The following is a 287,539-nucleotide window of genomic DNA, read 5'->3' as shown; positions in this document are numbered from 1 at the left end:
ACGCTCACATTCTGCCGCAATATCAGCCCAGCGCCATTCAAACAGGTGGACGATGGCGGACCTTCCGTTTTTGGTGTTAGGGTCAAACTGAGCAAGGCTCAGCCCAACCAGCGCTGCCAAGATTAAAAGCTTCATCCTTCCCTGGTTCAGAGAAAAACTTAACAAAAGCCTGACTTAAGGGCAGTTTATATACAAATTTACATTTTTACTCCGACCAATCAGAGAACTTGGGAAACACACTGGGAAGCAGGTGGAAAACATTCTCAGTTTCTCATGGTACAAGGTAAAAATTCTGACTTCTCTAAATAACCTTATCAATGTATTGTTATAAAACACAGTTACACAACAAATAAAATTGCTCTTGGAGCATTTTTTACAACATATTTGATGACACTGAATTAAAAAGACTTTTTCACTACACTGAAAAAATTATTCACTGGATTTACTAATTTGTTTAAAGATAACTGGTTGCAAACAGTTTATTTGGTCTGAATTCAAGCAAACAAATTAGGCTTAACATTTAATTCATCTGTTTAAATTTAACCCATATGAAATTGTTTGCCTTTCATATGGGTTACCTTAAAAAATGTAGTAAATCCAATGAATCATTTTTTCAGTGTACTTGAATGGTCAGACTAAAGTGCTAAACTCACTTATAACAACCAAATGACCCAAACAGATTTTCTGGTCATCTGTATGTGTTAAAATATACTTACACATTATTTTAGGATGTAGAAAATATAGTAATATAGAAATCTAGAAATCTAATATAGAAGTAACAGCACAGTACTGGTTACATAAGGTAAATATATGGGTCATGGTTATAGGTTCAGGGGTAGGAGAGATTCTACTTATTAAACCACATGTACAGTACATGACAAACAGTTTATATAAGTATAAAACAAAGCACTACTTATCTGGTTTGGATTAACTATGTTATTGCATGGTTTACAGTTATTACATGTACAGTAAGAAAGAAGAAACTGATCTGTTTACAGAAAGATTATTTGTTAAACCCAGAATGTTTTTTTTCAATGACATCACTGCAAAAAAGAAAGAAAAAAAAAAGCAGTAGGTTTATTTTGAAGAGTGTGTGCATGATATTGAAGTGAGCCATATGCATTTGACAGATGACTGATGGAAATGTCAAAACACTCTGATACACAGGACAGCTTCTCTCTCTCTTTCTCTCCTCTCAAGCCTCTTTATAAAAACAGGGCCATGAAAGATAATGTTCACAATCAAGAATGCAGAGATGTGTGTTGCTTATACTGGATAACAGATTTTTTTTTCTTCTTATCTTCACTGTTATGTTTTCTGCAGAGCCCTTCACCTGCATTGACGTCCAAAAACTTGATGTGAATGTTTTGGTGTGTTTGGCAGCTGTAGATCAGAAATCTACGTTATGAATAGTAAAAATATTAATATTAAAAATGACAATAATAATATCAACACTTATACGAGAACAACTTCCCCTGCTGCTAATAATAATAACTAATGCTAATAACTACTGTTTAAAATAATATTGTTGTATTAAATAATATGCTTAGAGATGGAATATTTTGTATACTACTACTACTACTACTACTACTACTACTACTACTACTACTACTAATAATAATAATATAATAATAACAACATTATTAACAATATTAATGATTCTTATTACAGTATCAATTATATTGTACAACTAAACAGTGTTAACAATATTATAAAAAATTCAGATGCACAAGTGTGAAATTATTATAATAAATTGAAATTTATTGACAATACAGTTTATTAAAACATTATTATATATGTTTTATATTTACCTTACTAAATATTATTATTTAATTTAGTCAATAAATTTTTACAAATTAATTAAATAATATTTTTCTTGATATATGTTTACCCTAGTACTGAATAATGTGTATAAAAATTATAAAATTTCCTAAATAAATACCATGGATATAGCTATATATTAATACTAAAATACTAATAATAATAATGGTTAACGGCATTATTATTGTAAATGTGCCAATTTTTTAAAATAACACTTTAGTGTTTATATTATAATATTGCTAATTATATAATTTGCTTTGTCATTTATACTTTTGTAATAGGAAATCAGTTTAGGCAACTACATTCTCTTATAAGACGAAGCCATAATCAAGAGTTCTAGAGAATATTTACATTTATTTATTTATCACTGTGATAAACAATATATTCGGATAGTACGACAACATTATCATAAAAATGACATTATATTCTTTTACATTTTTAGGGGGGATGCTATGAATTTGCAATGTGTTTATGTGGTGTAATTCGCAATATTCAAAAAATATTATATATATATTTAAATCAGAAAGTGCACCAGTGCCACCATGAGACAGGAGACAGGACAGCAGTCTTAAAGACTCCCTAAACTACGTTTCCTTTGACTGTTCAACTTTCGGCTTTAAATTAAATTCAGCCTGATGAATGAAATTCTGCAATGCGCAAGTTAATGACTGGATGGCGTCTGGATAAAGGACAACGTCTACAACCTCTGTAAACAGTCATTAGTTTGACATCACACGCAAACAAACAACCGCGCTCATCAGTCAAGCGCTTGTTGTGATGGTATGAACACTGAAATGTCATTAATCTTTACAAAATGATTCCAGAACTGTAACAAGCTCTTTTATGTCCACCCAAAATGCTTGATAATGTATAACGCTAACGCATAATATTTTAAAGGGAATGTTCACCTCAAATGGAAAACGTACACACTATTTACCCTCGAGAGCTTCCAAACTATTATTAGTTCTTTCTTTCTTTCTTTCTTTCTTTCTTTCTTTCTTTCTTTCTTTCTTCTGTTGAACACTAAATAAATAATTACATAAATAAATAAATAAATAAATAAATAAATAAACACAATTTTTACAGGTTTCCAAAATTCAAACTCCAACAGAGAAAGAAAGTGAACAGACATCGAACAATTGAGGCTAATTTGGCCAAACTCTCCCTTTTATGGTCCATTAGATATAGTTATGTACAATTTCGTCATTAGTTCTTTAAATATATTCTTATTGTATATAATTTTTCCAGCAACAAACTGATGGTACGCTACATGTTTGTAAATGAGTGGGAATATCCAGGAAAGGGGTTGAAGCGTGTGCTGGTGGATGGAAAGTTATCCGCAAACGGACAGATGGAATCAATTTAATGATCTCGTTTCACAGTAGTCAGCGGGAAACAGGCGCTTCAGCAGAAAGACGTAAGTGAGGGGAACATTCCTCTCTTTTGTGGCTAAAAAATGGCACATTGATGAATAATATTGTTGTCTTGTGCTTAACTTTCCTATTTTGTGTGTTGCAGCCTATGAAGCCTAATGCCAGACAAAATGTAAATGTATGTCTCTTTCGTTTGTATAGTGTTTTGTTTTGTTCAACTCTTATGAAATTGGCCTCTCAAACAGTGTGGACTTTTATTGTACTATTAAATCTAAAACAAAAATGAGATTACATAAATTTCGGTAAACTACTAGCTGAGAAATACTGATAATAATCATAAAATCCACTTTCGGAATATTTTAATAAACTTTTTTTTATGGTGGCTGAGAGAGCTCAAACACACTGAAAACACATGAGACAAATTGAGAAACAAATTGAAAAAACATTTTTGACAAGTTGACAACACGCATTCTTACAACACATACAAATACTGAAACACACCACATGTCATGCATTTATTCACGTGCATTTAGAAATATGATCAACTGGACAAGCTGTTGCTAGCTGAACTGCATGCAATGCTTTTGCACACACCTAACCCAGCCCCTAACCCTTCCCCTCACCGCGACGTCACTAGCTCTATTGAGTACATTGCAAGTCTGAGATATGCTTAAGGTCATATTGCTTTTCCAAGGTTATTATGAGTAGTATTTTGCACCTTAAGGACGTTTTTTTTTATTTTGAAAACCAAAATAAGTCATTAGAAGCCACTGTGAACTTTCTTAGACTTGCTGGGAAATTTTACCTTCACAAACAGAGGTTCCTTAAAAATCCAATCTTTATAGACTTCCTATGTGAAATAGAACATTTAATTAAATCACTTAGATTAATTGAAAATAAGAAATGTGCTTCTTTCTGGAGCAAATATGATGAGATATTTCGTGCTACTTGAATATCTCTTTTTTTATTGCATTATTTCTTTTAACTTTTTTTATGTATTTTATTTTGGTTTTGCTCTTAATCTTGTGTATCTAATGTGATTGTGTAATGTGATTTACTGTATTCTAAGTTGTATTATACAGTTTCTTGAAATTAATAAAAAAATAAAATTAAAAAACGTCTGAGATATGCAGCCTCAGCTTGCAAATCTAAGTCTAGATGCAGAAACTATTGGAGAGCAAATTTTCATGACACATGCAAGTACAGAAATTCACTGCAAGTTATGAAAACCCAACAAATTGAAAAAATCATCAGTTTGACAACACAAAAACACATAAAGCTAATCTCCAGCACTACAATAACTTGATGTTTTCTTTATGTGTTAGCTAAATGCATGCTTTCTTGCAGCATATTTCTGTATTTGCATATGTTGTGAAAATTAGCATTCATGTGTGCTGTCAAACTGATGATGATGTCTTGTGAGATATCATGACATGTTTTTTCCTTAATTTGAGTTTTAGTTCTTTTGTTCACCGTACTTTGAATCGTCTTCTGTATCTTCTGAAGTCACTTTATAGATGCATCACGTTTGTATATATAGGTTGATCATAGATATTTACATTCGGTGTCACCTATGCTGTTGTTGTCTGTTGGAAGGAATGCATCAATAGAGCAGCTGTTTTAGTAGCACTCCTTTGAAATTAATATGGGACCAAGGTGCAGTGGAGGACTGGCCACCCAGAGCTATAGACATATACACATATATACATACAGTTGAAATCAGAATTATTAGCCCCCTGAATTATTAGCCCCCCCTGTTTATTTTTCCTCCAATTTCTGTTTAACGGAGAGATTTTTTCAACACATTTCTAAACATAATTTTAACTACTCATTTGTAATAACTGATTCATTTTATCTTTGCCATGATGACAGTAAATAATATTTGACTAGATATTTTTCAAGACACTTCTATACAGCTTAAAGTGACATTTAAAGGCTTAACTAGGTTAATTAGGTTAACTAGACAGGTTAGGGTAATTAGGCAAGTTATTGTATAATGATGGTTTGTTCTGTAGACTATCGAGAAAAAAAATAGCTTAAAGGGGCTAATAAAATGGCTTTTAAAAAATTAAAAACTGCTTTTATTCTAGCCAAAATAAAATAAATAAGACTTTCTCCAGAAGAAAAAATATTATCAGACATACTGTAAAAGTTTTCTTGCTTTGTTAAACATTATTTAGAAAATTAAAAAAAAAGAAAAAAAATCAACAGTGGGCTAATAATTCTGACTTCAACTGTATATCTATCATCGGAAGTTTTCCCGGAGGTCAGTATGCAAATATTTTTTTTTTCAAATTCAGAAAATTATAATTTCACATCACTTTTCTACATCGATGGATAAGTGATCGCACGGACATTGCTGACAAAGAGTGAGTGTTTGTGTGCATAGAAAATGTTTTATCCTCCCTCCCTGTTAAATTTAATCTAATCCGTGTCCTGAAACACACGATTTGTTTATTAATGAATCTCTGTTATGAACGAATCGTTCACTCAGCCGACAATAATACACGTTTTTAACACCGCAGCATCTTGTTGTCGTATTTCATTTACATTGTTTGCTTATTTTATTCAACAAAACTAGCATAAACCTAGTATTTAGTGCGAGTTGGTGCTACTTTGCCTTATGGTCAGTGCAGTAAGTGACAGTATTATCATCAATAACGTTACTTGTTAAGCACAAAAGTTCGTAACATACAAAAACCTTAAGAAATCTTAACTCAATGTTCTGCCTTTGTGCTTTGTTTTCTTTGTTTATTCGTTACTACACCCGTACACAGCGCTAAAGTCCAGCATCTTCACATTGGCTTTAGTCTTGACTAGTGTGGTTGAATGACTTTTGTCCTGGGAGCACTGTACAAATGTGGCGTCGCTATTGACATGCTCAGGGTCCATATGCGAAATCTAGTGTATTTATTCATGAAGGTTGATAAGCTAAAATGTAAGCATAAACATACTTGCTTGACGTGTGAGAACCAATGAGGTTCATGTGGCACAAAGAACCAATGAGGTTTACTTTCATGTGTTGATCAGGTATAGTTGAGCTTGCTTTAATGTTTACTTTTCATAGCTTATATGATGGGGGAAAGGTCAATTTTGAATCTGTTCATCACAAAAAGTAATTTTGCCAATTAGAGATGTGTAATTTCCATGTGTAATATCCAACATAGTTCAGTATCTGTGTTAGCGGACTTGAGGTGCAGAGTGGAGTTGACCGTGACAACAGGGTTCGAGTCTGGCAAAGAACGGTTCCAGAAAGCAGGTAAGAAAAAACAAAAGCTAAAAAATAAAATAAACAAGTAAATAACAGGGTGAGAAACTGAAAACGGGGTAAAAATCAGGCTGCTGTAAGGGTCAATCAGTGCCTTTGAAAACACCATTGGTTGGGTTTAGGGAAGGGGGAGGGTGGGGACTCGGCTGGTCAGTCAGTCAGTCAGTTCGTCAGTCGACAGTGGCCTCTGGTGGATTTACACAAGAAAAGCTGGAATGAATGGCGATCGCAAGAGAAATTTGAGATAACCAAAACAAAAACTGCAAAAAAAAGTAGCTCCTGGGATGTATTTGGTGCTATCCAGAAATGTATATAGGGGTACGCAATCAGAATGAGCCTGGGTTGGTACAGTAATATCATTGCTCCTACTTGTAACCATAAAACAGTAGCAAAGTTCTTTGATAATAACACCAGAATGAGTATAGTTCCTAGACATACTGACCTTGAAAATAGCAACTTTTCATTTTCTGTACACAATGTAATTACAGAAGAGCCAAGCTTTAAATATGGAAATTATCAAATATTTTTTGTATTTTTTGAGCAAGATTCTAATTGGTCAAATCCAACTGTAGGTGACTTGTAAAATTAGCCTTTTTAAAATAAAAAAACAATGGAATGTTTCTTTAAAGACTCCAGTTGGACAGTTGAAGTGTCCGGCTGTATTTTTTTTTATTAGAGGAAAGGGCATCTGGAGTGAACAGAAGCTGACCAGATGATTCAGTGGCTGTGGAATTTATTTGTTTTTGATCATGGATACAGTTCACAGAATGTTCACGATTTTGGCCATCTTTGCTCCAACTTTCTGTCCTTGTCTGGCCCTGTTCCCCTCAAACACACTGCCATAACAGTAGCCAAGAGAAGTTTCTGTCAGAATCACTGGCACTGGTGCTCCGTCTGCTCCAGTACTGAGACAAAAAAAGAACCTCGCTTAGTGCAGACAACTCAGCTTTACGCCGTCTTCAATCTCTCTGCTCTCTACTTTTAAACTGCATGGTTAGCAGTTCCTATAAATGCCTTTTCCAGTGGTTGTGTTTGAGCTCATGATCCCATTTCATTCCACTTTCACATCTTGTATTGCTCCATCTTTCTGAGTTCTTCTTCCTTTTGAACTAAAGTAAAAAATAATTGTAAAAAGTATCCCTTTAATTTAACAATGTGGCGTAAGAAACGATCACATAATTGTGTACACAAGAATAAACGAGGAACCTTTACATTGAGTTTAAACATATAAAACAATTGTTTTGAGAATGTTGTAATGAGGGTTTTCTAGGGAACCAATGTTCTTAACAAAAGATTCACATAAAAAATATGAAAGTATTGCATTATAAATAATATTGTGTTTTTGGCCATTGTAAAGTGTATTATACTGTATATATTATAGTAGTTACAGCAGTAAATGGTGTAGATGCTTTACATTTTATTACAGTAAACTGGTGTGCCACAACATTTCTCTCTAAATGGAAATTCTAATGACTCTGTGTTTCTTTTTACAGGCATTCACTGACAGCATGATGAGTGAATGACCATCAAAGGAGAAATACTGGTGTGGCGTGATCTGGCGCTGTGTTGAAGGTCACAGGGTGTAGGAGGCATGATACAGCTGGCACCAAATAGTAACCTGAACATGTGTGCTATTTCACAGCCACATCTATATTTTCTGAGCCTTTTTCAAACTTGGATTGAGGTTATAAAAACAACACTTTTCAATATTTTGACAGAAAAACAACAGTTTCTAAAGAAAACATATGTGAGTATAAATAATACATATGTGTGTATAAATATAAATATTTTTAGTGATGTTTTTTAAACTAATTTCGTGAGGAGCGTGCTCAGATGTTTCAACAATTTTAAGATGTCATTTACAATCTTTCTATCAGCATTGGACCAAACCCCCATTTATACCAAGCTCATTTTCCATCCTTTATCTCATGACTTTAGCATCTATTCACCACCCCGACACCTCACCTCTTAAACACTATCTACAAAGGCGAGGGGGCATTCTGGGGCCGGGCTAGACACTTCACTCACAGTCTCCAACATCTCTCTCTTTCCCGACAAAGGGAATAACATGAGTTAGGGGGTCTTTTCCCATTCAGAGCTTCTCCCTGGACACATCTATAACAACATCTGTAAGTGTGAACTAATGAATTGGAAAACAAACTAAAATTCTGCTAAAGAAAATGTTAAATTGTTTTAATATACTAATTTAACCATAATCAGGTAATTACGTATAAAAACTAAAATCCAATTTTTTAATTCAAACTTGGCCCAGAATGATCTTTACTTTGACATAAGGGAAATATGCGGGGAAACGGGAAATTTAAGTACATCTGCTTCATTTATTTATTTATTTATTTGCTTGTTTATTTTAATTATTTGTTTGTTTATTTGTTTGTTTGTTTATTTATTTTATTTATTTGTTTATTTATTTGCTTGTTTGCTTGTTAGTTTTATTTATTTGTTTATGAATTTGTTTGTTTGCTTGTTTCTTTTATTTATTTATTTATTTATATGTTTGTTTGTTTGCTTGTTTTATTTTATTTTATTTTATTTATTTTTGTATTACAGAATTTATTTAATATAATAATATATAATAATAATAATAATAATAATAATAATAATAATAATGATAATAATAGTAATAATAATCTTATATTACACTGTGTTTCACCTTTAATGTTTTCTTTTTTTCTTGCTAAAAGTTAAAGTTTGTTTATGTCATGTCTGTGTTGGCATCTTAGGGGATAGCATATGCTAATTTACGTAGTATAAAGCATTATGTTTCAAATCCCCATTAAAAAAATCTATATGTGTGTTTGTTTTATCTATTTTTTATTTTGGGGGGAAATCTGTAATCCACAAATCAGCTAAATCGGTCAAAACCACTTTTTCAGAATGTGCTCACTGGTGGTTTTCTGTGAGGCCTATACGGTGCTAAGGCTAGATGTCCAATCTGTACAGAACTAAAATCATTACATCTATGGGAATAAAAACCCAACATGAGTGTGTGTGTGTGTGTGTGTGTGTGTGTGTGTGTGTGTGTGTGTGTGTGGTGTGTGTGTGTGTGTGTGTGTGTGTGTGTGCGTGCGTGCGTGCGTACGTGTGTGTGTGTGTGTGTGTAAGCTATAGTCTGTAGCTGAATGATCCAGGAAGTTAATTTTGGCATGAAGCCACATTGAGATTTGAATGAGGAGACAGATATGAGAAGGAGGTACAGTTGGAAACAGAACCGTTTGGCTCTGAAGTCAGACAGAGACTCCAAACCACACAAAAACATATAAAACTCAGAATTCTCTCTTTCTCTCTGTATGATTTTGCAGATGAAATTTGAGTCTGTTTATAATAACATGGTTTATTAGCATTATTTATTAGTCACCACTGTCCCGACTCCTTCCACTAGAGGACACTCCACACAATCAAATACAGTCAGATAATAAAAGTGAGAAGTATTGCCTGGACTTAGGGCTGGGTGAAATGAACAATATATTATTACTATACTAAACTATCCGTCAGCATTGATAATTGCCATTCTAAATGTCAAATCTCTATTTCTTTCATGCAAAGATTTTTGCTCCTCAGATAAAGATCACTTTGTAATTTAAACTACTCTTTTATTACCAGAACATCACAAACAGATGTCAACTAGATGAAGGTTTCACAAATCCGAGGGAAGATATTTATAATGAAGAATAGCTTGTTTTAAAATCTTTTGACAGCAAAAATATCATAATATTATATCATCTCTTTGTTCCAGTGTGTGTGCAAATGTATGCACGGTAAAAAAACATTTGAGTATTAATTTGTTCATTTTCCTTCGGTTTAGTCTTTTTATTCATCAGCAGAATAAACCATCAACTTATCCAGCATATGTTTTACACAGCGGCTGCCCTGTCAGCTGCAACCCAGTACTGGGAAACAGCCATACACTCTTATATTCACTCACATACACTACAGACAATTTAGTTTATTTAATTCAACTATAGCTCATGTCTTTGGACTGTGAAGGAAACCGAAGCACCTGGAGGAAACCCATACGAACACGGGGAGAACATGCAAACTCCACACAGAAATGCACACTCAGCCGGGACTCGAACCAATGATCTTTTTGCTGTGAGGCAACAGTGCTAACCACTGAGCCACCATGTCGCCCCATTTTATATTTTTTAAACATTAATTTTGTCATTGTTTTGGAGAACACTAGCTAATGGATATGCTTAAAACACATTAAAAATACTAAACAAATGGAGTCGCCCTTAGTATTTGATTGTTAAAAATATATTTCAGTGAAACATTCACTCAAAGCAAATAATTTTGCTGCTTGTTCTAACTACTTTTTTAAAGTTGAGTTGAAATAACACAATTCATGAGATTTGTTGGGGACAGTTTAATTGTTTATGTTAATCTAAATCTTAACTTAATTAATTTGTCTTGGGACAACAGTAATGAATTGTGTGGAACTTTTTTGGTGTTGTCTTCCATAAAATCATACAGTTGATGTCAGAAATATTAGCCCCCATTTAATATTTTTTTCTTTATATATACATACATATATATATATATATATATATATAGATATATATATATATATATATATATATATATATATATATATAATAATATATATATATATATATATATAAATATATACAGTATATATATATATATATATATATGTTTTTTTTTTCAAACAATGTTTAACAGAGCAAAGAAATTGTCACAGTGATAATATTTTTATTCTGGAGAAAGCTTTATTTGTTTTATTTCGGTTAGAATAAAAGCAGTTTTTAATTTTTAAAAGCCATTTTAAGGTCAAAATTATGAGCCCTTTTAAGCTATATATTTTTTCGAGAGTCTACAGAACAAAGCATCATTATACAATAACTTGCCTAATTACCCTAACCTGCCTAGTTAACCTAATTAACCTAGTTAAGCCTTTAAATGTCACTTTAAGCTGTATAGAAGTGTCCTGAAAAATATCTAGTCAAATAATATTTACTGTCAACATGGCAAAGATCAAATAAATCAGTTATTAGAAATGAGTTATTAAAACTATTATGTTTAGAAATGTGTTGAAAAAAATCTTCTCTCCGCTAAACAGAAATTGGGGGGGAAGGGGGGGCTAATAATTCAGAGGGGCTAATAATTCTTACTTTAACTGTACCTTTAGATCAACATAATCATAGGTACAATTATAAACATAGCACCACATAACATCATACTCTAAATGGTAACACTTTATTTTAAGTAAAAATTCTCACTTTTAACTGGTTAATTACCTGCCTATTATTAAGATGTAAAGTTTTTATTAATAGTAGGATAATCTTATACATTCCTAAGCCCTCCTCTACTAACTTGCTAATTATTAATAAGCAGCTACACTGTAAAAACAAAAAAACAAAAGTACAACAAAAAAAACATCCTTTTTTCCTTTCCTTTTTTCTTGTTAACTTTTGAAAACATCAGCTGCCCTGACCTAAAATTATTTGTCAGTAATACAAAAAACATTTAGTTGGGTTAACATGAGATTATTACGTTTTTGGAGAGGTGAACTACTCTATAACAAACCTTTTTAAGTTGTGCCAACTGAATATTTTCTGTGTGCAAAACTGGAATGCCTGAAGTTGAGTGAACAAAAAGAATTCATAATCCTTATTTCCTTTTGTTTTTTCTTGTTTACTCAGCTTTTGAAAGCATCAGCTGCCCTGACCTAACATTTCTGAAGTTAAATTAACAAAAAAACTCTTGAAAATTGGTACTAATAAATAATTCATTATCAGAACAAACTAACATAGTTTAACTGAAAAATAAAAACTGAAACAGAGACAAATGTTAACAAAACATTTATTAGACAGAATTAGAAACAGCACAGGCGGCAAAACAACAATAAGACAAGACAAAGATTAAAACATGGAAGCACAAACAACTTTGTGATGCTTCACAGGAAAAAAAACAAGACTCAGCAAAGAGTATGTGTGAATGAGGTGTCTTTATAGTCCTAGTAATCAGTCCATCATGAGCTTCCAACTGTGTGTGTGAAATCAGAAACTGGTTCCTCCATTTGAATTAAGCTACGGTCACACCGGGCTTTGTGTGTGCGAAATTCTGTCGTGCGGCGCTGCAAAAAGGGGTGGGATTAAACAAGCTTATTAGACATTAAAAAAGCAAGCGATTGCTTCATGTTTGAAATTTCTCCCCATAGAGGTCCTGTTTTGATCCCCGATTGGTCTCACGCAGTCAAATGATGCGATTTCGCAGGTCAGAGTTCACCAAGCTTGAACTTTGCACCGCAGCGAACTGCGAAACTTAATGCATGACCCTGCGTTTCCGGTCTGACGCATTCGCATGCGTATGAATGGAAGTCTATGGGAGGAAAAGCCCAGTGTGACCGCAGCTTTATGCTGCAGTCACACTAGAGTTTGTGCACGTGAAATTCTGTTGTATGGCATTAGCAAAAAGGGGGCGGGATGAAACAAGATGATTAGACATTTAAAAAAGTGAGCGATTGGTCAATGTTTTAAATTTCTGTCCAGAGAGGTCATGTTTTGATCTTCGATTGGTCTCACGTAATCATTTGATGTTATTTCGCAGGTGAGAGTTCACCAAGCTTGATCATTCCAACGCAACAAACTGCGAAAAATTGTCGCACAAGCTTGCGTTTCCGGTCTGCCGCATTCGCATGTGTGTGAATGGAAATCTATGGGGAGAAAAGTGCAGTGTGACCACAGCTTTATTGTTTGATTTAATTATAACAGGATTTTAGTAAGTTGTTCATGAAAATTAAATATCAAATAAACATTTTGATATATTATTTGATCGTTTGAGCAATTGAATTGTTGTTTTGAAAGTTCGATTTATTATTTGATCTTTTTAGACATTTTAAATTTCATTTTAATTTTGTTAGGAAAAAACATCCATATAAATAACAGATAAATAACAGTGTTAAAAATTAAGCATTTCTTTTTGTAGATCGAATGGGCTCTATGCACAGCTAGAGTTATATTATAAACTTCTGGTGATAGCCAATTATAAACTTCTGGTGAAAGCTTAATGTCAGAATTTTCAATTTCACAAGGTTGTTTTTACAGCATCGATGTTGTAATGTAATTACAATGCATTCAGTGAAATAGACTTAAGCATTCATTTAGTTGTACAAGCGTAAAACGAGATGAAAGACCATTGTAACCACTAGTGACGTCATGAGCAACAGGCTAGCACAGAAATTCCATTGAAAATTTCTGCATTTACCAATCGTGCATTTAGCCGATTTCTTTTGCAAGTCTTTCTTTGTATAGGAAAAATTACAAATGAATAATAATTTCAAATTAATATTTTCAAATTAGGATAGCATTATTGCAGTAGTCTTTTGTTGCTGTTGTTGTTAATAATAATGACATTAATGTTATTTTTGGTGTTACTATTATTTTTGTCGTTGTTGTTGTTGGGGTTAGAAATACTGAAACCTTTATTTTTTCAAGTGAGGAGGTCTCAGATCAACTTAAATCAAAGTAACAAGTTGGCAGAAGCTTTTTTGGGGGTGAGCTTGCAAAGTCTTGCTCACAAAACTAATCTTTTTAACTCCATGAAGAAAAAATTTGATTTAGATTAAGTAAACATGTTAAATGTACATAGTTGTACAGACATTTTTACTGATTTTTACCAAACCAACAACAACAAAAAAGTAATTTCAACTTTTTTCAACTTGGATTTTTTTACAGTCTACCAGAGCTAAAAATTGGTTTGTTAATCGTTTAAACTGTACCTTAAAATAAAGTGTTAATAAATTAATATTAATATTTAACATGTATTACACAGGGAAAGTTGTTTCCCTATAATAACTGTTTATTACTCATCCCTTTACTGGCTGTTTTTCAAGGATTGGTCTTCCAATGAAAGAAATGGCTGTCTTTTTTATTTATTTATTTATTTTAATGAGTAATTAGATAATAGTCAAAAACCCACTTTCCCACTGACTCATTCAGAAACGGCCACTGCATGAGTTGACACTCGACAGCTTTGCCAAACTCTCAGCAGGAGGTGTTTCCCAGTGTGTGCCAGGCAGTCTTTAGTTTGGCACCAGAGGGCACGTCTCTAACCCTCACTTACATTGGCCAGACCATTTTGCGTGTCTTTTGGTGACATACTGAACCGCTGCTCCCCCTGATTATGCATTTTTCATGACTACAGGCTTCCCAGGCATATTTAAGACTTTAGGACTAAACCGACCACATGTGTGCAATCTTTGTCGAGGCTCTCATTGACCCACTGGCATCGTGATTGCCCATCGCAGGCTTTTTGAAACTGTATAAGCACTGTCTTACATCCAAGACCGTCATTAAGCAAGTGTTGCGCATATTTGAAGCAAGCCTGACAAAGCCGCAGTCGACTGGAATATGGCCGTGTGGTTTCATACTACTAACTGAAGCTTCTGCTCTCTGACATCATGCCTCCAATTACAGTTGTTTGATTGCAGGCTGTCGAAAAAAAGCATGCTGTGCAGGAAAAGCAGGACATTTATCACTTAAGAAGCTTTTTTTTTTTCAGAAAATCTGTGATAGAAAAGTTTATTTGCAGTGTTTTGGATTGGATAATTTAATATGTAGATTTAAATAATGCCAACTCTTTTTACAATGTAATATATATATATATATATATATATAATATATATATATATATATATATATATATATATATATATATAATATATATATATATATATATTATATTATATTATAGTTGGGCATAGATAATTTTTTTTAATCTAGATTAATCTCACTCTAATCTTGGAATGAATCTAGATTAATCTAAATTAAAATGGATCAATTGAATGCCGAAGACATTCAGAATATGTGTGCTACCCAAATAATGACAAAATATAAGTCTTTGAGAATGGGTTTCTCAAGCCAGGTGGCGCATTAGACCAGGGGCCCATCTCCGGTTTCCAAAATGCATCACAAACTGCTTGAGAAACTGTTCTACTATGATAATTGGTGATGAAAATAAATGATGTTCAATAAGATGTAATTGTGTTTACTAACTGTTTATTCAGTTAAGCATGAATTTTGAACTGTAGGCCTACATAAGCTCAAAACAGCAATTTTTGATTACCTTAATCCGACTAAAGTTATAACTGCACTAAACAGAAATGGAATTAAGACGTGGAGTATGCATATATTAGTGGCATTATTGAAGTTAACACCGCGATCAAACTATTACCGTCATGTAGGACTTTTTGCCATATTTTCAGACAAGATCCACACACGTGGCTGTCAGTAAAAGACCGCACACACACACACACACACACACACACACACACACACACATCGCGAAATGCAGAAGTTTTATCTTTCCATTTGGTGTGCGTTATTAAATTCCATAACGCTCTCACCAATCCTTACTCCTTATTTGCGTCTAATATCCCAGTTTGTCACGGGGGCATGAATGAAATGTTCATGAGTGAAGGTGAAACTGCCGAACTGCAGTTAAAGTGAAAAATTACAAAAAATTACAAAAAAGCTTCCCCAAAAATACAGGAAACTTTTGCATGAAAGCACTTCACGTAAACACCTTAATTATAATATTGTCTATTAAGGCAAATAACTAGATTACAGATGTCCATGTAACCATAGTCAGTAGTGTCTTCGAAGTAAGTTAAAGATCCAGAAGAGCATCCTGCTGATTTGATTCAGAAGAGCACTTTTTTTGTCAGACGGCTCACCGGTCAGGTATATATCCGCACAAAAATATCAAGGTGAAAGTCATCATAGCTTGTGTAGAATAGACCCAGCTCATAACCCAACTTTGAGAATAGATTAACAGCGATATTTTTTTATCGCGTGAGTTAGATAACGGCCCACCAATAATATAATAATAATAATAATAATAATATAATATATATATATATATATATAATATATATATATATATTAATATATTATATATATATTTTTTTTTTTTTTTTTTTTTTTTTTTTTATGGTTGTCGAGTTAAAGAGCATCTTTTTTTACCCTTTTGTCAAGATTTAAGATTTTTTGTGTGTCTCTAGCTGCCGGAAAACAAAACATAAAATAACAAATTTTTTTACAGTGCAGTTGCTTTTTGCATACCCTGTCTTGTTGTATATGTGATATGTATATGATTATACTGGTTACTACAGAGACATGTTAATACATGGCTGTCAATCAATTCGGTGGGCGGGGAAAACCGCACTCCTATGTCACGTTGCGATGGGCCTCAAAATGGGAGGGATTTAGATCCTATTTTAACGTCAGGAAATTTAAAGAGAGACTTATTGTGTTTCTATCACTCCAATATGACTGTAGACACACAATACCCACTACCCACAAAATACTAACATATTAAGAAAACAACATTTTGACAACGCATCCGCACACAAATTTTTACAACACATTCCATGCAAATGCAGAAACATGCTGCAAATGGTACAGCTCTAAAGTATGTAAAATCCCCAAAAAGTGACAAACACATCTGCTTCCTGTCTACAGTCAGCGATTCTATTGGGGAGCGTTTTTTTGTTGATGTTTAATTCAATGTCTTGATCAAATGGTTTGTTGTTGTTTGCACATTTTAGCCCTAATAATCTGAAAAATTGTAGAAATAAAGTAATATGAACCACCTAAACAGGGAGCAGCCAGGTTCATACATTTTTGGGGTCCCCCAATGCATGTTTATTGTGGTCTGCACTATTTGCAGTGTGTTTCTGTCCTTGGATTTGTGAATTATGTGTGTGTTGTCAAATTGATGAAGATGTTCTCTCGCACTGGCAATGTTTTCAACACGTGAAAATGCAAAAACTCATACATATCTGGAGAGCACAAATTACGTAGCCAGAGCTACGTATGGCTGCAATTCATCTTTAAAATGAAAAATCGCACTACCAGCTGACCTCTTACCTCAGTTTTAGCAAGCTTTTCCACTGCTGTCATTTTGCCCAGTGGCTCGCCGTGTACGTCAGTGGACTTGAGATGCAGAGAGAAGTTGACCACGATGAGAGGTTTAGAGACTGGCGAAGAATGTTACAAAAAACAGGTAAAACAAAAACAAAAGACAAAAATGAAATAAACAAGTAAATAACGGTGAGAGCGTGGTTAGATCTTAATATGTGGTAAAAATCAGGCGACCGCGAGAGCTTTTCTTTTTCTGGATTGCTTTTGAAAACACTGTTGGTTGGGTTTAGGGAAGTATCGGTCAGTCGATCCGTCAGACAGTCAGTCAGTCGACAGCGGCCTCCGGTGGATTTACATGAGAACAGCAGGTGCAAATGACACTCGCAAGAGAAGTTTGAGGTCTCAAAAAGTGTACACAGCAGCATTTGGTGGATTTGTGAAAATAAAAACTGCAAAAAACATATCTCCTGGGACTCTTTTTGCGATCTCCAGAAATGTATGTAGGGGTACACAACAATAATGAGCCTTGGTTGAATGTTTTCTATATGCATATGTTTTATTAACTTGCAGTGCATTTCAGATACCTCGTCCATTTAAAATGACATTTGTTTTTATTAGTTGTTTAGGATTTGTTGAATATAAAACAGCATTTATTTAAAATCAAAATCTTCTTAATTATGTTTTCATTTTAAAGTGAAGTTTGATATCAAAAATGATAGGATGAAACCTAAATTAGCATGTACATGCAGTCAAAAGCAGACACAGCTTTTAAAGTTGAAGTATAAAAGTCTTAGTGCCTAAAGAAACAATGACACTCCTTATGGGAAAAAACTGATTCCACATGAGCGAACGCGTCCCTTGATTTTTAACTGCTTCCAGATATGCTACATAAGTGTTCATAGTTTCTAAATCCATAACATTTGTAGTACATTTGTTCGATCAGAGCCGAGTCCCATCTGACACATCTGAGCAAACTGTTGGCATGGCAGCAGGCCAGTTTTGCAAAGGCTGTGTGCAAATGGCTTGTTTTCTCCATTTATTGATTACAGATACTGCATGTTGTCTAAATGAAAGGTTTGTTTTCCTGTAAAAGGTACCACCACAGTGACCTTAAAAAGTACAGTTTTTTATTTTTATTTCATAATAAATGTACTGTGCTTTGTGGATGCAACTTATTCTGTCTTTACACACAGTGTCTCCAACAGATCAATAGAGACTGTGCATGCTTCAGAGACTAACACAGACTTCATTCATCTCAACAGAGATAGTATATACACAGTCTGAATTGTTTAACCCCTAAAGTGCATTATATATTATCCACATCATGGCATGTAGCAATTCTCTAAATTAATGACAGAGTTTAGTTGTAGCTTTATTAGTGTGTAGGGGGTGGGACATTTTCCAGAGAGGTAATAGGACCCTTAATAGAAGCTTAAGAGAAAAGTCATATCATCAAAATCATGGATTTTTAAAGGCAAAAGTAAGAGACTTTAATATATGAATATGTATTTTCTAAATGCAATTTTAGTTATATTTCAGATTGCACTAGATTATAGATGCAAAAACAAACACAAACAACAAACATAAATTTTGACTTAATGAAGACTTGTATAAAGTTTTAATAATTCCTTTTAATAGACAGATCTTTTGGTCTAAATAATGCAAATGCAATGTAAGCACAGACCAGAAATGACATTTTAAGTTCAAACCTTTTTATCATATTGAATGTAATGTTCAGATCATTAAATATAATGTCTTGCATGATTTGTTATTCGTTTGTAGTGTTTGTTTAATCTTTTTAGTCAAGACTTGGGTAAAAATGCCAGTTAGAAACAATAACTTATTGCCCCTTTGTTAAATTATACATATTAATTCAATTCAAGATCATTAAAACTAAACCTACGATATAATACACTACCTGTGATGGATAGTGATTTGTAATTTTGACTATTAGTGACTATCAGCCTTTTTTAAATATCAGCAAAAATACAATTATCAGAAACAAAGAATTTGCAAATGTTTCAAAAGTTCATGTCAGATAACAAGTCGTTACTAGGGCCAGACGGAATCTGCGGACATTTTTTGCTATTTCTGCTTAAAAATCTGCGAATTTATGTGGAATTATTTTGGGAGTATCATAACTAAAACTTTAATATATGAAATAAAAAGTAATACCTTTTTAACTTTTATTTAATGTTTACAATGCAAATCCATTTAGATCCACTTTATTTGGTAAACAAAGCAAGTCTCTCATATGATATATCTAAAAGACAGAAAATATTACTTTACAAACTGTATTGTAAATAAATCATATGAATATTTTATATTTAGTAATATTACTGAAATTAATTTAAAAACTGAATAAATATAAATTTACACACATATAGACAAGTAAATAAACAGAATCAATGATGGGTTAAAAATCTGTGGAAATCTGTGGAATTCATCACGTGCAGATTCCGTGTGGGCCTAGTCATTTCTATGTAGTCATGTAATTTGCATATATAAAACCTCTAATGAGGATAACTATCTGTTTTTTTTTAAATATTTAAATGATATTTACAATGTGCATTATTTTTTTACACAAATTATGTCATTTTAAACCTTTGAAAGGTCTGTTACTTTTAAAAATAGTATAAGCTGTTTAGTCAATGTGATCGCATAATACAGGTACATAAAGAAAACTGCATATCAAATGCTTCAGGAATGATGATGAGAGCAAGATAGGAAAATGTACCAAAAATGATAAAATGACTCAAGCTACTGGAGCTCTGTGGATCACCAAGATGGAAACAAATGGAAACAAAGCTTAAACCGCATTGGTAAAGACCATGGAAAACCTGTGTGATTTCTTTCCAGTCTGCCTGTTCCATCACAGTATTGGAAGCAGATGCTTCAGGACAAGAAAAGTGTCACTTGATGAAATGGGGAGGACGGCGGTGAATCTCCTGTCCCAAGTGTAACATGAGATATAGGAGAACCTCCAACATCGTCAACTCAGCGGTTTTGTTGTATCGCATAGACTAATATGGGTGTCATGGTGGCACAATGGGTAGCCTGATCGCCTCACAGCAAGAAGGTCACTGGTTTGAGCCCTGGCTTGGTCAGTTAACATTTCTGTGTGGAGTTTGCATGTATTCCCGTGTTCATGTGGGTTTCCTCTGAGTGCTCCGGCTTTCCACACAGTCCAAAGACATGCGCTCTAGGTGAATTAAATAAGCTAAATTGGCTGTAGTGTATGTATGTAAATGCAATAGTGTAGTTTCCCATAAGTGGGTGTTTCCAAGTGTTGAGTTGTGACTGGAAGGGCATCCGCTAGGTAAAACATATGCTGGATAAGATGGCGGTTCATTCAGCTGTGGCGACCCCTGATTAATAAAGGGACTGAGCCAAAAAGAAAATGAATGAATGAATGAATAGACTAATATGTAAAAGCAATTTATTCCATGGTCTGTTGAAAGTTTTGATTCTGATTGGCTGGAAGATTTGCAATAAAGTTGCTTAATGCACAAGTAGTTCCAGTCAAATTTATGAATTTATCGAATTTAATGTTCTAGTCTTAATGAGGACGCACCAACTTTCAAATATGCAACAAAATATTTGCAAAAAGTTAGTTATACTTTTTTTGAGCTATTAGATATACCCATGCCATTTACAAACACAGTAAGGCTATGGGATCTAACCAACAATGGCTCATTGTGACAAATGTACTCCTGTATACATTTCTAGAGAGCGCAAATTATGTAGCCAAAGCTACATATGGCTGCATTTCATCTTTAAAACAAATGCTATGGGGCGGTATGATGCCCCTGACGACTTTTGTTTCTTTACGCACTACCAGTTGACTGCTTAACTCCGTGTGAACGGCTTAAGCGATGTTACCAGTTTACCCAGAAGCTCGCCATGTGTACTGATGGTCTGTCGCTTAGTCAGTCAGTCGACAGCGGCCTCTGGTTGATTTACGCAAGTACAACAGTGAGGGAAATGTGAGATCTGAAAAAGCGTTTACAGCGGCCTCTGGTGGATTCGTAAAAAAAGAAACTGCAAAAAAGCCTTAAGCCGCAGAGAAGAGTTGACCACGATGACGGGGTTTGAGTCCAATGAAGAATGGTTCCAGAGAGCTGGTAAGACAAAAACAGAAGCCAAAAAATGAAGGGTTTTTCTTTTTCTAGATTGCTTTTTAAAACACTGTCAGTTGGGTTTAGGGAAGGAGGTGGGTGTGTCAATTGGTGCTTTTGAAAACACTGTTGTCTGGGTTTAAGAAAGGAGGAGGGTGGGTCAGGAGCTACAATGTTAACCCTTGCTGTAGATTATGCAGTAAATAACTGTAAAATAGCCAGTGTTTTTCTGTAATAAAAGGAAACACTGTAAAAGGACCAGGATTTGTATGAAATTGTGTAGTGCAAAGAATAGATTACATTAATTAACTTTATGTAGCCATTACAGGTAGTAACTGTGACAATAAATGGTAAATGACTGTCCAACCATTACTGTCCCATCTACTCTGATGGATTTATTGTGCTATAAATAGAATAGTGCATTTATCTTAATGCAGAAAACAGTGATTTAGACATTGACACACACATACACAGGATGTCCGTCTTATTCTAAACACAAAATTGTGAAAAAAGTTTTCAGAATATGTTGGCCCTTTAAGGGAGCCAGGTGTTTGATTTGTTTACTTTTGACCGCTCCATTCTTTGTTTAGCAGTTCAGATGCAGAGTCTGATGTTTTAAGCCATAAATAAGAATCTACAATGAGTAAGTAAAATGTGTTCAAATGTTGAGTTTCTAAAGTAAGTCTATGTATTAAGTTATATTGTTGTTATCTTGAACTGTGTATTTGAAGGCTACATTTTGAGCTAGTTAGTAAACAAATAAGCTGATTTTATACACAAAAAACATTAAATTCCAATCACCTCAGTTAGGTAGCTAACGTATACAGGAATCATCACAGGGATTCGTAAACCTGTACTGTCAGGTCCCAGGTTGTAAATTTGTTGCAAAGTATTTTTCAGAGCTGTAAATTAAATTCATCAGGACAATAGAAACGTATGTTTTCTTGAACTTTTTAAGTAATTAATAATAAAGATTGGATCCTTTGGATTCTCTGTGTTGCCGACTTTATGTTTGTTTTTATAATTACTTTAAGGTTTTTTTCATTGAGAATTGATGTGTGTGCCTGTTTTTTGACAAACATATTTCTAACCATATCTAGAGTAAGTATGTGTGTTCTTTTGATATGCTACTTTTTTTATTATTTGAAACTTAAAAAAAACTTAATAGTTTTTTTTTTCTTTTGGTTCTTTTTATGTTTTTAACGTTGTATTATCTTAACCTTTTAAATTAGGAGTCAAGTAATGCCACATTAGAGTTTTTTCAAAGGTAAGTTTTACTGTATATAAACGACATACATTTAAGGGCGAAATTAAAAAAAATCTCTCTTAAACAGCACTATTATACATTTTTTGCAGAGGCTTAATCTTTCTTAAATAAATGCATAAATAAGGTTATTTGTTTTGTTTTTATTACTACAGGTTTGGAACAACATGAGGTTCAGTGGTGAATGATTTTTTTTAATTTTTTGCTTTGGATAGAGTTTGTTAATTAATTGATATTGTTTTTTTATTAGATGTGTAATTGTGACAAATGTTGGCAGTTGCTTAAATGTTGTCTAACTCAGTTCCTGGAGGGCTGTAGCCAGCAGAGTTTAATTCCCACCCTGCTTTAACATTATCTCTAGATTTCTAACAAGCCTCAATTAATTTGATTAGGTGTGTTTAATTAAAACTCTAAACTGTGCAGACCTGTGGCCCTCTGTGAAGCTGCGGTCACACCAGAGTTTGTGTGTGCGACGTCTGACGTACGGCGCTGCGAAAAGAGGCGGGATTTAGCAAGATGATTAGACATTAAAAAAAGCGAGCGATTGCTTAATGTTTTAAATTTCTATCCAGAGAGGTCATGTTTTGATCCTCGATTGGTCACACGCAGTCAAGTGATGCGATTTCGGAGGTCAGAGTTCACTAAGCTTGAACTTTGCACCACAGCGAACTGCGAAACTTAATAATAACAGCATAATGCTGTGAGTTGTAACACTACAGTACAGTAATTAACTGTAAGAAGTTTGCAGTTAGTTACCGCTACTGCTCTATTACAGTAATTAACTGACAACACTGTTGCCAGCTACTCACTGTAATGGTTCGGTTACAGTAATTAACTGGCAACACTGTTGCCAGTTACTCACTGTAACCAAACCATTACAGTGACTAACTGGCAACAGTGTTGCCAGTATTCTACTGTAAAAATTCCTGGTAAGGTCTAACAGTGTACGTAGCTCCTGGGACGTATTTAGCGCTCTCCAGAAATGTATATAGCGGTACATTTACAGAATAAACCTGGACTGTGATTATCCCTTACATTTAGACATAGATATAAGAAAAAAAAAACAATGCTTATACATATTTTTGCATTGTTCTTTATCTTTTATTTTAGTCACTGGATTATCTATAATCTGTTTGTTACTTCAAATCTTGTTCATTATATCCTATGATACTTTCATTAGATATTTTTTTTTTCAAGTTCTGTGTCAAAATCCAGCATTCCAGAGTTGTTTGATTTTTGCTGATGGACGTTTTGTCCTCTCTCTCGGGGATGACCAGTCGCCATTCCTTTCATTTTCCTTCCACTGAAAGTGATATGATTACGGTGCAGCTAATCCAGTGCATGTGTTTTTCCAAACTCTTGGCCAGGGCTGCTTCTATGCTCTAACAGCAATAATTGGAAAGAAAATCAAACCAATATGTTCCTAATTTACAATTTTTGGTGCAGCGAGAAAGAAAGATATTTAGAGAAACTTAAGAAAATTCACTAACACAGATACTGTACACTTCCCCTACCCTCATTTGCATTCCTTCTAAATAGTGTGGTGTGTGTGTGTGTGTGGTGTGTGTGTGTGTGTGTGTGTGTGTGTGTATGTGTGTGCGTGTGCGTGTGTGTGTGCACGTGTGCACGTGTGTGTGTGTGTGTCTGTGTGTGGCACAACATATCAGGGCACAAATGTGTATAATTCCATGGGTATGATGCAGGTATTGCAAGGAGATGGTAAATTATGAGGACATTGCTGATATTTTTTTCCAGAAGTAAAACTGTACAGCTTCTTGTAAGAGGTGGAGTTAAGTGTAGGGCAATCGGTGTTGCAGATGTTGAAAGGCTAATAATTTGAATAATTTTTAAACAAGTAAAGTATGACATAAAGTGTAACAATTATGACATCACTGATAAAAGAAATAAAAACATATTTCTTGTTCTATATTTGAACACATTGTTATTTATTTTTTTATGATACAAATCACAAAATCATATTGCGTAAAATCATTTAAAGGTGCTGTATAGATGTTTTTGACTCTTCTAAAGCATAAAAATAACATGATATGTTTGCAGATATTTAAGAAACATGCTGAGTCAACATACTTGTGCAATAAACTTGCAATACACTGTGCGATAAACGTGCAATACTGTGCAATACTATGCAATAATCGTGCAATACACTGTGCAATAGACCTGCAATACTTTGTCATACACACTTGTACACAGCACTTTATATCAATATGCAATGCAATACTTCCTCCATTCGCATTTGTACACAGCACCGTACAACCTGTATATTTATAACAAATCTGAATATACAATCCGACATCCAGATTTTTTTGACTATCTGCATCTCTGTTTAATGTTTATCGTATTTCTTTTTTTTTCATATTTATTTTGTGTTGTCACTTTATGTACACTGGAAGCTTCTGTAGCCATAACAAATTCCTTGTGTGTGTGTGAAGCACACTTGGTAATAAAGTGGAAGGCTCTCAAAGTATGACCTAAAATGTGACCTCTGGTGGACAGTAACAGCCTCCAAAATGAGACGCAGATTCAGAGTTCCACATGAGGTTATTAATTAGCAAATAATATAAATATTAAAACGTAAACATTAGGTGAGCAGGTTACATTGTAAAACCATGTCCCAACAACACCCTAAGTGACATGATTTGCAGTGAAAAGCAATTTGGCTGTTTGCACCAGACGAAACAGGATAGAAATTTAAATACAGCCATTCATAAGCACATAATAGTTCATTTACTGCACTCCTACCAAATGGTAAGGTTTACAATCTAATTAATGCATATTTAACCTCTTTGACATTTTTAATGTGCATGCTGAATCACTGATATGTGTTGGCATGCACTTAGTCACAGTTCTAAAGTTCAAACGGTTTATTTTATTTTCAGGATTTGAGGTGAACTATCTGCTGCTTTCAGTAGTATGGCAATAGATGTCATGTAAAATGGCATTTAAACTCACACTATTAGCATTTAACTCTGAGTAAAGCACATGAGGTCTACCTGAGGTGATCATTGTCATAGTTCTCTGTTGATCAGCTGCAAAAATTAGAAGCTGTTTCTAAAATATAAGTTTGAGGCGTTGGTTAGAACAAAAACTCCTTTTATAATAGAAAATATTCCTTCTATTGCGTGCCATTGCTTTTATTTAGAACACGAATTAAATTAGCCTTAATCAGCCTTTAGGCTCACTACACACTCTTGTTGATGTAAACCCATCAGAGGCCGCTGTCGACTGACTTTTTGACTGACTTTTTGACTGACTTTTTGACAGACTGAGCAAACGATCGACTGACCCACCCTCTCCTTCCCTAAACCCAACCAATTTTATCGATTGACCCGCCCACCCACTTCACTAAGCCCAACCAACACGTTTCAAAACAATCCAAAAAAGGAAAAGCCCTTGTCTGATTTTTTTTTTTTTACCACTTTTTCAGATTTTAACATATTATCACCATGCTATTTACTTGTTTGTTTTATTTTTTTGGACTCTGTTTTTGTTTTACCTGCTTTCTAGAACCCCTCTTCACTGGACTCGAACCCTGTCATCGTGGTCAACTCCTGTCTGCATCTAAAGCCCGCCGACGTCCATGGCAAGTTAACGGGACAAACTGGTTGCAGTGGGAATGCCGTCCATATGGAAGTAAGCGGCTAGCTGGTAAGCGTGAAAAGGAACGGTGTCACACCGCCCTGTAGCGTTCGTTTAAAAAAATGAAATGCAGCCATATGTACATCGGGCTACATAATTTGCGGCCTCCAGAAACGTCTGTAGGGCTACGTTTTCAGAATGAGTCTGTGTTGAATATATCAGAACTATTTAATTGTATTTCTTTTTGATAGCTACAGACTATTGAATCCTGTTAAGTTTTCTATTTTAACATAAAAAACAAATGAGTCAGACATTAGTTTATGTCTAACCCATATTTATGAAAGTATATAAGAAAATAAGTTACAATAATTTCATTACATTTTAAATTAGTAAACATGTCTTGCTGACAAATAAGTAAAATTTGATTTTTTGAAGATTAAAATGACTACTTTGTGAGTACATACAGAGTATTTTAATGTCATCAGCACAAAGATGCCCCCTTTTTGGTTTATTAAGCTTTTTTATACTGAATGATGTATTGTCAAAAAATAATTTTTCACATTTTTCAAATTCATTAAGAAAACACTGTGATGATAGACACAGAAAACACACATATGTTTACATGGACATCAGTAATCGAATTATTTGCCTTAAAGAGCCCATATTATGGGTTTTTGGAAGTGAAATATCCAACTAAGGCTTAAATCTGTAAGTGTACAGTGTTTAAAACTATTGATTCATCTATAAAAGAGTCGACTCATAGTGCTTCAAACAAGTCGTCTTGATTACGAGTCATTAGGGTGTTTCGTGATAATGCGGCTACAAAACACAGTAGTTGCGTGCGCAAACCCGGGAGATTTGAAACTTGCAGCCCCGGCCCACTAACAGAAAAAAAGTCACACACACAGACACCATGTCGAATGAAGTCACGCTGTGCAGATGGATATTATTGACAGTTCACCCAAGATGAAACCTCATCAATATACCCTAGCCTTGAGCAGTTTGAGTGCTTCTGTGAAACTACATGCTTACAAAGAGAACTTCATCGGTTTGTTAAGGAAGGATCAGTAAAGACTGTCAGAACATGGATCAGTGGATCATGAATCAGTTTTTTCCTCCCATTTCACAAGTGTACGTACGTGCGATTAAAATTGTTGCCTAGTTTACTCTAGCTTGCAAATGATGTTTTAGTTGTGTTTTGTTACTTGTAACTGCGTGCGCTGTATCAGGTTAACTCTTTATATTCTCATATCGCGTGTAAAGCCACGTTGAAAATGCGATGCGTGCCGCTTTGTTTACGGACTGTCAGCTTTCCTATACACATGCAACGGTCAAGTTTCAAAATATTTCAGCTCAGGTTCGGGTGAAGTGTCTGTTCAGCTCAGGTTCGAGGTGAGGTGTATAAATTGCACCCAGCAAGCTGAACTGGGCGCTCTAGGCGTGTGTGTCGTGTCCTCGGGGAGGAAGTGTAATGTGTGTGTGTCTCCTCTGAGGAGGGTCGTGTGTGTGTGTCTTCTCTTAGGAGGGTAATGTGTGGTGGTGTGTGTGTGTGTGTGTGTCTCCTCTGAGGAGGGTAACGCTCTAGGCAAAGGATGGGTGGCGGTGGTGGTATTCGCGGATATAACTGATGGACGCCACGCCACCACGCCCTCTCTATTCTAGACTCGCCGGCCCTGTGTGTGTGGTGTGTGTGTGTGTGTGTGTGTGTCTGTTGTGTGTGTGTGTGTGTGTGTGTGTGTGTGTGTGTGTGTGTGTGTGTGTGTGTGTGTGTGTGGAAAAGAGCAGGTAGACTGTGACGGGCTAGGAGATATCCTCGCCAGTTCTTGGACTTTTTGCTCAATAAAATAGTTAGTCGTCGGTATTTTCTAGTCCATCATCTGTATTTACATTCACCCACTGGTAGCCAAAATACACTATGAAGCGTGTATGCACTGTGACTACTTTTATATTGTTGATTAGCAGCTGGGCATTTCACTCTGTCTCGCGCTGAAGCCTTGTCCGTGTCGACCAATCGCAGCAGGCTGTCATCGGTCCAATCAGCGCAGATTAGTTTCGCGCTCAGGAGGGGGTTGGGAACAAATGAATTGCTGAACGATTCATATGGGAGTCGCTGGGATAATTAGGTAAAACTAAATGCAGATTATAAGACCATGAAAGTGTTTTTTGACCTTGCATGCATATTAGACTGTTGTTGGAGACCCTTACAACCAAAATATGACCCTATTTCATGTATAATATGGGCTTCTTAATCTAATTAAGATTAGGGCATTTACATGAGTTGCCTTTTTAATGTTTCTTTCATGATACTGTTTCACATGTTATAGCACATAATTAGCACCGCTCTATCTACATTTACTACGGAGTTTTATGTAATTTCAGGTGTTTCATTATTAATTTGTTGACTTTAACTGCGGTTTTGGCACTTTCACTTTCATTCGGGCATGCCCCCCGTGACAAACAAGATATTGGATGCAACTATGAACTGCTGGAAGACTGTTGTTTTAAAGGAAGGTCATACCGCATACTGAATGGAAGAAAAAAAAAAACCTCCGCACTTCACGATGCAGGTGTCTATCCTCGGCACTGACTCGGTAGGCGCAAAGAGTGTTAAACAGCCGTGTGTGGGTGTGGGTGTGTGTGTGTGTGTGTGTTTGGACTATCCTTTCGCAAAACGCAGTGCTACAGAAGCCCTACATGACAGTAATACTTCGATTAAGATGTCTACATGTCTGTACTGCAGTTCAGTAATGCGACTAAAATCGGCATCCACCACATGTCTTAATTCGATTTCTCTTTAGTTCGATTATGACCTTAATCTGACTAAATTAATAAAAAATGGCTGTTTACATAGTAGACTCTTAATCAGAGTATTGTCTTAATCACATTAAAATCGAATTATTTGTGTCCATGTAAACGCAGTCAGTGAAAAGTGCAAAACCCAAACAGTGGAAATGAAGGGCAGAGCAGGTAAGTGTTTTGAAGACTGCAGGTTCTTATCTGAGTGTGAGTCTTTTGTATAATGGTGAGCAGGGAATGCGGAAATGACTGGAAACCAGAGCAGTCAGAAGACATATGCTCATGCTGGAGTTCAGGTGGTGAAAGGTAGATCAGACGGTGAGTGCAGAGGAAAGTGTCTCTTACGTATTTTGTGTGCTCACAGGTGATGAGAAGGCATGTGAGGTGATTTTGGTTATAGGGGGGCTGAATTCAAGGGTGGCGTGGATGATATGGATGGGTCCCTGACAGATATAATGGCTAGGATTTTTTTTTTAAAGGCAATTTTGATAATCAATTAAATGTGTTTCGGTCACACTTTATTTTGATAGTCCGTTTGTTACATTGCATCTACATGTCAACTAATTCTCATTAGATTATAAGTAGACTGTTAGGTTGGGGTTAGGGTTAGTGTGAGTTGACATGTACTTGCAAAGTTTCTTATACTCAGTAAAATTTCTGTTGAAGGAGCAGTATCAACCGATATTAAGCAGACAGTCTACTAATACTCAAGTGGACAATCAAAATAAAGTGTTACCGTGTTTTCTACTTTTATTTTATCTTTTTTTTTTGATGCTTAAAATCCAGTTTTATGTACAGTAGTCAACATTTAAAGTGGATCAACATAGTTTTACAAAAAAAAAACTGTCCTAAGACAAGAATGGGGACAATTTTGAAAAAGGTGATGATCCACTTTAAATGTAGACTACATTATATATTTCAAAAGGGAATCAAGCAATCTTGCAAACTATATATACTTGCTGTATGAATTTTTTTTTTTTACATATGACGTTTCGGCCCAGACATTTGTTATTACAGTTTTATTCATTTGTTAACATTACAAAATAAAGTTGTTCATAGTTCATGGTAATTCACAGTGCAATAACCATCTTGCAAACTCTCTGCACTTGATACGAACAGTCCCACTTATACACTCTGCTCCACACTAGCATCATGTCTAGACAGACTGTCCTCTTACATCCAGGCCAGCCCGTCCCAGTCCTCCTGCACCCTGGCTCTCTGATGTTTTCGTAAGCATCGCTCAAAACTTCGGCTGCAGAGAGATTTGGCAAAAAACTAAAAATCCTGAACAGCTACCAACTCCTCTTTCTCGGCTGAGGTTACTTCTGCAAAGCAGACCATACTTCCGTCAGAAAATCAACAGTGCCACCAATCCTTGCTTACTTTAAAAAACATTTTCCTCCCTCCTCTATCCTCCTCCTCCACCCCGCATCCTCCACACTTACTACTGATGACTTTGCTACATCTTTTGCACCAAACTGCAAAAATTCAGTGCTCAATTTGGCTGCACCTACAACAAACACGCAAGATACACCACCAACACCACACACACTCACCTCTTTTTCTCAGCTCTCTGAGTTTGAGGTGTCCAATCTCGTTCCATTCCCTCTCATCTCCTGCAAGCCATTTCTCCTGCAGTCATACCAACATTGACTCACATAATTAACACATCTCTATTCCCTACTTCATTTAAGCAGGCTAGGGTAACCCCACTGCTAAAGAAACCCAACCTGGATCAAACGCTACTTAAAAACTACAGACCGGTATCCCTGCTTCCATTCATGGCCAAGATTCTGGAGAAAGTAGTGTTCAGTCAAGTCCTGGACTTTCTACTCAAAACAACCTCATAGACAACAAGCAATCTGGCTTTAAGAAAGGCCACTCAACTGAGACTGCCCTGCTCTCGGTCGTGGAGGATCTCAGACTGGCTAAAGCAGACTCTAAATCATCAGTCCTCATCTTGCTGGATTTAACAGCAGCTTTTGACACTGTAAACCACCAGATCCTGCTATCTACGCTTGAGTCACTGGGCGTTGCAGGCACTGTTATTCAATGGTTCAGATCTTACCTGTCTGACAGGTCATTCAGGGTGTCTTGGAGGGGAGAGGTGTCCAACCTACAGCATCTAAACACTGGGGTAACCTCAGGGCTCTGTTCTTGGGCCACTTCTCTTCTCCATCTACACGACATCTTTAGGACAAGTCATCTAGAAACATGGATTTTCCTACCACTGCTATGCTGATGATACCCAGCTATACCTCTCTTTTCACCCTGATGATCCCTCGGTTCCAGCTCGCATCTCAGCCTGCCTACATTTCACACTGGATGAAAGATCATCATCTTCAGCTTAACCTCGTGGAAAACGGAAATGCTTGAAGTTTCTGCCAACCCGACTCTACACCATAATTTTTCAATCCAGATGGATGGGGCAAACATTACTGCATCCAAAATGGTAAAAAACCTTGGAGTAACGATTGATGACCAACTAAACTTCTCTGACCATATTTCTAGAACTGCAGTTATATTGCTCGATCTTGCAGATTCGCACTCTATAACATCAGAAAGGTCCGACCCTTCCTATCTGAACATGCAGCTCAACTCATTGTTCAAGCTCTTGTTCTCTCCAAACTGGATTATTGCAACTCTCTACTAGCCGGGCTTCCAGCTAACTCTATCATACCTCTTCAGCTGCTTCAGAACGCAGCAACACGAGTGGTCTTTGATGAACCCAAAAGAGCACATGTCACTCCGCTACTCACCCGTCTGCACTGACTGCCAATTGCTGCTCGCATCAAATTCAAAGCTCTGATGTTTGCTTACAAAGCGACCTCTGGCTTTGCTCCTTCTTATCTGCTCTCACTTCTGCAGATTTATGTGGCCTCCAGAAACTTGCATTCTGTGAATGAACGTCGCCTCGTGGTTCCATCCCTAAGAGGGAAGAAATCACTTTCCCGAACTCTCGCATTCAATCTGCCCAGTTGGTGGAATGAACTCCCTAACTGCATCAGAACGGCAGAGTCACTTGCTGTCTTCAAGAAACGCTAAAACTCAACTATTTATTCTCCACTTTCCTTCCTAATCTGCAACTGCCTCTCTGGCTATACCACTAACTGTACTCTCTCTCAAAAAAAAAAAAATTACATTACTAATGCTTTGCTTCTTAGACTTTACACACCTGAAACTTGCCTACAGCTCTTATTCACTGTTGCTCTTATAGTTGTGTAAATTGCTTCCTTGTCCTCATTTGTAAGTTTCTTTGGATAAAAGCGTCTGCTAAATGACTAAATGTAAATGTAAATATAAACAATCATCAATGTGGATTTTAATAATGCATTATTAAATGTTGATTAATGAACTCTGCACAATTATTGTTAGTTCATGTTCGTAAATGTAACATTAACTAATGAAACTTTGTAAAATGTGACTGTAACGAGGAGGCTGACACAGAGGGATCCATCTGCAGTTTGTTTATTAAACACAGTTGAATAAGAAATACACACTAAGTGTTGTTAGAAACACTCACATGAAGTTCAGGCATAAGGAGTCGATAGGTAGGTGGAAAACACTCGTTGGTCGTTGGAACAGGCATAGATCAGGGCTGGCGGCCTTAACTCAGAAACGGAGAGGAAAGCAGAGGGTCTGGGCAGGCAGCAAGGAAAACAAGGTCGAGAGCAGTCCGGGTCAGTAACAGGAGATCAAACAGTGGATGTGTAGAAACGCTCGGTAATGTTGACTGGCAAACAAGACTTCGCAATGAAGTGAGTGTGTGTGCTGCTTATATGTGTGTGTGGTGTGATGCGAATCAGGTGCAGCGCAAATCAGTGGACAGGTACGGGGCTTCCTGGGGGATGTAGTGCTAAAAGTCCGGTGAGAGAGACCTTCTGCTGGCCAGTGAGGGAATGACTGGGACCGAGCTGGTGACAGTGACAATATTAGTTGCATGTGAACTGCCTTATTCTGCACAGTGCTATTTAATCTACTGTCTCTGAGTCTGCTTTTCAATTTAGAGATTTCAATAACATCTCAAAATGCTTTCATATTTGACAAGAGGCTAAAATCAAAAGTCAAGCATAACATAAACATTACTCATTAAATCCACATACTTTTTAGTCACTTTTAGTGTCTATTTGTATTTCTGATTTTAAAAATACTGTCATAAATAAATGCAATTTTGCTATGAACAGTTTTCATAATTAACAAAACATCATTATGTTTTTGTAGATGATTTATGTCCATTATATAATTGTATTATTAGAAATAATATTTTGCTAGTTATTTTTCCCCATGTGTTTAGATGGAAAATGTAAAGTTCAAATTAAGCTTTACTCTTCCGTTTATTTATTTATTTATACAAATGACAAGTTATTAAATTGCATTGCCACCTAATATTTAAAACCACATGATCATGAAAGTTTTGCTTACTTTACATGATATCCCATTCGTCTAACTTTTTTTGTAACAATCCAAGGGCATCTGAATGGTCTTTGAGACTTTACTGAAAGAATATAGTATTAGCTTTCTCCAGAAGCCTTTGAATCTGCAGCACTTACTGGTCATTCTTGAGCTTCCTGTTTAGTCTGTCGAATTCCCTTGGAGAAAGAAGGTTTGTGAGGGAATGGGATAATGTGTTTTCCAGAGCTGAGCCTGCAGTGTAAACTCAATAATGTTCTTTGTTTACTTTTTTCCAGAGATCTTGCAGTTTTCCAATTCCAAATTGTTCTTATGCAGCTTGGATATTGCTGCATATATAAATGGTGTGACAATTTACAGTACTTGAAAGGGGTTTTTATTCAACTCTCTGGAAACTTTTCTAATCATGAAATGTCACGTCATGAATACGAATGAGGTTTTATGTATGCTCGTGACAACTGTCATTGTCATCAGCTCAGTTATGCATTTTAAATGCAAGGGTGACATTGTTTGTAATGTCTATGTTATGACAACTTGACATAACAAAATACATCATAACCTGTCTTTATCTTTGTCATGACAACATGACATTACTCAGACAACATAACTTGTCATCAATCTGTCATAAACATAATTTTCATGAGGCCATTATAATTGTCTCATGATTTTTATGCAACCCAGGCTCATTCTGATTATGCACCACTATATACATTTCTGGAGAGAGCAAAATATGTCACAGGAGCTACGTTTTTTTGCAGTTTTTGTTTTTACGAATCCACCAGAGGCCGCTGTGTACGCTATTTGAGATCTCAAGTATCTCTTGCGCAACTGCTCTTCTCATGTAAATCCACCAGAGGCCGCTGTTGACTTACTAACTCACTGACTGACTTACTAACCGACCAATACCCCCACCCTAAACCCAACCAATAGTATTTTGAAAAGCTTTGATTGACCCACCCACCCCCTTCCCTAAACCCAACCGCAGTGTTTTTAAAAGGAATCCAGAAAAAGAAAAAAAAAAAACTAATTTTTACCACGGTTTCAGATTTTACCACATTCTCACCCTGTTATTTACTTGTTTATTTTATTTTTTTGCCGACTGTTTTTGTCTTACCTGCTTTCTGGAACCGTTCTTCACCAGACTTGAACCCCGTCATTGTGGTTAACTCCTCTCTGCATCTCAATTCCTCCGACATACGTGTCAACTTTCCAAACAAACTGGTAACAGCAGAAAAAACGTTTACATGCAGGTAAGCAGTCAGCTGGTAAGCGAGAAAAGGAATGGCATCATACCGCTCTGTAGTGTTCGATTTAAAGATGAAATTCAGGCATACATAGCTCTGACTACATAATTCATGATCTCCAGAAACATATTTGGGGCTACTTTTTCAGAATGAGCCTATGTTGTTTTTATTTTGCAGTTTTAGTTTTCTCAAATCCACCAGACGCCGTTGTGTACGCTTTTTCAGATCTCAAATTTCTCTCGTGAGTGCCATTTGCACCAGCTGTTCTTTACCATGTTTTTACCACGATATTGCAGTCAACTTCCCTCTGTGTCTCAAGTCCACCAACGTTAATGTCGAGCTACCGGACAAACTGGTAACAGCGCAAAAGCCGTCCACATGCAGGTAAATGGTCAGCTGGTAGCCGAGAAAAGGAACGCCATCACACCACCCCATAGCGTAGCTTTTGAAGATGAAATGCAGCCATACGTACTTCTGGCTACATATTTCACGATCTCCAGAAATTTTTATAGGGCTACGCTTTCAGAATAAGCCTATGTTGCATTGTCATCAGCTCAATTATGCCTTTTAATGCAAGGGTGACATTATTTGTAATGTCTTTGTTATGACAACTTGACATAAAAAAGACTGATTACATGGACTATTTAAAGAGCACACACACCTATCAGGGCTGAGTCTTGTTTATCTGTGAGCATTATGACGCATTTTTCATTGCCTTTCCTTACCGTGTTAGACCCTTGCTTTGTTTTATTGTTTATTCCTGTCCGCTCCCTGCCTTTGACCATCCGCCTGTTTATTGACCACGACTCTGGATTTCCTGTATACATTTGTTTGCCTGGGTTGACTGTTGCTTGCCTGATCATTCTCATAATAAACCTGCATTTGGATCCTCAACCCCATTGTCAGCTTCCCTTACATTACATGATCATGTTTATTACAGATTTATGACAGTTTAGTTTTCTCGGTAATGACAAGTTGTCATAACAAAGACAAAAACAGGTTTTGTTGTCTTCATAATGTTGAGTTGTCATAACAAAGATATATCAAACAATGTCACCTTAGCATTTTTAAATGACATACAGTAAATGAGCAAAGGACACTTAATGACAGTTAAGCATATCTCATTCATATTTATGATAATTAAGGTGTCATGACAGTCTTGTGAACACCCCTGTCAAGTAAAATGCTAACATAAAGAAAAAAATGTGGGGTTTACTCCTCAAGACAGATTACTGGTGTTCTTAGTCATTTGCAAAGAACGTCCCAAGAGTGAACCTTGATTCACCTCCTCCAGTGGCTTTCCTTGTGTATCCACACCTAAGAAAACAGATAAGACAAGCCAATGCTAATAGATTTGGGGAGTTCCATCTATCGTTTACTGATGTCAGTGGATTGACTCGATTGTAGTCAGAGCTGTTTAAACGAGTCGTGTGATCATGTTAAAATGAATACCAGTGGGAATAGACTCTGCTGTAATTAATGTACAGACGTGCTGCGAACACATGCAGAGAATCTGGCGCTAATTATACTGCTCACACTGATTTATCGTAAGCCATTTTCTTATTGAATATTTTGTCATGCTTTTCATGTCTCATCAGCCTAGAAAGTACGATTTATGGGCCGATTGTTTGTACACTATGCTGTATTTCTGAGCTACAAATCATAACAAGGACAGCAGTGCTATTGTGTGTGTGTTTCAAAGGGAAATTATTAAAAACAAAAGGTTTCAGATGGCTGATGACATTGATAGATTGAACCTCAGCGAAAACTGTGCTAATAAAGAACATGTAGAGATGCTAAATGCACAACTGTATGAGAACTTTGAGGAAAAAAAGGTTTAGTTTGATGCTTAGTATGATACAGTAAATTCTGGTCAATTCAATTCATGTTTATTTATACATCTCTTTTACAATGTTGATTGTATCAAAGAAGCTTAACATAGAAGTTCTATTGAATTGGAACTGTGTCAGTCCAGCTTTCAGAGTTGTAGTTCAGTTCAGTGTGGTTTCATTTTCACTGCTGAAAGTCCAAACGCTGAAGAGCAAATCCATCGATGCGAAGCTCCACAAGTCCCAACCAAACAAGTCAGTGGCAAGAGTAGCGAGGAACAAACTTCACCAATTGACAAAAGTGAAGAAAAAAAAAAAAACCTGAGGGAAACCAGCCTGATCTCACGAGAAAACGTAAGTATTTTACGTTTTGTCAGTTTAGTGGCTAATTCATACGAATTCAGACGAGTTCAGTCGTACAAAATTGTACAATTTTAAAAAGGAGGCGTGGCACCTAACCCCACCCCTAAACCCACAGATGCAGTGTTGGGGTAACGCATTACAAGAAGCGTGATTTACGTAATAATATTATTTGTAATAATATTATTTGTAATAATATTATTATAAGTAATGAGTTACGTAACACATTACTTTTAAAAAAGTAATATTTAAAAAAGTAATAATATTTGAGTTACTTAAAATAAATGTAATGTAAAGTTACTTATTAGTTTAGGTAGTTAATTTGCATTAGTTAATTTGCATTTAAAAGCAAATGAGAGAATGCAAGAACAGACAAAAATAAAGACAGCAGAGCCTTACATTTCTGCGATGAAAAATTCGTATTATTTTGACCACGTGGAAGAAAAGCAAAAGAGGATTATCTAAATGGACAGAAAAATTTTACTTTTTAATAAGACAAATAGTACAAAAGTAGCAAACGCATTGCTTTAAACTTTCATTAATCTGTGTATACGACATAGAGCTCTAAGGTCAGGAAGTTCACAGAAGATAACATTATCCTACATTCATTTTTTGATGTGTGTTTAAATGAAGGTTATACAGTGTTGTTATTTGCAGAACTCTTTATTAAAATAAAAAAAAGTAAGTTCTGAAGGAGATAAAGCCTCAATCAGGTCAGAAAAAGTAACACAAAAGTAACCTTACCATGAAAAGTAACTAAGTAACTTACCATAATACTTACCATAAAAGCAACTAGTTACTTTTTTTGGCAGTAACTCAATATTGTAATACATTACTTTCAAAAGTAACTTTCCCCAACACTGCACAGGTGTTTACTGATTATTTGCACTTTAAACCATCACTGTATTAATTTAGAACGTCAAATCAATGGTTTTTAAAATCACCTTTGATTTGAATAAAGGGGACCTATTATGCAAAAATCATTTTATAAGGGGTTTAAACACAGTTGTGGGGAAACAGTTTGTGAATATAGCCAGTCTCCAATGGTAATAATTAATAATTTTTTATAATCATGCTTTACAAAAACAGTCTGCAGAAATTGACATTGACATTCTTGCATTGTACATGTCATCGTAGGAGGAAGTACCACATCACATTTTTTTTCTTTTTCTTCCTGTTTTGAATCTGCCGCTATACTGACATATAGGCATTTGTAGCTCTGCCATTTTATTTTTTTTTTGAAAAGAGCATATGCGTTCCTCTTGAAGTAGAGCACACCTACATTCCAAACATATTTAAACCTAACAAATAAGATTTTTGTAAAGATTACAACTCATTCTGATTACCTATCCCTACGTACAATACGCACCAACACGTCACGCACCAAACGACTGCAGCTTTGCTCACGTCGTGAACGGGGTGGAGTTATCGGGCGCACATGTTGGATAACTTTTTCATTTTGGATGGTGAAAGCAAAATTCTACTACGAGAGTGATTATACCGCCTCCCGATGGTTAATGCGGTTATACTTCTGGCAGGTATTATTTGGTACTTTAGTCATTTATTTTACTATTTTGGCAACCGCCAAACGTAGTAAAAAACATTAGTGTTCCATTTGGGACGACACTACATACATATACTATGCTGTTGAGCGTGTAAGTGCATAGTGTATAGTGTGCCATTTGGGACACAGTTACTGACTGACTGACTGACCAACCGATCCCCCCTGACCAACCCTCTCTCTTCCCTAAACCAAACCAATAGTACTTTGAAAAGCACCGATTTTTTTACATATTTAAACTAATAAACTTTATGTGATTATTAATTGGTTAAACATAAATGAAACAAATAAGAACAAGAATAATGCAAATGCTTCTCATTAATTCATCTATTGTGTGGAGTGTGGAGTTGCATCAGTTTTGACCCTAAATATTAAGTAAACCAATCTCATACACTCCATGGTTCAAGTGACTCAATTTCGATTTTTTTCTCCCATGTAGCACAGATCGGATATGGCCCATGTTCGTGTAAGCATGAAAAAAATCCTATGTATTCCGATTTACCCAAATCAGATTCAGGCCTTGTTTATATGTGGAAATTTATCTGATATGAATCGGACCTGTGCCCTCATGTTTGCAGTGTAAGCAGGTAGATGGGAAACCATAGCGAATGACGTGAACTCTGACGCTTTCATATCAAAACAGACTTCAGCAGAGTCCAAAACCTTAAATCTCATACACAAGGGCTGAAAAGCTTTTATATTGTCATGTGGCACAAGTATTTAAGCATGTTAATGAGAGAGAGAGAGAGAGAGAGAGAGAGAGAGAGAGAGAGAGCGTAACATCTGCCACGTAACCAATATAACTATTATAAAACTGTAGCTAAAGTCACGTACATACATTTCCTGGTCAATGCGTCTTTGCCGTGTGCTGTGTAATGCAGACAATCGGATTCGAGTCACTTTTAAAAGATGATGTAAGCAGGTCATCAAAAAAAATCGAATGCAGTCACAAAATGGGAATTGACCATCAAGATCTGCAGTGTAAATGCAATCCATTGGCTTTTTCTACAGCTAGATATATTAATACCATGTTTAATTCTTTTAACTGATTAGATCTAATAATATTCGATTTAAATTATTTAGATTGATTCCAATGAATCTGACAACATACATTTAAAAAGCTGACTAATAAAGTCAAATCAAAATGTTACATAAACTTCATCTTGATGCATTTTCCGAGTGTACTCACTGTCTGGTTCACTGCCAGTTATTTCCCATTTTACTGTAGAATGGTACTCCTAACAGTGGTACACCCCCCACCACCGGTGCATCCTGTTAAGAAAATCTTGGGCTTAAAGTTGACCCAAAAATCCAAATTATGTTGCTCTCTTGTCCTCCATACACAGCAAGTTTCACGACAAGTTCAAAGTCCAGAAAGGTACGTGTTTAAGTACAGTATGTCACTGTACAGTACACATGAAAACTTCCAATATACTGACAATGAGGAGATGTGTTTGTTCCCACAAAAGCATTCTTCTTGCTTGATAATATTCTGGTTGAACCTTTCAAGGCATACAGCCTATTTTAAGGATTCTTTTGTACCTTTCTGGACTTTGAAAGGGCCGGGTACATTGCTTTCTATACATAATTTTTGCATGAGCTAACCATTTAATAGAAGCATATGCCACAAGTAACAATAAGTTATCTTTGGACATTGATACAGGACCACAACAAAGTTTAACCACTTCTTAAGTAAATAACTAAATGTATTGCATTAAGCAGCTGGTTATTCGTCATCAATGAAAACCTCGCTCAGACTGGAACACATTCCAGAGTCTTGTGGTCGGGTCAGTGTTCTATAACCTACCGCACACTTACTGTAAGTTCTTCCTACCTCACAGCAGTATAGTTTCAGCTAATGTCAGATAACAGTTACTCTTAATGCATTAACCCTGTTGATCTCTTTCAATCAATCAGTGCACTACCATCTGGCTTACAATGAAACGACAGTCCCGTCTCAGGCCAAAAAAGAAGTCAAGACAAAACCTCAAAAGCCAAGATGTATGCAGTGACCTAGAACAAGCAGCTCTGAGGTCAAGATCTGACCAAAATCAAACGTTGAAGCAGCCGAGATCAGCATGGTTGCCTCATGCCTCAAAACTTCTGATCCATCAACATACAGTATAAATTCATTTCAACTGCTTTTGAAGAATGAACATCTGAAATGTCTGGCATGAGAGCATACTTCTTTTAAGTTAAATTTGAACTGGAAGTTAAGCTACAGTGAAACAAATTGAAAGGTTTGAGATGTCTAAAAACAACAAAAGCGAAGGTCATTCATTTACAATGGCTTAATTATGGACTAATTATACAATCCATGGTATAACTTGGATGCATGTGCAATAATTTCTTAATCACATGGTTTATAGATAAAAGAGTAATACAAATGTGGATCCTGCTGAAAATTGTACGTTCTAAATTGGAAATAAAGAGAAAAAAGAGAATACATTATAAAAAACCTTTAGGACTGTTTGTCTTTTTTGATCTTGGACTGTTCTATTTGCTTCAGTTAAAGGGACGGTTCACCCCAAAAAAATGAAAATGTCTCGTTAGATTATTCAGTATCAGGCAACCCAAGATGTTTTTTAGCTGCAAGAAACAGAAGATTCATTCATTTTCCTTTTTCTTAGTGCCTTATTTATCAGTGATCACCACAGCGTAATGAAACACCAACTATTCCAGCATATGTTTTATGTGGCGGATGCCTACCAGCTCCAACCCAGTACTGGGAAACACCAATACATGCTCACATTCTCATACTCATACACCCATACACTTCGGCCAATTTAGCTTACCCAATTCACTTATAGCGCATGTCATTGGACTGTGGGGGAAACCGGAGCACCTCGAGGAAAGCCACATGAACACTGAAAGAACATGAGAATCAGCGACTTTTTTGCTGTGAGGCGACAGTGCTAACCACTGAGCCATCATGCTGTTTGAAACAAATAATTATTTACAACAATTTGGTTAGTATCTTTTAAAGAACATTTGTGACCCTTATGAAAACCAGTCATAAGGTATTTTTTTTTAAAATGGTTAAAAAAATAAATATCTTTAAAAAATATTCTGTAAATATATCAAAACATGATTTTCATTTAGGGGTCACAGTGGCGCAGTGGGTAGCATGTTCGCCTCACAGCAAGAAGGTCGCTGGTTAGAGCCTCGGCTGGGTTAGTTTGCATTTCTGTGTGGAGTTTGCATGTTCTCCATGTGTTTGCGTGGGTTTCCTCCAGGTTCTTCGGTTTCCAAACACATGCTATAGGTGAATTGGGTAGGCTAAATTGACTGTAGTGTATGTGTGTGAATGGGAGTGTATGGGTGTTTATACTGGATAAGTTGGCGGTTCAAACTGCTTTGGTGACCCCTGATTAATAAAGGGATTAAGCCGAAAAGAAAATGAATTAATGATTTTCTTTTATTAGCAATGTACAGGGATTGGAAAATGAAACTGAATAGCCTGGTTTTTAGACAACAAAAATTCATTAGTACTTTATGGTGTAGGAGATCCTTTTGCAGACAATATAGCATTAATGTGTCTTAGGAATGACGGACACAAGTCCTAGACAGTGGTCAAAGGGATTTTGATCCATTCTTGTACAATAGTGGCCATGTCACTATGTGATGCTGGTTGAAAAAAAAAGTTTCCTGACTCACTCCTCCAAAGCAACCCAAAGTGGCTCAATAATATTTAGATCTGGTGACTGTGCAGGGTATGGGAGATGTTCAACTTCACTTTCATGTTCATCAAACAACTGTCACCAGTCTTGCTGTGTGTATTGGTGAATTATCATCCTGATAAACTGCACCGCCTCAATCTTTGAACCTTTGGGTGCACATAGTCCTCCAGAATGGTTCGGTAGTACTTGGCAGTGACGCACCCATCTAGCACAAGTATAGGCCTAGGGAAGGCCATGATATTGCAGTCCAAACCATCACTGTCCACCCCCATGCTTAACTCTGGGCATGCAAGAGTCTAGGAGGTATGCTTCATTGGGGCTTCTCCACACCGTAACTCTGCCAAATGTGGGAAAGACAGTGAAGGTGGACTCATCAGAGAACAATAAATGTGTCACATTGTCCACAGCCCAGGATTTCTGCCAATGCCAAACATTGAAATCAATGCTTGGCATTTGCATGAGTGACCAAAGGTTTGGCTATAGCAATCTGGCCATGTATATTGACCCTGTGGAGCTCCGAACAAATTGTTTTGGTTGAAACAGGAGAGTTGAGGTGCACATTCAATTCTGCAGTGAGTTGGGCAGCCATGATTTTATGTTTTATTTTTTCAATCCAGGTTAGCACCCAGACATTCCTTTCAGACAGTTTCCTCTTGCATTCATAGTTACTCCTGTTGGATGTGGTTCATCCTTTTTGGTGGTATGCTGATATTAGCCTGGATACTGTGGCTCTTGGTACATCACAAAGACTTGCTGTCTTGGTCAGATGCGCCAGCGAGACGTGCACCAACATGTTGTCCTCTTTTGAACTTTGATACAGTTTCAAATTAGTTTGTTTCAGTTTTATTGCAAATTACTAATCAAAAATTATGTTTTGATAGATTTACAGAATGCAATGATAAAAAGTGTCCTTGGAGCATAATCTTTACTTAATGTTGTAATGATTTTGGTATAAAACAAAGATAAAATATTGACATTGATACAATGTATTTGTGGCTATTGCCACAAATATACACATGCAATATAAAACTGGTTTTGTTTACTTTTTTTGAGTATCCCATTTTTTTTTTTTTTTTTTTTTGGAAAATGCTGGTGAAAAAAAATAGAGAAAAAAGTAGCCTAACAATCTACTTAATTATAATTACCATTTAAACCTTTGAATGGACTAGTTTTTGGTAAATGTATTATCCTTCTGAAAGCCAGACAGAACGGTCTGTAGCCAAATCCTATCGTGTACTTTGTGGGAAAGTAATAAACGCTCACTGCATAAGGTATAGGGTTATCTATCTGAAACATGGAAATGTTTCCATGTTCCCACTTTCAATACTTTATTCAAGCATGAAGGATGCATCTACTTAATTTAATCTTTAAAGTATTAAACACATTAATTCTGCTCAGGTCAGAATTTGGCATGCAACCTGAAATAAGAGTTTAAACCCAGAACTGTCCCATCTGTCATTGAAAGCACTTTTATTTTATAAAGCATTTCATGAAACAAGATATATTACAATACGTGAAGCAGTTTCTTTGTTTCAGTTACTTTTATTGTTTCCCTCTGCATTCTCAAAGGGATTTTGCATGGCCTCAATTTCTTGTGGGATAACATAATGATGGTTAATGTGTTCTGAATTTCAGTGACAATTACGGCTGTTATGCTGTCAATTATGTATCTAAACATTATATTGTGAAGAAAAAGACTGCCTGCTGGATTATATAGCCACCACCTGTCCGATGACTTTTAAAGAGTAATTATTTTCAGACGTCTGTGGCGATTGGATCCTTTTAAGAATGTTTCTGGAAGATATTCCGACTTGGCCTTAAAAACTCATACTGTAGCTCTTATTCATGTGGATGGTATCTTTTCTGGCTATCTTGAGTAATTTGAAATGGTCTACTTCAGGTCAACAATTTGGTTTGGATGTTAAAAATAAATTTTTTTCTCTCTCAAAGAAATATTTGACTAGTTTGATAAGTGCCTACTGTAGATAAATTTCATTCCAGCCTTTTTATACACTTAAAGGAATAATTCACCAACAACACAAAATTCTGTCATCATGTACTCCCTATTTACTTGTTTAAACCAGTTTGTCTTTCTTTCCTCTATATATCTATATATTTTTGAAGAAAGCTGGAAACCTGTAACCATTTACTTTCATAGTATATGTTTTTCATTTTAAAAGTCAATGGTTACAGGTTCAGCTTCTTCAAAATATATTTTGTGTTTAACAGAATAAAGAAAAGAAAGTCATAAACAATTTGAGTAAATTAAAACCATTGAGTGATCAATCCCTTTAAAACAGCTTGCTATTTTTAACCTGAATTTGTAAATAAATCCAACTGTTTTGTTAAAGTTTGAGTTATTTAATTGAAAATATTAACCTAGAAATTATGTTTGTCCATATTTAACCCAAATTTGTGTTGAAACTGACTAACCCAACATGTTTTGAGTGCAAACTGGAACTCAAATTTAATTAAAAAAAATTAAATGCTACAGAGTACAGACAGAATGAGAAATACACATTCATCAAAAAATACATTCATTTCCAAGTAACAGAAGAAAGTGATGCTTTGGAGTCTTTTTCCAGTCCTGTAACAAGGATTCAAGATGCAAAGAAGAAAATCCATCCTAGGCAACAGATGTGTGACTCTCTCCTCCGGTAAACCGGTGTCCCTTCACCATCATCCCGGTGTCGTATGATCCCTTAAGAGCAGATACACCTTTGCTCTGAGGTTTCGGGGGAACGGTGTCAAACTTTTGAAGCACTCGTCAAAATAATGGGCGGATCTTTCCAAGACAGCCGTTTTTCCCGTGTTCATTTCTTTTTCCTCACGGGTCAGGTTTAGTCCACACGTCCAACCCTCCAAAAGACTTGGACTCTTCAGGGAACAAACGGGTTTCCCTTTTTTTCACGAGAGCCCGTTTACCTTCAGTCTGAGCGTCTGCTGGGCGGAGGGACTGTGGAGTTTCTTCACGACGAAAAACCAATTGATTTTTTTCGCTCATGGCAGTGCAGAAATAATTGACAATAATCTGGATTGAGTAAAAAAGGAGCGATTTTGAAATTAAGACGCAGTTGAGGGGCTTCGGTCATGGATAAGGATAAGGAAAGGTGGTCCACGAGATGGAAAACGAAAAAGTGTCCCAGAAACTCCGTTTTAAGTGCAATCTTCAGTCTGATATTTGTCCTACAGGCAACACAAGTGAGAGCAGGTAAGGTTGAGGAGCATCGTTCACGAGTGATGGTGCCAGCCTTCAGTTTATAGCTTGTTTATTGCCGTATGGTATTTCTAATGTTTGACGATGTTCCTGCGTCAAAATATAATTATAACTATGTTTATAACGTGGACATATTATTGGCTGTGCTTCAAAAGCTACCGAGCTGCCTACCTAGACAGCTGATCGCATCACAGGCGCGGTCAGAACTAAAATGCATGTTTTAGAGTTCAGTCTCTTTGAAGTATTTAGAGTAATATTTTAAGCATCACATTGCATAAAATTGTTGCCTCGAGGCATTCAATGATTGATGAGAAAATTTTATGTCTTTGTATTTGATGTATTGCCAGTACTGGCTGTTTATTTATATTATTATACTTAGAAATGTAATTTCATTTAATGCATGATGCAGCATTTGAAATTATGCAACAAACAATATACAAACAAAAATATTTCAAGGTAAATTTTTCTTAAAAAAAGTTTATTTTGTTATATAGATTTTGAGGCCAGATTAATGAAACATATACTAACACAGTTCAATGTAGCCAGAATTGTACTGAAATTGCTAATCTGTCAACTATTATATTTGACCGGTTGAGGAGGCAGCATTCATCATTCAATTGCACTACCCTATACACACAAGTGAGGCACTCGAGTGCCCAGAATTAAATCAGAAAAGTTTGCTCAGACTGTGTGTGAGAGAGAGAGAGAGAGAGAGAGAGAGAGAGAGAGAGAGAGAGAGAGAGAGAGAGAGAGAGAGAGAGAGAGAGAGAGAGAGAGAGAGACCGTTTCTCCACACTATCCCAGTCCACACTAAAGACCAGTCTGTAGACAGCCACTGTAGAATTGCTCTGACACATTGTCTACTTAATGGTGCGTAATACATCATTTGTACATTTAGTCCTCTCTAATAGCCTAATATAAAAAAAAAACAAGCATTATATTGTTCTGCCTCACCTTAGAGTTTCAAAAACCCGGTGTTTCATATTACAAAAAACAATATACCAATATATGATAAAATATACACTTTGTAAAATTACATGCATATTGCATTTTTCTTGATGGCCATTTCAGACATGTAACATACCTCTTTCAAAATGGCTGCCTGATAATGTCTTCACCACATTTCACTTCTGCAGGCCAATTTGGGAGGTGGGGAATTCTGAAAGTGGAAAAAATAAATAGTAAGCTTTCACATTTTTGGTTTAATTATCATCCTGACCACAGCTACATTCCATGCACGAAAGCCACTTTTTAGCTCACATAGTTCAGATTGTTTGTTTGAACTGAAATCAAGAAATCAGCAAGTTCACATTAAATATTGGCCACACCCATAGGGATATCCAATGATTCAACCAATGAGGGCGGAAGACATTTTTTGTATTTGTCATTTGTTTTAGTATAAAGTTGAAGTGTGACGTTTTATTGCTAGTTGGATTTGATTGAATGGTTGTTTCTTGCGATCTATTGAGTGTTTGACTGCATGTGTTTAAGAATTCACTTTAAGTGAATCAAGTCAATTCAAAGGCTGAGTTATTCAGATGATAAATGATTGTGCAAAACTGTTTTGTCATATTTTATAGTGAAAAGAGTGCCATGTCATATGTCTCTTTACAGACAGAACAACTGTAAAATACAAAGAAAAGGTCCAGCATATTTAATTTTGGATGTGCATTAGAAGAAATGTGCTTATTTGCTGCAATAATGGATTTTGGATACGGACATTTTTTAAGAGCTTCTGTGAGAGGGGGGTCCAGTTCCTGCCAATTCTCCACATCTGGAATATATGAGGCCTTTAGGTATGCAGTAATGCTGAGAGGCATTCTGAAGAGCACAAAGAGACCTTTAGTTTAGAGTTTAGAAAAGAAAAAACAGTAGCACTGTGTTTTTGGAAGAGACTTGTAAGAGTTACAGATTATTGCCCTCTCCTTTAAGAGCTTGGATGCCTTTTATTCAGAGGCTTTTTTTGCCTCTGGTTTAGAATGATAATACAGAGGGCAGCTCTTTGTTTTATCAGTGGGGGTGATGCTGAATGGAAATTCTCAACAGAGTGATTTTTACAAAGCTACATTAAGACCTCACCGCATCATTAAGCTCACAAGCTTGCACGCGGATGTAGACATGCTGGGCTTATTGTGCACAGCTGTTTTAGTGTTATCAAGAAAATTGAGCTGTTTAAGGAGAATATTCCACTTTTTTATTAAATATAAATATTGTTATATTATTATTTGAATAAATCGTATTGTTTATTTAATAATCACAATTTTAAAAATGCATTATACATTACTGTTCAGAAGTTTGGGTTTGTAAGATATATTCATGTTTTTGAAAAATGTCTGATAATCAATGCTGTTTTTATTTTTTAAAAATACATTAAAAAGGGAAATAGTAATACAGCTTTGTATAAATATTTTTGAAAATAAAATAAAAAATCAAGCAGTCGCTATTCCAGTCAAACATGATCCATCAGAAGTAATTTATTGCTTAAGAAGCATTTCTTTTTATTATTTTATTTTAATATTAACAGCAGTTGACATGCTTACTATTCTAATCAAATTCATTTTTTATAATCAATGAATATAAATATTATTGTGTTTGCTTAATTAAATACATCCCTACTAAATAAAAGTATTATTATTTCTTATTATCTTATCAATGATGAATTACTTATTCTTTAATCCCTAAATTCTAACTTTTTTTTTGAAAGAGACATATAATGTATATTGTAAACGTCATTGCTCAATAAAAGTATTGATTTCTTTCAAATAAAATCTTACAGGCCTTCCAGAGTGGAAGAACAATACACTTGTGCTTTCAGTGAATTAGGACTTGGTTGGTGGTATATTCAGGCTAAGCTTTCTTCAGGATTTGCCATGCCGACACCATAATGTGTTCAGTATGTTCACTAACCCTAAAAAAGCACCACCCTTCAGCTTCTGGCCACATATGTGGAACAGGAACTAGCGGATCAGCACTTCCTGCACACTCTTACCATATGGTTAAAGAAAATAATGGGGGAAAAAAGTAAACGTTTCTCTCATATCTTTTCAAGTGTGCCTTATTTTAGCAGGAGAGAAGCCTTCAGAATATTTTGGTTCTGATCTTGACCTACAAAAGTAATACAATATAATTAAATCGGGATGTGATGACCAAGCGTCTGACTGATTTTCCCTCAGTGTCTTTTATTAACAAATACAGCTCCTAGCCTCCTACAGTACATATTTTATAAAGGTTTTGTCGGTTTTATTGTGGCTTGCGCGCAGTGTTATAGGGCTGATCTATCAAAAGCCTTGCGCATAATTCTTCTAAAGTGTTTTCCCAGGCTTAGTTGAGTGGGACAGGGTGGAAAATGAGCCTTTTTGTGATGTCAGACCATATGAAAACAAAACTCTGATTCCAATCCAACACTAAGAGAGGAGAGAGTAATGAGTCTTAGCAACTAGTCATTCTTGTTTATATGGTTTATTGTTTTTAGGCCTTTGAAAGAGATACTTCCTGTCTGCTGCCTGACCAGCCGACAAATATGTCCACTTGACCTGACTCAGAAGTTTATGCAGTCTCTAGTAGCGGGGGAGTCAGAATTGGAGGATTTATGTGCAAGTCATCCATTCAGCCTTAGTTCCCATTCCCTTAAAGGAACACTCCACTATTTTTTTTTTTTTTTTTTTTTTGGAAATAGGCTCATTTTACAACAGTTAAAGAGAACAGTTTCACTATTTTTAAATCCATTCAGACGATCGTCAGGTCTGGCGGGAGCACTTTTAGCTTAGCTTAGCACAAATTATAGATTCAGATTAGACCATTAGCATCTTGCACAAAAAAGTTTCAGCAATTTTCTTATTTAAAGCCTAACTCTTCTGTAGTTACATAATGTTCTAAGGCTGACAGAAAATGACACTATACTCTAACTCTAATGGTCTAATCAGATTCAATGATTTATGCTAAGCTAAGCTAAAAGTGCTCCCACCAGTCCCTGAGATCAGTTGAATGGATTAAAAAATTGTAAAACTCAGCTGTTTAACTCTAAGGGACTTGTAAAATGAGCCTATTTCCAAAAAAAAAAAGTAGAGTGTTCCTTTAAACACTCTCAGATTCAGAGACTTCACAGTGGTGATGACAAACAGATGCGTTTTAGAGGCTCAAAGTTGTGTACGGATAGTGATGGATGTTGGTAAACCAGCTGATGGTCTTATCTCCTTGACCTTGCGCACATCCTCATTCATCAGACTCAAGTGAGGCCGGAACTTTTCCTTTTCGTGGCATCAAAGACGAGGCCGAAAAGACTCAAGCCGTGCAATAAATCAGTGTGACATTACAGAGTCCGCTTTACAGTACCAGCCCCTAAATTGCCATATTAATCATATCATAAATCTCTCGGCCTGTTTAGGCATTAGCATAGATTTGTTAAGGATCATTAGAAATGGGCCATTTTGTGGGGCGCTGGCTGAGCGAAAGCAGAACCTTGCGCATATGACATATATGGCGGAAGCAGCGTGATGAAGTGTATTACCTGACATATTGGTGGAGTTGAGCTGCTTGTAAAGTTTAGCTCGTGCTGAGCTGCCATAACAGTAGAGGAGTGCTAGTGACCGGGACTAGTGATTTCTGGAATGTTTGGCTTTGTAGCTGGATCTGCATGGAGGGGGGTCAATTATCCCTACTGGATATTTCTTCACATCTTTACTGCTGTGCTGCTCAGGCTCCTTGTAAAAGTACAATTGCTTCATTGACAGTTATAACACATATGCGAAGGTGGAGAATTGGGTACAGTAAAGCTGTCGCTCAGAGTTAGCGTTATTGCGAAATTATTGTTTTTTTTAGGGAATTGTTTGTTCAAATGGAAAAATGTCAACCATGCAGTAAAAACGAAGTTCCACAAGTTTCCACAATCTATGGATTTTAAACATTTATTTTTGGTTATCAATTGCATTATGGGACATTGATCTCAGCTCTGTTGACTTTGTGATGTTGAACATTGAACTGGGGAGTTTAACAAAGTGACTTTTATTGACATTTTAGAATTTTGAAACAATAAATTGTTTAATTAAATTAAGAAATAATATATATATTGAGAATTAAGTCTGTAAAATAACAGAACAAGTACTGCCATTTTATTGCCAGGCTATTTTTAAACCCTAAATTACAAAAAGAAACCCAGTCAATATATTCCTTTTATTAAAAAAAAAAATAGCATATTAAATCTGTCAATAAAAGTCATTTTTTAAAACTTTTCAATATCAAAACTTAACCAAGGTCCCGTAATTCAATTCAAAAACATACATAAATTTAAAAATAACTTAAACAAGCTATGAATCACAAAATAACGAGAGCTGTTAATTATAGATATGTTTTACAGTGCATAAAAGTCCCCCACTTGTTGATGGATAATTGACTGTGTATATTCTGACTCTTAATATTCAAAGACAAATCAGCCCTGTGGCATAAAGGAAAGCCGTCTAATTGAGGTTGACAATATGTAATGAAACTGGCTTCTTGTTTTTAAACTTGGATAGTGTTGTAAAATTACATAATAACCCAAATGTACTTGGAAGCAATTGTGAAACGTAAACAGCTGGACATTAATTTCCATTTCACAAGTATATTTCTGACAACAGCAGTTTTATAGCAGAATGGTCTCTCCAATCTGCTAGACAAATTGATGGTTTCTTTGGATAGGGCTGCTTAATTTTTTCCTTCAAAGTTTTTGTCATATTTTTCGATAATATTATTGTATGCACTGACAGACACAGAGGCGATAATGTTCCTGTGGACTTTTTTCATAATTTCTCATCAAGCTGTTTGCTAACAGAGTTATTGCCTGCTGTACAAAAAAAAAGCAAGAAAAAAAAAAAAATCCTGTTAATTTACTCACCTTCACGCAATCCAAGATTTTGTCAAATTATTTTCTTCAGCAGGACAAAACAGACTATTTTAAAACCGTGCTAAAATAAAATAAAATAAAATAAAATAAAATAAAATAAAATAAAATAAAATAAAATATTTTTAATGAATTCATTTAAATTCAATTCAATTAAATAAAATGAATTGGCAAAACAAAATGGATACCCTTGGTTAGAATGAAAAAAAAAAAAATTGCTAAAAAAATAGTACTGTGCTACTAAAAAAAAAAAAAAAAAAAAAAAAAAAAAAAAAAAAAAAAAATTATATATATATATATATATATATATATATATATATATATATATATATATATATATATATATATATATATATATATACATACACACAAAATATTTAACTAACATATTTTTTTATTAATTAATGAAATTAAATTCAATAAAATTAACTGGCAAGACAAAATTGTTTCTGATCATACATTAGGATCTGAAGAAAAAGGATCAGCCTGTACAAGAAATTGAGCATTTTTAAAAACATTATTACTTCTCAGAAAACAGTTTTAAGTGCATTCACTATGCTTCATATACATTATTACATGAGAGGACACACTCTGGCTATAGTGAACTTGCTTATGAGTTTACTCGTTTACAATGCTGTATATTTAAAATAATAATGATTAACATCAATATCAAATCAAACATCAGTTTGTTCTTCTTGTTCATCTTCTTCTCATTATCATTGTTAAGATTATTATTTTGTGTGTGAAACATTCCTTTAAATTTGATAAACCAATGTAAATAACTGAACACATTTTTGTTGTAGTATTTGGGCAAATGATTGCTGCTAATAATGTTTGATCACCAATGAAGTTGACAAGCGTTTTGATCCCAGCACTCAATGTTCTGCCTCACAGCTGAACCCGTGGATGTGCTCAAGGTCTTAGATTTTAAAAGTTCACCTGAAGGAGTGAAGAAAACACCAGGCTTCTGCACCATCCGGAGAGGATCCAAACCAGATGTGGCCTACCGAGTGGACAAACGGGCCCAAATCAGCGCCCCAACCAAGCAGCTCTTCCCAGGTACGTGAATTGCACTAATCTGTGGACACTCTGGATGAGTGTTTAAATAAAGCGACTGTTCTGCTTGGGAAAGTCCAGTTGTAAGTGTGCTGTAATTGGTTTGCTCTTGGAAAGTGAAGTTTGAAGTCGTTTCTTTTCTTCTCTTTGAAATGCATCCAACAGGAAGTACATAATGTAGCTTGACCGCCATGGTTAAATGCATTTGGACTGTTTACAATGCTAGAAGTCTGATGTCCATTCTTTGATGAAGGAATTGAAGCCATATTTACTGTTTTAATGAAAAGTCCACTAGGAAAGACAGAGATTGTGTATTTGGCTACTGTTGGGACCAACAAAGGCTCATCAAAAAAAATGCCTTTAGCCTATATTTCTCTATATCTCATACAAACAGTCATTAAAGTCTCCAGTTGAAATGAACAATGTACGCTAAGTGGCAGACAAAACAACAGCATTTACTCCATTTTCACACAATTTTTTGCATTTCTTTTTAAGCAAATAAAACACAACCCTTTTAGCATAACTCACCAAGTTTAAGTTGTTCTTTTGTTTAAGTTACTTTTGAGTGTAATATTAGACTACTAGCTAACCATTGCTAACTATAGGCTTAAAGCTGATTTATACTCGACGTGTCCTTGAGTGCGTGCAGCTACTGTGACGTCATCGCAATGTTTGTGGAGGTTCGCTTTACATGTGCACACCATAGCAAAAGAGGAGACCAAGGTAGTTATAATAAACAATTACTGAATATGTTTTACCCTAATGTATATATTACAATTTTGAATTTAAAACAATTTGATAGTTACAAAACTAGGCAAGGCAAGGCAAGGCAAGTTTATTTATATAGCACATTTCATACACAGTGGCAATTCAAAGTGCTTTACATAAACAGGAATAAAAGAAACAAGTATAAGAGAAATAAAAACAAATAATAGAAATGGTAAAAATAAAAATAAAATAAAAGCTGATAAAATGTGTTATAAAAGAATTAAAAAGAAGAACTAAAATGAAGTAACAAATTATTTATTTGAAAACTGGAAAAGAATATTTGAACCGGTTTACAAAAAACTGATGCCCTATTTTTCTAGGTTTTACTGGTGATAATGGTCAAGAACGTTGGACCATTATTGACTTTTTAGCATATAAGTAGAGGACACAAACTAGCCAGACAATGAGTGAATGGTGGAGCTTTTATTCTTTCCATAATACAAAAAAAAAAAAATATATATATATATATATATATATATATATATATATATATATATATATATATATATATATATATATATATGTAGAGCAACCTATGTCTGTTGTGAAAAATATTTTAATAAACTTTAATAGGTAGAACTGTCTGAGATATGAACAAAAGCAAGTGATGCATCAAAGTTTGATTTAGAAAAATCTTGAATGTTTATAAAAAATGTTATAATCCCTAAAATAATTTATAAAATAATTAGTTTAAAAATTGGGAAAGATAGTTCCGGAAACTTCCTACTTCTATGATGTTATGGTCGCTTTCTTATGACCGCCCTCTGTCATTTTAAAGAATATCACAACGGCGAATGCATTAAGTATAAAACCCTCGTTTATTTTGTGAGGTGCATGCACAGTCAGCGGAGATCCGAAATGCAGCATAAAGCGAAAGTATAAATCAGACTTTAGCAGTGGATATTGCACAAAGCTTTTACACACTGCAAAAAAATATTTTCACACTTGTTTCAAGTCCAAATTCTTAAATCGAAAAGCATTTTCTAGACAGTTAAAAAATATTGTCTTTTTTTACAGAATTAATATGTAAAAATTAAGTGAGTTTTTCCTTATAACAAGCAAAATAATCTGCCAGTAGGATAAGCAAAATTATTTCACTTTCACTTTGTTCATTCATTTTCTTTTCGGCTCAGTCCCTTTATTAATTTGGGGTCGCCACAGCGGAATGAACCGCCAACTATGGGAAACACCCATACACACTCATTAACAAACATACACTACGGACAATTTAGCTTTTCCCAATTCACCTATAGCGCATGCCTTTAGACTTCTGGGGGAAACCTGAGCACCTGGAGGAAACCCACGCGACTGCCAGCTGACCCAGCCAAGGCTCAAACCAGTGACCTTCTTGTTGTGAGGCGATCATGCTACCCACTGCACCAATGTGCTGCCCTGCTTTCGCTTTGAAATAAGATTATTTTGCTTACCCCATTGGTACATCATTTAGCTCGTTTTAAGGAAAAAACTCACTTTATGTTTTGCTTGTCTAAAAATGCTTCTTGATTTAAGCATTTTTAGATACTTGGACAAGAAACAAGACAAAAACTCTAAGCAAGGAAAGCATTATTTGAAGTGCATGCTAATAATAATAAAAATCAATCAATCAATCAATCAATCAATCAATCAATCAGTGTGTCATGTTTCCTGAAAGTCCATGGCTTGGATGATTTCAAATCTCTAATTATGCACTCATTCTATAACATTGACATCATATAGGCTACTTTTACTAGTTTAGTCCCATTAACTTGGCCTTTCTGTTCTGTGTGTGTTGGGCATTTTCCAATTTGGCCAGACCGCAAAGGGTAACTGAGGCACAAAATAGCAGGAGATTAAATTAACAATTTGATTTCTGTGATTTTTGGCCGAAACGAAATCGCCTCCAAACCTTATGGTTTTAGGACTGGAAATTTCAGCTAAATAGCACGTTGTCGAAGAATGAGAAAATCTCCCTCAAAGTTGGCAAAGAAGAGCAGCACTTCAGAGATTGATAGTTTGAGTTTTAGTTCCACTCCAGCGTGCATGCAACCAATATAATAGTAAATCCATTATGTTTTCTGACACCTTGTTAAGTTAATGTGCCAACAGACAAAGACAAACTGTTTCATACTTCATAAAAACCCCATGCTACATTCAATGTGAGAAAATGGTTGTTGTAAAAACTCTCAGTGCTAATATGCTCATTTCCAATGAATGAATAATCAATAACAGCTGAAGTTTAACCCACAATGCCTTTCTTATGTCTTCAGGAGGAGTATTCCCAGAGGATTTTTCTATCCTTATGACTATCAAGCCAAAAGCGGGAGTACAGTCCTTCCTTTTGTCGGTGTACAACGAGCAGGGCATCCAGCAGCTGGGTGTGGAGGTGGGCCGCTCTCCGCTCTTCCTGTATGAGGATCAGCATGGGAAACCTGCTCCTGAGGATTACCCCCTTTTCCGTGCCATCAACCTCGCAGATGGAAAGCAAGTTGACTCTTTATTTAAATATAATCAATCTGTGGGAATATTTTTGGTGGATAAAGCCATGATCCATACTCACAAAAAAAGTAGTCTTTTTTAATGCTTTATTTCACATTGATCACCAATATGACAAAAAAATACAAAAGTTTTGGCATTAAATGATTCAATTCCACATACATTTTTTTAACCGTTAAGTGTTCTAATGTCAACATTCATTAACCTTCATTTGATCTCTCATGTTCATATAGACCATTTTGAGGGATGTAAACAAAAACAACGGTCCCAACGTATTTCTTGTTTTACATTTTTCATTTCTATAGATTCAGAGAATTCAAAAAGAGCCACATATTGATACAGTGAAATAATTATATTTCAATATTGACAACATATAGTATTGATAACAAGCAGGAAATGTTCATGGGCCAATGCCCAACAGTGTTTTATATTTATGGCTAGAACACGAATTTCAAAGAATCCCATTTTATCACAACTTTTAACAAAATAATAAACAGTTTAAAATGAATAGGTATGCCTTCATCAACATCTACTTTCCAAAAGTCCTTTCAAAGTATCTAACAATGAGAAACATGATTAAAGGGGTGGTCCAGTACGATATATTTTAAACTTTAGTTGATGTGTAATGTAGCTGTGTGAACATAAACAACATCTCTGAATGTAAGATGCTCAAAGTTCAATGCAAACGTGGACATTGGTGTTTAACAGATTTAGCTTAGCAAAGCTTACAGCGAATGAAGTTTGGGGACTACAAAAAAATACATCCAGGCTAGTGAGATCACAAGGGCTTCCGGTTATGAGCATTCACAATGCGCACACACCCTGTGCAGCAAAGTGGCGTGGTCAGAGGTGCTGTAAGAAAGCTAAAATGCAGTCCAAATGCTGCTATTTCCACAGAAATTGTTCTGTTTTTGTATTTGGGCTTTCAAATGACATGACATAAAGAGAGAAGTGCTTACAATTTAATTTTAGTTATGTTCCAAAGAATTATAAAAATATATATATAGCTAGCATTTGACAAAGAATCTCTCCTAGTTCAGTGCTGGATTCGGTTAAAACTCCTCCAACTGACAAAGCTTTGGATCGTAAGCCACAACCTGTAAGTATTTTTATTTGGTAAAATTGATCAACTACATGCACAGTTTCTTGTGTTAACAGCAACGTATGTTGTAGCGAGGATGTAAACAAGGTTGTGAACAACAGCAAATGCTGATTGGCATGGCTGACAATTTAGCTACAAATTCATATTCATCAGGCAAACTGCTGTGAACACCCACAATATTCAGCAGCGCATGCAGTGTTTCTCTATGCATGTCTATCTAGGGTACTTTGCCTGCGTTATACATCTCATATACTGTAACTCACCAAAAGTTGAGAACATTTTATATTACTTACACATGCTTATCCCGAATATATGTGAAAGACAATTGTCAGATATTATTTTAGAGAGCAGGCATGATGTTCAGCTGTGTTCTCTTAATTTTCTCAGGCTGGTATCGCTGCTAAAAAGCTTCTCTATGTACACAGCGCTAAAGCGCATGTTTGTTGTGGCATGTCATATGGTGACGTGGAGCCGACCTGCAAATCACAGCACATTATGATAGCTGACCAATCAGAGCCTCCTGAGCATAGGCCTTTCAGAGGAACTAGGAAATAGTCGTTTTGATGTTAGCTGAGTAGCTGTATATAATCAAAGTAAGATATATGAAAAATAAAACATGATTTTCCAATAGTATCTGGATGCAGCCTTTTTGATGCACGCTGAGATTGCATCACTCAGCGATGCAATGTCAGACACAATGCACTCAATGGAGTGAGTGACGTCACTGTGACGGGTAGGGCTAGGGGTGGGGTTAGGTGAGCGCATTAAAAAGCATTGGAGGCAGCTCAGATTGCACTGCACCAGAGTGATGACAATGAGACAATGAGCACACATTGCTTTGCATAAACACAACCAAGCCTTAAAAATACACTCTAAACCACCCCTTCAATATAATCAGACATACATCATTGTTGATTTTTACACTGAAAATATGCTCTTTTTATCTTTAATAAAATAAGTTGGGTTCAAATAATTATGATTTAAAGGAAAAAAGAAAGATCTAATTTCTTGTTCATGCCATCTAGAGCCAAGAATTTGAGTAATGGTTATACATCTTGCTTTTAAAGTTTTCCTAGTGGCTAATTTAATCCTCTGTGTGCGTTATAGGTTCTATTTTCCATCTGCTTATTCATTTATTTATCTATATTGATAGAACTGTAGTAGGAAAAATGTGTGATGTTAATATTTAGCCATATGTAGCCAATTAAGCAAAGCAAACATTTACTTGACGAGGAAACGAGAACGGCAGTAAGCTTCTGTGCTTTTGATTAGCCACACTGAGGTTTGCTAGTGATAAAACAATGGAGTATATTCTCACAATTCATGTAGTGAGTGATTTTGTTTTTATAATTTGAGAAAACAAGTGTTAAACAAAAGCCAGCTTGTGAAATATTTATAATTAAGTCAATATGAGAGGCAGTATTGAGGAAAACGCCTTTTTAAAGGCTCATGGACAAAGAAAAGGGTGTGCTGTTTGTCTCTTCTTTTAAAATAGATTTTATTTAGGAACATCTTGTACTGACACAAACTTCCTTCGATGGTTGTTTTGCACGCTAAACATGCGTTTTAGCTACACAAGTGAAAGTGGAATTATATCAAGCCACAACCTGAGCGATCATAAACTTCATGTATTTTCTTTGTTTTTTTTTCCACCCAATTTCCTCTGAACCAATAGGTGGCACCGTGTGGCTTTTAGCATCGAGAAGAAGACTGTCACGATGATTGTGGACTGTAAGAAGAAGATCTCTAAACCACTCAGCAGAAGTGACCATGCAATCATCAACACAGATGGCATCGCTATCTTCGGCACCAGAATCCTGGACGAAGAAGTTTTTGAGGCAAGCAAAGCTGTTTTATGAAACCCTTGGTATATACAGTTCATTCCTGTTATCATAAAAGGAGGTCAAGGAAACTCTCTCTGAGAATTACGATACATCACAATAATTTTGAACATTATGTACACCATATTGGAACATTTAGAAACCTTAAATAAGTACCCCAAATTATTACCTAAAAGTAGTGTAATTATCACTATTGAAATAGTGATGGTAGAAACAAAGGTTGCTTCATAAAATGATTCACAGGTTCAAAATGTTTAAAACATCACATGGTAGTGATGCTTGTTGGATAATATTGTATAAATTCAATAAAAAAAATTTGAACAAACAGCATTTTCAATCGTTCTAGAGCTGTGGTAAAAATTTGTTTGCAAAATCGATTCTGAGATTTTCTAAATGTATCACAATTCTCTCTTGGGTTGATTTGAGCTTAGTTTTGAACAGCAGATGGGGCTCTAGGTAAGGGGTTTTCAAACTTTTAGGACACACGCACCCCCCCCCCCAAATTTGCCCGATTTCACCCCCTCCCCCCCCAGGCACCCCTCAGTCGAGCCAAAATTATAATGCATGTGCAAACACCATTCACATATTACTTGCTGGGTTTAAAGTGCGTAGTGCTACATAAATATATAGCTTACCTGATTCAGTGTGGTGGCTGAGCCTGTTTCTGTGAGGACAACATACTAGGCTAATCTGTGGTTGGATTCCTGACACAACTAACCGTAAATCATTATCCATTGCCAATAAGAGTCATAGCATACTTGCTTTTGATGTATGTACATACAGAAAATGGTTCTTCACAAAGTCAAGATCGCAGAGTACTGATGGTGTGGTTGAACTCTGATTAGAGTCTATCATGTAAACAGCGATTTTTGATGACCTTAATCCGACTGAAGTCATAACTGAACTAAACAGAAATGGAATTAAGACATGTGGAGTATGCATATATTAGTGGCATTATTAAAGTAAACACCGCAATCAAACTACTACCATCATGTAGGACTTTTCGCCGCATTTTGTGACAGGATCCACTCACGCGGCTGAGCCTGAGAGGCCTAATGAGCCTCTGCAGGAAATGTGGATAGCCTGGTGACACAATATTCAAAAAGCACTTCACGTAACACCTTAATTCTATTATTGTCTTATTAAGGCAAATAACTGATGTCCATGTAAACATAGTCAGTAGTGCCTTCAAAGTAAGTGAAAGATCCAGAAGGGCATCCTGCTGATTTGATTCAGAAAGGCATTATTTTGTCAGACGGCTCACCGGTTTGACTTTCATTCACTGTCATTCATTTTAAAAAGCACCTGGTCCATTTTATTTGTATATGTTTTACTCGAATGCATAAACTCTACAGGTGCCTGATAGTTAGCTGTTGAGCTAACATTAATCATATTCCCTGTAGTGAACGCATAAAAATCTTCATCATAATTTACTCGAGTGCATGCCTCAAATTATCCCGCCCCACAGTTTGAAAACCCCTGCTCTAGGCTACTTATTAACCGCACACTCTAATGCTCACGAGGAAGAGAGTTTGTGGGTTCGGCGAATTATGTCATTTGATTTTTATGTCATGTTATTTATGTAAACACGGTCTGTGTTCGAACTATGCTGTGACCTTTGGGGGAGCCCAATTTTTTCCAACGGGGAGAAGGGGGAGATAGGAAAGTTGAGGGGTGTGTTGCTTTGATCTGAGTGTGTTGCTTTTGATGAGTGTGTTGTTTTTGATGAGAGTCACAATATGAGCCACAATAATGTAGGCTACAAAACACACGGGATTCCTGTCCTTAAACAGCAATGTATAAACAAAAAATCTATAATATAAAACAAATGTTTGTATAATTGTAACTAGTATTACAAAGTAGGTGGCACAGTGGGTAGCACGATCGCCTCACAGCAAGAAGGTCACTGGTTCAAGCCTTGGCTGGGTCAGTTGGCGTTTCTGTGTGGAGTTTGCATGTTCTCCCCGTGTTCGTGTGGGTTTCCTCCGGGTCCTCTGGTTTCCCTCACAAGTCCAAAGACATGCGCTATAGGTGACATGGGTCAGCTAAAATTGTCCGTAGTGTATGTGTGTTATTGACAGTTTATGTGTGTTTGATGAGCAATGAGTGTTGAAGTGTGTTTCCCAGTGATGGGTTGCAGCTGGAAGGGCATCCACTGCGTAAAACATATGCTGGATGATTTGGCGGTTCATTCTACTGTGGCGACTCCAAAGGAAAATGAATGAATAATTTAAAGTAGGCTAAATGAACAAAACACCGCTATAGTTTTGGTTTACTTTCTTGCTAAAAAGCTTGTTTTCCCATCAATAACTTTCTTTGATATCTTTTGAGGGATTTATTTTTACATGCACAAACAACAGTAGCCTAAACAACAGAACATCATTGTTTAATTTTACCTGCAGTGCTTCTGTGAGAGGAATGCATTCATTTATATAAAATCAACAAACACAAATATGTTTCACTTAACAACAAAATAAATAACCTCCTCATAGCCTATAATTGTTCTATTCGCACTATAAGCTTAAGATGATGGCATTAAGGACAGCATATGCTCTTTTGTTTCTTTAGAGCTATAGAATGTCATGGGATCTCACTTTTTAATCCGGTAAAATATAATCACGAATTGGAAAATGAAAGGAACACAATTAAAAGGGGTTCCGTTTGTCAAGTTTACCTGCTTTCAGCTTAATTGTCCAACATGTTTACAGCAATGTCATGGTGTTTTTTTTTTTAAACCATTGTATTGGCCTACTCTATGAAGCAGTTAAAAGGCTTTTTTAGCTTTTTAAATGATTATTTTAGGTTCAAGTGGTATTCGTAAAGAAATGGATGCAAGCCGACTAAAGCATACTGCACCATCCAACTAAGCTCTGAATTGCATTTTGAAAATCTCAAATGAGAAATTCTAAAATGATTTTTCACCACAGCTCTAGCACTGTTTTTTGAAAATAGTTGGAAAATCATCTGATATCTTTAAATATTGTGTATTCTATTTATTTATTTTTTAGTTTGTAGGTTTTGTTTACAGAAATTAGATCAATTTCACCTCCCAGCCGAGAACAATTTGAAATTTGGTGATTTTGTGTTTAATTGTAACAAACCTTCATGTGACCTTGGAAGTTTCCTAACAAAAAATTTGTGAAACATTTGAAAGCTTTAATGTTACCTAAATATACATATACCAAAATGGGGCATATCACTATACAGCATTTCCAAAGTACAGCTTCAGAGATAGCTCTATTCTCCTAAAAAAGTAGGAGTTACAGACACAAACGTTGCATTTTATTTCACATTGCATGCACTTAAACTGTACTTACAGCACAGTGTACTTCCTAAGAAAGTACTAGGTTATATAAGGTAACTACACGCATTAAGGTTCGTTTCAGGGGTAGATTTAGGGGTAGTACCTAGTTATTACCTAGTTTCTGTAATTACTACGTTAAGGATATATTATGTTCATGCGAAACAGGACTCCAAGTTAAAGCCCTACTCCCACAAGTATACTCAGACTATTGGATTGTGTCTGTACGCCTGACGCTATGTGAAAAAATGTGCCAAATGATTTGATTTACTGCACAGTCAGATGATGTTTGTCAGGGGATGAAGGCTTTTAGTTCACTTACAAATGATGGAGCATGTCATTGGGTTTTATTTGCCCATAAATCACTGAAATGCTGAACGCATGTCAGCGTTTCAAAATAAAAGGTCACTCCAGCCAATAAATTTGCAATTAAATTACTCAGCATATTTCTTTATTTGTCATATATTAGTTTTAATGACACTACTGGGCTTATGAACAAGATGACCTGATGCGACATTTGAGAGATTTAGGCTAGATCTGTTTCTTTTCTTCAATTTTTTCTAAGAGTTTTTCTTTATACTTTTACTCAAAGTGAATTAGACTGCATTAAAGGAGCTCATTTTAAGTTATATCTGATTTTCCTTGTGAACTAAACTGTGGTTTTTTTAGCGCTGTGCCCTACTTTTTAGATACAGGGAAATATCTCTTAATACTTTACAAATATGACAGTGTGACTCTAAATCTGGCCCTTGGTCAATGTGCAGATTCTCTGGCAAACCATAACAAACCAAAAAATTGGGCCCAGAGGCACCTGGCTACCGTCTACGTCTTTTAGTTTTTGTGTGGGAATTGCAACTGTGTACTTTGTAAAATGATCTATAATAACCAAACCAATGTCTTCTGAGAAAAAGACCCCTGTAATCTCTAGAGTTTCAGAAGAGAACTAAAAAAAAGTTGTCCATTTTTCATCATGAACTATTATGGCTTCGTATTCTCACCAAGTACTGTCTTATTTTACTGTCTCAAAGATAGTTTAAAGGAAAATTTGAGCCCGAATTTATACTTCAAAATGTAACACTGACGTATAAATATCCTCATTATATTAAACTCAATAAAATACAGTTACTGCAACCCACATGCTAAGCAAAGTTTACAAAAGCTTCCAAATATTTCATTCATATTTCTCTTTTCTGTATTAAGCAATCCTTTTTAATGCTGTATGGCCGATTGCGAGACAATATCTGCAGAGTCTGTCTTTGATGTGAGCTGAAGGAATGTTGCTTAATCAGAACAGCATGCTAAATTTCGCCTCAGGTTAGAGATGTCGTAGAGCACAGAAATCTTTTGAAATTTTGATCCCGTTTCTTCCTCTTCCCCACTCGCCCCAGTGTTAGTTAGAGGGTTGTGATGAGCCTGCAAAATCTATAGCCTGAGAGGTAAATCTGCCATAGTTAATGGGCTCATTTTAAGCAATTGCTTAACATAGCGCCTCTCAACTCTTCCACCCATTTGAAGATTGCCCATAATGTTGGAAACTATCCCAAATATCACTGCCCAGTAGTAAACACAGATGTTTCAATCAAGAAAGTTGCTTTTCATACATGACGTGGTTTTGAAGAGACCAATACTGACAAAAGATTTTCTAGTACACTCAAAAAATGACATTTGTTGTTTGTTCAAGCTACTTATTTAAAATAAGCTGTATATTTAAATAATTGTTTAAAATAAGCTGTGTTATTTAAAGTAAGTTTTTTAGGACAACTTGATTGTTTTATGTTATATCTACTTAAATTTGTAAAAAACTAATAAGTTCTTTCATGTTGTCCCAACACAAATTGATTGTGTGAAACAGTGTAGGTCTTAAAGCTGGGAAGGATGTTGTGATTTTTGCTTTTGTTTTTAGATTATTGTTTTATGTTTGGACATATTGGTGTGTTCAAAATAGGGCTGCACAATATATAATTTCAGCATCAACATTGTAATGTGCGAGTCCACAATAGTCACACCACGTATGCAATGTAATTGGGTTTATACACTACCTGACAGAAGTCTTGTCGTCAATCTTGTCGTTGTAAGAACAACAAATAATAACTTCACTTCTATAGTTGAACATTTTAAAAAAGTGGCAGAAGGTCGATTTTTCAGATGAATCATCTGTTGAACTGCATCCCAATCATCACAAATACTGCAGAAGACCTATTGGAACCAGCATGGACCCAAGAGTCTCATAGAAATCAATCAAGTTTGGTGAAGGAAAAATCATTGTTTGGAGTTACATTCAGTATTGCGGCGTGCGAGAGATCTGCAGAGTGGATGGCAACATCAACAGACATTTGTGCTGCCCATTACATTACAAACCACAGGAGAGAGCAAATTCTTCAGCAGAATAGCGATCCTTCATATACTTCAGCCTCCACATCAAAGTTCCTGAAAGCAAAGAAGGTCAATGTGCTCCAGGATTGGCCAGCCCAGTCACCAGACATGAATATTATTGAGCATGTCTGGGGTAAGATGAAGGAGGAGGCATTGAAGATGAATCCAAATAATCTTGATGAACTCTGGGAGTCCTACAAGAAGGCTTTCTTTGTCATTCCAGATGACTTTATTAATAAGTTATTTGAGTCATTGTAGAGATGTATAGATGCAGCCCTCCAAGCTCATGGGAGTCATACATAATATTCATTCTTTTTCCACTGCACCATGACTTTATAGTCTGTACAGTACATTATTTCTGTTAAGTGACAAGACGTTTGTCTAAGCAAAGTCAGACCTTTCTGTCCTAATTAAATAATTAAAAATCAAGACATGATCATAGTTTATTTTGGTAGAATGAGCATAATCTAGAAGCCTTTGCCTTTCATAAATGCCACCTCTGATAGCAAATGATCAACTAGACCCCTAGACATAGTTCCTCCCAAGACCTTCATTCATCTTAAGAAAACAAATTAAGATATTGTAGATGGAATTGGAATTTAGATTTTTTTATTTAGATGGAAAAAGGAACCTGGTGGTTCATTCCGCTGTGGCGACCCAGGATTAATAAAGGGACTAAGCCGAAAAGAAAATGAAAAATGAAAAAGGAACCACAAGTCAAAATATGTCAATCAAAATATTTGTGTTTTCAGTGGTTCAACTGCCAATCATATGAAGATTCAACAACTCTTTTGTGTGCCAAAATGACTCTATGTGACGAAAATATTACTCTATTTGCCTATTTCTTCTCTCTTGTGTCAAGTTGTCAACGTCAGGTTTACTATGGGCAATATGAATGTTATTGTGCTGCTTGCAATATGTTGTACTGCCCATAGTAAGTGCACACTCTATACCAGGGGTGGGCAAACTCGGTCCTGGAGGGCCGATGTCCTGCACAGTTTAGCTCCAACTCTAATCATACACACCTGAACATGCTAATCAGTGTCTCCAGATCACTAATTATCTATAAGCAGGTGTGTTTGATCAGAGTTGGAGCTAAACTATGCAGGACACCGGCCCTCCAGGACCGAGTTTGCCCACCCCTGCTCTATACAGATCTGATACTGAATATATTGACAGACAATGTTTTTACAGATTTTTAAATGTATTTATTTTTTGGAGCACAAACATGTTTTATGCATGTTAATCATCCAGAAGTTATGATAAAGGAAGTATTAGGTCTCCCTAACAACTGCTTGTGTACTGTGGTAATGATTTTTTTTGGCTTATTAAGTTTGTTGATGTTCTGACCTTTCCTCCAGATGGGGAGAGTATTTGCAGATGCTTAAGCAGAATAACATTTAAGTTGTGTTTGTTTGTATTTGTGTGTGTTTTGGAAGAGAGCTTAAGGTCACAACCTGCTCACCAGGCAGCCAGACAAGAAGTACATTCATACTAAACAGCCCAGGGAAAGAATTCAGAAGATTTCTGTGATTATGCCAAAGAAAAATCACTGCCGTGCAATCTTTGTGATTTCAGCTAATTGACCGATTTAGCAGGACATGCACTGTATATACAGTATGAAATAATATGAGGTAATTATGTTCAGGACATTTTGTGACCCAAATTCATTGAATTCTCTTTATATTGAGTTTTGGAAATATAAATAGTATATAAAAAACAGACTGAGACTAGTTGACACAATTTATTTAACTGAATATATTTCACTGATGTTTATTTTAATTTTTTATGAACAGAAACTATGTTCTATTTTATACATTAAGCTTTTGAGAATGAGACACTTTATTTTCTCATTTTATGAAGCTGAATATATAAGCTTTCCATTGACGGGTTCCTTGGTTTGTTAGGATTGGACAATATTTGGTAGAGATAAAACTATTTGGGTTCAAAAAATGTAAATACTGAGAAAATTGTATTTTTAAAATTAAGCAAATAAAGTTATTAGAAATGCATATTAATAATCAAAAATTAAGTTTTGATATGTTTACAGTCGGACATTTGCAAAATATCTCCACGGAATATGATCTCTAATAATATAATGATTTTTTGACATGAAACAAAAATCTAAAATTTCCACCCATTCAATTCATTTTTGCGACATACTATAAGACTTAATTCTTAAATACTTTATTTTGATAATTACCGTAGTGTTATATGTTTGTAACTGAGAAATAATGACACTGTGTGACTGAAATGACTAAACGCGAGGTGCACCACACTGCCTTTTTTGTTGACATTTTAACATCACTAAGCAATGACTGATTCAGCTGTGTATTGTGCGAGAGTGTTGCTGTTGATATTGTTATAATTGTAATATTTAATAATACTGTGACACTCAAGATTTGTAAAGTCATACAGCTCTGTATAACTTGAAACGGCGACCACTAGTCTCGCCTCCATCTTTAAAAGTCTCCGTAGTCGTCTTGACAACACAAACACTATTGTCACCTCAACAGAAACCCGCCTCTGCTTTCATTTGATTGGAAAATGAAAAAGACGCGAATGACGTAAGGTGCTTTTTCTGCTCAGAGTTGACTTTTTTCAACTGAGAGCATGCAATGGCAAAAGCGCAAGGCGCAGCAGGCAGTTAAAACGCGAGCCATGCAGGGCACATAAGCAGAGCGCAAAACGCCTGCAGCCGTTAGTAAATGTTTCAAAAAAGGCACCTCTCATCTGATCGGCCCTTAAAGCTATTCTAATCTCTATACATGGCAACTGCTCTTTCTAGGTCAAATGCAGATTCGATTTTTTGCCCCAGTCAAAAAAATTGTCTTTTATAGATTTCTCATGCAACTTTAACCTCATTTGTTGACATGATGCATGAATTGCAGAGCCTGTGCAAATATGTCCATAATTGCTGTGATCAGATGCTTTTTTAACAGCTGTTTTCTCACCAATGTCATTTCTCTTGTGTGCTTATTGTGTTATTAAAAGGAATGAGAGCAGCACTTGTTTACAAGTCACTCTCATCTGGTGATTTGTTATCACCATAATTGTCCAAAGGTTATAAAAACCTTTGGAGTGACTGTATTGGTGCATTGAACCCCTCGTGTACTTTGCACGTACATTAGTGTGAAATCAAGTAGTAATAATTTGCTGGCTGCAGTTTACTTAAAGACCACCGGTCTTAAAGTTTCTGAATTCTGCATAAAGACCCATAAGACAACTGTTCCTGGAGATCTACCTTCTTGCAGATTTCAGCTCCAACCCAGATCAAACACACCTGAACCAATTAATTAAGACCTGAACAGCAGCTGACAATTACAGTCAAGTGTGTTGGATGGGTTGCAACTAAAATCTGCAGGAAGGTAGATCTCCAGAAACAGGGTTGGTCATAGCAGGATGCAATAGCTCATAGCAGCTTAACATTTGTGAAAAATTTGCTTGTCCTAAGAACACAGGTCACTTTTGAAGTAAAATATAGCTTCAGCATATGGTTTGACTTGCGGTTGAATTGTTTACTGACTTCATTTGCTTACTCAACTGCTATAGCGAAACTATATGACAAGTGTATGTTTAGTTTACAAGGATTGGATTTACAAAATAACTTTAATTTAGGGGTTTGAAACCGCACAATTTTGTAATTGAATTTTTGATTCTATCCTATAGTTAACTGGTAAACATGGTGTGTGACAATAATATTTTTTTGCAGAGATTCGCCAAGGATTTTTCTGTTCCTTTGTGAAAATTCTTAGCAAGAACAGTTTGTGAAGTGGAAATCATATCTAGTCACTCTTGGCCAAGAAAGTAGCCAGGCTTAGCCAGCCCTGTGAGATATGGCGCAGATTTTAGGGATCTCTGGCCAGAAGTCCGGCATGTCATCAGGAATCCAAATTGGTTTTCCTTTGAGGACATGTGTTAGAAATTGAGTGGATGGAAAATCAAGCCCAATAACTCTGATCAAGAGCAGAACACTTGATTTTCAGATTATGACTTAGTCTTTCACTTTAATGTTAAGATTTTTAGGAAGTGTGATCATCTTTTTTGTTGATGATGTTGAATTTAAGGTTGTTTTGTCCCAAAAGGTGGAGCATTTTTACATTATCTCAAATCTGATTGGCTGAGAGGTCTTTACTCTACTAATGTCACCTCAGCTTGTATCACTTGGGTATTATTTTCTTGTTTAAATATTATGTCCGTATATGATCTCATTTATTTATTAGTTGTCCCAGAGCAAATGCATTTGACTGTGGGCTAAAGTAATATAACTTTACAGAAATTAAATGCTTTATCAAAAAGCAACGATTACTTGTTTGATTGATTCACTTACAGTGGCATTTTGCTTAGCAACTATAGTTGTTTAATAAATTGAATATATTATTTATAATGGTAGTGTATAATACAATTATTTTATGTTATGAAACACTTGTGTTTGTTCTGATGATCAATATTTCACAGTGACTGTCTTGAGTTATAGTTGAGTTCATTATAGAAAGTAAACATGAGAAAAATGATACATCTTTCCAGACATTCAAAATAATGCTTTATTATATATGATGAGATCATCAACACATCTGTAAAAAGTCTCTCTGTTTTGTCATCACTACACTTTTACAATACTCTACAATGCTGTGCAATGAAGAAACTCATCATTTTGTTCTTTCTAGTTTTAAAGTGATGTTTTTAATAGTGGATTTTGGCCGAATCCCTATAGCTGTGTTGATATAGAGCCATAGAATACTTATACTCCAAACCATATTCATGTCATGTGATATTGTCTATTAAGGGTGCAGTATGTACGTTTGACACCCAGTGATTGAACTACATATTGTATTCCTGGATTAAAACAAACGCAAGCGTGGGTTGCCAGATTAACAACCAACAGGAATGAGTCTGATGATCGAGCGAAAGGCTGATTTAAACTGTTCCATATAAAAGCAACGGCACCCAATAAAAGGAATATTTTCCATATTAAAAGGAGTTTTTGTTCTAACCAACACCTTAAATTGATATATTAGAGACGGCTTATATTTCTTGCAGCTGAACAACAGAAAGCTGACAACGAAACACCTCATGTGCTTTATTCATTCAGTGTTAAATGCTAATAATGTGAGTTTGAATGCCATTTTACATGACATATATTTCTATGAAGATAGTTAATCTGAGATCTTGATAATAAAATAAACCGTTTGAAATTGAACTTTACAACTGTAAGTCAAAACCCACACATAACAGTGATTCTTTATGTACATTTTATAATGTTAAAGAGGTTTAATATGTATTAATTTGATTATGAACCTTACCATTTCAGTTAGTGAGTGCATATGATGTGTATCTGAATGGCTGTATTTAAATTTCTGTGGTGTTTCGTCTGGTGCAAATAGCTAAATCGCTAATCACTGAAATCTAATTATGAAACGTGTTGTTAGGACATGTGCTTACAATGTAACCTGCTCACCTAATGTTTACGTTGGTCATATTTATATTATTTGCTAATTAATAACCTCATGTGGAACTCTGAATCTGGGTCTCAATTCGGAATCTGCTATACTGTCCAATAGAGCTTGCATTTTGGTCAGGGACGCATGCTTTGAGAGCCTTTCTGAATGAATGAATGAATGAATGAATGAATGAATGAATGAATGAATGAATGAAACACGTGGTTTTCCACCAAGGCAACCCGGTGTGCTGAAATATAATTGACTAAACTGGTATTGGGCGAGTTAAAAGAACCAAAACAAAGACAGCCATTCCGGCCTGTAACAGAAATTTTCAAAGCAGAATAACTGACTTCAGCATTGTTTTTAGATAAACAAGTATGTTCACTTAGCATGTTTCTTAAATATCTGCAAACATATTATGGTATTTTTATGATTTATAAGAGTCAAACATGTACATACAGCACCTTTAATACTAAAAAACTTTTAAAAATGATATTCTTATTTGACACAGTTTTGTATACAGTAACTGCTGCTAATCTTTGAGCTTTGAACACATTGATCATTGCTTTGTCAATTAGTTTGAACATTATTTTCTAGTGGCAATATTTCCATGACACTGGTGGCACATTTTTGCATAGTTTTTAAGTTAGCGATGAGCTCCTAGGTCTGAACTAGCGGGATACCTCATGTTGGAGCATCTGTGTTTCTGTGCTTTGCAAATCTCTTAAGCAGGTGTGAACCTGGAACTGTGGCTGAGGGGAAAATATGATCAGTGCTCTATGACTTAGCTGAGGTTTCACAGCTGTTTAAGAGATATTATATCCAGCTTGGACTTTTTTTGTAACCAGAATCTTAAGAGTTACAGCATGAAATCACCTCTCTTTTTATTTATGTGAAGAGTTTTTAATCACTTTGTGTTCAATGGGGATTTAAAAAACAGCATACGATGTTTGAAACAATGTGAAGACAGATCTCATTTCCTTTCACATCAATGTCTGATCAAAAACATCTTCTAGCTAATCAAAAGCGCTTTCATATCCTGTTAGCGCTATGCTCAGCTACCACCTAGCCAAGCATTCATCAATGTAATGTAATGTGAGCTCCAATTTAAAAAGAGATTTCATAAGAATTGCTTGCCTCACAAACAAAAGTCACGTATCGTCTGTTTAACTGGTCCATAACTGGACTCATTCCCCCTACTGTTGCCAGACCTCCTGTAGATATACAAGTTCACAGTTCATCACGAAGGCGGATCGTTTCATCAGAATTTTACTGTACGCTTTTACTCATTGGCCCTTTTCTCTTTAAAAAAAAAGTATCCTCTTCTTCCCGACTGGCCTCCGTCTGTGTCCTGCTCACTGCTGGGAAACATATTTTACCATTTAACGGCTCCCAGTAGAGTGATAAGGTAACATTTGAGGCCTGCTTCAAGACTGTGAAGCGGCTGCCGTTTGGAGAATTGCTTCGGAATGGGGCAAGTGAGTCAGGGGTGGGGTGTATTAAAGCTTATAGCCATCATTAGATTTTGTCTTAGTACACTAGTGTTATTCAGAGTGTGCATGGAATTCGTCTACTCGCGTATTAAACAAAGCCTTTTCCCAGATTCTGCCACAGTAACCGTCTGCGTTTCATGAAAATGTGAAATATGATCTGGGGTGCGTTAGATGCTCCACATTTTCTGCATTTGACAGGCTGTTTGCTGTTTGTGCAATTGTCAAACAATCTGCATTTTCCATGATATTATTCCAGTTTGCAATTTTCCTCTTTTGCCAACTCTCTCTTTTCTGAATATCTAGGTTAAAGTGTCAGGAGGGATAACTATTGACTCCAGACACTGGAAAATATGTCTGTTTTTTGTTACTTTCACTCAAAAATGCTCCAGCTGGTTAGTTGACAGAGAACATTTATTTATCATTTATCTTCAAGGTTTTTTGGTTAAGCGTATTTGAATCTTGACGGTATAGGCCATTACATACAATGAGTTATTGTCTTGCAGTGTATTTTTTGAAGTTATTGTAAATGTCCATAACAAATGTGTTGTGCTGCTTGTGCACATTAACCCTCATATTATAGTTTCTGTTAGGTTTATTTTTGTCAGAAATATAAGTTGACCTGTGCTTTTTAAAGTTAGTTATTTAGGTCTGTTTGCTGACTTTTTTCATGGGACCATTATCATGCATATGAAGCTTAGACACTGATGTGTTTTCTTGATAATTGTAATGTGTATGCACTAATTTGAACTGCAAATTTGATTGTTTAAGGCAGCGAAATAAATAAACAGAAAACAAAAGTTGAACATTGGCGCCGCACATTTTCTGAAGTTTTCTGTGACTAAGAAATTCAGTGACACTGGGAAAAGTCAAGTGTTAAAGCATAAACACAACACAATTTCTAAAATTTTGTGCATATATGAACAGTTACTTTCCAAGCTTAACGTCATTTGATTTAGAAAATCATTTACCTTGTTGAACTTCTGTGATGTGTGATAATTTTTTTTTTGTTGATTTCACACAAAACAAAAATAACAAATGAAAATTTAATACAGGTTTGTACACCAGGAACAGGCAACAAATCCCCAATGCTTGCACTGTAAAAAATACTGTAAAATGTGTAGTAACTTACTAGAAATTTTGTTTGCCAGTAAAACCAGTGTTTCCCCTAGGTTTATGGTTTGGGGGTTGGGGGTGAATTGGGGCTACGACGCGACGTGGCCCAATGCAGACTCACTCTGATACAAGCAGTGAATAACTGAGCAACTATTTGAACTGTACAACCGTTTGTAAATTATAAATTAACATTTATTTTATATATTTTTATTTTTCTTTACAGAAAATAGTTCATCAATTCATTTTACATGTTACTTCACTACCTATCACCAAAGCAGAATGAACCGCCACAGAAAAATTACAAACAATGAAATTTGGAAACATTGCAAATGATGAAAGATGAAAATTAGTTAAAATCCACATTTATTATTCTAATACTCATCTACTTCATCTAGGCCTATAAACTACTTCTCATAGCAATGAGTATAATACAAGAAGTTATATTATTAAATATTCATGTTAAAAAAAATTTTATCTAATAATTCCAGCCAGCTTTTAGTGAATTTGTAAAATTGTCAAAAACAAAGAACTTTCAGTTGTGATATGTAAAAAAGGCCTAAATACATGCAGGACCATTCAAATATTTTGCTCGTCTCCAACTATTGACAGCAGATCTCTCAATGAGAGGGGGGGGGGAGTTGGGTTTGCACTTATCTTCACTGCTCTATTCATTTAAGCTATCAAATGTAATGTTTAGACCATCACTGTGCCACTCGCAATCTGTTCACTTGCTCATTCACTCTCGTCGCCAGGATTTCCAGGTATTTTAATTCATTTTGGGGGATCACGGAGCCGGTATGTATTTGCGGAAGACACGCAGAGCTTCCAGGAGAGGTCATAACTAGACACTAGATAGAGGAGATTGAGGAGGGACGAATTCGTATGAATTAGCTACTAAAGGGACAAAACAAATACTTACAATTTCTTGTGAGATCAGGCTGGATGTCTGCATCTGTATATATTTTAGCTGCAATGACGCGAGCGCAGAACAGAAATGACATGCTGTTGTGTAAATAAGATATTATATATGGCTATTTAGCTTGTTTATTAAAAAAAGTTGTGATCTGGCGCTATATAGATAATACAATTAACGTGGCTTCAAAGGGGGTGGGTACAGCAGTTGGGAGGGTGGGGCACACCCCTTATATAATGGTAGGGGAAACACTCAAAACTGTAAATTTACAATCAAACTGTAAATTAATAATTACATTTGTAATGTAAAAAAGAGTGCACAATGAATTGCCCGCTAACTCTCTGTAACGTGGTCGCCCACTAAAGTTAAGCAGGATGGGAAACCACATGGGAAAGCTAGGTTGCTGCTGGAAGTAGTGTTAGTGAGGCCAGTAGAGGGCACTCAACATGTGGTCTGTGTTTCTAACGCCCCAGTATAGTGAAGGGGACTCTGTAATGTCAGTGTGTGCCGTCTTTCGGATGACACGATAAACCAAGGTCCCGACTCTCTGTGGTTATTAAAAATTCCAGGATGTCCTTCAAAAAAGAGTTGGGGTTTAACCCCAAAAACTCCAGGATGTCCTTCGAAAAAGTGTAGGGGTTTAACCTCAGCATCCTGGCCAAATTTGACCACTGGCCTCTGTCCATCATGGCCTCCTATCCATCCCCATATCATAATCTCCATGTAGAGTACAGTGAGCTGATTGCACATTCTGGATATTGAACATTGAACAAGATGCAAACACATCCAACAACAGACCAGAATCAAAATCATCACCGGCTACTTGTTCTGGTTCGAACAATTGGCACAATATGGCTGCCATCGCGTCATCCATGTGGATGCTGCCCACTGGTGGTGGATGAGGAGTTTCCCCCCCAAATAATGTATAAAGAGCTTTGAGTGTCCAGAAAAGCACTCTATAAATGTATTGAACTAGTATTATTTATTTAAAGTGTGCTTGTAAATTTTACAGTCTTACTGGCAAAATTTCCAGTAATTCACTGTAAATTTTAGAGTAAATGTTTTTACAGTGTGTTTTTTCTCTTTATTTTGAACAGGCAGAAGTGTATTGTAGCAGAACTAAAAAGCTTCTTGTCATAGAAAAGCATAAAATAATTAGATAACATTCATTTTCTACCGCTTTTCCGGGGCCGGGTCTCAGAGGCAGAAGTGCTAGGAGAGAACCGCAGACTTCCCTCTCCCCAGACACTTCCTCCAGCTCCTCCTGGGGGATCCTGAGGTGTTCCCAGGCCAGCCGAGAGACATAGTCCCTCCAGCGTGTCCTGGGTCTTCCCCGAGGCCTCCCCCCGGTGGGACATGCCTGGAACACCTCCCTAGATAGGCATCCAGGAGGCATCCGAAACAGATGCCCGAGCCACCTCAGCTGACTTCTCTCAATGTGAAGGAGCAGCAGCTCTACTCCGAGATCCTCCCCGGTGTCAGATTAGAATAATGACAAATAACATTTTATAATTAGGTGACTGTATTAAATTTTTAAAGCTTAAGCCCAACCCTCTTCTAAAATAACAGCAAAAACAATAATTGTGCATTAAACTTGCTAGCACTGTGGTCATCCATAACAGCAGGTTCAATTACTTGCATCAGTGCATGTGTATAATAACAGGCTATTGGGACCATAAGATGAGACAGAATCTTATATTTCCAATGTAAACATGCTTGACAGATGTGCTTGACCATTATATACACACGTTTTGAGCACATGAATTTAGACTTTTGCACGCAGCAATGTTCATCAATGTCAGTTCCAATTTAGTCGACCAATCAGAAGAACTCAAAGACGGGACAAGTGAACATTTGATGTTAAAGATTTACTGTTCTTATCTGATTTGATTTAATATGGATTATGATGGTAGTAATGACAATAATAATAATGGGCGGCTCAGTGGTTAGCACTGTCACCTCACAGCAAGAAGGTTGCTGGTTCAAGTCCCAGCTGGACCAGTTGGCATTTCTTTGTGGAGTTTGCATGTTCTCCTCATGTTGATGTGGGTTTCCTCCGGGTGCTCCAGTTTCACCCACAGTCCAAAGACGTGTGCTATAGGTAAATTGAATAAACTAAATTGGCTGTAGTATATGTGTGAGAGTGTATGGGTGGTTCATTCTGCTGTGGCGACCCCTGATAAATAATGGGACTAAGCTGAAGGAAAAATGAATGAATGAATAAAAACTATTTATAAGATGCTTTCTTTTCAGAATGTTATCTTACTGTTCCCTTTCAGGTTCAGTATTCCTAACTCTGCTGCTATTTTTTCAGTCTCTGAATCTGACAAAGAGTGATGCATTTTTAGGTTGAGTACTCTTGTTCAAATAAAAGTAACTCACCCTTAAAAACAGTAAATCATTCAGACATTTGCAGACATTTGACAACCTCACTCTGAAGTGACATAACATAATGACATAACAAAAACTGTCCATATTTGCATAATTTAACTTGTTTGTCAAATATTAAAATAGTCTACAGTGTTTGAGTCTCTGAAAAGTCTTTTTCTGACATCCATTACGTTTGTGTGTGACATCAGTGTTCATTCTTCTACTCTGTTGTCTTATGAGAGAGAGGTCGCACGGCAGGTCATACTGACTGCGGGAATACCTGGCGTTCCTCAGGTTATAATTACTGAGTGGCGACAGTGGTAATCATTTAACCTTTGATCTGTTTCAGTCTCAGTGCACACATTATGAACTACACTTTCTTCTCTGAGCATGACCTTTGACTTTTAAAGCACTCAGGCTTCACCTTAAACAGCAATATAAGGCATTAACACTTCATCTGGTTAGGAAGATGATGGAACTGAGGTAATCTCAGGAGAAAATCTCATTTTTACAGAGCATTGTCATGCTGTTTCTGAGAACCACTTTTCAGCCTTGTTATTTTAACACTTTGTAGAGTTGATGCATGTTTTTACTCTCATCATCTTTGACTGTCTGTTTGATGTCATTAGGGATTCATCCGTAGCAGTGACACTCTATTGTAATTGTTAGAAAAGTCCAAAGGTCACCGTTCTGTCCTAATACTGATTGGGCAGACCAAACCATGCATCGTAGACACTTGAAACTTTGCCCAATTGTAGTACTTAAGTAAGTACCTGTAGTGGCCCAAAACTCAAATAAACTCTTCAAGAGTTCACACTTAGCTAGTGATTAATAATAAAGTGTGTTTGGATTGCTTTCCTGGGAGAGAGCCCTACGCTCAGAATATCCTTGAGCCTGGGGCTCCCTCCCATTTGAAGGGCGAGAGGGGAGTTTGAGCTCAGGTAGGTCTCGAGAACTCCCCTGCTTATAACCGGTTAGGAATAGATGAGATATAGCTGGCTAAGAGTTTGTCTTAAGATGCTACTTTGGAGTAGTCAATTTACTTATGATGTATTTCTTTATACGGTGGGAGGAAACTGGGGATCCTGGGAAAAACCCAAACGAACACGGGGAGAACATGCAGACTCCGCACAGAAACACCAACTGGCTCCTTGAGGGTCGAACCAGTGGTGTTCTTACTGTGAGGCAACAGTGGTAACCACTGGACCACCGTACTGTCCTATCAGGAAAAGGGGAGGAGTAGGGGTAAGAGGGGGGATTTTTCAAGACAAAGATGACTGAAGTAGAAAACTCTGGTTATTTATAGTGAGTCAGTATTCGTCTGATTGGCACAATATGCAAATATAGGGCATTAACAATTCATCTGGTTAGGAAGTCGATGGTTAGGAAGATCTTATTTTTACAGAGCATTGTCATGCTGTTTCTGAGAACCACTTTCAGCCTTGTTCTTTCAACACACATTTTGTAGAGCTGATGCATGTTTTTACTCTCATCATCTTTGACTGTGTCATTAGATGTTCATGCCTGGTCCCATGATCAATCAATCATATGCACGTGATCCTCTCGTAGTTAGTTTATAAATAAACTGCAAATAAAATGCTTGCTGCAGACACAACTTGTTGAAATCCTTGGCCTAAACCCTACAAGAGACATGCATCAGATATGGTCACCACCCTGGCAAAATTTTCAGGTATTTTTGCATTAAAAAAAAAGTTTGCAAGCTAGTTTTTACCTTTTCCCTCAGTCTCAACTAAACCAGTGTTTTATACTAATCTCTGGATGGCCTAGATCAATAATTATCACACAAATTGTTGAACTTTCCCCTTTGCATAAATATTCCAGGGTGATTTCAGAATTATGCACTGACAAATATACTAAAATGTCTGTAATTCATAAATCTATGGCAAAATGCAAGAAATATAATAAGATTATAGGTCCTGCATTATTCAATTTATAAATCACCAATCAGATGATTCCTAACCACTATAAATACCCTAAGTTCCATATAACAGCCATCTTCATTTTGAAGAATCCCCCCTTCCACCCCTACTTCTCATCCTTTTCTAGATGGGTGGCATGGTGGCGCAGTGGTTAGCACTGTTGCCTCACAGCAAGAACTTCACTGGTTCTAGTCCTTACCAAGCCAGCCGATGTTTCTGTGCGCAGTTCTCCCCGTGTTCACGTGGGTTTCTCCTGGGTTCCCTGGTTTCCTCTCACCGTCCAAAAGCATGCAATTTAAGTTAATTGACTAATCCAAATCGGCACCATAGGTATGCTCCTAGTAGGTAGTTATCTCTGAAGAGCAATCACTATCTGTTCATTAGCTACTAAAGCAGGGGAGTTCTCAATCTACCTGAGCTCAAACTCCCCTCTCGCCTTGCAAACGGGAGGGAGATCCAGGCTTGAGTATCTTATGAGCTCAGGGCTCTCTCCCGGGACTGCATGCCAAACAAGCTTTATAACCAATCATCAGCTAAGTGTGAACTTTGAATTTACTCAGTATATTTGTATCATGTCGGTCTCAGGTCATGCTAGTTTCTTTCTGATAAATGAACGAACAAATGTGTACATCCTGTTTCGGTAAGCAGTGATTCAGGTATTGTAGATTTGGGATCTTTTAAACCCTGAGAAGATGGCTGACTTCAGTTTTTATATTATTCTAAACAAGCTAGTTCAGCTGGATCACGCACAATAGAGCCTTGCATGTACTGTTCTGGTCATTAGTTTAAAATGAGCTAAGCTATCTTATATAAAACTGCTTCATGCCCTGTGGCCCACAAAAGAATATTGTTATTAACGCAGCAGGATAGACGAATGCTGCTGGTTGCTGTTGTAATTACAGGAAGACCATGAGAAGCAGGTGAAGCTCCTGAGAATGTAATCAGTAAATTATGTTGTTTGGCATTCTTTTAGCTTTGTCTGTTTACATTTATAGGCCGAGTGTTTTTACATTAACACTTTTTTAGATTGCCAATTTAATTGTGTTTGACCATCTGAAGTAACGGTTTGTCAGCCAGCACCTGGAAAAACTTTAGAAAGACTGAAATTGTCACATTGTTTTCGAAATATTAGACTTAGTAGCAAAGTAAAGTACTTGCACTTTTTACATGTCTATCCTGGATTGTTTTCAGTTCCTGTCAGTTTCGATGTTCTGCATTCTCTAATCCTGAACAGGCTCAATATATTGAGAGATTATGAGCGGACTAGTGACGCACTTGAAGGAAACCAAACCAGAACAAGTAGCCGGTGATGATTTTGATGCTGGTCTGTTGTTGGGTGTGTTTGGCATCTTATTCAATGTTCAATATCCAGAATGTGAAATCTGCCCACTCTACTCTGCATGGAGATTTTTTTTTCCTCTTTGAAAGGAATGTTTCTGTTATGAGTTAATGCAATACTCAGCAGTCTTTGTAAGACAGGGCAATCCCAATGGATATTGGAGTATTCAAAGTAGATTTATGTCTCCCTGTTTCCGCCAGTGTTTAGTTCTACATGCTAGTATATTATCTGGCTTCTCAGTGGTGATGCAGATGATGTGCCAGACGCTTAGAAAAACAACTCCCGCCCAATGATGGAAAGTCACAGGATGGAACTGAGTGAGAATAAGATGGGAGATGCGTTTGACTAGAGATGTCAGTTGTGAGCCAGCACATTTCTGAATTAATGTTGAACTAGTTCAAGTGTGTTTGTGTGTAAGTTTTGTCTAACTATGTTTGAATGGGCTCATGTAGTAACAACTGCAAATGTTAGAACATTTATCAACCAATCAGAATCAAGCATTTAACAGTTCTGTAGAATATATCTTATTCTAGGATGAGGAAGTGAGATCATTTTTGCAATTGGAATTTCCTATTAAGTTGCCTATGGGAGAAATGACTAGGAATAATAAACGGCAGAAAATTGTCAAACTACTTGCCCTACAAACAAGTGTGTTCAAGACTATACAATAAAAGTAGAAGATTACAAGAAAAAAATATGTTTGCAACAAAGCAGCGCAATGAGATGTTTTTAACATCCAAAAATGAATGGAAGTGAATGAGACTGGAAGTTTCGAGTCAAAAAGATTCCAATAGCTGTGCCCACTCGTACGTGGCGAATAAACGCTGATTTAAACTTTTGCATCTAGCGCATGCTTATTGTCTGGCACAGCCTTTATGAGATCGCATAGTCCTCGTTGTGGTTGATGCCGACACGCACCTCTCAAAAAACGTAACTACTTCTGTAGCACAAACTCTGTGATTGGTAGACTTGGTAGTGCTGATGAGTGTGGGCGGTGCTGAGAGCCGCAAGCCCGATGGAGCGAGTGTTTAGAAGCGTTGAGTCCCATGAAGGAGCTCCAGATAGAAACTTTTGTTTTATGTTTACATAATGATTAATGTTGTTGGACGTCTGCCAGTTCCTGCTTCTAAATAAGCGAGTTTTAGCTACTTGTACATGAAGGTAGTGTTCAGAAAAAACAAAACACCCACGAAGAAACTTGACACAGAGGAACATAAAAGCCTGCTGCCAGCTAGCGTTTCATAAGTGTTATTGCAGAGCAATACAAACAGCATGCAGAAGTAGAAATGCACGGCTACGCACAAGGCAGGCATAGTGGGTCATGCCGATCACTCACTGCTGAAGTATAAACCTGCCTTAAGGTCAATAATATACATAATTCCATTTTCTGTTGAAAATCTTGTTCCCGATTGGCTGGATGATGTGAAAAACAGTCATTTAATCTGTCAGTTTTGACCACAGTTCTAAATAAATGCGCTTCAATCAAATATTAGTAGTAACCATTGCAACTCAGTGATAGCTGCTGGAGTTATTCCTTGATGACACTGATGTGTGAATGATAGGGCTCAAGCAACTCTCCAAAATGCTCAAAAACATTAGCTAACGCATGTTACTATGAGCAGTTAGCTATCCCTGTGTGATTTACACATGCACAATTTCTCTTTAGTGCGTGCACATTGGCTGTGTTTGAAATTGCCCACTACTCAGTAGGTACTGCATATGAATTTAAATGTACTACTCGGCCATTTGATAATTACATTTTATACAGTAATGTCAGTAGTATGAATGGAACTCGGACGTATTACATCCACCGTTTTGTCATCATCATGTGACTTACCTGCATTGGTTGCGTCGTTTTACTTCCCTTCATGAATTTTCTTGCGGTGCATCATGAAATAGTGTAGCGCCCATGGGATGCGCACTTCAGAATCTTGCTGGAAGTAGTAGGTCATCCAGGTACTTCTTGCATACTGTTTATCGATTCTATGAATTTGGACATATTACTCAGCCCGCATACTGATTTTAGTGTACTTTATAGTATAGAAGTATGCAATTTCGAAGTAGCTACTCTGACTTATTTTGCATGCGCACACTTTTTCTTATTTTGTCTGTGGCTAATTTAAAGCAGGAAACATTATAACTGGAAAATAATCTGTCATATATTGCGCTGCAAAGAGCAATTAAGACAACATTAGCTTCTGTTAGCTTTAATCGTAAAGCTACACTGTAAAACCCAACAGTCAACTTTATCAAATGAAATGAGTGTAGTTAACTCAAAATTTACTGAAAGTTAATTCTACTCATTTGAAAAGAGATGAGTTAATTAAATACCTCATTACTTCAACTTAAATAGAGTAAGTTTACAGTACTCGTATGGATTCGTTTTTTTTTAACTCAAATGGTTTGTTGCAATCGGTTTCCTTAAATGGTTTAAGTTGCCTAAACTAATTGGATTTTACAGTACTCAGTTGGTTTGAGTTCTCTTCATTTATCGAGTTTTACTGCTCATATTGCTTCGATTACTCAAATAGATTAAGTACACAGTACTCATTAGGATTAGTTTTTGAGCTTAAATGGTTTGTTGCAATCGGTTTCCTCAAATGGTTTGATTTACCTTAACTTTTTGGGTTTACAGTGTAGCTAGTTTTTAGCTTTTATCCCCTAGTTCCATCTTCTAATTATTGTTTCTAATTATTATTGATTTTCCTATCCTATGAGAACACGGCTTCTGAAATATTCAGTCAAGCTGTGAGGCTGCACGGTTAGACGTTCATGTTGGGTTGCAGTGACGATTATGTTTATCAGAGGTACACTGTAAAATATACTGGGTTCCACGCAATTAATTTATGTTGTCCCAACACAAATCAGTTATGTTAACTTAATCATTTTTACAAATTTAATTTTATTGAGCATAAAATTATTTTTATCCCTAAAAAAAACTTAAGAATTGTTTCAACTCATTTTAAATAAGTAGTTTGATCAAGCAAAAGTATTTTTTTGAGTATACCAACTTCTATTGAAATAAAAAAATGTCATTTCAAATTGCGTTTTAAGTGGTGCTATTCTTGAACACTGCTAATTAGCCATCATGTTAACACATTCAACAGATATGACTGTAATTGACTGTAATAATCACCATTTTACAAGAGCACTTACATGGAAACTGGAGCATTTGAAAGTCGCCTCATCAGTTGATATATCAGTGGATTGACATGCCATTCAAACCCTGACAGACATGACTTTCAAATGCTCCAGTGCATGACTTTTCTGTCCATTTAAAGTAGGTATGTGTGTTTCTAATTTTTTTAAATAAGCACTCTTTAGATTTAAAGATGGCTACATGGTGGCTCAGTGGTTAGCACTGTCCCCTCACAGCAAGAGCGTCGCTGGTTCAAGTCTCGGATGGGTAAGTTGGCATTTCTGTGTGGAGTTTGCATGTTCTCCCCATGTTCGCGTGGGTTTCCTCCGGGTGCTCCAGTTTCTCCCACAGCCCAAAGACATGAGGTACAGGAGAATTGAAGCTAAATTGGCCGTAGTCTATGAGTGTAAATGAGTGCGTATGGGTGTTTCCCAGTACTGGGTTGCAGCTGGAATTCGCTGTGTAAAACATATGCTGGATAAGTTGGCAGTTCATTCTGCTGTGGCAACCCCTGATGAATAAAGGGACTAAGCCAAAGCTTGCTGCCTTTTTTCTCCCTTACTTTGCCCCTTCATGCCGACTTCCCACAGTTTTCCACGCCCATTTAAGTTGGATTTATTTTATTGTAAAGTAGACTTGAACTTAAAGAGGGGGGTTCATGACCCTTTAAAATCCTTTAATGCACAGCAAGCCGTTGGTTATCGCTTACATATGTGTTAGTGGTAGCTAAAAGCATCAAATTAAATGAACATGCAACAGGGTAACTTCTAGCTTTACATAAGTGCATAGCATGATGCACAGTAGCTCTTTGTTTCAATAAGCAAAATCACACCTTTTTTTAAAATTTCATTGCAAGAAAGCAGCTTTGACATACGAATGCGAACAAAGTCATACGAGTGATGTAAAGAGGAGGGTGGATGATGGCAGAATATCTGCTGTGATTTCTGTCATTTCATCACCCATAATAGCCATGCAACCTTCATTTTCAGCTAAGTTACATTTATAACGCATTTGGCTCCTGCACACGTGCTAGCTCCTAACAGTGAGAGATGTTTGTTGTACCGAGGGATGTCAGAACTCTCCAGTATGTACAAGGATTTATTGGTCATGCTCGCAGGAAGCATCATTTTGGTACCATAAAATGTCTTCCAGCGCCTTAAGCTCCTACAGATGTAGACCCTGTAATTTAATGTCGTCTGCATGTTAGCGTTCTCCTCCCCAGGCCACCCCGCTCGACTTGACTTTACACGCCAATCAAAACCAAGAAAGATATTTGTGCTTAGCTACCACTGCCCTTCTTCCGACTTATTTACCTATTATACAATGCATTATGTCTGGCTTTGGCCAAGTCGTGTGGGTCAGCTGAGGTAGTTTTACATTTTAGAGTCAGAAAATTGCTTGGCCTTTGGGTCAAGGTAGTAGAGGGGATCTTATTTCCTTTCTTGAAATGTTCATCAAAAACAGACGCACGCACATATTTCACGTCCACACTGGCGCTGCTTATTTTTCTTGCCATTCCTCAGTCATTAACAGAGAACTGCTCTGTGAAATGTGACTCGCATCACGTCAGAGCATGATATTGCTTTTTGAATGGGATGCAGATTGGTGGCCGGTCCGAGGTGTGCTCACACAGTGCTGAACCGAGCACTTTGGTTCTTCCTTGTTTTTTCAGCTGAGCTCTGTGTCAGTCTTCTTCCTGTCCGTGAGCCAGTTCTGAGAAGCTGGGAAACAAGCTCACGACAGAATGAAGGGCTAATGCTCAATGCCCCGCAGCTACTTGAGATGTTATCAGACGTACTGGTCTCTGTGGCACACGGACACATGCTTCTTTGATTTAGTATAAAACAAAGAGGTGGATTCTCTCTGGCTAGCAGCTGTTTCTTTCCATCTGTCTGTACTGTATGTCTGTCCGTCTGTTTGTCTATTAGGGTGTCACAGTATTTCAGTTTTGATGATAATGATGATATTTTAAAAAGTGTTTTATTTACATGCAGTGTACTCTGATACTGTGAACAGTAAAAGCTCAAAATTATTAACATTTAGTCTCCTCTGTCAAGGGTAATTGGTTCTTTTGTATGCATTGGTGTGGCTTTTTATTTTTAGCGATTTATTTATTTATTTATGCCTGCCTGTCTATATCTATTTGCCTATGTCTATCTGCCTGCCTATATTGATTTGTCTGTCTGTCTGTTTGTTTGTATATATATATTTGTCTTGGTCTGTATGTCTGTCTGTCTGTCTGTTTGTTTCTATTATTGTCTGTGTCTGTCTGTGTTTTTGTCTGTGTATGTCTATTTATCTGTCTGTCTATATTTGTCTATTTGTCTGTCTGTCTATATCTATTTGTCTATGTCTGTCTCTCTGCCTGTCTATATATATTTATCTGACTGACTGTCTGTCTGTCTGTCTGTTTGTCTATATATATATATATATATATATATATATATATATATATATATATATATATATATATATATATATATATATATATATATATTTGTCTATGTCTGTCTGTCTTTTTGTCTGTCTGTATCTATTTTTCTCTGTCTGTCTGTCTGTGTAAATCTATTTGTCTATGTCTGTCTATCTGCCTGCTTATATTTATTTGTCTGAATGTAACTGTCTGTATATATGTGTCTATGTCTGTCTGTTTATGTGTTTGTATCTTCTTTTCTCTGTCTGTCTGTCTGTCTGTCTGTCTGTCTGTCTGTCTGTCTGTCTGTGTATATCTATTTGTCTTTGTCTGTCTCTCTGCCTGCCTATATCTATTATATATACAGTGTATCCGGAAAGTATTCACAGCGCTTCACTATTTCCACATTTTTTATGTTACAGCCTTATTCCAAAATGTATTGAATTTATTTATTTCCTCAAAATTCATCACACAATACCCCATAATGACAATTTGAAAAAAGATTTTTTTTTAATTGTTGCAAATTTATTAAAAATAATAAGACCTGAAAAATCACATGTACAGAAGTATTCACAACCTTTGCCATGAAGCTCTAAATTAAGCTCAGGTACATTCTGTTTCCACCAATCTTTCTTGAGATGTTTCAGCAGCTTAATTGGAGTTCACCTGTAGTAAATTCAGTTGATTTGACATGATTTCAAAGGCATACACATATAAGGTCCCAGGGTTGACAGTGCATGTCAAAGCACAAACCAAGCATGAAGACAAAGGAATTCGGCTGTATTAAATATAGTGATAAACTGTAATAAATAATGTATTGTTCTATAGTTTTACTACAGCAAACTGTTGTGTATTGTATAATATAACTTAGTTTTAGAAACAAAAGTATTGTGTAAGATATTACTGTAGTTGCTGTATTGTCACAGCAACAATAGCATTACCACAAGAGACCAATTCAATTACTTCATTATAATGTGGTTCAAAACCTCTATATTATAAATTAATTTAGTATATTTTAATGTGGGTTTATCTGTCTGTCTGGTTATATCTCTCTTAATCTGTCTGTCTCTCTATCTATTTGTCTATGTTTGTCTGCCTCAGTCTGTATACTTTATATATATATATATATATATATATATATATATATATATATATATATATATATATATATATATATATATATATATATATATATATATATATATTTCTGTCTCACTGCCTCTATCTATGTGTATGCCTATATCTATGTCTGCCTGTCTGTCTATATCTCTGTTGGTTTGTCTAGTTAGTAAAAGAGATAAACACATTCAATGTCCCTTTGGTGAACTAGAAATGACATATATATTACAGTACTTATGTCCAGATATTGAGAATGATTCTAATAAATGTCTCTGTGATGTCATTCAGGGGGACATCCAGCAGCTTCTTCTTGTAGCGGACCCTCGTGCAGCCTACGACTACTGTGAACACTACAGCCCTGACTGTGAAACCCCTCACCAGGACACTCCACAGGCCCAGGAACCCGAGGAAGAGGTCAGTGTGTGTGTTTGGAGCTCCCCCAGACCAGTGTGTGCGATGATGTATTGATGGATTATATACGGTCTACACCCACAGCTTCTGTCGGGGGGCTTTCTTAGGCCTGGGTTCAAAAACACTGCCAGATTTCTGAATTATTATTCACAGGGGATGTGCACTAGTTTGGTCAACTAGTGAAAACATTGTTTGAACTCATCAGATTGAGTTTCATTCTTTGGTGCATTTCCCTCTTTTTTAAATGTCTTCATGCAGCTGTGAAGAAAGAGAGAGCCCGAATGAATTTTTCAGTTTATTGTTTTATTTTTGAAGTAAAACTAACTTTTTGTTTTATTATCCAAACTACTGATGACATTGTAATTGGGGTGTGGTGGGCTTGAGGCATTTAGAGCCTTTTTGCATAAAATAATATGTTTTTAGATGTTAATATATTTATTTTTAGATATCACAATACCAGTCAGTATTAAAAGTATTAAAAGTACTTGATTTCGGTTGACTATTTTTTCGGTTTAGATATAGGCCAGAAACATCTAATATTGGCTCTAAGTACTCTAAATGTAAATCCCTTGGTTTCTCTCAAAGAAACTTGGGAAAATGTCCTTGGTGTTAGTGTTGCAGATGAACAATGGGAAGATATTTTAAAGATGGTCCACTCTATGGTCCAAAAAAAAAAAAAAAGGAAAAAAGATGGTTCACTCCTCTTCTTTATGCGCCAGACATGGCCTAATGCAGTATGAGGTGCTTCATAGAGCTCATTTAACTAATGCCAAATTAGCTACATTTTTTCTCCTACTAACCATCTCCATATGTTCTGGAGTTGCCCTTAATTGACAAATTTGGGGTCCAGTGTTTTTGATACACTTAATAAAGTTTTTAACATAAATCTAGCCCCTAACCTCTTGACAGCCCTGTTTGGTATTTCAGAAAGAGTTGACTTGGCTGTTGCATCTCGCCAGGTTATTGCTTTTTATACTCTTTTAGCTAGACGAGCCATTCTTATTAAATGGAAACTGGTACTTCCTCCATCACATGACATGTGGATCCAAGAAATCTTTAGCTCTCAAATTTTTTACAAGACCTGCAACCCTGTTTTAGACTATATCAAAGGCTTACCCTGTTCAGTTGATATCAGATTTAATACATAGTAAATAACTGTAAAGAGGAAATATTGACTCTTTAATGCAAACTTTTCTTTTCTTTGTTTTTTACTCTTGTATTATACACTTGCTCAATTATTATTATTATTATTTTTAATTATTAATTTATTTTTCTCTCAGAAGATATGTTTGTTTTTAATTCATACATTTTATTTATTTTGTTTTGAGGGGATAGTGGTAAACTAAGACAGTCTGTAATTTTTCCTATGTTGTATTGTATACCACTATGAATGGTTTTGTTAAACACTAATAAAAAATTAAATTAAATTAAATTAAATTAAATTAAATTAAATTAAATTAAATTAAATTAAATTAAATTAAATTAAATTAAATTAAATTAAATTAAATTAAATTAAATTAAATTAAATTAAATTAAATTAAAAAAGTACTTGAAATTCAGACATATGGATTCAAGGCCTGGAAAAATACTTAAAAACAAACATAGGTCCTCGAAAGTGATTGAATTAAATTTGAAATTAAATTTGTTTTTGGTTTTATTTCACTATTTGTACTTAACTGTCAAAAATAGAACAAAAAACTGAAACATTCTTAAACTAAAAATCTTACATTTAAATGTTGTACACTGACAAATGTACCAGTATGTACCAATGACAAATATTACCAGTATTAAATTCATAAAAAAAAAAAAAAAAAAAAAAATATATATATATATATATATATATATATATATATATATATATATATATATATATATATATATATATATATATATATATATATATATATATATATATATATATATATATATATATATATATATATATATAGCTAGAATTTGACAAAGGACAGCTTCCAGAATCTCTTCCAGTTTAGTGCTGGATTTGGCTAAAAAAAACTCCTGGAGCAGCAGCTACAACCATAATAGACAAAGCTGTGAATTGTGAGCCACAACCTGTACAAGTGTTTTTATTTGCTAAAACTGATCTATTACTTGCATAGTGTTTAGCGTTAATGGTATATTGTAGCTAGGCACTGTTCACTTTTTAGCTACAAATTCATATTTATCTGTCAAACCAATGTAAACACCCACAATCTTCACCAGCGCTGCAGTGTCTCTCTATGCGACCTCTTTCCCTGCATTCTACTTCTCGAATAACAAACTCTCAAAAGATATGTGAAAGTTTCATATTACTTACACATGTTTAAAACCCGAATAGATGTGAAAGACACTTGTCAGATTTTATTTTAGAGAGCAGGCAGGAGGTTCAGCTGTATCCTCTTCATTTTCTGTCAGATTCAGGCTCAAACTGATTTGGCTTATAGCTACTCTGACTGAAAGTAGTTTACACAGTGCAAAAGCGCGTGCTTGTAAAGGCGTGATGCTTTTCCTGGTGACGTGGAGCCGATCCGCGAATCACAGCACATTGTTAGCTGACCAATCAGAGCCTCTTGAGGGTGGAACTAGGAAATATGACAGTCGTTTTCTTGTTAGCTGTGTAGCAGTATGCAAAGTTAAAATATATGAAAAAATAATGCAATTTTTTTTTTTACAAATGAAGCATGAGCACATACTTCTTTGTATCTAATAAACACAACCTAGCCTTAAAAATACACACTGGACTAGGGTTGTGCAGTATCATGTATCAACGATAGATGAAGATATCGCCGAGAGCTGAGACTTATGACGATTTTAAAGACGATATTTAGCTCGTTTCACATCAATGTAGACCCATTACATGTTTTACTTACATTTTTGAAAAAATGAATAGTATTATTATTTTTAATTTTCATCATTAATAATAAATGAAACACAAATAATTTGACAGCTTCAGGTGTTTGCATCAACATCACTTGACCGACTCTCTTGCGCGCTTTCTCTCTCTCTCTCTCTCTCTCTCTCTCTCTCATACACACAGCAGCAGCTGACACTCGCTGCACGTGAGGGCACTACACAGCCACATCTCACAGCGAATTAATTTGCAACTTTGTTGCATAAAAATAAAATGCTAAATATCAAAACGGCATTTAATTAACAAACAAGTTAACTAAAAACTATTTGTAAAAATGAAACAAACGAAAAAGAAAATGAGAGAACTGAAAGAGCTGAAACCAGCTCATGTTCTGGAATAAAAGGTGTTGTGGTAATACAATCATTGGTCATTTGAGACAGCACTCCTGCAAGATTGTCTCTTGCTTTCACAAATTTTTTTTATTTATCTTTCATTTAAATCCGTTATTAAAAGCCTATTTAAGTTTTAAACTGACCTATAGCCTATTTTTTCAGTGCATGCATTGACTGCTTCTTTAAATACATGGAATATATGTGTCTTATTGGTGTTTAATTCGATGGAATAATAAACATGGACATGCACATTTGTTTAGAAAATAGCCTATTTATTTAATTTAAAATTTAGGCCTAAATTTATTTATAGGCTATAAATGTATATTTTATTTGTTTATTTAAACTAGCATAGATATTTTAAATTACTACCTGCACTTTACCAATCGTTTTAGCTTTAACAAATTATTGAACAGATTATTAATAACTAATCAAAGAACATTTTACTGAGCTCAGTGTAAAGTTTCATATGTAGGCCTACAGTCAAAAAAATAGCCTATGTGTAAAACAAAACTATTTCTCTTATCAGAAAACAACAAACACATATCCCGAAGCTCAACATTGTGTTAGATTTTAGCAAATACACATTTGACAGTTTGATGATTACCTTTGTGATGATGATCAGAGCTGAAGCCTTGACACACTCAACTCAACAAAAACATGAAGAGAACGCCTTTTACCGCACAGAAATAGTCACCCGCGATCAGCGAGTCCTCCTGTCTGAAAGGACCTTAATGCGTCATTGTTTCTTCTGTGCGTAGATAAATATCATTTCATTTGCTTCCCTCCGTTTGTATTATATCCATTTTGCAACATTCCCGCCGATAATGGCATGGTCAAGAAGTCACCATTAAATCACCACCGCACTTTTGCAGTTCCTCGCTTTCTTGCTTGCAATAATTTCGCCTATTTAACTTTAAGAGCACAGTAATTTGCATTGGTTTAAATTATTTTCCAAGATAAAACATAATGCAAAAGAAGTAGATTTTTAAATAAGTAAAAAAAAACAGCCAAAAGGTAAATATCTGAAAATTCTGTATATCGCCCAGCACTACTCTGGATCACCTCTTTAACATAAATATTAAGTATAAGTGAAATGTTAAGTATATTAAGGACTTCTATGGCACTAAATATGATGGGGTATGAAGTAAAATGTTGCTTGATTTAAAAATTAAAGGAGAAAGTGTTCAACTTTTCATGAAAGTGTGGGAACCCTGACCTGTGTTTTTACTTTAAAATAGTTACAAAAGCAGAATTTGATGGAATAATTTAGATTTTTTTTTTGTCACAGCATGTGAAAACATTTGGTATTCTGACCAACTGACAATTTCTGGCAAAAAATCTATAACTTTATTCAAAATTTGGAAGAAATGTTATCAAACCAGCACTAACATTTTACTCAAACCCAAACAGAGAATTTCAAGTGCATATACAAAATGTAATCATCATTTTACATGTGCCAGAGTTACATTTCACATATTTGTCATGCTAACATTAACATTTGTTTTTGTCTAAAAGTACTCAACTTGAGTTGGATTTGACATGCCCATTCCTGCAGCTCTGTACAAACTGTCCTTTATTTACTCAGTCCACAAGTTTGATTTTGAGAAATTAAACTCTCCTACTAATCCCAAATTGAAACAGTGCGGTTTGCCTGGTTTTTGATATTTCGCTTTTTTTACAGTGCGTCAATATTTTCCAATAATATTTCACAGCATAGCCAATGAGCTCACGGTGGAAACTATTTTTCCCCCTGCCACAGAGTCTGAGCCCACTTTTTGACCGGCGTGGAAATATATTTTTTCTTTAATGACTCCTGCATGCTTGGTGGGAAAACCTGGTTTCTCCCTCCACAGTGAGCTCTGGAATACCTGGAAAAGTGAAGTTATGTCTCTCAGCTGTTAAAGAACTCTTGATTGTAACGTGATGATAAATCACTGAAACTGCTGCTTGGGGTATTAAGAAGCTGCGCCACAACAGGGGATGGAAAATGTGGCTTCATCTGTCCTGGAGGACGCTGGAGAAAAACCAATGGACATATTAGCGGATTAATACGCAGAGTGGTCAAAAATAAATTACATAACGTCACAGTCAGCTTTTTAAAATCAGTTAACAGATACAGGTAGCTTGTAATAGGTGTTAACTTACTAGTGCTATAACTCACATCTATTGCGTTACGAAGACCATTTTTGGACGGAGGCCCATTCTTTTCCCATGCAAGAAACTCCCGTGTGCCTTACCAAATGCTTTAATACACGTGTGGGAAACAGGGACACGCTTTTAATGGCCCAGGACGATATTTATGCCTTTCATCCAGCTCGCTGGCTACAGCCATGGCAGACTCCAAGCCTGGCAAGACCCCTTAATGCTGTAAACTGACTCGCAGCTGGATATTTCTTCCTTTTCGCTTCTCTTCTGCAGCCAGTGGAACGCAGCCAGTCCACCAGGCCTTAGTTCTTTTTTTTCTGTTATTTTTATTAGCTCAGCTGATGCGCTGGGACCTCAGCTCAACGCTTTTTTTGACGGACAAAGGCACATCACAGAATGCTTGTTAACTTAATCTGCCGTACCTCACCTTATGATCGTGCGCCTTATTAGCATCAGACATGAAAACGAGCACAGAATTGTAAGCGTATGTTTATGATTGCTTGTTTATGAATGGCATTTTGTTATTGGAAAGGCTTTAACAATAGCTCTTTGTTGGATTGCTAAATTGACTGCCATTTAAGTGCGTTAACAACTTTCAAAAACCTGGCTCCGGGGTGTTACATTTAATAAGTGCACTTTATGAGAAGCAGAATCAACCACTCAATGATTTATAAATTGCAAAGTGCAATCTGAGGCATTCAGTGTGAATAACATATAATCTAAATGAAAACGGGCATAAATGCTGCACTCATGTCATTTAAAAGTGATATCTTGGAGATATTAAAATGATAGTTTAGACTATGATTGGATTAAATCATTTCAATTTAGGGAAGCTATAAACACATTCCTGTTACTACTCGTTAGCAAGTTTACATGTGGCAAATATTTAAGTCTTTGGCAGGCTAATGGTAGTATAATAAATTATATTTATTCCTCTGTGGATTATTTATTTATTTGTTTGTTTATTTATTTGTTTATTTATTCTTTTAGGCGGTTTATTCCGCTGTGGCTACCTCTAAAAAGGGACTAAGCCAAAAGAAAATGAACGAATGAATTTATTTATTTATTTATTTATTTATTTATTTATTTATTTATTTATTTATTTATTTATTTATTTATTTATTATTTTTTTTTTATTATTCATTCATTCATTCATTCATTTATTTATTTATTTATATTTATTGTTATTTCAATTGTTCTTCAATGAAACTTTTTTAATTATCTAGTAAAATATCAAATATCAGTGGACTGAAATTGTATGTGACTTATGGCTCATTAGCAGGTTGCATTATTTATTTATTTTATTTACTTTTAATACACTTCTATATACCTAAAATATCATGTGAATCATCAAATTAATCTAAGCCATTTGAAATGATTGGTTTGATGGTTTAAATACTGTAGATGTGCGATATCAAAGAAATGAAAGTTTTTTTTGGAGCTACAATTTGAGCTACAAAAGGCTTTTAAAGTTGATCAGCCATCAACAGCATATACACATGTATTTTGTATGATGTAAATTCCTACTAACTTGTATGTTGTGTGTTATATGGCATGAATGCATTTTCCATTTAGTAAACAGACCTCAAAACACTATTTGAACACATAAATCACTTAAAAATGTGTAATTTTTCAGCACCATTGCATTAAGTAATAAAATTATCAAACCGCTGGGTGTATTTATTTTACAACATTAACGTTTAACATTTTCTAATGCTAAATTACGGGCGGCGCAATGGCTCAGTGGTTAGCACTGTCGCCTCATAGCAAGAAGACCAAATCCAAATACATGCGCTATAGGTGAATTGGGTAAACTAAATTGGCTGTAGTGTATGAGTGTGTGTTTGTGTGAATGTAAGAGTGTATGGGTGTTTCCCAGTACTGGGTTGCGGCTGGAAGGACATCCACTGCGTAAAACATATGCTAGAAAAGTTGGCGGTTCATTCTGCTGTGACAAATTCTAATAAATCAGAGACTAACCGAAGGAATACAAATAATTGAAATGACACAAAAAAATAAATGTGTAAGGTTAAAAGTGACAAAATATTAAATATTTTGTTCAAAATGCTGGCCACAACAAAATAAATAATCCTTGTTATTTTGTTGGTTGAAAATACACATTTTTTTGCATGTAAAGTAAGCAGAAAGTGTTCAAATATGTTTTGAGGGCTCAATGATGGTGAATAGAGACTTGGGTTCAAGTCTTTCTTTCTAACATGCATTCATCTCTCTCTCAGTACAATCCCGAATACTCAGATGCATATGGGTTCTATGAATACACAGATGAAGTGACTGCCACTGAAAATCCCACTGACAACGTTCGTACTGACACCAAGGTAAACAGTCTGGCTCATCTGAATGGCCGAGGTGCAAATCAATCACTGTGGGATTTTCTTCAGCCCGCCCACTTTCACTCTGTGTGGTCTCTGATTTATTGCTCCATAAATCTCACACACCATATTTCTGTTGCCCTCATTTCCCTCGTCTTCCTCTGTCCTCACATGCCATCCCTTTCATTCTGTTCTTATCATCACTCAAATAAAAGATGCAGTTTTTACTTTTGCCAAATCTACAGATTTTGAGAAAATACATTAATCTTCAAACGGTACTCTGTGTTGTTGTGTATTTTGTGTGTTTTTTCCCCCCAGAAAAAAATGAATCCATTGTTATATAGAGGCACTATAAATGCAGTTTCTTTTCTTGGCCAGTTCTGTAACAATGTCTAATGAATTTTACACTATGGCGAAAGTGACAGAATTTCTTTTATATTTTCCAGGAAAGTTTGATTGTTTCATAATAATTTAAGTCATCCACTGTTATGCTGAAGTTCTAATAAATTTACCAGCCAGCTGTTGTAAACTTGACATCTTGATCCAACTTTTGCTTGCTTTAAACGTTTATGTTTCAAATTCAGCCTCAAAATGCTCAGAATAAGGACCTATTTTAAAATGAAGGAACACATAATGATTTTGTCACGATTTTCTCTTCTTTCTGATTTATATGGATCTCTTGTGTGATATTTACTTATAGCCCAGCACTGTCGACACTGGAGACTACTACATTGAGCAGGATTACGGCACTGAAGCTCCTTCTGTTTCCAATCCAGCCAATGAGGTAAAGATGTTCAGGATTTTATCAGTCGTGGATGAAGTACACAAATCAAGTACTTCAGTTTAAAGTAATATGATATTACAACCAAGCACTTCATATTTTATCAGGTACTTCTTTTGAATTTTGCTTGAGTCAAAGTGCAGTAAGGTTTGAGTTTAAAGTATTCAAGTGGGTTACAACTAGTATGAATTAATCCAAGTTCTATACAGAGACTGCGATATTTGAATGAATTAACTTTACCAACACTGTAAATCCCAACAGTCAACTTTATCAAATGAAATGAGTGTTGTTAACTCAAAATAGACTAAAAGTTAATTCTACTCATTGGAAAAGAGTACTCATTCACTTTACTCATATGGATTCGTTTTTTTAACTTAAATGGTTTGTAGAAATCAGTTTCCTCAAACGGTTTGAGTTGCCTTAACTTTTTACAGTACTCAGTTGGTTTGAATTATCTTCATTTTGCGAGTTTTACTGCTCAAATTGCTTCATTTACTCAAATGGATTAAGTTCACAGTACTCATTCGGATTAGTTTTTGAACTTAAATGGTTTGTTGCAATTGGTTTCCTCAAATGGTTTGAGTTACCTAAACTTTTGGGGTTTTACAGTGATTGATTAAATAATCAACTGATGTCATTCACAGTATGAGCGACAGTATTATGTATCCAACATCATGCTAGGATTCATATTCAGTATAAGCTTATTATTTTGAAGCAAATAAATCAGATGTAAAAAAAAAAAGAAAGAAAGAGAAAAGCAGAGGTCTCAAGGTAGGACCCTGTGGGATGCTCTTTTTAACAACTCAGTAGTCAGACTAATTGGTGATTTGCTCTGACTGCATCATTTGATTCAGTGAGAAATTAATTGGATACTTGCCTTGTCAGGATCAAGTGAATCACTCTGAACTTATCTGGTGATTCGCTCTAAACAGAATCATACACCATGAGTCTGGCTCATTGAAATGAAGGCAAGGCAAGTGACAAGTTTATTTATTTAGCACATTTCATACACATGTTTAATTCAAAGTGCTACATAAACAAGACTAAGAAATAAAATCAACAAGGAATAAAAAAAGATTTAAAACAGATAAAAACAGGTTAAAATGTGTAAAAACAGGTTTTAAAAGAATGAAAAAGACATAATAGTGCATAATAGTGTCGGACATATTTCGGAGCACAGTGCTCATTCAGTAAAGGCACAGCTATACAGATGTGTTTTAAGCCTTGATTTGAGTGTACTTAATGTTGGAGCACATTTCTGGAAGCTGATTCCAGCAGTGGGGGCGTATAGCTGAAAGTGGATTCACGCTGCTATGACTGAAATCAGAATTAGCTGGACACTCTGAACACATCGTCAAAATCATCAAGTTGTTTACTTTATATTCACTTTGACTGGATCATTTGAAGCATTGAGTTGTAAACTAAAGCTTTGCACTACACAGATTCCTTTGAATCATTGAGTTGTTTTCTTAAGAAACGATTCTGTTGGGTCAGTTTATTTGACAAATTAAACATTCAGCGTGATTTCAAAACACATTTAGATGAAATAACAAGGTACAATATTGTATGATTTATTTTATTTATTTATTTATTTTATGAAATGATGATATTTGATCTTGCATAAGTATTATATTATATTTGGGATATAAAAAATTGAAGCAAACGTTTAAAAAGGGCTGCAGAGTGACTGAACGTTCACTGTCAGACGTGCACTCGGACACTATTGGCTTTTAATATCTACACCTAACACTGACTTGTCCCTCACAATGACGCCACTTGCTCTGTTGAGTGCCTGAGTGTGCATGTCTGAGACTGCATGTGCAAGTCTGCAGCCAGACACCATTGAAATGTAGTCCTAAATAAAAATAATAATTCATTACATAAAGTACGCAAAAGTTAAGTGCAATAACAAAGTGAAAAATTAAAACTGCTACTGTCAACCACTGGTTTTGTTTATTTTCCAGGTAGGAATTGATAGCTTTTAATATACAGTACTTGGATTGAAACTATATTTTGGACCTTATTTTATGCTAATTTAAAGTTCTTATTCTATTTTAGTTTAAAAATTATTATTAATTTACATGTGAAATAAAAAATAATAGTAATATTCAAGGTAACAACGTTAATTATTGACAACTGACTGATTGTACCACTGATTGTAAAGAATTATCTGATTTTATAGTTGCACAATCAAAAAAACAACAACAACAACAACAACAAAAATTGTTCCATAGTGTGATGATTCTGTCACAGTCTGTTCTGAGATGTTGCATAAATAAAAAAAATCCAAATGAAGAACATCCAGATGTAACTGGAACAGGATGTCTTGCATTTAGCCATGGCCAAATGTCTGCTCCAAATGATATAGCTACAGGGGCTGATGTCACCTCGTAAAGCACTCCTGGTATTCAGTTCCAGAACTAAGATTAAATAGAGAGACATTTTGAATATATGTGTGTACATAACACATATATAAAGTAATTGTTTGGTAAAAAAAGGGGGTGGGGGTGCTGGAAGGCAGAGAAGTAAAGAGTAAAATGACACACAAGTGCAGGGTGTTTTTTATAAAGAAATTGTATGACTACAGTTGATAACAATGATAACAATAAAACAACCCTTTATTAAAGAGCCCATATTATACATGAAATAGGGTCATATTTTGGTTGTAAGGGTCTCCAACAACAGTCTAATACGCATGCAAGGTCAAAAAACACTTTCATGGTCTTATAATCTGCATTTATTTTTACCTAATTATCCCAGCGACTCCCATATGAATCGTTCAGCGATTCATTTGTTCCCAAACCCGTCCTCAGCGCGAAGCTAATCTGCGCTGATTGGACCGATGACAGCCTGCTGCGATTGGTCGACGACACTGACAGGCTTCAGCGTGAGACAGAGTGAAATGCCCAGCTGCTAATCAACAATATAAAAGTAGTCACAGTGCATACACGCTTCATAGTGGATTTTGGCTGCCAGTGGGTGAATGTAAATACAGACGATGGACTAGAAAATACCGACGACTAACTATTTTATTGAGCAAAAAGTCCAAGAACTGGCGAGGAGATCTCCTAGCCCATCACAGGCTACCTGCTCTTTTCACACACACACACACACACACACACACACACACACACACACACACACACACACACACACACACACACACAGGGCCGGCGCGTCCATAGAGGCGTCGGCGACACCTCCCTCACCACCCGCGTCCACAGTTAAATCCGCGAATAATAACCCCCTTGTCTTTAATTTCAACCGTGACCCGGTCCTCATTTTACTAACGCGTCCCTTTCGTTTTCACTATCGCGTTGAGGGCGGCGCGATCATCCTTTGCCTAGAGCGGCAGTTCAGCTTGCTCCGGTGCTACGCACACACATTACATTCCTCCCCAGAGAACACAACACACATGCCTAGAGCGCCAGTTCAGCTGGCTAGGTGCAATTTAGAAACCTCACCTCGAACCTGAGCTGAAATATTTTGAAATTTGACCGTTGCATGTGTGTAGGAACAGCTGACGATCCGTAAACAAAGCGGCACGTGTCACATTTTCAACGTGGCTTTACACGCGATATGAGAAAAAAGAGATAACCTGACAGTACACGCAGTTACAAGTAACAAAACACAACTAAATACATAATTTGCAAGCTAGAGTAAAGGAGGCAACAATTTTAATCGCACGTACTTACACTTGTGAAATGGGGGAAGAAACTGATTCATGATGCACTGATCCATGTTCTGACAGTCTTTACTGATCCTTCCTTTAACAAACTGATGAAGTCTTCTTTGTAAGCATGTAGTTTCCAGAAGCACTCGATCTGCTCAAGGCTGGGCTATATTGCTGAGGTTTCATCTTTAATTAGACTGTCAATAATATCCATCTGCACAGCGTGACTTCATTCGAGCAGTGTCTGTGTGTGTCTCTCTGTGTCTCTCTGTGTGTGTGTTGCTTTTTTTCTGTTAGTGGGCGGGGCCGCAGGTTTCAAATCTCCCGGGTTTCCACGCGCAACTAATTGTTTCGTGGCCGCGTCATCACGAAATCACCTAATGACTCGTTATCAAGATGACTCGTTTGAAGCACTATGAGTCGACTCTTTTATAGATGAATCAACAGTTTTAAACACTGTACACTTACAGATTTAAGCCTTAGCTGGACATTTCACTTCACTTAGAGCTGTGTGACACACTATATGGAAGAGCATTTTCAAAAACCCATAATATGGGCTCTTTAAGGATTTTTATTTGGTTTTTTTGTAAAAATGTATAAAAATAATTTAAATAATAATTAAACCAATCAGTAATAATAAAGTATCATATACTGAACATTTATTTAATAACAAATAAGACTTTCTCCAGAAGAAAATATTTTATCAGACATACTGTGAAAATGTCCTTGCTCTGTTAAACATCATTTGGGAAATATTTAAAAAAGAAAAAAAAATCTAACGGGGGGCTAATAATTCAACTGTATATATATATATATATATATATATATATATATATATATATATATATATATATAATATTATCCAATTTTAAATTATTCAGTACATTTTTTACATTTAATTTCACTAGTGTAGCTTCATTAAAGACATTTTATTTAATGCTTGGGTCTGCACATGGACTAACATTTCTGTTTTTCTCATTCTCTGATCTCTTGCCTACCCCGCTGATCAGAATCCATTGCCAAAAGAGGAAATAGTAGACGACTACATTACAGGCGTAGAACAAGTTGGAGTGGATGCCACCGCTGCCACTGAGGAGAATGTGAAATATGTGGAGTCCAGAAGCACAAATGGAGGTGAAGCTGAGGACTTTAAAGAATATGACCTTAACACATATGATGGAAAAGAGATAGACCCCAGCAATTATGATGATTCCTTCTATGACTACACTAACGGAGCCAAACCCACTGGAAACCCAACCTATGAGGACGAGATTGGACCTGGACGACCTGCTGAAACTGAGGTCACTGAGAGCAATGTGAGTTCACTTCTCTTCTCTGTATCTCTATGGGCTTGTTTACAGCTGTATTAAGATGCGTTTTGGTCTATCGGATGCCAAGTAGACAGGAGAGAGACTTTCCTGTTCACACCTGCTGTGTAAATCTGTGTTTTCTGATAAAGGGTATACAGGTAATGTAAAATATAGTATATTGAAAAGTATACTGAGTAATTGTTCAAGCAGTGAAATCAATTACTTATATTTAATATGCTTCATAGAATGAATAATATAATTACAAATAGACTATTATTTGTTATTTATTTCCTTTCAAGTCAGTTGCTATTTAAGAATTTATATAGTTTTAAGATGTATATGCATTGTACAGTACATTTAAGTTTATTTAAAGGGGACCTGTTATGTGAAAAACACATTCATAAGATGTTTAAACACAGTTTTGTGGCAACGGTTTGGGCATATAGCAAGCTTTTAATGGTACAAATTTGTTAATTGTAATTGTTTATAATCACAGTCTGCAGAAACACTTTGATTGACTTTGATTGTCATCAGAGGGGGGAAAGTCTCACCCATTAGTTACAATATCTCCCTCATTAACCCTTTAACAGACATCGTATTGTAACCACCTGGTCAACCTTTTATCCATAGGCTATCATTATAATTGCTATTTTAATTGCTTATTGCTATTTATCAGAGTTGTGTCTGTATATGTAAGTATATTATTCAATGCAAGCATGGGCCAAAAAATTCATTTTTAAGAATCATGTTTTAGTCTTGTTTTTAAATCTGCCAGTATTCTTGCACATGGGCTATTGTAGCTCCTCCCTCTTTTGAAAAGGGAGCACAATCTAATTGGAATTTAAAGCTACAGTCACCAAAACAGCACAAATAGGATCAAATACAACTATAGTTCTGTGGTGTTTTTAGCTGAAACTTCATTTACACACTCTAGTGACATCAGAGACTTATTTTACATCTTGTAAAAGGGGCATAATATGTCTCCTCTAGTGAATATTTTAGAACAGAAAACAATTTAATTGAATGTCATTATGAATAAAATGAATACATTTTTAAAGGATCCGGCATTTCCATTATGCAAAAAACTTTTTTGTGAAATTGTTTGCTGTTTTGTATAGCGTAATATACTTAACAGAACAATAGTGAGTTGATGCATTAAATAAAACATTCAGAAATCTATATTCATCCAAAGAAATGTACCAGTTAATGAGTCAAACGTTAAGTCAAAATATAAATCAAACATTAATTTCTTTTTGTGAAAAAATATCTTTAAACTTTTGGCAACATTAACTTTTGGATTTTAGGCTTTAAAATATATCTATTTTTAGCTTTTCACCTGTTTGAACACATGAGCATCTACAACATGAACACAATCTGATCAAATATGTTTTTGACGACTGCTAGAAATGGTCAAAAGTGGACAAATTCAAAACATTTTAGGTTCCATTTATACCAGTATTTAGCTTTGCTAAACTTATGATCAAATCAACAAAAACACATCCTGCTGCAGGTGTAAACAGGGTCTACAATGGATTCAAGTGAAAAAAAAATCTAGCTTTTTTCCCTATATAAATGCTATTCTAATGTTGTCTAATTAGTAATCCCTGCTATTTATCATACTATGTTTTCAGTATGTCTGCTGACAGAGCAACACATAAATGTCTCTCAGCTGTAGCCATTTTTTTTTTTTTGTGGTTGCTGGAGACAGGAAATAAAACATAATCTACTGTATGCGATTGCAGTGTTGATCTGTTCAATCTTGTAATTTATTTTCACATTTAACACAAGCAGTCGTTCACACACTGACCACAGTGGCTTTGTAGCCTCTAATTTCTGGAGAAATTTCCCACCAAGCAATTTTGTGTTTAATGGATGTCTAATAGACATCTAAACATAGACGGCTTGGCTAAAATGAGGCTGAATTTGTGCTGTTGATGGAAATGTAATAGATGGATAAGAATAGCCTAAAACTAGTCATTAAATAGACAGATTAGACACACTTAACGTGTAGTCATTCATTGCTGTCTATTTGATTTGTGTTAGCCAAGCCGTCTATGCTTAGATGTCCTGTAGGCATATTTAAACACACAAAAATGCATGTTGGGATATTATCTTGGTTCACAAACAGTGTCAACTTTTACTAGACAAATATGAAGCTTCAGAAACAATTGCTGCTTGTTCAAATTACTTGTTTAAAATGAGCTGATACAAGCTTTTTTTCAATTAATGTTCATTTAACCTAAATTTGTGAAAAAAAATTGAGTTGACAGGCAATTTCTGGGACAAGAAATTGTGTTGGTGTAACTTTTTTGGGTAGTAAATGTGTACACTGTATAAAATGCAGGGTTCCACATGAACGATTTGTGTTGAGACAACAATTAATTAACTTATTAGTTTTTACACATTTAAATGGACTGAACATAAAACAATTAAGTTGTCCCCCTCAAAAATCACAAAATATTGTGTTGTTTCAGCTCATTTTAAATAAGGAGTTTGAAAAATCAGCAAACATTTTTGAGTGTAGTTCCCAACATGCTTTGCATGGGATTGCATTAATTGGGGAAAATGTTCTGGGATCAGTCTCAGTCAACAGTAGGAGTTAATAAAGCAGTTGTTTAGTTTAAACTCCATTAAATAACCGAATATTCTGATTCTCCAAATTAAGTGACTGAGATGAATTGCCTCCACAAGAGAAAAGTGTGTTTCACGATGAGCTTAATTCACAATGTAATTCAAGTGAAAGTGATTTGACATCATTGGTTCAAAATGATTTTTTCTCTTAGGTTCTCTTAGGTTCCTCAATTTAAATGAATGGTAATGTGTGTCATAATTAAACCAACACCAACAAAACTGTTTGTCCTGTTTTTTAAACCTTCATAATCTTCAACCTGCAGCTTATGTTTTTAATAGAGGATGCTTGTGTTAAATGACTGTCACAGGGGTTTTATTAGTGGACTCAAGACCAAACACTGCAAGTAAATTGTGTAAAAATAATAAAATTAAAAAAAAAAAATCTAATTAATTTAGTTTTTGACATATTACAGTAAACTTTTTAATAGAGGGAAGTTGGGGGATCTTTTTTATCCCTCTATAATTCAGGAAACACTGCAAATAGCCAGAAAACAACAACAGCAACAAAAGAATATATCAAATTATGTATGAGTTAATGCATTTGTAAATACCTTCATGATACTGATGTTATTATAAATTGGCTGCTGATGAAATGGCATTTGATGTTTCCTACAGTACTCGTTTGGAGAAAACACGAGTAAACTACATGTGTTGCAGTTGAAATTTACTTAAAAAGAGGAAAAGTCCTTCTAATCATCCTCAAAGTAGTTATGATCTCTGCTTTATAGAGTGACGCAGTCCATTTCTGGCATTAGCTTTAGAGCTTAATGTACTGTTTTACTGGTGTTTGGTCTACAGGAGCAGTGCTTCCTCTGTCATTAAACCTCTGTTCATTTGTACTGTGTTATAGGTTGGTGGTGGTTATGGTGGAGAGAAGGGGCAGAAAGGTGAACCTGCAGTCATTGAGCCGGTAGGTAAACTCTCTGCGTGAAGCTTTTACAAGAACCAAAGGAAATGCAACTACTGTACTAACAATGCAACTGCTTTTTTTTCTCACTAGCATGTCGGTTCAGAATAGGCCAGGCTGATAATCGTCATGTTAAAATAATGTATGGTCCTAAAAATAATTTAATACATTTACTACCATCCTAAAGTTTTTAAATCATTTAATGTTTGGAAATCTTTGAATCAAAGCTGCGTTTATTTGATAAAAAATAAAAATAAAAATCATTATATTGTTAATATTTTTTTAATGTCATTTAATTTTAGAATAACTTTTTTATATATTACATAGTAAATCATTTTAATTATATTTGATTATATATGAAATAACTTTGTGTGTATTTCTGCTCTTTTATGATTGCTTATTATTGGTATTTAGTCAGTAAAAATAATCTTATACTTATCAATAATAAAAAAAAATTCTTTTTTATATTTTCATGTGAAAATCAATTTTACTTTACATGATGTTTTGATTAATTAAAAGTTAAAAATAGCAGAGATTATTTAAAAATCAAATTTTTTGCTCAAATGTATTTATTTCTAAGCAATTTACTGTCTTTGATGAATAAAAAAATACACTTCGTGAAGTTTACTTATAAACTAATTTCGAGAGGATCATATGATTGCTTGCGGATGGTTCCGCATAATCCAATTTATGATTCAACAATCAGACGATTCCTAAGCAACTATAAATACCGTAAGTTCCATATAACAGCCATCTTCGTTTTGAAGAATCCCTCTTTCCACCCCTACTCCTCCACCTTTCCTACTTGGGTGATACGGTGGCCCAGTGGTTAGCACTGTTGCCCCTGGCTCGAGTATCTTATGAGCTTAGGACTCTCTCTCTCAGGACAGCATGCCAAACAAGCTTCATCAATCATTCAATTCAATCATTTTGCTAAGTGTGAACATTTGAATTAAAAAATATACTATATAATGGTTTCCACAAAAATATGAAGCAGTATAATAATAATAATAATAATAATAATAATAATAATAATAATAATAATAATAATAATAATAATAATAATAATAATAATAATAATAATAATAATAATGAAAACAAAAACAAATGTTTAGCATTAAATCATCATATTGATGCCACAAGATCCTTTAGCAGTCTTTAGAATGATTGTAATGAAATGTCTTTACTGTCACTTTTTTATTTTAATTTTGATTTATGCTGCAGCTGCTTTTATATCAAAGAAAGTAAAGACTTAAGGAGCTTCAAAAAAAACAATCAAAAGATGATTGTTTGAGTAGTATTAGTTTGCATGGTGGATGATGATGTTTTATTTTATAGACGAATTACCAGTTTATAAACATTCAGGATGCGCGCGCAGCGAGGTTGCAGAAAAAACCGAGAGCACTAGCATTTACAGCAAGAGAATGACATCCGATGCGCTACAGAGTTTGTTGTTGTCTTAGAAATAAGTTATATTGATTGCATATGATATATATTATTCTCATAATGTTTTCATCGTATTATAACAGCTTGTCACCCAGTAATAAGCACAGTTATTCTGCAAAATTATTATTAAAGTGAGCGGCGTTCATCTGACAGGTCCATTCGCGATAGCACCCTCCCAATAGACATTGGCCAAGCATCCAGCCCGAAATATACAACTCATTGAAACTCCAAGCGTTTTTACAGGAGAGAAGTTAAATGCCTACAAGTCTTTGGATGCCAACAATATTGTTCTGCGTGGTCATGTGCAAGAAATAATGTTCCATGATTACCAGATTCAAAACTATGTAGTGCTAAAAACAAAGGTTCTGCCTAGCCAAAGAAAGGAAAGAAGACAGATCTGTACAAGGCCTGGGTAATCATCAACAAGCAAAACAATTGCATTCTGACAGCGAACTGCACCTGTAAGGCAGGGTATATGAACTCACATGTTTGCATTTTATTCTTAGCATTCAGTGTCAGCAGTTTAATTCACCATATTTAACTGTTTTTGACGAAATCACTGCTGCAATCAAAAATGAGTAATGTGTATGATTCAGCATAGCCTGAACTCACCTGATATGAAATGAGAACTGCAGAGTCGAGCATTTTTAATTAGGTCATCACTTCGTTCAGCTCCCTTTTAGCCAAAGACATCTGCGGTTGGCATTAAAAGCAGTGTGGTGTACGGTAAAAATTTTTTTTATTTGGTTGCTATTGCAACCGGTCTTTTTTTTTGCAACCGGGGACCCATGTGACGTCATGTGTGACGTAGATTGGTAATTCCTCTACATTGTGTGTTATTATATTGTAAATAATTTTGTTACTGTTTTAAAATGTTGAGGTACTGTTTGTTTAATGCATTAACTGTATTTTGCAGCCGTACTTTGTTTTTTAACAGCGAGGACCAAAATGGAAACAAGCCCAGGGCTTTATTGTGTTTTTATCCTTGACAGTTTTATTGCAAAATGCATAGGATACTTGTATTTTTGTACAGTTTGTCTAAAATCTGTCAAATAAAAATTCAATTCAATTCAACATGGAAACATACACATGTTTTCAACCTAATTATTCTTTGTACAGTAACAGAAAAGTGGTATCAGTCCAGGAAAGGAGATTTAAGAATGACAATATCAGCATATTTTTCATCTGATTTAGACATCAGTTGCATTATCCTCCATTTCTTGAACTTTTTGGAAAACGGGCAGTTGGTTTACTTGGGCTAAATGAGCCACATCATTGGGTCCCTCTTGGTTCTTTGCTGATTTTCTTTTCATTTCTTTTTTCTTTTTTTTTTCACTTCTCATACTGTGAGATTTACGGCCTGCCCAGCATGCTACCAAACTGATGTTTTTCTTCCTCTCTCCCTTTCGATTCTTTTCAGGGGATGCTTATAGAGGGACTCCCAGGACCACCGGGGCCCGCCGTGAGTATCACCTTTTTCCACACTCTTTTCAAAAATATCTGGAAAATTTCAGCATCGACTTGGCTCGAGTGTTTCTACATGTATTACGTTGCCTTTGACGCTTCACATGTCTTTTTAGGGGCTCCCCGGCACTCCAGGAATTCAAGGCTCCCCGGGCCTCCACGGAGATCCAGGTGAAAGAGTAAGTTGATATTTACTCAAAAATAAACCCAAATTTGAGTTGCATACCATCTCTTAAGTCTATTGTTCATGTCAAGACATCTTTCACACACTGTAGATACACTACTTTTAGGTAACCGTAGACTTTTCTCAAGGTTTTTATTAGACTTTGACTTGCACATAAAGACAGGGGTAAATTTGACATTGTTTAAAACATCGAGCAGCACAATGTAACGTTGCAAAGGGGCAGATCTGCATATTAGAAAGCCCAGAGAGACCTTGGTGAAACCAGATCTGCCTGTAAATCCTCAGTCTAATAACACTTCCAGAGGAGCAGACCTTGTAACCTCCCATGCACATTAACACATACTCATTCTCCCATAGATCCTTATGTCTGCTGCTGTTCACGCTGTTTTTCAGGATTGTAAATGTGCTCGGTCGATTACTGTCCAGAGAATAGCTTAGTCACCTTGCAATTAAAAGGTTTTATCTGAGATTTATGAGAGGGAAAAAAATCATGTTGTTCATGTGCTTAATTTGTTTAATCAGCGTTTTTACATTATACAGTTAAAGTTTTTTAAAAGAAAAAAAGTTCTTTCTACAAATTTGAACTCTAACTTGATTCTATAAGGTTCTATTTGTGATCCAATCAGCACTTTGAATGCACACGAGGACCAATCAGGATCATGCAGAGGACAGGATTAGTGACATTTTAAGTTTAAGTTCATTCAGTACCACTAGCAGATTGATTTTTTTTATATAGTGCTTTGTTGAAAAATTAAAATGATGCATTTTCATATAGGAAGGTGAAATGCACAAATTTGTACAGAGATAATAAATAAAATAAATAATCTATCAGCATGCTAATTTAGAAGCATTTTAGGACAAGAGATAAAATGTAATCATTTTTGATGTTAGTAAAAACTAGTATTTCTACTTCTTTTTTGCTTAACTTTAACTCGATAAAAATAATAAAATGTTCTAAAAAATCAAATAATCAACATGAAATGTAACCTTTTCATTCATATCCACACATTAGTCCTAACATAAAGCAAATCTTTTCAAAGTCTGTAAAAAAAAAATCAATTACAAAAAATGCAAATGTGTTTCCACAAGTTGCTAGAGTGGCTGACTGCGGTATTGGTAACCTAGTAACCAACAGTAAACAAAGCAAGCATACTGGAGACATTAGCCCCTTTCACACATACAGATCTTTCCAGAAAATTACAAGCAATTTTCCGAAAAGGTCTGTATGTGTGAACAGGTCCTTTTTTAAAATAGCGGTAAATTCGTTCCGGCAATTTTCCGGAAAAAAAGTTGTAACATTACCAGTAATTTGCTAAAATGCTGCTCTGTGTGAACACATATGGCCGGAAAGAGCGCATTCACAATTAGCATGAGCTAACATGAGATGTCTATTCCAGCAAATCAGAACATTCAGACGCATTCACATTCGTGCTGTTTATGCCTTTGAATTTTTTTCTGACACATTTAGCTGCTTGATGTTAGTCAGATAACGTTTCTATAATAGAAACCTTCTTGTTCCTTCTTAATGCCAACTGTCTAAAAATGTATTGATAAAATGATTCATTATGTATGAATAATAATAATAATGAAGCAGCCAGTAAGCGCCAGCACACAAACATATTATTAACATCTCGACATGCGAAAGTGTTCCTTCATATGTTTTCATCGAAGTTGTTCACAATACTTATCCATCCACAGAGTTTGTAATGTAGTCAAATGTGTTAAAATGTAGCTGCAGTTAGCGCTTCTGCCTTTGGATGTCTCTTGGATAAAAGTAGCTTGATTGCTAAAGCTTTAAGAAAAGTGAAATCATCAGCAAAAGCCTGACTCCTTCTGTGTTTACAAATGCAAGCGCAGCCGTTTAGAGGTCATTTCTGGTTAATGATGTCAGAATTTACCGGTATTTTGGAATAGATGTGTGAACGGTCTTTTCCGGAAAAATTCCAGAACACTATTGCCTGTGTAAACAGTGCTTTTTGAATTTACCGCTAAAGTAATTTTCTGGATATTTACCGCTATTACTGTGTGAAAGGGACTTATGATATTTGTACCAATACCAAAGTCCAAAACTTGTTTGCAAATTACAGGATTTTTATTGCAAATTTGACATTTTCCTCACTTGTTTTTTATGTGATACTTCAAAATGTGCATTAAAACAGGGCAATGGAAACCCAGCTATTGTTGAAACACAAGCTGTAATGTATTAAAACAAATAAATAAAACAGAATTCATTTAATAAAATAACAATTAAATGTTTTGCAAGATAAAACCTTCAAATTTAAAGCGCAAACATTTAAAACATAAAACTTAAATCTAAATTTGACTGCTAAATATCCTCACTTACATATTAGAGAGGATGATTATGATATTGTACATTTAGAATACATTTTGTCTCTGTCATTTCCTTGTAAACAACAATCGCTATAAGAAAATGCAAACTTGCTATAAGGAATGCAAAACCTATAAAATATCTAATTTCAAAACCATTCAGAATACAAACATAACAATACAATCCCTAGGAGACCTTACAAACAACATCCATACAAACGTACAGTTAGTCTCAACTTCTCCATCTCTCGCAGACTTTACTCTTCCAGTGCATTCTGGGAAAAGGATAGTACTCCCAACACCACTGACCTCCATCTCTTAGCACAAAGAGCTTTTTGTTCACGAGGGGAAGTGACTTTCCCAGTGTCTTTGATGTCCATCAGTTCCTCCTCATATAACTCTCATAAAGCCGAAAATGCATAATTAACAGCAGTGGTCACTTCCCTTCACCTTTTGCTAAGCACATCCTCTTCGCTAAGTATACAGGAGTGCTAGGTGTGTGTTTGTTACACAGAAAGGACGTTTGCCCAGCCTTCAAAACACACACAATCACACAATTACACCATCATATGGGAACAATTTGAAGTGAACCGTCTACTAGAGGAGCGTGACGTGCCTGCTAAAGAGATCTCTTCGCAAACTAGCTTAGCAGCATTCCTTCATAAGCGCACTAGCGTTATATATTCCTCCCCGCTTTTCTTGTGGGGTGTCAGTTTCATTACGAGCACACACACAAATAAACAACTCTCTAAAAGGAAAAAAGCGTGGTATAAATATAAAGCAAAGCATATTATTATGGGATAATGATGGGGCTTTAGCACATTAGCTATTTTTGATTCGGCCGCTGCTGAAATCTGCTGTTTAGGTGCAGTTTGTGCCACAGTATTCTTCCCGAAACTATTTAGTCCAGCTTTTTGGGGATTTTGAGTGGATTTGTGTTACCTTACTAACAATGTAGTATGGTAACACTTTGTTTTTACTTTTCCCTTTTGCTTTTTTGATACGTATTTTTACAACTACACTTTTTTCTGAATATTCGTTATGGTACTACTTTATTACTGCTTTATTAATACTTTAATTTGATGTCTCCCAACACAAGACTTTTTTTAAAAGTGACAACTTTAATTTTGTTATTGGCTATGCTCAAAACCTTTCTGATTTTAGTACTGTACATAATTGTCAGTGTCGAGTAAGTTACTTTTAAAAAGTAATAGATTACAAATTACTGACTACTACTGGAAAATTGTAATCTGATTACATTACTAATTACTTCATGTTAAAAGTAATCAGATTACTAATTACTTTACTTTGAAGTTACTATTAAAACATAAAATATACCTACAAAAATACAAAATAAACTGCAGCTCTTGCAGTAATTAATATTCTCTGGAAAACATTACAATGGGTTGATCACATGGCTTGACATAATTAAATGACTTAAAGAGTTCACCACATTGATTTCCATAGTATGAAAAAGCACTGCAGTGTTTGAGTGTTCTGTGTTTGTCTGAGGTAATTAGTCTACCAAAATGTGTATATTCCATACAAAGTATGAAGCGGATTTGTCAGTTCTTATCACGCAACTCGCGGTTTTCAACTGGGATGCGCCTGGGAAATGCGAGCACGATACACATTACGTGAATGGCCCCATAAGCAACTACGCTTCTCCTCACGTTCAGAAGATACCTTCACTTTCGTTCTTAGACAAAAATTCAATTTAGCCTGTTTAGGCTGAGTTGGGCCGTTGTGTTTTTTGGGTGCTGGTGTCCTCCTTGGTGATGAGTATTGTCATAGAATGCTTTCTGTTCTAGTGGTTGAACAAGTTGCTGGTCGAGTTTAAAGCAGATGAAAGTTCTTTAGAGACTGGACATAGACTGAATTATACAGCAATATTTTTGTTTTTACACTCAATGAAATCAAAGAGATGTCTGTATTTTCACTTGAAGAAGCAACCACTCTCACTGCAGCTATTTCAGCTCGCTGTTCTCCAGCAAATTAAGAGCAAATGCTTATAAACTGATGTTGCAGTGGAAAACATGATTAAAAAGAATTTTTTTTTCTAAAATCTATATTTGTAACACAAGTAACGCAATTACATTGACTTTAGTAACTGTAATCAAATTACACAAATTTTAAATCTAGTTTGTTACATTACTTCGATCCCCAAAAATGTAATACAGTAATGCGTTCCTGTCGAACATGTTACACCCAACTCTAAAAATTGTTATGTAAATGCACCCTAAATCCTTAATTATTATTACAATATCAAGCCAATATTGAAATTTTGCAGCATTACCTTTTACTGTTTTTGTGTTTGTGCTTGTAATTGATGTTCTTATAAATTTACAATAGAAGTCTATTTGCATTATGCATTTGTTTGTTGATAAAAACATTTTCTGACAATTGTAACTGGTTACAGTTAAGTATTTGCCACAAAAGAGAACATATGCAATTTAAAAAGTAATAAAAGTCTTTAATTTATATGTCAGTTATATGTCATGTACTAATTCAATGCAATTATGTTTACTTATATAGATACATTAATTATATTGGATGAATAGGTCATTTTAGATGTTTTTATAAGATTTAATTTGTGCTTTATCTAGCTGTAATATTCCTGTGGCAGCCTGAATCTGGATTTTATACATCCAATAACTAACAAAAAAACTATTCATCCCATGTAAATCAATTAAGCAAACTATTAAATGAACAATTACACTCGTTTTTTATCAATTTAAATTTCACACAAAGAAATGGAGTTGAATAGGGAAAAAATCACTAATAATGTTCATGATTGAAATGTAGTTGAAAAATAACAGACTGTCTAAAGGCAACTATCAAAACACAGTGGTCCTTTAAATACATGTTGCAGTATTTTCATTGGATTAGTATTTCAAACTGCAGAGAAACAATCTCTGATGCTCTTTCCATGCCTATAGTTTTTTCTTTTTTTTTCTTTAGCCATTTACACATTCGTTTCCCACACACTCTATGCCTCATTTCTCCCCCTCTGCTCTCTCTCTCTTCTCTCAGGGTCCTCCTGGTCGTCCAGGTTTGCCAGGCGGAGATGGAGCTCCGGGGCCTTCTGGCACCATCCTCATGTTGCCGGTAAGCTCATCCAACCACAAAATTTTCAATTTTTCAGATTAACCACAACATTGTCCACCCCCTAATCTTAGACAAACAGCCAAACTTATCTCAGATCAGCTGCAAACAGCCACTTCACCACACACCAACTGAAGCTAGGTTAAGAGTCTACTGTAGGGTCAGTAGCTGGATGGGAGAGCTATTGCGTAATGCAGGCTGCTGTTTGCAGTGTTAGATCAGCATGGGGTGCTCACTATGTGTTCTGTGTGGGTCCTAGTGCCCCAGTATAGTAATGAGGACTGTACTGTCAATGAGAAACGTCCTGTGGATGAGACGTTTAAACTGTTTAAACCAAGTGTGTCTAATCCTGTACCTGGAGCATATTTTAGACTGAATATTTTAGTGATCAGTCTTTGTTTGTCCCTGGAGTGTACAATCACACTGGTTTTCTTACAATATCTGACAATGAGCTAGAGAAAGACATGTGCAATACTACACACACTATATGCCTGCCAAATTACATGCAAATAATGTTTATTTTAACTTTCAGACATTTAAATAAATGTAAATACTAACAAAAACGTAATGTTTCTAGTTTGTAAAATACATGACTTGTTAGCATGATTTGGCATTTTCATTGTCACACATGACAAAAATGAATATAATTAGCATTGTCATCATTTTAAATGCAGTAAATGGTTAAATATTTAATAGTCTTCCATGGACATTTGACATTCTACTTTTCTTTTCTTTTTTTTTCTTTTTTTTACATTTTTAAGCTTAACATTAAAATCTCAAAACTGCCCTGCTCTAAAAATATAGCATTTTTACAGTGTATATTGTGACTGTCTCAAGCATAGTTCAATAAATTACAGCTCTTATAAATTAAAAAGAAAATCATAAAGTCATTTATAAATACATTTTCAAAAACATTGGCACATTTTGTCGCTGAAAACCATGTCTTCTGGTGTGACACTAAATGCTAATTTTAAATCAGCAATTTCACAAAAATGTCCAAAAAGTCATGGAGACAAATATGTTATTCATAATTTCATGTAAAATAAATAGCACTAAATGAAAATAAGTGTCCTACAATTACAGTAAATCACTCATGTGCTATTTGCTTATTAAGAGTCTTATTTTTAATTATATTCCAGAAACAGTTCAATATAAATGTAAAAAAAAAAAAATTAAATATAGTGAAGTATATACATTTTCTCAAACATCAGACTTCAAACTACATAAATAATTAAGAAATTATTCAAAAATGGTGTTTTACAAAAACAAAAAAATAAAAATACTGCCTAAATGTCAACTACCCACAAGATGATGTCTTTGGAGATGGCAAAAGTAATTATTTGTAAGTGCTTTACTCACAAACTAGAACATTTACTCTCTTCTTCTCCCAGTAAAACAACCAATTACATTCAAGTATTTGAGAAGTTGATATATTGATATATGTACAGTATATAGCAGCTTATATTTCTCCACTGCAGCTCAGACTAACATGTTGGCGCTCATCATAGATCAAATAATATGATCATTATTAAGGTGCCTAAATGACAAAATACATTTTTTACACATATTTTTTTTTTTAATTCAGTTCAACTCATGTTTATTTCTAGCGCTTTAACAATGTAGATTGTATCACAGCAGCTTAACATAGAAGTTGTAGTAAATTGAAATTGAAACAGTGTGTCAGTCCAGTTGAAGTTTAGTTCAGTTCAGTGTGGCTTAAATTTCACTGCTGAAAGTTCAAATACTAAATAGCAAATCCATCGATGAGCTGCAGTCGAGGCGCTGGAGGCCGGAAAACACTGGACATCTATTGGTGGGTGTGCAAGCTGGTCTCATGCTCTCCACTCCTCCATGACTGCCACAACATCTGCTCAGGATACGGCCTGGTCTAAGATTATGGAGACCTCGGGATAATGAAAAATGATCATATTAAAATGAACAAACAAACAAACAAACAAATAAACAAAAAAAAACTCACACAGGAGTATTGAAGGGATAGTTCACCAAAAAAAAAATTTAAAATCTGTCATCATTTACTCACCCTTGACTAGTTGTTTATAACAATGTTAACTATCCCTTACACTTTAACCCACCATTAAATCTACCCATACCATCAAACCTTGCCCTACCCATATCCCACCTCAATAGCACCATAACGTTCTGCAGTACATTATGAAAACAAAAAGTACATTGTATTTATATTTTGATGTAAGTACATAGTAGTTAAGAACACTTAATATAGCTTGTTACAACTTATTTTCCATGATTGTACTCATACTCACTGTGCCATTGGTCTGTCCATGGCACTTAGCTAATTCTTAGGAAGCTGTTTAAATTCCTGGCATGCCATAGAGCCCCATCTTCATAGTTTTCATAAAGTAAAATAAAGACTATATTTGTGTGTAGAACGTGTGTGTGTGTGTGTGTGTGTGTGTGTGTGTGTGTGTGTGTGTGCGTGCGTGCGTGCGTGCGTGCGTGCGTGCGTGTGTGTGTGCGTGTCCAATGTGTGATAACTCAAGACAAAGTGCAGCATCTGGTGTGTGGCCCTCTTTACTAGGCATTTTCAGAAACTCACAGCCAGGTTTGTTAAGGCAAGTTGGAGCTAAACCAAGGTCCTGACTCTCTGTGGTGATAAAAAAATCACAAGATGTCCTTTAAAAAAGTATGGGTGTAGTCCGGCATCATGGCCTCCTTACAATCCCCATATTTACTCCTCTTCACCAATAAGATACTGTGTATTCTGGTGCAGTACGTATGGCTGTTGGTGGGACATCCAGGTGGATGTTGCACACTGATTTCGCCCTCCAAATGTGCAGAATAAAGTGCTTTGACCGCTGAGTGCTATATAAATGGGATGAATTATTATTGTAAATGTCCAAGTGGGTTAAGAATTGTTACAGCTGTGCAGAACCCCACCCGGTAAACCCAATGCCCTCACGCTACACCCAACAGTCTACAGTAACTTTAGGCAAACTGGCACTTTGCAGCCCAGATGCAAACCCATAATGACAAGACGGGGCCGCTTTGTGTTGCAGCGGCTAAAGTTCTAAATTCCAGTGTGCAGTAAAAGTACTGAAATAAACCTGTGATTTTTGTGTTTGTGAACGTTTCTCTGACAGTTCCGCGCCGGTGGAGAATCTTCAAAAGGCCCGGTGGTGTCGGCACAAGAAGCTCAGGCCCAAGCCATCCTCGCCCAGGCGCGGGTCTGTATCCTTGCTCATGATTTTTGTTTTGCTTGAATGGGTACGAGGATGTTTAAAGGCACTGTTAAAACCAAGACAGGTTTATGGTTCTCATAACACTGTATGGTACATGGAAACGTACCCACTGCAAGTAACACAGCTTATGCTCTCTGCTCCAGTTAATGTCAGGTTTGGAGTCATTTTTGTAAATGTTTTTTTTTTTCTTTTTTCCTGTAGTTGACTATGAGGGGACCACCTGGTCCAATGGGATTGACAGGACGCTCCGGCCCTGTGGTGAGTATGCATGTTATATAAACCAAAACTAAAATTGTTCAGTAACTAATTTAAGAAAACAATAAATGCAAATTACATTTAAAAAATTAAAGAAAATTACACATATACATATATTATACACAAATATTTGTGTATTTGTTACAATATTGTCTGTGTTTTGGTAGTGAAACCTCTTACTGGCAATACGCTGTCTTACAATAACGTTTAACATTTACGTGCTTCGATCACCATCATCAAAGAACAATCCAAGTGCCACCGCTAACATCAGTGGCGGGAAAAATGGCAGTGGGTATAATTCACCATTCAGTGCTTTGCATATATACGTACACCCCTCACAAATCTCTCATTTGAATTATTATTTTCTACAGGATGCTTTACAATATTAAATTTGTCTAACAATCTAACAAAATAATTAATGATAACAATGATAAAAAATTAATTGCCCAAATTTAGATGTTAGGGGGAAATATATATATTTAAAATGAATATTTAAAATGTAGTTGAAATTTTGTAGTTTGTTATTGATTTTGCAATATTTCGCATAAATGTAAATGTATTATCTTTCCATTTCTAAAGATGTTTGAATTATTTATAGATAGAACTATCTATCTATCTATCTATCTATCTATCTATCTATCTATCTATCTATCTATCTATCTGTCTGTCTGTCTGTCTGTCTGTCTGTCTGTCTGTCTGTCTGTCTGTCTGTCTGTCTGTCTGTCTGTCTGTCTGTCTGTCTATTTATATACAGTATACACACAGTTGAAGTCAGAATTATTAGAATTTATCTTTGCCATGATGACAGTAAATAATATTTGACTAGATATTGTCAAGTTATTGTATAATGATGGTTTGTTCTGTAGGCTATCGAAAAAAATAGCCTAATGGGGCTAATAATTTTGTCCTTAAAATGGTGTTTAAAACATTAAAAACTGCTTTTATTCTAGTAAAAACAAAACAAATAAGACTTTTTCTCCAAAAGAAAAAATATTATCAGACATACTGTGTGTATATATATCTGTTTTGTTGAATGCTCCAAAATATATGACCTTTATTCACTGAAAAAAGAATAAAAATATAAATTGTAAAATTTAGGTGTACTCATTTATACTGAGCACTGTATAAAGTAGCAATTATTTCATACTTTGACGTTCGATTTTAGGCATTCTATATATTTCCAATTATTTACTTATTTTATTTATTAATTTTGTTATTTTGCGTATATTTTATTTATATTTTTACAAATTTATTTATACAAATATCTATTGTATATCTATGGCAACACAAAATAAATGTTATGCTACTTATATTTATTTATATGGAAATATAATATATAAATAAATAACCTGAATAGCTGATGTTTGATTTAAAAACAATCGTACATTTGATTACAAATGACTAAATGTGTTCATTTCCAACATAAATTAATTCGAACAAATATAAAATAAACAATAAAGGTAATGGTTTAATGAACTTAAGTTTAATGGACAAATGAATAAATACATCAACACAAATAAAGATTTATTTTATTTTATTTCATTTTATTTTATTTTATTTTATTTTATTTTATTTTATTTTATTTTATTTTATTTTATTTTATTTTATTTTATTTTATTTTATTTTATTTATTTTATTTTATTTTATTTTATTTTATTTTATTTTATTTTATTTTATAGAAAACACAGATGAGCCGCCTGCTTCTCAAAAAGACATGTCGCATACATGCCAAGGTTTACTTTCATCGCTGTCCCTTTTCTTTTCCTGTGTCTTTCTTTCAAACCCAACTGTTGCGATCGTCACACAAATGCTGATAGGAACATGTGTTACCTTCATCTCACTCTGATTTATGACTCAGTGGTTTATGGCTCTTTGGTGCTGAAGTCCTTTCAAGCTGTCTGATGTTTATTTTCATCTTCCTCTCAAAATACCTTTTGTCATTTTTGTTTCTGTGATATGAATCAGACTCAGAATGCCACTCAAATTTCTCTCATTCTTTTCCACAAAATCAATAACCCTTTAGAAGCAATGGTGGCGGGATGTGTTTGGGTAACTAGTGGGTTTGGAAAAGTGTATGAGACTTAAAACCAGTGTATGTGTGTGTGTATTTCAGGGTGGTCCTGGTGCACCTGGTGCTAAAGGGGAAAGCGGAGATTCTGGCCCACAGGTGACTATGTCTTTCTATGCTTTTATAGCTTCTTTTAAAAGAATTAATTCCTGTAATCTTAATTTAAAAGGCTGTTCTGACTTAATGCTGGTTTTTATTCTAATGTTTGTTTAACAGTTTCTTCAAGTAAAACTAAACTTTTATTTTGATGGGTTGTCATGAAGTCATTTCTCTGTGTACTTGATATGATGGTGCTTTTCCTAAGTTGTAAACTGTAAAAACGCTTGTTAATTAAAGAAACCACCATGATCGTCACATGTGGCTACAAATGTAGTAAACATACCTGTCAACATTGGGATGTGAAAATAAGGCATATCCCCTCCCCAATTCCCCAAATTACTAAATAAGTTTATCTGGGGCTGTTTCATTGTAAATAAACAGTTAAACAGTCATTAATATGTTTTATTATTATTATTATCATTATTGTTATTATCAGATAAGTCATCAAATCACATTAATCTTTTCTTCACTATATAACTTAAACATTCCGATTAAAGAGCAATGAATGAATCTCTCATTTAGATGTTTTATTAAATAACAGAGCTGTCACTTTAACAATGCACACATCTAACGTTATAACGTTACATCGACTGTTTTGAGGATTGCATAGGAGAGGCGACGACACCTGTAATGGAAAGGAAGGAAATCCCTCCATTTTTATATTTATTTCAAAATGTTTCATGACACAGAACAGATCATTTATGACAAGGTGCGTCCCTGGTGGTTCGGAGGTATGGGTTGCAAATAGGGAGGATTGGCTCTTTAATGTTTATTGCCACCCTTCATAGAAATAGTAAAAATATGGGAAATTACCTTTACGGGGTAGATAGCGGGATAGAACTGTAAAATACGGGTGAATCCAGGGAAAAACGGGAGGGTTGACAGGTATGATAGTAAATAAAAGAATAGGCCACATGTGATTGTTTACAGTTCTAATTTAGATGTATTAATACAAGGTTTGACAATTTCCATGACATTCTATACAGTTAATTCCATTTTATACAGAATTCTGTTCATATTTTTTCACATTGCAAAAGGTTAGGTTCACTAAGAAGATCCTGTACTTGTGGAAAGTGCATAATGCTTATTACTGCCTGACAATGTTTTCCTTTAACTCTCTCATTTTTAACTGCTTTTTAATTCAGATAAATGGAAGTGCTTCATTGGAATCCTGTTAGAGTTATAATTTGCTGCGGGTAAATGAACAGATTATGGTGTTGCATGACAGATTTGCTCTGCTTCGGTGCTCACAGGTGCAGCTGCAATAAACTTTAATGCTGTAAAAACAATTAGTATGTTGCTTTTCATGATATAGCATATATCCAGTTGAATGCAAAATATGCAGGAGGTATAAACACTTGTCCGCAGTAATGTAAAAACAGTACTTCTGCTCTGGAGTAAGTCTTAGTTAGATGATGAAGAGGGTGGTGGGGGGGGGGGTTTCTTTCTGTAAAGTTTGTAAAGTTTTTGTAAAAGATAATACTATAAAAACCAAGGATCTGTAAGTTGTTATTTCTCTTTAGCTTTTATTTAATTGATAAAAGTACAAATAATAGATTCCCAATGCGTTTACTGACTAAATCAATTATGTTTTGATTTCGATGGTTGCCATACACCGCAACAAATTTGGGAGATGTACATTTAATAAAGTTTTACGTTAACTTTCCTTTGCAAAATCATTCAGTGTTTAATTGTTTGGGGATTTAGGATATTAATCAGCAAGGTTTTGCATGCAAAAGGTTTGCCCAATCTGACATTATACAAGCCTTTAGCTGCTCAACAGTCAGTGGTAATCTTTGTCTGATTTTCTTTAATATGATGAGCCACACATTTTTTATTAGGAGACAGATCTAGACTGCAGGCTAGTTGAGCTCATTTGCTTTGTGTCTGTAGCCAGGTTTCTATTCTAACATGAAGCAAATCTTTTAAAAGTTTGCAAAAAACATCCCAAATGCAAATGAGGTGTGTTTTCATCAAGTTGTCAGAGCAGCTGACTGTAGAATTGGTATCACATGGATATAGTGTTCATTAGATTAGAGTCAGAGCCATAGGGAGAGTTGCGAATGTTTGATTCGTTAAAATGTTTGATCGTCACGTGATTCATATAGAGTCGAGTATTTAAAGTGCTTTGCGGTTCATTCAAAAAATGCCATATTCAGCTGTTACTCGGCTGTAAGTGCCAACTTCCAGGAATAGTAAGAGACTCCATATGCCGCCATTGCATTCCATTGCAGTCAATGGAGTTGTCGCAACTCTCTCTTTCTCTCTCTATGACTTTGATCAGAGTTTATTCGGCAAATGTGTTTCCATCACCCATTATTTGCATTAACCTTTTTTTTTTACACAATTCCAAAATCATCTCAAGCGATCATGAAAGTTGTTTTTATTGTTTTTATTATTGTCCAAATTGTGCAATAACACAGTGAAAGTAATCCAGCTAGTGATACCAATCTGTTGCAGCACATGCAGAATGAATCTTAATCTAATGAAAATGAGATTCTTATTCTCATTACCATGATAGACATTTGCTTTTCTTTCTGTCGCTCAAGAATGTCTGGACGTTCTCTTTGGTCTTTGAATTTGAGAACTCAATCGCTGCTTTCCCCATGTGGACTCATCTGACACAATAACACTGTCAATTTGACTATCTGAGATTATCTCTTCTCTCCTTCTCTCTAGACCATTTGCACGAAGTAAAGAGCCAAGCAGTGCTTGCAAAAACAGTGATGCTCATTTTATACTAAAACGCAAAGCCTAATGTATCACTAGTTCACCAGGAAATTCCATACATTTTTAACTTTTTATTGTTCCTCCATCCCAATGTTTGTGGAATGGTTGCTACTTTTAAAAAATACATTTGTTTGTCAGTAAAAACACTCTACTTTTTTCTTCGTACTTTCGTCAATTAAAATAAAGAGAATTATTACATGGCTCTGGAATACTTGAATCTGATTAGTCAGTTATGACATTCCATTGAATTTTATTCCCAGGTATCGAATTCTGAATCTAAGCCCCCTGTATGCACAGCAACAGATTAAGGTCAAAGGTTTGGTTACACTTTATTTTGATGGTCCGTTTGTTGAATTTAATTTACATTGCATCTAATTGCTAAATAATTCTCATTAGATTATAAGTAGACTGTTAGATTGGGTTTAGGGTTGGGGTTTGCGTTAGTGTAAGTTGATATGTACTTGGAAAGTTTCTTATAGTCAGTTAAATGTCTGTCGAATGTCTGTATCAACAGATATTAAGCAATCAGTCTACTAATACTCAAATGGACCATCAAAATAAAGTGTTACCAAAAGTTTTATATTGTTTCAGCCTTTCGTTGGTGCCGTTTTGAAGAACAGCTTACAGGAAGTGGAAAAATCCCAAAACACTACCTTCACATAATTGCATGTGTAACTTATAAAAAGTAAAAAGTAACTTATATAAGGAGGGACAACAATGCTAGTGATATAATGATAGTAATAATGACAGTAAAAAGAAAGGACAACAGTAATAATTATTAACAACAACAACAATAATAATAATAAATCACAAGTACTACACCAACTACTACTACTACAGAGAGTTTCTAATGATACAACTACTACTACTGCTACTACAGCCACAACCTCGACTACTACTACTACAATGTCTACTACTACTGATACTATTACAATGACTACTACTAATACTACTACACAGTCTACTACCACTGATACTACTACAACATCTACTACTACTACTGATACTACTACAGCAATGACTGCTACTACATCTACATCAACAACATCTACTACTTTTGATACTAATACACCAACAACGACTACTACTACTACTACTACTACTACACATCCACTACTTGTGATATCACTATACTGTCAACATCTATTACTACAGATACTATTACAACTACTACTTAAACAACCCCAACCACAACTACAACCGCTACTACTACTATGACTACTACTACTACTACTACAACTACAGCAACCTGAATAATGACAATGGTAGAAATGCTTGTAATAATGATAATGAGGAGATAACAGGAGGACAAGTCAGAACAGTAATAATAATAATTGTAACAAAAGTAGAATTAATACTATTAATGATAATAGTGAGGAGGTGAGGGGAGGTTGGGAAATCAGGAAGAGGACAAATAATAATAATAATAATAATAATAATAATAATAATAATAATAATAATAAAGACAAAAAACATTTCATTAAAGACGTTGTTATGTGTTTTCTTAAGGGACCTAGAGGACTTCAAGGCCCTACTGGTTCACCTGGAAAAGCAGGCAAGAGGGTAAGTATGGAAAAATCTGCTCGAGCTGTCATTAGGCTCACTCTGGTTGATTAGAGCTGAAAAGGTGACATGTATAGTACATAATACATCTGCAACACTGCTGCTGAAATACTGCAAGGCTCTACGCAAGTTGCCTGTTCGCTCTCCAACCGCGCACCAGATTTTTCCTTCAAACAGTCTGCGTCTATTAGCCTTGACCTTAATTTACCTGCGTAAGCTTTACAGAATGACAGATGTCTGCTGGACCTGCCAGCTTTAGTGCCAAACGTGTCTCAGATTCTCCTTTGACACAGTTTATTCACAGTTTCGTAATAAATGAGTCAAATTGCCGCAGTAAGTCAATGCTGTAGACTCAACACAGTGCCGTCTTTGGGTTTTTCTTGTTCACTTCATGTCCTCTTCTGTCTCGCTTTGATGCTAAAACACATGTTAAGCACATTATAACCTGCTTGTAGCGCATAGCATTAGGCTTATGATGCGACTGTGTTTTATAGGGCCGAAATGGAGCAGATGGAGCCAGAGGAATTCCTGGAGAATCGGGAGCCAAGGTAAAATCATGTCTGGTGCTAAATGTACACTTCTACACTGCTTGCGCTTGACTTTGTTTTTAAAATGACTTCTGAGGTGTTGGAAATCTGTTACAGTATGTGTGTCATACGGGATACTGTTATTAGCATCAAGATGATAAATAATTTTGATTATTAAAATCTGATTTAAACTATGTTGCATTTACAATAATGCAGAATATTTTTACAGCTCACTAATCATAATGTATTTATTACATAACTTATTTAAAGCTTACTTAATAATTAATATTTATTATTATTATTATTATTATTATTATTATTATTATTATTATTATTATTATTATTATTATTATTATTATTATTATTATTATTATTATTATTATTATTATTATGAGGGATAATGTTGTGGAATTGGTATGAGTAAATTATAAAGAAAAACACAAGTCTAATAGTTTGCGGTTTAGGTCTATAATTTGTCGTTTCATCCCCTCTTCTGGGGTAGTAAACAACATGATAACAAGTAACGATTGATAACTGATTACTTAAAGAAATTTGTATATAATTGTTATGATGTTGTTTGTAAAGGATTAATTCTGATCATTTGCAGTTTAGGAAAAAAAATATCTGTGATACCGAATAACGATAATATTCCACAATAATTAAATTATTTGTAGTATATGTTTATTGATATATGCATACTGCAATTAGTAAAAAGTTTCCATTCAATAGATTTTGAAATCCACATTATTTTTGTTGATTCGTTCAACATTTTAATTATAATTTTACTAGAACTTTAATTTACAATTTTATATTACAATATTTTATATATTAACCAATACATTTAGTTTATTAAATGAATTATAATTTCCATATAAAAATATATATTTAGCATAATGTGTAAATTAAATGTGTAAATAGTATTTGTATAATAATAATAATGAATGTGTATTTTGTAAAATATAATAAATGTGTATGTAATATTTGTATAATAATTAATAATAAATAATAATGAATGTGTATATTACAATATATAATAAATGTGTGTATAATATTTGTAGTTGCATGTTTTATTTACTTTAGTGCTTCAAAATTGAGATTTAAGATTATAGATTATTTTATTTATTATTAAGATTAAGATTATTTCTAAGAGTATTATTATTATTATTATTATTATTATTATTATTATTATTATTATTATTTTATTATTATTATTCATTCATTCATTCATTCATTCATTTAGTCACTTTATTAATCTGGGGTCGCCACAGCGGAATGAACAGCCAACTTATCCAGCATATGTTTTATGCAGTGGATGCCCTTCCTGCTGCAACCCATCACTGGGAAACAACCATACACACTCATTCACGCACATACACTACCAAAAATTTAGCTTACCCAATTCACCCATGGCGCATGTCTTTGGACTTGTGGGGGAAAACCGGAGCACCCGGAAGAAACCCACGCAAACGCAGGGAGAACATGCTAACTCCGCACAGAAATGCCAACTGACCCAGCCGAGGCTCAAACCAGCGACCTTCTTGCTGTGAGGCGACAGCACTACCTACTACACTACAGTGTCGCATAATTATTATTATTATTATTAATAATAATAATAATAATAATGATATTAATAATAAATTATTATTTTTTAATTTAAAACTCTAGTTTTGCATTTAAATACAGAACATAAATAACATTTATTTAAATAATAGTAATAATGATAATAATAATGATTCACTTATACATTAACTTTGACACTTATTTATTCTCATTTAACAGGGCGACCGAGGATTTGATGGCCTTCCTGGTCTACCTGGTGAAAAAGGACACAGAGTAAGTGCAACGCTCCTTAACATCATTATCAGACTACTAGAAATCAAAGCGAATTATTCCAGAGAGCACAAAACAAGCCTGACCACCACCCTTTCAACAAATGTCACTTTAATACTCAATTATCAAACTTCCAGCTTGTCTCAAGCAGCACTTTTTGATTATGAGAACAATTCCTGCCTGGTTTAGTTTTACCCCAGTGCCTGTTTTCATAGTAAAATCTACTGTATTTCGTTAACTCTATTTGAAAAGTCTCTTCTCGGATCCTGCCAAAACCAAGACTTGTACGTTTTTACAAGTGTCACCGTGCGTTTACGTTGAGTGCTGACAGTCCCAGTGGCAGAAGTCAACCTCATTATAGCTTCAAGCGGGGGGTGTTTGGCAAACCAAAGATACCCTCGTGAGGCCCAGCGGAGTGCGGCTAGCCTGGCCTGGGATGCCGTAGTGAAAGAGTCCCGCAGATCATAGGGAACTGTGTGTATTTCCAGCCAGAGTCGCTGTCTTCCTAATCCTGCCCTGCGTAATTACAGGCCTTGCTGCGTTATAGCCTCTTCTTATAGGGATGCAGGCTTATAAATAGTGGCCATGGGCCCTAACAATACATGGAGCCAAAAGCAGGGACGGTAATAATACAGTTACTCTTTTTTTTTGCTTCCTCTGTCATTTCATCTGTTTCGCTTTTTTCTTGCAGGGCGAGCAAGGTCCTATCGGCCCACCAGGCTCTCCAGGAGAGGATGGACCGAGGGTGCGTTTGTCCAACTTAAACAAAATATTTGTTAATGAACAGTTTCCGTATTTAATGATTCACAAGTGTTTTCTGTTGATTTAACAGTATGGCTTGATCTTGTCTGTTTTGATTTCGAAAATTCAACTCTACAGTTTAACTGTGACTTTTATTGACATTTTAATAGTTTGAAATAATGTAATGTATTAGCAATAATGTATAGTTAAATAAGTCTGTAAAATAACAGAAAATGTACTGGCAGCTTATTATAAGGTTTTTGTACCCTAATATATAACACCAACCCTGACAATATATCACTTTGAACTATTACAAATGTTCATAAAAGTCACCTTTTCAAACTTTGCAAGGTTAAAAGTAGTTGGAAGAAAGATCAAGGTCCCAAAATGCAATTTCAAAGCAGAAATAAATGTAGAAAAATTAAAAATAAAGACACAAAATACAGAAAACTGCTAATTTACAGATAGGTTTACAGTGCATGCTAGTTTTTCTTTATTGTGAACTGTATTGTGTTGACAAATGTGTTTGTGTTTTTGCCTGCAGGGTGAGGATGGTGAGATCGGACAGAGAGGAATGCCAGGAGAAAGTGTAAGCATCTCCATTTGCACCTTCTTATGTTTCCCAGTAAATGGAAACACGGAAACTTTTTACGTCAAAGAAACAAACCATAATTTAAAAGTAAAAGATTTCTTTCACTCTCTTTTGACCCCCAATCAGATTACTGTATGCGTAGGTGCAGCAGATAGTAAACTAAAGTAAACTGTCTCAGACTGATTAGCTTACATTTTTGCATGTTAAAAAATTCAGTTAGGTGTCAGTGTTTGGAAGGACAGCTCTTTGCCCACTAATGTACAGTAAAAGATGTGAAGAAGGAACATAATTTCAGGTCTTTCAGGTTCAATCTTTCTGAAAATCTAGTTTTGGACTGTGTTGTGTCTTGCTTGTCAATAAATCTGTGTTAAATTGATGTGAACAAATTACCAGGTTCTTACTGACAAAGTCTGGAACTAAAAAAATAAAAACATAAAGATGATTTACTCTTTCCTAATGATGGAATCATTAATTAAGAATGGGGCATTGATAGGCCCATTTTCCTGGAACAAGTGTCTCGGTAAAAATGTGGGGGTCTGTGCCCCACTAAAAGGTTTGAGATACAATTTACTTTATATGTAAGCGTATTTATTAAGAGAGGGAATCCCAGAAAAAAAGGGTAATCTCTATGTACAACCGAACCAACTCTTGTGAAAGTAATATACTTTTAATCAAAAACTGATGAATGCGCACAGAAAACTAAAGTTTAAGAGCTTTATGTCTAGCAACGTCCCTGAATCAGAAATAATGTAATCCAAAAGCTGTGTTTTTCCACATCTTAGATTTCAATGCAGTATAGTTAAAGCTATTTGAAAAGTCACTAAATATTGCCACATGTTATCATCTGCTAATTAGCATATGCATGATGTCATTACAAACTGATGTACTTTCTACAGTGATTTTATTCATTTCCTTACAGCCAAATTCCCATGAACTGTTCTCGTATGCAAATGAAGGGTTCAGATACAAAAGCTTTTAAGTGCCATCTGAAAATTTTCTGGCTTCCAGTTTCACTTTTAATGGCAAAGAATAGTTTTTTATCATCTTTAAAACAAAAGACTGTACATAAACATAGGAGGCTGAGAAAAATGCTCATTTTAGAAGAAAATTTCAGTTGTTTTTGCCTCTGGACTTTTCATATCTTTGTCTATATCCAGTCACCTTCAATCTGCTGCTCTTCACTGCTAAGATCCAATGTTAAAAGAAACTGTCCAACATTTTTTTTAGTCTCCAATAATTAGACAAAAAATTCAAATATCACCAAAGTAGCTCTAAAAATATTTAAAGTTTCAGCTACATTGAGAATACTACTTAGGTTCTATTTAAATTAGTGTGTTTTCATATTAAAATGCACACGTTTTGTTGCAGTTACATCTGGTTACACTATGCTCTGGTATCTCCAACACTCCAAAATGGAGTGTTCTGAACACCCAATGTTAGTTTGGAAGTGCTGCTGTTCAATTTCAGTGTACACCACATGTGTCAAAGCCAGTTCATGGAGGGTCTGAGCTCTGCACAGTTTAGTTCCAACCCTAACTAAACACACCTGATCAAACTAATTAAGTCCTTCAGGCTTGTTTGAAACCTACAGGTAATGCCCGATTCACACGGGGCTTCAGTGTCAACGCTTGACAGAGGGTGTGCCTGAAGTTGGGGCTGACACGGTCATCATTGCAGCGTCAGCCAATGAAATTAGTCCACAATCGACTACTGTCTGAACTGGTGTATTTGCATAAAGCGATCAGATTGGCTGACGCACCCATTGGCAAAATTCCCAACTTCTGCAGAGAGCAACGCCACTGAAGCAACGCCACTGCCAACGGATCCACAATGCAGTTGGCAACGCCTGAGGTCACCCATTCAAAGTGAATGGGAACCATTAACGCTGACGCCCCGTGTGAATGGGCTGTAAGTGTGTTGAGGCAGGGTTAGAACTAAACTGTGCAGGGCTGGGGCCCTCCAGCAACTGGCTTTGACACCTGTGGTGTAGACAAACTGAAATGCAGGTATCCATAACTGCTCTCTTATTGGTGTTCTCAGCTATTGCATAGTTCATCAAGCCCTTCTCAAATGACCGTTATACAAGCAGAACACTGCAAGTACAGAAGTTGGAAAATGTGCTTATGCAAAGTGAGCGTTTTGTGTGTTTTTGGCTTTATAGTGTGAATGGAGATAATTTTTTCTTAAACAATAAAAACGGCAGTCTTGTCGACGCCAATAGCCTATGGTTAGTGCATCACCATATAGCAACAAGGTGCTCACGACGACCCGAGTTCAATTCCCAGCTCAAGGTCCTATGCTGATCGTTTCCCTTTTACACTTACCTATAAATCTCCACTTCTTTCATAATAAAGGGAAAATCCCATAAAAAGTAATGGTAAAAAAAATGCTAGTCTGTATGAGGAGCATTTTCATTCTAAAACACTTTTAAAATGAAAACTCAGTAGTGTAAGGTGTACCAAAATCGTCTGATTGTTTTTTTTTTGTTTTGTTTTTTTTTATTGCCATCAATGCATAAATTCAGTGTTAAGATAAAGTAAAATACACAACAATTATTTTGAATTGAAATCAGTATTTCAAAACTGTTTTCACTGTATTTTGGATTAAATATTGCATCTTAGATGAGCATTATCAAAAAATTAAGGTAAATTTCAAAATGTTGAACAATAAAGAATGTTTAATACCTGATACCTCAGAGACTCCAAACATAAGTGATAATTTTCAAGGAAAATGTATGCATTTGAGTTAAAATTAGGTGTATAATTCAACAAAATGTCATTTTTTATGATATTAAGTTATTAAAATGTCTATTGGCCATCTCTCAAAATAGAACATGAGGGTAAATAACCTCACTTTATACCACAGTAAAAAGCCAGGACTGCTCACTCTGATCGCTCTACCTCAGGAACGCCCTACCTCAAATCCCAGTATTGTTTGGTTGTTGCTCATTTAGGTAATAGTGTGTACAGGAAAGCAGCACTGCAGTTTTCTATTTTCTCCCTCTCTCTCTTTCTTTCTCCGCTTGTCACGACACACTAATGGTCTCGCATAGTTCACTTACTCTTCGACTAAATAGTCCATCAGCAGAGATCTAACAAACAACAGAATCAGCCCTGAAGATGTGGAATCTAAGTGAAGCATAAACCCGTAGACAAGCCTTTGTTTCTGCATTACATAGCTGGTTGGAAACATTTGTGTATTAAGTAATAAAAAGCATATTTAGGATGTCCTTTCTTAAATGTAATGTCCTATTCTTATTGTATGGTTATAAATAATCAAGTCAAAACTCAGTATGCTGATATTATTAAAGTTTTAACCTGTCTAGATCACAAATTAGGCATAATAAAAAAAGACATGTTATGCAATTTAGTAACAGGGGGCCAACTGGGTTTTTTTCAATGAATTTTAGTAAAATATTAGGAAATTTCAGCCAAAAATGCAGCTAAAACTGAGCCAAGGTGAAAATAATTGTTTCACTGTCATCTTCGCTTCAAAAAGCACACGCATATGACGCATATGTAATGATTGTTGTAATTATTTTGTAATGTAATCATAATTCGCTGAGAATAACAAATCAAAAAGCACAAAGCAATGGTCTATTATTCAGTTTTAATGTCACAAAACAACGTAAAGAAATTTGAGAAAGTCTTATTTTCTAATTTATCTTTTTGTTTAATTTATGTATTTGTATATTAATCTATAACTATATTATAATATATAGCATATTATTTTTATTTATTTAATTAAATTAATATTTTATTTTTATTAATTTATTTCTTGTTTAATTTGGCATTGGTCCAACACCTGTCATGTGAAAGTATGCCTTTATATGATGTGCTTTTACTGTGTGTGTGTATATATATATATATATATATATATATATATATATATATATATATATATATATATATATATATATATATATATATATATATATATATATATATTATTCAAAATATAATGCTTTGCAATTTAAGGGGGTCCATGCTCGATACTGTATATGGATTGTTTGGTCTGGAAAAGGTTGAAGACCACTTTTACTCACTATAATGGTCTACTGGATTCTCATAACATGTGGTTTTTGATGATCATCAGGGTCCAAGAGGTCTGCTGGGCCCCAGAGGATCTCCTGGTACTGCTGGCCAGCGTGTATGTACTACCATACTTTCTCTTAATCACAAATATTCCAACATCATGAAACTGACAGCCAGACACTTGTGTTTTCACACATGCAGGGTCTGACTGGTTTGGATGGACCACCTGGCCCTAAGGGAAACATGGTAAGTATTTGATCTCCTCCTGTTTAATAGTGCGAGTATTACTGAAGAGAGCCATTTCTGAGCTTTAGGACTTGGGTTAACTGTCCCATGCTGACAAACTTTAACCTCCCTGAAACATGTGTGTTGTCCTGAGCAAAGGTCAGTCTTAAGAAGGCTGTCAGAGAGAGCTAATGGCAGTGTCAGGACAGAGCTAATGGCAGTGTCACTGAAGCAGCAGGAGGCTGATCTTTGACCTGGAAGTGCAGAAGTGAAGAAAGCATGAAGTCTGACACTAAAATATGCAGCGCAAGAAGTGAAAGATTCATCTGGGGATTCAGTGTTCAACATGACTTTTTCCCCACACACATTTGTTAAAAAACTGAGGGCCGTGAGTGGATGGATGGATCAAAGGATGGATGGATGAATGGATGGACAGACAGACGGACGGATAGATGGATGTTAGCTTAATGGATGGATGGATGGATGGATGGATGGATAGCTAGATGGATGGATAGCTATATGGATGGATGAGTGGATAGCTAGATGCATGGATGAATGGATGGATGAGTGGATATATTGATGGATGGATAGATGGATGAATGGATGGATGAGTGGATAGCTAGATGGTTGGATGGATGGATGGATGGATGGATGGATGGATGGATGGATGGATGGAAGGATGGCTAGATGGATGGCTGGGTGGATGGATGGATGTTAGCTTGATGGATGGATGGATAGCTGGATGGATGGATGGATGGATGTTAGCTTAATGGATAGATGGATGGATGGGTGGATGGATAGCTAGATGGATGGATGACTGGATAGCTAGATGCATGGATGGATGGATGGATGGATGGATGGATGGATGATAGCTTGATGGATGGATGGATGGATGGATGGATGGATGGATGGATGGATGAGTGGATAGCTAGATGGTTGGATGGATGGATGGATGAATGGATGGATGGATGGATAACTTGATGGATGGATGGATGGATGGATGGAAAGATAGATAGATAGATAGATAGATAGATAGATAGATAGATAGATAGATAGATAGATAGATAGATAGATAGATAGATAGATAGATAGATAGATGGATGGATGGATGGATGGATGGATGGATGGATGGATGGATGGATTTATAATGAATAGATAGATGATGCATAGATGTTTGGATGATAGATAGATGAACAGATAGATAGATCATCCATGTATGGATGGATGAATGGGTAGATTAATGGATGGATGAAGATGATAGATGTAGACAGACAGAACTGGGCCATAATTTGTTTGCTCTATGGGTTCATTAGCTATTATTTAACTACAACAAAACCACCACCGTTACATGTATTTTAGCAGCTCTTCCTTTACCGAAGGCCTCACTCAAACTACATCTGCTTTTCTTACAGTTATGCAGTGTGTTTTCCACTTTTACTCATCGCCATGTCTCTCCATCTTTCTCAGTGGTTTAAAGCAGCTATAACAGATTTTATTACAGTAGGCTGTGCGATTCAGGAAGGAAGGCCAATGGAAAAAGATGGATTTGCAATTTGCACATGTCTGTTGTTCAATGTGTAGAGTATTTTTGGAGTTTGAGGTATTGGGGCTGTTTTTCATATTTGTGTAAAATGAAATAGTGGAGTCTAATGATGTATTAAATGATGTCTAAATGTTGTAACAGGGTCCTCAAGGAGAGCCTGGACCTTCTGGTCAACAGGGGAACACTGGTCCACATGTGCGTATATGTCGATCACCTTCTCTCTCTCTCTCTCTGTTTCTCTTAGTCAGTGTGTTTTTATAATCAAGAATCTTTCACTTCTTACTTTCACATGAAATCAAATCTTTTATGGCCTAGATTTGAGATCATCTAATGTTCTCCTATACAGAAAAAGTCAACTGTATTTTCCAAAAATAATAATAATTTAAAAAAAATCAAGTTGTATGGTTTGAACTTTAATGTATTTAATATGTAAAAAGTATTAACGTTTAAATAAAATAAAATAAAATAGAAATAAATTAATAAATGTCTTGTACCTAAATCACATGATGAATCCAAACTGAGGTAGAATTTTCATTAGCTGATGTAAATTAAAATATACTGTTAATATAAAATAATAGAGGGTTTACTGTGTAATACTCACATATATAAAATTGGTCATTATAGCCATTTAAGTAGGTAGAAATACTAAAGTAGGTAGAATGTATAATGAACTTTAAGGGCTCTATTTTAACGTTAATCGCAAAGTCTAAAGAGCATGGCCAAAAAGCATTAAGGGTTTGTCCCAATTCACTTTTGCTATTTTAAGGATGGAAAAATATGCTTTGCGCCCTGGCACATGGTCTGTCAGGGTTGTGCTTATTCTCTTAATCAGTTATGGGTGTGTTTTGAGCATAACCTGCATTAAACCAGTCAGTTGCGTTGCGACATGGTGCGTTTGCTATGTACATGGTGGACTTTGTAAGTGGAAAAACTGAACGAGTTAAACAGACCATCTGCAGCGCGAGGATAATGAACAAGCCTTCTCCATTTGGCCCCTTTACTTTCTCTTTAGTTTTCTTTACTACTTTACATTCGTGGAAAAGGAAATAGTGGAAACTCACTCCACTGAAGACATCCATTGGCCTACATATTTAATTTCATTTGTTAAGCACAAAGATTTGTTTCTAAACAATTTCTAAATTAAATTCTAATTTCCAGCAAATGAATAAACTAACAATAATAACGGAATGTGGTCAAAAAAACTGGGCTATACTCAGTGTAAGCGATTGGACCAGCATAGGCGCATAACCAAAGCACTCTGCACTGGACTTTAAACCAACTTTTAGCTTAGTTTTTAGTTAAACGACGTGGCGCAAAATGTAAAAATTAGGGTTGCACGGGTCTGAAAATAGCAACAAATCACACCAAACATATCTATTGCTCCGAGTGTATGATAAGGCTTTAAGATTTTTTATGAATTTTAAGAACTTGTATGTACTATAATGAAATAACTATGTTAGAATTAAATATACACACATTTAGGAAAAATCAGGGTACTATAGTTAAATTTTATTTTAACAAAAATAATAAATTACAACATTTAAAATGGTCAAAAAAGCTGTCTCAGTAATTATACCCACAACCTCTTCAGCAGTGTTAATTTTTATTTGATTTTAGGAGTCAACAAAAATAACACTACTTTGTATGAACACCAATTCATCAAATTCAGCTTTGAGTCACTGTAATAACATTTTGACTAGCGTAATATAAAAAGATAGACCACCCATTCGGTTTCTCTCTTTCAATTGGAAATATAGTGTGTCCACACGAGCAAAAAAACACTTCATTAATTCTCTCTTTTTCAGTGAAAATATTAGAAAAAGTCAAAAGGAAAGAGAAAACTGCTAGATCTATTAATCTGAATCCACATCCATACTCCATAATTATGTTTCGATTATACATCGCTCATATATTCACACTCACTCACACACACTCATAATAATAATATATCCTGTTCAACATTCTTCCTCAGATTTGACTGAGATCTGCTCACACAGCTTTTTCCAATATAAACTTTGCTCTCAGATTTCCCCGAGTTGTCCCGTGTCTGACTTCTGAAATCTTGTCTTGCAGGGTCTGCCTGGTCCTCAAGGCCCCATCGGTCCACCTGGAGAGAAAGTGAGTTTGTGAATGAGCGCTGGTTGTCCTCTTTGTTATTACAGACGCCACTTTTTTTTTCTTGCCTAACCTTGTAAACGATTAAGCAGACGACTCCTCGCTTTCCAAGCTAGAAGAGCATTGCTGACTATAGGAAAACCACACACACACACACACACACACCTCAAGACTGGCTAATGCTTGGACAAGCTGGAGATCTGCTTACACACATAACTGTCATTGGTTAGTCTCTCAGACAAGCATTTTCTGGTTTCTGGATGAAGGCCAGAGAAAGAGTCTGAAATGTGACTCCAGGAGTGTTTCCAGACGTACCATATGATTAGATCCCTTCCTTAGCAAGAGGGTGGGGGGTTGGGGTCTGCTTAAGAACTCAAATCTGTTCAAATATACCAACAATTACATAAGAAACACAGGTGGTAAAGGAAAAAAATAGCATGATTTATCAAAGCTTGGTAAATACGAGCAAAGACTGTGAACAAAAATGAGTGCTGTTAAATTATTAATCACATCACATGCAAACTAATCTACAACTAATCACATGCAAAATGAAAGTTCGTGTTTAGATAATAATTTTGTGTGGACTGTGTGTATTTATTGTGTTTGTATTATGTATAATCTAATGTATAATCTACATGCCTACAGTATATATAGAAAGAAAGAAAGAAAGAAAGAAAGAAAGAAAGAAAGAAAGAAAGAAAGAAAGAAAGAAAGAAAGAAAGAAAGAAAGAAAGAAAGAGAGAGAGAAAGAAAGAAAGAAAGAAAGGAAGGAAGGAAGGAAGGAAGGAAGGAAGGAAGAGGAAGGAAGGAAGGAAGGAAGGAAGGAACGAAGGAAGGAAGGAAGGAAGGAAGGAAGGAAGGAAGGAAGGAAGGAAGGAAGGAAGGAAGGAAGGAAGGAAGGAAGTTGGTTTTGGGATTCTCACAACCAATTTGTGTTGGGACAGCATGAAGGAATTAAGTTAACTTATTATTTTTAAAAGATATTTAATTTATTTATTTATATACATGATAAATATATACAGTACACACACACATATATATTAAATACATAAAAAAGTGTAATTAAACTTTAATTAAAAAAGACAAATAAATTGAAGCGTCTTCATAGTTTAACCCTTTGCTCATAATATTAACACAAAAAAAGAAGATGCTTCGGTTTTTTTTTTTTTTTTTTGGATGAAAGTATTGGCTAGCTTGATAACCTTTCAAGCTATCTGTGAGGATGTAGAGCAGTGTTTCTTAACCATGTTCCTGGAGGATCAAAATCTGTGCACTTTTTCCATGGCTGTTTCTCAATTCCAAGAACGCAGAGAACGGACTTGCGTTCTTGTGGAGACCGGTCTTGCCTGGTGTCCTCGGAAGAACAAATTCAGGAGACCACGAGAACAGAGAACGCGTCCTGTGAGAAATGAGATGCTGTGCTCTTCCTGATGGTCAAGTGACCTTCACGCGTTTTTAATGGAAAATTATTTAAACATTACAGCATTCTTACAACGATTTATTGTTTTTCCTCTTTTCAATATATATGCATAAAAACATTATAAATATTGTACGTTTTACAATGTAATTAAACCAGATTTTAATACAAATTTCAGCAAATAAACACCCTTAATGTGTTTATTCCTTTATTAAGATGTTCATGGTAATGTTTATATTCATCGTTTTATTAAGGGAAACTCCTGAGATAAATAAGTGATATCTCTGAACTTTAATACTAGATCTATATAAAATGCTGCGCTTCCCACCTGCAGTCGCAATGACTTCTGGGAAAGTCTTTGTAGTTTTTTTTTTGTAGTTTTGTAGTTTGTATAATATTTTTGTCATTTTTGTAGTTTGACCAATATTTTTGTAGTTTGCTAATCTGCAGCTCTGCATATATATTGTTTAAGAAATAATATATAGAGAATTAAGTCCATAAATTTACAACATTAACCGAGGCAATTTATAGATTCAAACTATTAAAAATGTCAATAAAAGAATTTAAAAAAAATGTTTTGATATCAAAAGTTGTTAAAAAAAGATCAAGATCCCATAATGCAATTCAAAGGCTTAAATAAACAGGGGGGAAAACCACAAATCATAAAATAAAGAAATCGGTTATTTTGTGGATATTTTTACCACGGTAATACAATAAACATTAATTAAAAACAACATTAAACACCAATGTATGTCATAAAAAAAACAGACAATTGTTTAAATGTTTTCCTTTTTTTTAAACAAATTTTTGATTTCACTCTTAATTACAAAATAAAATGACTTGTTTTTCAACTATTTTAACTGTGAATCTATCAGTGTCTTGTTCTGTAAATAGTTATTATACTTTTAGTATAATATAACAGCTGCTATACACTTTAGAACATAATTGAACCATTAAACACAGCATTTTACAGCCTTATAACATTATTATTATTATTATTATTATTATTATTATATTACCAAAAAAATTTTTTTTTATCATTTTAGATAACACAACAACTGTAACACTACCAGGGTTGAAATGTGACTTCAGAAGTGGCAGAGTGTTTCCAGGCGTACCGTATGATTAGATCCCTTACTTACCAAGAGGAAAAAGATGATAATGAAGTGCTTTAGGATTGAACTGCTTGTAAAAGTTGCCCTGTGAGTCACTTGGGCTCACCAGCAATTGTGTGTGTATTTTTTCTTCTTTCCTTCCTCACATTTTCTCTCTTTTATAGGGTCCCGGTGGGAAACAGGGTCTCCATGGACTGGCTGGAGCTGATGGGCCTCCTGTGAGTTGATTTGATTTAATAATTCATCTCTTTGTTCATATCAGGAATATTTTGCACCATCATGCATCATTAGCCATTAAACGGCTCAAGGGAATATGCATGTTTAATTCACTCTATTGAGAACTGAAGAGTTGGAATACTTTGGAATCGTGAGTTAAAACTGGAATGACAAATGGAATTTACTGCATTACAGTTCAAAGAAATCCAATGCAGACACAACAGAGGACTTTCATTAGTCCAACAAAACATCAACATGAGCAAAAACAGAGAGCTTCTTTCAGTTCAAGCTTCAAGCTTGTTTTATATGGACGGATTCTGATTAAAAGGCTTTCAGTTTCCATTCTTTGAAATGCAGTATGTTTACATGGATTTTCCATTAAATTGAATGCATATACAGTTGATGTCAGAATTATTAGCCCTCGTGAATTATTAGCCCCCCTGTTAATTTTTCCAGAATTTCTGTTTAACGGAAAGAAGATTTTTTTTAACACATTTCTAAACATAATAGTTTTAATAACTAATTTCTAATAACTGATTTCTTGTATCTTTGTCATGATGACAGTAAATAATATTTGACTACACATTTCTTCAAGATACTAGTATTCAGCTTAAAGTGACATTTAAAGATTTAATTAGCAAGTCAGGCTAATCAGGGAAGTCATTTTGTAATGTTGGTTTGTTCTGTAGTCAACTGAAAAAAAACGCTTAAGGGGGCTAATAATTTTGACCTTAAAATGGTCTTAAAAAATAAAACAGCTTTTATTCTAGCCAAAATAAAACAAATAAGACTTTCTCCAGAAGAAAAAAATAAAAGAAATATTAACAATAATGAAAAATTCCTTGAAAAAAATGACAATTGACCTGTAGTTTTGACTTTAACTGTCTTATTTATTTATTTATTTATTTATTTATTTATTTATTTATTTATTTGTTTATTTGTAATAGTCATTTAGGTGACTATTGGTTACTAATATATTATCTTTTTTTAGAACATAGATATCTAAATGTTAAGGACTTATTTGTAAAAACAAATTTAAACATTATTTATTTATTTATTTATTTATTTATTTATTTATTTATTTATTTATTTATTTATTTATTTGTAATAGTCATTTAGGTGACTATTGGCTACTAATATATTATCTTTTTTAGAACATAGATATCTAAATGTTAAGGACTTATTTGTAAAAACAAATTTAAACATTATTTATTTATTTATTTATTTATTTATTTATTTGCCATTTATATCCCTTTAACTGCTTCACCAAGAAAAAAAAGTATGGAATGCATTTCTTAACTCCTAATGTCGCTAGTTAACACACTCAATACATTGTTTTCACATCCCACACATCCCATAATTACTAAAATATCAGCCTCTACCTAGTGGTTGGTATGTCGATTTATGGTAAAAGTACTGGAATTAATACATATTACTATGAAAACTAAAAAAATATTACACGTAAGACCAAATTCTTTTAAAAGCATATTCAAAATAAAGCATTTTTGAATTCTAAATCAAAGTATGCCATAAAATATTTCAAATTCTCATTTAACTCACTTTTTTTAACAATAAAACCAAAATCAAGTTTAGTAGTGTTACAGGATTATGTTTGTTTGTTTGTTTGTTTGTTTTTTTGTTTGTTTTTTGTAAACCAACAATGCTGTGTATGTGTAAACCATTATTTAAATCAGTCATTCCTTATATGACTTTAACACTCATTATTTAAAAATATGGTCAATCATGCGTTTGGTAGATCAGGCAGTTAAAGGGATATGACACTAGTTATTGATATTTAAATGATCATCCAGAACATTTAAGTGGTAAAAACCATACATTTATTTTAAATCTAACCTCATTCTGCTACATTAATATTTTTTTTTTAATCTGTTTATTTATATATGTGTTCATTTAATTTATTTATTCCTCAATTTAGAATTCAGTACTAAGTTCTATCGCACAGTGACTTACACCAAATTATTCATAACACATTCTTAACACTGTGATTACTGTATAATACTGTACACTGACCCACAAAACTTTACGCAGCTGTGTTTACCTCACATTAATTTCCGACTTTCATTGACAATTCTTTTATTTGTAATCCTATCACAGGGTCATCCAGGGAAAGAGGGTCCTCCCGGGGACAAAGGAGCAGCTGTGAGTGTATTTTTAGTTGGTCTTGAAATGAATTGTCACCCAGACTTCCAGTTATCGACCACATTTCAAGTGTAAAGCCACAAATTGCCCATAAGGTACTGCTTTGCAGCTGTCTGAAAGCTCAGTGGCAAAATTACAGCCATTTCTTCCTCTCTGTAATTAACACTTAATGTGTGGCCCTTTCAGAAGTTTAAAATCCCCAAGAAATCAAAAGTTTTTTAGGTGTTGGTATCAATACAATGTCGCCCTTTTATTAAAGGAAGGATTTAAAAATGAGGAATAATCAATATATTCTGCTCTGTCTTCGTGTTTCAGTTGAAACTACAACAAACGTCAGACTAAACTGTGCTTTTAAATGCACTTCAAAGGCAATTTAAGGGTATCTATAAGCTAGCATGCAAAAAAACAAAACAAAATTTAGATTTAAAAGATAAGAGCCTTCAAAATGAGCAATAAAGCAACTAAGTTTTTATGACATCACCACACATTTTAGCTTCTCCTCAAAGCTTCTCGTCAATCAAATGCTCTGACCACAACCTGATGTTAATGCTGCAGCAGAACTGGTCAGTGGGAATGAGGAGGGAAATACTTTGCACGTCAGCATAAAGACTATTAGGATGTTCCTACACTTAAAAAAAAATTCATTGGATGTACTAAAAATAAATTAAGGTACAGTAAGTGGTTCCAAACAATTTATATGGGCTGAATTTAAGCAAACAAATTAAGTTGAACATTACTACATTTAATTAGTTTGTTTAAATTCAGTCCATATAAATTGTTTGCAACCACTTACCTTCAAAAATTTTTGTAAGTCCACTTAATCTTTTTTTTTTTTTTCATCTGTTATACAACTTGATATTTTTCTATATGGTGAATGGCACATGGTATACCTCCCAAATACTAGCAATTTATAGTAAATAGTGTTTTTGAACACTAGTTTTGAGTGTGTTACACTGTATATATTATAGTAGTGTCTGTTAATGAATGTTGCAGCATAACATAATATTAACTATATTTTGACAAAAATGTCAGATAGAACCTTCTAAAGTGACGATTTAAGTTTTTTTTATTGCAAAGAGATACAATTTATAATAGCTGTTTGACATTTTTCACAGCAATTTCTCCAAATTAAATTCCATAATCAGGGAAAAAATTGTAATTTAAAATATATTTGTAATTTGTAAATTACAAATACTTGTAATTTGTAATATATTATATTGAAAAAAAGAGTGTATACAACCAGAGTTTTCTTGTTTTGACACATTAAAAAGTCACAAACAAATAATTACATTTGATTTGTTTTTTGTGGCAACCGACCAGGCCATTAGAACTAATCAGTATTTAGCCCTGTATAAGTCTAAAATGTAATTTATAATGGTCTTAAAAGGTCTTAAAAAGTCTTAAATTTTGGCTTGATTAAACCTGAAGAACTCTGCACTAGGCAAACATGTCAGGAAAGGGTTCATTTACAGAGCTTTGGGTACAAAATGAGCACTTCAAAATCCAGCAACGTCGTTAAGCCTATATGTACTTTAAAAGTTGCAAAATTATTTAAGAAGTTATTTAAAATGTTAAATGTGTATTAATTAGATTATAACCCTTACAATTATGTCTAGAGTGCATTGGCTGATTGTTAAATGAATGTCTGGTATTTAAATGTTTCTGTCGTGTCATGTTTGATGCAGACAGCCAAATTGCTTGTCGCTGGAATCTTGTCGGGTCGTGTGAATTTTCATTTACTTTAAAAGCTGAGGTAAATGATCCCCTGTTGCTCTCTTGATGGCTATTAATAAAAATTGATATTCAAGAACAGACTATTTTATTATCATGCAAAGAAAAGCAGGGCCTTGTTTCTCCATTCTTTATACAGGGTGTCAGCAGGGTCTTAAACAAAATTAAAAGTTGATAAATCAATTTAAAGAAATGTAAGGCCCTTAAAAAGTATTAAAGTCTTAAATGCTATTTTCCAAGGTATTAAATGTTATATTATTTTTTTTATGCTATGTATGGTTGGATGCTTAAGTTTGCCTGAATTAAATCACCGAATATCATGATGCTGTGTAGCTTATGAAATCAATGAAATTATACTAGATAGTGCAGTAATCAAGGAAACATTATTATTTCTGCAGTTCTATAGACGCCAACCTGCTGAATTAGCTAGATTTAATAGATTTTTATTCAGTATATGAATAATTTTTTAGTTTTGGAATAATTTCTTACATTAATATTGAGTAAATATACTGTAAGTTAAAATCTCGTCAGTGTTTCCAGTTGAAAAGTGGTTTTAAGGTTTTAAAATGTATGGAAAGAGTTTTAAAAAAGGTCTCAAAAGGTATTGAATTTCCCTCGCTGATTCCTGTATATACTCTCTTGTATGTCATGGAAATTCAGATTTGTAGTCAGTGAAAGTGAAAGGGAATTCGACATTTGGCTAAGAGTGTGAGTAGCACAGATTGTGTACCTCATCTGATTAATCAATGCACTTTATACGCAATGCTTCAAAAACACTTTAGTATTTACTATAAATCACAATAGCATTATTTTCATGTTGAAAAAGGAGCTGAAGCATCACAATTCTTGTTTTCTTTGGGTGACAATTTAACTGTTATATGTCCAATCTACTTAAATGTGTAAAAACTTAGCTAATTTACTTGATTTGTGTTGGGACACCATAAAGGAATTCTGTGGAACCCAGCATTTTTTACAGGGTTTATAGTGCATACAGTAAATGCTTCACACGTATGATTTTTATTGATGTAAATGAAATGGATTTGGACTCATTTTACTTGAATTCCCACAGTACACACGAGTGTTGCATTCCAAAGAGGACTCAATCAGACTTCATTTTGTCATATACTAAACATGTCAGATGCACTTTAATTTGGCAACTTGACAGCTGTAATTTAAGCTAAATCCTATTGGCTATTTTAAAAAGGGGAGGAGTTATTTAATATGTCCCGCCCTGTCTTTTTATATCAGTTTATATTATGTCACACATCAGAAAAACTCGGCAAGACACTTGAGTGTACATTTAAAACCTAATTCCACTCTATTATTGCTGATTGATTGAGTGTTATTATGTTTACTCCATTATCCTTCAGGGCCAGCCAGGTCCCCAGGGGTCCATTGGCTATCCCGGGCCTAGAGGTGTGAAGGTAAACAGCCTTGATCCCCTTCATCTCACTAACTGTTTATCAGCAGCGTTATGAGCTCTTATTGTGTCAGTCAGAGGCTTTATTCCCTGCTCTGTTCATTTAGGGTGCTGAAGGCGTCCGAGGCCTGAAAGGAGGCAAAGGCGAGAAGGTGAGCAAATGATGCCATCCTGTGTTTCCATTAGTGGTGCACAGATGACAAAATAACTGCTGAAACTCAAAAGCCATTTCTGGGACTGTTTGCTTTGAAAATGGAATCAGTCCTTTCAGAGAGATGTGGTGTGATATTAAAGCAAATGGATATTTATTAGCAGAAAATAATAAATAATTATAATTTATTATAATAACATATTATAATATTATTATAATTATAATAAATTTATTTTTTGAATTATTTGCACGTTATTGTTTTGTATATTTACAATATTGTCTAATGATGAGGCTGTATACTCCCCAGTGGCCACCAAGTGTCAGCGTTTCATTCACACTAGAGTTGAGGCTTATAGTTCTAAAATGTCTTTGATATAAAATCTGTCAATTATTATGAAATAGGCCAATATTTAAAACACTCAGAAAACATATATAAATTGTGTGATTAAGTGTCTCACTGATATAAATATGATTTTTTTTTTCAGACTGAACAAATTTGAACTGGTAGTTTATACTTTAGCCACTAGATGCCAGTATTTAACCATTATGTTCTAATGTATTTTGGATTACTTGAAATTATTAGTTTTTAAAATGCTGCATTTTGTTTTCCAGCATAAACTCTAACAATATTATTAGTGTATAAATAACAACAGCAACTATGGGTTTTGTCGTTGTTATTGTTGATGATGATGATGATAATGATGATGATGATAACTAATATGTAGTAAAATATATTTATTTTATATTACTGATATAATAAAAAATTATATACACTACCGTGTGTATTTCAAAAGTATTCAAATCAACATTTGGGGTCAGTAGAATTTTTAAATGTTCTAAAATAAGCTTATCCTGCTCACCAAAGCTGCATTTAATTAATCAACAGTACAAATTGTAAAATTGATCCTGGTTCCTTCAGAAATCACTCTGTTATTATTATTATTATTATTGTTATTATTATTATTATTATTAGTAGTAGTAGTAGTAGTAGTAGTAGTAGTAGTAATAGTAATAAAAGCAAAAATTGCTGGAGTAATTTTATTTGAAACTACATACAATAAGAAAGCAGTTTTAATAACATTTTAATAAATATTTAACAATTTAACATAATTTTAATAAATGCCGACTTGATGAACAGAATAATTTTCTTAAAAAAAACCTCCAAACTTTTAACCGGTAGTGTAAATAAATAAAATTATAAATATAAAATAGAATACATACATATTTATAAATAATATGTTATAATTTTGAAGCTATGTTATTTTATGAACTAGAGAATTGTTGTAAATTAATTAATTTGTTGTATTTATTTATTTATTTATTAATTTATTTACTTATTTACTTGGGTGGCATTTATAGGTGGCATGGATAAGTCATTTTTAATCTAATGTATACTTTTATTATTTTTTTATTGGGTCTTATAAATAAATCTTTTTTGTTTTTGTTTTGGTTTGTTTTTTTTTATATATTTTGTGGAAAATAGCCTAGGAATATACATTATTATATTATATTTATAAGAATGTTATTGTAACAATATGTGTGTTATTCTTTTTTATTCTTAATCTCAGAAATTTTATATCTTAACTGAACAATTTTTTTTTTATTATGAACTTTTGTTTGTTAATATCCAAACATTTAAAAATGTATATTACTGTAGCAAAGTTAGAGTCTGAGATAAAGATTTTGAAAAGACTTGTATGATTAAGGCTATGTTAATTTAAACAAATAAATAGTATTGTTAATTAATTTATTTATTTATTTACATTTAATCTTACATTTTACCCAAATAAATGATCTACGTTTGACGGATTTCAGGGAGAAGATGGTTTCCCTGGGTTCAAGGGAGACATGGGCCTCAAGGGTGACAAGGTGAACACCAAAGCCTTCTCAGAATTCCATTCTGCTGCATTTAATTGCACTCATAGTCACTTATTAATAATTTGTCCAAGATAATTTAGCTTTTCTGAGACCTGTTTAATCCAAATATATTTCTGTTGTTCAGGGAGAGGTCGGTGTGATTGGTCCCAGAGGAGAAGATGGACCAGAGGGGCCGAAGGGTAAATCAGGTCCCAGTGGAGAGGCCGGTCCAATGGGCACAGCAGGAGAGAAGGCCAGTTTAAAACTTATATTGTTCTAAAAGTTCATGTATAATATAAAAATATGTGACCCTAGACCACAAAACTAGTCATAAGTGTAATTGTTTAAGTGTACACATATAATGGCAAAGCAATTTAAAATGTCTCACCATGGAAAAAATCAACAGTAGGTTTCTGGTGGAGTTAAGTATCTGCCATGGATTATTAATATATGTGTGAATTAAATCCTAAAATGACACTGCATGAACTCGTAACTCATAAAATGACTCTGAACGGCAGTTTTAAAGGGCAGCCAAATTGTCCATTACTGCTCCCATGTGCTTTTGCAGTTTGTGCAAGGTAGTGAAATGCTTCATTATTACTCTATAGGACCGGGTGATTGTTTCAAGTGAAAACATGCTGACTTATAGTTTGTTCTTGTCTCTCTTTTTAGGGAAAACTTGGTGTTCCAGGTTTGCCTGGCTATCCAGGAAGGCAAGGACCAAAGGTTAGTGCTCACAAGCCTTCTGCTATACATACTACAGTAAAGTACTTGAATTAATCGGTCTCGATTTTTCTTTAGTTATTAACTATAGTAATATAAACAAAATTCCCAATACACTCACGTTTTCTACGACTAAAGGGCATATTATAGTACAGTATATAAACGTTTACTGTAGTAACAACTGAAGTATACAGTATTTACATTCATTGTTCTGTGCAGTGGATGCGTAACAGCTACAATTTTCATGAAGCTACAAAACTATAACTGTATAAGATAAATAATACAGTTTTACTAAGAACTCTCTTTGGACAGCTTCTGAGATGGCAACTTAAAGGGCCACGAAACCCCCCACTTTCAGTTCAAGTCTACTTCAAAATTGTTTAAAAAATGCTTCATGATGGGCGTGGAGCTCTGCGAGCAGAAGGAGGAGTGGGCGTTACCGGCAGAGCAGAGGAAAAAGAAGGAAGCAAAATGAACAATTGTCAGTTGGCGCACAAAATCAGACACAAACCGTGAGGAGACCCATGATTTTATAGGTTATAAAGTTAAAATGCAAATGCCTTGCTACATACGTTATTCGTAATTTCATATACACATAACCACAATTTGTTATATCAATTTTAAAGATAATCATGTAAACACTAAAAATAAGGAGGACTTCTCTCCTCCTCAATCCCCGGGTCTGAATGCAGACACAGTGGATAGCAGTGCAGCAGATCTCTTGCCCTATTTATTCTAACCATTATCCCTGCCGGTAATCTGGAGGATTTTAAACATAGGCGAACACAGCAGATTGGATATGCGATGTGTCTGAATGATAACAAACACAACTGATAAAAGACAAAGTCCACTATTCTCCAATTCTCGCACAGCTCTCCTGACAAAAATGATTGCTGCAAACCATCAGCTTTGCTGTATCGGCCCTGACAGCATCGCAGGGAAAAACATGCTACAAACTCTGTGGATCATAGAAACAAACACAAATGGCCCTTCATGAACGCCTAAATACTGTGTGCCGTGCGCGCTCTCAAAGCTTGGCAGGTCTGCCTTGCTTTCGGAAAGCACATGCTTTCATGAATAATTAAGAAGCAGGGTCTCCTTATAGGATAAGAAAACTATGAATAATAATGAGAAACCGACACCTAATCAGTGAACAGGCAGATCTCGATACGTCATCAATTTTCATTCTGCCCCAAAAATGATTTTAAACCCCGAAGATGAAATTAGCTGAAAAAAGCTCACAATTATCCAGGTTTTTTTTACTCTTTTACACTTTTTTTTAATTAATGTGCTACTGAATATTTGCAATCTGTCTCTGTTGTTACTTTTTTTACTAAACACAATGCTACATACACAGAAATACACATACACAATGCTACATTATAGAAAAAAAACATTCTACATTTGCGATTTGTGTATACTGCAAAATGTTTCAAAACAGAGACAGAAAAATAAATATATTTATATTCATATAAGAGGTACATACACAAAGTCTGAATTTTGAGAAGAAATTATACAATAACCACTGGATGAAACAGAAATTTGACCCTGGACCACAATAGCCAAAACTACTTTGAATGGTTAATTATAATAAAAGTATAAATGATTATATAAAACAAAAGATATAAAACAGAAATGATTGGGATGTTATGTAAAGACCATGTTCCATGAATATATCGTATACTTCCTACTGTAAAAATATAAGAAGCTAATTACTGATTAGAAATATGTGCTTAATTTGGACCATTTTTTTAAAGATTTATTTTTGGCCTTTATTAGATAGGACAGTATAGAGACAGGAAGCGAAGTTAGAGAGAGAGAGGTAGGGAAATGTCCTTGAGCTGGGATTCGAACTCAGGATGCCCTGACATGCTACTGCACCATATGTTGGCGCACTAACCACTAGGCTATTGTGCCGACAATGTGGACCATTTTAAAGTCAATATGTCGATTTATTTATTTTTAATTCATTTGTTTATTTATTATTATTATTATTTTATTTTTTTTACTATTATTCTCAGATTTCAGATTTTCAAATTGTCATATTTCGGCTAAATATTGTTTAAGCTTATTTATCTAGCTTTTAATATAATGTATGAATATAAAAAAATATGTTATGTCCAGGATCAGAAAAAAAAAACATAAGCATTGCAACAAATCTCTGTTGGTGGAAAGCAGTGCAATATTGAAAAGAATGATGACATTAATACATTAATTTATTTCAGTTTTCACATGAAAGCAATCCAACAACTAGACATTAACCTTAAATGAAAGTATCCCATTATCATTTCTCTAAAACATCGCAAGTGCAGCTTTATTTATATTTCCTGACACACGGGAGGCCTGCTGTTCTCTGATAGCCTGTGCTAACAGAGTTAATAGGATCAGCTCATTCTCCATGACGTGAACTGCTTTATCTTCAGGCCACCCGGCATGCAGCGAGTGCAGGTCTGTGAACACAGGTTGTGCTGTGATGTTGGTCTTCTTATTCAGTCAGTTCAGCCTGCTGACATCATCAAAAGCATCATTTGATTCAGCATTCAGCTGGTACACCCATACAGCCTCCCTGGTGTTTATTCATTGAGTTTTGTTTTTGATTAAATGTATCCTGTGTTGTGTTTGAATTGCAAGCAGTGTGAAGGGAAATTGAAGTTGTCTGCAACCTGCTTTGTCAGCTATTTAGTTCTGGGTATCCAGTTTTCTTTTTTTTTCTGTACTGTTCTGTTCAGAGAATGTGAGGAGTTATGGAAGTGGTACAAAGTTTAAAACTGTTATTTAATTTGATGGTTCGTTCGCTCGTTCGTTCGCTCGCTGGCTCACTTTTCTTCCTCGGAAAAAGCTTTAAAAGCTTGTTCACACCACAGACCTAAAAAAAGGAAAACAAACAAACATAGCATAACATACTTGCAACTTCTTACCTCACCATTCTTGCAATTAATCTCACAATTCAGAAATGTATTTTCATAATTTTACCTGTGAATCTCACAATTTCTAATTATAAACTGTTACTGTTTAGTGATCATTTCAGAATTCAGAGAAAATAAGTTGGAATTGTCATTACAAACTTTCAATTGCACGAAATAGCATTGCGAAAAAGTAAACTAGAAAAAAAAGTAGAAGATTTATTGTTGTTTGTTAATATTGGATATTTAATTGTTCTTATCTCCTTTATTTCAACATTTAGCTAGTCCTTTGCTGTCTTCTAGCACTCACTTACAGTAGACTGCCTTTTAAATACAGCTAATAGCAATCATAGACCTTTTTCTTAGAACGCAAAATTACCCATTATGCTTTGTGTGTATGCGCAAGGAGAATGCTATGAACTTCCGGTCGGCAGCTGATGTGTATAAACAGTCACAGTTGGACAGCTTAGAAATTATCGTTTCAATCTATTTTACCTGCTTTTAGCATCTTTGAACTAATACTGTTGTCATTTTTAAAAATGTGATCTACTGGGATGGAAACTACTGCTGTGAGGCATTTTCCCCTCCTTGTCAAACGGCATCTTGTGCCGTTTAAATGGAGCATCGTCATCGCTAAAGGCAACATTTTCTCTTTCTTTCAAATATATAACCAGCCCAAACTAATGTAATTCATCAAAATGTTTGACAGACACACATCTAGCCTGTACTGTCCCACTGACACACTGATTTAATAACTGTGACAAAGTGAAAATAAAGTGACATTTTGAAATGACAGAAAAACACAAAACGTGCTAAACACTACGCAACACACTAAATGAAACATTCACGGCTCGCAATTAGAAAGAACATGCAAATCAGAGTATCAGACTTTTATTGGTCGTTTTTGTAAATTGCATGGCTTACATATCTGTCAAGTTTCATGCCAGTAATCTGGTTTGCTCTATAATGCAGTATTGCGTGTGTGTGTGTGTGTGTGTGTGTGTGTGTGTGTGTGTGTGTGTGTGTGTGTGTGTGTGTGTGTGTGTGTGTGTGTGTGTGTGTGTGTGTGTGTGTGTGTGTGTGTGTGTTGAAGAGTCGCTGAACTAACAGCTGACAGGCCGGGAAAACACACACACACTGTATATCACGTGAAGGAGACATAGGAAGGAGAACGTTTTCTCTCGCGCTTGAACCACATCAGACAGATTATAACGGCTTTAACACACACCTTTCAAAGTTGTGTGTCACAAAAACACTTCGTAATCCACTCAAAACGCTATTGAAACCCATTTTCGGAGCACAAATTACCAGTTGCAAAGTTCTAAACATTCTACTGGAAGACGCTGATTGCTATGGCACCCTCCATGCAGCAGTCAGGAAAAAGGCCTATACTATGACATAAAATGTTTAGCAAGTCCCAACATGAACATCCATATTTTTGTGCATTTAAATTTTAACCTTTTGTTTATTCATTTTTATTTTGTAATATTTGCAACAGGAAAAAAACTATGAAATAATCATAATATTTTATTTTATTTTCCTCTGGGTTTGTCCCTGACGTATCAGTGGTCAACACAGCAGAATGAACCACCTTATTTTAATTAATTTCATTTTAATTTCAATACTTTTTTTGCATTTAAAGGTGCAGTAGGTGATCTGCCTATGTTATCCATTAGCTTAATATCTTTGAAACTTATCTCCCACCCCTGCTGTCCAAAGCCTTGCCTCCTGAAATCATGAACGCGCAACTTAAAGATGACAGTAGACAACCCACTAGATAATGTCATTCATAAGCTAGAAAATGTTAAAGTACTTTATAACACTTCAATTCTGAACGAAAACTGTATTATATCTAGCATGTTTTCAGTTGTGTAGCAAGCAAAACTTAACATAATGTGCAGTATTTCATGCATGCAAGATTCACTGGTCTAACTCTCTCATGCGCTTTGTCCTAAAGCCATTACTGTATGCTTAGTGGTTGGCCGGCGGGGTGCTGGAATTACACTTATTACTAAGCCATACTTACATGCTATTTCAGACCGAAAATTTAAAGTAACATGGTAAACATTATAGGGAGCGCATCAGGTCGTCATTGTTAAAAAATGAACCAATGTGAATATAAAACCAACTTCCCCTCGGAAAAGCAGGCTAGGCAGAATAGAGCTATTTACTTATGTTTTGTTATTAAACTAAATACAAATGTACATTATTGCTGTAAAAGGAATGGAAAATAGTCACATCAATCTTTCGCTGGAAGATTTCAGTGGCTGAACAACACTTCTGTGCATATAACCCATTCGTAAAACAACTCAATCAACATCAGCTATGCGTGACTAAAAGAGTTTTAAAACAGAACATTACCTGTCTAAAAGAAATACTTCAGCCATGGTGTCGTCCTTCCTCCAGCGTGCAAAAGTAACTTCAATATTCATTCAGGATTTTAAAAAGTTTTGATTCAGCGTTTGATTTTACCAGTCACCGTCTCTCTCTCATGTACAGTTCTGCACGTACACGCGCAAATGGTGAATCTGCGTAAACAGATGCTCAGATGTACAGATCTACATTTGTTGAAAAACAGTTTGGGCTACTTATCAAAATTATGGGAATTGTCGGCTTGACAAATTTTATTGGATGAAAATTTTTTAGTCTTATGTCTTACCCAGAATATAACAATCATTTAGATCATTTACTTTAATCATTACTATTGGAATGTGAAGAGACTTTCAACCAGCACAACAAAAAAATATTTCTGAAGGCAATCACCTACTGCACCTTTAAATATAGCATTTAGCACTTTTCACTATGGGAAATCGTTGTTGGTTTGCTCGACTCACAACTATCCATTTCCCTCAGACCTCGTGTATTTGCAGTTGTCTGTTTGATTTGCTTCATTATCTTGTGCAGGAGACCATCCCGGCGAGTAAATTACTGATGCGTATCCATTGTGCATGGGCCGCTTTCCCTTCTTTGCCTGCCAAAATAATTCAACCTTCAATTTCATCTCCTGTCCTTGTGCTAACAAGCGTACATCGCTTATGTTTATCGACTCCAAAAAGCTCGCCCTCTCCGTAGTATCACTCACACGGGGTTAGCATTAGCAGTAAAGTTGTTGAATTATTCTTCAAGGACACACTCTCTGTCTGTCAACACAGCTTCACTTTTACTTAAAGACCAAAGGTTTTTTTGGCAGGTGGGGGAGCATAAGGGATCATTTAGAAGTGAAGTGAGACTGTCACTTACGCTGTTTAGAGGAAAACTGCTATACTGCTCACTGTAGCTAATAATCTGTCTCAATCTACAGGGCTCTACTGGTTTCATCGGCTTCCCTGGAGCCAATGGTGAGAAAGGAGGACGGGTATGTATGCGTTAAGCTCACGTTTCCCAATCAGCAGCCTGAATTAAGTTGTTTAAATCATAATTTTGTTACATTTTATTTTAAAGTGCCGTTGTTAGAGTGGAACTAACTACTGAGTAATATTAATTAATTACACGTACATTCCAAAAATGACGTTTGCTGTTTGTTAAAAAAAATTAAAATGAGTTGAAACACAGTTCTGAAATTTTTGGGGGGACAACTTGATTGTTTTAAATTCAATGCACTTAAATTTGTAAAAACGAATAGGTTAACTTAATTCCTTCATGTTGTTCCAACACAATTCAGTTGTGTGGAACCATGCATTTTTTACAGTGTACTTACTCTATGGTTGGGGTAGTTTATGGTGAGCCAGTTATATACATTACTATATTACTACAGTAAACATGTGTAACTACGTCACCAGAATTAAAGTGTTACCCATAATTCTGTAGTTCTGGTAGTATATAACATTTAGGAGAAATGTAAGGTCTTAGAATGCACATGTTGAGATTATATTGTTATTGATGTTTGTGTTTTTATTGTAGGGTATTGCTGGTAAAGCGGGTCCAAGAGGACAAAGAGGTCCAACGGTATGTTGGTTTGAGTCGTTTAAGTAGAAATTTGCAGGTCTGCAGGGTTTTTCCTGACTCAATATTCAATCCTAATCGTGCCTTCAGCTAGTTGAAGCAAATGTATTACCTTATTAATAATCTGATGCATGATGGAAATTATAATTATATTAAGTTAAACACTGTTTTATTAAAAAGGCTTATCTGTTCAACTTTAAATTAATTAAATACAACATATTATCTAGTGATGCAAGAATGATCACAGACGCCATCGGTTTCCTTTGACTTTTATAATAAGGGATTTCCAGTTAGGAAAAATAGCATTTCTGGTAAACATGACCTAATGATACCTAATCATTTTGTTTTACAACTTTAATTTAACACACCCATATTGAAAACACTAATTTTGTAGCTGCTTCGCTTTTTTGATAAAACATATGGTTCTTATAAGTAGCACAATAAGAACTTTTGGAGAGCAAGATATGCAGTTTATGTTGTAGAACAAAATGTTAGGATATGTTTTACCACAACTCTTATTTGATTAATTAACTGAAAATACCTATTGTAAAACAACATAGGACAACTTTAAATGAAGTAACGGCAAGTTATTCTTTTTAGTTTTTATGTTTATTTTTTATCACTATATTTACTCATTTAAAGTAATCTCTGATTGTATGATAAGTCTATAATAAGATTTAATGAACATGGTCCCAGTTTACTGAACCAGTTTAATAAACTAATAATACTCATACAATCACATTACATTTACTGTAATAGCAATTATGAATTCTATTCTAATCTACTGTTCTAATATAAACATTTAAAAGATCGTTCTTATATAAAGATATTACAGAATTATTCACTTAATGCTCTCTAGAGTAAATTTTTCGGTCTGACTGAGTTAAATGTAACATTTCAAGACATTTCAAACTGTTACTGCAATGTGCTGCTAAAGTAGATTATAATTATGGCACAGTATTAGAGTATAAAGTTATTTTGATAGAATAACCTCTGAAAATATGTACTGTAATTGAACTAATTGCACACACAAAATGACAGATTGCAATCAGAAGACACACGTGAAGTGTAAAAAAAACACAATTTTTTGCCTGCTGCGCCTCACTCGTTTAATTGAAAACTGACATGAGCCATATTTAATGAAAAATAAAAATATTTATGAAATATCTTGCCAAATAATTACACTTATCAAGTCAGAGGCCTAAACGACAGGTGCTCAAGCATCACTATAGTTCTGTCAGCACTTTTGACAGCCTTCCTGAATTTCCGGAGCCACCCAATTTGCTGTAAACGGCTGCCTCATAATTCTCTAAGCAGGAAAAACCCTGATTTGTCCACATTGGCACATAATACTCAAGCGTATGGCTAATAACTCTGGCTCTCAGGGTCCCCGTGGTGGAAGAGGTGCCAGAGGTCCAACAGGAAAACCCGGAGCTAAGGTCAGGCTTCATCTGTGCTCATTTTCTCTAACTCAATTAGTCAAAGCTTTCTGGTAACAAGCACCTGTGACTGCGTTTCTGTTTAGGGAACATCAGGAAATGATGGACCATCTGGTGGCCCAGGAGAGAGAGTAAGTGATGGTTGAATTATTTCTTCTGATCGAGTGTATTTATAAGGCTTTTCAGGTCAGGCAATTATTTTTCCATTACGTCGTCTTGAAGTAATTTGTATTTCTTCATGTTTTAGGGACCCCAAGGACCTCAAGGACCTGTTGGATTAACCGGCCCGAAAGGCCCACCTGTGAGTGGTTTCATTAGTTTCATCTACTTATTATTCTGAGATGTTATATTTGTTGGTTCACAGTATGCAAGCCCATTTGTGTCACATAAGACAAAAAAAGAGGCATGCTCAGTTAAATCATAATTATGACGCTGTCACATAAGGGTCTGGAACAACAGAGCTGAGGATTCACATGCGGTTTATGAATAACAGTAGTCAAGCAAGTAACGGTTAAACAGGTAGCAAACAGGAACATAAAAGTTATCAAAGATCGTAGTCAAAAATAGGCGAAAGGTCAGTACAGGCAGCAAGGAATCAATATAAACGGTAAAACAAGCCAAGGGTCAAAACATGGCTAGACAAGGCAAGGAAAACGCTTACGTCATGTTCTAAAATGGAAACAAGACTCAGCACTGATGCGCGTATGTGTGTGAGTGCTGTGTTTATAGTCCATCTGACTAATCCTTAACTGCTTCAGCTCTGTGTGTTTGCAATCAAGCGCTATCTGGGCCAGGTGTGTGAGTGAAGTGCATGATGGCATTTGTAGTTCATTAAAGTGGCAGATTTGTGGTTCTACCAGAAAGATCAGGAAGATGAGTATGATATTGAATTATATTTATTTGATGAGTATTGTTTGACAAAAAGTATGATTTAACAAAATATAGGATTTCTTTAGTGGAGGCCTCATCCGTAGCTTGGATCAAAAGTTTGTAGATCCAGCTATGGCTGCTGAGGACGAAGGCAGGGGCTTACCCCCTTACCCCTGCTTACCCGCTTGGACGAGTCCAACCTGGTGGTGGTGGGGAGGATGATGGTTGAACGTTCGCATCAGTATCTGCAACCAAATGTGTGAAATTAATGGTCTGTTTATATAATCCTTGAGTCTCGTGGCTATTGGTTGGAACTGATTGTGATAAGTGACGTGACATTAGGTATTCCTTGTGCGTCTTGGCTATTGGTTGCAACTGATTGTGATAAGTGACGGGACATTATGTCTTCCTGGTGGAACTAGCGCTAAAAGCTACATTTCTTCAGCAATCTGCACAGCCTGGATCGCTGGTAATTGTGACAGACACAATGAGTTGACATACTGAAATATCTAATAATTATTAAACAGAAATCGAGAAACAGAAGAAGAAATGTATGAATTGATATTATAAGAAAAAGTCAAAACTGTAGAAACGTATTATAATATTATAAGTCGAAATCATTTCTTTTTTAATTTTATATGTGACAATTTTTGGCCTGAAATGATCATTTTAAATAAAAATAAATAAAAGCGGAAAGTCAATGCTCCAACATTACATACCATAATAATACTTTGAGAAATATGTGTTTAATTTTACTGATGTCATAGTTTTGTCTTAAAGCTGAGTTACGAGAATAAATGTTTAAATGTTGAAGCAAAACTAATATTTATGGTAAAAATGAGCAGAAAAATGAGCAGAAATGATGACAGCGTCAATGTTATAACATTAAAGATCATAATTATTAGAAGTCATAATCATAATTAGAATGTTTCCCCATTATTATGGCATAAAAGGATCACATTATGAGGGTAAAAGGATCATTATGAGTTATAAAATGTATAATTATGAGATTAAAAGAGTTATTATGGTAATCAAATTTAATTATGAGATAAAAGTTGCAATTATGAAAGTGTACATTATGACTTGAAAGGTCACAATTATAATAGTAAAAGTCACCATTATAATTTCAACTTTTTGTTATAATCTAGATATTAAATTTGTTATTTCATTTTTTTATTCATTCAACCTCACTGTTTGTTATAAATATGCTTTTATATGTCATCATGATTATGATTTACCATACATTTACATTGTTTATGTCTCTTATATCATGAAAACGGGCTTTTACTGTTTACTGTTCACGTCTAACTCACAAGTCTGCACGTCTGTTACAGAGTAATTACACAAATGTGTCTGAATCATTCTCAATTTTCCAATTCCCTCAGGGGCCTCCTGGAAAGGACGGACTGCCCGGTCACCCTGGACAGCGAGGAGAGACTGTGAGCATCATTTGCTTTTCATAAGTGTTTTGTGTCTCTTGAGAGTAGAGGAACAAATGTTGTGGACATGTTTTACTGTTTTAAATAATGACTGTTAAGGTAATTTAAAGAATGACTGTTTTAAATAATAGCTTACACACAGCATTCTTGGTTTACACAAATAAAATAAATATAATCCTGTTGCACTTCTACACTTGATTTTGGTTTGATTGTAAAAAAATAACAACAAGAAACATGTTAAATGAGAATCTGAAATATTTATGCCATACTTCAAAAAATAAAGCTGATTTAGTATTCAAAAATGTTTTATTTTGAATATTATGTCAAATATATTGGTCTTACACAGATTTTTCATAGTATATGTATTAAATCCAGTACTTTTACCATAAACCGAGATCTCAACCATTTGGTAGAGGCTGATATTTGATAAATTATGGGATGTGTTGAAAAAAATACATTGAGTATGTTAACTAGCGACGTTAGGAGTTCAGAAATGCAATCCAAACATTTTTTTTCTTGGTAATTCCTGCTATTTAAAAAAAACATGAATTAAGATTTTAACTCAATAAACTACTAATTAGCTGCTTATTAATAGTTAGTTAGGTATTATTGACTCTAAACTCTCCTTTGAGGAGAATTGTGAAGCAGTGTAAAAAGGGGCACCAGTGACTATTCTGTTTGAGGAAGTTAAATCGTTTACATATTGATAATCACATGATGATTGTATTTTACCATGCTTTTCTTAAATCTGTTTTATCTTTCACTTTGGTGTCTTGGTTTGGGAACCTTTCTGTTAAGAATAAAAACACACTAAATCAGAGTGGTCCAGTTAGCTGACTGGGGTGTCACTAGCCAATCTGTGTGTACACCAGGGGCCGGTTGCTCCAGCAGTGCGTAAGTTAAAACGTAGCATAGTTTTGACTTAAAGGGACACTAAGTTACAATTTACGCACTACTAAATATTTTAGTGTTGCACCACTGAACTTTGTTTAAATGTAACGCTATGCTACTAAATATTTGCAGCAGCCTCCCCCCAAGTCAGTATTATTAGCCCCCCTTTGAATTTTTTTTTTCTTTTTTAAATATTTCCCAAACGTTTAACAGAGCAAGGAAATTTTCACGGTATTACCTATAATATTTTTTTCTTCTGGAGAAAGTCTTATTTGTTTTATTTTGGCTAGAATAAAAGCAGTTTAACATTTTTTAAAAGCCATTTTAAGGTCAAAATTATTAGCCCCTTTAAGCAATTTTTTTTTTCAATAGACTACAGAACAAACCATCATTATACAATAACTTGCCTAATTACCCTAACCTGCCTAGTTAACCTAAGTAACCTAGTTAAGCCTTTAAATGTCACATTAAGCTGTATAGAAGTGTCTTGAAAAATATCTAGTCAAATATTCTTTACTGTCATCATGGCAAAGATAAAAGAAATCAGTTATTAGAAATGAGTTATTAAAACTATTATGATTAGAAATCTGCTCTCTGTTAAACAGAAATTGGGGAAAAAATAAACAGAAGGGCTAATAATTCTGACATCAACTGTATAACGGTAGAATAGAGACAACATGAATTTCTTCATGACTGCATTCTTCTCTCTGGTCCTGCTCTTTTCTCTTTTACATGTAGGATCTAAAAAATTCAAGTTGAATGTTTTGAGATCTTCATGTGTATTTCGCGTGCATTCACGGTTTGCGATGCTGGTTTGTGCGTTGTCTACTATTAGTGACTGACTGTAATTTAATGTACTATAAAAATGTGCTTTTTAAATTTAATTTTCATAGGACAGTTATATATAGATGCATTAGTTGCAAAATTTTAAAGCAGTTTAACAATTTAACTCCTTTTTATTGGATAATATGTCATTCAATGCGACTATGCATGACTTTACGAAGAGCTTACAACCTACTAACTACGGTTCGCCTTAGGATCATGTGGTGCAACCAAAGTGAGAACGAATTTAGTTACAAACAAGCTAGTAGTTACTAAGCCCCTAGTGTGGACAGCTGGTGCAACCCTACCCAGGCAGCTAAAGAGAATTACAAACTCAGGTTTAAGTGACACTGCTCATTTTTTTATTTTTTTATTTTCTGTTTTGTATGTCTGTGTTTTATGTCTTTATGTACATTCGTTGTTGTCACTATGTGAGTTTTTTTGTGTGGCACCAAATCTACCTTCAAGAATAAATAAAGTAACCTACCCTAACCTGTAATTGGGTTTAGGTATTGGGTAGGATTAGTTATGCAGAATAAAAACATACATTTTAAGTGCTAATAAACAGTTCATGTATAACTAATAGACAGGTAATAAGCCAGTAGTTAATAGTAGGAATTGTTGTCTACTCTAAATTGTTACCAATAAAAATATAAATCAAAATAAATAAATAAATAAATAAATAAATAAATAGATTGATTGATTGATTGATTGATTGATTGATTGATTGATTGATTGATTGATTCATTCATTCATTCATTCATTTATTCATTCATTCATTTCAGATACTGGATTTCTACATTTTATTATTTTTACTAAAAGTTTCCAATGTATGATTTTTTTTTTTATTTCCAAGATTATTTCCAGACATTGGCTAACTAAAAATATATGCATACGATTTATTCTCAACAAAGGGTTTCCAAGGCAAGACTGGACCTCCTGGACCTGGAGGTGTTGTTGGCCCACAGGTGAGCAGTTTTATTAGCAACACATTGCCCTAATAAAACACCTCCTGAAGTTTGTCAGAATTTGAAATAAAACCCAGTTTGCCTTGAAATTGAAAGGGCTCTACGGGAGAAACTGGTCCTGTTGGAGAAAGAGGGCATCCTGGATCCCCAGGACCCCCTGGAGAGCAAGGTCTCCCTGGAGCTGCTGGCAAAGAAGGTGGAAAGGTACGATTTGCTAAGCATGTTCTTTTCAGATTGCTCAAGGGTAATGATAGGGAAGTATTCATATAAAATTCAGTCCCATTTCAGTATGTGTAGGTGGCTGATAATGCAGATGATGCGGAGCTTGATTTAAGTTAACTAAATATCACCGTGTCTTTCCTTGAAGGGTGATCCAGGTCCTCAGGGGATTTCAGGGAAACCTGGCCCTGCTGGATTGAAAGGGTTTCCAGGACAAAGGGGGCTTCCTGGCGCAGCGGTAAGAACAAACGAGTTAATGTCATGTGTCCCACCAAATGGCCATTAGCTACTTAACCGCCTGCTGTTCATGCAAATGCTGTGGCCTCAGGAGAGGGTACAGTCCTTACTGTAAGACTGAGGCTCATGGAGATTAACTGCCACTTTTAACAGCCATTAAGACATTCAGTAAGCGTTCGTATCACTGCTGAGAAATTCCAATAAAGGACATTGCAGTACACAATATAACCAGGAGAAGAATATGAAATAGATGCAGAAGAATTATAGACAAAAATACATTTTCAGCGTTATTTGTTTTATAGTAGGGAACCAAAAGTGTACAAGTTTAGCAATATGAAAATCTAAAATCCTAAATCTAAATAAAAAACAAAATTTTAATTTGAATAATTTTAACTTTTAAATTTTTTCAAATCATCTTTATTTCTATAGCGCTTTTACAATGTAGATGGTGTCAAAGCAGCTTAACATAGATGAAGTTTAGTAAATTGAAACTGCATCAATCCAGTTTTCAGCACAGTTGAAGTTCAGATTAGTTCAGCTCAGTGTAATGTAAATGTCACTGCTAAAAGCCAAAACACTGAAGAGCAAATCCAATGATGCATGCTGAATATAAAAATCAGAATATAAAAGAAACTGTATGGCTATCATCAGTCAAATAATATCAGCTTCAACAAAATTCATCCTTAAATTTACATATATTGCTTAATTCAGCTCAACATAACATAAATCACATAAATTCTGTAAGAATAATTAAATACAATAAATCTTTGTTTCAGCTACAAACATCATATTTTTTGTGTGTCCAAATGTTCAAAACTCTCTTGAAGGCTCATTCCCAGGCCTTAAATACACATGCAAATGATAAAACTTTATTCTATTATGGTTCAATGCAGTGACTCTACAAATCATGTTCAGACACAATTCAGACTCAACATTGCATATCTTGCGATGTAACTATTGCTGATACACACATTGCGATATCAATGCTGAAATGATATATTGTGCAGCTATACTTTGATGTACGAATACTAAATGACTAAAAAAATCTACCAAAGGGTCATGGAATTTCTGTAATATTATGGAATTTTAAAAGGTCTATTCTAGACATTAAATGTCAGTGATTTTTTTTGTCCTAGTCATGGTACTGTATATCAGAGATTTTAGTTTGCTTTGTCACTTATCAAAATATTAAATATATACTGTATTTTATATATCATGGTGCTTTGACCGCTATTAAAATGGTTAGGCTATTTTCAGCTCCGTATTCTTTCATAAACTGGTAGTCACTTAAGTCAAATGCCGCCGCCAGACTGCACCTGTTAACTAAGGCTAACATGTCTGGATAATAAACAATTTATGAGCTTTGGCTTCAAAATGACCACTTCAAAGACTGGGTGTTAAAAATAGACCACAGAAAAGCTAAATATAAAAATTGTAAAACTGCTATTGAGCTATCAAATACGAAAGAGGGAGCACTTCACAGCCAACAATAAGAAATACATATAAATCTTTAATAATTCTTCCCATAAGGGCTGCTAGAGTTGTGCAACATTATATTTAAGCTAAAACCATTTTAATATTTTATTATTTGAAAAAAAAAATTATGTTGCTTTATTAATATATAAGCACAAAAGCGGCCTGTTTGACCTTCCAAACAATTCCTTCATGTTGTCCCAATTCAAATCAATCAAGTTAACCTAATCATTCTTACAAATTTATGTGGATTGAACATAAAACAATTGTCCCAAACAAAAACACTTAAGATTTGTGTTGTTTCAACTTGTTTTAAATAAATTGACTTAAAAAGTCATTTTTTGAGTGCACTAAGCTTTTTAGTCTGTAAAAGTCAGAAAATCAATCACATAATTTAGTAGAAATTAATGGTCAATCTCAGCAAAGCAATGTAGCATATAGAATGAAGAGAATGCATCAATGTTTTCTAAATATGTTTTGCACTAAAAACCTTCATGGTAGCCCTGTGATCAGAAATAAACAGGAACAGACATGATTCAATACATGTACAATAATGATAAATACCAAATAACGCTGATTAATTGTGTCCTCAAAGCTTGCATTTGAAGGTTAATTGGCATCTAATAGTTTCTGACTGGCATTTAACTATATAAATAAAACTTAACTGGGTCAAAGCAGGGCCCCTTATTGGACAGGGTCCTATGGGCTCCAGTTCAAACAATTAGACTACTCAAAGGACGTGTAAGTGAAAAAGACGTCTCTACTCATTTTTCTACATTAACACTATTTAGGCTGTGGGGCCGAATATAATCAATTACTGTTTTGTTTTTAGTCTCTCTTTCTTTTTCAGTAATTACTGTGAGATGATGCTGAAAGTCACATTTAAAACACGAGCCAGTAAGATCTCAATAAACAACTGTTGATTTTACAGTCACTCATTGTTTTATGTTGACTTTCAGCTGGCTCATATGTTTTTTATGACTCAGATTATGACTTGATGGGGAGGAAAGTGACGCATTATTGGCGTCACATGACACTAGGTTGCCAGCATTTGGATTCTGCTGTAGTAAATTGGGAAAGTGCCAGTTTACTAAACACTCTAGGCTGTATTTCCAGTAGGCATAGAGTACAAACAGCTGGCACAACTACATGCAGATGCCACTTTGACAGCAGCTCTCATTAGAGCTCTCATTATTCTCTTTCTGTCGCTTTTTTTGCAGGGTCTGTCAGGTCTGAAGGGAGGCGAGGGTCCGCAGGGTCCACAAGGCCCTAACGTAAGTACCTACTTTACCATTGAAGCTCTCAAAAGTCAGTGTGCAAGCCTCGCAACTGTTAGTAAAGTGACACCAGGCGAATCCTGGAGTGGCAGTAGTCAGCAGGTGGTGGATTTAATGACCAGTAATGTTGGCACAGAGAGTGCAGTTTGGTGTATGTGTGTGTGTGTGTGTGTGATCTGAGCCCACGCAGTCTGATCACGCTCAATGAGTCAGGCTTAATCAGTCTGTCCGTCATAGATAGAAACTGATTATGAATCATACATGAAATATGCTCAGAGAGTCAGAAGTCATGTCAAGAACCTAGTTGAGTGATACAGTATGTGTGTATCTGCTCAAAGAAACACACGTATGATAATCATTTACATGTAATAGTAAATACAGTTCAGGTGAAACCTGAGAATTTTACAACAAAAAGACAACATTAAAAAAAGTGAAAAGAAAAGGGAAACTATTGATAGTTAACCACATCTTATTAAAATAAAATCATGTTAAAATATAAGTATTTCAAATGTATAAATGTTTTGTTTATAAAATAATAATTATATATATATATAAGAAACCACTGAGGCTACATAGTGTTTTTTTTTTTTTTGAATATATAAATAGAATTAAAGTGATTTTATTTTATATTATGTAGCTTTTACTATTTATACAGTTAAAGGAAAAATTGTTAGCCCTCCTGTGAAATTTCTTTTTCTAATTTCTAATTCTTTTTCAAATATTTTCCAAGTGATGTTTTACAAAGTAAAGGAATGTTCGTAGTATTTCCTACTGTATATTGCTGTACTTCTGAAGAAAGTCTTCTTGATTTTAGTTTGACTGAAGTAATTTATTTTTATAAAAAAATCAAGGTCAATATTAATAGCCCCCTTATGATTCTGTTTTCAATTGGATAAAGCACTGTTGTTCAATGACTTGCCTAATCAACCTAACTTGCCTAGGTAACCTAATTAACCTTGTTAATCCACTAAATTGCACTTTAACATCAATACTAGAACCTTTGATTTGTTTTTTCTTTTTTAAATATTTCCCAAATGATGTTTCACAGAGCAAGGAAATTTTCACTGTATGTCAGATAATATTTTTTCTTCTGGAGAAAGTCTTATTTGTTTTATTTCGGCTAGAATAAAAGCAGTTTTTAGTATTTTAAAAAACATTTTAAGGTCAAAATAATTAGCCCCTTTAAGCTATATATTTTTCCAATTATCTACAGAACAAACCATCGTTATACAATGACTTGCCTAATTACCCTAGCCTGCCTAGTTAACCTAATTAAACTAGTTAAGCCTTTAAATGTAACCTTAAGCTGTATAGAATAGCTGTATAGTCTTCAAAAATATCTAGTCAAATATTATTTACTGTCATCGTGGCAAAGATAAAATATTATTTTTAATAGTTATTAAAAATGAGTTATTAAAACTATATGATTAGAAATGTGTTGAAAAAACCTGCTCTCCGTTAAACAGAAATTGGGGGAAAAAATAAACAGGGGGGGGGCTCATAATTCTGACTTCAACTGTATGTTTAAAACTTTTATATTCATATTAATTCAGTAATTCATGATAAAAACTAGTTTTTGTTTTGAATCAATAAAATGTGAAAGTGATCTCTAGAATTATTATAACAAGCTAAGCAGATGGTGTGAAGCGTAATGCGCAGGTCCAAATGTCTAAATCTACTTTTGCTAGTTTAGCAATCAGAAAACCGGTTCATGTTTCCAGTTCATGCTCTAAAAGGGTTTTCATCTCCCATTCTCTAAAAGAAAACATGGCGGATTAAATATATGTATTAACGAAATGTGTCTGTTAGTTTCTATTCAATACATCTGTGCTGTTGAAAGCAATATAGAGAATCATGCTGTTCCACTATTGACTACTGAAAGGCTGGTATGGTGAAGACTCTATAATCATATATAATGTAGAATAAATTCAAGAGCGTGTTCTGCATAGCAATAACATCCTCTCATTAAAGTAACTGCTGTCTGTCTCGTCTCACAGTGCAGTACAGTATAAAACCATCAAAGCTTCAGCTGTGCACCGTATGAAGCCCCTCTCACTGTGAGCAAGATTGGTGTAGGGTTTCATTGTCTCTCCTCTGTATATCCTCGGCAAGACAAAATCTGTGAAATCAGGAGGATTTTGAGTCAGTGGCTCACCCACGCAAATCAGTCATCTTATCTCTGCCTAAACAGACGTCCTGCAGGTGCCCGAACTGAGTCACTCTTCTCAGAAGTTTATAACAGTGTCATTGAGAATGTTTACATGCACACCATGGCCTCCTACACACACAACATGGCCTCCTAACCATGCCCATATCATAATTAGCTTTTTCAATCTGTCTCTTCTCCACCAATCAGCTGGGGCCTCATGTATGAAGACTTGCGTTGAATTCATACTAAAACATTGCATACACACAAAGCTGTAAATTATGCGTATGCAGTAAAAAATTCAGATAAATGAAACACTGCGTACGCGTAATCCCACGCAAATTCTCTTTGTACATCCAAATTAACATGAAACTGAGCGCACGTCCACGAGCGCAAAACCCCTCCTTGTGCTTAAAAGCTTAAGCACAAGCCAATTGTCATATTTATTAAGACTGGAACTACCCGACCAGCCATGATAGTTATTCTGACGCTTTAAATTACACTCATCATATTGACATTCGCCAATCATGCTATATTTACATTCAAATCTTCTACTGAGATTTTAGAATTAACTTCTGAATGTGTTATCAAATTTTATGAAGTCATTATTGCCCTAAAAATATTTTTTATTTATTTATTTTTGTAATATATGCTATTATTATGTACGAGTTATTAGACCCCACATACTGTTATTCAAAGGTCGAAAAAAGTAGCGGATGCTGAAATGTGTTTAATTAATTTGACCATTATGGCCATTCAAGTTAGAATTTTTTTAATTCATTATTTATCAGTGTTTTCATCATGTGGTAATAAGAACCATTACTAATAATTAAACTCCAGTTCTAATTGACCATTTTTAAGCAGCAAGTCATTGTATTAGAATAATTTCTGAAGGAAGACTGAAATAATGATGTAGAAACTGCAGTCTTGTCAACAGGAATGATTATATTAATCATATAATAAATATTTGTATTTATCATGTAATAAATAAGTGTGCAGCTTTTGCTGTATTTTGTATCAAATAAAAACATTCTTTGTAAATATGATTAGTTTATCTGAAAAAAGTTTCAAATATAGATTCAAAACCTTTTATGCTCATGTTTATTCAACATAATTTAGGTATAATGTTAAGAAGCACTGAATAAGAGCACATTTTGTTAACAGCGTGTTGTACATTGAAGCAACTGGAGGTCTTGATGTAAACAGTGAAAAAAATAATCTGTCTGAGAGCTGTCTTTAGTACTAACAGTGAAGGCAAAGCTAAGAGATGCATTAATGGACAATTTCAGGGGGGAACTGAGCTTGCTCTTAGATAAACTATGACAGACCTGTTCATAGACTCCAAGAAAGAAACCAATTTAATGTGATAAACAAATGTGGCTTCATTTTGTACAGAAACAGGACCATTTAATGAAAAACATGTTCATCAGAGCCAAAACAAACTGCAGAATAGCAGTGATCCCATTGACGTGGAATAAGTGGAAATAGATATGACACTAAAAAAGATTTTCCAGACCTGGAAAAGAAATGGATATATTTTTGTAGTTGTGTTTATCTAGTATTAAATCACCTAGAATTCCTCTTGGATGTATGTAGACTTTGTGTAATTATTTGATTACACTCTGGCAGATTCACTAAAACAAAAACTGCAAAAAAACGTAGCTCATGAGACGTATTTTGCGATCTCCAGAAATGTATATAAGGGTACGTTTTCAAAATGAGCCTGGGTTGATTAAATACAAATTGTTGTCTTTTACTGCTTGCAAATGATACAAACTGTATGATGTCGGTAATGTAAGATACTACGAAGCTACTTTTGGATTACTTTTAGATTACTTTTAGTGTATCTTGCTGCTTATAGCGTCTTCTCGCTACTAGTTTCTACATCTTGTCTCCAAATTCCGAAGCATGGATTGTTTGAACATGTATGGACACACAGTGGATTTTTTCACAAAAGAAACATTTTTTTAAAAGAATTACAAAAAGCACAAAATAAGTAGTTTGTAAAAATGTAATTTATAATTTATATAAACATATCATTAGTCTTGTGAGCTGGAATCAGCATATCAGTGAGACACTTTGTAAAATATCATTTTAAGTTGCATATTCGGTTTTGATTTATCTTTAGGTAAAACTATAAATCTTTTATACAATATGTTATTTTTTTATTATTAAAATATACAAAAATCATTAGAACAGGGTTATATACTTTGCCGACTTACATATTTACATTTTCCCAAATGTTTTGTAGTGTTTAAATCCAGAGAAATAAACAATTTTAACTAGTAACATGGATTGTGTCCTGTGCCACCATGCTATTAACATCACACGCTCTCGATTTTCTGTTAGTTTTATATAAAACAGGGAAATGCCAATGATGCTTTAATATATTGTGTGTTTTATTAGAACCCTAAAATATATTTCGTATGATACATATGGTGGCGCAGTGGGTAGCGATGTCGCCTCACAGCAAAGTCACTGGTTTGACCATCGGCTGGGTCAGTTGACATTTTGGTGTGGAGTTTGTTCTCCATGTGTTCACGTTGGTTTCCTCCGGGTGCTCCGGTTTCCCCCACAAGTCCAAAGACATGCCGTACAGGTGAATTGGGTAAGCTAAATTGTCTGTAGTGTATGTGTGTGAATGAGAGTGTGTGGGTGTTTCCCAGTGATGCAGGTGCGTAAAATATATTTATTAAGTTGGATAAGTTGGCGACCCCTGGTAAATTAAAGAAAATGAATGAATGCATGAATGATACATACAATGCAGCTTCTTTCTCAGGTGATCACTTACAGAAGAGCCAGAAGCAGACGATTGTGGCATAATAAAAGCTCTGCTGTTTTACTCATTTTTGCTCTTATCATTTCTTCATCAATCTTGTTTTATTTTGACCTCTTCCAGCCTCACCTTGCTTCATATTATCATGATATGTTTTTAAAACTCAAACTCGCCCATTAACATCTTTTCATTAGGAGTCCTGTAGGATGTAATGAAGATGACAACTCCCATAATTCCAGACATCATAGAACAATGCCTTTGTTTATTGTGAATATGCACCCTCTAGTGGCGAAACTTACATACTGTGCCTTTAAACCCTATATTTATTTTTGTCATATTTAATATTACAGGGATCCCCGGGAGAGAGAGGACCCGCTGGACCAGGAGGACCCATTGGTCAAACAGGACGCAACGGTCCCCAGGGACCCCCAGGACCTGCTGGAGAGAAGGGTGGTCCGGTGAGTGTGCCTTGTTTTGAGTTAAAAAAAATCAATTGTTAACTTGAAAAATGTCCCAAAGGTTAAGAATAATATACAGTATAGTGTGAATTCACATAAGTAGGGCCATTTGTTTATGAGCTGAATAGCAAAACGTGGCCTAATTTACCTGAATTCACCCCTAAAGAAAGTAAAATAGCAACTGTGCTTTTATCAGATGCGTGGATACATTTACCGGTGCACTAATGCCTAGAGATTCCTGTGGGACAAAACAGAGGCCAGAGGGAAAGAGTTTCAGCTCATTAAAATTCACATTTCAGTAAACACATCTAGCACAGATAGCTTGGAGAGTTTAATGCAGCATCGTAACAAAAACTTAATTCAGCCTTTTTACACTGCACAGTTAAAGCTGAAATCAATTAGCTGACTGAAAGGTTCTGTGATAATTAGCGAACGTACTCTTCTGCATGCTCTGGATAAATGCTGTTAATTGATCTGCCATTAGCTTTGTTTGCTCAGACTCTTTGTATTATTGTTTTCATGAGTGTGAAACATTCGTTCTTATTTTCATGTAGGGTGAAAAAGGTCCCGCTGGTCCTGCCGGTCGGGATGGCATCCAGGGTCCAGTCGGACTCCCAGGCCCAGCCGGACCTCAAGGTCCACCTGGAGAGGATGGTGACAAGGTGACGCACTTTATTGCAAACAGAAAGACATGCAAAAAACATTACATAACATAACATTTTGACATTATTCACTCACTCACTGCATGCTCAAAATATAAAAGAATATTGTTTAAATATCCTACTACTTTTTCAACATGCAAATAAATGTCGGAAACTATCGACTTCCATAGTTTTTTTTTTTTTCTACAATGGATGTTTTCTACCTATGGGTAATGGTTTGCAACATTCTTCAGCATGTCTTCTTTTATGTTCAATAGTGAAAAGAAGCTTATAAAGGTTTGGAACAATTTTGGGAGTCCATTATTTTACCGTTTTTTTCTCTTCACCAAGCCTGCATTTATTTGATCAAAAATACCTTAAAAACTTTAATGTTTTGAAATATTTTCTACATTTAAAATGACTCTTGTAGATTTTCATTAGGTATTTTTGATTTAGGATTGAAAACTCTATACTGAATATTCTGTAGTCTTGAGTGTCACAAGATCTTTCAGTAATCATAATGAAATGCTGATTTGCTGTAATCAGGTATTACTTATTAATTATTAATATTGACTCTTATTATTATTATTATTATTATGTTGAAAACACATTTATCTTCTTCATAGATTAGTTAGGGACCGTGCACCTACAGTGCCTAGGCCCTATTGGAATTGTTCCGTTTCTTTTTCTTCTTCTTCTCTAGAATGAATCACATTTTTAAGGGTATAAACATGCTCGAAAACTCATGAAACTTTGCGCACGCACCACAAGTGGCAAACATTTACGTTTGGGATAGGTTTTGGAAGTGGGTGTGGCAATATGACTCGACAGTGTTTTGGAAGTGGGTGTGGCAAGATGACTCAACAGCACCACCTATGCACTTTTGACAGAGTGGCTCTGAGAGACATTTCACACACACGTACGAAAATTGGCACACGCATTAACCATGCCAAAACTTACAAAAAAAACCTTAAACACAACAGGAAGTTTGATATCATTAACTTCCTCTGCTGAAAAAGTGCAGTTATTGCCAGTTCCAGGCGTTGTACTTTAACAAACTCCTCCTAGGAATTGTATCAGATCAACACCAAAGTTGGGTTTTGTCATCTAAAGGCGATGTTAAATTGCGAAGATCTAGAGTTTTCGTCGAAGGGAGTGTCCGTGGCGGCCTCACAAACTTTGATGTTCCGCCATGAAACAAGAAGCTGTTATAACTCGGGCATGCATTGTCTGATCTGCCTCAAAATCCACACGTTTGATAACAGTCCTGACCTGAACACATTTACATTCCAATATCCAGTTACAGTTATAGCGCCACCAGCTGGCAGGAAATGACATGTTTTAAATCAATCCATGTTCCATTAGTTTAATCCTTTGTGATACTAATTTGTGAAGATTTAGAGTTTTCGTCGAAGGGCGTGTCCGTGGCAGATTGGCAAAGTTCAGTGTTTCGCCAAGGAGGAGGAAGTACTTATAACTTAGCCACACAATGTCCGATCAGCCTCAAAATTCACAGGTTCAATGAGATTCCTCTCCTGAAGACATCTACATGCCAATATTGAGTCACAGTCATAGCGCCACCTGCTGACAGAAGGAAGTTTGGCATAAATCTGTGATTTTCTAAGATTTTTTAATACATATGAGCTTAAATCTATCATCCTAAAGTCACCGGGTGGCGGTGAGCCCGGGTGCAAGGTCCCTTTCATCACTGCTTGCAGCTTTAATTTTACATTTTATTTAGTTTTTTAATTACTCATTAATATGCAATTAATGAGTAAAGTACATTGTTATTGTTTTTTATGAATCACCTAAGATAAAATGAAAATTCACGTATAAGGTATAAATGAAAATCCCGTCATCATTTTATTATCCTCCAGTTGTATCAAACCTTCTGTTTCTTTCTTCTGTTGAACACAAATGAAGGTATACTGAAGATTGTTTAGGGGAAAAACAGCTATTGATTCCATAGTATTAGTATCCATACTATAGATGTCCATGCTTTTTTTGTGTCCGACAGAAGAAAGAAACCAATAAAGAAAGAAACTAATAGTGTACATCATGCCCATCTCACCTATGCACACTATGATAATATGCACACCAGTGATGCTGTGGACAGAGTATGGCTTATCCATCACCAAAACCAAACAAGACACAAAATCATTACTACAGAGAAATGTTGAAACAGGTGAAATTGAGGAGTGCACACACACACACACATACACACACTCATTTACAGACATGCACATAAAGCAAGTAAACAAGCGTGCTGCTTTCTGCTTTGAAAGTAATGTATTCCAGAATCTATTATCACACTGTTAGATGTAGGACAGGGCTCTTTTAGATCCTCATCACGTCCCAGGACACATTATTCTTTTGGGCTGTGGCAGCGGTTGTGTTGGAGGGGCCAAGTAATCAATTAATTGCAAACACACCCCAAGGTCTTGGTTTTACTGTTAAATTAAAATGTGAAGTTTGCTCTGCCATTGAGGCTGAAGAGACCTTGAGAACATTTTTGATGATCAGGCAACATGAGAGAAGTTGTAAATAAGCTTGCTTAATTTTTAAGCACATTCTTTTTTTTTTTTCAGGGGGAAGTTGGAGAACCTGGTCAAAAAGGAAGCAAAGGTGACAAGGGTGAACACGTAAGTTAAATATTCAAACTTTAGTTTTGGTTTTTTTATTTTTTCACAATGTATTTGGTTTTTGTTTTTATTATTATATTAATGGAGGACGAAACCAGCCAAATCAATAAATAAATTAACAGATAAATATGCAAATAAATTAATTAATTAAGAACCACATTAATTAAGAAATCCACACATTACTGCATAAATAAAACAATATATATATATATATATATATATATATATATATATATATATATATATATATATATATATATATATATATATATATATATATATATATATATATATATATATATATATATATAATATATATGTTTATTATTTTATTTATGCAGGAATTTTTAGATTTATATTTATTTGTATTCATTTATTTGCATATTAATTTATTTATTGTTTTATTTATGTAGGAATTTGTAGATTTATATATTTTATTATTTGTATAATTTATTTATTTATTATATATATATTTATTTATTGTTTTATTTAGGCAGGAATTTATAAATATATTTATTCATTTATTTATTTATTTGTGGATTTATTTAGTTTGACAGTGTGTTTAAGACATTTGCTTATAGATTATTTAAATCGGTAATCTTGTAAAACAGACTTAGATGAACAGTGAGCAGCGGATTAAAGATTATGAAATAATGTAACAAATATATTACTCAGTAGTTATTTAGGACATAATTACTTTAACTATAACTAATAAATATCATTAAATAATTAGACCTCAAAGTCTTATCAAATAAAATGTTTTAAGTCATGTGAAAATGATTAATTAAATCTTTATTTTAAAAAAGCAGTCATTGTTAAAAGTTGTTTATGCATGTATCAATGTTAACAGTTGGAATGTTATTAGTGATTAATAAATAGCGTTATCATTTGAAGTGCTTCAACAAATGTCAGAAAAATTATTATAAATACATTAACAGAACAGTTTACAGTAGGGCCTTATTAATTTAATTGAGTTATTAGCATTAACAACGCGCCAACCATTTATTAAAATAATGATCAATATTTGTTAATTGATAGGTTATAGTACAGTAGCTCAGGTATTTTAATGTTAAGAGATACGACCTTTTAATTAAAAAATATCAAATAAACATTACCTACAAGTAATAAATATGTTTGTAGAATTTGTCATTGTTAGTGTGTGTTAACTAATGTTTACAATCTGAGCTATTTCTTTCTACAATTTTTCATTTATAATATATATTTTCAGTGTATTTTATTTGTTGGATTAGTTGTGCACTTATTATTAGTTATACACATTTTATTTTTTATACTATCGCTGTCAGTAAAAATGTTCATATAAGATATAATTCTAACAATTGTCTTTATTGTGTGTTGTAGGGTCCTCCAGGTCCAGCAGGTCCACTGGGTGTCGTCGGAGCTCCAGGTCCTGCTGTGAGTACTTATAATGGGGGTGTTTAAGCAACAATAATGTCATTTTCAGCTACAAATTTAAATGTTTTTATGTGCTTTGGCTAATAATTTACATTACAACTGCATTTTGGAATTACAAACTTTTGAAAATGGTGCAAATTTTTATCATCTTAAATTAGAAAATAGTGTCATGCATATGCATATTATGTGTTCAGTCTATAAGCATATGTAAGTACTTGACAATTAAAACAACAATAGTAAACCACAAGGTGGCATCGCCAACTTACTGGCCTTGCATGCATAATACAGCACTTATAGTCATTTTTGTGATTTCATCTGCACACAAAACATTAAAAATATATATTTTAGTGCATTGTTGTCATGTAAACATACCCAAAGCTTCAGTCCAGAAACACTGTTGCATAACCAAAACACTCAAAAGGTTTTTGCGCTCATGCAAAGAGTGACGCATTAACTTTAAAACAATGTTTAAACTAGTGTTTCATATATATTCATTATTATCTTCTGGCCTGATAAGGGTTACATCAGCTACCCAAAATGTTCTCTCTCTGGGCAATTCTGCTTGTCTAACCCTGGTCCACGGTGCTCCAGGTGGACTGTGCAAATATTAAATGCACTATAAGTTGCTGTGGATAAAAGTGTCTGTTCAATGAGTAACTGCTCACATTTGCTCAGTTTTGCCTCTGTCACGCAGCCTGCTGAGTTGATAAAGCAGCGATGCGAGTAAGTAGTCAGGTCCAGGTGGCACACAGTTGAATATTTAAAGTTTATGACTCAAGCTGAACACTCCCAGCTGGGCCTCTGCCTTTCCTTGATACATGAGCTCTATAAAGGCTGATAATTGCACCTATTCTTCGCAGAACATTCCTAGAACCTCTTCAGCATTTCTATTGAGTAGGAGATGTGTGAGATGGTAAATCTATGGGATGACTTGATGTTAGTGCTTCTTATGAGATCTTAGTCACTTATATATAAACAATATTTGATTGAGCAAGGTTTCTTTAGATGCTTTTAATAGGGCTGTCACTTGATGAAAAAATAAAGTGTAATTAAACCAATTATATTATGGTTGTTATGTCTACACATATTTGCATAATATGTCATAAAATATGAAAGGAGGTTTTCTGAATGCATTGCGTTCCCCTTCATATGGGAACTTCTACGTGTGTCTGTATTAAACAGACTTTTGGGAGTGCTTTAGACGACCAATCACTTCTGAAGATAAGAAAACGGGCCAATGAAATGTCAATTGAATTGGCGGAGCTTAGCTCCACAGCTGAAACTGATGAGCCAATTAGGGCTATATCAGCCGGCTGCTGGAGCCAGCTCATCAGAATTGTTGCTTCAGACCCGATCTGAGACTGAAGAACCCTTCTGCTGAGCTGACTTCCAACATTGAAGAAAGCATTATTCTCGCCAGTGCGAGGGAAGACGTTCTAGCGGCGGTCGAGCTGGGTTTCCCGTCCCCTTGGCGTTTCGCTGGTGACCTGAAAGAGCAGTTTGTTAAAAGAGCAGAATTCCCTAAGAGAGCACACGGTCGTGCAGCGCGTCTTTTTAAAGATGTCGTTTCGACCGTGCGTTTCTGGATGCAGTGGTTTCCTCTCCCCGGATGACAGGCACGCTTGGGGGTCCAACATGTTGATGCGGTGCTCGCGGACAGTTCATGCCCGCATTGCGATGGCTTGACTGTTGCGCAACTGAGGTCACGGCGAGCTCTTTTATTAGGGCAAGTCACCCCTGCTGCTCCCCGCCAAGCGGTTAGCACTCGGGCAGGCCTGAGGGTTACAGTGGGGGCTAATCCGTCGCCTTCGGGCCCGCGGACCCCTCGCTCCTCGTCAGTGCGCTCTGTTTCTGCTTCGAGTGTTAGCACTGGTCCATCCTCTGGGTTGGCCGCGCTCTCATTAGATGACACCGGGGACGTGATGTCCATCGCTGCATCGGAGGGCGGGCTGACATGCTCTGATGAAGATCCGGACCGCCTGCCACCCTCCGGGGTTGTCAGTGAGGTTTCGGATCTGGAGTCGGACATGTTAGCCGTGTTATTCCGGGCTGCTTCGGCTGTGGGACTGGAGATGGCTTGTCCCCCAGAACCGCGGCCGGACCGCTTAGATGGTGTTAGGTGGGGGTGAAGAAGGCGAAGCCTTCTAGACCCCCCGGCCCCTTCTTCCCGGAGGTACACAGAGAGCTCACGCAAGCATGGAGGGCACCTTTTTCTGCCCGGTCCTCGTGCGCTCCCGCTCTCACCTCCCTCGATGACGGAGCGGCCAGGGGTTATGAGGCGATTCCCCGGGTGGAGCGTGCTCTGTCCGCAGAGCTGCTCCACTCGGAGAGATTCGCCCTCACTCCCTTCCAAAGCGTGCAGGTTATCTGAGTCTCTCACGGCCAGAGCCTGCACTGCTGCGGGCCAGGCCACCTCCGCTCTGCACGCTATGGCCACCTATCAACGCTACCAAGCCGAGAAGCTGGCCAAGATGCAGGAGGGCAGTTCTCCCCCAGGCTTGCTGCATGAGCTCCGCACGGCAACCGATTATGCTCTCATGACTATTAAATCGGCTGCTCGTGCCCTGGGGAAGACGATGGCCACATTAGTGGTCCAGGAATGCCACCCCTGGCTGAGCTTGGCGATATGAGAGACGTTGACAAAGCTTGCTTTCTTAACGCTCCCGTATCCCAGGCTGGCCTTTTCGGCGACACCGTCGGGGAGTTCACCCAGGAATTCTCCGCAGTGAAAAGCAGTCCAAGGCGAGGGGTGAGGTCATCTATCAGCGGGCTCGAAAAACTGCTCCTCCCGCTGCCCCTTCCGCTGCGGTTGCTCTTCGCTGAGGGCGTCCACCCGCGGCTTCATCTGCTCCGCTTTCCAGGGAGGAAGGTAAGAGAAATTCTCTTATTTTCAGCTCTTTCCCGGGACGCACCGCTTCCCGGGATGAGAACTCCCATCCCGAGCTGCCCCTCCGCTGGCACGTCAGTGATCGCTCCGATGGTGCCATTAGCGCGCGCTCTGCCAGCCTGGTTAGCGCTGCCCAGCGCATCGCGGTGGCTCATACGGACGGTCAGACTCGGCTATGCGATTCAGTTCGCTATTCGCCCTCCCAAGTTCACGGGTGTCCTTTTCACGAGGGTGATCCCCGTGAGCGCCCCTGTCTTGCGAGAGGAGATTGCGGTCCTCCTGGCGAAGGACGCAATCGAGCAGGTCCCTCCAGCCGAGATGGAGTCCGGGTTCTACAGCTCGTATTTCATCGTGCCCAAAAAAGAGCGGGGGGTTAAGACCAATCCTAGATCTGCGCAGACTGAACTGTCATTTACACTAAATGCTTTCAGAATGCTTACGCAGAAACGCTTGCTTCAGAGCGTCCGTCCACAAGATTGGTCTGCAGCCATAGACCTGTCTTTTCATGTCTCTATTCTTCCACGCCACCGCCCTTTTCTCCGGTTTGCGTTCGAAGGACGAGCGTGGCAGTACAAAGTCCTCCCCTTCGGGCTCTCTCTGTCTCCGCGGGTTTTCACCAAGCTCGCGGAGGGTGCTCTGCGCCACTGCGGCTTGCGGGCATCCGCACACTCAACTATCTCGATGACTGGCTCATTCTAGCCTCCTCTCGCGATCAGTTGATTATGCACAGAGTCAAAGTGCTTCGGCACCTCGACCAGTTGGGGTTTCAGGTCAACCGAGAGAAGAGCAAACTTTGCCCTGTGCAGAGGATCTCTTACCTCGGGCTGGAGCTGGATTCGGTTGCTATGGTTGCGCGCCTCTCCGAGGAGCACGCCAGGCTAATGCTTTCCTGTGTAACGAGCTCCACAGGAAAATAGTGGTCCCACTGAAATGTTTTCAGAGGCTCCTGGGGCATATGGCATCCGCAGCCGCGGTCTCGCCGCTCGGTTTGCTTCATATGAGACCACTTCAGCGTTGGCTTCGCGATCGAGTCCCCAGACGGGCATGGCACGCGGGTACGCACCGGGTGAACATCACTCTGCTGTGTCTCCGCACCCTCAGCCTCTGGACGGATCTGGCTTTTCTACGGGCCGGAGTGCCCCTAGGGCTAGTATCCAGGCATGTTGTCGTAATGACACATGCCTCCAGCACGGGCTGGGGGGCCGTGTGCAACGAGCATGCAGCCGCGGAATCGTGGTCCGGACCCCGCCTGCATTGGCATATCAACTGCCTGGAGCTGTTGGCTGTGTATCTGGCTCTCCGCTGCTTTTTTCCGGTGTTGGAGCAGAAACACATGCTGGTCAGGACGGACAGCATGGCGGCGGTGGCTTATATCAACCATATGGAGGGTATGCGCTCTCGCCGCATGCCTCAGCTCGCTCGCCGTCTGCTCCTTTGGAGTCACACACGGCTGAAATCACTGCGTGCCATTCACATCCCGGGCGAGCTCAACCGTGCAGCCGATGCGCTCTCACGGCAGCTAGTGTCCCGAGGAGAGTGGAGACTCCACCCCGATTCGGTCCAGCTGATATGGGCGCGCTTTGGGGAAGCCCAGATCGATCTATTGCTTCCACCGAGAACACACATTGCCAGCTGTTTTATTCCCTGACCGAGGCCCCCCTCGGCACGGATGCACTGGCTCACAGCTGGCCATCGGGCACGCCCAAATATGCGTTTCCCCCAGTGAGCCTAATCGCACAAACTTTGTGCAAAGTCAGGGAGGACGAGGAGCAGGTCTTGTTTGTTGCGCCCCTCTGGCCCAACCGGACCTGGGTTTCGGAGCTCACACTCTTCGCGGCGGCCCCTCCTTGGCGCATTCCCCTAAGGGAGGACGTCCTCTCTCAGGGACGGGGCACCATCTGGCACCCACGCCCAGATCTCTGGAACCTCCACATGTGGTCCATAGACGGAGCGCGGAGGACTTTGGTGACTTACCGCCCGCGGTACTTAACACCATCACTCAGGCTAGAGCACCCTCTACGAGGCATGCCTACGCCCTGAAGTGGAGTCTATTCTCTGAGTGGTGCGCTTCTCCCCGAGAAGACCCCCGAACTTGCCAGATTAGCATTGTGTTATCCTTCCTTCAGGATAAGCTGGAGCGTACGCTGTCACCCTCCACACTGAAGGTTTACGTGGCTGCATCTCCGCTCATCATGACGCGGTGGATGGCAACACGCTCGGGAAGCATGGTCTAATCATTCGATTCCTCAGAGGCGCGCGGCGATTAAATCCATCCCGCCCCCCTCTCATGCCCTCTTGGATCTCTCTTTAGTCCTGGTGGGTCTGCAGAGAGATCTGTTTTAGCCACTCGATTTGGTATTCTGTCATTATGACAGCTCTGCTGATCGCATTGGCGCCATTCAAGAGAGTTGGGGATCTGGAGGCATTTTCGGTCAGCGAATCGTGCCTTGAATTCGGGCCGGGTTACTCTCACGTTGTCCTGAGACCCCGACCTGGCTATGTGCCCAAGGTTCCTACCACCCCATTTAGAGATCAGGTGGTGAACCTGCAAGCGCTGCCTGCGGAGGAGGCAGGCTCAGCCCACTCACTGCTTTGTCCCGTTCGCGCTTTGCGCCTTTACGTGGAACGAACGCAAAATGTAAGATCATGTGAACAGCTCTTTATCTGTTATGGTGGCCGGCAGAAGGGAAGTGCCGTGTCAAAACAGAGGTTGGCCCACTGGTTAGTTGATGCCATCGCCCTCGCTTATCAATGCCAGGGCGAGCCGCGCCCTCCTAGCGTGAGAGCGCACTCCACTAGAGGTGTCGCTTCCTCATTGGCGTTAGCACGCGGCGCCTCTCTCACAGATATCTGCAGAGCTGCGGGTTGGGCGACACCTAACACATTTGCGAGGTTTTATAACCTCCGAGTGGAGCAGTTTTCTCCCGGTTATTGGGAAATCCCAATCAATCGGGGGAGAATTAAGCTCGGTGTCACAAACGCTTGCTGCGCCAGGCTCCCTAAACCGGAGATGCGTGCGCTTTTTCCTATTCTACTAGTAAGTTTCCCTTCCCAGGCGAACCCTAGAGAATTCCTCCGAGGCCCCCAGCATCAACTCAGCGGAGGAGTTGAGTGCATGGCTCAGTGTGCGGTTGGTATGCCCATTAGGTCTACACGCATATTGAGGATCGGTGCCAGCTATGTGCATCCCCATTTGGTGATGTCATATGCATTATTACCACGGTGTGTTCCCCCTTATTAGGCGGTCCCGTGTCTTCCCTAAACCGCTAACCAGCTTATCATATGTAGCACTCCCCCTCATTAGGGCTAGTCCATATGTCTCCTTACCATCAGGTCTCCCCTTTTAGGGTAGCAGGTGGTCTCCGCTGCGTCCTCCCCCTTCGGGGACTGGCACGCTTTCCCAACGTACTGTCGTATTTCCAAAATCCCTAGTCTATATTAGCTAGGTAAAAGCACACTTACGACCCCCGAATTAAAACTTTTATTCCCATGTTATGGTAATATGTTGGGCCTAGGGGACGTTGGAAGGTTGCGCTCTTGGTGATGTCAGTGCGCTCACGCTTTGGCTTGGCAAACTACACATCAGGAGCGCGACAGGCTTAGCTGCTGTGGCGCTTTCCATACAGTCTCCCAAAAGTCTGTTTAATACAGACACACGTAGAAGTTCCCATATGAAGGGGAACGTCCTGGTTACGTACGTAACCCACGTTCCCCGAATAGGGAACGGAGACGTGTGTCTCCACTGCCACAGCACCAGAGTCTCCAGCTGGGAGCTGAGCGATCGGCTCTTCAGCAGGCAAATTCTGATGAGCTGGCTCCAGCAGCCGGCTGATATAGCCCTAATTGGCTCATCAGTTTCAGCTGTGGAGCTAAGCTCTGCCAATTCAATTGGCATTTCATTGGCCCGTTTTCTTATCTTCAGAAGTGATTGGTCGTCTAAAGCACTCCCAAAAGTCTGTTTAATACAGACACACGTCTCCGTTCCCTATTCGGGGAACGTGGGTTACGTACGTAACCAGGACAATTCTCTCTATATCTGAATCGATTCAGAGCTTAGTTTTTACCAATGAATGGCATTGTAGTGTCGGATTTACAAACAGCCAATCCCTACACATACCACTCAATATAATCATCTATAAAGTAAATAAAGGTTTAACCGAAAACATGTGTTTATAGTGAGCTGTTTACATTAATCCTGTCACATATAAGCCGAGGTGCAAGTACTTTTAACGACTTACTGTATACAGTAAAGTTCATAAAGTAAAGCTCATGACACACCGTGGTGCGTCACATCTTTTAAAATTGTAAACATTGTTTTCAATGAGTTTATGCACATGATGAATTTATAGTACATAAAAAAATTCACAGTATTCGAATTCAATTCAATTCACCTTTATTTGTTTAGCGCTTTTACAATGTAGATTGTGTCAAAGCAGCTTCACATAGATTATAGTAAATTGAAACAATGTAGTTTAGTTTTCAGAGTTGAAGTTCAGCTCAGTTTAGTTCAGTTCAATGTGGTTTAATGATCACTACTGAGAGTCCAAACACTGAAGAGCAAATCCACCGATGCGCAGCTCTACAGATCCCCAACCATGCAAGCCAGTGGCGACAGCGGCGAGGAAAAAACTTCACCAATTGGCGAAAGTCAAGATTTAAAAAACCTCGAGAGAAACCAGTTGGGCACGACCATTTCTCCACTGGCCAAACGTCTTGTGCAGAGCTGCGGTCAAGGTGCCGGAGCATGGACACAGGAACATGATGACAATAATTACACACAGGGGATGAACACAAGTGAAGGTGATGAACATTAACAAATGGCGGGAACTGGAACAAAGTAGCACATGGGGAAGCTCACATGACGAAAACAAACATACACGGATAACTGGATATGACAAGGTCCAGTCATATACCCTTTGCCGAATCAAACCTGATGCGAACCTTTGAAAAACAATTAACTACATTTCATGATGACACAGAGCACGAGATCTGTGATCGGCCAACTTGGTATAGCTGTAATGAGCTGATCATTTTGACTTTAACTGTAAATGATGTCTAAATCGATTATTGTGTAAAGGGAATGAAAAGAACTCTTAAATGAGATTCCAAAAAGGATTGTCAGTTAAAATCAGGGTATTAACATTTAGAAAAATGCCAAATATTAGGAAAAAAATGACATTGAAAGGTATACGAAATGGAAAAGCTCCCTTAGCACTTTTGTGTTTTTAAAATACGTCAAATAGACATCCAAACATAGACATCTTGGCTAAAACAAGGCTGAATTTGTGCTGTCAGTAAAAATCTAATAGACGTCTAAAAATAGGCAAAAATTAGACTAGTCATTAATTAGATAAGAATTAACTACCACGCATGTGTAGTCTGTATAAACTGTGCATTTGATTACTAGTTTATTTTGGGCCTATTCTTATGCTTCATTCACACTAGCACCAACTTTGTAGCTGCCTGTCGCTCTGTGTGGCGACCTGTTGCAAATGCAGATCTGTGTAAGTCTATACAGCAAGAATACAACCAGCCTTTGAGCGAGCTGAAAGAGGATCATGTGAGCGCTACTGGTGGTCCTGTTGGCTGTTGCTCAAGAATGTTGCTCTTCATTTGCATAAAGTTAATGGATTCTCAACTTTGTCATGTCGCTAGACACGCCCACCTGGTCGATAACGATCGCTGATGCTCGCGTCTGTCTATTACCAAATGATCAAACCAAAACGTTAAATAGACATTCATTATACGTTTCCATATTTTTGTGATCAATAGTAGAAGTCTGTGCTTTAGGAGTTAATCATGACTGACATTCCCTTATAGTCTCTAATACAAACACCCCATCATATCCTGGAGCGACCTGCCATTCAGCCGCCTGTAACCCCACATCTCTTTAATAACTTCATGTTATCCCACATTTGTTTGCACCATCCTGAATGCCTCCTTCTCTTCCACTGACCCTGTAGAGCAAGCAGCGTCTGAAATGAGGGCAGCAGATTCTTCTTCTGCTCAATTCCTCGGGGCGTCCCTCTGAATAACATGTCTTTTCAAGCTTGACTTTTGATGTCTCAGGGGGTCGATCTCATTTTCATGCTTGTCTGCGCTGTACAGTAGCGTATGAAAGACATTCTGGGGTCAGAAAGTTGATTTTTGCATGTACAGAGAGTGTTGTGCTGTGATTCTCTGTGTGTATTTCAGTTTCAGATAGTTTGTCTAAAGGTTTTTTTTTGCTGTAGGGAAGTGATGGAGAATCTGGACCCAGAGGTCAGCAGGGGATGTTTGGGCAGAAGGGAGACGAGGGGCCCCGAGGTTTTCCAGGTCTTCCTGGTCCCGTTGGATTGCAGGTACAGTAATCATCATTGAGTCTTTGTGCTTTTCGTAAATGTGTTTTTTTTTTTTAGTCTCAAGTAAAAATATACTTGTAAGTGTTTTGTTTTTGTTTATTTAACTTGTGTCTTAAACTTAATAAACATAAAATGTAAATAAATTATTTATAGCACATGATTTTCTTACCTTAAAATTGTTCAGAACCATACAGTTAAATAGGACATGTCTTTCTTTGGGTTCGTAAACAAGCCGTTTCACATCATGTTAGGCCTGTCTAAGCTATGCAAAATTAAAAATATATATATTGATGCATTATTCAATATTAAGATCAATAACACATGCTTACGTTTTTCTGTTTCACAGTAAATCAAATTTAAATGGCGAGAGTTCCTTTGGGGACGAAAGTAACACTGTCATTTATGTCCCACTGCTAATAGACAAACCTTATTTTTCCATTTCACATTAGAGTTTGCAGTGTTTGGATTCAGATGTTTTATAAAATTAATGTATATTGCCAATAATAATAATACAAAATATTAAAAAATATATAGAAAATGGGAACATTTTGCATTGTTGGTTTGCTTTTAAAACATTTGATGGAGCTGAAATTTAAAATGAAACTGCAGTTTAGTATTTTTTGCAGCAATAAAGGTCAAAATATGCTCGCAGTTAACATTAACAAGGTCATAGTCAGATGTATTTAAAACAACCAAGATTAAGCCAGTAAATCTTAATAGCAAATATTGTTGTGTTACTATTGACCCACCCGTGTGTTACTTTCGTCCCTGCCAATGGGGTCAAAAGTAACAATGTGCAACTTTTGTTTAACATGAAATTACATTGAAGTCATTCTACATTAATACAAAATAGCACCTAATTAATCTTTTGATTTAGTAACCACAGCAAATATTTATTTTTATTTGCTAAAAATGTTAACCATTAACATTAGGTTTTTATAAAAAATTTTACTTTCGTCTTTGCTTTTCCCTATATATAAACCTATAATAATACAGCCTTTTGAACGGTATCATGGCTGTCACTGAATATTATTAAGATATAAAATGTTATAACAGAAAAAACTCTTCACCTATATGGGAATAATAACAAGGTGAATTTCAGAGGACAACAGATGTTGTTACTCAACACAGCTATATTGCAGAGTCACTCAGCGCAATTGACTAGTAATCAAAGATAATAGCAATAGTGATTCATCCCAACTGTGCTAATTGTTTGTGCTCCGCGTCTCCTTGTTAGTGCCTCTCGCAAATCCTCCAAGATAATGATTTTTGATCTGAAGAAATTAGCCATCTTAATTTGTTTTGAAGTTTAGAATAACTTGTTTATGGGGCGCTTTATTAAAACGGAGACATTTCATTATCTTTTCCAAACCGACCATATAACGCATTATTGTTCCGGCAGTTGGGAAAATTGTCTCCCTCGGAATGACTGTGAAATATCACCTCTGTCCTTTTATAGCAACACAACATTTATCACACAATAAACTGCAAACCGTGAGTTAGCGGGTACCAAGGAGCACGGGGCCGGCTGCTGAATGCAGTGACCCAGAATAGCCTTCTAATTACAGATGTTGAGGATGAACAATGGAGAGTCGTCTATTGGTATTGCTGGTTGATAATGATCTAAACAAGATTCAAACCTCAAGTGCAATTATGTTGCTAAACGGATTTCTGTGCTATTTTTGTGCTGTGCATTTTGAAAGTGAGACATTCACAGGCATCTGAATGCAAATGTGTTAATTGCCATGAGGTTACTTCTACTGCTAATTACCAAAAATTGTTATTTGATTAATAGTGTTTACCCAGTGGCTCAGAAATGTAAATGTGTACTATTAATATGCAGCACTGTAAGGCTGATTGTTATTCTGACTTATCATGTTATTCATTAGGGGAGAGGAGTCATCTCGTTGTGTCCTCTGTTGTTACTGAAGCACTTTTTAAACTAATAGATAAACTGTTTGCTGGGAATTCGAGTTGTGCTGGATAAATCTGTTAAACTTGTTTTCATCTAGGGTTTGCCGGGACCACCAGGCGAGAAGGGAGAGAATGGAGATGTTGGCCCAATGGTGAGTTCTTTGTTGTTAAAACCCACAATTTTATTAGCTACTGTATGTGCTAAACATATGTGCATTCTTTAAGAGGGCATGCCGTTAAGCTATTGAAAAAAGGTCTTTGTTTTGTTTATTTTGCAAACTTGTATAGTTTTATGCATTTAATGTTCATATTTGTCACTTGCTGTGTATTATTGCACCACTTTTTTTCTTTTTTTTCCAAATCTCTCTAATGCCAAGTTCACACGATTTTCAAAGTTGTTGGATCATTGTTGTTTTCACATTGCACAACTCCCTGGGGCAGCGTTAAGTTGCTGTTGTGTTCACACTAAACAATAGATCAGTGACAGAAGGACACACACTGCATGAATACTAGAAACTACAGCTTAATCATTAAAAGATCGTAATCTTGATTGGACTCCCCACACGATCTTAATCGAGCATTGCTACGATTCTGACAATTTGAATCTGACAAGTATAGGAGATAAGCATAAAGGGAGTTGCACACGTCTCCACATTGTTTTCTATAAGTCAACTTACCTTTTTTAATAAGGTAAAATTCACAAAAGTGTAAATTCTGTCTCCATTTACTATGTTGCATAATCGTGGCTGTGCTGGTAGTAATTATAATTTGCATGTATGATTTCTTTGTTCAAAGGGCAATTTTTCATCTATGTCATGAATCAGTATGAGCTCATAAAACACTCTGTTTGAATTGTGTTTTTCCAAAGGCCTTCCTTCTGAAAAATCTAGATTGCTCTGTTTGACCAGCTGCCATAGTCCCCATTTACACTAATACATTTTAGTTTTAAAACGCATAACCTTAGCTATGGTTACGCATTCTGTCCACACTATGCTGGAGTTTTTGAGCTCCGAAAATGGAGAGTTTTGAAAATGCTGATGAGGCTATTTTAATATTAAAAAATGCTCCGTGTCAGTGTGGATGGGTTGTTGCTAGATCGGATATGGATGTGGCCGGAAGTTAATGAGAATTATTTATATTATTTATTAAATTTCACATTTATGGTATTATATTAATGCCTACCCCCACCCCAACCCTAAACCCAATAATCACAGTACTGTAAAAATATTAGTTATTGTTATACAGTGTCATAAAAAATACAGCTATATTAATGTGCATACCGCACTTCCGGCCGGCTGCATATTCGATCTAGACTTTACCGTGTGGATGGGGGAAAACTGAGGCATCTGAAAACGGAGGCATGGCTGCAGACATTTGCCTATCTGGGGCTTGTTAATGTCACAAGACATAATACAGTATACTGTACAAATTCAACACAAGGCTTGCTGTAATTACGGCTGCACAGTTTTTATTGCCACCGAAGAAGCCCACAACTACTGCTGCGGGACGAATGTTGGTTGTTCCTCTTGCTATACCAGTGCAGCAGGTGCTTCACGTAAAAGCTGACTAACAGTTTTTGCCATTTTACATCTGTTACATTACTAACTCACGCTGTACCATCTATCAAAACTGTGCTTCTGTTCCGCCCTCGACTCGGCCTCTGACAACACTCGATGTCACTTGAATACGCCCCTCCCACTGGTTAGCATAGGCTTTGCATACAGGTTGACGTTGAAAATGAAAATGGAAAATGACAACTGAAATAAAAGAGTCAATAAAAGGAAAACTTAAATTTACATTTTAATTTGAATTTTGTCACTATTATAGCGTGAACATTAATATTTGCATTTTCTTTTTCAGTTTGGCTTTCCATTTTAATATTGGCAGTCTTGATGCAGAAATGCGGTGAAAATTAAATGTTAAATCAGCAACTTCATTTTATTTATCAATTTGACAGGGACGATGTGTTGTCAGAGTGAAAATGAAAATTAAACCATTTCATTTTATTTTCCATTTTGGCTGATATTTTGCGAACAGTGTTTTATAATGACATTTTTTGTCTTGATTTTCATTTTAATTTCCATTGTTTTTTTGATTCATCTAAAATTGCCAGGATTTACCTGCTATATTTTCTCAATATCAAGTAGCCTACACAAAGTTCAGTCTTAAATTCCTTCCTTGTAAGTTAGTTCAGACTTTGCATGTTTAATATGGGAAACAAATTCCAGAGGACCCGTCGGGTGAATCTTCAAAGGAAACTGTGTACTAAATCTTAAAATGAAAACATGATATAGGGAACTGCCTATTTTCAGTTTGCCTATTTTAGTGTACGTGGTTACATAAATTAATATATTGACTTATCTTTGCGCTCAGCCAAAACACATCACCTGAGAACAAGTAATAGATTCAAAAGACCAAAGAGTCGTTAGATAGAGATAAGGTGAATTAAATATCACCATAACAACTATAATGAGATGAGATCCAGTGGTAGATCTTTGATGAACTGTCTGACGTGCGCTGCTCTCACCTGGGGAGGTGCTCAAGCAGTCAAATCACACGCTGACTGCCTGGAACTCAAACCTCCGCATACACTGCAGCACATGCCAGAGTGTGTGTGTGATCACATAATGTGCGTTTTCAGCAGTGTAGTGTGGATGGAGAGCTTTTCAGAAATGCTGGATGAAACGCCAGTGTGGACGCGGATCGTTTTCATTCTAGAATGTCATTTTAAAACTAAAACGAATCAGTGTAAACGGGGCCATAGTGCACTGTGATTGGTCAAATGCCTCAAGCATGTTTCAGAAATCAGTAAACGATTAGTCTCTATATTCACAATGGTTTGCACATCATGTCAATCATGACATTAGTTTTACCTTATTTCAAAGACAGTGCAGAGGATCAAGCACGGGTGTGTTTCCCAAACAACGACGTAACTCACGGCTGAATTATTATAGTACGATAAATCGTTTGGAAAAAGAACGATGTAATGACAAGTGTTTCCCAAAACCCCTAGTTTCTCTGTCGCAGATCAATCGCTTAAACCACGTTAGTTATAGTGTAAAACGTCCATAATGATGCTCTAAACGGTGTGGAGTAACAACTTATTTAGAAAAGAATCCCAGCATTTGTGCAAGTTATATTGTTTTACACAAACACGCATTTAAAATAACATCCAATATTAGTTTTGGTAAAAACCTGCACTCATTTTCCATATTAATTGAAATATATGTAAACGGCACATATAGGGCCTGTGTTTGCTTTACAAATATTATTGAGAAGTTGAACATTACATATTCCATTCTAAAACATAAAATCACTTACAAAAGCTAACATGGATTCTAATATCATATATAAATAAATAAATAGATAGATAGATAAATAAATAAATAATGAGGCTATTTATTATAAAATGACATTTTATATTTATTATTTATTAGGAAATTTAAAAATCCTACTTTAATAATAATATTAATAATGTTAATATTATTATTATTATTAAGTAGGATATTGTTTATTTTATTTTTTTTTTTTAAGTCTACTTTTACAATTTGACACATGTAAACCACAGCAGAAAGTTCTAACCAACAGGCCTATGTCATATACCAGCCACATACAGATACTTAATAAATAGCCCACGTAAGACGTAAAATAAATGTTTAAATAATAGGTCACCTATAGCCTTTGCCATTAGGCTGTGTTCAAAATGACATCAATGTTTTCAAAGTGCACTGCAAAGGGAGCACAATTGTAAACATGAAGATCGCTAAAACTGAACTGGAAAAATAGTGTAAAAGCTAATTACACCTAGGAGAGATGACTTTAATTCTTTATTATTTTTAATAGCTCCAACATTGAATGTTAGAATGTTCTAAATGAATAGGGCATAGGGGGGATAAGTGGGAATAGAACACAGTCAGGAACTATGTTTCTAACTACAGCTTCAGAGGTGTAGTTGCAAGTGCACAAGTTTGCGACATAATTTGAGAATGTTCATTGGAACGACGGATTTGGGAAACAGCAAATCAACAATTTTTGTTTGTTTGTAATGACAGAACTGGCGACCTTACTTGGCTAGCGATGGTTTTGAGAAACGCACCCCGGATTGATCAGAACCAACAATTGATTTTTTTAATTTCACAATAGTTACTTTTTAATTTGTAACTCAAAGCACAGTGACTTCACAACATACTGTTGCAATAACACTACAAATGAGTGAAACCTTGTCATTTACCTTTGGTAAATATAACCTAATTGTTGCGCACTATTGCACTAATATTCTGTTTGACATTTCATTTACAGGGTCCACCCGGTCCTCCTGGCCCTAGAGGTCCTCAGGGTCCCAGTGGAGCTGATGTAAGTTTAGAAGGAAAATATTGAATAATAATGTCCACCTAATTCTTCACATAAGAATAACAACGATCATTTGTAAATTTAATGTGTCTGATTTCCAGTTATTTTTAGCTTGTTATGCTGCCTGCTTTTGCAAACTGGTATTTCTTTCCATAATATTTTATTGTATTGATTTATAATGTATTGTCTGGTATATTTCATATACTGCATTCAGTGAAAGTATTATCAGGTATGTAGTACATACAGTTTTACCATCTACTATGATGTAATTCTAATCATTTCCCTATAGTGGCCCTATAATGAAGCATACGTCTCATACATTTAAAAACAACAAGTTACTTCCATGTTGAAAAATAAGGTTGAAAGTCTGAATGAAGGATATTTGAATCATTAGTGGTGTTATTTGATTGACAGGGTGCTCCTGGTCCTCCTGGAGGTATTGGCGCAATGGGTGGAAATGGTGAAAAGGTATGATTTATTTGGGATTATTTACTGTACGTAGATTTCACATTGTGTAATGAAGCCCATGTACAAACAAACATGTTTTCCTTCATCTCTCCCCTCAGGGTGAGACCGGAGAGGCAGGTAATCCAGGACCACCAGGAGAGCCGGGTTCACTTGTAAGTATATATTTGTGCTTGTTATTGTGAATCATTTACCAGATGTCATTTATTAATCTGTTGTTGTTCATAGAACAAAACCACTCAAATGATTATGTTTAACCATAAACACATAAAGCTATGCTTTTATTAGTGCAATCAGGTTAAAAGGGAAATTCAGCAGGGAAAAAAAAAGAAATATCTTTGGGCCATACATATTTCTTCAGTGAAACATTAAGCATTAAACAACTAATTCATATAATGCAAGTCAGCAGCGCCTTGGGAGCCAAAAGGATCAAAGAGGCAAAATAAAATGAACACTGACGAAGAGGTTTTATGAAGTGAAATGATCAACCTGTGCAGGAAACTGAACATTTACTAAATGATTACCTTTAACACACAGTCTTGAGTGTTTTCCATCTCAAGACTGTAAGAGCTCAAAGTGCCAGTGCCGTTTACTTGTATTTTACAAATCACCAAGTACTATATTTTCAGCTAATAATCTTCTGTTATACAGAAGAAAAGGGTGAATAAAATATTAGCACCTACATTATTTGCACATACAGTATTTGGGTGAACCATTTCTTTAAGGTTACTGTCCATTGTCATAGATTAATTGTACCTCACTCACGCCTTAAAATGGACAGATGAATATTTTCTACCAGCTCACACAGTAAACGCAGAAGTGAACATCACTTGTATTCCAGATGGTTGCTGTTATCATTATCTTTTTTCACTTAGGAACATTGTTTTGTCCTCCACCTGCTGCACAAACCTGTTCATGTGATATCAGCGTCTTAAATGCTGATGTTTGTCTGTTGCTCTCAATACTTTTTAGACTAATGAGAACAATCTCTCACTGTAGATTTCTGCTTTTGGCAACAGAAGTTTAAAGCATATTATTGCATTATACTTGTGTATTTTTGTACTTATGCTATGAATCAGTTCAGTTAAATTCTACTTTTATGAATTAATATTTGTAATTTCACAGCTTTTTAACTACAACGATTCAGATTCAAAGATTATTATTATTTTATTATTAATGAAGCAACAATCCAGCATGGTCTTACAATGAGCAATGCTAAATCTATTTTAATAAATCTATTTTAATACAGTATGTGCTTCAGTATTTATTTTGAACAACATACTTATTTTTTTGAAGATGATGATTGGCAATCTGTCAATCACATGAGTGTAGCAATCCGTCACCAATAGCAAAGTATAACCATTCATTTGCTGCATCATACTTTAGGTTCTCAGAAACTGTGCTCTTTAAATGCCATTTAAAACTGACTTTTAAAAAAACAATTTTACAAACTTTAATATCTCACTCAGGCTTTCCATCATCATAAACATCATGGATTTGGCTGAAAGATTGATGTTGATTCTTCTAATGTTCTTTACAGGGACCCAAAGGTGAGCTTGGAGAGAAAGGAGAAGCTGGTCCTCCTGGAGCTGCAGGACCTGCCGGTGGAAGAGGACCTCCTGGAGATGACGGTCCCAAAGGAAACCCAGTAAGTAATCATCTATTGAATGTCTCGTTCAACTGATATTTAATTCAATTCAATTCATGTTTATGTATATAGCGCTTTTACAATGTAGATTGCATCAAAAAAGCTTAACATAGACATTCTAGTAAATGTAAGTGATAAACTGAAATACTATTTGATGACTGAACCGATTCTTTTGTAATTTAGGGTCCTATCGGCTTTCCTGGAGATCCAGGTCCCCCTGGTGAGCCCGGAGTTGGTGTAAGTTCAATATGGAGATTCAATATGGACAGTCAAACACACAATATTATTATGAAAGGCTGTAATGACTAATCAAAAGTCAAAATGGTAAAAAACAAACAAAAAAAAAAACAGATTTAGTTATTTATAAATTGGGTTTTATATTATATACAAATAACCTTTGTAAGTTATTGTGTTATATGTTTTGAGTCTGTGAAATGGCTATTTTTGTGGTAAAACGTCATGCATTGAAATGTCATGTATATTTAGAACAACAACGATCTCATGGCATATTTAAAAAAAAAAAAGACTCTATTTAAGGATTCAGAAGCAACACCAGAAAAATTTTTCATTTTTTTACATAAATACAATGAATTTATTATTGTTTATTTGTTATTATTTATTTATTGTACTTATTTTATTTATTTTTTTTTACAATTATATATTTGCATGTCCAGAATGCTTAAAAACAAATCGTGTGATGAAACTACTTGTGTTCACAAATCATATGATGCTTGATATAAAAGAATTTTCAAGCCAATGTTGTGATGTAATGTCCTGTTTCACATACAGGGACTGGATGGACTTCCTGGAGACAAGGGAGACGATGGAGATGCCGGTCAGCCTGTGAGTGATGGTCGATGCTGACTGAAAATCATGTTATTTTTAAACATGATGAAATTTGCTAGATAATGAATTATTTTCACCACAGGGTCCACCCGGTCCATCTGGAGAAGCTGGTTCTCCAGGACCCCCTGGAAAGAGAGTGAGTAGCTTACCGGTCGTTTTGATCTTTATGTTAATGTTTGGGGATCCTACTCTGTTCACACTTGGCAGGTTTGGTTTGATTAAAATAACCTCTGGTGTGATTGCTCTGTTCGTGCAGTTCATTTGAAAAAGATTGAGTGTTGCCTTTAATTAATGTAATTTGTCTTAATGTAAACATGTAATTTAAACGCAATGTAAACATGTAATTTAAACGCAAATCACATGTTAGGCACGTCAAATGCACAAAATGCTAAATTCGTACTTTGTCATTTGCTCGAATTGCATCCATTTCACACCACCGCATTCCATCGTGTTTTTGCGTAGACTTAACATGTAAATCACTTGCGCTTAATGCTTTATCTGCATCTGGTGTGAATGCATCATATTGTTCTTCTAGGAATTCTTACGAAAGTGACTCAAACAATTGGTACATTAGTGCAATGTTTTGTTACTTTTGACAGTGAAATGAGAAATAAATGCATACCATACCATACTGTACTGTACCAAACCATACCGCTCAGTGGAAACGAGCCATAAGTGAACCGAGATCTCTTAAAAGTGGTTCCAAATTTGACTGGAAAATTAACGCAACACTGTAAAAAGAAAACTGCAAAAAACAAAAGGGGCATCTCTAAAAAGGACAGACAACCAAAATCCTGCTTATAATTAACCTAATTTAGTAGTTTGTGTTATTTTGTGATGTATTATGCCAATAGGGATACAACTCTGGTGTGACATTTGTTGAGTAATTTATTTAGAGATGCAAATTTTTGAATAAACATATCAAAAGTTTTATTTTATTTTGTACCACGAATCATGTCCATGTCTTGGACCAATGCTTTTTTTTGTTAAAGAAAATGGACAACGAATTTACCATTGCAGTACTCCATTTATACAAAAAAAAAAAAAAAAAAACCCAGGTCCTAAAAGATCCTCTAACCCCTTATTATTAAGGTACTGTATGCCTCATAAGCAATTGTGAACCTTTATTTGCCCTGTACTGTGTTCGGTACTTGAGTTAACTGCTTCACTGGATCAAACTGGATCTTTAAATTTGATTGTTGTACTTTTCATTTGTTACATTTATTGAAAAGCATCACTCAAAAGAGTGAATCATTTGCCAATCTGGCATCTCCATTCATAATCTAAACATGATGCACAGCAGCTACTTGTTTTAAACACTAGCTTGCTGTTAAACACAAAATTGGTTTTATTATTATTATTAAAACAGTTCATACTTGAAAATTTTGAACAAACTCTGGTGTGTAACACATTTTTCATTCTTTGAAAAGAATGTAAATGTTCTTGTTTATATTACCCCTTTGTTGTTCCTTCCATAATCTGCTGAGGCACACATTTTCACATAGGTTTATGAGCTTCCCTTGTAAATTCACACTAAAATTAGCCTATGTTTTATGGGGCACATTTATTTTTAACAGATCTGAACAAACAATAAATCTTAAAAAGCACCACATAGACAGGATTTTACTAGGTCTTCCCTCAGTAAATTGTTCCCAAGTGAGTAAAGAGCACACGCTGTGCCTGGGAAAAGGCATTTCTGTGAAATATCAGCATACCTTCGTAGCTGTATGGAAAAAAGGGTCTCCTCGCATCAGTTTGCATTTCTCAAGAGCAGCTGAGCTGAGGCTGACATTTAGACAGTTCTATTATAGAGTATTGACCAAAGAGCTTTGAATGACAGAACTGTGACTGCAATGTGATCGCCGAAAGGAAATGAAGTTGTCATTGTCAGCTCTGGTGCCATCCTTAAGATTTGACTTTAAATGGATTTATGCATTTTTAGCACTAGCACACTCCTCTATGAGAGGAGGTATTTGAAAGTTCACCAGTTCACCTGAAAATGAAAGTTATATCATAATTTACCTACAGTACACTTTACTTGTTCCATTTTTTTATATACTCCTTTTTTTCTTTTATGTTGAGGACAAAAGAAGATATTTTGAAAATGTTGTAAACCTGTAACCATTGACTTCCATAGTAGGATAAACAAATATTATGAAAGTCAATCGTTACAGGTTTCTTTAATTATATAAATTATATATATATATAATTTATTATATTTATATTTATATTATATATTATTTGTTAAACCAAACCAAAAAAAAAACACAAACTGGTCTGGAACAAGTAAAGGTGGGTAACTGAAACTTTTGCTTTAACTTGTAGTTTTAAGACTTTTCACGATTTCAGATCGGTTTTCGGAACTGAGCATTATTACCATATTTGTGTCAGGAAAGAAACTGATTTTAATCCATGAGCATGTCAGGCTTTTGATCTTAAGTACTGCATTTTCCTGAATCAGCAGGTCTGTTAGCTAAAAGCAATAAAAAATGCATTTCCATTTTTACCCTCCTTGCTTACAACATTAAATGGGTCTGCGCATGAAGTTGATTAATTCGCTGGATCTCGGCCTTCTCTGTGTTTTGAATCTGAATGTGTACATCTATGTTTATTATAGACTAAATGAAAATTACAGATGGCACTGCTTAAGACAACACTAAGAAAATAAAAACAAAACAAAATTAAGTCTAGTTGATCAGTGATTTATTTGAATAATTATGTTAACAAAGCTCACAAATGTGAGGACAGAAACATTAATGTAGGCTATGAATGCCTGCCCACATCATTAGTTATAGCCAAAGCTAAAGCACTTCAAAAACAATTCTTTAATCTGGTCTTTTGTACTTGTTTCTTGTCAAATATTTAATATAAATATCTAAAAAAAAAAAACATCAAAACAAGATGAAATTGTGTGTGAAAATTTAATCAGGATGTCTGTTCTCACCTTTAGTTATTGCAAACATATTTTCAACATATAATTGCTTTAATCTGTTTAGATCACATTTTTTTTGCACTAAAAACATCTAAGCATACTTACACATACCAACACAATCCCATGGCAGTTCGTAACTTTTTGATTTAGTGGCTAAATTGTATGAATTTGTACAATCTAATTCGTACAATTTAGTACGATTTGCTCATCCCCCAATGACGGTTGGGTTTAGGAGTGGGGTGGTGCCCTGTCTCCTTTCTAAAATTGTACAAATTCGTACGACTGAACTCGCGAATTCCTACGAATCAGCCATTAAAATGACAAAATGTAAAAATACTCACCTTTTCTCGTGAGATCAGGCTGCACACACTTAGTCAGTATTCCTTGTTTTCAGTCAAAATGTACTTTTGAATATTTTTGAAACAAGATCAGTTTACTTCAAGTTCAGTGTAGTAAACATGAGTTATTTTCAGAATATATCTCAAATGTTGTTGCTCCATTAATGAAAATTTGCTTATTAGCTTACCAGTCAGTGTTACAGATGTCACCACTTCAAAATGTTCCCTCTGCCACCATTCTTAACGCAGCTTTTGGTCGCTGGGTGGCTCTTTAACTATAGATTTTCAGCTTTGCCTTTTCACAACACTAGATAGGACGGTACTGTATGTGTACTGTACCTTATGTGATGTGTTCAATCAAAATATAATTTTGTTTGTTTGTTTTAGTTTTCATAGTAATAAACATGCTTTTACACTATACTGTATGTTTTAGAAAAGATACAATACATGGTTAGAAGTATAGCCCTAGGCTGCAAAAATTAAGCAAATATAAGAATTAAGTTCTTTAGCCTTTATAGTGCCCTATTAATTTGCGTTGGGGTGAAAAGAATGTTTTGATTTCTTTGACCATCATGGCGATGTTATTACAGTACCTCTTAAACGTGCGCACACTGCAAGATATGAAACCAGCGGCACAGCACACACAACAAAATAATATTAAAGTTATTGAGCAGATGGAGAACATCACCTGATTGCAGTATAACTTGTTTTATCAATAATTATTATTTATTATAGGCTAGGTTACAAATATTTCACCAACTGCCACTACATGCAAAACAGTCTCATGCACTCAAAATAGGTTCCCTTTTGCAAAGCTATTAGTAGCAGTTATTAATTAAATAAATGAGCATATCCGAAAGCAAAGTAAGCCGCATATTATTTATCGTCTGTTCTTTTTTTCTGTTTGTTTCTCTTTCACACGCATGCAGAAAGAAAAAATGTGCTTGTTTAAAAGATGGCATCCTCTTACAGCCAGCCTATTTCGGTTTACGGGATTGATTTTTTTTTTTTTTTATATATATATATACTGTATGCTATTCTATCCCTTATCCTAAGCATAGCCAATATAAAATATCAATATTTTAAGTTTCTAAAAGCATTGTTTTAAGTATTGTTTATTGGCTACACGCTAGGTCATAAATACAGCACACACAGAGTAACGCAGCTAATAAAAACGATATAATTTAAGCTCATTATAAATTAGCTATATATTTGTATATTTGTTAAAACTGATGCTATTCTCCCCAGCAATTATTTTTTTGCTTGCAGGACGTTTTCACAGCCATGAAGGGAATAACTCGCTTTATCAATAGCCTACTAATATTTACCTACAAACTTTCGTTTCATAAGTGCGTAGAATATATAATAATAATAATAATAATAATAATAATAATAAATAATAATATACATTTTGCATGTTTATCAGGGTAGGCTATGACATGCAGGGAGTGGATAGCTACAGTATGTACACCTACCTTTGCCTTAAAATGATTTAAATACATATCTTGGACTTCTATTTTAGTAAAAATATCTAAACATACTTAAAACAATGAAAATCTACATAAGTATCAAAATTGTGTGTGAAAATCTCGATGGCTGTCTGCACCTTTAGCCATTGCTAAGTTGCTAATGCCTTCACTCACAAAAACAATGGCTTTAATCAGTATTTTGCTTTTGTTTTACTGTCACAATATTCATTGATTTTCTTTTCGACCTAGTCCCTTTATTAATCTGGGGAAGCGAAATGAACCGGCAACTTATCCAGCACATGTTTTACGCAATGAATGCCCTTCCACCCGCAACACTGGAAAACACCCATACACACTCATTGACACACATACACTACGGACAATTTAGCCTACCCAATTCACCTATACCACATGTCTTTGGATTGTGGGGGAAACCGGAGCACCCAGAGGAAACCCACACAAACACGGGGAGAACATGCAAACTATACACAGAGATGACTACTGACCCAGCCGAGGCTTGAACAGGCGACCTTCTTGCTGTGAGGTGAACGTGCTACTCGCTGCACCACCGCGTCGTCCTCTGTCACAATATATAATATCTCATATATAAACGTCCTTCAATGAATCTGTATGTCGTCAAAACAAAAATAAATTTCCTCAAACTCAGTGTTCTTTGTTAGCATGAGAGTTGTTTTCAAAGAGTATATCTCAATTTGGCTACTCCATTAGCTTGTGTTTGTGCATTAGCATATAAGTCATAACAGATGTAAGAGGTATAAAAAATGGTTATCTGGTTTCCGGAGCTTGTTTTGGTTTTTGCAAGTTATTGGTGAGCATGAACATGTGAAAATGGATGGCAGTGGGGATGAAACAGAGCAAACACACTGCTTTGTTGTTGCCATGATACTGTTGATTAGGAAGCAGTGCCTTTTTTTAGCACTGATATCTCTGTGTAACGTTGATGTGTGGCGTAGTTTTGAGTTTTGTTTTTCCTCTCTTGAAGGGTCCCGCTGGCCCAGCTGGTACAGAAGGCAGACAAGGAGAAAAGGGTGCAAAGGTAAGAAACCTTACTTAAAACACCACCCGAACCACCAGACAGCATGATTATCAGATGTACTGTCGTGTAGTACATACCCCCAAGGATTTGATTTGTTATCTAGCCATGCTTTTGTCTGTTGAATCCAATCTCTCACCACAAAGAAAGGTCCAGACTTTGAAAATCCTCATTGAAGGATCTGAGCCTAATTGGATGCCAGAAGACGTTAAGCTTATATTACAGGTTCAGTCAAAGGAAGTGACAGGAAATCAATTTTTTTTCACCTTGTAAAAGCTTTAGGTGTTCAAAATGATTTTCTGATCCAGATCATTTATCGTATCACATGATAGCCATGTTTTCCTAAATGGTGATTTAAATAAGGAAAATAGATTTTTGACAGTTCCTAAGTAATATATATATATATATACTCGTAGCAGTGTGACATGGCTGTATATCAGCACTGGTGGGAGGCGCCGAGTGCCTTATTGTCCCACCAGTGGCAATATACAACCACATCGCACTGCTACAAGTGTGATATTGCATTTATACAACAGTTCGACTGTATAATCGTGTATATAAAAAAAGAAAATCAAAAACTTTACACTTTAGAGAGTCTAAAAAACCTTTTGTATGAGGAACTACTTTCTTCCACTTTTCATTCACAGCTGCAGCTGATGTCAGAACAGCAGAAACCAGTGCTACTTCAGCAACGTCACTTTATAGCTAGTATTTGAATGATTCTCTAGCATAATGTCTAAAGTGATGACAAAACAGGTGATTTTCCTCACATTTTAAGATTATAAGTCTGAACGGTATGAAATGTCATCAGTCTACAGAGATATCTCCCAGTATTTACTATGATCTTCTATGTGAAGCTGCTTTGACACAATCTACATTGTAAAAGCGCTACACAAATAAAGATGAATTGAATTGAATATTTCCCTGAAAAATCAGTGCAACCACTACCGGATTACTGTTGTGTTCGCAAAGGAAAAACGCTAAACACATGCAGGCATTTCTTCTTTCTTTCTGTTTACTGAACTAGTCTGCAGTGAATACCATCTCAAACTCAACACACTACAATTACTATGGTATAATTACAGCACTACATCATACAAAAAGAGAGATAGACTTAGAAATTCCTAACTCCAGTTTTATAGTGATTTGATTAGGTGTAGTTTAAAATTACGCTGGGTTTTTCCCCATATAAGGGCTTAGTATGCGGTCTCCGTCGCCATCTTGTGGATAGCGCTACATAGATACAATCTAAACAACTACATTCTCGCCTAAAAAAGTCTCAAAAATACTGTACATCATGTTCTCCAACAGCTGCAATATGTCAAACTGTAGTGAGTTTATTGATCTGCTGTCACTCTATGTGGGCGGAGTAATACATAAGGGTAAGGAGGCTGTAGGAGTTCTGATATTGCAGAATATTGCACTGCTATCAGCCATTCAGATTTGAGAACCAGACAGAACTGTTGTATAAATATATATACAGTCAAGCCCGAAATTAATCAAATTCTGACTGCCACTTTTTGTTCATAGGTGAATAAAATATGAGAAAATTTGAAATTTTTCCAGAATGATGCCTCTTTTTCATCATCGTATCTTTTGGGAGACCCCTGTGTCATTTCCGGTCCCAAAAAAAATTATAAACATAAATAAAATATGAATAAAAGTAACTTTAAGTCAGAATTTGCCAGGAGTATGTATTATAAATGTATTACATAACATTTTGTCAATTTCGGACTTGACTGCATATATACATGTAGTTTGTACTAATAATTTTCTCAGTGCAATTTTCATTAAAAGCAAAATAACTATTAAAGTCTGAATTTTAAAAAAAATGTATTAATAAATAAATAAAAAACGACCAAATTAGTAAAGTATAAAACCTTAATAATAATACATGTTCAAACTACATTTCAAATAAAAGTCTACTATAGTTACTCACTGATAATACAATATGAATATATTTGAATCTTAATCTCTATTTCTATCACACAGGGTGAAGCCGGTGCTGAGGGACCAGGGGGCAAAACTGGGCCTGTGGGCCCCCAGGGACCTCCTGGAAAGTCTGGTGCTGAAGGCTTACGTGGCATTCCTGGGCCTGTGGTATGCATTTAAAACTCTGATCAAAGCCAAACTGTCTGCATAATTATATTATGTGAGCAGAACAGCCCACAAGAATCTCTTAATTTGACTGATTAAGCTTTTCAAGTTGAATCGCTCTCCTTGTCTAGCCGATGGGTTTGAGTATGTGTGACATGCATTCATTTTTTGCATATTTGGGTTTGTATTAATGGACTGATGGTTTCTGTCTGCGCTCTCAGGGTGAACAGGGACTTCCTGGAGCTGCAGGCCAAGACGGACCTCCTGGACCATTGGTAAAATCATACATCCAATCTCTGATATAAATAACACCTGTATAATTTTGTCTGAACGCATAACTTTGACTTTTTTGTGATGAATTTCAGGGTCCTCCGGGTCTTCCTGGCTTGAAAGGTGACCCTGGTTCTAAGGGTGAGAAGGTATGTATAAACAAATTATATTTTTTAACAAATTATATATTATAACAAATTATATATTTTTTTGAAAGCAAATAACAAGCTGCCACAAATGTTAATGTTAAAAACATGTTATTAGATAGGTTTTTTTATGAGAAAAGGGGTTCTCACAATCTCAATTTAAAGGTTTAAAATCTGAATTTTCATCATTGGCTATTGTATGTTTCCATCCCAATGCTCTATTATAATGCTGATGTCTTAAAACAAAATCGCATGACTTTTTTGATGCTCACACTGGAATTTATTTGGTACATGTGTCTCCATCGTAGTTTAAGCAAATTTTTTTATGCAATATTCCAATATTTACATTAAAATAGGTGGATGGAAACATAGCTAATGTCTATTTCTAAAAAAAATATTGTTGTAACAAATATGTTTTTAATCAACATGCACATACTATAAAAAGTTCCTTTTGCATTTAAAAATACAAAAAAAAATGGCAAAATGATAAGTAAACTTCTTTTTTATGGAAACTGCCTTCCCTGAATGCACCGTTACAGTAAACATAATTGGTTGACTGGATGTCAAACTTCACATATTACCTTTGGCTTCATTTTGAACTATTGCCAAAAAAAATAAAAATAAATAACAAGATTACAAATTTAACATGCATTTAGCAAAGTAGTAAATCCACACTTTAAATCGCTTAAACACAATACAGTAAGTGCTCCTAAAATATGAATTGGAGGTAAGAGTTCCGACTTTAAGAAGCCCGGCTTTATATTGTAAGTAAAAATTAAAATAAGTTGTTATTAGTTACACTGGTGGCCATTAAGTGAACTGCAATTCAGATGAGGTTATTAACATTTACATTACATTTAGTCATTTAGCACAGTGGTCCGCCACCTTTTTTATTATCGCAGACCAGACAGCGCTTGACAGTTTTACCACAGACCGGGGGGAGGGGTTGTCATCGGTGGTTCGTAGGTTGCGACCATCAGCCATTTTCTCAAAGCTGACAAATCATTGCTGTCACTCTGATACAAGTTTTATTTATGGAGATTACAAAGCACTGCAGGGTTTGGGTGTTTTGTGATTGTCTAGGATTATTAGTCTACTGAAATGTGTATATCCATACAAAGTATGAAGCTGATCGGTTAGATATTGTCACGTGACTCGCTGTGCGCTCACGTTCATTCAACTGGGTGCATCTGAAATGTGCCAGCGCATGCCGCCATTGCAAATAACAGCCTTGTGTGAACTCTAGAAAAGACACGAACTGCGAACGGCCCCTAAAAGGCTGCCGTCATTTGCGATCTCAAGCAGTTGATCTTCTGATTTCTTGACAAATGGGTAGTGGATCTATTCCCTGGCAGTTCGCGGGTTCTCAACTGGCCCATTTTCCCTTAGCAAAAAAGTCTTCCTAAGATGTCTGTTTCTTACTCATTTTGCTGCTTGTGGGTTAAATTTGGGCCCTCAAGTGACCAGAATGTACATGGGTGAATACGCTCATTTTTCAAAATAAAAGATTTTTCAAAATAAAAGATTGTTCAGACTCAGGTAATAAAGAAAACGGAAATAATTAATGATTTCTTGTGCGGCCTGGTACCAAGTGATCCACGGACCAGTACCAGTCTGCGGCCCAGGGGTTGAAGACTACTGATTTAGCAGGTTTTTTGGTCCAAAGTGATTTACAATTGAGGAGGCATCATCAATTTAAAAGAAGAGGCAATACACACAAGAAGTGCTATACATAGGAACTGTTAGTGTTCAGAGAATTAAGTGCTAGTGTAAGGGGGGGGGGGGGGGGTTAGAGAGAGAAGAGTGTTTTACAGGTGGTTTGTCAAGCCCACTCACGTATGTGAAGCACACTTCATAAATTTTTTAGAGATATGAAGTGATTGTAAGAACATGTCTGGTGCAAATGTGCAAAACTGGTGTCAGTTAAAGTGTCAGAGAGATGAAGTGTTTTTTCTACAGGTGGTTTGTCAAGTCCACTCACCTGTGTAAGGCAGACAAAGAATTGATAATGTTTTGAGGTTGTCGTGCTGTGTGTGTGGCTTTATCAGGGGGTTAGGTGATTGCAGAGGAGATGGGTTTTTAAAAATAGCCATTAAAATGACACTGTTATAATAATTGGATTATAAAGTGTGTTTGGAACTATAGGCTCTAGATCTGGCTGTGTAACAATTGTCAAAAAAATGGTTTTGTAAGAGCTGCATGCATCCATATGCATGTAAATTTATGACAACGAGTTCAGTTAAATGTTAAAGAGGCAAGAGCAACTGGCCCTACTGGCATCTCTATTTTCAATGATGATAAAGTATAAACAAGCTCTAAGTGCTTTATATTAAATACAGTTCCAGACAATGATTAAACTGTTACTCTGCCTGCGATACATAATCAATGCGGCATACCTCTGTAAATCTCTTTATGAGATGAGACCCGCTGAGATGCCAGAGCATATTAAGAATTAATATTCTGGAAGTACAGTAGTGGTGGCTGTAAATATCAGGCACTGAATAGACACTAAACACTTAAGCACTTCTCAGATTTACTCTGCCTGAAATATGATTTTCAGTACACACACTGATTGCAAAACATCCAGAACAAAATGCTGTAATTAGATGTTGCAAGGAGAGAAAGGAATTTCCATCATCAAAACAATAAAAGTGCAATAAAGCTTTTTTAATCATAATATTAATAATAATTTTAGAACATTTTATAATGATTTAGTGAGAACGCCTTATAGAATGTTAATCAGTGAGTACAGTAGTTTACAATAAACTAACTAAACTAAACTTGTCAGGCATATTTCAAATAAGTTTGTACAGCATTTTTTTTAAAGTTTATCATTTATTAATGCTTTAAAATTTTATTAAAATTTTATTAAAATCTAGTGGCTGTGCTTGTCAACATTAGTTAAAACAAAAAATAAAAATGATCTGCATTTTCATTTACTAACATTAACAAAGATTAATAAATATTGTAATAAATATACTGTTCATTGTTTATGGTTTTCAATATAATTAAATTCAATTACATTTTTTAATCCAACTGTTGGGTTTCTATAATATTAAGTTAATATACAGTAATATACAGTATATACAGTAATATACACCAAACACACTTTATAATGCAATTATTATAACAGTGTCATTTTAATGGCTATTTTTAAAAACCCATCTCCTCTGCAATCACCTAACCCCCTGATAAAGCCACACACACACAGCACGACAACCTCAAAACATGATCAATTCTGTGTCTACCTTACACAGGTGAGTGGACTTGACAAACCACCTGTAGAAAACACACTACTTCATCTTTCTGACACTTTAACTGACACCAGTTTTGCACATTTGCACCAGACACGTTCTTACAATCGTTCTTACAATCGTTCTTACAATCACTTCATATCATAAAAAAGTGCATTTATGAAAATATTAGTCGTAGGTTTCTGTGTGTTACTGATTTTAATGTACATTAAATAATATTAGCATTGAACTCTATCAAAGACATCTGTGGAATGCCATGTAATAGAAACATTTTACTGTATGAGCGTGTCGCGCAGTGTGCAATTCTGTCACCATGCTTTTTGGAATTATTTTTTTCAAGGGACAGTTCACTCAAAAATGAAAATTGACTCACTCTTGCATATTTTCAAACATTGATGGGTTTCTTTATTCTGTTAAATACAAAAGAAGATATTTTGAAGAAAGATTAATCCTGTCATTTGACTTTCAGTTGACTTCCATAGTAGGAAAACACAAATAATAGAAAAGAAGAAAGAATAGAAATATAATAGAAATATAATAGAAATAGAAGAAAGAAACTTAAATAGGTTTTAAACAAGGGTGAGTAAAAGACAACAGAATTTTCATTTCTAGGTGAACTGTCCCTTTAAGGCAGCTGAGAAATTGAATGAAATTGGTCAGATTCGTAACAATAACATGTAATGATAACAGAAAATATTTTAAAAACTGAAGAGTTTTTGAAAGGAACCAAAAAAGGCTCTTTTATTGCATTCTTTTTTTTTGGAACAGTTGTTTTTGGTGTGTGTCACAATCTACAAAATATTGAATTTGAAAAACAATAGTTCCAAAACAAAGAATGCCATAAAAGAACCATTTTGGTTCCTTTCAGAAACTCATCAGTTGTTAAAAACATGTTTTCTTAGTGTGAAGAACATTTTAATAATCAAATTTTATTTATTTATTACAAATACAAAGAACCTTTCATGCAATGGAATGTTAAAGGTTTTTTGATAAACAGTTGATGGCAAAAAAAGTTTATTGTAGGCAATCTGTATATTTTACTGCAGTCCTCAACTATTAAAACCCACAACTTGGTCTTAAAGTGTGTTTTTTTTTTGCTCTCCTTCTCCAGGGTCATCCAGGTTTGATTGGTCTGATTGGTCCTCCTGGTGAGTCTGGAGAAAAAGGAGATCGAGGACTGCAAGGACCGCAGGGTATTGGCGGAGGCAAGGGTGATGCTGTAAGTGAAATGAGCTGTTTACATACACCTGAGGTCCTTCAGGACATGATTCAATTCAATTCAATTTATCTTTATTTCTATAGCGCTTTTACAGTTCAGTTCAGTTCAATGTGTTTTATTATTCACTGCTGAGAGTCCAAACACCGAAGAGTAATCCATCGATGCCCAGCTCTACAAGTCCTGAACTATGCAAGCCAGTGGCAACAGTGGCAAAAAAACATCACCAATGGGCGAAAGTGAAGAAAAAAAAAAACTCGGGAGAAACCTAGCTCAGTTGGGCACGGCCATTTCTCATATGGCAAAAACATGACGCAGTTATATAAAAATAAATGCATCTTCAGAATGAGTGATATTGATTGAAATGATGTTTTGATGTTGCCTCTGAAGAACACTGTGTTATTTATTGACTGCAGGGTCCCGCTGGTTCATCTGGTCCTGTCGGTCCACCAGGTCCTCCTGGTATTCCTGTAAGCAGTTTATAAACTCTAGAACTCTAGCATATCATCTTTTTGAGTAGCTTCATTTACAACCAGTGTGCATTTCATTCTTATGCTGAAAACAAAAGGTGATAATTGGCCTTACACTGGTATTTTTGTTAATTGAAATTAATTGGAACCATAAACTCTTTAGTTCCATTCTTTAAAATCCCTTTTGTGTTTAGCAGAAGTGAGAAATGCAGGGTGAGTAAAAATGATGTGTTCATTTTTAGGTGTACCCAAAATTAAAATTGGCATCATTACTGTCCTCATGTTGTTCCTAACTAATAAGTAATGGGTTTGTCTTTGGAAGATGAACACATTTCTTATGGGTTTGGAATTTAATAATAATAATAATAATAATAATAATAATAATGATATAATTTAAAAAAGAAAAAATTATACTACCACTACTAATACTACTACTACTAATAATTGTAATAATAATAATACTTTTGATAATAATAAAATTAAATAATTATACTACTACTACTACTACTACTAATAATAATAATAATAATAATATGAAGAAGAAGAAGAAGAATTATAATATTACTACTACTACTACTACTACTAATAATAATAATAATAATAATATTATAAAAATAAGGATCATAATGATACTACTACTACTACTACTACTAATAATAATAATAATAATAATAATAATAATAATAATAATAATAATAATAGTAATAGTAATTATTTTATTACTACTACCAATAATAATATTATTATTATTATAAAAATAATGATAATAATGATACTACTACTACCAATAATAATAATATTATTATTATTATAAAAATAATGATAATAATGATACTACTACTACTACTACCAATAATAATAATAATACTAATAAAAATAATGATAATAATGATTATACTACTACTACTACTAATATTAATAATAATAATAGTAATAGTAATAATATTGATAATACTACTACTACTAATAACAGTAATAATAAAATCAAGTTGATTTATTTTATTTATAACAATTAAATAATAGTTAATGTGATTACCCTATCATGTACTTACCACTGATGTCCTTCTTATCTTCAGGGCACACAAGGACAGAAAGGATCCAAAGGATCATCCGTAAGTTCTCGAGCTCTCCATTACACAGTTAATGATGTATCTTTAATATTTTTTCCAGTTAAAAAAAGCCATGTTGTCTGTTTCCTCAGGGTCCAGCTGGACAAAAAGGAGAGCCTGGCTTGTTAGGACCACCAGGTCCTCCGGTAAGAAAAATACTGTATTCCATGAACATAAATCATATTATATTGAGAGCTGCTGAAAATCACATTGACCTTAATGTTGAAGGCAACTGTTTAGAATTGATTTATTTGTCATTGTCTTTTGCCAGGGCCCAGCTGGTGACATCATCCAGTCTCTACCCCTCCAGATGAACAAAAAAGCAAAGAGGTCATCTGACGTTCAGGATGATGAAGCAGCACCAATAGCAGATTATGGTATGGAGGGAATGGAAGATGTGTTTGGATCCCTCAACACCCTCAAGCAGGACATCGAACGCATGAAGTTCCCATTGGGAACCCAGGATAATCCAGCCAGAACCTGCAAAGACCTGCAGCTCAGCCAGCCAGACTTCCCTGATGGTGAGAGACTTAAATAAAGTAGACTTAATAAGATCTTCACATCAAGGACCACAATGGAACTAAGTTATGTTTTTAAAACTTTGGGTATATCCTTGAAGAATTAAATGTATTTACTTATTTTTTTGTCAAAAAAAAAAAAGAAAGTAACAAAGATATCTTTGACTTAAGCATATCTGTAATAAAATAGACTTGATAATCAAAGGAGATAAATAAAGGAAGAGAAAAACATTTCTCTTTAATTAAGGCAAACATGTAGAGGATTATTTAATATTTTCTGACCATAGGATATTACTGGATCGATCCAAATATGGGATGCATAAGCGACGCCTTCAAAGTGTACTGTAACTTCACTGCCGGAGGAGAAACTTGCATTTACCCTGATAAGAAGTCCTCAGGGGTGAGAGGAGCTCATCTCCTGCTAAATCTCATCATTGGTCATAATATAAATCACAATAAAGGACTGCATTAGCTTTATTTGATCACACTTTTCCATTTATTCCAGGTTAGAATATCAAACTGGCCAAAGGAGTCCCCAGGATCTTGGTTTAGTGAATTCAAGCGAGGAAAAATCGTAAGTCCCCGTTTTTCTCTTCTGTTAGAAATATCAATATGCAGAACCGTTCAGTGACTAGTACACTTCCAATAACTAATCAGAATCAGAATGCCAAGTGTGCGCAAACCAGCAAGGAATTCTTTGTGGTTTAAAGGAGCTCAGGGTAAATATATTCATATGAACACAAGGGGAAAGAAAGACATTTAAATAAGTAATAAAGTAAAATAAAGTAAACAACAAAACAAACTATTAAAGTAAGGACTTTGGATCTTTGTATTTAAATATGTAAAATGCAGCGCTCAGGAATGTTTTGTTTTTTTAAGCACCTTCTCTGCCATGTTGCTGTCTAGTAAAACTGTTATCATGCCAACTTGCTACTGTAAACAGAAGCTTGTGATGCTTGCGCTGCCTCCGAATTTTTCTTATTGATATTCTTATTTCTTGTTTTTTTTTCTTAATTAACTTTACATTGTGTTTTAAAAAAGGTCACTGCAAAAGGTGCGAGCATTACGGTCACTCATGTTCGCCAAGTGCATGCTTATTTAGAAAAACAATGGAAAACTAGAGCATTGTAAAGGAAAAAAATGTGTTCTGTTTGAATGACCTCTTAAAGACGTTTATATGTCAAGAGCAGATATCTTTACTTCCGTTTACATGCAACATTTATTATTCTGATTATTTGTTAAGATATGTGGTTGTTTTGATCCTTCTTTTAATTTATATAAATATGACTGGTCAAGATTGGAAATCCACTAACATCAATTGCAAAACACATTTCTGTAGATGGGTAATCATTCAGCTTGATGATTATTGCAATTACTGCACTGCGCTGGCTTCTTTGCACCATGTCTGAATGAATCAACAGAGCAGTGAGTTATACTGACAATTCAGGGATTTCAGGAGGAGAGAAAACAGAATAATGTTATAAAGATCATTGATAAATCTGTCAACGACACAATACATCTGTGTACATCATCTAAATGCACACTGTATTAATACGATAATAATAATAAACTGCTCACATGCCTTTTTAATTTGATTAATTAGATTTTGTGTACTATATTTTTAGCTTCAGTTTTCTTCAGTCTGATGGAAATAGCAAAAAAGTGACTCAATGCAAATTATATATGCTTAATTTCATGAAAAGTGATGGATTAATGAGGATTAATTGTACAAATAAGGTGCAAATAAGCATAGAACCTCCTTAATCAACGTCTTTGTTGATTATGGAACAACAATCTAATCACCTAAACAGATTTGAGGAACAAGTTTACAGTTTCGGTTTACATTCACGGCTCCTACATTACATTATTGTTATTGTCTAATAATTTCTCTCTAGGAGTTCCAGCAGTTTGTACGTTTTTTGAATTGGTACAGTCTCATTGGTACATTTTAGTATGATTTGCTCATTCCCCAATAGCTATGTTTCCATCCACCTATTTTTATGCGCGTTTTGGATATGAGCATAAAAAAACGATTGATGGCAACGCCATGATGCGCATAAATTTTGAAAATGCCCATAAAAAACTTATGCGCATAACTCAGTAGGATAAACTTTTTATTCGATAAGAAAAGATGCTCATAAACTACGATGGAAACACTTTTACCGCACAAATTTCAGTATGCGCATTAAAAAAGGTCATGTGATTTTGTTATACAAAATCATGTGATGTTGAAAATGTGCGTAAATGGACAAACCAGCAGGCTGAGCACACTGTAAAACATCTGAATTGTTGTTTTGGTCATTCTAAAATGCCTTACCGTTTAAGTATTAGTGTTATTATACTAATGACCTCCAGAATCAAGAGCGTCTGTGCTCTGCATCTGAGCGGAGCGCAAGTCATTTATTAGATTAAGAAAAGATTGACGCAGCTTCTCCTACCGCAGCAAATTCAGTTTTTACTGTTGATATTTGGCGCCAGTTAATCAGGAAATGACGATTTTGTTCACTTTGACTCGGATGGAAACGCTGCTTTATTCGCACGTCTTTAATGTGATAATCCAGTTTTGCGCATAAAGTTCATTCGAATTTTTGGATGGAAACATAGCTAATGATGGTTGGGTTTGGGGGCATGGCTCCTTTTAAAAATATGACTCTTTTGTCTGAATAAAATTGCAGGAATTTGTGTAAATTAGACACTTTTTAGACAATACAAAACATTATGTTTTCTCGTGATATTGGGCTGGAGTGACCTACAGTTAGCGGTGGGTTTGGGGAAAGCGATGAGGTTTGGATGAGATTTTAGAACAGATATAATGTTCCATGATTAATAAAATAAGCAGACCCTGGAACTTAAAATTAGGCCAATTAATCATGGTTAACAATCCATTAACTGCTGTAGGGTTTTTAAAGTTGAACAAATCATTCAAATATGCTTTCTTAAAAGTATTTTAAAAAGAAAACGAATGAATCCTAACTGTACAATTCCTATTGATTCTCATGCTGACAGTCGTTTTCAACACAGAGGATTCTTCTTTGGTCTAGATGTGTGATCTGCGTGTGTTTCTGTTTTTCAGTTGTCTTATGTGGATGTTGAGGAGAGCTCCATAAACTCAGTCCAGATGACGTTCCTCAAGCTGCTGAGCTCTTCTGCCCGGCAGAACTTCACATACATATGCCATCAGTCCGTGGCCTGGTACGACGCCAAGGCTGACAACTATGACAAGGCTCTGCGTTTCCTGGGCTCCAACGATGAGGAAATGTCCTATGACAACAACCCCTTCATCAAGGCTCTTTCAGACGGCTGCTCGGTACCACTCTCTTTACACTCTCTATATTAAGCACACGCTGATATTAGTGATCTTGCACAACAAAACGCTGTTATCTTGCATGGCTATATTTTTGGCAATAGCCAGAAATACATTGTATGTTTCAAAATTATAGTTTTTTTTTTTTTTTTTTAAACCAAAATATCATTACAATGTTAAGTAAAGATCATGTTTTGTGAGCTTTTTTCATTTCCTAAATTGAAAAAAAATGGTTCATTGCAAATTGTTGCAAACAATTTATATAAGCTGAATTTAAACAAACTAATTAAGTTGAAAATTACTACGTTTAATTTGTTTGTTTAAATTCAGCCCATATAATTTGTTTACCACCATTTAGTAAATCCAATGGATATTTTTTCAGTGTACTGTAAATATATATATAAACTTTATTTTTGATTAGTATTTTAGAATTTAAGTTGGTTAACTTGTCGATTTTCTCAGTATGTAGATTTTTTTGCACCCTCAGATTCCAGATTCTCAAAAAAAAAAAAAAAAAACAATTGCTACTGTACAGTGCATCCAAATTCAGCTACTTCAGCTAAGTCTTAATTGTATGTACATACTTTGAGTGTCTAACAGAAGAGTTTGCACGTTTTAGGGCATACTACTTCCTCATTAACAGCTGTCAATCAAATAAAAAACATTGTAGCGTTAATCGCAATCATAATCCCTGCGCAATAAGGCACAAGACAAGTTTGCCCTGACGTTTTGCTATTTTCAGACCAGCGCAACCCTATTTTTCCCATTTTCCACCACGTTGTTTAAATAGCAAATCCATTTGCACCACTTTTGACTCATGGGTGTTCCGGTCTAGAAAAGAGGTGTGTTAAGGTGCATTGATGGCGCGTTGCTATTTTGAGGAACTAAAATAGACTGTCCAATAGACTAGCTGAAAGCAGGTCTAAAGTTCAGCACAGAGCGTGTTAGTTGTGCGCCTCGCTTACACATTGCTTAAAACAAGCAGGATGTACAGCAATACGCAAATATATTTACAAAGGAAAAAGAATTAAAGGATTGAAATATTACACAAATTTATTATTTTCTGCATAAATATAAAAACCAATGCCTTTATGCCTTCTTCATCTCGGGGGCCTTTTTCAGTTTATTCATGACAACTTGCTTTTGTATAATGTTATTATTAGTAGTAGTATTTATTATATGCATACTTAAATTTGGTTTAATAAAAACAAGCTTAGATTTGTCCACCTGTTGGGTTTTGGACCATATAGGGCATAGGACGTGTGTTTATTAGTTTACTGAATATTAGAACTGAATTTAGAAATAGTTTTGAAACAAATCTTTGTGTTTAACAAACAAAATTAATTATGTAGGCTAATATGTGGCTAATGTCTTCTGGAAAGTGCATACAACTCTGTTTCCTTATCCACGAAAGAAAGAGAAAGTGAAAGGAAAGGCAGAATGGTGGAGGCTCATTCTTTATCCTCCTATGTAAATAGCAAATGTGCCATGGCACGACGCAACTGACGCTTAAAGGCAATGGGATATGAGACTCCTTAACTCATTAACTCATTAACACCCTTAACTCATTAAGAGAATAAGCTCAACCCTGTTAGACCATGCGCTGGGGTGGCGAGCGTATTATTCCATCCTTAAAATAGCAAAAGTGGATTCGGACATACCCCTAAATTGCTTTTGTGCCTTAGATCGTTAAAATAGAGCCCATAGTCTTTGATTGATACCTATGTTAAGATGTAGGATTGAACTGTAATTGTGCAGTTTGAAATAAAGAAATGCATGGAAATCTAGATTAAGGAGATTTACTTTATCTTATTTGTATAATTGATTATTTTTAGCTTGACTAAAGTGAATAAGTGCAGATGTCAGTTGTCATCGTGTTACACTGAGGTAGTTTTGGTCACATACTGATCCAGTAAATGGAGTGAAAGTGCCTTCCTCACACTTTTTTGAGCTTTATCAATGCATACAGTTCATTTTTTTCTTTTACCAGTAGTTTGCCTCAATTGTAACTGGTACTGTTCTGATAAAAGTCTCAGCAATGGCATCTTTGCTAACATCTGCAAAAATATGTTTGGCCTGAAGATGGTTCTTCAAACTTCATTGAAAGAACAGTTTGTCACTACAATAAGTTTACACAACTTTGGATTTACCCAAAGTTTCAGCTGGAGGATTTTTATAATGAAATTTGCACACCAGACATTGTGTCATGAGACAGTAATCATATTACTGGAGTTCGCTGTTATCGCACAATGATATGTCAGCAATGAAAGCAAGAACTCAAAACAACTTTATTGCAAAAAATGTTTTCTTTCTTACATATTTTTGTTCTATTTCTTGCCCAAATATCAAACATCAAGAAGCATTTTCTATACAAGCAAAACATTGTCAAAATGATTGTCTTGTTGTGATGTTTTATTAACAAATTTCAGGAGAAGCACGATCAGTTTTGACGAGGCATATCATTACTGACAGTAATTCTATGGCCCAATCAGCTTAAGACCAAACCCCTATAAACAGTTAAGCACGTCATACCTCTGACTTCAGCATCCATCCACCACCCCAATTCCACACTATTAAACCCGATACTTAATTCTGGAGCCAGGCTAGACACTGCACTCGGACCCTATCTCTCTATCTATCCTGATAGGGGGATTAACACGAGTTAGGGTGTCTATAGCTCAGAACTCTGTTCTCAGACAGCAAATATCCAAAATCTAATCAGTCAAATATCTATGAGTGTGAACTCATGAATAAAGAAAAAATATGACCTTTTTCTTAAAACAAGCAAACTAATCTGCCAATGGGGTAAGCAAAATAAGCTTATGTTAAATGGAAAAGAAGATTATTTTACCCCATTTGCAAATTATTTAGCTTGTTTTAAAGAAAAACTCACTTAATTTTGGCATTTTATTTCTTAAAACAAGACAATAAGTGTAGCTTGTCTAGAAAATGCTTCTTGATTTAAGAATTTTAAAACATTTTGACTAAAAACAAGACAAAAAATCTATTAAAGAAGTCTTTTCAGCAGAGTTGTGTTAAACAGCTTAAATTTTCGAGTTTTATTGCGTGTGTTAATAAACTGACAGCCCTAATATATTGTCACCTTGGAATTTAAAGGTTCTAAAGTGTTCTGAATGATTTTTAACATTTGTTTTTTAAATAAAAAGTCTTAAAATGCAAACCACTTATTAAAAAAAAACATAATTTAAATAAGTTGACATTTAATAAGAATATGGCAATAACTCAGTTTTGACTAATCTAAGGTGACAATATATATATATATATATATATATATATATATGAGGGGTGTCAAAATTAATTGTTTCTTTGATGCTTCACGATGCAGACGTGAACAATTCGGCATTGGTTCAGTAATAATTATAAACGGTTATTATGTACTGATGTTATTTATCACATATACGTTATATGGTGGTAGCTTACTATGGCGAGGGAGGCGACCACGAGTTATTAAAACGCTCCAACTACTTAAAAAGCAGAAAAATGTGCACAGTTCACTGTTTGTGAGTTTGCTGGACAGTCTTTCCCTGACAGGGAAGTACATCAAAACCTAGCTAGGAAAAATGAAAGCTGTAAACTCTCTCTCTCTCTCACTCTCTGTGGTGGCTTTGACCTGCTGGCGTGTTTGTGAGGTAACAATTTATCTCCTCTCTCGACTGTTACAACAGTAATGTTACACAAGCGTGTCTGCAGAGCAAGTTTTCTCCACCGCGTCACCGTCTATAATGGATCAGCGGATCTTTTTTCAATAGTCTACAGAACAAACCATCGTTATACAATAACTTGCCTAATTACCCTAACCTGTCTAATTAACCTAATTAACCTAGTTAAGCCTTTAAATGTTACATTAAGCTGTATAGAAGTGTCTTGAAAAATATCTAGTCAAATATTATTTACTGTCATCATGGCAAAGATAAAATAAATCATTTAATAGAGATGAGTTATTAAAACTATTATGATTAGAAATGTGTTGAAAAAATCTTCTCTCAGTTAAACAGAAATTGGGAAAAAATAAACAGGGGGGCTAATAATTCTGGCTTCAACTGTACATGTACTATAGTTTTGTTTGATATATACAAAAAGAGTGTTTTCTTTGAGCAGGTCAAATGAAAGGTACAGTACATATTTGTTACATTTGTAACATATATTACAAATAATATACAAATGTAAATATATTAATAAATTATTCATTGTAATACAAGAATTATTGTGTTGCTTAGTAAAACATCAAATTGTTTATAGAAAGCATTGTGTACAATAGAATGCACCGTGATATCGAATTGAACCGAATCGATAGCATGATAATGTAACTGAACCGAATCGTGAGGACAGTGTAGGTTCACACCCCTAATATATAATATATAATAATTCCTAATTTATATAATATTTATAATGATGATCAATGAGTGTGTATGGGTGTTTCCCAGTGATAAGTTGCAGCTGGAAGGGCATCTGCTGTGTAAAACAAATGCTGGACAAGTTGGTGGTTCATTCCACTGTGGCAAACCCTGATTAATAAAGGGACTAAGCCAAAAGAAAAATGAATGAATATAATGAGGATCATATCTAAGTGTTCTCTAATGCTGTTTTAGTAAAGCGTGCAGTACTGAGATATATTCCTCTGTGTGTGTTTCAGCTGAAGCAGGGCTATTCTAAATCTGTGATGGAAATCAACACCCCGCGCATCGAGCAGGTGCCCATCATCGATGTCATGTTGAATGACTTTGGGGAGTCCAGTCAAAGGTTTGGTTTCGAGGTTGGTCCCGTCTGCTTCCTCGGCTAAAGGAAACCTCCCTCTACCTTCATGCCAAAGGCCAAGGAGTGCGGCCCACCAAGAGACCCCCAACCCACTCCCCCCTCCTCGCGCCACAAACACACACACACCAGCAGCAACACTGTGGAATATTCATCATCCCGGCGCAGTTGGAATCAAACAGAGAGAGGACACGAACTGGTGGACAATGGCGCACTTTCAGGAGAAGGAGGACCCATTCTTCTACATCTCTCCTCTGTAGGATCTTTTCACATTTCCAAACTCGTGTTTTTTTTTCTCTCTACTTGAAGCCTTGAGATGTTTTTATTTGTCCCATTACATGCTTAACCCCAGCACCATTCATGCTTGATTAACCCTCGCCCAGTCCAAGTAATTCCCATTTGTTTACCCAGTTTCCTTTATGGATCCTCCTCCAGGTGCTGCTCAGAGAAAGACAACCACAGTGGTGTGCTCTTGTTGTAAACACCCAAACACTCACGGTGCTATTGAACGTGCATTTTTTATTATTTTTTTTGTCAGTTTTTTTGGGATAAAACTGTAATTATTGTTTTGTACAATACTGTTCTTTCTCAATTGCCATTAAAGGGATAGTTCACCCCAAAAAATGAACATTGTTATCATTTAATGACCCCTATTTGTTCTGAACATGCACTGTAAATCTATTTTGGTAACACTTTAGAATAATGGTGTTAATTACTGCATCTACTAATATGAACAAACAATTAGTGATACATTTATTACAGTATTTATTCATCTTTTTTAACAATAGTTAATGTTATTTAAGTTAAATAACGTTAGTTAATGTAACTCATGGTGCATTTAACTAATGTTAACAAGAACTTTAGATTTTAATAATGCATTAATTAATGTTGAACTATGATTAATAAATGCTATACCAGATTATTCATACTTAATGTTAGTAAATACATTAACTAATGGACCACTATTCTAAAGTGTCACCATAATTTTAAACAAATCAACAAAAATTGTTGCATTTTTTATTTTTTAAGTTGACTCAAATTAACTTTTCAAGTCACTTTTACTTACAAAACATCAAACTTCAAGATAACGTTAGTATAACTTACAAAATAAACTTATTAAAATGGACTTATTTTATTAAATTGATATAACTAAAATGTTCCGTTGTTTCTTTCACAAAAGAAGGTATTCTCAAAACAATTCACAGTAGCCATTGTCCTCCATAGTATTTTCTTTATTACTATGGAAACATTCTTCTGAATATCTTCTATTGTGTTCAACAGAAGAAAGAACCTTATACGGTACATGTTCAGAACAGGTTAAGGGTGAGAAAATGTGAATAGTTTTCCATTTTGGGGTGAACTTCACCTTTAAATCTTGCATGTGTATCAAAACTGATGTGATGAAATATAAAGAATCTTTTTCTTTAGTATTTTTTGTTTGCTTATGTTTGAAAGCAACGGATTTCACTCAATCAAGTGTTCCTGCCAACTATAAAATAAAACAAGCATTTCAAACCATCCAAAATTTGTAATTATAAAGTATCCGGTTTGTAAATATTGACCCATTTTAGCACTTGGAGTTTCCATTTTATCAAGCGAAGTGAAGTATTAACTGGATAAGCCGAATGTCCGCTATAGTGTTCATGTGGTAGCGGTGATGCTGTGCGAATCAGTGACTCTACAATGCTAAAGAAACTTGATGAAAACTAACTTGATGTCAGATTGAACTTTTTGACCGTATACCTCAATTTCTTCAAACACGTATCCAATTCAACCCTGTACATACAGAGCCTTGGTTAGAAAATCAAGTTTATATATTTGAGGCAGGGAATTTTCAAATAATAAAAAAAGGCTATTTGTTAAACATTTGTTTGGTTATTTTGTGATCGATTATCCCATTTAGCTCTGAAAACCGGAGGTGCTCTTCATCAATATTATATACAGATTCTGGACAGTATTGTATTAAAAGTGATAATTGTTTACTCTTTGTATGAATCATATTTGTATGGTTCACTTAGTTTTTCTGTGCTGTATGTGCAAAATCTTCATTTCTCTTCATATTTAAAGTTTCTGTGGTAAAATGTGTTCAGGTTGTGTGCTTCTGTAATGCTTTAGATTGCTTGATTTTCTTTGTTTTCTTTTTGTTTTGTTTTGTTTTGCAGTTCTGTCTGTGTTCCTGAAAATCCTTCAAATATATATGATGATAGACTCGGAACTCACACATCTGTGTATCATACTTATAATTTATGTAAAACTTGGAATAAATGATCGATTACGTTTCAAGTAGATCATCTACTCAGTTTCAGTTTTGCTCAAATCAGTTGTAGCGAGACATTTATTTGGATTTATTGGGCATTTATTTGGCGTTTTTTCAGCCTCATTTATAGAAAACATACTAAAATACAAGTGTTTAAGTGTTGTTTTTTACACTTTATTAGTGTCTGTAGATTTTAATTATAATATACATTTTTATTGGTAGGTTTCTCAAAAAGGTTTTTGATAATTCATTGACTTGTAAATCTCTATTTCAGCAGCACTTACACACCAAACTTCACAGTTTTAATCATATTTGTATTCTGTTTTGTTTTGTTTTTTACAATGAGATGTTCATATATATAATATGCCTGTTTAAAAATTTTATTCTACAAAAAAAAAATTAATTCTGACTTTTCTAAAGCTTCTCTAAGCTTATGACACAAATGTGTCAAAATAATTAAACAAGAAATTTGAACCCAGCTTCATCCAATGTTCAGATTTTTGTGCTACAATACACTTACACTTACCAACCACCTTATTAGGTACACCTTAATAGTACCCAGTTGGATCCTCTTTTGCCCTCAGAACTGCTTTAATCCTCCATATATTAAACAAGGTACCAGATATATTCATCAGAGATTTTGGTCCATATTGACATGATAGCATCACACAGTCGCTGCAGATTTTTTGGCTGCCCATCCATGATCCGAATCTCCTGTTCCACCACATCCCAAAGGTGCTCTATTGGATTGAGTTCTGGTGACTGTGGAGGCCATTTGAGTACAGTGAACTCATTGTCATGTTCAAGAAATCAGTTTGAGATGATTCGCAGTTTATGACATGTCGCATTATCCTGCGGGAAGTAGCCATCAGGACTTCTAGAGCGAGTTCGGTGCTCAAGTCTGCATTGCTGCATCCTCGATATCAAGAACACATCCGGAAACTTTCATGTGTTCTCCCTTCTTGCATTTTGAGAACACGAGGACGCAAACCCGCCGAAGAACGCATATTGAGAAACAGCCTTGCTTTCATTGGTGCTAGTCGTTGGGCTTCAACTTGGTGTCACTTAGAGGACTTTTTGGGGGGAGCAAAATAATTTAGCTTTGATTTTTTTTTTAATATTAAATATATTATTATATAATATAGTTTATATATAGTTTTCCTAATCTGAGCAGTTCAAGACTTGGTTATTTTTTGTAAATTACCTGTCTACACACTCATAAAAAGAGGATTTGATTCAACAAACTTACTTGATTTATAAAAAACTACATTTTGGACTCTTTAATTTTCTTTTTGTGTACTCATAGGAAGTTACTGGGAAATATCTAAATTCTAATTATGCTTTTTTCAGTTGTCCAATAAAGATCAAATAAATTAATTTATATATTTTTTTATTTACTAGTTATTAACAAATCCAACACACATATAAAACATCAACCTAATATGAGGAGTCTGTGTGCTGTATGTCAAACACCACATACACCCCATCCCCCAGTAGTCACCAGATTTTAAGATTTGGGATGGCTGAACTTACTGGAGTTATACTTTTGAATCATGGAAATTAAATATTATATGTCATAAAATATGCATGTTTTACATCCTGGTACGTTTACATTTATATAAATAAAAAAACAACAAAAACTGAAAAATATAGATATATAAATTGATATAGATATATAAACTGGTTATAAAATGGAATCACACCTAAGACCTTCATGCCCAAATGTGTCTATATTAGAACAATTGAGAGCTGCAATATGAAGAATGCTTGAAGGTTAAGCTGTAATGTCATTGGATGTAAAGCATTATTGGTTTATAAGACCTGTTTAATCAGTTTTTATACGTTCAAGCCTGCAGAAGGATTTTGTCAAGCTGAAATCTAGAAGAGAGCTTTGCCGTTTTTAATGTTGCTATGGTGCTTTAGGTGAAGAGCTCATGCAGAAGTGATTATTAAACTGACTGTGTGTGTAATTCACCTGGTGAGCATATGTATGTGTGTAGTCTCAATACATATTTTAGTGTCCCTAAAGGAGGTTTTGTACATGCTAGGACATTGCTGATATGTCTAGTCATAAAACATTTCTGCAAACTATTTGATTGAGAGGACAGTGTTGTTTTCAGACAGGGAACTAAATTACAGAGTACTACAGAAGTCTTAAAATTAAGTACATTTATTTCAAAGAGAAATGGAAAATTACTGTATTATAAAGAAAGGTACTCCTTTGTTATTCTCTCTCTCTCTCTCTCTCTCTCTCTCTCTTTCTCTGTTATTATATTATTATATAAATTATTATTATTATATTATATAAATTAAGAATTTTAAAGGGCACCTATTTTACAAGATGTAAGATAAGCCTCCAGAATGTGCCTGTAAAGTTTCAGCTCAAAACACTCATCAGATTATTTATTATAGCCTCCAGAATCTGCCCATTTTACTGTCTGATTACAGTGTAGCGGTTTTGGTAAGCTTTAAATGCAGATGAGCTGCTTCTCCCTGCCCACCATTCCCACGTGCGTGTCTGCTTCTCCTGCATTACATCATATAAACAGCAGTCAGTGATAGAGACAGACAAGCATGAAGCTGAAATACAGCTCATTAGTCAAAAATACCAAGTTTATTTGATGTATTTGTGGTGGAGATTACTCAAGCTTTTATTCAAGCTTTTAGCACACAAATGCTATTTGCAGTACACAAACACACACACATTAGCGGTTAAAAATTACAAAGCGATTTTACTCTCTTTTTTACATGCTCTGTTTTAAAAACGTTATAAACTTATAAAACTTATAAAAATCACAGAAAGTTGGAAAATATATTTTAATCCCAATTTATTTGCAAAAAAATGTTCTGTGGATAAATTTATACATGTTATTGTAGAAACATAATGCCTGTCAGTTAATCGGTGGGTGGGGAAAACCACACCCCTATGTCACGTTGTTGTGGGCCTCAAAATCACAGGGATTTGGGTCCTGCTTTAACGTCAGGAAATTTTAAAAGAGAGGCTTATTGTGTGTTTCTTTCACTCCAATAAGACAGTGGACACACTATACCTACACACAGTTCTGTCTAAACAGCTTACAAAAGATTTTCATGCATACAATTGAAATTACTGAACCTACACACAGTTATTCTCATTTAAAGATAACCTCTTCAGCATTCAGCTCCAAAACTCAACTTTCAAGGTTTGTAATTATGTAAGTAGACAACAGTATGTATGTTTCAGGGTTAGTTCACTTCTAAACTATTTTAACTTTTTTAATTTTGACTTTTTTATTTAAGAATGTTACCCACCAATAGCATGACAAAAGCATGACACACTTCTTTTTGTCTTTTTGGCATCTGTTTTCATGGGATCTGAGGTGTCTGCGTCCTGTTAAGACTGTCTTTTGTGTTCACAGTTAACATACTCTGAGGTGACTGAGCTTACTCCCAGGAGCGGTTTTGGAACCAACATATCTTGAGTAAGCAGATTTAGGGTTAATCATCCAAAAGTTTAGCAGATGTCAAGGTAACCTAACCTTCTGGAATACACCTCTGATTTCTTCAGAGTATGTGCCTTGTCATCCTTTGGTAAAAAACAAACCACCCCAACTCATGCTATTTTGCTTTTCACAATTTATCGTGGTATGACCCAAAACTAGCATTTTAACACCAACAACATTTCACACTTTAGATTTGGCACGTCGTTCCAAGACCTCTCTACAAAAATGAAAGAGATTAACCCTGATTAATACATGCAAATGTAAATTTTACACAGTAATCTATATTAAAAAAACTAAAATTCATAAATTATTTTAACATTCATTAATTCTTTCATTTTCCTTCGGCTTAGTCCATTTATTCATCAGGGGTAATCAAAGCGGAATGAACTGAAACTTATTCAGCATATGTTTCACACAGCGGATGCCTTTCCAGCAGCAACCCAGTACTGGGAAACAGCCATATACACTTATTCACACACATACACTACGGCCAATTTAGTTTATTCAATTACACATGTCTTTAAGCTGTGGAAACAGAACACCCAGAACAAACCCACGCCAACACGGAGAGAACATGCAAACTCAACACAATGTCAACTGATCCAGCTGGGACTTGAACCAGCGACCTTCTTGCTTTGAGGTGACAGTTCTTACCAACGAGCCACCGTATAGCCCATTTTAACAATTGTTTGAAAATATTTAAAATGGTTGACTTTGGATTGGGAAAATGTGATTTATTTATTTTTTATTATTCTTTTTTTGATAGTGTGTGTATGTGTGTGTGTTGCTGAAGAGAGGTCAGACATCAGTGATGGAGGTCATCAATCAGAAGTCAGTATAGCTGCTCTGAATTTAAACTGTACTTCTGATTGAAATAACAGTAATTTAATTACAGGTACATTCAAGGTACATTCAAGGAGCTGGCTCTGGATCAGATTTTTGTTTTTCTCTTTTGCTTTTTGACTGATGAAGTATAACTGTATTTGAATAGTTCGAGGTCATCTTAAAAAAAAATTAAATCCTATTTGTTCGATCAACCCAGGCTCACTGAAAATATGTACCTCAGCATTAATTTCTGTAAAACGTAAAATAAGGTGCTCCAGGTATGTACTGTTGCATGTTTCAGATGACAAAATCACTAAAGGACACTGTCTACATTAATGTGAATCTGAAATATGTTACTTGGAGTACGTTTTGTTGTACGCTTCAGATACAAGTGAGAAGAGCTGAGCTTGTCATACAAATCACCTACCAGACACTGACCTACTGTAACAAAACCCTAAACAAAAACAATGATGTTTTTAAAAGCAAATATGTTTTTGGATAAAAAGACATGTACAGTGGTCCCTCGTTATTCGCAGGAGTTACAATCTAAAAATAACCAGCGATAGGCAAAATCCGCAAAGTAGTCAGCTTTTATTTGGTAACACTTTATTTTGATGGTCCATTTGAGTATTAGTAGTTATTTAAAATGCTGTACTTCCAACCTCCCGTCGCAATGACTTCTGGGACTTTTAGAGCGAGTTCGGTGCTCAAGTCTGCATCGCTGCATCCTCGATATCAAGAACACATCCGGGAACTTTCATGTGTTCTCCCTTCTTGCATCTTGAGAACACGAGGACGCAAAACCGCTGAAGAACGCATATTGAGAAACAGCCTTGGTCTAACACAAGAAATACATGGCCAGCAGGGGGCGGTTATGTAACTTAGTGAGCATACTGAACTGATATACTGTAGCAGCCAGAGCATGTGAGCTAAGCGGTGTGAAAAGCGGCATTCTTTCTTGTGCTTTTTTTCTTTCAGTACAGTTTTTTAATAACAATTTAATAGGCCTAAGTGATCAACTGTGTATTTTTAGCCTATTTATTTAGGCAGCCTATTTATTTATTTAAGTTTAGAGATATCACTATAGAGTATCCTAATACTCAATTTATTTAGGCAGCTATGTGTGTTGACCAGCTAAAACCAGGTTGACCAGCCTAACCAGGCTGGCAGCCCAGCCAAAACCAGCTATGTCCAGCTGAAACCAGGCTGGTCAAGGTGGTTTTAGCTGGTTTTAACTGGTCATTTTCCATCTTAGGCTGGTTTAAGCTGTTTTTTCAGCAGGGAATTGATTATGAAATGGAATAATACGAAATAGTCCTACTAAATCTATGAAACTAAAGAAATAACTTTTTTTAAGCATTTGAGCCTGCATGAACAACAGATAACATACAGATACAAAATTCAAATCAAATAGATTAAAAAAACAAAATTTTTTATTGAAGTCTTAATAGGTATAGCTTAAAAAAAACTATTCTAAACACCTGCCGTGAATTTGTCTGCATGTCATCAGGGCTCTGTCACAACAGACAACAATCCTAACCTAACAGTCTACTTATAATCTAATAAGAATTAGTTAGCATGTAGATGCAATGTTCAACAAACGGACCATCAAAATAAAGTGTGACCCTTTATTTTTTACAATTATTATAGATGATTTAGGGCTGTAAAACCCCTCACTACAACTTTGTACACTTTTCTCTCTTGTTTAAACACTCTCAAAGTTCAAACCTTCGAAGAAAAAATAAGTCCAGTATTAAAGAATTAAACACAAGATAAAAACCTGTAGTCAGGCGCAAACATTAATCGTTGTCAGCAAAAGGTCCATAAAGCTGTTTAGCTTGGGTGCGTATAATTTTGCCATCCAGTGTAATGTTCTTTTTCCTGTAGTCACTGATTCACAAAACTAAAGCACACTCCATCTTTCAGGGGGTCGCACACCTGATGCGCCGTGCACATGACAGTTGGAAGTAACGCACACTGGAGGCGCACATTCACATGATATCACATATTACTGCATGGCAGAAATATGAAGTGTCCTGAGTCGTATCTGGAAACTGCAGATAGCTGCCGATTTGCAGTGTTGGCACGTACCATGGTATAATCCTATGTTTAAAATTTTAAAATGCATGGCGGTGCATGGCACAGCGCATCCGATGTGTGACCCCCTTTAAGACGGTCTTGCTGTGGAGAGTTACAGCCCTTTTTGCATCTTTGTTGAAATTCTAGCGATTGAAGATTTATGTTAATTTTTGGCAAGCTGGGCACATTCTGTGCTGTACAGGAGACATGGAGAAGATTGATTGGCAATGGTCTACAGCCAATCAGGATGCAGAACACTGTGCTGTAAAAAAAATCTGCGAAACTGCATGGTCGAGAAAGGTGAACTGCATTATAGCGGGGGACAACTGTATACAAATCTTTTTATCCAAAAAATGTGTAAATGTTTCAGTACAAAGAAAAAATACCTGTATAAAGAACTTTAACACTGTAAAAAGGTATTACACTCAAACACGATATGCTGGCTTTAATTACATTTTTTATGTCAACAGGTTCTACGTAACCGAGTTAAGTTACATTAAAGAAAGAATATTTATTTTAGTGAACTTAAGTTAGTTATATAAATGTAACGTAATGTTGTTTAGTTCAATCAACATAACATTCATATTAGCTTTAATCTATTTAGTTATTGAACTTATTGAGCATATTGAGTTATTGAGCTGTCATCTTATTTAAGTGTCACATATGCTTATTGTCAAGTGTTTTTGGAGTTAACAGACTTAAATAATAACATTAGATAATAAACAACAATGTGTCAACACCACCATTTAATATTAATTATGTAAGTTAAAAGTTAAGATAAAATTGCTTGACATGCACTGAACACTCATTTAAAATAGAGAAACTATTCCTTACTGCTGACATTTGCAACATTATTTGGGGGATTTAATATATATCAAAGTTTACCAAGTATAAAATTCACAGGAATGCAAAAAATGATACATTTTTCTAACTATAATGTGAAAGACAGGTAATTTCATAACAATATAACCTTAACATTATACATAACATGGTATTACAAGCGAGTATGTTACGTTAATGATTCAAATGTTGTCACAGCCTCAATTTAAATGGATAAAAAGTGACCACATAGGGGAAACTTTCTGTGCATCTCAATTTGTACTGTATTCTTCATCTTTTGATTCCCATATAATGAGAGTGATTGTTGCTGTTTGAATCTTCCTTCCTGTGTTGTTTTGAAACTGCGCATGTGCATATATTACTCCACCTATTGACCAAAATGCGGTACTACAGAAGCAACACAACTTCACTTCATTCATTTAAAGCGAGCTGTTTAAATTTGAAAACTTACTTTTTAAAAATTTTTCCAACACGAATCTTTTGGATTTAATAGACAAACATAAGTGAATTGTTTAATTTAAACATAGTATCATTCTTTGGAGCAACTAAATCCATAATCTATTTTTGAGTGTAGTTCCTTTAATAAAAAGTAAGCTTGTTGCTTTAGAAGCGTCAAGTTGACTTTACTTGAAAAAGGTGAGAAAACCAAGTTGAAAATCCAAGTTGTAACTTGGAATTGTTAAGCCCTTGTTTTATATAATTATTAATTATATAATTATTATTTACATAATAAATTTAAGGCAGCATGTTTACTCACTTTTAAAGGTAAAGTAACTAATTGCTTTAAAAGCAAAGGGTTTACTCACTTTTTAGGTAAAGTCAACTAATTGCTTTTTCAATGTGTTCCATGTTGAGCCAGAAGCCTCTGTCATCTCCTTGAGCTGTTTTGAAGTCTCTAAAAGGAGCATCAGTGTTCACTGTCATCTGAATGCTAAGGTTTTAATACAGAAGGATGTCACATCAAACATCCTGACAGCCTCTCCTGAATGATTGCCTTGAAATACCTTTATTGCATTATTCATTCCCTCCAAACTTCAAAAGCACCTGATCACTTCATAAAAGGTGATTGTCAATGTCCTCAAAAATTCAACTTTCAGAAGTCTTTCTCCTTCAGCCAGTGAGAAAAAATCTATATGAGGCGTACAAGATGTGCCTGACATACTTAGTAGAACCACCGTGCCTAAATCACAGTTTAGATTAATTTAGTTTCACTGAAAAAAATGTGTGCATCCACCTATTTATAATGTGAAGTTTTGGAATATTTCATAAACTATAAAAAATTGAAATGGCAAGATGTGCATAAATGTGCATTAAAACATATACAGTGGAAGTCAGAATTAGTAGCCATCCTGAATTATTAGACCCCCTGTATATTTCTTTCCCCAATTTCTGTTTGAGGGAGAATATTTTTTCAACACATTTCTAAACATAATAGTTTTAATAACTCATTTCTAATAATTGATTTATTTGTCATTTTGCCATTATGACAGTACATACTATTTTACTAGATATTTTTCAAGATACCAGTATTCAGCTTAAAGTGACATTTAAAGGCTTAATTAGGTTAGTTGGGCAAGTTAATTTGGCAAGACATTGTATAATGATGGTTTGTTCAGTAGACAATCGAAATTAGGAAAAATAAGGGGGCTAATAATATTGACCTTAAAATGTTTTTTTTAACTGCTTTTATTCTAGCAAAAATAAAGCAAATAAGACCTTCTTCAAAAGAAAAAAATCTAGGAAATACTGAAAATGCTGTTGGGAAATATAAAAAAAAAAAAAAAAAATACTTTTTAAAAATAAAAAATAAAGAAATCACAGGAGGTCTAATGATTTTGACTTCAACAGTCTTAAATGAATCGAATTATTTTATAACCTAAATAGTTAGTTCACAAAAAAATTAGCATTATGTTATTAATTAATTACTCATCCCTCATCTCATTACAAACCCCTGAGACCTTCGTTTATTAATCAGAGTACAAATTAAGATATTTTAGGTGAAATCTGAGAACATCCTAAATAAACAGCAATGATCCTGAAAAAAATACCCAAAAACATCCTCAAACAGACCATACATTCATATTCTTTTTGGCTTACTCCCTTTATTAATCTGGGGTTGTCACAGCAGAATCAACCGCCAACTTATCCAGCATATGTTTTACGCAGCAGATGCCCTTCCAGCTGCAACCCATCACTGGAAAACATCCATACACACTTATTTACACACATACACTACGGAAAATTTAGCCTACCTGCATACAATTCACCTGTACTGCATGTCTTTGGACTTGTGGGGGACACCAGAGCACCCGGAGGAAACCCACCCAAACACGGGGAGAACATGCAAACTCCACACAGAAATGCCAACTGACCCAGCCAAGGCTCGAACCAGCGACCTTCTTGCTGTGAGGTGAACGTGCTACCCACTGCGCCACCGTGCAGCCACAGACTATACAGTATGTGAATATTATCAACTACAAGAATACTTTTGTGTGCACATAAAACAAAACTAGTGACTTTATTCAATAGTTTCTGTTCCTCAGTGTCAGTATAGGGCGTGCAACATTTGGGGACCAAACAATGCTGAATACAAGGCACACACACACACGTCAGTAAAATGATCTTACACTGTAAAAATATCTGTAAATGAATAGATTTCCATATTTTGAAATATTCATTTATGCTTTTTGATTGCGTTCAAAATTGCATTCATTGATGTTGAAAAGATTGATAAGTGGCTTTTGATGTGAAGTGACATATTGTCTGGATTGAAATATTGTTTTAAACTACTAAAATGTCAGTAAAGGCACTTTGTTTCATGCCAGTTGGATTTTTTAACATCAAAGGTCAGAAAATGAGAAATCAATGCTTCAAAGTACAATACACAACCACAAATACACAAAAACATGAAACACAAAATACAAAAACTGTTAATTAACAGATATTTTTACAGCATATATACAGTTGAAGTCAGAATTATTAGTCCCCCTGTTTATTTTTTCCCCCAATTTCTGTTTAACAGAGAGAAGATTTTTTTCAACACATTTTTAAACATAATAGTTTTAATAACTCATCTCTAATAACTGATTTATTTGATCTTTGCCATGATGACAGTAAATAATATTTGACTAGATATTTTTCAAGACACTTCTATACAGCTTAAAGTGACATTTAAAGGCTTAACTAGGTTGATTAAGTTAACTAGGCAGGTAAGGGTAATTAGGCAAGTTATTGTATAATGATGGTTTGTTCTGTAGACTATCGGGGAAAAAAAATCTTAAAGGAGCTAATAATTTTGACGTTAAAGTGGATTTAAAAAAAATTAAACTTGCTTTTATTCTAGCCAAAATAAAACAAATAGGAAATTTCTCCAGAAGAAATAATATTATCAGACATACTGTAAAAATTTCCTTGCTCTGTTAAACATCATTTGGGAAATATTTCAAAAAGAAAAAAAATCAAAGGGGGGCTAATAATTCTGACTTCAACTATAAAACATAAGGTGTAACAGTGTGTTCACCATGGCTGCATTTGAACAAATAAAATGTTGAAGCATGTTATATATACACTGATAAGCAAAAAATATTTATAATAAAAGAGATCATATCTAATTCACTCCATTTCTAAGATTAAAAACAATATGCAGACTTGGAGAGGAGGTATGATCAAATGATGAGCGAATACACATGACAAAAAGTGTTTATTTGTCTTCTCTGAGTCACTGCTCTTATTTAGATCAGGGACTTGTTCAGTTGTCATTACATTTTCTATTTAGTCAGGGCTAATAAATTTTACAGTTAGCTCATTTCACAGGACACAAACTTCTGGCAGAGGCTTAAATCATGTTTGCATGCATGCTGCATATTAAAGGGATAGTTTACCAAAAATAAACATTTACTTACCATTTAATCAACCTCGTGCCTTTTCAACTTTTTCTATGGAACATAAAAGAAGATAATTTAAAAAATGTTAGAAAACTGTAACCATTGACTTCCATAGAAGTAAAACAGATACAGTACTATTAAAGTCATTCATTTATTCATTTTCCTTAGGCTTAGTCCCTTTATTCATCTGCGGTTGCCACTGCAACTTATCTACCATATGTTTTACAGAGTGGATGCCCTTCCAGCTCCAATCCAGTACTGGGAAACATTCATACACACTCATTCACACACATACACTATGGTCAATTTTGCTTATTCAATTCAGCCCATGTCTTCGGACTGTGGGGAAAACTGGAGCACCCAGAACACCAACTGGCCCAGCCGGGGCTTGCTTTGAGGCGACAGTGCTAACCACTGAGCCACCATGCCGCCCAGACCATTTTAAGAAATGTAACTCATTCATTGATTTCTGCTTAGTCCCTTTATTAATCTGGGGTCGCCACAGTGGAATGAACTGCCAACTTATTCAACCGCCAATTTATTCATTCATTTTCCTTAGTCCCTTTATTCATCTGGTGTTGCCTTAACCAGCACATATTTTACGCAGTGGATGACCTTCCAGCTGCATCCCATCACTGGGAAACATCCATACACATTCATTCACACACATATGGACAATTTAGCTAACCCAATTCACCTATGGGGCATGTCTTTGGATTTGTGGGGGAAACCGGAGCACCTGGAGGAAACCCACACGAACACGGGAAGAACATGCAAACTCCACACAGAAACGCCAACTGACCCAGTTGACCTTGAACCAGTGACCTTCTTGCTGTGAGGCTATTGTGTTACCCACTGCGCCACTGTGCTGCCCAGGAATGTAACTATGTAACTAAATTAGCTGTTTTACATTTTTAATTTCTATAGCTTCCGAGAATCCAAAAAGAGCCACATATTGATAAATAATGTTATAATAATGATAGCTGTTTTAACAATAATTTATGATTGAATTGCCTCTTGTTACAGTTATGAAATAGTTTGATAACATCAGCAAATATTCATGGGCCAATGACATGACCGCCTTAAAATGGTCTAAATAAGTCAATGGTTACAGACTTCCATTTTTGTGAAAGTGAGTAAATGTTGACAGAATGCATTTTTGAGTGAACTATCCCAATAATAAATATCATATTTTGTATTATTCCTTGCTGTCTTGCACTCCAAAAAGCTTTACTTACTTTGTGTTTCAAGTCGAAATATCTGACAATTTTCAAATCAAAAAAGCATTTCATAGACAAGTAAACATTTTGTTTTTGTTTGCAGAAATAACAAGTCAAAATAAAGTGATTTTTTTTTCCTGAAAACAAGCACCCGCTTTGAATGTTATCACTCGATTGAATGGGCATTATCAGTGATTATCAGCTAATAGATATGGGCCAGTAGGGGCCTTCTGCGCCTACTGGTAGGCTGTTATCATCCATCCACATGGTTAATCAGCTATACTAATAGAGAAAACTCCAGGTCCAGATTTGTTTTTACATTACTGTGAGGGTTGTGTTTAGAGTTGGGGTAGGGGTAGATGTTAATAAAATACAATTATTGGGAAATTTAATAAATAATAAAAATACTTCTTGTGGTTAATCAGCTATACTAATAGAGAAGACTCCAGATTCAGATATGTTTTTACATAACTGTGACGGTTGGGTTTAGTGTTGGGCTAGAGGTAGACGATAATAAAATACAATTAATGGGATTTAATTTAATAAACAATATAAATAATTCTTGTTAACTTCTGGTCACAGCCGTATGTGATCTATAGCTGATTAACCATGTGGATGGATGATAACAGCCTTCTGAGCTTACCAGTAGGCACAGAAGGCCCCTACTGGCCCATTTCTATCAACTGATAACCGCTGATTACGCCCATTCAATCGAGTGATAACAAGCTAAATTATCTGCCAGCAGGGTAATTAAAATAAACTTATCAAATAATAAATATATAAATAAATAATCAAACCAAACTTACTCCTTTGACAGATTATTTTGCTTGTTTTCTGAAAAATAAGTCATTTTGACTTATTATTTCTGAAAACAAAACAAAGTTGTTGTTTTTTTCACTTATGTAGAAAAAGATTTTCAATTTAAGATTTTTAGAAAAAATAAACTAAACTAAATGCCCACAGTCTAAAGACCTGCTCTATAAGGGAATTGGATCAACTAAATTTACCGTAGTGTATGAGTGTGTTTGAATGTGAGAGTGCATGGGTGTTTCCCAGAACTGGTTTGCAGTTGGACGGGCATTCGCTGTGTAAAAACATAAGCCAGAGAAGTTGGCAGTTCATTCCGCTGTGGTGACCCCTGACAAAATCAGGGACTAAGCCAAAAGTAAATGAACAAAACTAAACCTCTAAGCAAGAAAATCATTTCGTTGGGGTGTAGATACAATAAATAATAGCATGTGGATTAGGCTAAATACAACACATACAAAGCTTTAGAGCAGAGCCTATATGAAAACGAAAATGGATTTATAGCCAAATGTTCCACAAGCAGAAAGTCCATTATCTTTGGCTTCCCTGCCGCCTCCATGTTTGATGTGCCTAAGTGTCCAAAATAAATCAGCACAGCTTATTTGCCTTTATTGAGACAGCTCCTGTCTGAATAATGACTGGCGAGGCGCTCCAGCTCATGAATAACGTCTGTCCGTAAATGCGCTGTTTGTGTGTGTGTAGTGTGTCTGGCGTCCCACTCCTGTTGGGAACACCTTTCATTCAGAGCTCTAGCAGGCAGCAGCTGTGGCCAGAAGCCAGACACAAACGTGCCCAGATTTAATGCGTTAGCGTGATTCAGGCAATGTACACTGCAACCCGCTGGCTTGGTGTCTCAGCATGCGGCTGCCTCTATCTCCCTGTTTCTGCTCTCTTTCTCTTTCCATCACATACGACCTCTTTTAATTCAGCATCTTTTTGTACTTTTTTCCTAGGGCAATACAACATGAAGCGCAATCAAAGGCAACCAAGCCATTAGTGAAGACCTGTTGAGGAAAGCAAATATCCTGCGTTCGCACCTGTGCAACCTCACCGTGAGTCGTGGTCTCAAACAGGTGTCAAAGTGCTGACTATTTATTCAGCGAGCTTTGAAAGACCATCAGACTTTTATCTTCTCTAATGGTAGGGATGAAAGTCGCTTTCTTCTTGAAAAGAAACACATGCTCTGAATACTGTGAAAAAAACTTCTTAAAGAGCTTAACGTACCAGTTTTTTTTTTTTTTTTTTGACATACAAGTTGTTATATATGTAAAATGAACACTTAAGTATTTAGATTTTTACTTTTAGCTGTATTTGTATGCTCACTGGTGGATAGCCCCTTTCACACAGTGATACTGGTAAGTTTCCGGAAAATGTCTGGAACAACTTCACCGGTAAGCGCTGTTCACACAGGCAAGGACGTTGCAGAATTTTTCCTGCACAGACCATTTACACATCCACTCCAAAATACCGATAAATTTGGACATCATTAACAAGAAATGAGCTCTTAACGGCTGCACAAAAAGAATAGAAGGGGCATAGAAGGGGTCCGGTGTTTGTGTTTTGTTTAGAAGGAGTCCTGCGATTTCACTTTTATTTAAGGCTTTAGCATTTATGCAGCTGCTTGTGAGACATAAGCGTGAACAGCAGCTAAATGTTTACACACTTGACTACATTATAAATTCTGTGGATGGATAAGTATTTTGAACAATTGCAATGAAAACATATGGAGAAACACTTTCGCATATCGAGATGTACATAATGTGTGTTGGCGCTCACCGGAGCAGCCCAGCACTGAGGGGTGTAGCAACCAGGGTTGACGGGAGGATACGTCCCACTCACTTTTAGAGACAGACCTTTTAGAAACAGGTGATTAATGATAAAATTAACATAAAACTTTGGATCTCATTCAGCTGTCCCCCCACTTTTAAAAAGTCCGCTATGCCCCTGCCTACACCAGGGCCGGCCCTAACCAATTTGGTGCCCTAGGCAAGATTTCAGGTGGCGCCCGGTCGCATCACAGTAAATTCCACTGCTATTGTACATATTCTCATAAGAAATTATTAGCTTTGTATTGGACATTCTTTTATTTAAATAAAGCAATTGTACATTCAAAATACTTAGAGGTTTTTAGCAACTGTGTGACTAATAAACCTCAGCAGCACATGTGAAGACAGAAGACGAATCCCAGTTGTTAACATGCACGTCGAAAAAATACGCAGCGCTCATGCATTGTGAAACCTGCGTAATGAGCTTTCGTGCAGAAGTGTCGGCACAGTGAGTTTTGCAAGTCTAAATTTGAAACAATATGAATGGTGATGATCTTATTTTAACTAAACATGCTATGAAACAGAAAGGAGGGATGAAAAGTCAGGGAGATAGGATTAGGCCTAAAAAAGGTCGGGTCGGGTTTAATGGCTCATTTCCACTGACTGGTACGGTACGGTACAGTTCGGTTTGGTACGGGTCACCTTTGTCAGGCTTGCGTTTCCACTAACAAGGGTACCCTTTTGGTGGGCGTGGTGTAAGACAAAGTTTCAGTCGACGTCATTCTAGCTCGAGGAAATGTCTACAATAAAGCTCTACGGGTCACTTACATTTCATATGAGAAGCACTTCTCACAAAACAGATGCTTCATACACATAAATACTTGTGTAGAAATGTTTATTATTAACTTTTCAATGAACATGAGTTGATTATAACTGCAGATCAAAGACAGTGCGAAACAGCCTACTGTAACGTCTGTAATTATATTAAATAACTAAATAAATACATATATAAACACACACAGCCCCTTACAGTCTGCGATATGTTACCAACTACAGAAGAACTACAAATAGCAGACATTTCGTCAGGGTTTAGGTTCAAAACAACACAAAATATACAGTCAGCGAAAACCTCTCATCTGTGTCTGCAATCTTCAGCAGCACATGTAGCCTCTGTTAGACAGTAATTCCCTCATTCCCGGTTCATATTAGTTCAAAAGGTGAAGATAATAAGTCAGTTATACATGGAATTTTGTTCATGTTTGCTGAAAAATAATGTGCTCCTTTTTTCGGCTTCTCTTTTGTTTCTTCATGCTTCACTCTCGCGTTTGTCAGTGTCTGACAGGATCGGGTTTCAAAAGCAAGTCAATAATCAAGCGCACGGTATTATCATCAGCTCAACAAGTTTGTTATTTCAGATATAATGTTAGACGCGTGCGAAGGAAGAAAGCGAAACTGCTCGCGCCTCAGACTGGCTTGTAAAAAACTACGGGGCACAGGGTAAATCTGCTCTTCTTGGATTTGTGGCTGTTCATCAAGACCACGACAAGGTTTGTTTGAGCCCACGTCGACCATGGCTCGTTATTATATGTATATATAATTCCGCTGTAATCTCTCGGCTCGTCGGCTGTGCGTGTATTTTAAACACGGCGGTTTTTTTGTTTTCATTCTGGCTTGTTGCGTAAGCGAATGACCTATCTCTGTAAACCAATAGCGTTCAGCTGCGCGTGTGGCTCCGCCTTTTGGTACCCTTTCTCGTGTTTGGTACCCTTTCGAAAGGGTGCCGAAAAAGTGGTATGGTGCGGTTCGGTTCGGTACGCTTTTTGACAGTGGAAACGGCCATAAAATCTTACCAAACCGAACCGTACTGTACCGTACCACTCAGTGGAAACGGGCCATTAAAGACCACAGATAATTCTCATTCATTCATTTTCTTTTCGGCTTAGTCCCTTTATTTATCAGGGGTCGCCACAGCAGAATGAACCGTCAACTATTCCAGCATATGTTTTACACAGTGGATGCCCTTTCAGCTGCAACCCAGTACTGGGAAACATCCATATACACTCGTCCACATTCATACACTATGGTCAATTTAGTTTATTCAATTTCCCTATAGCACATGTGTTTGGACTATGGGGGAGTATGAAGTGTATATGAATGTTTCCCAGTACTGGGTTGCAGCTGGAGGAAAAACGAATGCAAGAAGGAAATGTAAAAACGTAAACTTAACAAATTGTGATTTGTTAAAAGTGAAATAATTAATTAAATTATTTTAATTTATTAATAATAAATAATATATTAATTATATATTAATATATAATATATTAAATTTATTATAATATATTATATATTATAATTTAAACAATTAAATTAAAAATTTTATTTATATAATATTATTATTAATAATAATATAATATAATTTATTATTTTAATTTATTATTAATTTAAAAGTGTAAATTGTAAAAACATGCACAAGCAACTGAAGCAGAGCTTGAATGTAAACAAACTGCAGTTTATCATAAGCATTTTATTGATACTTTTTTACACAGTTGGCATTCAGAAGGAACATAGAAGCATTATCTGACTAACATCTAGCAGCTTAATGTGTCTGGAAAAATATTCAAAGGCTTTTATTTTCATAAACAGTGCGCATGTGAATGCATCTGAGTGTTCTGATTGGCTAAAATACATGTCTCACGTCAGCGGGTTCTAGCCATGAACGCGCTCTTTCCTTCTTCGTTCACACAGAGCAGCATTCCAGGAAATTACCACTAATGTTACAACTTCTCTTTCCGGAAAATTGCTAGTAATTTTCTGCAAAGGTCTGTATGTGTGAAAGGGGCTATTAACTATAGTGCTGTGCAGTTTTAAAGGGATAGTTCACTCAAAAATTATGTTTTCATTTATTGACCATTTACAGTACTCTTTTGTGAGTTTCTTTTTTCTGTTGAACTCAAAAGAAATTATTCTGAAGAAAGCTGAAAAACTGCAACCATATGTTTTTCATGCTGTGGAAGTTAATGGTTACAGTTTTTTTTTATCTTCTGTTATATTAAACAGAAGAAAGAAAGTCAAAGGTTTGGAAATACTTGAGGGTGAGTAGACCATTTTCATTTTGGGTGAACTATACCTTTAAGTACACTTAAAAACGATTAAAAAAATGATTCCTTAGATTTACTTTTTTTTTTTACTTTAACTGGTTGTAAACAATTTATTCTGGCTGAATACTATACCCAGCACCCAGACGCGGACGCACTGGAGCACTGTTTTTCCACATGTCAATGTTTATGAATAGATTACACCAAAATGAACATGAGGAATCTTGACAAACTGTACATCAGTTTAAAGCTACAACCCTCAAGCAGCCATTGCTTGTTGTTTTTCCAGTGGGAATTTTATAAAGAAAGTATTGCTATATTTGTGTAAGTTGTACAGAAAACGCTTATTAGATATGGAGTACATATCATCGTAATAACAACACACACGCATTCATTGCTGTACATCATGGTTTATTTTGAAAGGTAGGAGTCCACAGAAAAACACCCCATCGAGCACATTTAGTCCACCGACACAATAGTGTTGAATTATGGATGACTATTCATTTTGTCACCATTTCTGCTGGAGACCAGTTTTACCATTGCTTTACATTGATTTACCATGTAACTTAAATGCGAAAATGGCGTCTTTGTAGTAAAAGGCAAGTTGATGTTATAGCTTACAATGTTACAGATAAAATGAGACCACAAACTGAATAAAAAGTCAAGGTTATAGATACTAAAATCTAAACAAAACCGAGTGTTTTGACCTTATTTGCTGTCATTGCTATCTATCAGTCACAGTACTTCCTACTTCCAGTAGCTTGACTTACAAGGAATTTAGCCAATGGCTGCATGAGTCATTCGACATATGAACATCTACTGGTCATATTGCACTATTTTTGCTGTCACTGGCTTAGTGATCTGTCAAGCATCACGCGACGCACCTGCCCCCTGCTGCACGCTGCACAGCTGCTTACAGTCACACTAATGGCAGAGTGGCTCATTTAATAAAAGGAAACATAGAAAATGCATCGTCAAAAGTTCTAATCTGCTGAAGAAAAGTTTTAAGAGATTGTTTGAAGTGAAGAGGAGAATATTTCTGAGGAGAGCTGATACTTACATGACGTCCCTACTGAAAAAAAAGCTTAAACCAGCCTAAGCTGGTTGGCTGGTTTTAGCTGGTTGACCAGCCTGGTTTTAGAGGGGTTTTGGCCACTTCCAGGCTGGTTTCCAGCCGGTGACCAGCAAAGACCAGGCTGGAAATGGCTGGAAACCAGCCTGGAAGTGGCCAAAACCCCTCTAAAACCAGCCTGGTTGACCAGCTAAAAAAAGCCAACAAGCCTAGGCTGGTTTAGGCTGGTTTTTTCAGTAGGCGTGGTTGAGGACTAACTTCTGGTATTTCTGAAGTTGAGTATTATGCCATTGCCTGTATTACATGACAGTTGTTTACATCTCAATTATTTTGTGTTTAGCCTGCATGTGCCTATAAGTGTGAATGTCTCTCTGGTAGCCATAATCTTTCAATAATGTTTTCCATTTATCTGAATGGCGGCTGTTAGCTAAGCTATCTGTAACATTAACATATGTATATATGAGCATCAGAGTAAATCATGTTTGCTACTCAAGGGGGGAAATACTATCGTTTACAATAGAATCCTAATTCTGTATTTTTGTTATTTGTAGCCGAATCTCTGCTGTGGAGTGGATTTCAAGCACTTTCTGCCAGTGAGTGAGAGAGCAAAATAACAACAACTCTTGCAAGACTTTTTTGTTGCATATGCACTGGACTTATTTCACACAATGTACTCCTTGTGCTCAAATAAATCATTCATACTATATGTTTCTGTCTATTTTAAATACAATTAAAGAATTAGCGGTGTGTTAAAAGACTAAAATAATTGTTAGAAACCTTCAGCTTATGTGTGGTCATCTGCTTCTCCACAAACAAGGAGAGGGTGAAAATCAGAAGACATGGTCTCAGAAAAAAAATTCCAGAAATTTCATTTTGCATGATATTGGCTTCAAAATTTAAAACATGTACTCGGGAGATGTGTAGCTTTTGACCTATTACTTTTCTGTGTTGCTCCAGGACACAATTTCACATATTCAATTCAATTCAATTCACCTTTATTTGTATAGCGCTTATACAATGTAGATTGTGTCAAAGCAGCTTTACATAAAAGGTCACAGTAAATAGGAACAGTGTAGTTCAGTTTGTAGTGTTTAAGTTCAGTTCAGTTGAGCTCAGTTCAGTGTGGTTTAATAATCACTACTGAGAGTCCAAGTATTGAAGGGCAAATCCAACGATGCGCAGCCCTACAGATCCCGAACCATGCAAGCCAGTGGCGACAGCGGAGAGGGAAAAAAAACTTCACTAATGGCGGAAGTGAAGAAAAAAAACCTTGAGAGAAACCAGGCTCAGTTGGGCACGATCATTTTAATTTCTCCGCTGGCCAAACGTCTTGTGCAGAGCTGCAGTCTCAGTGGCGGAGGCTGGAAGCTGGCCTCAGCGAAGACTCGTCTGTCTCTGGAGCGTCACAGGAATCAGTCTCATGTTAATGAAATAATAAAATGTTTAGTGCGGTGCAATTTTTTTTACATTACTCAAGCATCTATAACTTTTTCATTTTGAGCATTATAAACACTAGATGATGGATAATAAAGCCCAGAGTGTCTTTTTTCCAAAGATACATAAACTGTGAATGTAGACCAAATTATTCACCAACTGTAAATGTTTTAGCTTGGGAAGATCATTTTTGAGAAAGTTGAGGGAAAGAAGGACACCGATATAGTGTCAAAAATCTTTTTACAGAAATCTCATTTTGCATGCTACCTTCATCAAATTTGAAATATTAACTCATGAGACACTTGGCTTTCAAGTCATTTTTTCTAGGACATTAATGTTTTCCTGTGTTTGTATTTGGTAAAACAAATATTGAACACAATACAATTTTTTGCCACAGTAAAGCTCAAAGTGTCTTCTTTCCAATGATACCCAGTTTGTGTTTGTAGCTTACTGGAGTCAGGAACTGTTACTATTTAAAGTGTAAATGCCCAAAATTGAGTGCTGGCTAACAGGTTAAACAAACAAATTAGGTTAAACATTACTAAATTTAATTAGTTTGTTTAAATTCAACACATAAATTGTTTGCAACAAATTAGCAGAAATCTTTTTTTTTTTTCAGTTTATCTCTATACTTTATTTTGTTTAATTTTAAAGATACTTTTGCTTATGCTTTACTAAATTCCAAAAACTTTTTAATAATAAAAAAAGGTTTACTTTAAACTGTAGAACTCATCACTCATTCAGAGGCACAATACCAGAGTTCAACAAGTCAAGATGCTGAATCTTGTCAGTTGACCTGTTAAAATCACCAATAGCACTGAACAGTTAATTTGTGAGTTAGATCTTATTGATTAATTAATTACTCAAGCATTTGTTTTACTGGTGGATGCCCTTCCTGTCACAACTCATCTCTAATAGTTCAACCCTCAGTCATGGGAAACCCCCACACACTCTCATATTCATACATTACAGTCAATTTAGTTTATCCAACTCACCTATACAGCATGTCTTTGAACTGTGGGGGAAACCGGAGCACCTGGAGGAAACCCACATGAATACGGAAGGAGCATGATATCAACAATTGTTCCTACTGCTGTATTTTGATCAGTTTGGTAGGAATAATTGTTTGGAAATTTCACATAAGGGGATAATACATAAAATGCTGATTTTTTAACAGGTTTAAGTTTTAACACAACACAAAGCTTTGCTTAATATACACAGTTGACAATAGACAATGGACCCCTTTGGTTTCTCTAAAGTGACTGCAAATAAAGGTCAACAGTGGTACATTATTAATATATCTTTTCATTTAAATCTGCATTTTTGATTGTTGCTATAATGGTTAATCTTATTGGTCAGTCAGCTTTCACATGACAAAACATGTTATAAATGCTAATTGATTTGATGTCAAAACCCTGGCATCCATTTGACATCCACAAAGTGATGCCCATTTGATTGAAAATAACAACAAAAAGTATATCAAAAGAAGTAGATTTAAGAGTCAAATTCATCTGAAAGCTTTAATTCCAAATATATACTGGATTTTTTTATCTCTACAATGCAAGCAACTGCCTTGATGTCAAAATGACATCAAATTGACATCTAACATTCAAAAACATCGTCAAATCATGTCAAAAATCGATTACTGTACAGTACAATGTCAATTCGATGTCATTTTAGACATCAAGATGCCCTCTGTGTTGTTAGCTCATTTATGGCTCTTTAATTCTGGAATAGCCTTCCTGATAATATCCGAGGCTCAGACACACTCTCACAGTTCAAAACTGGATTAAAGACCTATCTTTTTATTAAAGCATACACACAATGCATCACATAATGGTATGATGCATGAGTGTGCTCCAAGAAGGTGAGTAGGCTTGACAAACCACCTGTAGGACACACTCCTCCTGTCTTAACGCAGCAGACATTTTGTTAGAAATACTCATATGCTTTACATGTTTGTTTAAATGACTACTATTTTCATAACACTTCATTTTTACATCTCGTTTAAATACATTATGAACAGCAGCTACGCTAATTATTTTCTTTATTATTAATAGCCATTGATGTGATCTAAGACCTGTAAAAATAATGCCAAGGTATCCATAATCCTGGACCAGGCTGTATCCTGAGCAGATGCTGTTGTGGTGATGGAGGAGCAGAGAGCCTGAGTCTGATTCCTGAAAGACTCCAGTGATAGACAAGTCTTCGCATTTTCTCGTGGGCCAGCCTGCAGACCTGCCGGTGACCTACTCACACCTGCAGTTCTCCATGATGGACGTCCAGTGTTCTCCAGCCTCTGGCGCATAGACTGCAGCTCTGCACAGGAGGAGAATAGGCATGGGACGATAGCCGTTTTCAAGGTATACGGTGGTTTGGAAAAGTCAAGGTTTTAAAACCATCAACATTTCCTGCAATACCGTTCCTAAGGTACATACCTTAGGAACGGTATTGCAGGAAATGTTGATGGTTTTAAAACCTTGACCTTTAAAAGCAGGACAACAGTATCTCCAGCAGAAAACATATCTAAAGATGTCGTTTTAAATTGTAAAAAAATCTGTTTTTGAAATAAATAAAGACAGCAGAAGTCAATGATTTATTTTAATTATTCAGCCTGACATGTTTGCTGTTACAAAATATTTAAAATGTTTCTTAAAATAAAATATATTGTGTTCAAAAGGGAAAAAAGTTGCTTGTTACCCAGACATTTAAAAAAGAACAGATTTTAGAGCAGTAATCACAATACCCTGAAACCGTGATATTTTTATCCAAGGTTATCACACCGTCAGAGTCTTTTACCAGCCCAAGCCTAGAAGAGAATTGGTCTTGCCCAACTTAGCCTGGTTTCTTTCAAGGTTTTTCCTTCACTTCCATCAATTGGTGAACTGTCGTCACTGGCTTACTTGGTTTGGGACCTGTGGAGCTGTGCATCGATGGATTTGCTCTTCAGTGTTTGGACTTTCAGCAGTAAAAATAAAAGCACACTGAACTGAACTAAACTGAACTTCAACTCTGAAAACTGGACAGACAGTTTCAATTTACTAGAACTTCTATGTTAAGCTGCTTTGACACAATTTACAATGTAAAAGCGCTGTAGAAATAAAGATGAATTAAATTGAATAGTAGATTCAAAGGCTTGTTTTGAAGAATGCATGTTTAGTACAACATTTTTACTGGAAAGGAAGTGAGTATATAATGGAATTAAATCAGTGAAGAAGTTGCTATTTAGCAATAATTTGACATTATTATGATCTCAATGTTTTATATTTGGTCAGTCGACAGTTTAAAATGGGTAGTTAACCCAGTTTGATACAAAATAGACCTTTTTAAATACAAAATGTACTGTATATGGCTGCATGGTGCCTCAGTGGTTAGCACTGTCACCTCACAGCAAGAAGGTCGCTGGTTTAAGTCCCGGCTGGGTCAGTTGGCATTTCTGTGTGGAGTTTGCATGTTCTCCCCGTGTTCATGTGTTTTCCCCACAGTCCAAAGTATGGGTATTTTTCAGTACTGGGTTGTGACTGGAAGAGCCTTCACTGCGTACAACATATGCTGGAATAGTTGGCGGTTCATTCCACTGTGGCAACCCCTGATAAATCAGAGTCTAAGAAGGAAAATGAATGAATGAATGAATGAATATACTGTATATATTTTGTGATAATAACCGGTTGACTGTACATCATTCTAAATCGTTCATTCTTTGTCCATTCATCAATCTAAGTGTTGAAAATCTGTCCATTTGTAAACAGAGAGAGTAATGAGAAAGAAAAGTGCTCATTGGGGTAGGGTTATTGATTTTTTCTCTCTCTCTTCTTAGCTGTTGACACATGTTGGCTTGCGGTATGAAGGCAGTCTTTGAGATGTCTGTCTGCAGCTGCTTCGAGCTTTGATACATAGCTAAACTGATGTGTGCTCAGGGGGTGAGCACCTCCTGCGAACACCAAGGTGACTCCTGCAGCTTCCGCAATAAGACACAACAGACTGTTAAAGTGAACTCATATGTCATTGTCTATACAAAATTACCAATTAAAAGACTTAGGGGTGTGCTGTTGCTGCAGATACTATCATCTTCTGTAAAAAACGCATGCTTAATATTACACTTTTTACAAGTTAAGCTTCCTCAAATGTATAATGTTGCTTTATGAGCATTAAAAATATCTACAAAGCTAAAAAGCCCACTCCAAATTGTAATTTTTTTTCTGGGAACGTACACATCAAAATATTCACTTGGTTGACTTGCATTCGTAGTGCTCTCTTTACAGTGTTCAAGAGATGCTGTTTCACAAATCGAATGTCCTAATACATGCAATTTCTTCACTGTTAACATCCACAAACATACTCTAGCTAACATCAGCGGAACCTGTGTGTAAAAAATTTTTTTTTAAATAACCTTATGTGTATTTGACAGCTGATGCAAAAGAAAACTTACGCAATCTACCTTGTGACAGCCATCTGCTTATGAGCATTTTTTGTGTTTTGTAAATGAACGGCCGTATCATTTTTCTAGTTTCAGCCTGGTGCAGGTATTATTTTCCTGTCCTGTGCCATGTTATTTAAAGAGCAAATGTATTTACACCCAATTGTGTGCACATGGACATGCTGGTCTGGAAAGGTGTTATGGTGTATGTTGGGGCATTGATATTTTGAGGCAACTGAAATAGTCTGCGCCCTTGAGCAATGAAATGCTGGTCTAAAGTCAATGGCATAGTTATTCATTAATTCATTCATTTTCCTTCGGCTTAGTCCCTTATATATCAGGGGTCGCCACAGCGGAATGAATCGCCAACTATTCCGGCATATGTTTAATGCAGCGGATGCCCCTCCGACCACAACCCAGTATGGGGAAACACCCATACACTCACATTCACACTCGTAATGCCAATTTTTTTTTACCCAATTCACTTACACAGCATGTCTTTGGGCTGTGGGGGAAACCGGAGCACCCAGAGGAAACCCACGCGAATACTGGGAGAACTTCACACAGAAATGACAACTGGTTCGACTGGGACTTGAACCAGTGACCGGCATGGTTATTATTGTAACACGGGGAGTGACAGAGACAACTGAGGTTTGGATCCAAATGCAGGTTTATTCGATGTCAGGGAGGCAGTGATCAACACAGGTGCAAACAGATGTATATAGGCAGTCCAGAATCGTAATCAGTCACAGGCGAGAGGTCGGAAAGCAGGCGGCAGACAAGGATTAGTAGATAAACAAGGCTACGGTAAACACACGGAGGAACAAGACTAAGGAAACGCGTTGAATTGTCACTATACAGTTAAAGACTCGGCAAAGGCAGGGAGTGTGTGTGATGTTTAAATAGTGTTTGCAATTAGTCCAGAAGCTGCAACAGCTGTGGGAGTCCAATCAGTGGAAATGGGGAAGAGTGTGTCTGTGTGAACGGAGTGCATGTATGAATATGTAGTCCAAAAATGGTGGATTTGTAGTCCATGTGTGTGAGATCCAGCGATCTGGGAGTGTGATCGCTGGTGATCGTGACAGAGCCCCCCCTCTAAGAGTGGCTTCCAGACACTCCTAATACTGATCAGGTGGGAGGTGGACAGAGGCGGAAGAGGGGGAGGGATGGAGGGCCAGGACCATGTAGAGGAGGCGTACCTGAAGCATGGAGCTGCGGAAGGCCTGGAGCGTGGAGCTGCGGAGGGCCTGGAGAGTGGAGCTGCGGAGGGCTTGGGGCACGGAGCTGCGGAGGGCCTGGGGAGTGGAGCTGCGGAGGGCCTGGGGAGTGGAGCTGCGGAGGGCCTGGAGAGTGGAGCTGCGGAGGACCTGGAGCATGGAGTTGTAGAGAGCCTAGAGCCTTACTTTCCGCAGACATCGGTGGGTCATATGAACCTGGTGGCCATTCAGGAAGCTTAGGCGGCGGCCATTCAGGAAGCTTAGGCGGCGGCCATTCAGGAAGCTTAGGCGGCGGCCATTCAGGAAGCGCAGGCGGCGGTGGCAGCCATTCGGGAAACTCAGGCGTCAGCAGCCATTCATGGATCTCAGGCAGCGGCCATTCAGGAAGCGCAGGCGGCGGCCATTCAGAAAGCTCAGGCGGCGGTGGCAGCCATTCAGGAAACTCAGGCGGCGGTGGCAGCCATTCAAGAAGCTCAGGCGGTGGCGGCCATTCAAAAAGCTCAGGCGGCGGCGGCCATTCAGGAAGCTCAGGCGGCGGCGGCCATTCAGGAAGCTCAGGCGGCGGCGGCCATTCAGGAAGCTCAGGCGGCGGCGGCGGCCATTCAGGAAGCTCAGGCGGCGGCGGCCATTCAGAAAGCTCAGGCGGCGGCGGCCATTCAGAAAGCTCAGGCGGCGGCAGCAGCTCTGGCAGCAGTGGCGGCTGTGGCTCAGGCAGTGGCTCTGGCAGCGGCTCTGGCAGCTGTGGTGGTGACTGAGGATCTGGCAGCTCTGGAGGATCTGGCAGCTCTGGAGGATCTGGCAGCTCTGGCAGTACTGGTGGCAGTGGTGGCTCTGGCAGTGGTTCTGGCAGCTCTGGCGGCCGTGGCTCAGGTAGTGGCTCTGGCAGTAGTGGCTCTGGCGATGGTCTTTCAGGAACTTTGGCAGGAACAAAGGCAGGAACAGACTCGGAACAGGAAACCATCTTGTGAGCAGGAGAACTGGAAGCAGCCATCTTGTGAGCTGGAGGACTGGAAGTGGCCATCTTGTGAGCTGGAGGATGTACTGTAGACTGCAGAGATGGTGATGCCAGCATTAATGTCTCAGTGGGATGTACAGCAAGCCCTGTTGTCCTCTGGTCCTGCTGTACATTGCCCCCCCCCCAAAAAATATTTAGGGGTCTCCTCCACCTCGCCCACGGTGAAGGGGGACCCACTCATTTGTAGTGCCAGGTCAATATAGTTCATTATAGTGCAGTTAGGATCATCTAGCGGCATCATAGAGTATAATGGCTCAGATAACCCACCATGAAAAAATATCATCAAGCATACCTCGTTCAAAGTAGTCAAATGAGCCAGATTAATAAAGTCTTGCACATATTCTTCAATTGACCGGGCTCCCTGACGCAGGCACATGATTTTAATCCCCGCTGGATCCATGTTTGGCCGAGTCTTCTGTAACACGGGGAGTGACAGAGACAACTGAGGTTTGGATCCACGTGCAGGTTTATTCGATGTCAGGAAGGCAATGGTCAACACAGGTGCAAACAGATGTATATAGGCAGTCCAGAATCGTAATCAGTCACAGGCGAGAGGTCGGAAGGCAGGCGGCAGACAAGGATTAGTAGATAAACAAGGCTACGGTAAACACACGGAGGAACAAGACTAAGGAAACGCGTTGAATTGTCACTATACAGTTAAACAAGACTCGGCAAAGGCAGGGAGTGTGTGTGATGTTTAAATAGTGTTTGCAATTAGTCCAGAAGCTGCAACAGCTGTGGGAGTCCAATCAGTGGAAATGGGGAAGAGTGTGTGTCTGTGTGAACGGAGTGCATGTATGAATATGTAGTCCTCTGGCAGCGGATTATTAAAGTGTTCTGTTTTACTGCCTACAAAATCCACCATGTAAATAGCAAATCCACCATTGCTCAACTGCAAGTCCTTCTTTAAATAAATGGGAGATAATACTCTGATTGGTTTAATGCACGTCGTGACCAAAACACATCTATTACTCTTTGGGTGTGCTGACCTTTTTTTTTTTTTTGCTGAGCCATGTGCTTTAGACCAGCAGTTCCCAAACTTTTCAGTCTGCGACCCCCAAAATAGCAATGGCAGTGACTCAAGACCCCCAATATTTTATGAGGTTGTTATAGATATATAATCCTTGCACACATCAATAGGCCCAAGTCTATTCATCATTTAATTTTGGAGAACAGTTTATTTTTGATGTATGTGAGTGCCGTAAAGGTGTTTAGGTCTAACTTAGTGCCATAAAATCATTGTGCTGCATCTGACGGTATTGCTGTGTCTTTAATATAACCTAATTACCCCAGGGGTCGGAAAAAATGGAAAGGCTGATGGCTTTTTATTTGCATGTTGTTTTTTAATGTTTATTATTAACATGTTAACAATGTTACTATTACCTACTATTTTGGTTCGTTAAAATAGAGCCCCAGGAGTTTCCCAAGAGTTTCGACTGACAAGACTGTAAAGCACATGATGGTTTTGTTTGTTGTTTTTAAGTAGCTGGGTTTACTAAGTGTAAAGCCACTGCTTCATTTGGAAAGGGTGCAAGATCAGTTGTTCATTTGCATTTAAAGAGACAATAAAAACATGTAAAATGAACCTTTACAGCATGGCATAATAAATGGTTAATCATGTATTTTGGCATGAAACTTGAGATTTTTGGGATGCCCAATACTTATATTACATATTGTAAAAAGTATGAAATAATTCTGTAAACTCAATTAAAAAAAAAAGGACAAGCTACTCTATTGCGCTCATCATTCAAACCCAGGATATTTTAACTGCACAATAATCTCTCTATGAATATAATTTCACCAAATGCTGATATGAACACTAAAGTAAAAAAAAACATTCTCTTTTAATATAGGTACAGATAAAGAGAAGCCCAGTCTAAAATAAGTGCACCACACTTGTTGCCAAGCAACTAATTGAAAATGTGAGCAGAGGTGAAGTTAGGTTTATGATTTAACTTCTGATGAGACTATTTTAGCATATATCTTGATTAATGAAATGTGTTGTGAGCTTTATTTTAGACTGCCATCAATTCATAACCTCTTATTCTATAAAGCACATATTATACTAAAAAAGTCACATCATTTTCAGTATTATGAAATGACAAAAGTCACGTCTAATATTACATCATATATTACAAGTGAAATAGGTTTGAAAACTGATAATCTTTTCTGATCCATTGTTCATACTGTTGACAGATCCATTGACAGTACATTTCCTGCATTACTTTTAGTCTGTGGGCAAAGCAGACTAGATTCCTGACGAAAACCTAAAAAAGTATTTAGTGTTGAGTGATGCCAACATTTGCTACAGATGCCAACATTTGCTAAGTAACAAATTTAGGCAGTTTTATTTTAATTTATTTGGTAACTTTTTGTGACTCTAACAAAAAAAGGCAGGCCTTTTCACTCTAAATTATACAACGAGTGTAAACAAAAAGCAAGCCAGCCAAGCAACAAGTTAGCTAGGACCGAGATGAACAGAGAGGTGCCCAACTGGACATGTACGTAACATTGATTTACTTTGGTGAATTAATTTTGATAGATTCATTTTGGTTAATTCATTTTTGTTGATTAAATTTAGTTTATTCATTTTGGTGAATTTATTTTGGTTGATTTATTTTTGTGAATGCTTCTCGGTTGATTCATTTTGATGAATTCATTTTGGTGAATTCATTTTGGTTGATTCATTCTGGTGAATTCATTTTGGTTGATTAATTTTGGTTGATTAATTTTAGTTGATTAATTTTGGTGAATTCAATTTGGTTGATTTATTTTGGTGAATTCATTTTGGTGAATTCATTTTGGTTGATTTATTTTGGTGAATTCATTTTGATTGATTTATTTTTGTGAATGCTTTTTGGTTGATTCAATTTTATGAATTCATTATGGTGAATTCATTTTGGTTGATTCATTCAGGTGAATTCATTTTGGTTGATTAAGTTTAGTTGATCAATTTTGATTGATTTATTTTGGTGAATTCATTTTGGTTGATTCATTTTAGTTGAATAATTTTGGTGAATTCATTTTGGTAAATTAATTTTGATTTGACACCATTTTAGTTGATTTATTTTGTTGAATTCATTTTAGTTGATTTATTTTGGTGAATTCATTTTAGTTGATTTATTTTGGTGAATTCATTTTGGTTGATTTATTTTTGTGAATGCATTTCGGTTGATTCATTTTGATGAATTCATTTTGGTGAATTCATTTTGGTTGAATCATTTTGGTAAAATCATTTTGGTTGATTCATTTTGGTTGAGTCATTTTGGCAAAATCATTTTGGTTGATTCATTCTGGTTGATTTATTTTGGTAAATCTATTTTGGTTGATTAATTTTGGTTGATTTATTTTTGTGAATGCATTTTGGTTAATTCATTTTGATGAATTCATTGTGGTAAAATCATTTTGGTTGATTCATTTTGGTTGAGTCATTTTGGCAAAATCATTTTGGTTGATTCATTCTGGTTGGTTTATTTTGGTAAATCTATTTTGGTTGATTAATTTTGGTTGATTTATTTTTGTGAATGCATTTCGGTTGATTCATTTTGATGAATTCATTTTGGTGAATTCATTTTGGTTGAATCATTTTGGTTAAATCATTTTGGTAAAATCATTTTGGTTGATTCATTTTGGTTGAGTCATTTTGGCAAAATCATTTTGGTTGAATCATTTTGGTAAATCTATTTTGGTTGATTCATTTTGGTTGATTTATTTTTGTGAATGCATTTTGGTTAATTCATTTTGATGAATTCATTTTGGTTGATTAACATTGGTTGATTTATTTTGGTTGATTCATTGTGGTTAATTGATTTTGGTTAATTCAAATCGGTGAATGCATTTTCGTTGATTTATTTTTGTGAATGGATTTTTTGGTTGATTCATTTTGATGAATTAATTTTGGTGAATTATTTTGGTTGATTCATTTTGATGAATTCATTTTGGTTAATTCACATTGGTTGATTCATTTTGGTTGATTCATTTTGGTGAATTCATTTTCGTTGATTTATTTTTGTGAATGCATTTTGGTTGATTCATTTTGATGAATTAATTTTGGTGAATTATTTTGGTTGATTCATTTTGGGTGATTCATTTTAGTGAATTAATTTTGGTTGATTTATTTTGGTTGATTCATTTGGGTTGACTCATTTTGGTTGATTCATTTTGCTTGATTCATTTAGATGAATTAATTTTGGTGAATTAATTTTGGTTGAATCATTTTGGAAAATTTATTTTGGTTGATTCATTTTAGTTGATTCAATTTGGTTGATTTATTTGGGTGAATTTATTTTGATTGATTTATTTGGGTGAATTCATTTTGGTTGATTCATTTTGGTTGATTTATTTTGGATGATTCATTTGGGTTGACTCATTTTGGTTGATTCATTTTGGTTGATTCATTTTAGTGAATTCATTGTGGTTGATTCATTTTTTGGTTGAGTTATTTTGGTTGATTCATTTGGGTTGACTCATTTTGGTTGATTTATTTTGGTTGATTCATTTGGGTTGACTCATTTTGGTTGATTCATTTTGGTTGATTCATTGTGGTTGATTCATTTTGGTGAATTCATTTTGGTTGATTCATTTTGGTGAATTAATTTTGGTTGATTAATTTTGGTCGATTCATTTTGGTGAATTTATTTTGGTTAAATTCATTTTGGTTGATTAGTTTTGCTGAATTCAATTTGGTTGATTCATTTTCGTTGATTTATTTTGGTAAATTCATTTTGGTTGATTCATTTTGGTTGATTGTCACGAAATTGTCACAAGAAACTTCATTGTAGAAACATGAACAATATGTTGATGATATTTGGTATTTGCAAAATGTGTGTAAATTCTTAATTATATAATTTAAAAATAAAGTTTTACATATAGTTTAATAATCACCAGTTAATGTATGATATTTTTGCCTCGTTAAAAAGTATAATTAAATAGCAATTCTTATTATAATTGCTTTAAAATAGGCTATATAAGGAGTCAGGAGTCAGAATTGTTAGTTTGATCTAGTGGGCATTTTGTTCATATATAGCCTAAACCGTAGTCATTATCTTTTAACTATATACAAGTCGTGAACTTACACACATCAAGTTTGGCAAATGAGAAGAGTAACCCCACTGTGAAGCGCTCGGATGATGTAATATCCTCCGAGAGTCTCCACACATCTCTCAAACTTTTCTGCGCCCGGAGCGGCGATGACAGCGCTCGCACTTTCCGCGGCTCTGTCGAGGGTCTCTGGTCCCAGCGAACGGACAACAAGCTCCATCTGAACCATCGCGGGGTGAATCGGGCTGAAAGAGACACGTAGGCGGGAGACTCGAGGCAGAATGCGGCCGCTGTTCGTGGTGCTGAAACCGCTGTGTTTTCTCGCCCTGCTCGGCTACTGCCCTTCCGCGGTGAGTCTTACTGACTTCACATACACACAAACTTGACATGTCTGAGTCCGGCTGCTAAAACAGCACTGAGTCAGAGGAACAGGGTGTACGAAAGACTGAGTGTGGACGCAAAGTAACAAAGAAGGCTCTCGGTGTCATTTTTGTGAGGTATTCTTATGTATTTATGCGATAATATCCTTTTAGTGACAGCCTTAGTCTAGAGAGGGAGTTAACAAGATGCAATGCAACTTAAGCTGGCTGGGTTTTATGTAAATATCCATAGGGAGGTAAAGGTTTAGGTAAGAACACTATGTTATACTGAATTGACGACACGGATTCAGTATAATCAGTTTTATTTCTGTCGTTTAAAAGGTTTTAAGCTTCCACATGTACTGAGCACTAGCTGTTTGTTGCCTAAATGTATAATACAATTAAATGCATTTGTAACGATGCATTTTGTACTCAGATATTTATTTTGCTACAAGATGTGTATAAGAACATATATGTTTATATGTCCCTAATAAAAATAAGTTATTTGGTAAACAAAACAGTTTATAAAGATATTATTGTAAACCTCATGCATTTTCATGAAACATGTTTGCTAAAAAATTCTTACCATCATTTATTTTCTCTACACTATTACAACCACAATATACTAGTTTATTGTTTTATTTACTATTTTATTAGTGTATTAGTGTATTATTAGACTACAGTAGAATTTATACTCCTAAATATAGCCATTTAAATGAAGATGTGTTTCCTGCAGTAAGTACAAAAGTAGCCTTTAATTACAGCTATTAGTTTTAATATAAAGGCGGTGTAACAGTTCCTGCTGTATGTACCAATTGCTAATTTTTAAAAGTAGTCTAAAACACACATTAAATTATTAATCCACTAATATAGCACTATTTTGATACAAAGCGAGAAGGAAAGAAAGGCTTTTAAACTGCAAAGTGCTATGGAAATGTTTGGGAAAAACTCAATGAAAATTGTAATAATAATTTAAATGAATGCAAGATCAAAATAAACAATTAAACATAGAATAAAAGCTAAAATATATATTAAAATAAACTAATAAATTCAACATAGATTAATAATAATAATAATAATAATAATAATAATAATAATAATAATAATAATAATGATAATAATAATAATTAGATAGAAACAGATAGATAGATAGATAGATAGATAGATAGATAGATAGATAGATAGATAGATAGATAGATAGATAGATAGATAGATAGATAGATAGATAGATAGATAGATAGATAGATGGGGATCTTTCACATCATGATCATATTTAGACGTCTGTGTCATCTAGAATATTAAAACCCCCTAAACAACAGCATCTGACATTGCTAAAGAGTTTAAGTGCAGAAATGTTTTCTTTGTCAGTCTGTTCTCAGCACCACTATTAATCTGTATGCAATCCCAAAGGGGTCTTTTTCAGCGCTGGGTCAAGATCAAAATCTGCAATGCTGACAAACAGCAATTTATTTGTCATGTAAAACCCAGAGAATTCAATTGAATGTGACCGGAAACAAAAGAAGCCCGTAGTATCTGAAAGTGTCACGAGGATCTCTCATTTAGTCTTAATAAACCCAGCTGCAGGTCTTATTTGAGGAGCAGAATCCCTCGGCTCATATCTCATAATGACAGTGAACTAGCAGGAAGTGCCCATCCAACTTGGATATGTTACAATTTGCTGAAATTGCAGTTAGTTGGTAGTTGCAGCAGCTTTAGGAAGTGTGCCAGAGTGTGTAAAGCACCCTCTTTTTCAACTCGCCTGTAAAAGGCTAGTCCCCAGAGCCGGCCTTTCAGAGCCCGCTGCGAGAGTGGAGGAAAAAAAAGAATGAATGTGGGTGTTTACAAAGCGCCTTTATTGTTGTAGACAATCTAGGGAAATTTTAGGGGGATGAATGTGGAGAGAGAGGCTTTATCGTGAAGGTGTTGCAATGGGGGCTATTTGTAGTCAAAACACGCTTTTCTGTTTTTCTTTTTTGTCTGCTGTGTTTTAGCGGCTTGTGATTGAATTGGGTTCAGTTTGATGAGTGCATGAATCCAAATAATATTTCTGAATATTCTTCCAGGTTAGAGTAGGGCTGTCCAAATCTGCTCATGGGAGGTCACTGTAATGCAATGTTTAGCTTTGATCCAAACTAAAGCACTTAAATATCCGCTTGTTGAGTTGTGACGTATGAAATACTGTTTCCGGGTATTCATTTGAATTGAGAAAATATTCATTTATTACTTTTTACTTTTTAGTCATATCACACATTAGTGACTTTTATATAAAATCATGGTGTACACAACAGTCTCTGGCTGCATCACAGACACCTATATTTCAACAATATATAAAAAATGTATCGTTTTGGGGCATGTAGGCATATATATATGTATGTATATATATATATATATATATATATGTTGCGATCGTGATTTTCAAAAGTATTACATCTCTTTGTAAACCTTTATTATTACCACTTGTTTTGACAGTTTGATAAATTGCTTAGGCACGGTTGCTGATTCGATTGACGTCACACTTAACAAGTGGATTGAGTATGTCAAAAACAGCAAATATGAAAATGTGAAAAACAAGTAATGTGTCTGAAATGAATTGTGAAAAAAATTTAGTTTAGAAATACCTGGTTGACCTACTTCTTCTGGCTGAGTTTCTGAAGAATGTGTTGAGTGGAATATGTCTGCATTTCATTCGTTCATTCGTTCATTCATTCATTCATTCATTCATTCATTCATTCATTCATTCATTCATTCATTCATTCTCCTTCAACTTAGTCCCTTTATTCATCAGGGGTCACCACAATGGAGTAACTGCCAACTAATCCAGCATATGTTTTACACAGCAGATTCCCTTCCAGCTGCAACTCAGTACTACAAAACACACACACACACACACACACACACACACACACGCACACACACACACACACACACACACACACACACACACACACACACACGCACACACACACACACACACACACACACACACACTATGGCCAATTTAGTTAATTCAGTTCACCTATACCACATGTCTTTGCACTGTGGGGGAAACCGGAGCACCCGGGAAAACCATCATGAATACAGGGAGAACATGCAAACTCCACACAGATATGCCACCTGACCCAGCCGGGACTCGAACCAGCAACCTTCTTGCGACAGTGCTAACCACTGAGCCACCGTGTCGCCCATCTGCATTTCATTCATATTACAAATAGTCATACTAGAGCAAACTGGTTTGAAATGGCACTCACATATTAGGAATGTATGTATTTTGTGTTGGCCACTTTTTGTATAACCCTGAGTTACTTTTTGGTTGGCCATCTGTTTGTTTCTAATGCGACTCCTGTTTCGTTACTGCAGACTAATTCATTAAACAGAAAGAAAGAAGAAATGCCCATTGATGTTTTTCCTTATTTCAAACACTTTGGCTTTTTCGGGGTTAATTATTGTGATCTCCCGATTGCATCAGAGAAATACTGAGATATCTCTGTAGACTGATGACATTTCATGCCGATCAGACTTATAATCTTAAAATGTCAGCAAAATCACCTGTTTTGTTGTCACTTTAGACATTACGCTAGCGAATCATTCAAATACTAGCTCTAAAGTGACGTTGCTGGAGTAGCACTGGTTTCTGCTGTTCTGACGTCAGTTGCAGATGTGAATAAACGGCGGAAGAAAGTAGTTCCTCATACAAAAGGGTTTTTAGACTCTTCATGTTTGAATTTCTTTTTTTATTTACATGATTGTGCCGTCGAAATGTTGTATAAACGTAATATCACACTCATAGCAGTGCGATGTGGCTGTATACTCGAACCAGCGACCTTCTTGTTGTGAGGCGACAGTGCCAACCACTGAGCCACCATGTCGTCCATCTGCATTTCATTCATACTACAAATAGTCATATTAGAGCAAACCGTTGAAATTGAAATACAGTACCTGCTCTGATTTTGTACACACCAAAGGCCTTCGTATTCAGTAGGAAACTTTTAGTCTTGTGTGATGGTGCAAAAATCTGCAGGACATTGATTGACCCTCCGGGAGCATTTTTAGATGTCTCTTGATAACCAGTAATATTGTATATTTGACTGCACTGACATGAGCACAAAACTTGAACTCAATTAAGTTGGAAAACTATATTGTCTAGGCCACAGGTGTCAATTCCAGTTCCTGGAAGGCTGCAGGTCTGCAGAGTTTAGGTTCAACCCTAATTAAACACACCGGATCATTTTAATTAAGTCCTTCATGCTTGTTTGAGACCTACAGGTGATGCTGCGGTCACACTAGAGTTTGTGCAAAATTCTGTTGTATGGCACTGCGAAAAGAGAAATTAAACAAGATGATTAGACATTTTAAAAAGTGAGCAATTGGTCCATGTTTTAAATTTCTGTACAGAGGTCATGTTTTGATCTTTGATTGGTCTCACGCAATCATGTGATGTGATTTCGCAGGTCAGAGTTCACCAAGCTTGAACTTTCCAACGCAGCGAACTGCGAAACTTGTCGCACAAGCTTGCGTTTCCGGTCTGATGTATTTGCGTGCATATGATTGGAAATCTATGGGGAGAAAAGTGCAGTGTGACTGCAGCTTTTGTGTGTTGGAGCAGGGTTGAAACTAAACTGTGCAGAGCTGTGGCCCTCCAGGAACTGGAATTGACACCTGTGGTCTAGGCTAATGTCTTCTATACAAAGTTATTAAATGCACTATTAGAATTGCTAGATTGTTTTAATTTTTTGGGTCAGATATGGACAGACCTATTTGTTGGGTGAAAAGTTTAATAAAAAAAAGATTTTTGATTGGGTTGAGTAGATATCTGACAGTAATCGGTAATTTACACAGTACACTGTATAATTTGCACATTAAGTAATCAATCCAAGCTTAATCAACATTAAGTTTACCTCTATTTAACCATTTAGTTGGTTAAATAGTTAACTAGTAGTATAACTGATATACAGTGTTAAGGAATGAAAAAGTCTTTTCCCAGACATGGATTAATCTATCATATTAACAGCTGGACAAAAGCCCTTGCTAAACCAACAAATATATAATGATGCTCAATATGAACAAAGAACAGTGGCCAGTTGGCATTTATTCTACAGCTGTAAAACGTAACATTGCTGTCAAATCTGTCTGCTCTGGAGAAAATAGAAAATCATTACTACCAACTATTGCCCTTAAGATTTACCAAAAACAAATTATTTTTTACATTTACACGCTGTAGAGACATCCATCAGACCCCAGAATAACTACCAAGAAAGATTACCCATCTGAAGGGTCTCGGTAGTGAATGAGAGGCTCTCTTATCAGAGCATATTTTCAAACAGATGTTATGCTTATAAATAAAACACATACTTGATATCTAAACGAAAGAAATAAAGTACATTCTTGTAAAAAAAAAAGCCCAAAAAGTGTTGTGGTTCAACAGCCACAGTATTTGTATAACTATAGTGATTTTAGTTTTGAGCTTGCTACAGTTATTTACTGTATATATATATATATATATATATATATATATATATATATATATATATATATATACATATACAATATCACACTCATAGCAGTGCAATGTGGCTGTATATCGGCACTGGTGGAAGGCATGCGTTTAGGCCGAGTGCCTTATAGTCCCACCAGTGATGATATACAGCCACATCGCACTGCTATGAGTTTGATATTGTGTTTATACAACAGTTCGATGGCATAATTGTGTATATAAAAAAAGAAAATCAAACATGAAGAGTCTAAAACCCTTTTGTATGAAAAACTACTTGAATAACCGCCATTTATAAACCAGTGCTGTTTCTGCAGCGTCACTTTAGAGCTAGTATTTGAATGATTCTCTAGAATGTCTAAAGTGATGAAGTCTGAACAGCATGAAATGCAATCCGTCTACAGAGATTTCTCAGTATTTCTCTGTTGCAATCGAGAGTTCCCAATAATTATCCCTGAAAAAACCAAAGTGTTTGCGATAAGGAAAAACATCAACGAGCATTTATTCTTTCTTTTTGTTAACTAGTCTGCAGTAACAAAGACAGCAGACGCGTCAGAAACAAATAGATGGCCAACCAAAAAGTAACTCAGAGTTATACAAAGAGTGGCCAACACAAAATACATACATTCCTAATATGTGATTCTCATCTCACACTTAACATACTACAAATATATGGTATAAATACAACACTGCAACATAAAAAAGAAAGAGAGATTGACAGAAAGTCACTTACCAGTTTCATAATGATTTGATCAGCTGTAGTTTAAAATTACGCTGGGTTTTTCCTCCTCTAAGGGCTTATTAACAGTCTCTGTGGCCATTTTATGGATGGCACTGCATAGTTGAAATCTAAACAATTACATTCTTGCCTAAAAAAGCCGCAAAAGTACATTATGTTGTCCAACAACTATATATATATATATATATATATATATATATATATATATATATATATATATATATATATATATATATATATATATATATATATATATATATATTTGTCCGTTTATTGATCTTTCACTCAACAAGCCAAAAAGATTTCATCTGATTCTTCGCATGTGCTGTCTTTGGAGTATGAACTGATAAATTCATATAAACATTCTTTTGTACCTTTTTCAATTGAATTGATCAACGAGCAAGTAGGGTAGGACGGTCAAGGATTAAGATAACTGGTATAATAGAGGGCAGTGGGGGCACATTTTATTTTATTTTAATCATTGTTTTTATGGGACCGTATTTATATGGGGAGTTATTTTAAGATCAGATTTGTAATGTTTACGTGTGTTTTATTGTGTCTTGTTGGTGTTTATGTACAGCAAAACCTTTTTTCTTAAACAAATTTCTCCTATGGGAGACAATAAATTTTACCTTGACCTAAGTGGGCGGAGTAAAAGTTCTGATATTGCAGAATATCGCACTGCTATCAGCCAATCAGATTCAAGAACCTGACAGAACTATACATATATATATATATATATATATATATATATATATATATATATATATATATATATATATATATATATATATATATATATATATATATATAGTTGAAGTCAGAATTATTAGCCCCCCTTTGAATTTTTTTTTTCTTTTTAAAATACCATTGTTATACAGCAACTTGTCTAATTACCCTAACCTGCCTAGTTAACCTAATTTAAGCCTTTACATGTCACTTTAAGCTGTATAGAAATGTCTTGAAAATATTATTTACTGTCATCATGGCAAAGATAAAATAAATCAGTTTTAGAAATGAGTTATTAAAACTATTATGTTTAGAAAGGTGTTGAAAAAAATCTTCTCTCAGTTAAACCGAAATTGGGGAAAAAATAAACAGGGGGGCTAATAATTCTGGGGGCTTAATAATTCTGACTTCAACTGTATATATATATAAACTGTATATAAACTAACACAGAACAAGTGGACACAATATGTAACCATGGACACAAACAGGAAAAAGTCCACAAAAAATGTAACAATTGAACAACTCTTGGTATAACCTAGTAAAACTATCATGTTTTTCCTTTGCATTTTTGAAAAGTCTGGCAATGAATGGTGTGCCATGTAAATGCATTGTAGTTTTCACAAAATAGCCACATTTCAGATTCACTCAGCTGCTTTAAGCATGCTTGAGGCATGAAAATCAGATTATGTCACATTAATAGATAGCTGAACTTCATTGCATTAAGAGTTTCACTTACAATGTTTTTTTCACTTTATTTTCACAAACATAAAGATCTGCCTGCATCTGTTGTGTTTCTTTATGAACAGACCATCAGACCAAAGGAAGGCTGGCAGGTGTACAGTTCAGCACAGGATGCCGACGGTCGCTGCATCTGTACCGTTGTGGCACCAGAACAGAGCCTGTGCTCCAGAGATGCAAAGAGCAAGCAGCTCCGCCAGTTGCTGGAGAAGGTGTGTGCGCACATCAAAATGTGTGTCTAAGAACTCTAAAGTCGTTTTATATTGAGATCTGGTTTGGATAACAAAAGCTTTCATTGCAGAGATTTGAAAGCATTATGCGAAACTGCTCGCCATTGTCATCTGCTAAAAATGCCACAGGCTTCTCTGCAGCTGATTGTGGAGGAGCATAAAGATGATGGTAATGCAAAAACGGCCTGAAGGGTGTTTTAGGCCCCCTCTTGTTCCTCCTTCCTACGCATTTCTTTTCAGTTACAATAATATTCAATGATAGTTGATTTTAGAGACCCGTAAAACATCTTCCTTTGTTTGGTGGAGGCTGGCGAAGGAGGTAATAGGGTTAACAACCCATACATAGTCCCATTTTTGTCTCTGAAATCTATCTTTGCTTTGGTTGTGTTGAATGGAATTATGGAAATGGAGAATTCCTCAGAGACACAGTGTCAGGGCTGATTTACGCCAGTTGGAAATGTAATTTAAATCTACCGCATCTTGCTTTTTTTTGCAGTTCAAAGAATGATTAATGGATCCTAACTTCATTTCGGCCCATCTTCCTCTTTTAAGATTCAGAACATGTCGCAGTCAATCGAAGTGCTGAACCTGAGGACCCAGAGGGATTTCCAGTATGTCATGAAAATGGAGAGCCAGATGAAAGGACTCCGATCAAAGTTCAGACAAATCGAGTCCAACCGAAGAACATTATTGACTAAAAACTTTCAGGTGGGCTACCATTAAAGTCATGCCTCGAAGAAAATCAATGGCTCTTTCTCATATGAACAGAGCAGTCTGAAAAAGCCACACTAGCCATTACTCTCCAAGAATGAATCAAAATCCACTTCATGACTAGCTTTTTTACAATCATTTGAAAAGGCAGGCCAACATTCCTGGAAATCCTGTAATCCCGTAAAGGTCATGCTTTATTTGTGTGTTATATTCAGAACATCTTGCTGTTACCAGTGGAGCATCTGTTTCTACTAATGTAAGCAAATCTCTGCTCGTGATTTAATTTAATCTTCTGTCTGGTTTTTCAGGAGCTGAAGGGGAAGATGAATGAGCTGCAGCCGCTGATTCCAGTTTTGGAGCAGTATAAAACTGATGCCTCGCTCATTTCCCAGTTCAAGGAGGAGATCAGGAATCTGTCTGTGGTGCTGATGGCCATTCAGGAGGAGATCGGAGCGTATGATTATGAGGAGCTCCAGCAAAGGGTCCTTGGCTTGGAGGGAAGACTGAGGAACTGCATGAACAAACTTAGTGAGTTTTAAAGTTTGTATACTCTTAGGCCAATCCTGCTCCTGCAAGGGCAGTGTCTGGTACATTATCAGTCCCATTTCACTCTTTGAGATGCCTCTCAGGCATGCAAGTGTAGCTCCTATCTCATCAAATGGGAAAACATCAAATTCTCCAAAATTTAAATGCTTCCCATTAAGCTTCGTATTTAAATGAAATTTAACAATGACTGTCTCTTAAATTTTGTTTCCCAAGCTAATGCGTGTGCACACTCACACACGACACCAACCTCCTTTATGGCGGTTTCTGAAGGACGTGATCGGATATCATCCTGTCAATCATATCATGTAAACCATGTGTTGTTTCACACAATATCATCCTCTGAAAAATGCCAAGTCTCATCTCAAAAATCTTCTCTCAAAATGACAGACACCTTATTGTTTTTGGGGAGCATTCAAGTGGTTGAAGTGATCAAATGGTATTCTGTAGTATTTGACACTATAGCACCCTCCATATTCAAACCTGTCATAACAAGCTAATCAAGGTCTTACTAGGCAAATTCGAAACTTTTAGACAGTTGAAGCTAAACTCTTTAGGACAGTGGCCCTCCAGGACTGAGTTTGGACACCCTTGTCTTGGGCTGACTTGATTATATAAGAGCTGACATTATTTATCATTCTCTGTTGTGTCAGCATGTGGTAAGCTGATGAAAATCACAGGGCCCATCACTGTAAAGACATCAGGAACAAGGTTTGGAGCATGGATGACAGATCCTCAGGCTTCACCGAAGAATAACAAGGTAATATATAGCTATATGCAACAGCAATATTGTTTCCCAGTTTTTCCTTTGCTTTATTTTTTTACTTCATACACAAAAAAAACACTTTTATAGGGTGTTCAAAGAAATCACGGCTCTCACATTATATATACTTTGATTTTAGGCAAAAAAAACTTCTTTGTGAAAATCTATATTTATTATATGAGTTGAAAAACAGACAAAAGTAAAAGTGCAATTCTTTTATAATGAGATAAAATACTCATCCTGTAATGCTTTGAGAATTATGTAATCAAAGAATGAATATTGATACATTATTGAACTTATATTCAAAAATATAACATACCGTATAAGTAAAAGCGACCCAGTGGCGCAGTAGGTAGTGCTGTCACCTCACAGGAAGAAGGTTGCTGGTTCGAGCCTCGGCTGGGTCAGTTGGCGTTTCTGTGCGGAGTTTGCATGTTCTCCCTGCGTTCGCGTGGGTTTCCTCCGGGTGCTCCGGTTTCCCCCACAGTCCAAAGACATGCGGTACAGGTGAATTTGGTAGGCTAAATTGTTCGTAGTGTATGAATGTGAATATGTGGGTTGCAGCAGGAAGGGCATTCGCTGCGTAAAACATGTGCTGGATAAGTTAGCCGTTCATTCCACTATGGCGATTAATAAACCCCAGATTAGTAACAGACCCCAGATTAATAAAGGGACTAAACCGAAAAGAAAATGAATGAATGTATAAGTAAAAAATGAAGTACATGGAATTACTGATTCAAATTAATGGTTATTAAGAATATATATATTCTGCGCTCAGCATAATTGAGTACACACCATTTTGAAAATGAATATATTTTTTCATTTCTCACTGAAAATAGGCAATGTATTTTGGTCCATTTAAACAAAATAGATTTATTAAACAGATATATTTATTCAAATAATATTTTAGTCACCAAACCTGTTTAGAAATTGAAAGATAATACAATTAAATTCAAGCTAAATATTGCAAAAAAAAAAAAAAATTTCAACCTACAAAATTTCAACAATTTTTTTTTTCTTATCTTAATTTTTACTCTTTTTTTTAAGTTTGCATTTAATATTTTTCTACAACATGAATTTGGATGTACTAGTTTTTAGACCATTATTGTAAGCTATTTTGTTAGATTAGCTCCAGATTTGGCCTATTCACACACACACATTTGCCTATACCACATGTCTTTGGACTGTGGGGGAGACTGGAGCACCCAGTGGAAACCCACACAAACACAGGGAGAACATGCAAACCCCACACAGAAATGCCAACTGACCCAGCCGGGGCTCGACCCAGCGACGGGTGTACTTTGTTTCAGCTGGTAAGTTATTTAACTGTAACTGATGCAGAGAGTAGCTTGTCTTTCTTAAAAACCATGTTTGAAGACATCCTGTGGTTGCGGAAAAGATGTTAATCTGTTTCAGATGGGTCAGATTATTGGTAGGCATCAAGCAAAGAAAACATCTATAGAGATTGCTGAAACTACTAAAATTGCATTAAGAACTGTTATGCATGCTGCAACGCATTTAAAAAACTGGAACCATAATCTTTGAGGAAGAGATGTGGTCAGGAAAAAAAAGATCTTGAATGATCAAGATTGGCAATCACTTAAACATCTGGTAAAATCAACTTGCAAAAAAAATAAATAAATAACAGCAGTAGAACTCACGGCTATGTTTAATAGTGAAAGTAAGAGCAGTTGCACAGGCAAGCTGTGTAGCCTTAAGAAAACCATTTATCAATGATGCTAATTGGGGGAGAAACATTTCAATTTCAAGGGAGCATAAAGATTGATCTTTGGAGCAATGGAAGAAGATCATGTGGTCCAGATTTACCCTGTTCCAGAGAGATGTGTAAAGAGAGGCAGAGAAAGTGACTACAATGCAAGCCTGTGGGGGCAGTGCTGTAGTCGGGGGATGCTGAATTGGTCAAGTCTAGGTTCAGCAACATGATGTGCCCTAAGAATGAGGTCAGGTGATTACCTGAATAAACCATCCATAAAATAAAGCATCCATGATATGGGCATATTCTCAGATGACAATGCTAGAATTCCATGGGCTCAAATTGTAAAAGATTGGTAAAAGAAGAATGAGACATTATTTTACACCACAGTGTCCATACTGTACTTTTACCCTATTGGGAATATTCGGAATGCGCTGGAGAAGACTTTACACAGTGGACCAACTCTACCATTATCAATACAAGATTATGGTGAAAAGAATGTGCAAATCTGAACAGGAATAAATGTTGTGACTTTACTGAAGCACAATGAAACAATGTCACAACAAGTATTTGCTGTAATAAAAGCTAAAGATGGTCCTATTCACTGTAGTTTAGAAATTGGTAATACAATTTGACAATAACTAAGTTCTTGTATCTGACATAAGATCAGAAATCAGATTAGAATTGACTGGATTACAATCAATAAAGAAATATTTAGACAACTATTAGCATGAATATTTACACAACTACAGGGTTAAATTTTGCTGAGCCACTTAATGACAGCCTGTAGTCTCCTGTAGCACCCATTATCCTATCAACCTTAAAGCTTATAAGGGTTTATTGTAATGATGCATATCTAATATAATTGACAATGAATTGTTTCAAATGCTCACATTTCTAATGTTCTAATGCAGGTTTGGTACATGGACAGCTATACCAACAACAAGATTGTACGTGAGTACAAATCAGTCAGCGACTTCGTAGCAGGAGTCGAGTCAAAAACCTACAACCTCCCGTTCCACTGGGCAGGAACCAATCATGTGGTCTACAATGGCTCGCTGTACTACAACAAATACCAGAGCAACATCATTGTCAGATACAGCTTCGAAAGTGGCCGGGTCACGACTCAAAGAGCCCTGGAGTCCGCAGGATTCCACAACGTCTATCCGTACACCTGGGGCGGATTCTCCGACATTGACCTGATGGCCGACGAGCTCGGTTTATGGGCCATCTATGCCACCAATCAGAATGCAGGGAATATAGTGATCAGCCGACTGGATCCTCAGACCATCCAGGTGCTGAACTCCTGGAACACTGAATACTCTAAACGCAATGCAGGCGAGTCCTTCATGATCTGCGGCACACTCTATATCACCAACTCACACCTGACCGGAGCCAAGGTTTACTACTCTTACTCCACTAAAACATCCACCTATGAGTACATGGACATCCCTATCCATAACCAGTACTTTCACATGTCCATGCTGGATTACAATGCCAGGGATCGTGCGCTTTACGGATGGAACAACGGCCACCAGGTACTGTTCAATGTCACGCTTTTCCACATTATTAAAACTGACGATGAATCCTGAGAGACGTAGCCTGAGGTGAGAGGAAAACTATCTGCAGTTACACTATGTAATTACCGTGGTATTGCTGTGAAATAATGGGATTTTTATGTTACAATCAAAAGATGAGTTTAGTTGGAGGTTCTCTGGGGGCCTCTGGAGATGTCATTTGTCAGACATTTGTGCTTAAAATCAAAATCAGATTTGGATATAGACATTAATGAACTTTTAAGACTCTATTTAAATGTTGTTTGTGAAACTTTCAATGTGTGACAGTGGTGTTCAGCTGTAATACTTGATTCAACAAAGAATGTAACAAATATAGCGCTAAAAACTACATTAAAAATAGAAGAAAATCATTACAAACATACTGATCTGTCAGACTGCAGAACTTTGTTTTAGTTTGTCATATATTTATGGAATTAAAGGGATAGTTAAATCTAAAATGTAAATATGCTGTTTGTTTACTCATGAACGTGACTTTTTTTCTTTAGGAGAATATTAAAGGGCCATGAAACCCCCACTGTCTCAGCAGGGTGTTTTCACACTTCTTGTTTGAAAAAAGTCAGGAAAGTGGGTGAGTCCAGCTTTGTTTAGGTGGGAGTGGCGAAAGATGGAAGAGTTTACATGAAAAGCAGAGTTTCATTATGTACACACGCTGATTTTCACAGCGGCAACACAGACACAGGGGTAATGGACAGTGATTTGGAGAGCATCATTGACAGCAGATCTGAGAGCTGTGCGGAAGTGGAGGATTTTAAGTCCATAATATTGTAGTGATATTAATGTACTGTAAACTTAGTAACTAAATCATTTTGACTAAGGTATGTCTTTAAAAACTGAAAGAGTACTGCTGACGATATTAACTAACTTTGCCATCAGAATAAACATAAACAAAGAACACTGATCACACACTTACAGTACCAAATCCATAGAGACAGGACAATTAGCACAAATTGGAACCGCATAATTGCAAACAAAACCTTCATTGCGGCACATTTATAAACAACCCAGGCTCATTGTGAAAACGTAATCCCGTTAACGTTTCTGGAGACCGTGAAATACGTTCTGGGAGGTACATATTTTTGCAGTTTTTGTTTTCGCGAATCCGTGAGAGGCCGCTGTGTGCGCTTTTTCATATTTCGAACGTCTCTCGCCGAGTGCCGTTCATGCCCACGCTGTTCTCGCGTAAACCCACCAGAGGCCACTGTCGAACGACCGTCTGTTTGTCTGACTGACTGAATGATTGACTGGGCGACCGGCCCACCCTCCTCCTTCTCTAAACCAAACCAGTTTTACCGATCACTGACCCGTTCACCCAACCAACAATTTACAAAAGCCGTCCAATAAAAGAAAAGCCCTCGTCTGATTTTTTTTACCACGTTTTCAGGTTTTACCACTTTCTCACCCTGTTATGAACTTGGTCACTTTATTTTTTCTGTTACGGATTCTGTTATTGTCTTACCTGATTTCTGGAACTGCGCTTCCCCGGACTCGTACCCGGTCGTCGTCGCCAGCTCCTCTCTGCGTCTCAAGTCCGCCGACGTACATGATAAGCTAATTGGACAAACTAGTTTCAGCGGGAAAGCCCTCCACATGGAGGTAAGCGGTCAGCCGGTAAGGCTACATAACTCGCAGTCTCCAGGAACGTCCACAGGACTACATTCTCAGAATGAGCCTGAGCACAGACACAGAACATAGACGACCCATGTCTCCGAACAATTCTTCATCCACTTGATTTAATTATGGCTGGCAACACGTGGTGTCTCTCTGAACACTGTAACAGGTAAAAGGAGTCTTCAAAATTATATCATGCATATAAAAGAAGTTGCATCTCGTTCACAACAGAGCATGCTGATTGCTTCGAACCTCAATGACAACTCAATTGAAAACTCAATGACATCACTTTGTACCGGCCGGTACAAACATCCAATCTCCACGCTGGAATTTACCCAATGATCTCATCGCTGTGACACAGCTTCAAAATTTCTTTTCAAACTGGAAGAAGAATTTTCTCTAAACAACACTAAAACAAGCAATTTTCACTTGTTAGCTAAATATATGTGTCCTAATAGTGTTTTTAGCAACGTGAGACACACATATGACTGTCAACATCTCAAAAAATGCGTTTTGGTGTTTCGTGACCCTTTAAAGAAGATGTTCAGCTAATGCTGTGTTCCTTGGTCAGAGTGAAAATATAAACATGAATATCCTTGATTCCTGACGATACATTTAGGTGTTACGAAGCAGAACAACAACAAGAAAGCATTAGTTACAACTTTATCACCTTTAATACACATCCTCTGCAAATGCAATTATTTCTGTCCGAAGTGCAAACTTTGTCAAATTATGATGTAAGAATGAATATAAACTCACAGATGAACTGATGCTGTTTTTCTGAGTTGTATTTAAGCAATAATGAAAAAACAAAAAGTACTAGAAGGCATGCTGTATTATGCATCATGGCTTATTGTTATGAGGTATATTACTGTACATTTAAAACAATTATGATTACTATTTGTTCAAACAACTCATAGAAGATGAGCTGAAACAAACTAATTCTTAAGGTTTTTTGGCAACAACTTAAATTTGTAAAAACTAATAAGCTAACTTGATTCCTTCATGTTCTCTCAACACATTGTGTGGACTCAACACCAAACAGCAACATAGACTTGAATACCTTATTACCTTTATAAAATGGTCACCACAGTATAAATATTAAAATGCAAAATCTATTGATTAAAATACCACTTTTTAAATACAAACGTTTCAAAGTCCATCTTATGTTAATTAGGAAAAATAGTCCCTGACTAGTTACAGCAATAGTTCATGTGTGTATAACTACTAAAGCTCAAATAAAAACATAGACTGGAACTGTTCTCATGCTCTGTCATTTAATTTTTCAACATGATGTATGATGTTTCGGTGTCGCGGTGGCGCAGTGGGTAGCACGATCTTCTCACAGCAAAAAGGTCGCTGGTTCAAGCCTCAGCTGGGTCTGTTGGCATTTCTGTGTGGAGTTTGCATGTTCTCCCCGTGTTCGCGTGGGATTCCTCCTGGTGCTCAGGTTTCCCCCACAGTCCAAAGACATGGTATAGGTGAATTGGGTTAAAGATTGGGTTAAAAATTGGATTGAGCTAAATTGTCACGTATGTGTGTGAATGAATAAGAGTGTATGGTGTTTCCCAGTAAAGGATTGCAGCTGGAAGGGCATCCGCTGCATAAAACATATGCTGGATAACTTGGCGGTTCATTTCGCTGTGGCGATCCCAGATTAATAAAGGGACTAAGCTGAAAAGAAAATGAATGAATGAATGAATAAATGTATGATGTTTTAAACATCATATTATCATATGATAATTCTTAATAAATATGAAAGGCTTTTGATACTACAGTATATTGATGTTTTTTTTTCTGGCTAGGGGTATGTGTAACGACTCACTGATTCAATTCATTCAAAGTGAATCTCCAGGAAACGGTTCACTGATTCAAATGATCCAGTCAGAGTTTGACTGATTTAAAGATCCTCTTCAAGAATTTTAGAGTTTATTTTAGAGTCCAAGTAAAGAATTTTAGAGTTTATCATTGTACATAAAGTAATAATATTTAGGTCACATACAGTATGTCATAAAATACTCTTCTGAATTAAAAATGTCATCTGCATCTTGGATGGTCTGAGGGCAAATAAATTAACATACAATTTACATTTTTGGCTGAACTACAGTATACCTTTTGGAACACAACTCTATATAACTTTATTTTGAAGGAATTAATCTCTAACAGAAATTGTTATTATTAGCTTGTGTTTTCCTAATTGTAATTTTTTCATCCAAGGTACATAATAAAGGGTATTTTGGGGTGAATTGTCTATTCAAAACCAATCCTTGCTGAAAACATTTCACAGTGGAACAATAAATAATTGCTACATTAATTGTTCACTTTTTGAAGTTGTTTTCTGTATGCTTCTATATTATCTGAGCAAATAATTAATTGAATTCGATTTGATTCAAGTTAACTTGTATAGCACTTTTTACAATAATTATAGTCCCAAAGCATAGTCCCAATCATAGTCCTTCATGTCATTATGTTATAGTGAAAATCTGAAAAATGAAGGAGTTGTGTAAAGGGTTGGCTGTACATAAACGTAGTTAACCTGCAGTTAGACAGTATATAAAATCTTTACAAAATTAATAATATTTACAATAATAATATTACATGTTCAATGAAGTCTATATGTGTATTAAGTGTTTGTTGTCCTCAAAGATCTCATTAAATTGATTATTTCAAGAGATTGAAATTTAATCCATTGTAAATCCATTGTGTTTATTTTTTTTAATTTAATGGACCAAACTCCAAACCCCACCAAACTCCAAACATCAGCTAAATAGTTTTAATCACTTAATTGTTTGTGGTGCAAAAAAGAGCTTCCAATGCTTTGGTTTTTCAGATATTAAAATATTATTTATTAGGTTCTTCTGAGGTCTCTCAGTGAACATTTCGTTTTTGCTACTTCTGTTTTTTAAACATTAGACATTCAATTAAAGACAATGATCTCACCATCCCCCCATGCATAGTCTCCAAATTCACACCAGATAGTCTCGTTTGGGCATTGTTTGTGCTGCTTGGATTTTTTTAGATATTAAAATAACATATCACTTTTGTTTCTGTGGTCTTTCAGCCCCCTCACATGCTCTATTTCATCCAAACATCCAAATTCACCCAAAATTGATTTGTTTGTGAAAGTTTCATTTGTGCTGCTTCTGTTATTTGACACTGACATTGAAATAAAACAATGACCTCAGCAGTCCGCTACCTGCACATGCATCTTTAGCATTAGATAAATGACACATAAACAAGCATGCGAAATTGTAAGCATACAAAGCCTTTTTTATTAAGTTTGTTATTGTTTTTATTTTAAACATTTGAGGAATGTTTTATTTAGCATTTAGAAATAAGGACTAACCTGAAGCACACGCTCAAATGCATCTCTTTCACATTTATTTATTTATTTATTTATTTATTTATTTATTTATTTATTTATTTATTTATTTTTATTATTTTGTTTTTTTAATTTGTCACATTTATTTTTTAGCAGAGATGTAAAAAGCAGAAGCCTGGCCATCATTTTGATTGAGATGTACTATCGCTTAAATGTCATGATGCTAATTAAATTAATAATATGCCAATGTCATATGCTAATTGAAATAATAAACTCATATTTGAAAAATTAATCATTAATAAAAAGATTAAGACTATTTTGCTGAAGTTTTGAGTTAGATGGTGAGAAACACCAGAGTGGTGTCACCTTTAACACTGTAAAAATGCTGGGTTCCTCACAATTCCTTCATGTTGTCCTAACACAAATCGATTAAGTTAATTTAATTGCTTTTGCAAATTTAAGTGGATGAACATAAAACAATTAAGTTGTTAAACTCAAGAATTGCATTGATTCAGCTCATTTTAAAATAAGTAGTTTGAACAAGCTGTCAGATATAAAAAACACATGTTCATGCTTTCTTTTCTTTCTGCCAGGAAATGTGTGGATGAGAGAATCTCTGATATTTGATGTCTTTCAATATTATCTTTCATCAACATCAGAGAGTTTACACTTTCTTCTCATTTCCACATTTATTAACCCACACAGAACAAGATTCTTAATTCAGTCACAAAAAGAAAGAATAATGCAAACGCAAATGTCTGAAACTGCCTGATTAATGTGTTCTGTCTGTACACATTCAGAATTCCTGTGCCAGCTCAATGAAACTGCTGATGAAGATTCAGAATATTCAAATATTAACTCAGAACAGCTTAATTATGTTATCGTTTTCTCAACACATTTGATTTGATTTGATTTGATCAGTATTCATGAACGGCAATGACAAAAAGTGAAAACAAAGTCATTGATTTTCCTCTTAAAAGAACATGTGCACATCAGTCTTACTTCCCATCTGCTGATGCAGAAGCAAATCAAACGACAGAGCTAGTCTGTCGAACACAATTACACTTCAGTCAACACATCTCTGCAGGCCCCTGATTCAAAGACACATTATTCAGCAGAGGGAAAACAAGTACGTTTATGTAAGGGATAATGTACAGTCAGCTGGTCATTGTAACTAAACAAAACCTGACAGGGGATCAGGATTTGTTTTCTTTCTTGATTCTGGGTTTAACGCTGTTTAGATATACTGTACGTTCCCTTCCCTATTGCTTATGGGGAAAAATGTTAACAGGAATGACTGGTTTCTTAAATTACAGAGTCGGGATTAAAAAATTATGAATCAACTGTTAAAAACTGTGGTGATATGATCTTATATGAAATACACTACCTGACACAAGTCTTGTTGCCTATGCAAGTTTTATGAACAACAAATAATAACTTGACTTCTAGTTGATCCTTTGGCATCAGAAGTGGCTTATATGAATGGCAAAAGCCTCTAGATTACACTTATTTTACCAAAATAAAATATGATCATGCCTTGATTTTTAATTATTTAATTAGAACAGTAAGTTCGGACTTTGCTCAGACAAAAGTCTTGTCACTTAACAGAAATAATGTACAGTATAGAATATAAAGTCATGGTGCAGTGGAAAAATAATGAATATTGTGTATGACTCCCATGAGCTTGGAGGGCTGCATCCACACATCTCTGCAATGACTCAAATAACTTACTAATAAAGTCATCTGGAATGGCAAAGAAAGTGTTCTTAAAAACTCCCAGAGTTCATGAAGATTCTTTTGATTCATCTTCAATCCCTTCTCCTTCATCTTACCCCAGACATGCTCAATAATGTTCATGTCTGGTGATTGGGCTGACCAATACTGGAGCACCTTGACCTTCTTTGCTTTCAGGAACTTTGATGTGAGGCTGAAGTATATGAAAGAGGAGGGCTATCCTGCTGAAGAATTTGCCCTCTCCTGTGGTTTGTAATGTAATGGTCAGCACAAATGTCTTCATACCTCAGGCTGTTGATGTGGCCATCCACTCTGCAGCTCTCTCACATCACCCTTCCGAATAAAACCCCAAATCATGATTTTTCCTTCACCAAACTTGACTGATTTCTGTGAGAATCTTGGGTCCATGTGGGTTCCAGTAGGTCTTCTGCAGTATTTCTTGGAATGCAGTTCAACAGATTCATCAGAAAAATCTACCTTCTGCCACTTTTACAAATGATCAACTAGAAGTCAAGTTATTATTGGTTGCTCTTATAACTGGGATCAACAACAAGATTTTGTCAGGCAGTGCACAGTATGGTCACAAAAATGACTTCTTCCCTCATAATTCTAAGTTTACATTCTGACATTTTCATTGGAATTAGGAGTTTGCATCTTGCAATTATGACTTTTACTTTGGACTGTCAGTTTACATGCTGCAATTATGACTTTTTTCGGAATTCAGAGTTTACATCTCACAATTCTGACTTTTTCTTTCCAAATTCTGAGTTTACACCTTAAAATTATGACATTTATTCTTGAAATTCTGAATTTACATCTTGCAGTTGTGACATTTAATTCTGAATTCTGAGTTTATGACTTAAACTAATGTGCAAAAATTCAAAAATTTTCTTTATATTCTGAGTTATATTCTGAGTTATATGTTTGTATCTCCCAGTTAAAATGTTGTCTCATAGCAATTCGTAACTTTGATATTTAGTGGCTAACTTCTATTAATTTTTACTCATCTGAACCATTTAATATGATTTGCTCATCCCCCAATGATGGTTTGGTTTTAGGGTGAAGTTTGGTGCCATGCCTCCTTCTAAAAATCATACATTTTCGTATGACTGAACTTATATGAATTCATACAAATGAATAGCCACTAATCTAACAAAATGTTGTGAGATTTAGCTGCGCAGTTCTCACATTTTCCTTAGAAGTATGAGATAGCGTCTTGTAATTCTGACTTTTACTTTGAAATTATGAGTTTACATGTTGCAATTACAACTTTTTACAGAATTCCAAGTTTACACCTCAAAATTATGACTTTTATTCTTAGAATTCTGAATTTACATCTTGCAGTTGTGACATTTTTCTCAGATTTTTGAGTTTATGACTCAAAATAATGTGCAAAAATTCTAAATTGCTCTTGGAATTCTGAGTTTGCATCTCACAGTTTTAATGTTATCTCATAGCAATTCGTAAATTTTGATTTAGTGGCTAATTCGTAATATCTCATTTTAATAATTTAATCTGATTTACTCATGCCCCATGACGGTTGGGTTTTGGGGTTTTGGTGCTAAGCCTCCTTTTTAAAAATCATACATTTTCGCATGATTGAACTTATATGAATTCATACAAATTAGACACTAAACTAAAAAGATTCAAATAGTTACGTTTAGTTTTGAGATTTGGCTGTGCAGTTCTGACAATTTCCATTCTGACTTTTACTTTGAATTACGAGTTTACATCTTTTTTTTCTCAAAATTCTGAGTTTGAGACTGAAAATTTTGACCTTTTCCTTGGAATTCAGAGTTCACAATTTGCAATATTGGCTTTTATTCTCAGAATTCTGAGTTTACATCTTGCAGCTCTCAAATTTATTATTATGTATTATGAGTATTAAATGTATGTATTAAATTTATGTATTATGAGTTTCATCTTTCAGTTGTGACTTTTATTACAGGGTTCTGGATTTAAATCTTGCAGTTAGACTTCTTTTCTTAGAATTCAGTTTGCATCGAACAATTACATCTGTTTTTTTTTTTTTTGTTTGTTTTTTTCAGAATTTTGAGCTGACATCAAACAATTCTCACATCTTTCCTGGAAATCTGAGCTTATGTCTTAAAATGACGACTTTTACATCTTGCAGTTCGAAATAGTGAGAAAGTCACCAGCTATTATTTTTTATTTTATAGCAGGAAATCTTCACTAATCGCTTTTTACAAATGCACTCATGCTTGAAATCCAAATTTGGCTCATTTGGTTCTATTCACACATAACATTAAAGATGTCTAAATGACAGACATTATAATCAGTGACTGATCATGAGAAAAATGAATGGGGATCTTGTTGTAATTTGTGGCGTGTGACCTGGATCCAGTTAGCCTGATGCTCAGGGGTGTCTCACAGTTGACTACAATGCCCATGGCAGGCGATTTGACTGACAGCTCCTGGGCAGATGAATCGGGCTGACTGTCACCCTTTATCAAAGCGAGGGCAGGTGCTGACTGAGACAGGCCAAGCATAGCATATAAGGCCAACACTAAAATTAACTTTCTCAACACCCCTCTCAGCAGGCGGCCAGAAATGCAGACTTTGAAGAAGAAAATGAAGGGGTGAAAAAGACAGAGGAGGCGAGAAGAAGTGAGTAAATGGACTTACGTTGCTGTGGGCGAGCAGCAGGCCTGTGGGTGTTGCAGGCATATGAAGTTGACTCAGCTTTCAGGTGGAGCGTCTGAGCGATTGGGTCTGAATACATTCGACATGGTGAAATGAGAAAGAGAGCGTGTAACATTGCTCAGATTAGCTTGCAACCGCTTATAAACAGCATTGTGTGAAGTGTCAAATGTGGTCAATAACTGTGAGCAGCCTTTTTTTACTGTATATTTTTACATTACCTAATGTTTTTCTACCGCACATTATCAGTAATTGTATTATTTCTTATTGCCTCACAGCAAGAAGGTCGCTGGTTCAAGTCCCGGCTTGGCCAGTTGGCATTTCTCTGTGGACTTTGCATGTTCTCCCCATGTTTGTATGGGTTTCCTCCAGGTGCTCTGGTATAGAGTGAAAATTGTTTCGTAATTCCAAATAAATACATTATGATCCACTAATATATGTAAAGCGATTGTCAAAAGCCAAGCATATTCACAAAATAAATAAAATGAGATCCACAAATAAATCTTAGACTTCCACAAATATTAATTATATTCACAAGTAAAAGTAGATTTGCAAATAAAAACATTCTCACAAATATTTTTTATTCTACAAACACAATTTTGCCTGACATTTATATGTGAATTGTGTTCTGTGCATTTGTAGAGGCTCTTACCAAAAATAACTGCAGTAAACTGAAGTAAAACTGGAGGATAACTGCAGTACAACCACAGTATATAGAAATATAACTGCAGTAAAATTAAGTACAATCGCAAAATACAATAAAGTATAAACACAGTTCAAATACAGTACAATAAAGCTCAACAGCAGTATAAGTTGCAGTAAACTGGAGTAAAAACAAGTAAACTCCATCTTTACTGCATGTGTGCTGCTGCTGTGGTCTAATATGCCAATGGTGTGGTAAAAACTGTACTGCACTTGTGTTCCAAGGGGTTTGTTCTTCAACTTCTTCCAAGAATATTTTGTACTTTCAGGGATGTTTTTTTGGATTCAAGAGTTTATTTGCAAAAACAATAATAATTTTTAAAAATATGCACTGAACTGAACAGTACAACGCAGCAGTAGCCTATACTGTATACAAGGATAACTGGCAAAATTCAGTGCAACTGCACAACTGCAGTATAATGAGATATAAACACAGTTCAACTACAGTGTGATAAAGTTCAACAGCAGTAAAATCTGCAGTACAACTGAAGTAACATTAAATAGACTGAGAGGGGCAATATAGTGATGTGTTAAATAATGCATTGCACTTAGGTACATAAGTATTAAAAGTGCACTTTATTTTTATTGTTTATTGCAGTATTGTAGATGTTTTCTGTAGTTAGTTACACTACTGAAAAGTGCAATACACATATATTGTGGTATTAATACAACTGAAGTACTGAAACCTCATTTGGAAACCATTGTCCACCGAGCAGGAAAAGTAGTAGCTGTACTGCAGTTGTATTGTAGAAAACTTCACTTGTATTACAATAGCGGCATGGCATTTGTACTGTAGTGGTACTTCAGTTGTATTGCAGTAGATGTACTGCAGTTGGTTGTGTTGTAGTACTTCATTTGTATTGCAGTAATACCAGCCTGATCTCATGAGAAAACGTAAGTATTTTACATTTTGTCAGTTTAGTGGCTAATTCTTACAAAATTGTACAATTTTAAAAAGGAGGAGTGGCACCTAACTCCACCTCTAACCGTCATTGGGGGATGAGCAAAGCAGTAACTTTTTGTAAGGGTCGCTGTGGGTATTTGTTGACAGCTCTCTGTGCATTTGTAGATCGCTCTGTGTATTTGTGGATTTTGAAACATTTCTAACATCAAGACGAACACTTATCCACAAATAGATGGACTCCACCCACCTTCTACTTAAACCAATCAGATACCGGCCGACTAAGCTGAAGGAAAATGAATGAATGAATAAAAAAAAAAGAACCAAAAATAATATTTACAAAATTCTATATTCCAAATAAATGCTTAAAGGGATAGTTCACACAAAAATGAGCATTTAATCACTATATACTCACCCTCAAGTTCCCTTTAAACCTTTATGAGTTTCTTTCATCTGTTGAACACAAAAGATGTTTTGAAGAACGCTGAAAACCTGTTGACATCCGTAATAAACAAAACAAATATTATGAAAGTCAAATGTTACAGGTTCCAGCTTTTGTGTTCAACGGAATAAAGAAACTCAAACAGGTGAATAAGTGAAGGCAGAGTAAATGATGACAGAATTTTCATTTTTGGTGCACTATTGTTTAAAATATATACAGTTTACTAAAAATCTCAGAAAATGTCCAAAAATTCCCTCTAAAAATGTTAATAATATTAGAATGATAAATAAAGGATAATGTAACGCTAAACGTTAGAGTAGGTTGAACACTTCACCATCACATGAATATAATGAGTTCTGAAATAAATTCAAATAAAATAAAAAACACTCATTTGAAGTGATACATTTCTCCTATCTGTCCTCTTCTGTGTTTGTACTGTTTCCTGCCATCATTCACTTCCACACCTGAATCAGATTTGTTACTTGTGTCATTGACTATGTTTACATGAACATCAGTCATCAAATTATTGTAATCATAATTCAATATCAGTAATCATACACTGTAAAAATGGACGTGATTTCAACAGTAAAAAACTGTAAAAATGCTATAGTAAACATCCGTAACCTGATTAACAGTATGTTTCCTTAATATATATGGCGAATAACTGTAAATGGACTATCCCAGAATTCCCTGCATGGCACATCACTTTTGAGGCTTTTTGTTGACATTACTATGGAACCTTTTAATCATTTCCCTATCAGTTATGTACATATGTTACATCTAACGTTGATAAACAATGTTTATTTCATGACTTTAATTTTATGTGTTACCATACTGGTGTTTAGTCGCTGTGTGAATCAAACTGATACACTTTTCTGCTTGTGGGAAAAGTTGTTTGTAATGAGCATTGGTTCATTATGTAACTTTCTCATTACCACCTGCATATGGCTGTGTTAAAGTGTCTATCTGTGTAACAGAAGGTTTGTAGATGTTGGTAATTCAAAATACAGACATATTACATCTATAAATTAATGAAATATGGTAGTTTACTGTAAAAATGAGAAATTGCTTTTACTGTTTGTACCGTATTTATAATGGTGAAAACTGCCAACCACAGCTGCCATTTTTTCTGTATAATTCGATTTATGACTTAAGTCGGATTAGGGTAATCAAAAAACGCAGTTTACATGATAGACTCTTAATCAGAGTATTGTCTTAATCGTATTAAAATTGTATTATTGTGTCCGTGTAAACGTACTTCATAGTCTTGTGTTTAGACCCTCAGCTTGCATACAAATCTGTCTTTGTCTTTGTATGCAAGTATCCAGTCACTTGTTGTATTATCTGGTTATATGTGACTAAAGACTTTATACTGCATTGCCCACTGTCATTGTTTGTTCTGGGATATGTAACCATGACAGAAGATCTAACTAAAGAAAAGAAAATGTTGTGGGATTCACTTTTTTTTCATCACATTTTTATTTTTTTTGTCTCTCCTGTTGACAGGAATACACCAGTCATTCAGCTCCTCTGCTTGGAGCAGGAAGAACAGTCCCCTGAGGACTATTCTAAGCACATTTCACTGATGAATCCCAAGACTGCTCTCTGTGTAGTTTCTATATTGTCAGCATCAGTGATCATTCCAGTACAAGGCAAGCTTGACCGTATCAGTTCTTAAAGGGCATCTATTTTACCCCTTTTACAAGATGTAAGATAAACCTTTGGTGTCTCCAGAATGTGCCTGTAAAGTTTCAGCTCAAAATACCCATCAGATCATTTATTATAGCCTCCAGAATCTGATGGTTTTTGTGTCTGAATGCACTGTAGCTGTTTTTAAATGCAAATGAGCTGCTTCTCTTTGCCCACCGTTCCCACGTGCGTGTCCGCTTCTCTTGCGTTACGTCAGATAAACAGCAGTCAGTTACAGAGACAGACTCGGGTGAAGCTGAAATACAGCTCATTAGTCAAAAATACCAAGTAAGTTTATTTGATGATTTTGTTGTGGAGATTATTCAAGCCTTTCTGAAATGATGAGTCTCACACATATGCTGTTTGCAGTACACACATATTAGCGTTTACTGACACCATGCAGCCATGGTGATTATAGCGGTTTAGGATTGCATATCGATTTTACTCTCTTTATTACAAATATGCTGTTTTAAAAACTTCTCATTTTAAAAAATCTCAGAGAGTTGAAAAAGATAGTTTAATCCCAGTTTCTTGCAAAACGAAAGTCACCAATCAGATACCGGCCGACTAAAACATCTTCATGAAAACTGAGGGCATCAGAAGACTTTATTCTGGACTTTGTTTTAGTCCTACACAGCTCCTCGTTTCTTCATTCTTTGAGTTTCCACCAGTCCCAAACAGTTGACCATCTATTTCATCCAACTGTGTCTCCACCGATCCCTATCTCCTTTTCCCCCTGACTCTCCACTGGTCCCACACAGCTTCTTGTTTTCTCCATACCCTAAATTTTCACTGGTCCTGCCCAGATCTGTGTCCATGGTCCTCCATCATAGACATCTGCTCCTCCAAATGTGTCAGGTTTCTCCACCCCTCTTGCATCAATAGACTTCTTTGGCTCCACCTTGGTTCTCCAAACCTGCAATTTCACTCTGTTTCATGATCACCAGCGATCTAGCCTCTATAGATCGCTGGAGAACTACACAAACAACACATGAACTACAACTACCAGGATGCTTTGCACCAATCTCTCCTGCCTCAGCTGACGGTCATTTGGACACACACAGAGCTGCGGTTCATTTCCACTTATTACTAAGACTATGTATACCAGTTTGTGCTTCCCTCTCATTGTCTGTTGTTCTTTGTTGCTCCCATGATGCCAGTGTGTTTCCTGGTTTGTTTTGTCTTAATGTGCGTCCCAAATCGCATACTTATGCACTATTCTATGCCATTTTGTAGTATAAATAGTGTTAGTAGTACAATACACTAAAAAACTCTAAAATAATAAGTGCACTTCAATTACTCGGATGATGCACTTGTTCAACCGGTAAAATGAAATGTGGAATGATGGACACTTCACACACTCAATGACCGCAGCTTTGCTCATTGCTCTTTGCTTTGCACATGTTGGATAACTTTATTTATTTTGGATTTTGAAAGTAAAGTTCTCCTACGAGAGTGATTATAGCACCTCCCGATGGTGAATGCGGTTATTCTCATGGCAGGTATTATTTGGTAGTTTAGTCATTTATTTCACTAATTTGGCAACCGTCAAACGTCCTCAGGGACTCAGTTTGAATTTCCGCTTAGTAAAAAAAACATTAGTGTTGCATTTGGGACGACACTAGATACATATGCTCTGCTGTTGAATGTGTAAGTGCATAAGTACATAGTGCATAAGTGCATAGTGTATAGTGTGCCATTTGGGACGCAGCTTTAGTTTTATTTTAGTTTTGTTATGGTCTTTTATTAAATGCATGTTAAATGCTGCATTTGGATCCGTATTTTGTTTCTCTCCTCTGCACTACACATGGGACCACAACAGAACAAACAAAACACAGACAGAGTTATACTCTGGTTCTTCATCTTTGTGCAGTAAGGCTAGGATGCAGCTCTTCAGAAATGGAAAACTATGCTATTAAGCTACACAGAGTACTTGAGCTAATTTGAAGGTCACAATGACGTTGGGAGCTCCGTATCTATTGACTCTGCAGAAAGTTGGAGACTTCTGCTAACTGTGATCCTCAACATGTGCTGACCCAAATTTATTTGTTCCCCCTTTATTATAATACCACTAACAGTTAAGCTTGAAATATTTAGTATTGAGGAAATTTCTGGACAGGTGGCAACCCATGCTTGAATCCACTGAGCTCATAAGAGTGACTCATTCTTTCACAGATGTTTGAATTAGTCTGGATGCCTAAGTTCTTGACTTTAAACACATGTGGCCACAAAAGCTATTGGATTTTGAGGAGTGTCCTAAACTGGGTAGTGTTATTTCAATAAGTAGGACATGATCCTAGAGCAAAATTATTGTTGGAACAACATTATCACAGATATTGTCACTCATCATGAAGATATGAAAATATGTCTGATAATCGAATAATCCATATTGTCAGCAAATATTTGACAAATGTAGCGGAATTACAGCCGGCCTCTTTGTTTTTCTTCTTGACTTGAATTGTTTACTTGACTTCACTTTTGTTTTTGACCTCATGCTTAGTTCCATTGCTGAATAACCAACCAGAGTTTAGCCAAAAGCCGACACTGATTCTACATGCTGAATTGGGCCAACTCGATCCGACATGAAGCAGACGAGATGTGACATGTAGAACACACCAAACCAACTGCAGGACTGCAAACCGACATTGTCCAATGGCCCAACGGAGCCCAACAGCCAACCATCAGATTGATGTGTTAATTAATAAACCTTTAGGGTTATGTGCTTCTACACCATTGTTATTATCCAACAATTGATCCCCTCTGGTTTTGGGAATAATGGGGTTAGGTTTAGGGGTAGGGATTAGGTATGGATTACAATTTCAAACAGGAATGATGTTCCAAAATCAACATACATGTTAATCCAGGATTGCATCCTACTGGGCATAATCAGACCCATCTCCCAAAGCTTTTGTCAATATTGTTTATATACATATACATATACAATGCCTGAAACATTAAGTTTCAGAGATGGTATAATCATTTATGCAGGGCACTGTATATTAATAACTGCATTAGGTATGAATTTGCATAATTTTAAACCAATGGCTAGGTGAGCCTTATAATCATTCATTCATTCATTTTTTTTTTAGCTAAGTCCTTTTATTAATCAGGGGTCGCCACAGCGGAATGAACCACCAACTTATCCAGCATATGTTTTATGCAGTGGATGCCCTTCCAGCTGCAACCCATCACTGGGGAACACCTATACACTCTCATTCACACACATACACTGTGGACAATTCACCTGTACCGCATGTCTTTGGACTGTGGTGGAAACTGGAGCACCCAGAGGAAACCCACACAAACACGGGGAGAACATGCAAACTCCAAACAAAAATGCCAACTGACCCAGCCAAGGCTCAAACCAGCGAACTTCTTGCTGTGAGTTGACAGCACTAACCACTGTGCCACTGCACCACCGCCTTTATAATCATTTTTGAGACCTAAGATTCCCATTACTAGTTGGCTTGAGAGAGTCTTTTCAGCTCTACCAGCTCAGGGCTGCCCTGAATCATCTTCAACATATCTTTCTATTCTGTCAAGGCAATGAAGGTCAGCACAAAGAATCTCTAAATTAATCTGATGAATTAAGGTTTCACAGGCATCGGCATTTTATTTCTAAATGCAAATAGCTTGACAAACTTCTCCAGTAGGGAACTTGCTGCTAGTGTCCCGTTGACAATCCAGGCTGGTCATCAAGATTAATTATAGAACGTTAAAATTATTAGTTTATCTTAAATCTCGCCTTTCAAGCCATTTGAAAATAAAAAACTATCTTAGCATTCTCTGTTTCTTTCCTATTGTAACATCCAGGGCCTGAAGTTAACATCTAATGCCAATGAATAAAGAAAAAAATTTATTATTAACAGTATATAACTATAGTATATATCTATAGTATATAACTATTACACATCAGTTTCTTCCTTCTTTTTTTTTGCATTAAAATTTATTCTAGCAATGTGTGAGAGTGGCACGTGGATTACCAAATTACAATTATCAAATTACAAAGACTGCATTGCTATAATTTTAATATACAATTACATATTCATTATTAGCATTATTATTAAGTAAACTATTTATTTGTTTAAAGCTATTTATTTAAATGTGAGCAGTACCTTATGATGGTCTCCAGATTGGATCAGGGTATCACATAAACTGTATAACTTTACTTATAATATAGATTTGAAAATATTATATCCACCAAACATCTTCCTAAGTGTACAATAAAATTTAATTCAGTCAACAAAATACACTTGAAAAAAGAATTTTGCTGCTTGTTCAAACTACTTAAAATGAGTTAAAACAAAACAATTATTTGGGTTTTTTTGTGACAACTTAATTGTTTTATGTTCAATCCCTTTTAATTAGTAAAAACGATTAAGTTAATTTAATTGATTTGTGTTGGAAAAACAAGTACTTGTTTGGAACCCAGCATACAGTGTTCTCTAAATAAATTAATGAATAAATATTATCATTTAACTTATTATTCTTAAAACATTATCAGAATTATCTATTATTATAATAACTCAAATTACCATCTTTTGGAAGGTTTAGCACATCACTTGTTTACAATAATAATTCTTTATGTCAAGAGTTATCAAATTTTCTCTTGAATCTCTTTGGGTTTCAACATGATTAAAAATTTTGTTACAACTTCATAACTTAGATAAATTGCAACTTTTTAATCGTTCGAAATTCGCATTAATCTATGACTACTTTATGCTCTTCTACAAAAGCCTCATCAAATAATGCTAACCATAAAACCAAAGACCCATTTTCAAAACCCATTAGAAATCCCCAAAGGAAATCAATAGCTCGAAAGTGCTAATTATTAGGCTTTTGGGACTGTTCTGCTGTAGTGGACATCACCAAGCTCAAGAAACACGATCTATTGTGTACTGTAAAGACAGCACTGCCTCCTAGTGGCTCAAAACATACGAGCACAAAACTGAAGACCATCACATTTCACCTTAGTTTTTTTTTTTTTTTTACAAAAGAGGTACAAAAAATAGAGAAAAGAAAAACTAAATAACTTGAAGTGAACTCGTGGCTCATTATGTGAGAAACTCACCGTCTACTTCCAGCGACAGCAGCGTTTACTCTTCAGCTCCTCCTGATGAATGCCTGATTTGTGGCTAATTATTCACTGTATTGATCACTGGAGACTCCTGTCTGTTCATTTCCAGCGGTGGAGAGCACTTCCTCTCCATTTGACATCCTCATTAGGGTTCAGCAGGAGATATTCAGAAGCTGATAACTTCTCACTCAACAAGCACCAGGCAGGGGCTACACATGAGGAGTTATGGCCTGTTCTGCTCATTTAGACATGCTGGATGAAAACACTGATTCTTTCAGAGGCTGGGAGACTTTTGTGTGGCATGGGTTTCACCTGGAGGACTGGAAAAGGCATGGAGTTATTAATAGAATCGCCTATTTTGAGGTAATCACTTTAAATTTGGTGTGTTATTTTTCTCCTAGTGATGTTCAGTGTGTTGCAGTTGTATGTTGTGTCATATTGGGTAGGGTACTCATGACTAGGGCCAGACAAAATCTCCTGACATTTTTTGCTATTTCTCTGGAGAATGTTGTAAAAAATAAAATAAATAAATATGTGGATTTATTTGGAATGATTTCAGGAGTATCATAACAAAAAAAAAACTTAATATATGAATTTAAAAAATAATACCTTTTTAAATTATATGGAATTTTTACAATTCAAATCCAATTAGGTCCACTTGTAAACAAAGCAAGTCTTATGTATATTTACTCAAAGACAAAAAAAATTACTTTACAAATTGTTTTGTAAATAAATCATATGAACATTTTCATATTAGTCAATAATATTACTGAAATTAATTTAAAAACTGACTAAATAAAAATTTAAGGTGACGCAGTGGCGCAATAGGTAGTGCAAGAAGGTCACTGGTTCGAGCCTCAGCTGGGTCAGTTGGTGTTTCTGTGGGGAGTTTGCATGTTCTCCTTGCATTCATGTGGGTTTCCTCCGAGTGCTCCGGTTTCCCCTACAGTCCAAAGACATGCAGTACAGGTGAATTGGGTAGGCTAAATTGTCTATAGTGAGTGACTGTGTATGGATGTTTCCCAGAGATGGGTTGTGGCTGGAAGGGCATCCGCTACATAAAACATGTGCTGGATAAGTTGGCGGTTCATTCCGCTGTGGGGACCCCGGATTAAAGAAAGGGACTAAGCCGAAAAGAAAATGAATGAATGAATAAATATAAATTTACACACATTTACTAAAGTATAAGTAAATTGGGTGAGCTAAATTGTCATATAGTGTACAGTATGTGTGTGAATGGAAGTGTATGGGTGTTTCCTAGTGAAGGGTTGCAGCTGGAAGGGCATCCACTGCGTAAAACATATGCTGGATAAGTTGGGGGTTCATTCCGCTGTGGTGACCCCAAATTAATACAGGGACTAAGCCGAAAAGAAAATGAATGAATTAATGAATGTTTTGTGGTGATTGTAACCATAAGCTTATCTTTAAACAAATAACATTAATTAATTAATTAATTAATAGTTAAGAAGCATGTAATTCAAGATGTATTTCAATACTATATTTTAAATATTAATATAAAACATGACAATCTAATTAAAAAAATCATTATAACATATAGTTTTATAGTCTAGGCCACATTTTTTAAAGTTTGGACCCAGTACTAAAAATATTTTTGCATACAGGCCAAAACTGACCTGATGGTATTATGATAGTTACAAAAAAAAGTTTATATATCTATATACAGTTGAAGTCAGATTTATTTATCCCCCCTTTGATTATTATTATTATTTTTTTTATATTTCCCAAATGATGTTTCACAGAGCAAGGAAATTTTCACAGTATGTCTGATAATATTTTTAAAGTTTTATTTGTTTTATTTCGGCTAGAATAAAAGCAGTTAATAATTTTTTGATAAACATTTTAAGGTCAAAATTATTAGCCCCTTTAAGATATATATTTTTTCGAAGGTCTACAGAACAAACCATCGTTATACAATAACTTGCCTAATTACCCTAACATGCCTAGTTAACCTAATTAACGTAGTTAAGCCTTTAAATGTCACTTTAAGCTGAATAGTGTCTTAAAAATTATCTAGTGAAATATTATTTACTGTCATCATGGCAAAAAAAATTAATAAATCAGTTATTAGAGATGAATTATTCAAACTATTATGTTTAGATATGTGTCAATAAAATATTCTCTCCTTTAAACAGAAACTGGGGGAAAATAAACAGGGGACTAATAATTCTGACTTCAACTGTATATATATACACATGTATAGGCCTGTCACAATAATCAATATATCGACTTTTCGCACAACACATGGATATGACCTCTGTCATTTTTGGTTATGGAATATATATCGCCCATACATAAAAACCAACTCTAGCAACATTTTAGCTGATTGTGCAACATCTTTATCTCTATTGAAGGCGTCAGTGTCAGTATTTACTATAAATTACTATAGTATATTTTCATGTGGGTTCTTAGCAACAGAAAATAGATTTGGTAGCAGATATCGCAGCCTCTGTTACTTTTTAATTTTTATTATTATTTATTTAGGATATGCATTTTCAGATTTTGATCCAATGCCTGATTAATATACTGTTAAAATGACTATAATGAAATTAAATATTCTAAACAATAAAATATTATTTGTTCTTTGGAAAAGTGTACTTGCATTGTGATGATATTATATTGTCATTCTGGCATAATATAATGAGTGGCATAAAGTCCTAAAATGACAATAATATCATTTATCGCAATATATTTTGGTGCAATATATAGTACAACAAAAAATAGATATCGTGACAGGCCTATATACATATTTATATTCATTCATTCATTTTTTTAAGCTTAGTCCCTTTATTAATCAGGGGTCGCAACAGCGGAATAAACCGCCAACTTATTCAGAATATGTTTTGCGCAGCAGCCGCAACCCAACAGTAGGAAACACCCATACACTCTTGCATTCACCCACATACACTACAGCCAATTTAGTTTATTTAATTCACCTATACTACATGTCTATGGACTGTGGGGGAAACCAGAGCACCCAGAGGAAACCCACACCAACATGGGGAGAACATGCAAACTCCAGACAGAAATGCCAACTGACTCAGCCGGGGCTCGAACCAGCGACCTTCTTGCTGTAAGGCGATTGTACTATCCACTGCGCCACCGTGATGCCCACACATGTATATGTACGATTTTTTTTTTTACTAAAATATACTAAACAACTGCAACCTGTAATAATATTAGTAGAAAAACTTGATCTAAAAATATGTTAATGTGGAGTATTAAACATGAATTTTTAATGAATGTGAATTATTTAATGCAGATAGTGTAGTAACATTTAATTATGAAATAATATTAAACATTACATGTTTATTACAACATTCTATTTTACATGCTAAAATGGTATTTGTAATATACTACTACTGCTATAATATAATAATAATTATCAATTTTATTATTTATCAGGAACTACAGTACATTTTCATTTGATATTAGAGGTGTCCTGTGAGTGCTGTGGTCATCTCTATCTGGTGCAATCTACATTTTGACAGTAGATCTGATATCTCAGCAATGCTGTGCTCACTTCTCATCATAATGTTTCTCATCAATATGCTGATAATCAAGGCTAGACTATCAAGGAAAGGCCATATAAGGTTTGAGCGTGATGGGGAGTCGTCTCTTCTTACCCAAAGGATTAAAGTCCAAGCACTTGATGATATGATAGTTGACAGTGTTATTGGGGTTCAGGCTGCAGCGGGGCTGATGAATTGCCCCTCGCCGTCAGAGACAAATATAGACCAGCCTGCAGCTCCGAATCCAAGACATGCCCCTCATGTCTGCTCATGTGTCTGCACTGAATGTTTTGACTACACCAAAGACAAATTTCTGCTCACAATTATGCCAAATAATACATGAAAGACCGGGCCCTGCATGTTTTCTGTAACTGTAAAGTCTCTTTAATCTTTAAATTCTTGTAAGCTCCAGTGAAAATATGCAACTACTGTATGTCAACAAGATACCCAACTCGATCTGCCTGTGAGGTCATCATGAGATGCCATGGCTTTACCACGTGAGGGTCGGATAGCATCAGTTCGCTAAGCGCCCTCGGCAGGGCTCACCTACAGTACAGCCCTCAATAGGCATCATGGAATGTCTGAACTTAAAGGATTTGTTCACCGTTGCGCACTTCATAAAGACCAGGTGTGAGCACGGCCTGAAAGCTGGTGAAAACAAGGATAAGAATTATGTCTTTTTTGAGGTGGAGATCCTGGACCCCAAGAGCAAGGCGCAACTCTGCTACCTGGATAAGGTGTGTTGTCTTGTGCAGCTCAATGTTTTTGTAGGATTTCGATTTTTGTGTATTTTTATGTTTAGTCATTTGGTTGGGGGTTTTGTCCATTTTTTTAAATGTTTTTTATGTTGAAATTGGTATGACATCAAAAAAGTACTCTTATTTTTAATGTATATTGTAGTGCTTGTTAGAAACAATGTATCTGAGCACTTCATTATTGTGTAAAAATGAATTTATTCTAATAACTTTCCCTTCCCCTCGAAATGACTTTGCGTCACTTCTGGTCACATGGAATGCCTTTAGGGCGGAGCTATCAGTGTGGGTCTCATTTTTGTCCTGCCTTCACAAGAGGCAGAGGTTTGAACAAATTAAATACGATTCCTTCTGTAAATTTAGCTCATCATTGGGCACCTGGAAACATTCTGCACCAGAGGGTACTGATATGACAATAATTCTCCACAACTGAGAACAAAATAGCGGTCAAATCTTCCTTCATTTTATTAGCAACCCCCATTTTCCAGCGATCCAATTGGTTCCCGAAGGACTAAACAATGCACCACCCTACATTTTTTCAATATTTTACTTAATTTACAGTACGATTTGATATGCTGAAAATAACATTTTTCTTTCATAAAGATGACAGCCTTGGTAAAACTACCATTCACAGAGATCAGGAAAAACAACTTAAACCTGGCATAATGTAAGTTTGACACCCAGTGGTTGGACTAGGTATTGCACTCCTAGATCAAAACACACACAAGTGCAGGTTGCCAGATTGATGTGAGTGTGCCTGATGATCGGCCTAAACACCCATTTAGGGCTGATTTAAATAGTGTCTATACAAAAGCAACGGCACTTGAAAAAAGGAATATTTTTTATATTATATGGGGTTTTTGTCCTAACCAACACCTGGAATTTATATTTTTAGAAACAGCTTCAATTTCTTGCAGGTGAACAACAGAAAACTTGATGACACGATCACCTCACATATGCCTCATTTGCTTTATTCATAGTTAAATGCTAATAATGTGAGTTTGAATGTAATTTTACATGACATTTATTGCCATAAACTGAAAGCAGCAGCAGAAAGTTCACCTCAGATCTTGAAAATAAAATAAACCATTTGAAATTGAACTTTAGAACTGTGACTCAGTGCAAACCAACACATATCAGTTTAATATGTTTTATTTAGATTATAAACCTTACCATTTCATGCGTGAGTGCACTATTTTGTGCTTCTGAATGGCTGTATTTAAATTTCTGTGGGGTATAGTCTGGTGCAAACAGCCAAATTGCTTATCATTGCAAATCTCATCACGCAGCGTGTTGTTAGGACACGGGGTTACAATGTAACCTGCTCACCTAATGTTTACGTTCATAATATTTATATTATTTGCTAATTTATAACCTCATGTGGAACTCTGAATCTGCATCTCTTTTCGGAGTCTGCTACTGTCAACCGGAGTTCGCATTTCGGTCACGGACGCATGCTTTGCCTTTCTAAATGAATGAATGAATAAATGAAATACACGGTTTTCTATCAAAGCATCCCAGGGTGCTGAAATATAGTTGGTAATGATATAAGTGGCAATGGGCAGGTTAAAAGAACCAAAACAAAGACAGCGTTCCAGCACGTAACAGACATTTTCAAGGCAGAACATCTGACTTCAGCATTGTTTTTCATGTTTCTTAAATATCAGCAAACATATTATCGTATTTTTATGCTTAAGACGAGTCAAAAACTTACATACAGCATCTTTAAGATTGTGCTTTTTTCCCATATCATGGTGTACATCAAATTGAAGCGGTCCTGAAATGAGAAAAAAATTTGTAAGGCGGTGATTGATTTAATTCTTTGGAAACCGATTGTATTTTTGTAAGATGGGCATTACTAAAAAATGAAGATTGACGAAGGCAGGGCAGAAACGAGACCCTTTAATAGCCCCACCCACAGGTATTCCATATGATCAGAAGTAAAGAAAGCCAAGAAAAGTCATTTCGAGGGGGCTGAGAAGGTTATGGAACTTGATTAAAGATTATGAGAGCAAATGGATATTTACAAAATAATGAAGTGAACAGATAAATTATTATTTCTGACATTTTTGTCCAAATTGAGTTATTAACATATTCTTACTAAATGACAACCTATTTACATTATGGGATGTTTTTTATAAGTTTTTTTTTATATTTTGAGACTTTTTATTAAAAAAAACAAATGTTACACACATATTGTTTGCGATGGAATGCAAAAACTTTGAAGCTCAATATCTCAAAATCATTCAGAACGCAGATAGAACCTTATATTTCCAAGGTGACAATGTCTATAGACTGAGCACTTATCACCATTTTCTATAAATCATGTTTTTGTCGTTTACAGATACAATAACAGTTTTATTTTGACACACTTTTGATACCCATTTTCAAAAAAGTTCTGTTTTCAGGCCAGTAAAACAGTATTATTAATGTAAATGAACAGATCATGTAAGAATTGACTCTAATATAACACAATATAACTGCTTAATACGAAGTACTTAATAATACTATTTTTATATATTTTTATATATATATATATATATATATATATATATATATATATATATATATATATATATATATATATATATATATATATATATATATATAAAATATATGTTTTTATAATCACCCACCTCATGATTATAAGAGCAGATGGTAGATTATAAAAACTCATTTGGCAGTGAAACAAAAAAAAAAAAAAACTATTTGCACTGTGTAAAAATAGCACATTTTCCTTGTGCTATTTACACCAACTGCAAGTAGAGTATAGAATATAAACATAGACAATAGAATAGAATAGAATAGAATAGAATAGAATAGAATAGAATAGAATAGAATAGAATAGAATAGAATAGAATAGAATAGAATATAGATTATATTGACACTATGGGTGAATAGTGATTAGGGACTGTTTATGACTTGTGAATTGCGTTTTTTGCACTGCAGATTGTGAAATATTCTATTTAAACTATATGCTAAAAAAGTCTTCAGTAAGTGTATTTTGATCATGTTATTTATACTTAGTGAAAGTATAGATGCAAGTGATTGACAGCAAAGGCTACACCTTCCCCTAATTCTAACTTTTAACACTTTCGTATTAATACCCGTTAGGAAATTTATTAAAATCAAATGAGAGAGCTAGGATTGAATGTCAAACGTCTTTATTATCATTTTTATTTTGACTATTTAAATCAGACATTGGTGGGTGGAGACAGTGCATATATATATATATATATATATATATATATATATATATATATATATATATATATATATATATATATATATATTGCAGTGTGGGCTACAAAAAGACACTGCAGACTTGTTTTTGCAAGGTTCTGTGCAAAAATGCTCCACTTTTACTATCGTACACGATTTGTGAAATTAATGTTTTACTGTTTACATACAGTACCACATACCACAAATAAACATGCTCTGTAGCTCATCTGGTAGAGCACTGTGCTTATGATGCAGAGTGTTTGGGTCTTGTGAAAAGTAGATGTAAAATAAACAGCATGGCTACTTCAGGAAAATGCATTTTTATTGCATATGGTTAGAGTAAAATTTAGTATTGGTGACATGACATTTCTGATCTTTTGTAAAATGAGCTGTGCTTCAATCTTGCTTATTTTTGCATATTTGCACCACTCACTGGACTTTTCACTCTTTAGGTGCGTTTTCCAAAAATGCTGTCACTGGCGCACATTTTCATGAGCCTGTGTTGGCCACAAATCATATCTGAGTAAACAATGATCTTTTGATGGAGATTTACAGCTGAAAACAATTCTTAAACTTTCTCAGGTGGAGCCCAGTGCCACCATCGCTGAGATCAAGTCTTTGTTCCACAAAACATGTAAGTATTTTTTATGTTTTGCTTTTGAACAAGACAAAAGTTTATCGTAAATATGCTTAAATTGTCAAGCTGGAGTTTTAAGCTAATGTAAATATTACAATTCTTGAATTCCCTACAGACCCCAAGCTTTATCCATCACGACAAGCACTGAAGTTGCATCCTGGTAAACCTAAATGTTTTATTTTGTTTTATTTTATTTATTTTAAGTATTACCATGCATTCCAAAATGTTCTTTCAAACTGTGTAAATTCTCTTCACTAGTCATTAAAAAGGCTAGGTAAAATAAAACATTCTAGAAGAATTAAAGCCTAATACAGTAGCCAGATGCTTTTGCAGTCTTAGATCTGGAACAGCTGTGTGCATGCAACATATGTGCATGTCTGCACTTCTCCTGCCAAAATTTCAAGCATCATTTCACACTAGAGAAGGCCAAAGCAAGAAAACTACACCTTTCAAACAAACTAAACTGTTAATAAAGCCTCAGCATCATTTAGGAACAAATCTGTTGTTTTGTTGGCTATTTAATCTGAGGTGCATTTGATTTGCTTCAATAATTCTTGCTATCATGACTGATTTGCTTGATTCTCAGAGGGAAAAGCCCTCAGTGATGAGGATGTTTTGGAGGATCTGCCAGTGGGCACAACCGCAACAATGTTCTTTCAGGACCTCGGCCCACAGATAGGCTGGACTATGGTAAAGAAAGCAATCTGATGTTTATTTAAACATGATGAGCTCATATGGAGTATTTGAAAAAGTTGCTGTTTTTGTTGCGGGCTGATTGTAGGTCTTTCTGGCAGAGTGTCTTGGGCCGCTATTTGTTTACCTGCTGTTCTACTTTCGGCTTCCATACATCTACAGACACGAATATGACTACATCCGAAGTCCACTTAAAGTTGTCAGGTAAGTTTTGACTGAAAACGCCCATTCAGATTAGCTTAAATACATGATCGTTCCCACTTTTTTGGCAAATGTAGTTATTAACAAATGCAGTTAATTAGCCGTCCTGTGAAGTTCATTTTAAAAAAATATTTCCCAAATTCTGTTTAACATGGCAAGGCAGTTCTTACAGTATTATTTTTATATACAGTATACACTACCAGACAAAAGTCGCTTATCCAAGTATTAGGAACAAGAAATAATCATTTCTAGTTGATCATTTGGTATCAGAACTGGTTTATATAAAAAGCCAAAGGCCTCTAGATTACACTTATTTTACCAAAACAAAAAATGATCATGCCTTGATTATGATTTAATTAGGACAGTAAGGTCTGACTTTGCTTAGACAAGTCTTGTCACTTAACAGAAACAATGTACAGTATAGACTATAAAGTCATGGTGCAGTGGAAAATTATTAATATTGTGTATGACTCCCATGAGCTTGGAGGACTACATCCATACATCTCTACAATGACTCAAATAACTTATTAATTAAGTCATCTTGTAGGACTCCCAGAGTTAATTAAGATTCT

General features: G+C 35.6%; 4 protein-coding genes across 4 annotated transcripts in view; 3 read left to right on the top strand and 1 right to left on the bottom strand.

The window, feature by feature from the left end:
- The window catches only part of amy2a (amylase alpha 2A), a 42,052-nt gene extending 41,887 nt beyond the window's left edge, over positions 1-165 (bottom strand). Inside the window, exon 1 of the mRNA XM_056474229.1 lies at positions 10-165. Within this exon, the coding sequence (XP_056330204.1) occupies positions 10-135 (126 nt within the window). The 5' untranslated portion in view covers positions 136-165. The remainder of the gene's footprint in view (positions 1-9) is intronic.
- A 44,879-nt stretch (positions 166-45,044) lies between these two features.
- col11a1b (collagen, type XI, alpha 1b) lies at positions 45,045-214,043 on the top strand. Its single transcript, XM_056474218.1, has 67 exons — positions 45,045-45,436; positions 52,212-52,376; positions 55,388-55,601; positions 58,391-58,553; positions 85,799-85,924; positions 93,547-93,645; positions 94,340-94,423; positions 99,104-99,409; positions 102,885-102,944; positions 105,808-105,849; positions 105,968-106,030; positions 111,397-111,471; positions 114,588-114,671; positions 114,888-114,944; positions 117,055-117,108; positions 121,348-121,401; positions 121,896-121,949; positions 123,708-123,761; positions 124,450-124,503; positions 125,044-125,088; positions 129,187-129,240; positions 129,327-129,371; positions 131,035-131,088; positions 132,967-133,011; positions 135,705-135,758; positions 137,872-137,916; positions 141,018-141,071; positions 141,175-141,219; positions 143,034-143,087; positions 143,221-143,328; positions 143,748-143,801; positions 150,003-150,056; positions 150,602-150,646; positions 152,029-152,082; positions 152,169-152,213; positions 152,330-152,383; positions 154,338-154,391; positions 157,019-157,072; positions 157,169-157,276; positions 157,440-157,529; positions 160,222-160,275; positions 165,551-165,658; positions 166,213-166,320; positions 168,888-168,941; positions 170,301-170,354; positions 179,475-179,582; positions 181,595-181,648; positions 185,796-185,849; positions 186,261-186,314; positions 186,413-186,466; positions 187,852-187,959; positions 188,143-188,196; positions 188,749-188,802; positions 188,888-188,941; positions 194,548-194,601; positions 196,591-196,698; positions 196,917-196,970; positions 197,061-197,114; positions 201,477-201,584; positions 201,998-202,051; positions 203,128-203,163; positions 203,253-203,306; positions 203,432-203,681; positions 203,966-204,078; positions 204,184-204,252; positions 206,752-206,985; positions 211,637-214,043. The coding sequence occupies exons 1-67, from the start codon at positions 45,316-45,318 to the stop codon at positions 211,781-211,783; spliced, it is 5,451 nt and encodes a 1,816-aa protein (XP_056330193.1). The 5' UTR covers positions 45,045-45,315; the 3' UTR covers positions 211,784-214,043.
- Positions 214,044-246,338: 32,295 nt separating this feature from the next.
- olfm3b (olfactomedin 3b) lies at positions 246,339-260,262 on the top strand. Its single transcript, XM_056466208.1, has 6 exons — positions 246,339-246,555; positions 254,327-254,470; positions 255,041-255,196; positions 255,508-255,727; positions 256,396-256,502; positions 259,134-260,262. Exons 1-6 carry the CDS (start codon positions 246,487-246,489, stop codon positions 259,809-259,811), a joined length of 1,374 nt encoding a protein of 457 aa, XP_056322183.1. The 5' UTR covers positions 246,339-246,486; the 3' UTR covers positions 259,812-260,262.
- Positions 260,263-281,837: 21,575 nt separating this feature from the next.
- The window catches only part of tecrl2b (trans-2,3-enoyl-CoA reductase-like 2b), a 22,568-nt gene continuing 16,866 nt past the window's right edge, over positions 281,838-287,539 (top strand). Inside the window, exons 1-5 of the mRNA XM_056474206.1 lie at positions 281,838-282,199; positions 286,019-286,070; positions 286,189-286,233; positions 286,660-286,763; positions 286,855-286,970. Coding sequence (XP_056330181.1) covers positions 282,035-282,199; positions 286,019-286,070; positions 286,189-286,233; positions 286,660-286,763; positions 286,855-286,970 — 482 coding nt within the window. The 5' untranslated portion in view covers positions 281,838-282,034. The remainder of the gene's footprint in view (positions 282,200-286,018; positions 286,071-286,188; positions 286,234-286,659; positions 286,764-286,854; positions 286,971-287,539) is intronic.

The sequence above is a fragment of the Danio aesculapii genome, chromosome 2 (genome assembly GCF_903798145.1).
Source record: "Danio aesculapii chromosome 2, fDanAes4.1, whole genome shotgun sequence".
In the NCBI taxonomy this organism is placed as follows: Eukaryota; Metazoa; Chordata; class Actinopteri; order Cypriniformes; family Danionidae; genus Danio; species Danio aesculapii.
Note: the sequence above shows the minus strand (reverse complement) of the source record. Positions and strands in the feature narration are given on the sequence as shown.

Bases quoted from the DNA above. Each gene is read 5' to 3' on its own strand.
- col11a1b (XM_056474218.1), top strand. From the start codon at position 45,316: ATGGATAAGGATAAGGAAAGGTGGTCCACGAGATGGAAAACGAAAAAG. The intron at 121,950-123,707 runs GTAAAATCATGT...CTCATTTAACAG, and splicing joins CTGGAGAATCGGGAGCCAAG to GGCGACCGAGGATTTGATGG. The intron at 206,986-211,636 runs GTACCACTCTCT...TGTGTGTTTCAG, and splicing joins CTCTTTCAGACGGCTGCTCG to CTGAAGCAGGGCTATTCTAA.
- olfm3b (XM_056466208.1), top strand. From the start codon at position 246,487: ATGCGGCCGCTGTTCGTGGTGCTGAAACCGCTGTGTTTTCTCGCCCTG. The intron at 246,556-254,326 runs GTGAGTCTTACT...CTTTATGAACAG, and splicing joins TCGGCTACTGCCCTTCCGCG to ACCATCAGACCAAAGGAAGG. The intron at 254,471-255,040 runs GTGTGTGCGCAC...TCCTCTTTTAAG, and splicing joins TCCGCCAGTTGCTGGAGAAG to ATTCAGAACATGTCGCAGTC.